Here is a 239,871-nt window from a genome sequence, read left to right on the forward strand (position 1 = left end):
TTAAATATCTTCTTTATTTTTCAACCTCTTACACAAAAGAAAAATTCATCATTTTTCTTTCCTTATTTTCACTTCAAGTTGGAGGAATAATATTATTCATCTTTGAAGTAAAAATAAAGAAAAAAAAATGATGAACTTCTCTTTTGTGTCAAATGTTGGAAAACAAATGAGATATTTAAAGGTATAAATTTTTGTTAACCCTCATTTTTCAATGATAAATTTATTTATCAAAGTAAATGCAATCTTAGTATCTAAAAGGGGATTGGCTTTCTCTCCTATTGAATTCCTATATAATTCTAAATGTGATATGTGACAGATGCTTCTAGCATAAAATACGCAAAAAGATAAAATATAAATAATAATTTTAGTAAAAAAATGTGCATGTGTATTTAAATTTAGGCAAATTCTAAATCTTATACTTCCTCCGTCCACCAAGAGTGTAACACAAAATTACCCGATTGAGCGTCCACAAAGAGTGTAACACTTTTCTTTTGGGACATGACCTCACTTTCTAGTATAAAATACGCAAAAAGATAAAATATAAATAATAATTTTAGGGAAAAAAAATGTGCATGTGTATTTAAATTTAGGCAGATTTTAAATCTTATACTTCCTCCGTCCACCAAGTGTAACACAAAATTACCTGATTGAGCGTCCACAAAGAGTGTAACACTTTCCTTTTGGGACATGACCCCACTTTCTTCTTTCAATTACAATCGCTCATTTCTTCATGACCTCACATTCAAATCAACCACAATCACTCATTTCTACTTTAACACATGTAATGGGTAAAATTCGTATAAGTCAACGCAGAGCAAAGCAGATCTGCAAACAGAGCAGCTCGGATGACCAGAGTAGACCAGATCTGGAAACCCAGAACAGAGCAGCTCTGGCAGACCAGAGTAGAGCAGCTCGGAAGCCAGAGCGGACAGAGCTGGAAGACCAGAACAGAGCGCTCTGAAAGACCAGAGCAGACCAGATTGGCAGACAAAGCAACTCGACAGACAGGGTAGATCAACTTTGGAATACCAGAGCAGAGCAGCTCGGATGGCCAGAGCAGAAAAGCTCTGGAAGACCAGAGCAAACCAGATCTGGAAGACCATAACAGAGCAACTCTGGCAGACCAGAGCAGAGCATCTCGGAAGCCAGAGCGGACAACTCGGATGACCAGAGCAGAGCAGCTCTGGAAGACCAGAGCATACCAGATCTGGAAGACCAGAACAGAGCAGCTCTGGCAAACCGGAGCAGAGCAGCTCGGAAGCCAGAGCGGACAAACTGTAGTGGGCAAATTTTGTATGGCCTATTCGAATAAATATTCGCGGCCCAAGCACCTAACCAAATTCAAAAACTGAATTAATTTCAATTAATTCAGCCCAACCCGGTACTTTAGGTCATCAAGGCCCATCGACCCAAACCCTAGATAAGGCAGCAACTTGGGAAGAAAGAAATGAATGAGGTCAGGGATACGATCCCCCTAATATCGAAACGACTAGGGTTTAAGGAGACGTGCCAGCAAAACCCTAGCCGTACGTCAGGTGATCACGGTATAAATAAGAACCAACTAGGTCATTCGACGACAGGATCATTCGCACTCCAACACGTTCTCTCACTCTTCTCTCTCCACTCGCACTATTCTGCCTCTACGCTCTCAGTCTTAGATTTTTCGGTGATCAGATCAACCGGGACGACCCAACGGCCCTCACTCATTGCTCAATCGCCTTCAGCTCCGTCGACCAGATTGACTCGATTTACTCTTTCATTTACTTTCAATTGATTTCAATACGATTTGTATTAATATTATTTACTGACTTGAGCGTCGAAGGCCCTTCCATCGACACCCCCACCGGTGCTCTTTGGAGGGCTCTAACGTTGCTTGTGGTCTCAGGTTGCTAGTGCCCGTCAATCCAGACATGACTGACGTCTCTCAAGACTCATGCCTACCAAAAATGTTACACACTCCGTGGATGGAGGGAGTACATATTTGTGTTTAACTCTATGTATATTGTGTTCAACCAACTTATGTAAGCCATATTTTTATTTTATTTTTTTGGTATGACCACTAGCATTAGGGCACACGAGTCAACTGCGCCCGTCACCAACGCAGTTGCCGCCACGTACTCCCTCGTCTTTATTTTCCTTTGCATAAAGTGAGAAGAGAGGATAAAGTACATAGATTAGAGTTAAGTATAGAGAAGATAAAGTAGAATTTGTTTAATCAGCCCTTTAATTCCATGTCGGGAGCCAAATATTAAAATCTATGCCACATATTAAAATTTGGGTGTCAAGTCAGATTTGATTTGGCCGAAATTTAAATTCAGGAGAAATTCCAAAAATGATGAAAGTTTATGTATTTTAACACTAATTTTATAGAATATGGGAAAAACCATATTTTGACTATAGTGTTTGGATTTACAACCAATTAACCCTTAATTTATGAATTTCGCATAGAATTAAGGTGACCAGAATTTCAATTCGAACCATTTTTTTTAAATTCCTATATTTTTTTTACAAAGAAATAAATATTAAATAGTACCCCTAACATTTATACCAAAATAAATAAATAGGTCTCTAACGTATGTTTTGTGCAACTATGTCTCTAATATTTACAAATCAAGGCAAATAGAACTCTAACTTCACAAATTGGGGTGAATAAATCCATTTGTCTAACAATTGTGAATATTAGGATTTAGGATGTCCCAATTTGTGAATGCTAAAGAACTATTTGATTTTCAATATAAACATTGATGGTGTTTTTGCTACCTAACTAATTTTTTGTTTATTCTTCTTACTTTTTAATCTATGCATTTTAATTTTATATTATATTTCTTTTTCTAAATTTTTAATTCATGTCTTCTTAGTATTATATTTTTTAAAAAAATTATGAATAAATTATTACATTAAATATAATTTGTGTATTTATTCAAGATAATTTTTTATGTACTAATTATTATATTAGCATATCAAATATGCAATACAATTAGTGATTCAAGCTCTCTTTTTTATTCGGATCCTACGTGGCATCTCCTACATTTTCTCTTAAACTTCTCATTTTATGCATTTTAATTCATATATTTTTATATTTATTATTGAATATCACATTAATCTTCCACCTTTTATGTGAGTGTCAAAATAATTAAGTATAATAATAGTCTCACCTACTTTTACTAAAAATATAAATGGATACCAAAATGTGAGACAACCAAAAAAGGAAAGATGAATACTAAAAGTTGGGACGGAGAGTATGAAAATGTGATTCAATCATCTAATTTACAAGGTATTCGCATATTTTTTTTTTTCATTTATTTATCTAAATTCTTTATTTACTCTCTCTATATTTTAGACATTTAAATCAAAATTGACTAGAAAAATTGTATAATCCCAATATTTATTTAAATCAAATAAATCCCTGACGTTCACAAATTAAAGCAAATAAATCCCTATCATTCACAATTTTTAAACAAAAAAAGACTTATTTGCCCCATTTAAAGCGTAAGGGGCCTATTTTTTTCTTTTTATATAAACATTAGGGGTGTATTTGCTACTTACCTATGTTCGAAAGCAATTAACTTTTATCTTCTATAAGACCTAAAATCGCAAGTTCTAAGTAATGCACAAAGAAATAAATGTGTGAATAGCCAGATTAATACCATAGTGTAACATATATAGACATCAAAGCTAAAAAATAAACATAGTAGTAATAACTTTGAATATTCCAACCTTAACACACAACACATACAAATTTCCTACGCTAGTTTCGATTCCTCTTCCAATAAAAAGAAGCAAAAGGTTGATTGCTTTCAAACATAGGGTAAAAGTAGAATAAATGAAAACAGAAAACAGAAAATTGTTGAGGCAAGTTTGAAGCAAGTATAATATAGTAGTATTAGACAAGAGCACATACTGTATATATCGAAACTGTAAATCGAGCAAAGCTACAATGAGCACCAATGTGAAACAAATATTACGATCATATACACCTCAGTCTATGAAGAGGACTCTTGGAGAAATACAGTAGTCGCACAAACTTACAACTGAGCCACATCTTATAGATTTTGTATATAAACCAAATTAATGGCAAAGCACCTGAAGAGAGCAACCAGAAACAACCGTCGTCAATCTTCTAATCACCCTCAAATCATTTGAAGGATATGATACTAGGTCTTATGACCAGGTGCTTTCCGTGTTCTCTCTTTTCATCTGAGTTCTGAAATCAACCACCTAACCAGAAAAAAATGAGTCAGGCGTTGCAAACTACGATAATATAGTTACGTACACCAAGATTTCATATTAAATCAAGAGTAACATCACAGCTCACGAGTAACTAATAATGACCTCTCGAATAGTCTAAGCATGTATATTCAAGTAGTGTATGAATTATAAGCCACACAACCAATCCAACCCCAATAACTAGTCTTCTTGAGCTGGCGAGAATGTCTCAAGTAAACACTTTAATAGCTTACAGGAGTCCACAATTCAAAAAATATGGATGGCTGCTGACAACAAAATGTATTGGAGCTACAAGCCCATACATGATATGGCAGTATCAGCAAACATGAAGCTGCAGTGTAACATGACATTAAACAAGGTGGAAATACCCACCTCTCAAGACAAAATTGTTTAGGCGCTCTCACTTGAAGTCAGCCCAGTTACCTTCCCCACAGCAACAGTTTTCCCTGTTAAAAATGTTAGTTTTTAATTAATTTATTTTTTAAAAAGAGACAGTTTGCAGTCCAGGAAGCAATACATAATGCAACACTAACCTTCAGTGCGAAGAGTAAACCGCCCAAGCTGTGGAAATTCCGAGTACTTCTCAATGCAAATCATGTTGTTCACCTATGCAGAGAATGATTTAAAAGCAAATTTTAGTTTTGACACAGAAGTCCCCCATAATGCTAAAACAAAAATATTTTAGAAGGAAATCATCTAGTCGGTTAGTAGTGACCATACAAACAAAATACAGATGCATATGACATATTGACAAAAAAATAGATAACAGGAATACTAGCATCAATAATATGCAATTCAGGTTTCATTTGGGAAATGGACAAAAATCTAGGGGCAGCAGCTAGCATATTTGTAGGGATTTTCTCTCAAAAACTTGTATTTTTATTTTTTATTGATTTTTTACTAAAAATCATTGGGTGGCATAAATTCAATATCTCTGATGTGGTTTATGCTAGAAAAAGACACATGAATATAATTAGGAAACACCAGCTGAAAGTGTAATACCTGAACACGGCATTCCACAACAGCGCCTTTCTTAACAAAAAGTGGTTTCTTTTTCAAACGTTTTCTGGTTTTGGGATCAATCTGCTGAGTCAACTCAACAATCTCACACTCTTCCACCACAGCATGGATATGTAGGACAGCCTTGTACCCAGCACAAAAAATTGCCTGAGGATGAAACGCATAATAAGCAGTTAACAGCACATAGATCAAGAAAACAAAAAAAGGAAGCAAGAGAAATGAATGAATAGAATGTAAGGAGTACATTGTCGAGCAACTCCAAAATTGACAGTTGGGCAAGAAACTCAGATACAGCAGCTACTGGTCTTGCTGTCAAAAGAAAATGACATTGATTTTAGTTGGACAGAAACAGCAAGCCAAAGTTTGTACATTCCAAAAAAATACTCCCTCCGTCCCAATATTGTTGGCCACATTCTTTTCGGCACGGAGATTAAGAAATTGAGTGTTATGTTTTAATTGAGTGGTTTATATTTTTAAATGACTTTTTGTTTATCTTAATTGCTTAATTAGCAAATCTCCCAGCAATCACCACAAATGTGCCGGCAACTCTCCGGCGACCGGCGACAGATGAACCACCCCCTAATTCTACCCCTCACCCAAACCAGACTTCGCCTTCACATCGTTGAATCACCTCTGCCTTCCTCCGCCTTCTTCCTCACTGTCGCATCACCTACGCCTTCTTCCTCACCAGAGTTTCGATGCCCAAAAACCAGAAACCAAAAAAAAAAAAACAGAGACAACCCAATCGGAGCCCTAGACCTCCGAATCGCGACCTCCGCCTTCTTCCTCACTAGAGCTTCGACGCCCATCAAAAGCCCTAGCCTCCAAATCCGCCATCCTCCGCCCAGAAACCAGAAACCAAAAAAAAAAACCCAATCGGAGCCCTAGACCTTCAAATCGCGACCTCCGCCTTCTTCCTCACTAGAGCTTCGACGCCCATCAAAAGCCCTAGCCTCCAAATCCGTCATCATCCGCCCAAAAACCAGAAACCAAAAAAAAAAAAAAAAACCGAGGCCGGCGACTGGTTGCTGTGAGAGAAGGGCGGCGCCGTGGCTGGGAAAAGGGCGTCGCCGTGGTTGGGGAGAGAGAAGAGAGAAGGCGTCCGACGAAGAGAGAGAGGGACAGAGAAAAGACGAGGGAGAGGGATGATGCCGTCGTGAAGGAGCTCGACGCCGGCGGCTGGCTCGCCGGCGAGCAAAGACGGCGGTCGTACTGGGGAGGGGCGGTGGTGGTAGGGGGGGGGGGGGGCGGCTGAGTGTGGGTGTGTGTGTGTTTGTGTGTGTGTGTGTGTATATTTAAGAGGGTTTAGGTTGAAGTAGAAATTAATTAATTGAGTTTAATTAAATTAAATGTTTCCTTTTTAGGAAAGTGGCCAACAATAATGGGACAGACCAAAAAGGAAATGTGGCCAACAATATTGGGACGGAGGGAGTATAATGTTATTACTATAACCTAAATGCTAATCAACACTAGACTTCAGTGTTTTAATTCACCAATAAGATCAAATTCATGTAAATGTGATGATGCATTTCAAAGCATACACCAGTTCATATAAAATCATATATTCAAATCCAGAAAATTGTCTTTCCAGTACAATAGCTTGCCACAGGTCTGATAGCTTAACCCAGTCCAAACTAGATTAGGGTACTGATGTTTAATAAAGAACAGGAACACCTAATATAAACCAAGACTAGAAAGGAAGAGAATGACAGGAAATTAAACCAAAAAACTCACCAATGCTACTCAGAACAAAACCCCCGATAATATCCTCCTCTTCAATCCCCGACAACCTGACACGCAAATTTTCACCAGGTCCAGCACGCCTCACTCTATTTTCATCACAGAAGATGGCAAGAACTTTAACTTGTACCTGGCACATATACAGTTCATAACTACAAACTACAGAAAAAGATCATATATCTGATGTACGAGAATACGAAAATTTGCATTTGAAAAGGCACCTTATTAGGCATGACTACCAAAGTGTCGGCTTCACGGACAGTTCCAGATTCTATTTTCCCCATGACAACAGTTCCCATGTCCTTAAATTTGTCAATAATCGGCATTCTACCAAAGTGAGAAAGATTTTATAAATAAAAGTACCACTTCATCTATATTTAAAGTCAAGTCATGTACGTTAAGAAAGTTAGAGGAGAGTAACTAAAACTCCTATTTTACCTGAAAGGACCTTGGGGATCACGTGGCGGAACTTCAATAGCATCAAGAGCTTCAAAAAGGCATCTACCATCCCACCAAGGACATATATCTTTGCCCATTCTAGTCTTCATATTTGTCCCCATAAGACCAGATATTGGGAGAAACTGAACATCTGCCAAATTATATATTTCACCCATACAAAATTAAATTAGAATGGAGAAACAAGAACGGTAAATGAGAAGCAGACTTTCACATATAGAACCACATAAACTTCCAATGGTAAATTAGCAAAATTAAGATCGGAATTTACTGCAAATTTTTACCTTTTTTCACATTATAACCTGAGGATTTTAAAAATGTAGTCATTTTTGACTCAATCTCATCAAATCTGAAAGATAAAACATAACATAAGCAGGTTAGATACAAGTATAATAGGGACAAACAAGAGAATCATCAAGACCACTAAAACCACCTCTCTTTTGACCATTTCACAGTAGGCTCGTCCATTTTGTTGACGACAACGAGAAGCTTAGAGACTCCCAAGGTTTTTGCTAGTTGGACATGTTCACGTGTCTGTCCACCTCTCTCATAACCAGTTTCAAATTCTCCCTTTCGAGCTGAAATAACCTAGGAATATAGATGAGACAACATATATTAGTATAAAGACTACACGGAATCACAAATACCACCTTGTACAAAATTATGACACAGTGAAGCATTACTTACTAGTACACCTATATCTGCTTGAGATGCTCCACTGATCATGTTGGGCACATAGCTTTTGTGACCCTGGAGATTAAAAGTTAAAGGACCTCTTGCCGAGGCAGCAGAATACCAGAAATAAAGGGCTACCTTCCAAACATACTTAGCCTTAGGTAATAGGTACATGACAAGTTTTTACAAATTGACCCTACAGCTAACTATGTATTTCCAAGAATGTAATAAATAGAGTACAACATCGCTATACACATAGCTATTGACCTTTTATTGAATGAGTGAATGGAAGTATTTGTTATCTCAAGGTAAGCAAGTCTTGGAGGAAAACATGCATATTCAATGAAATGGAGATATATCTTCATCTAAAACTGGTGGTAAGATGAAGAAAATGACAATATGTTGCCAAAACCAAACTGAATGAACACTTTTACAAAATTAAAAAACTTATCTTGCCCCATAATTCCAACTTGTTCACTGAATATATAAGTAACACTACACAATATCAGCATAAAGAGCCCCTATTTCTGAAAATCTATCAACTTAGAAGGAAAAATAGCACCAAAGAGATGTAACATATATGATTGTTGTTGTCACTTGTCAGTATCATCTAAATATTTCACATTTTTTTATTAAGGAAAAGAGTAATAATTTATGAGACTTAAGGATTACCGGGGCATCTAATATTGTAAACCTTGTGGTTTCTGTCTCAAAGTGGGCTCTTCCAACCTCAACTGTTTTCCCCTATATATTGGGGAAAAAATCATGCACGGGCTCAGCAGATGCACTGTAAGTTATTGAAAGAAAAACATAGCTGGCAGGGTAACTGTTAAAACAGCCAAAACCACAGATACATACCTTAACCCTCTCTTCTTCATTTGTGTCCATGATATAAGCCATATACCTAACAATTTCAGAACAAAAGGCTTAGTAGGAAACAACCGAATAAGCCATGATTTTTAAGACCGTCAAGATCATGACCAGAAAAAATTGAAACACACATATAATCCACATGCATTCAATGAAAAGGACTTCATGACTTACATCTCTCTGCATGAAAAATAAATCAGATCACACATGTGAGACAAATGCACTGGTTTAAATACTTCGACTCCAGTTACTTACCAACTCTCCCTACTTTTGTCCTTAGCTTCTTTCTCATACTTTTGTATTGTGCGCTCATCAACTTGCCCACTAAGATATAGAATTTGCCCTCCAATTGTAGACTTCCCGGCATCTGCAGAACATGTCAAAACTTCTGATAAGATACTGCCACATGATATCTACAGTTACTTTATAGAAACTTCTGAATTCAGATTCTTAAGCCTTAATTAGTTTAATATTCTCTTTTTTGTTGCCCTTACTCAATCTAGGAGAAGCGGAAACTTGACACCATGTTTATGGAGAGTAACAGCTACCATCCACGGAAATGGGGAAAGAAAGCATCCATTTTTCCCATATAATACATATTACTGATACAACTCAGATATGGGAAATAAAAGTTACAAATAATGAACATTAACTGAATAATCCATTGTAAGCAATAATGGAAACTAAAGAGAAAACTCCCTTATCATAGAAGGATATCCACAAAGAACACCAAGTTCAAAGAACTGACATGATAACCCAATTACTTTAGGGAGTATTATAGTTCTGAGCATCCTTTGTATATCCGTTGACAAGGAACTACAGATCCATTATCAGCGTTCTTTTCCCTAAAATAGTTTTTTATTAAACACAATACTTTCTTTTTTTTTTGATAAATTACATAAGTAAATAAAGAAATTCAAAGACCGCGCAACGGAGGACTCAAACCGAAGACCTTAGGTCTTGGGCATTAACCTCCTACCGCTAGGCCAATACTTACATTAAGGCATGATGCATAGATGCTAAGTTCTCATTAACTTCTGAGTATAGAACTAATTCAGATGTAAACTTCATTTTTCTTTCTTGAAATGTAGAACTCCATATGACAGCATTCAGTTAAGGGGGAACAGAATATAAATTGAGACTTTCAAGGAAATTCTCTTACCAACGTGACCAATGAATACAACATTCAAGTGTCTCTTTTTCGGTTCATCCACATCATCAATATCATCTGGAGGAATGCTTTCCTTATCTTTCACTGGATAAAGGAAAATGGAAAAACAAATCCATAAACAAAAGCTTTAAGAAAAGAACCAAGAGAAAACAACTTGTAACAAATTTGGAAGGACTGAGTAGACCAACTAGTACAATATGAGCAGTACCTAATTTCAAGGTGAGGTTGGCGGGATAAAAAGATAAATTAATGGATTACAGAAATGAATACCAACATGCTAGTTTCCTCCTACAGATCAATCAATTCAATAAGGCAATAGTTTAACATCCTATACTTACCAGTTACCAATTTTCACAAACTACCATGACAAGAATTACAACTCAACATATGCTGAACCCAAAAGCAGTACAAAATGATCCCATGTGTGCCACAAGAGGTAGACTTGCAGAATCTTAAGCATCAGGAGTATGTAAGCTAATCAGACAACCATTGTGCACTTATGAGTGCAGAATTCAACCAATTAACTACTAGCAGCAGGTCCACCTACCTCCATCTGTTTTATCAGGATTCAAAACTGTATCATGCTTCCCATCTTCTGAATTAGCCATCACAACATCTTCTGTAGCTATCAACGAAAATTAAGCAACATAAAGCGAGAGAGTAAGACATCAATAAGAGTGATGTATTTTTCTGAGCTTAAGTTCTTAAAGCTACATATCTGACTAGCCTTCAATTTATAACCATTATGGATATCTTAAGTAATCCCTCCATACCTACGTCCGTTTTGTCATGATTTACAACTACATCAGGCTTTACATCTTCTGTGTTAGCCATCACAGTATCCTCTGCTAGCAATCGCCAATGGGACCCAATAGAAAGATCAAAAAATAAAAACAAGTTACACATTTACATTTGCATACCACAACCAGTAACCAAAAAGAAGTATCAAAGAAGGCTGTTACTAAGTCATGGATTTTAACATAATAGATTTGTTAACAAGCCATGCCAAGTGCAAATAACTCATTAATATTAACAGCTGTCTTTAAACCACAAATTCATGTTCGCCACTATCTACCTCCATCAGTATCAGGATTTACAACTATATCATGCTTCTTCTGCGTTAGCCATCATAGTATCCTCTGCTAACATTCGGCAAGAATTCACAAACAAAAACAACCGGCATCATAAGTACTACCTTTAACATTAATAACAACCACAAGAACAGCTCTTGATATGCATCATAAAGCAGGTTACAGAAATCTAAAGATCACAGACATATCAAATGCTAAAAGAACTATCCAGAAAAGGGAAAAAGAAGAAAGAAATACAACATACCAGCTGAATCGAGCTGCAGAGCCTTGATATCATCCGCGATGTCTACAAAATGCATAAAATCAATCAGGGAAAAAGAAAGAACAAATCGAATCCAGCAACAATAAACCAGTGTCACATAAACAAAGTGAAATTCGATAAGCTATCGGACCCTGCGTCGGATGTGTGGTGCCCGATTCCGACATGGCTTGAAGAAAAATTGATAGGAAACGGAAGTGAAAGAAATTCGATTGACTAGAAATAGACGGCGGCGGAACGGAGATGTTTGGGGGGCGAGCGGTGGAAGCTGGAGTGGAGGTGGTCTCCAGCAACGATTCGCCGGGGAAAAGGGGCGGCGGCGCGGCTGCTTAAGGGAGAGAGAGGAGAGAGAGAGAGAATAGATGGAGAAGTTATGGCGTGAATTTCGCAGCGACGTCTGAGTCTGAGAAGTTCTGGCCTGAATTTATTCACTAACAGCTGCGTCTGAGTCGCAGCGACGAGTAGTCGCCGGAGTTGAAGGATGAAGGGATATATGGAGAAGTTCTGGAGAAGAGGGAGACGAGAGAGGCTGTATTAAATTCATAAATTTGTCATCTAATAGTATGACCTAATTGATTTCTATGACCTGCGAATTCTACCCTTTTTCACGATGGACTTGTAGTAAAAGATTGGGCTTTAAAACAAAAGTTATTTTGGGCCTCTATTTTAATATAAAATTCATTTTTTTTACAATTGTGAATATAGAATTATATTTTTTTTTTGATCAGGCAAAGGAAATTAAATAGAAAGAGGTACCAGCAGTACCCAGAGCAAAAACAGAGTACAAAAACATAAAAAAAAAAAAAAAGGAGAAGGAAAAACGGGTCTCAAGACCCAAAAACAGAAAGCCTCAAAAGCATAAACTATCCATCCAAGTTCACCGCAACAAACCACCGCCTGAAATCTAGAGGAGAGGAAGACACCTTGAAAGCTGTCCTCCACCCCCAAAGCCTGTTCTTGATCTCCGCTGTCATTCTCTCTTTGCTCCACGTACCTTGATTGAATTTACATTCATTTCTCCCTTTCCAAAGGCACCAAATCGTACAAATCCAAACTCCGAGAAGAAAAGGAGTGTCCTTCTTGTTTCCAAGGTTAACAAAAGCCAACAGATGCTCTTTCGCCTTATGATGTCTAGCTGATTGTTTCCCCACCCATCGTAAAATATGGTTCCAAATTTCATCGGTTTCCTGGCATTCGAAGAAAAGGTGGTCGATGGTTTCATCTGCCCCTTTGCAGAAGACACAAAGCTCCTCCGAATCCTGGAAAATTACTTGTCGCTTGCGAAGATTGTCACAAGTAGGAACTCTCCCTTTCAACACTTTCCAAGCTGTTGTGATCGCCTTGAATGTAGCAGGAGCTTTCCAAATGAGGCTCCACTCTTCAATTTGTCTGCTAGCCGACAAGGAACTGGTAGCACAACTCACCATTTTATAGAATTATATATATACACACACTTATATATTTATAAATATCAAATCAAATAACATAATTTAATATTTGTTTGAATTGGATTTACAACCCCAATATATTGATGATCAAAGTAAAAAAAATCTCTCACCCATCTTCCAGGAATATATGATTTTTTTTTTCTATTTTCTTTACTTTTATACATTAATTGTATTTCTTTTTCCATATTTTTGTTATATATACATATATATATATATATATATATCAGTTTTTGTACTTTTGTTTACAAAGTTTTTAGTTATAATATTTTTTAATGAAATTATTGCTAATGAGATTTATAAGTTAGGGGTAATTGCCTGTAAATTCCTAACGTTTACACGAAATTGGTTTATGCACCTTTTTTTTATTTTTCTTCTTTTAAATACCTAACCTTTAGTTTTTGTCTGGAATTTGTCCGGTGACCGGTTTTTACTGACACCGGCGCCGGAAATTACAAGGTGGCAGCCGGAATCGATGCAGTGGCAGCCGGAAAGTGACACCTAAGCAAATTTAGGACATGTGGAAAAAAAATAAAAAAAAATGATAAAGAAAACATCCACATCATCATCTTCTCCATTCTCCCACCTCCCAAACCCTAACCCCCCCCCCCCGCCGGCGCCGGCAGCACCTTCCCCCTCCCTAGACCCGTCGGCCTCCCCCTCCCCAGACCCCGTCTACCCCTCCCCTCCCCCAAAATCCCGCCAGCCCCTCCCCCATCCCCAGATCCCGGTGCCCCCCTCCCCAACCCCAGATCCCGCCGCAGCCTGCCACAACCCCTCCACCTCTCCAGACCTCGCCGGCCTTCTCCTCCCCCTCCCCTCTCTGAAATTTCGGCGACAGCAGCGGCGAAGCCGCCGCCATCGTCTCTCCCTCAAACCCCATCTCGGCACTACAACCCAAAGCCCTAAATCCCCAAATCTGACCCCCACCTCGGCACCGCCACTTCCCCCTCAACAGAGGCACCTCCGCCTCCGCCTCTCTCCCTCCACACCAGCACAACTCCCTCTCCGCCGCCCGCACCAACATATCCAAAATCCAAAAACTTAGAAAACCAAAAATTCGAATTCACCATAAAATTGCATAATTTTAAAAACTCAGACGCTGAATTTCGGATTTCAGAGCTTGGATTCGAAGAAAACAGAGGGGGCTCGACTCTTCTCCCTCAAATTGTGTGCTTCTGTTTGGGAGTGGCGGTGGAGGGTGAGGAAAGGCGAGGGGGCGACGGTGGTGGTGATGGCAGAGGGTGGGGGAAGGGGAGGTGGCGGCGGTGGAGGTGGCAGGGAGCGGCGTCGGTGATCGGTTTGGGGTGGGGGGAAGGGGGAAAACGGAAAAGACGATTGGGGGGGGGGTTTCCTTTTCTTTTTCTTTTTCTTTTTAATTTTCTTTCCACATGTATTTTTTATTTTAAATTTCTTTAGATATTTTTTTCATATGTCACAAAAGTGCCACCATGTTAATTTCCGGCTGCCACCTCATCAATTCCAGCTGCCACAGTGGCATTTCCGGTGCCGGTGTCAGTAAAAACCGGTCACCGGACAAATTCCAGACAAAAACTAAAGGTTAGGTATTTAAAAGAAGAAAAATAAAAAAAAGGTGCAAAAACCAATTCCGTGTAAACGTTAGGAATTTACAGGCAATTACCCCTATAAGTTATAAGTTTTTAAAAGTTGAATTTGTATTAATTTTAATATAAATTTATGGATGAATAATTAGTTATTTATATAAACGATTAGAATTTCTTATATAGTTTAAATTTATTTGATTGTAATTATGTTTGCGTATGATTTATTTATTTATTTATATAAACATATTTATAATTATATTTTCTCAATTAAACCTAATATCATATTCACATTTATATATATTTAAAATGAAACTTTAAATATACTTTACATTTTTTAGTTTTTATTCAACATTTTCAACAGCATGCTAAATTTTGATATAGTGTTGGAGTAATTAAATGATATAGTAACTATTTTATTGTTAATTATAAATAAAATAAATGGCTATTGTAATATGTATATACTAATTGATTTATATATAAAATAACCTAAACTTTTGTTATTATCATCGTAGTTCTATTTTTTTATAATCTAATTATTATTATACAATACTCATTAAGTTTATGCACTGAGTTGATAATATTGTTACTATTTCAAATAAATAATATTTAAATTAATAAAAAAATTATGATCAATTAATTCAACTCATAAATGATGATATTTTGATATTATATAGTAACTTTTTAAATTATAAATTAGTCTCGATCCGTGCATCGCACGGGAGGGCGTACTAGTTATTTTCTAAATGAGAGTTACTTAGCCTTATTAATTCCTCATAGATTAAGTTTATATTTTAATTAAATTATTAATTATTTTATAAGCTTCTAAATGGTTGAATATCAAAAAAGCCCCTAACATAGAGGTAGGGGTGGGAAGATAGGGTATCGGGTATCGGGTACCCGACTACCCGACCCGAAAAAATCGGGTATAGGGTACCCGATACCCGAAAAATTAGGGTATCGGGTCGGGTTCGGGTATTAGGGTGGTCTAAAAATCGGGTATCGGGTATACCCGATCGGGTATTAGAGGCCCCTTATCACGTATAGATTCCTATAGTTGAAGTTGGTTCAACTAAACCCCTGAAGTCCTTAATTTCCTCCAATTAACCACTCCGACTTAACGGGGAATTAACTCCGTTATGGGCACCAAGTCTGACCAACAGCCCTGCTCGAGTTTTTCTTGGCGCGACAGGGGACTATCAGCCCTGCTCGGGACTTCTCGGGGCACATGACAGCCCTGCTCGAGACGTATCACAGCTCCGTCTTAACGCAGTAAGACTAACTGCCCTGCACTTATTTCGTGGGGAGAACATTGAGACAGCCCTGCACGATGGGGGACTTGAGTTCCAATTATAGAGTTAACTTCCAGCCCTGTACCATTTATTCTCGCAGACTTCAAGCCATGCTTGAAGCTATTTCTTGAAAATCTCTTGCGGGGTTGGAGCAGAAAGACTCTGATTTCATGGTAACAAGGCTGCTGATCATATTCATGATGGAGGCTGCATTCAGAGCAAAGCTGTATAAAAGAGGGATATCACTTGTCATTACTGTTACACCCACCTCAAAGGGAACGCTACTACGTTTGTATCTCGGATTCCAAGATGAAGTTGCTTCGCCAAGGTAAATCTGCAGCCAAGATCATCGCCTCGGTTTGTATTTTGGTATTGACTTGATCATTGGGGGCTGAATGCTCTGTAAGCGGGGATGGTAGCTAGTGGGATACTTTCCTCCAATGGAGGAGAAGAGACTAAAGTAAACTTACTCGGGAGTAGAACGCGATCGTCTTTCAAAGATCGAGGCAACATCGCTATATTGCTCACATATTCAGCTTCGGGGTCGGCTTGACAGCCTTGGATGGTAGGTAATGGAATTATGTCCAGCCCAGCGCTCACCCCGTTGTGTCGCGAGTGGGGGCACGACAGCCCTGTTCGGGTCCTCTCGATAGGATTTCCAAGTTCCAACCCTGTTCGGACTGCTCGGGTGCAACATTCCCAGCCTTGTCTGGATATCTCGGTGCAATAGGGAATACCAGCTATGCACTTTCTTCGAGGGAGTTCCAGGTTGACGGGGTCACGATCTCTTTACCAGTGCCCAAGTGAGGGCTTTGGACGGTTGATTGGCAACAAAGTTATTAAAGGGGCAGCTGCTAACATGATTAATGGGAATTCAACCCAAGGGAGTTCGTGCAGCACAGGGTACGCAGATTTGGGAAAATCTTTGAATAAAAATGGTAAACACCATGACAAGGAAAGGTAATCCACTAGTCAGGGGTGACTCAGGTACTTCGCAGAACTAAAATTTGTGACTTCATAATCTGATCGAAGCATGTAAGCATGATAGGGAATTGAGAAATATTCTACTTCATCATTGGGGCAAAATCTTGATTTATATATGATCTCGATAGGATTTATAATTATAACCTTGTCTTGGAAGTTGCACAACTTTTGCATATGTGATGGGATTGAAACACGAGTTGAACTCTCTTATTTTGTGACATATTTTTTCTTGCATCTATGATATATTCTTGGCAATAGTTCACATATCACTAGAAAGGGGAGAGGTTAAATGAAATACCAAATCAAACGAAATGAGATTCTTGGTTTTGGGATAATACTTCTTTCTCTGGTCTTCTTTCATTTCCTACAGGTTACAGGGCTGTATTACAATCGTACTTGACTTCTAAAGTATGCGCACGACACTGGGGGGGAGTAGGGGGTATATACCCCTGTCATCTCTCATATCCTATTTTTAGGGATAAAAAATTTAAAATCTAAGGGAAGGGAGTGTTCGTTGACACGGCTGTAATAGGGGGTAGAGCTGACTAAGTTCGAGCTCCCAGAGCTGGCTTAGCGCGGGCAGTTGCCTACACCGGATCCCAATGCTGGTAGTAGAGCGAGCACTTAGGACTTAGAAGCTTCCTAAGCGCGAGCTCCCAGAGCTGCCTTAGCGCGGGCATTAGGAGGGTTAAATTTTTTAGATGCTGCTTAAGTTCGAGCTCCTAGAGCTAGCTTAGCGCTGGCAGCTGCCTACACTGGATCCCAATGCTGGCAGTAGCGCGAGCACTTAGAATTTAGAAGCTGCCTAAGCCGGGAGCCCCCAGAGTTGCCTTAGCCGCGAGCATTAAGATTTAGAAGCTGCCTAAGCCGCGAGCTCCTAGAGTTGCCTTAGCCGCGAGCATTAAGTTTTAGAAGCTGCCTTAGCTGCGAGCACCAAGTCTTAGAGCTGCCTTAGGCGCGAGCTATTAGAATCAACATTGTGTTGATCTGGGGATAAATTATTTTTCTTATTATTATCATTAACGGATTGATTCGGTTCTAATTTCTGCTTTGTGAATCCAAGGCCATCATGACGGGTCTTGCAACATCTCGCTTGCTGCTGAAAATCCCATGACTGCTTAGCTTTGTGGCTGATAAGGATGACAACAGCCCTGGGTGGAGCTTCTGGGCGCAACGGGCGACCAACCTTGCGTTTCTTCGACTACCAAGATAACTAATTACTCCAACACTTTAGCATTTACTTGCTTTGTGGGTATGAGGGTCATAGAGTGGGCCACGTATCCGTCTAGGAATTTTAAAAAATTAAAACAAGAAATAAGAAAATGAATCAGAAGACAGGGCTGAAAATATGTCACCCCACAAATTTGAAAACGCATAACGGCTATTTATGGGAGACAAGGCTGCAAACGCCTAGTCATATGACAGTTGTGCATACCATTATATTGTTCCACCTTAGTGGACTGATTGCTAATCATTATACAAAGGGATTTTCGGGAAAAGGCTTCCAATATGCAACATTAGACATGGTCGGCAAAGATTTAAATCAAGGACGAACATCACCATGAATAAAAGCTAAGTTAGCTATCCCTTTTTTTTTACTTTGTCGAACTTTCTGCATTAGATTGATTCATCCATCTATTTGTTGGCATGATATTTTCCGAGTTAATGCTTTGATCATTTGGGACTAACTTTGCTAGAATTGGTTCATGTCAAGACGACTATTTTGCTTCAGTTTGGGACTAATTCTGTTGATTTTGGGATCAACTATGGTTGGTTTTTTTTTGCTAATCGTGTCTTACTTTGCTTTGCAAATTCAGAGTCATCTAGGTTGGTATTTCAACACTAGCTCGTTATCAAAAATTGCGTTGTCTCCCAGCTTTGCGGGAATGAAGACATGAAGCTGGTCATGTATCTAGGGTCGCCAGTCCTTAACTATTTCTGGGTTTCTTTGAAAGGATGGAACGCAACAATCTCGTGCTTATTCACAGGAATCCTTAATATAATAGGGCACTTAACAACCAGGCCTAGGACAGTTTGGTATAATAGGGACTTCCAACCTTACATTTATGCGTGGGACGAAGGGGTTGGAATATTTTTGTGTTGATAATTAGCAGGGCTCTAATACTTGGATTCTACTTAAGAGAGCAGCACAACGCTGACTCTACACAACACCTCACCAGTTGAACACGAAGAAGACCCGGTTCAACTAGACTGGGGGGGGAGTAGCTGATGAGGAGTAAAATATGCATCAGCTCTGTGCACTACATACCGGGAATAATTCTATTTTTGATCATTATTATTACTATTGTTATTATGGATATTTCTGATATTTGGTACAGGATCATCGACTTGACTCTCGGCTTGGCTCAGCTCAGCTCTGCCTTCCAGCTCTGGCGCACACTAGCTCGGGCATACACCAACTCTGGAGTTCACCAGCTCTGATAGCTCAACTCCAGACTATAGAGCAGTATTAGAGGAATTCGGGCTAATGGGCCTTAGGGGCCTAAAGGGCCCAAAGCCCTTAGGTTTATTCGTATTCCATAAATAGGGCTCATATGTGTAAGGAGGAAAGGGATTCATTCATTCTAACTCTCCATTTGTATTGGGAACTCTTCTCCATCAATAAAATCTCTACTATTTTACTATTTTATCTACGATTATCTAGCTTTTATTATAGAAATTATTCACGAACGCATCAGTTAGTGATTTATGTTTATAAATTTGATGTTTCTCACATTTATGGTAGTAATAAACCTATAACATGTTTTACGAAGAACATACGTTTAGTAGTTCTTGATGATATGACAAACTTGATTATTTGATGTGTGTTTTTAATAGTTCGAAGTGTTAAATTTGAGATTAATCTTTTCCCCTGTTTACTTGCTAACGTTTGTTTTTTTGTGAGAATGGTTATAATCAACGATTTAAAATGAGAGGGTCGGTTGGGTCTATGAATGGTTTTGGAATTTTAGAAAATTGCGGAGGATTATGGTTTGATTTAACGGGTTTTTTAGGTTTATTCCCAGTAAAATCAAGGATCATCTATGAACATTTATATGGAGGAATCTTTTACATATCATTTTTATCCTCACCAAGCCGTACTATTGATTTGGAAATATGATTATGGGCCGTTGTTTATGGATCTCTATAGGCTTTCTTATCTACAAAGCATATTTGGATGAGAAAGATCACTCAGCGTGGGCATACTTATTATACACTTTTATCTCATGATTTTATATACTCAGGTACGGAACATGGACATCACTAATCTCAATCGGGATCTCGCCAAGGACTTTGACAGCGTAGAAGGAAATATCGGGCCCAAGAATAAGGGAACTTCTTCAACACATGGAATAAACTTTTATGAACTCACGCCACCGAGATTTACTACCGCTAATGCTAATGTTAGTAATAGTCTTTTACCAGGAGTGAATGTAACGATCTCGACACCTGCGCAGACCCCCGCTGAACTGCCTGCACAGGGGAATATGGTATCTTTTCCGGCACCAAGATTGATCAACGTCACCATGACGGAACAGATGATGGCTATGTTCAATTACGCATTGATGCGTCAAATGATGGGGGTTCTACTCACACCAATAGCTCCACCAGTGCCTAGATGGGAAGAACAGATTACACAAGAAAGACAAGAGACTACCGTCAATCCAACACGAGTCATGGAACCCAAGAGAAACCTCACTTGCGCTGCAAGGGATGGAAAACACAGATGCGGGGAAGGGAAAAAATAAAGGTTTGTTACTCAAAGTGTGGAGCTCGAGGATGTGGGTCACTCAACCAGCGGAACTACTCCATACCTTAACTTGGAAATAAAAGGGAAAATACTAAATTGAAAGAAAAGGTATCCTTCCTAAAGAGCCAACTAAAAAGTTTGGAAACTATACTGAAAGAGAAGACACAGGAGGAGCAAGACGACGTCTCAGATCAGGAAGAGCAGTTACTGATGGATCAAATGGATGAGCCTAAAAAATGACACCGAAGCATGGGTAAATGAGGGGTTACGTCAAGGAGAAATGAATGGAATATCATCACAAATCGCCCAATACCCTGGCTTAATCAAAGCCCCTTTTCTGACGAAATCTTGTTAGAGGTGCTACCTCGTAACTACAAGCCGATATCATTGGATTACGATGGGACGACGGATCCAAAAATACACATGGCACGGTTCAAAGGATTAATCTTGCTGCATCAATACACCGAAGGTGTCAAGTGCAAGATTTTTGACTACTCTTTCGGGAGTTGCCCAGCGCTGGTTCCGTAATTTGAAGCGTGACTCTATTAATTCGTTTGAGGATTTGTATCTCATGTTTATGAGACAATTTGCTAGTTCCAAGAAGGCTGAGAGAATATGCTATTGATGGACATAACATAGGAACCCCATGAAACATTGAGGGAATATGTGGCCCGGTTTAACATAACAACACTGGATGTACCTGAGGCGGAATCACAAATCAAGGGATACGAGTTTGTGAATGGGCTAAAGCCGGGACCATTATTTGATGCATTGCAAATAGCGTCCCCACGGGAGTTTGATGATATCATGGCTCTCTTACTGGGGTATTTACAATTAGATGATGCCAAGGCGGCGAGGAAGGCAGAGTCTGAGAGACATCGGTCGAGGAGAACCGATAGCAGCACATAACAGAATGATGGACACTACCCTAAAGCACCATTCAAAGGGCTACCACCAAGAATACCGGCTATGGTTGTGGAAACACAGATTCAATCACCCAAAGTTACCCAGGGTGAAAAACAAGAAGAGGGTGGGGATGACCTCTATAAATGGACCCCTTTAAATAGACCCGTGGATGAAATATTCCACATTATCAAAGACGAGCGTTACTTTCGAGCTCCATGGGGCTATACTCAAGGCAATCCGAAGCCAGGAAGAAACAACTCGCTATGTGAATACCAAAAAGCTTATGGTCATCTTACAGAACATTGTGGACATCTCAAGCATCAACTAGAAATTTTGGTCAGAAATGGCCTACTGGACAGGTTTGTTGATAGACTTCAGGGAGGTACGCATCAAGAGCAGCGTAATGATACTAACAATCATGATCGCAATGAAAGAGAGAGGAGCGAGAGGAATGAAGAGTGGCGTGACGGTGCAGGTTATAGACACAATGAAGAACAAAGACAGGAACCGCCCCCACGGCTCCCACACAGGCGCGAAGTACATATGATAATTGAGAAGAACGACGCTCCTACGTCCAATAGAGCAAAAAAACAAATAGCAGAGCAGTCAAAACTGGGAGCTATGTTCAAACATTGATGGCGGTTGACAGCGCAGCCAAAGAACCCGCCATATCGTTTGGACCTGAAGACATCAAGCCTCTTCTGTATCCACATGATGATGCACTTGTATTCACAGCGGAAGTAGCAAGTTGTTTAATCCATCAGATATTCGTAGATTCCGGCAGCATAGCCAATATACTGTATTTAGAATATTGAACAACTATGGGTCTCAAAGATACCATTGAGCCTACGAACGCGCCTTTGTATGGGTTCTCAGGAGAATCGGTAATGCCGATAGGAACGATAGAATTACCAGTCACCATGGGGCGCGCGAATGAAAGCAAGACCGGGATGATCAAATTTTTAATAATTGACGCGCCGAGGCCCTCATACAATATCATTCTAGGACGACCAACACTGAATAACTTTAAGGTAGTTGTCTCTACACTTTACTTGAAAATAAAGTTCCCTATTGATGGTGGGCGAATTGGGAAAATGTGGGGTAACCAAGCTACTTCTAAGGAATGCCATATGCGTGTATTGACTCAACATGCAGGGCAGAAAAGAGAAAGGAACACAGATAGGGCTGACACTATGAAGCGCGGGAAAGTGTGAGTGGTTACGACCACTGCACCAGAGAGGGAAGAGATTGCGGTGTTAACCCAAGGAGCTGAAAAACAAACATTGGTTACCACTAACGATACTTGCCTGCTCATCGACCTGTACCCAGACAGAGAAGGTTTCACGATGAAGATTGGGGCCGAAATGACACCTGAGTTACAAAAGAATATGATAGGTTGCATGCGCAGGAACACAGATATATTTGCATTTAGTACGATAGACTTGAAGGGTAACGACCGGAGTCTAGCAGAACACCATTTGAATATGGACCCAAAAGCTAAACCAGTCAAACAAACAAAAGACACTTTGGCGTTAGAGAGCAAGTGCAGGGGCTATTGGACGTGGGACACATTGTGAAAATACAATATCCGGATTCGGTATCCAATGCTGTGATGGTAGAGAATGTGCGTGGACTATAGGGATCTTAATGCCGCTTGCCCCAAGGACTGTTACCGATTACCACGAATAGACCAGCTTGTGGATGCTACATCGGGCTGTGAGTTATTTTTTTTTTTATGAAAATACGAAAATATATAAATAACGAAAAAAAGGGTTACAAAAATAACTTGGGCATACCCAAGGGAGTACAAGTCACCAAGTCTCAAGTGAGAACAGGGGACGAAAGATAAAGCTAATCCAAAAAGGATAGCAAAGTACATACTTGACACATCCTTTGCATTTGGACGGTGCCATAAAAAGATACATGAAGTTTACAGTCTCAAACATACGAAACAAACGTGCCGCAAAGGATACGGCCCGATGGTCGAGCGAGGGGAGAGCGTGCGCACTGTGTGGTTCTCGAAAGTGCAAACTGCCGAAGCGGTTGCCTAGAAATTTCAGCCGAGCAAGGGCAGTCCACGTGTACCATAAGGCTCTTTGATGTGTAAGCTGCTAATGCTTTGAGTTCCTTCATTGTTGCCGTCCACAGCCATCTTTTTGGTTAACCAAGGCATTGGTTTGAATAATTTGTCGGCTGCCTCCCACAGCCGCCCACTTTTCGGTTTACCAAGGCATTGATATGAATTCATTGTCTGTTGCCGCCCACAGCCGCCCACTTCTTGGTTATCCAAGGCATTTCCAAGACAAAGCTTTGAATACCTTGTCTGCTGCCTTAACACCGCCGCCCACTTTTTGGCTAATCAAGGTATTGAATTTAATTCAATGTCTGCTGCCGCCCACAGCCGCCCATTTTTGAATTTTCCAATCAATGCATGGATTGCCTTGTCTGCTGCCGTTTGAGAAAGTTCCGGCCACCCATTGCGTAGCCAACAGTGGGAGAACACGTCGGAAAGAAGGATGGCCAGACTCGTAGGTAGAGCAAGACTTCTCCGGTGACATGAAATACTGGGTGAACTGTCGGAAAAAGATTCTACGGCTATTTCAATCTTCTGCAAATCCTTGTGATTGACGGCAAATAACAGTTTATCTCTTACAAAAACGATGAATGGAGATGGCCGACCCGAAGTGAAGCATGGCACTTCCCGCTTGAAGTATCACGGCGAGAGGGATGAGAATGGGGGTCAGCCTGAGCTCTGATGTACTTCCATTGAATGGAGATCATCGGCAAGTAGAAAACAGGCGGATGAAGACGATGAGGGAGAGGGAAGACCCGATGGATAAGCATACCTCCGACGTGAATTTCAGTACGAGAGGATGAAGGATGGAGGGTCAGCCAGAGCTCCAAAAATGCACAACCATCTGCAAGTTATTAACGGCCGGATGAAACCCAAACAGGCGGGAGAACCTTCAACGAAAGAGAGAGAACATCTATTCTGCCTTGAACATGAAGAACACAATGAATCCTTTCCAAACTTCAATCTTCAGCTGATCCTTATAATTTCGGCAAAGAGCAGTTTTTCTCAAACAAAATGATGGGTGGAGATAGCAGTCCCGAAAACAAAGAGTATGCTTATTGAGTTATTATCAATGAAGGGTGCTTACCAAGGGTATCATCAAGTGAAAATGCACCAAGAGGATGTGATCAAAACAGTTTTTGCTGTCTGCGCAGGAGTGTTTGCCTGACTTAGTATGCCATTTGGTCTCAAGAATGCTAGCGCTACTTATCAACGCATGATGGATCGAATATTCAAAGACCAGCTCAAGCGAAACATCTCAGTCTATGTTGATGACATGCTAGTACGAAGTGTCAAGGCCAACACACATATAACAGACTTGGAAGAAATTTTCTCGGACATTCGGAGAAATAAACTCATGCTTAACCAAGCAAAATGCACATTCAGAGTCCGGTCAGGAAAATTCCTAGGTTACATAGTCACACCAGAAGGGATTGAGGTCAACACTAAAAGGTTAAAGTTATCTTGAACATGAAAGCACCGCGTAACGTCAAGAAAATCCAAACACTCAATGGAAGGATAACTGCGCTGGGCAGATTCATCTCACACTCGGCAGAAATGAGTCTCCATTTTTTCCACATCTTAAGAAAAAGAAGTCGTTTTGAATGGAGCGATGAATGTCAACAAGCTTTCCAAGATCTCAAAGCTTATTTGACCAAGTTACCAGTGCTGACGAAGCCCGCACCAAATGAGCCACTATATTTGTACATTTTCATAGGAACAAAATCCATGAGTTCGGTATTATTAAGGGAGGAGGGCCAACAACAAAGACCAATTTACTGTGTTAGTAAGATCATTCAGGGAGCGAAGCTAAAATACACCGAAATTGAAAAGGCGGCGTATGCCATAATGATCACAGCACGGAAGTTAAGACCATATTTTTTTTATCGCATAAGGTCATTGTGAGAACCGCACTCCCTTTCAAACAAATCTTGGAAAGACCAAACTTATGGGGGTGTATAGGATTGGGATTCTATAGGATTTTAAAGGACTTTCGAAATCCATAGACTCCACGTGGAGTCGCGTGGAGTTTAGAGGAATCCATTGAAATTTCAAGTCTGAAGCTCGGATTTCGTCCTTTGTATTTTTTTTTTGACAAATCCATCAGAATCCATGGATTATTAAAATCCATGAAATGTTGAATACCACCTGATTTTAAAAGACTTTAAAAAGTCTGGTTTGAATACCTCTGGATTTTAAAAGACTTTAAAAAATCAGGATTGAATACCTCTGAATTTTAAAGGACTTTTAAAAGTCTGAATTGAATACACCCAGACTTTCGAAATCTTTTAAAATCCTACATAATCTCAACCCAATACACCCCATTTAGCTGGAAAGATGGTAAAATGGGCAATAAAGCTGGGGGAATACGAAGTAGAATTTGAACCACGCACCGTGACGCGACCATACTTCGAGTTTTAATCGAAGTTGTCGTATTGGTCAACGTACAAATAAATTTATAACCTTGCCAATAACAGGCGTAGTGCCTAATGGTAAGCAAGGGTCGATCCCACATGGAGTTGGTGCAGCTTGTCTCTTGTCACGAATAAAAATAAAAATAAAAGGTGGGGGTGGACTATCGTCCTGGTCACGAGACACCTCTCGGGACTAAACTCAACTCGACTTGAAATAACTAAATAAACTGAAAACGCTGAACATAAATATCAATAATAAAAGGAAATCTGATCAAGACGTCGAATCTGTGGATAATCTCTTACACTCGCTCATTGGTCAAGATATTCATTACAATATTGTGTCTACCGGTTATAACTTACCAATGGCCTATGCCCCCATTCTCACTTGTCACGTGCACTTCTATCATCTAAGAAAATCTATCATTAAGTGTGTTTAAGATAAGGGACACCCTATACCATTAAACCATCTCGACCTAACCATGCAATAAGACACCTCAGAGCATGAAATTAAACTGAAAAACATTTAGACCTAGATAGACCCGATATTGAACTTAGGCAGACCGTAGTCTGCTTCAACCTTCCGTGCCCGCAAATACTCTCAAGACGCACAGTGATCGTACACACCCTATAATCTTGATTTATTGGTGATCTAAGTCTACTCAATTAATTAATGGCCTGCTATCTAATCAAGTCAAATTAGACATTTGGTTATAATGTCCAACACTTGAGGAACACAACATGCAATTATTTAAGCACACAATTAACCTCATGAGTTTATAAGTTCATATTCACATCATCTATACCTTGCCCAAATTTATAAACTTAGCTAGACATAAAGTAAATTGCAAAAACAAAAGATAAATAAGACATGAAAATAAATAAATTAAAGTAAACTTACTTAATAAGGGAAAAATGAGCAGGATGTTATTCTGCTAACATAAAGCATAAATTAAACATCTTGCCCGAACCAGGACTTAAACATAAACATAAACTAAATGCAGAAAATATAAAGATTGTTTTTGGTACTCGCCCTACTCCTTAGTTCGTGCACACACTCTTCGCTCCTTCAAAATAAAATGAGAACAGATATATATAGGGATCTAGGCGTGGGCAAAGGCCAACACGCAGCTAGGGTTTTGGAGAGTTCAACTCCGGCTAGAGTGTTCTTCTTCTGCCCGAGATAGAGTTCATAAGTGCAAGGACTCTACCTTTGATAAAACTCCACCCTTTGATCCGTGCATATCTTCAAGCTTTCATCAAATCCGCTCAGCGCATGGGAAAATGAATATTTCCGCGCATATTCTTTCATGCACCTGATCTGCCACGTCAGCTTCTAGCCCTGGACGTCTGGTCATGATGGATTGCTTCCATGTTCATCATTCATGTCTTCATCCTGCCCCTCCTCGTGCCCTTGGTACCTCTCATGGTGGATGCTGATTTCCGAGCGTAAGTCAGGCCAACCTCTTGGTCAGTGGCAAATAGCCTTAGCTATAACACTCTCTCCCAGAAATAGCTCCAACTGTCAAGGACGCAATACAACTCCTCCTCTGAGCGGTGCTACCTACTCGATCAACATCATGCCCAACAGGTCAGCAAATGTGACTCTCGATCTTTGGATTGCATCCAACCTATAGACTTCGTTAGACTTGATCATTGAAGCGCCTTCTATTTTCTCATCAGATTTGCTTCATTTTGCCCATTATAGAATCTACGAGACCTTGCCAAATAAGTGTCCTCCCATATACAAAAACAAGCAAAAATACACACAAAGACTCGATCTAAACCTAGACACAATAAAGAAAAAAAAGCACAAAACTTGGGCTCGTCACACCGCCATCAAGGCCCAAGCACTCGCAGACTTTATTCAAGAAACAACCCGGTAGCCGATGAGAGGGCCATGGACAACAAAGGTGGACGGGTCCGTAACCAAAGAAAGATGTGAAGTGGGTATATACATCATATCACCTGAAGAGGAGATCTACCAGTTTGCTGTGAAATTTGGGGACAAATTATCAAATAATGAAGCTGAATACGAAGCAGTATTAAGGGCAGCCCAGTACTGACTCCCAGTTGGTAGTGCAGCAATTCCTAGGAGAGTATGAAATCAAGGATGAACGAATGAAGGCCTATTATGATAAAATTCAAGAGATCAAAAAGAAATTTGAAGGATTTGAAATATGAAAAATACCAAGAGAAGCAAACAACAAGGCAGACCTTTTGGCAAAAGTAGCAAGCACAGTTGAGCAACCTTGGAGCGAGGAAATAACACTTTTGTTTGAACCCAAAAGGGAAATAGCAGCGCAGGTTTTCGTGATTGAGAAGAAGAATGATTGGAGAATGCCGATTGTGCATTACTTGAAAATGGGGGAGCGAGTGAACAAAGATGTTTCCCAACACACTAAATATGAGAATTATTGTCTCATCAATGACCAGCTATATATGAGATGTTTTACACATCCGCTACTGAAATGCTTGGCACCGGAAGAGGCTCGGTTCGCGCTGGAAGAAATACATCAGGGATGTTGCGGAGGTCACGCAGGGTACAAGGATCTAACCAGGAGAATTATCAGGGCATGTTTTAATTGGCCGGGACTTAACAAAGATATTAAATCATTTGTTAAGAAGTGTGAAGCTTGTCAAAAACATGCACCAAGAATCAATGTACTAGGGAAAAACATGGGGGTTATGTATGCATCATGTCCTTTTGACAAGTAGGGCATTGATATCATAGGAAAACTGCCAACAGCACCGGGTGACAAATGTTAATTATCTCATTGTTGCCATTGATTACTTCTCAAAATGGGTATAGGCCGAAGCCGTATCGAAGATCGATGACTACACAGTCGAATGCTTCATCTGGCGAAACATCTACTGTAGGTATGGGACACCAAGGATCCTCGTGTCAGATAATGGGACACAACTCACAAGCCGAAGAATTGAGGATTTCTGCTCAAGAATGGACATCACACAGAGGTTTGTATCAGTGGTGCATCCACGGGCCAATGGGTAGGTTGAATTGACGAACAGAACGATCTGTGATGGGATCATAGGACAAGGGTCATTGGGTTGAAGAGTTAGATATAGTACTATAGGCTCATAGGACAAATCCGAAGATAGCCACTGGGGAAGCTCTGTTTACCTTGGTACACGGTTCGAATGCTGTAGTTCCAGTGGAGGTGAGAATGATCTCACACCGAATAGCAACTTACGATCCTACTCAGAACGCGGAGCAGCACTGCCTGGACTTGGACCTGATTGAATTGCATAGAGAGGAAGCCCAAATAAGAGCTGCGAAATACAAGTGCATAGTAAGAGCTGGATATAACAAAATAGGGCTGGTAAACCAGTTCTGATTATTCGGTTAAAACCGTGACCGAACTGGAAAAACCGGTTATCGGTTAATCGAACCAATTTTTACCGATTCGGTTCGGTTATCGGTTATTACTTTTTCCGTTAACCGATTAATCGATTTAACCGGTTAAACCGAATTAACCAGTTTACGTATTAAATTAATTAATTAATTTATATTTTATTATATTAAAATCCAGAAAATAGCAGATAACAAAATTAATAATTCATATTTTATTAAGTTGTAATTATAGAGTAGGGCTTCCGGTTCCAGTTCCAGCTGTAAAGCCAATATAGCCTTCTGTCTTTCCCCTAGCTGCGACCTGCAATAATTGAAGGCAGTGCCGTGCCGCCGGAACCTCTCCCCAACGGGCCACCGGCGCATCTTACCGATTCACAGTCCTCAAGGACGAGCTTCACCAAATTAGAGAGACACTAAGCACATAATGAGTGGCAAAGTATTTCAGCTTCCAACAAGTGCTTATCCTCATATATTTAAGCACTCCGTAGCTTCCTAGCGTGGGATCATCCTCCCATATCCTCTCCAGATTCCATAGATAATGCAACCCCAAATACTTGAGTTTTGGGGAAAAATTCACATTTCTCTTCTCTCCGACCTGCATATTAGGGCACTCTCTCAACACGCAAAACTTGAGCTCCGTGACGCTATAAACACCTGATTCAGTCAAGCTCTAGTTCGAGAAGTAAAACAACGTGATGGATTCGAGAATCCCCTATCAATTCAGGTTCTTTGCTGCCACTGTTTACCAAGTAAAATGCCGTGAAGGAGGGTGAAATTTACTCCCTTCGGTCTACAATGCTTTAATTAAACCGGTTAATCGGTTAACCAAACTAGTTTATTGAACCGTAAATTAGTTCGGTTTTCGATTAACATTTTTAATATTAATCGATTCTGGTTAACCGAAAAACTGGTTCGGTTATAACCGAATCGGATCGATTACCACCCCTATAACAAGAGGGTGTGTCCGCGCAGGTTTGAGAAAGGAGACTTGGTCTTAAAGAGGGCAGATGCCCTAAAGCCCATAGGGAAGTTCAAGGCCAATTGGGAGGGACCTTTCGTTATCACAGAGGTTCTGGGTGGAAGAGCTTATCACTTATCGACCAAGACAAAAGACCTCTTACCAGGCCATGGAATATTAATACTTTGAAGAAATTCTATGTTTGAAACTCATCACAAGAAACGTTATGTATCGTTTTAGACCAAACACTCTTTTTCTCAGTGGGTTTTAACGAGCTTTGGGGCCATGTTATCATAATAAAATGGATGCATGGTTTTAAGGATATTTATCTTGTGCACAAATCATAACGACATACATTGCATACTTGCATATATTAATACGAATACGAGGGGACAATAGGGAGGGATATGCCTTAAATGGCGACTTAGCTGCGCTGCGGAGGGATATGCCTTAAATGGTGACTTTGCCGCGCTGCAGAGAGATATGCCTTAAATGAAGACTTATCCACGCTACGGAGGGATATGCCTTAAATGGTGACTTAGCTGCATTGCGGAATGATGAGCCTTAAATGGCAACTCAGCTGCACGGTGCGAAATGGGTAAATTATTTTACAACATGGTAACTTTAAAACATATACGCAACATATTCATTTGTAATATAAAAGTATTGATACCCGATCGGGGAAACTGTTGTTCAAGAGCATCATCTAAAAGTAATAATAAGGGCACGAAACATAAGAAATACCATGCTTCTGAGGGAAAAATCACGCGAAGATTTTAAAGTCCCATTGATAACATTTTATATAATGATGCATTCGCAATAAGATAATTATCATTCCAAGCAAAGAAATGGAGGAGTGAGAAAGTTAATTTAAAACAGAGTATTGTCATCCAAAATAACTTCTTTAAAATTAAATTACAAACATTTTAAAAAGAAAAGTCCTAAAACAATGAATCAGGGGTTAGGAGCAGGGGGATCTTCCACGATAATCTCTTCGTCGACCGGATCTTTGGTGGTGCTGCCTCGGTCACTAGGGTCTTCAGTCAGCGCAGTCGCCAGAGCAGCCTGCTGTTGGGTTTCAGCACCATGAAGTTGAGCCATAGAACTACGATTATCGATGGAGAAGAAAACAACAACGATAATTCAAAAATCATTGGATTAAGTTGAGATCTAATCACCTAAGGAGGCGTTTGATTTAATCGATAAAATATGAAGGTTTAAAAAATCAATGGATTAAGTTGAAATCTAATGGCCTAAAGAAAAGTTAGGGATCTGATCATTTGAAAAAAGTTGAGATCTGATTGTTTTCATCCCTGGAAAAATACCTTCTGTTCTCACGTAGTTTTGTATCTCAAGTTAATACAAGATTTATCAAATTAATCCCTATTGAATTTGAGGCGAGGGTACAAATTATACAACTTTTGAAACTAATCCCTATAGAAAACACCATTGCGTCGTATAGAAAGTGGGTAACAATTAAGTATTCGAAAATCAAGATGATACAGCACAAAAGTATCTTCTTTCATGTAAACGCGAAATATACAATGGCAGCACTATCTTGAATAGTATCTACAATTCATATTATAAACTGATACATTCACTGAAATGCTACTAGAACAACTCTGATTGAAGAACAAAGTGACATAAAATATGTATGTGTATGCCTATATATACATAATCAGATTCTATAATAACATAGCATGAAACTATTAATATGATTGAAATAATGTTCCTTCTCCTACAAAAAGCAAGGTATGTGCATTATTTTGTATCATCACTCACCTCAGGAAGCATCAGTCATCGCAGCAGAAACAACCTCTGTCCTCTCAGGAACTGCAACGTATTTTCATTGTTGCATGCATTTCAAGGTCTGCCTTGTGATCGTCTCTTTGTACGAACGTGGTGGGATTCCACCCATAGCATATCTTCTTGAATACCAAGTTCTCTGTCAAGATTGTGTATCGCTGGCACTACCATTGGGTGTAGACGAGCTACTTTTCTTGTATCAGTCATTGTTCAGTGACCCGAGAGATGAATATGAGGGTACGGGTGAAGGCATTTGTTGGGGTGACAAAATGTATCCTCCTTTAGGACTTATGAAATCGATTGTTGGAGCGTAGGGCCTCGTCACCTTGCTCTTCTTTGAAGCCTGAAAAAGATTGAATTGTATATAAGCAGCAGAATAGATAGTAGGAAACATTCTCTCAAGCATAGCAATCATCTCGACCCAAACAGTCTGCACAAGACTCCCTCTAATGAGAATCATCTTTATACATTCTCTAGGAACATTGTCAATTGCTTAGATAAATTCTATTCGAAAAGAGAAGTGGTTGGAAATGAAATCAAACCATTGACTGGTCTGGCACGTAGGTCGATCTTGCTAGCTCGATTGCAGAATAAACCTCGAAAGCTTGATTAGAATCACGAGTGCACTTTATAATGCGGTGTTGATCCTTTGTGTCAGCATATTTGCTATGTAGATAAAGAAGAACACGTGATGGGGGAGCAATAGGATGATCTTTCTTCCCATGAGTCAGTTCCATCGTCATTAAGTTGTCCCACACAACGTCCCAGATCACCGAACATGGATCTCTAGCTGGGTTGAATTTTTTCTGCTGAATAAGGTTGGATGGTTGCTGAAACAACAAATACAAAACAGAGCGTTTGAGTGTTAGAAAAATGGTTCACACAAAGAAAAACATGTTGAATAACAGAATCGAACTAACTTGGAGTAGTATAATTCTCCGATGAGTGACCATAACAATTCTGCCTTTTGGAAGTGCAAAGTGGTCCTCATAGGCGTCTGTTAAAGCAAATTTCCCACGCACTTTGAACATATCGACCAAAAAAGATCCAGATTCCGCTAATTGCAGTATCACCTTCATCATGGAAAAGAATTCATTTGATTCATGTCATCACTACCAAGTAAGCAAGAGAGAGAGACTTAAAAGCAGAACTTGTAATTGAACTCAGAAATGCAAAATTGACATAGTTATTTTATATACCATACACAAAAGGTAGACCTCAACATTTAAACACTCTCTGGTAAAATATTTAGGCTGGCCTATAACGGTAAAAGAGATAGGATTTTGGGTTTATATCCGCTCAAAACTTCAATTATATATCCTAGATATAGCACTGAATGAAAATAAGGGATATTCGGGCACAGTACAAACCATATCCTGAACAGAATATCAGCAAAAAAGAAATAAAGAAATTTCATTCACCTCAAAGCTCCCATAAAACACCATGAATTTCTTTTCTTACTAAAGTCATTTTCAATTTGACGATTTTTGCCCCAAACATGTGAAAATGTGGCACCATTTCTAAAAAGTTATAAAACATTTTAGTAGAAGAGAATGTACCTGGCCCTTCGCTTTGTACTCATCATATGGCCTGAGCAAATTATCACCACCAATAGCCCGGGGAAGCCTTCGGCGTAGTAGCTGATCTTCAGAAGCAATGGCCGCTGCAATCTTCATTCTCATTGCATTTGCGCCTTCTGTAGTCTTCGACAAAAGATCTAAAACACCACTGACAGGTTGTGCGGCAGCACCTATTAATCCTTTTCCGACACCCTGAACAAACCCTTCAACACCAGATGCTTTTGCTCCTTCAAGAGGTTTTGTTAAAATGCCAGTGACTCCACGGAATATGCCTTTAGCTAGAGCCCCACCACCTTCTCTAATGACATCACCAATGTCCTCCACACCTTTGTTATCCTGTAAGAGAGAGAATGTATAAATTGAAGGACAATACTCAGCAAATATTATCTGCACGCAAACAACAAAAGACGAAATGCCACGCCAGATGCTTAACTGGAAATTTGTGAACTTTTATTGCAGTCTTAACTACGGATTGTGTTGGGTCAGGAGTAAAGACTTTATTAAAAAGAGACAGAGCTAGAGTTCAGAATTAGAATAGGCAGAACAAATTCAAACCTGTCTTTGCCGACTTTGTATGAACTTCTTGTCCATTGATAAAGCAGCAACCCCTTTGCTCATATGTCCAAGTGCACTACTTGCATTTCCCAAAATATCGACACCGGAAAGGAGCTGTAGTGGCCGACTGAGTACATCCTTTGTAATGTTTGAGACAACATTACTGACTAGAACACTGTGCCTCATAGAAACATTTTCCTGAAATCTCTGATTCACACGGACCTGATTAAGCAAATACCAAAGACACTACAATTAACATCACTTCTATATCAAAATTAAAGAAGAAAATCCATTGATCAATGAATAATAAATAGTTGAATCCTCAAAACTGGACGATTCATGTAAAAGTGTCATGTTCTGAAACAAACCGAAACAACACCACATAGGGGAAAAGAAGATATATATAAGTTAAAAGAAAACTAAACAGGAATAAAAGGGAGTAAGGCATATCTCTGAAAGATGAAAAATGTAAGTTCTCAGATATGAGAGCTAGGTTGTTGAACTCATAACCAGCAATCACATCACATTAAATGTAAGATAGAGAGAGCTCATGCTGACCAGCATAGATTCAGTATTTCCAAGAGCAGTCATTAAGCTTGCCCAAAATCCAAGGACGCCTGCTGGCCGTTGAGTTGGTGACATAACCATGGTCACTTTAAAACGAACTTCAGACATGTTCAGAACACTGTCAACACAGAGCAGTAGTATTAAACCCTAGTCTTTAAAAGCATTACAAAAAACAAAAGGATAAAATGGCTGCAAAAGATGATGTTTCATGCCTACCCAATTTGAATGATGGGATCAACTGAAACAGAACTGGTCTCAGAATCAAAGATTCTAGAGATATTAGCCTGCTGGATCAGCCCATGGAGGCGCCAGATAATTGGCTCATGAATATTGACCAGAAAGGCAGTATTTTCCGGACCCTGACAGAATATACCATGATTTCTTAGCACTGGAAAATCAAGATTATGCAACAAAATATACTTAATATACTCACCTGAAAACCTATATAAGGATATATACACAAATCTAAGGATCCACTAGATTGTTGGGTTATTGAAATCTTCAAACTATAATCAGAGTCCTCTCCAACTCTTTGTGGCCGGAAGAGAACTGGCATTGGAGTCAAAGGCAGGTGATTATCTATCTGAATACCCCCCATTCTCATTTTTAACCTGAGTTATAAAATCCAGAATTAGCATAGACATATATAAAATTGTGATTAAATTAAAAAGGGTAAAGGAAGATCCTCCATCAAAACTAATAAGGACAAAGAAAGAGAAATAATATAATGAAAAAAAAAAAAGGAAAGCTGAGCAATGTCAGAGTGCTATGGCTGAGATTTACCGACTAATACCCGAGCCTAGTCCAGTGGAATATGACAACATAAAAGTTTTGAGTGACAAATATAAAATCTCTTCAGGTGTATGATCAACAATGGACAGCCCAAGCTCTGCAACTTCAAGTATGAAATGAAATTCACTCTCTGAAACCAACGGTGATGGCTCAAGCTGATAGTTACTTTCAGAGACTTGTTGTACCATTGAAGCACTCCGGTTTAGAAGCACTGGTACATCATTTTCAGGCATCCAATCACTGATTTTGACAACATTTACCTTCTCTTCCCTGATGATAGTTACTCGTAGATTTCTCCTAGGTCCTCCAGCAACTGGGATGGGCTGATGATCTTTGATCTCATCAATGTTGTACTTCTGTGATGACAAGGGATCATCTCCATCTACGAGTAGTTCTAAATATCTTTCTTTACCAAGATCTTCCCATGAAAAAGAAGCAGAAGCATTAGGAAGTAGAGATCTCCAAGAGTCGCTGGAGCCGTTGACTTGACGGAATTGTATTGGTAGATAGATAGAGTGGTTTTCAATCCTGCAAAAGGTTTGCATAAGAAATATAGAAAGCAGAGTAGCAGGAATAAACATTTAATTTGATGCTCAAACAAGTAAGAACAATTGACGGACTATTAAGAATTCGCCTATCATGGTTAACACAAGCAACTTAAAAGGATAATTATATTTGCACAATTCAATTTACTTGCTATCAATTTGTAGATTCCCTGCCAACAGAAGTCATCCATATCAAGCCCACCACTGTCAATAAAAGTTCTCATTATGCTCAAAGACCTTCATCTTGCATAGACCGTTATTCAAGTGGAATTTCCATTATTTGCAGGGTGTGCACTACGCATGAAAGTCCCATACGAAGACAGTATCATTTCTAGAAGAGTGGCAATGTGTTGAAGATATAAAGAGGCAACCATAGAAGGCCACAGAGTACAAGCAGCATAAAAGGGTAGAATGCAAACACAGCATTATATCCAGATTTCTTTCTTTTTCAATAAGAAACAAAAAAAGTAATATAAGAATTTATTTGCGGTTGAATGATGACCAGAAGTCATTTCAGTCAAAGACAATTTTAATGCTTATAGGAAAACTGATATGCATGAAGTTTAGAAAAAATGAAAGAACATAACCACACTAATGTTACTTCCAAAAATTAGGTATGTATTAATATGAGTTTATAACCACAACACATTATAACTAGCCAACTTAATAGAGATTAAGCATTGCTTCTCAAGAAAGAAGCAAACAGTAACATATCTTATGTATGAATTGCATCATATCCAAGTGAAATCATAGAGTATCCTCAGTCAGAAAATAAATTTGGTTCACGAAAGTAAGATTTGAGAATCACCTGTAAGGACTTGAGAAAGAGCAGGGACGCAGTATAACTTCGTAGCGAGACGTCTTGGCCCCACCTCTAACTTCAACTGAAAGATTCCTGTGCTCATTTCCTAGCTCACTTCTCAAACATACAGACATAAGACCTTCAGATCCAATGGAGAATGGCGTACTCCACTGGTACCCATCCATTCGCAGCTTCAGCAATAGATAGAGACAGTTAGTACTCAGCTTTGAAGGTAAGCATAAAATAAAGGGTATGGATGACTACACACACCTTAATCAATTCAGGTACTTCAGACTGCCATCCAAAATGTTTGGGAGGTTCAGTAGGATGAAGCCATTCTATTGATTCAGTATCGCATTGCTGCACACATACACTACACCCAACTCTGTTCATGAACATTGTATGTGGCTGAAAATGCACTACCTGCATAAATAAATTATTTGTCTTGTCAAAGGTAAACTATGCAATATATCTTGCAAATAAAGCAATAAGTAAATAGGAGCTCTCATTTGTCACGAACGTAACCAAAAAAATTCTCCTTAGAACCCTTTGCATTTAAAGAAGACTACAATAATACATATCAGCTGAAAGGTTCCATGTGTGAACACTATTAACACATACCCATAAGTTGACGGGGATATATACATAGAGATTGATAGAAACAACTACAATAAGTAACTTCTCACTGCAAAAAACAACTTATTTGCCTAAGAAAAAACTCATAATGACCCAGGAGATAATTATGGCTTTACGTCCTACACGAAGTTCGACGAGCCAAATATACACTTGGCCATCATTCCTACTCTATCCCATAATTCCTATATCAAGGACATACATCTTGTTGAATTATATAATACATATATCTAACGACCTAGGTTTAGATAAGTGCTCATTAAGCATGGTAGATGAGCCAGAACTAAGACGTGGGGTGATTCTATTCATAGCCCCCAATTTTCTCTTTGTAGCCTTTTTTTTAAAAAATAAAATATATATATATATAAATTTACTATTATACCCATTAGTTTATAGCCCCTAAATTGAACTCAATAGTAATTCATTAGCCAACATAATTTTTATTCTTACTCCTGCATAAATCTAGCACACACTTTCTCAAAAAAATAATTCAATCACACAAACAGAAACACACTCACGTTGCCGCCGACATCCCCACCTTCTTCCTGACGGCAGCAACCGCCGCCGGACCCTCGTGCCACTCTCGCCTCCCATCTCTCGACCCTTGCACTCTCTTGGTTTCTCACACCCACACACGATAGACACACCAGATCCCCAAAACGCCGCCTCCTTCCTCGATTTTCAACTACGTTGCCACTGCCCCAACGACCGCCACCACGGCCGTCTATACCCCTATCTTCTCTCGCCCCTCTTGGCACTCACATGATGAAAACCCCTCTCCCAAATCACCGCCTCCATCGTCTAAAACCGGCGAAGGATCGACGCAATGTTGTCCATTTCCATTCGCTGAACAACAGCGACCCCTCGCTGCGCCGTCTATACCCCTATCTTGTGGAATGTTGGAGGGGTTCGGGTTCGATTCTCTTGGTTGTTGCGGTTGACAATGTTTCGTCTTGTGGTCTCCTTAGCTTTTTGTCGAGCAGTTGGCATACTTTTTCTTTGACCATTGTCTTGAGAGACGCTGCTTGGATTTTGCTGTTCTTCTTGATCTGCTTGTGGCAATGGCAGAGTCTATGAAGTTTTCCCACGATTTTGGCCTCTATTATTTGGGGTATGGTTATAGAAAGTAATTAATTGGGGGCTATAGGTTATAATAGTAAATTAATAATTATTTATTATTATTATTTTAAAGAGGGGTTACAAAGAGTAAAATTGGGGCTATGAATAGAATTGCCCCCCAAGTTCAGATCTCATTGCTGCCCATTTATAAGAGAAATTATGTATTAGAATTGGGCCCATCATCCCCTTAAAAGGCCTCATAAAGGGTGAGGGTACTCCAAACTTATATATTGGAGACAAGATCTGATACAGTGAAGGGATTGAGATAAACAGAGAACAAGAGAATTGAAAGAAATAAATTAAAATAAATACTGAACAAAGAAAACAAAGAGTAACCCTCCTCTTGTGAGGCCTACAGCGAGAACGCTGTCCCGAACTCCTCTTGCGAGGCCTACAGCGGAAGCTGCCCAAAATAATACTGCCGCGATCCCCCTTACCCTAACTCACTAATAACTTTTAAAAACTACATAAACTTGAGGCCCAAGAAATATCTGGAGCCCACACAAAAGCCTGACCCATTACTTTATTCTAGCCCCAAATAACTTAAGCCTAAATAACTAAATAAATTAAAGAAACAATATATAACTACAACTAAACAATGATCTGTATCAGGATCATTACCAAGTCAATGTGGGACAGAAAGGGTGGCTTTAACACGCCCCCGCACGTGTAGGCCAGTATGACTCATCGGCTACTACAACGTGCACAACAGACAAACCACATTGAATTTGGGCCTGCTCTGATACCATATTAGAATTGGGCTCATCATCCCCTTAAAAGGCCTCATAAAGGGAGAGGGTGCTCCAAACTTATATTGGAGACAAGATCATTACCAAGTCGATGTGGGACAAAAGGGGTGGCTTATGTATTCATAACTCTTAGCCTGCCCCTATTGAGGCTGTTTTAGAGTTTATGTATATTAAGGATTCCATGTATATCTACTTATCTTAGGATGCGACTGTAACCTTGTTCTAGTCTCTCTATATATATACGAGAGTCTCTCTACTTGTTAATACACATAATATATTTCTCTCCAAAACATGTCTCTCTTTATGCTTCTCTACAGTACAGAGGAAACCTGGGAATGCCCCTTCATCCTGCTCTATCTTACTCAACCACAAAAAAAAAAGATGAAATCTTTTAGATCTGTTATGGAAGGCCTAGCTGAATGAAGAAACTAATCAATTGAACTTCATAAAAGTAAGTTGCAGATAGCCCACAAGTGAAACACCAACATCGAATGCCATAAAGGGTAAGTATTTCTACCTTTGTTCTGTCTGAAGTCATGTGCAGCGCAGCTGAAAGCTTGTAGTAAGTTCCATCAGACCCAAGTGCCCTCACATCAACCCTATGCTAAAGAGACAAAATAATAGGAAAATACAGGTTTAAGTCAATTTTATGCAACAGAAAAGAAATCACCAATTATCACGAGAGTTAGCCACCATATCACCTTCTTCTCCAGTTCAAGAAGTGATACCCCAGGACTGAAATTGTCAGAATTTCGAAGAGCAACAGCTATGCCCACCCTTGGGGACAAATACATATCATTTCGTGTTGAAAACAGCATAACACCACCGCGGTCAATATAGTCTTGCGGAGAAAACATACTTGGTATTGGACTGGTATCTTCAATAGCTTCCAATACTTGGATATTTCTCTTCATATCAAACTGACCCCCAATCACTGAGGTTGAAGGATATTTGGATGAAGATCTAATAGATTTAAAAGATTTGGAGCCCAAAAGAGAATCTGTGTCTCCAGTCTCAATAGGTTCAATTTCCACCACTCTGTATGCCAGAGAGAGGGAGGAATCATTATTTATCCAATAGGGAACAAAAAACCTTATTGTTTTTGGGGCAGCTGTACTCCCTCCCAAGTCACGCTCAACGCTGACCCGTAACCTCCTGTATCAAAGAAATCGCAAAGGAATTATACCAAAAACAAACCATTTCCTAACAAAATCACCTATCAAACTTCATTAAGGCAGGTTATTATCCCTTTGGTCTTTTATGAAGAAAGTATTTGATCATTTTGGCACTCGAAACATGTGGCTAAGTTATAGAGGTCACAAACCACATCATAACTTCTAATATTAAGATACATGTCCAAAGTCACTTTAGACTAATAAGACCCTTCAATTTCAACATAGGATTCCTGATTAAAATGTACAGACTGATCCACAATCACTTTTCAACAAGACCACACCATGAGAAGACTTGTTCTTGCTGGGAACCCCTCCAAATTGGTGGCTTTTGCCTCGCTTTATTCAATTAATTATGCAATAGTTATAATATATTCCCTAGCAACTACTCTCCAGCAGCAACGTACACCCTACCTCCCAAAAAATAAAATAATAATAATTATTATAATTATAATTATAAACCCTATAAGGTATTATGTATCCTTTGCGGATATCATATCACAAAAGGCTGCAGTTTCCTTTCAGATGCTCAATCAAAATCATACACTAAGTTTCCCACAGGTCCATCACCGACCCATGGGATGTGATTCTATAGCCCCTCCGTGCCGTGCTGAACAAACAAATATATAGAACATAACATCCAATAGGAAGAAAACAAATCCATATATGCGGAGGCCATTTTCACATCAAATACTTGATCAATAAGGCAACTTCGACTTCTCAAAACCAAGAGCTGACAGAAAAATGGGCCGAATATTAATTGAAAATGATATCAAAGAATTAAGAAGCTGTACCTTCTTCTCTGCTGGTGAAGCATCCAAAAAGATGAAACATGAGTACCAGTTGCCATATCAAAAATAAGGACTGGGTCCTGATTATATTAATGTGAAGAGACAAAAAGAAGACATTCATCAAATAAGTTTGAGAAACAAAACTAACATGCACATTCAGAAACATGCATGCACAACTCGTGCATATAACCAAAGAGAAAGAAGTTACCTTTTCCATAACCCAGCCACTCTGAAGAGTTAAATTTATATATATTTGGTTCCGTATGTCAGCAGAGTATATCTGTACAGTTCCCCGTGATGATACAGAACCATGTTGTCTTTCTATATTTTTACCATCTTTCGGTCTTTCCGAGATTTTGAATTCTGCAGAGCAGGGAAGTCTGTTCTCCAACCTCAGTGGAGCACTGGCTGATACTCTCCAATCATAAACAGGAGTATTAAGATCTGACTGAAGAACTGAAGCATCTGTGCCTACAGAGAGCCAAAATAATCCACCATTAGACCCTGGGCAACACCAAAGAAGATCCTTCTTCTCTAAATGATCCAGCCTCAGTGGAGAAGTTGGAGTCTTATTCATAGACTTCATGGTACTTTGGCGAGAGAGTGAAGCTTGGTCAACCGATGATGAATCCTTATCAAGTGACACTGGACGGCCCCAAGCATAGGAAATTTCAGAATGATCAGTGGATGGACGAATTTGTAGACACTGGTTAGAATCTTTGGACGTGCTTCTCCAGGGTAAAACTGCAGAGTCACCTGGACATATCGTAATATCAAGAAAATTTTGGTTTTTGAGGGCCCGTTCATCAACTTCTTGCCTTGTACGGGTCCATCTCCTTCGACGAACAGCATCGCGGGATGATTTTGTTCCTGACTTGGGAGAACTTGGAGGCCATTTTAAATTCTGATAATCAGGCCCATAAGCCCAACCATCTGTATCAACAAACTGAGATTTGTCGATAGACCATGTTGATGCCCATTTCCATCCAGTGGGAAGAGGAGGTTCAAAGAATTCCTTCAGGGAAAGCAAGAAAAAAATCACAAAAAAATATCGAATTGAATCACAAGAAAGATACCAAGACCTTAAAATAGTTATTAGTTAAAAACAAACTCACTTGTGATGAGAATGAGAAATCCCTAGTACTCCAACGCCTTGGACCATTGTTACCATCATTACCCCAACCCGATACTTGATGATACTGCTGATTTTCAAAAATTTCTTCAACAATAACGTTACTCCTGCTTGTTCTAGAAGAATCATAAATCACCGATGCATGGCATGTTGAAATATTCAGTTTGATATCTGCATCATTTGTCACCGTAGCAAGACCCCTGAAAACAGCATGCTTCTTGCCATTTTTCATAGAGACCTCTAAAGCAACAAAATCATCTTTTAGTTTCCTGGTAATCACTGATAGAGGAAGTGATGAACGAAACCCATCCCATGGACCTTCTGGGCCAAGTGCAACCCAGAAACCCAGATCTCTGTCTAATTCATTTGCATCTCCCTGTTTACTGTCAAAATCAGTAACCATGCTCTTCTCAATGAAAGAAGTGGAAACCAAAAGGCAAGAACCAGAATGCAATTCCCCAAAATTTTGGCCCTGAACAAAGAAGAAGTCAAGAAGCAAAGAAAAAAAATACTAGAACCGTACAACAAAAGTTGATAGAAAACTAGTTCACTAACCTTTTTCCGAAGTGGATAAGATGTTATACTTTGAACATCAGATGTTTGATGGAGCATTTTAACAGAAGCAACCTTTTTCAACATGCCCGCACCATGTCCAACAGAAATTAAACATGCACCCACGACCTCGCCTGGTATTGACCACAATAATTTTAGTGGACAATTCTTCAAAGCCAAAATGCACATCACGTAGATTAATAAAAAAATACACAAGAAAAGAAATTATAGTGGTAATGTACCCAAATGCACTGTTTAGTTTTAAGTGAATCCATCAGTATAGGGATTTTTAATGTTCTCAATCTAAAAAAAGAAATAAAGAATCATTTCTGGAGTTGCTGGAACAATTGGCTGATACCTTTACCGGCTTTGGCAGCAAGGTTCGTCACCTCCACCTCCAGTTTAGCCATTCCCTATAAGAATCATAACACAACTCATTTATCATTGAGAAAAAAATGGCAGATCAGATGGGGTTAATAACAATATAAAGTAATTGAAGCATGCCAAATTCCTAGGAAACTGCAGTAAATGGCTGGCGAAGCGAGTAACAAAAGTAAAATACAGACCAATAATTGCCACTAAAAAAAATCCTCCTCATGAACCAAAAAGAGCCTATAAAGTAAAGTATAGCATGACAGAAGGCGAAACCCAAAAAATTCATCAAGCGGTGCATCGGAATGCAAATACTCCCGTCTCTTAGCCTCCTATGCCTACTCTTCTAGCTCCTGAACCCAAAGGTAGGGTTTTTGGGAGGAGTGAGTGAGAAGTGGAAGTTTCCATCACTTAATACTCCATTTAGACTACTGAAAGTAAAAAGGAAACAACACGATCCAACACATTCTCGTTTTTTCATCTTCAGTTATCATGTACCATTGGGTTTCTGCCTCAATTCTTTCTAGGGTTCAGGTTAGCTGCAGGGGGGGGGGTCGATATTCATACCTTTCTAGGAAATTCAAAGATGAAGAGTTCATTCCACTTAGCTGTGCCTTCAGCAAAATCATTTACTTTATCAGTTACTGGTTTAACACACTTTGTTCTTGCACTTTGAGGAAAAACCTTCTGCGAACTAGTTTCCTGATTCTCCACGAGCAAGCGCAAAGCGCAGAAATATTGATGACTATTTCCATCATCAACAAGGGGCAAACCCTGTAGAAAATTACCACGACAATTTAAAACTTCAACAATTTCATATGTTCAAAGAAAGAGTGATAAATTTATGAACAATGTAAGCAGACAAATAACAACCTTTGCTTCAACTATTTGAATTCCAACATAGCACCGAGGTTCCCTTGATTCATCCGAAACATTTAACCTGTCAGAATATCTTGGAGGTGGTATCCACAAAGTGGCATGGCCATTGTCAGGCAATAAATTGATCGTATCAGAATCATCCTCCAATTTTTTCAGATATACATTACAACCAAGTTTATTTTCCACTATCACGGTCTGAAAATCATCTTCATCCAAAGCCAACTGTGATGATTCTTGGACAGATTTATCAGGACCAGCAGCTTCCTGCGCAAGCATTATGATATGCGAGCAAGAATAAGAACTGGAAGAGTGTGCAGAGGTGAAAATAGGGATCATCATACCTCATACAATCTCATTGCTTTGTCCTCAAGTTCCCTATGCTTTCGCCATGAAGCGGTGGCTTGTGCTAAGGTATCGACATTGGCAGCACTAAGATTCACATTCAGTATAGTGGTAGCTGCAACTCGCACTCTTTTGGCTATTCTTACCGGTTGGCTTAGATTGGTTTCATATGTTTCGAGCCTTGTAATAAGAAAGGATGAATATTTAGTGCAATGGGATTGCTGATGGTTCTCATATAAATTATTGTTCTAAGACCAAAAGAAACATGAAAGGAGAATCTAAAATTCTTACTTGAATATTCCATCAAATGGCTCAACAAGTGGCTCCCATGCTTCTAAATGGACATTAAAAGTTGATGCGGCAAAAGAAGAAATAACCACAGCGTTCATTGCATCAAGACGACCATGACTTGCTAGCTTGATGTTAGTAATCGTGGCGTCAAACAAAGGAGTCATCTGGAACAAAAAATTACAAGATCAAATAGGAACAAACAAGGTTAAGCAATGGTGAACATGAAATTAATCTGCAAGGTTAGACCATTCCACAGAAGCTGTCCAAAATAGTCAGGGAAAAGCATCTTATTTTCATGTCAGCGGTCACATTATCCTTTGTCTTTGGCTTCACAGAATCACCAATAGAAAATCCTAATCTGCTTGATGGTTTTTTAAGGTCAGCACGAGCAAGAAATGTGCAGGCCTGCAGAAACAAATAAGTATATTAAGATGAACGAGAAATACTTCAAGTGAAATTGACTGTGTAGGCAGGAGACGCTGAGGGTGTTAAACTATATATTGAATCAGATAGTGACCTGATTCTCAACTTTCCATATACTCCAGCAATTAGATCCTTTTGAACTTGATGATCTTGAAAGAGGCACATCAGCAATGCTAGCTTGGCTAACCAGATCTACTCTTGGGCAGGAAACAGATTCCAGAGAGGGTGCTTCATCATGTAGCGTTACTAAACAACCAACAGAAGCATAACCAGGAGGGGCAACGGGGTACCAGAAGAAAACTTCCTCTGGGCCTTTCTTCCCTATTTGAGCAACTTTTGTAAACTGTACCGGTTTAGCAGAAATTTCAGGGTCATCAGCTTTGAAAATGATGCCAAGTGGAGGAGGTTCCAAGCTGCGAAGCAGACCAAAGAGAAAAATAACTAACAAATAATACTTCAGCGAATACCGGCACTATTATATTCATAACATAAAAACTACATAAACAGATCTAACCCTTCAGTTATGCAGTCACCCAGAATGGTATATCCAGGTCGAGGAATAGGTCTCCATATGGAGAAAGGTCGACGAAGATCGCCACCCCTTTCCCACCAGATTCGCTCAAAGTTTGGTGTTGAAATGTAAAATGCACTTGGTTTAGAAACAGATCTCAAAACATCCCAGCCAGAGGAAGATGCACTCTGGTTACTGGACTGCAGGCTTGATTCTTTTTTACTATTAAAATCCAAGAGAGATTCATTTGATGAAGATTGCCGCTGGCTAGAGTTCCATAGAAGAAGGTGATTCAGGTCAAAGCAATAGTCCTTGGAAGGGTAAACAGTAGATGGATGGGAATAAAATGATCCAAGACAGTTGTCTAGTCGCCATATGCTAAATCCAGATTCAAACAAATGATTGGCAGGAGAATTGAGTAGACATTCTAAAGCTTTTGTTGACGTCACCAGATCAGAACGAACACAGTGAACAATGTGATTTGGAGGTGGTTGACTTCCAACATGTGCAACACACCCTAACGCCAAGTAACCAGGAGGTGAAATAGGTAGCCAAAGAGAGCAGTCATTGTCGATGCTGGAGGGAACTTCACCAGACTGTTGGCCCTGAATGCTTGAAAATGAAGCAATGTGCTTAAAACCAAGGGGCTTCCGTACACGGTCATATGCATTACTCACAGCCAGAACCGACTGGGAAGGAGGACTTGGCCTGAAAAGTATGAAAATAAATCAATAAATGCATGCATCAAATTAGCAAAAGCACAAAGGAGAACCTGAAATCTAAAAAAAAAAAAAACGTCCAAAACAAAAAGAATTGCATAAAAAGCCAATAATTGCCTTAGTTTAACATTGCACAAGAATTTTCAAAGATTTAAGATAAGTAATGTTTAAGGATTTCACCTACACGGCCAACTGTAGAAAGTAGCCTTTCAATAGTACATGACAAACACCATTACTAATTCCGCAAGGATGAGGGAAAGATAGGGCAAAGGAAGAAAGGGAGGCAGATAAGAATCAGAAAGTTCAGAATGCAAAAAAACTTTCTCTATGCCGCAACAAAATTCATGCAAACTGCAGTGGAGATAGCATGAAACGAGAGAGGAAGGAAAAAGATGGATACAGAGGGCAATACATGCTCAATCCAACAGGCCAAAACTTATTTTATCAATATAACTATGAATCTAAATCACAACAATATGTACATCAGAAATACCGTGATGTCACACAATCACCCAAAACAACATAGTTTGATGGAGCTCGAGGCCTCCAAAATGTCAGGTTGCTGAGGAGCCCATCCTCTGTGAACAAATAAATAGAATATATTATGTTCAATAAAACTTCATAACAGGGGAAATTTAAGATTTTTTTTCTTACATAATTCTTTCTTCCATGGCAATGGAGGAAGAAAGTACAGATCGAGAAAACCCAAATAAAACCATAATAATAATAATCATAATCATAATAATAATAACAACAACAACAACAACAACAACAACAACAACAACAACAATAATAATAATAATAATAATAATAATAATAATAAAAAAAAAAAAAACAATCCTACAGATAATATTGGAAGACAACAAAATACCTTTTGGAGACACCCATATTCGGTCAAAATTTGTACAAGGGGCAAGGGGATCGGTGTTCCCAAATTGCAGTGCTGCAGATGCTTGACTTTGAAGATTAAGTAAAAGGGATATAACACCCAAAGAGAGATGGGCATATATGTCGGTGGACACTATTGATATGTTCATTTTGTCTTTCACTGAAGTGTATCCCCCAGACACATCCACAGGATCAAGTACAACAAGCCCGGAACCAGCCTCCACAGTTAAATCCTTCACTAGGCCCCTTATCCATTTATCATCTTCTTTTGATGCGAACCTGCAAAAAATTAAAACAGAAATATAATTATATTATAGCACAAGAGAAGAATAAGAAATGCAGTGACCAATAAGCAAAGACAACCGTTCTAGCCATAATGGACTCAATCCCCATATTTGTGGAATAAGATCTCATCTACAACAGAACAGTTGCAAAATGCAGAAAACTAATTTAATAAACAAAAATTATATTCCAAAAAGCGATTCGGTAAGATTCACCATCACATGTTTCCTGAACACATCATGGACTTCCCTTTTGGAGCTTATTCTCTACATTGGAATGTGATGAAGACCGAGCTAAATTAGAAAGGATCTAAACACTTACATGAAGCTAACATCTGTTTTTGCGCGAAGAAGCTTTTCGCCATGTGAAGAATCATCGAGGAATGACTTAGTGCTGTCATAGAAGGTGAATTCAGGAGAAACGACCTGATAATACAGATGGAGATAAGATCACATTGAACAAAAGAAATAGACTGCATCAAGAAGAGCTGATAATTCTCATCCCTAACTGCAGCACAACAACTGTACAATAAGATAATCAGGAAATGTAAGATTATGCATTGATTGTGTTTCTCAATATGACACTTTCTTTGTCATGTAGAAAGACAATGGCATAGATGCAAGTTTGATCAACTGCACATAATGCATGCGAGAATGTAAAGCATTGAATAGGTGAACTTAGAATAAAAATTTAAGTCTCTAGAGATTACGATAATCTACCTGGGCTTCAAAACTGAGACTTGGCATTGCAACTGATTCACATTGAACTGTCCCAGAAGCGTGTGAGATGTGTGCCAATTCTTCCAAGTTACTTGAGTCTTGACAGTTTCTATCCAGAGATTTATCATCTAGATAAGAAATTTCAACCTCATCTTCTGGAGAAACTGAGTACGAGCTATCATTGCTCAAATATGTATACCTCCCCAAAAGCAAGCCATTCTAAGGAATCAGCAAACAGAAATATCAGTCAGTTTATACAAACTTCTTGTGTTCCCTAGTATGGATCTGACCAGAAGCAAATTAGATGGAGGTTTAAAAGAGGCAGCTGAGACATTGAAATTTCAAACATTTTTCGAAAACAAAGAGTGGAGAGCTACCAATAACTTTTCCAATAACATACTTGATATACTTGTTCCAGGAAAGCTAGAAAGCTAGAGAAATCATCTATGTACTATATTGAGAGATCAGGAAAGGGTTTAGGGTTGCAAAGGAGTTGATTAGAAATAGATCATTGTTGCAAAGGAGTTGATTTAGAGAACATTTCCTCATAATAAGGTATGGTATGGAATCCTTATCCCAGACTTCCCAGTATATACTCCTCCGAAGGAAACCGACCACATATCAAAAGCAGGCTAACACTAGCTACCCAGTGCACTACTCTTCCATAACTAGTAACTAAAGCTTTTTATCAGAAATATGAATGAGTGATTGAACAATTATATTCCACAACAGTGGGAACGATGAAATTTTTGTAGAGGACTAGAGGTACAAAACTGAATATTCCTATCTTCCCACATAGAGGAGGTGGGGTATTTTCTTCCAAGTTCCAACTGTCTAACATTTGTTCTTTCAAGCCTGAGAAAGTGCTCAATTTTTTCCGTTATGCTTCCTAGGTTAGTTCAGTCATCTTATCATACATTTCCTCGTCTTCACTTTTCTGATTTGCTTCCTAAAACAATAGGATAGTATCACAAGTGGGCAAAAGAAAAAACCCATAATCTATGTTTAACGTATGTTACCAAAGCCTGAGCCAGTAGCCAATGCAACTAACAAAAAAAGTAGACAAGGTAAGGACAGACCAACTAGATAAGAAGAAGTAATATTACCTCAAATTTCACATTGATGAACCTTATATGCTTTCCCCGCCCAATGATAATGATGGGTCGTTGTAGGAAAAATTGTGACTCTTTCTCTTCATTCCCACTAGCAAGATGTATTGTCTTACCACAGCCATCATATGTGTACTCATCAATCCCAACGGCATCTGCTACAAGTTGTCGACTTGGAGATAATTGCACTACATCTTCAGATTGTTTATATAAAGGAGCAGAAAGCACTATATTGTTCTTCTTAGAAATTGGATCGTTCTTGCGATCCATCATTTCATCCCTGCCGGTAATGGTGCCCAATGCTGGCACGAAAAACTCACACACGGCCAGAAGAAAGTCTGGAACAACAAGAACACGAGGCTGCTGCACACGAACTACAAATGATTGAGATGAGAGTCGCCATCTTCCATCCATTAAGAACATTGTTGAATTTGGTAAATCAGGATTGTGTTCCGGAGACATCTGTTTTGGGACATCAGTGCACGAACCAAGCATCAACCTCATTTCAGCCTTTGTGTTGGGGCGGATATCTAAAATTGAAAACCTAGGTAAAGTGACATATAGGTCTGCTTCTGATAATGATGTCATCCTGTATGACACCCATAGACCTTCGAGCTGCAGAAATAGAAACATATTCAGAAGCAAGAAATATATTACATTGAATAAAAACATAGAAGTAAGAAGAAACTGAATACACAGAATAAACAATCAAACGTAAACTCACAATGACATGAGCCAAAGGTGATTCCTTGTCAGCCCCATAGCACAGCTCTAGCAACAAATAGTCCATTTCAACAGTCATTATGGTAACAGTGCGTGACAAAAGGACCTGGCTATTCATGTTCACCTTATCAGCCAGCAATTTTATTGTGTCCTTCGCAGAAGAGTTGCTGTTGCGGAAACTAGGAGGAATAGTTGGCTGTTCACTCAAGTTCATGAGGGCACAATTAAGAATGACATTATATTCTTTATCAGACATCACAACATGCAATGAACCAACCTGTTCCACAAGATGAGGATACCAGTGTCAAGGTAAATGAAATGGTGGGAAGATCTCAAATTGAAATAAAGGGGTCTAAAGCCATAACAACAAAATATAATATAAAGGACCTATATATGTAATAAATGATATGGGAATTCATCAATCCTCTAACTCATTTTGATATTCTAAGCAACTATAGCCAAGCCCCCATGGCCCAACAGAGAAAAGAACTGATTGTACACTCATCCTCAATCCCAAAATCTTAAAACCCATGCCATATTAATATTATACATCCTCGAAGAGAGCATCAAAGCAACAAAAGCTCTTAATCACATCATTTCCATGGAAAATAAAATACAACATAAAATCAGAACAAGTAATTGGAACAGAGATTACTTTAACTTCCAAGCAAAATGTTGGGACTTTGCGAAAGACATCTCTTAAACTGCGCCTAACAAAAAGATGAACTTCTCTTCCTTCTCTTATCATTGGTTTGCCAATGGAACCGTCAATTCCAACAGCCATATTTATTCCCAAAATCTGTATGTAAGAAAATAGAATCAGAGGAAGTCACCATATGAAAAATCTAATACTTTGACTAGATATATTAACCTCTGCATCAAGAACATCAAGATGGACGGCAGAAGGATCTTTCTCAGGACATCCATGCCAAGTGGCTGTATTTTTTATCCGCAGAAGGCCAAGATCAAGTTGGATGAAACTGTAGACAACAAAAACTGAACTAAAATATCCACTTGTGAAACAGGAGTTCATTTATTAAAATAAAGAAGACCTATCAATAAGTCTTTTAACTTCTCAAAAGAAAAACACTCAGCTTCAATCCAATAACACTAGCATTCAGATTCACATAGTACATGAGTGTAGAATAAAATTAACATATCCTTATGGAAAATGGGAAATACATTGAAGCCACGCTTTCAGAAAATTCAGAAGGTCCTTAAAAGTATAAAAGTAGGTGGTGGAAAGATAAAGGTACAGAAGAAGAAAGTGCTTCTAGAATCAAAACTGGGAGATACAACAGGTGTTTTTAGTCAACTCATAAAAAGCCACTTCATCCTTCTGCATAATGTGGAGAAATGGTGAGAAACTCAAGGTGTCTAAGGTAACTTTAAAGAACTAAACTCCCCACGTAAAGTACTACCAACAACCACACAGATTGAAGCAGCATAGAACTTGACAAAGCACAAAATCATTGTGTCAGAAAGTGTTAGAAAGTCCGCAGCATGAAAGGTTATCATTTTTGTAAATGAACCAAAATATAAACAGAGTCCAATAGAGAAAAGTTGAAAAACTAACTCTTTGGTCAGTGAATTTCGTGGAACTACAATAATTGGATTATCCAACATTAGGTCAAGCTTTATGGCGGATGCTCCATCAACCTCATATTTCTGAATCAGCCACTCGATTCCGGCAACTTTGTCAACAAGTTTTATTGCTTCTTCAGGCCGAGGAGGGGCAAGTTCCATTAAGTAAGCCGTTATCTGCAAGTAACATTAAAACTACCAGTTAAAATTCTGGAAACAATAAGACTTGTGACTTATTTAGGAACTGGCCTTTCATTTTATCGTGTAAACCAAGTTCACGTGGAAAAGTTTGTCACAATAAGGCCTTGGTTACTTCTCTTGATGTTAAAACGATGGATTAGAGAAGGCACTTGAATATTTTATCTTTAAATGGATTATACGCATGCCATCTAATGAGGTGAGATATCCCTTTCTTCTTAATGCATCAAAGTATGCATAGGATTAGAATTATTAATTTTAGTAACATTCTATTCACTAACTATCTGTTTGTCATATTAAAAATCCTCAAAGTGAACAGGCCCTAACGGTGTTATTCACATATACCTTTTCATAATTGCTTTAAGTTCAACCTCTAACTTACATTAATAATTTAAATTCTAGCCTATAACTCAAATCAACCATCTTGAATAAAAATATTGTGAAAGAGCTTTCTTATGAATTATCCCTGATGGAGTATGTCGCCCTCATCTTGCCTCTTGAAAAGTGGCCGCACAACCGACAGAATCAGGGGTTTGGGTATTGGGAATATTTGTTCAGGAAATAAGGTTTTATCGGTGAAGGAAAATTCAAGAAGATAACAATTCTCTGTGGTTTGAGTTATCCAAAGCGAGTACAGATTGCAAGAGAATCACTGGTATTGCTGCTAAAGCTACTATTCAAAGTCCTTGAAAAGTGCATATCTATAGTATATAATGAGTTTCATTGATAAGTAGAGCTCCTTACCTGAGTGGTTATAAAGTAAGATTTCGAGAGGATGTTTGGGACCTTTGGGTGGATAATGAGTATATCATTATTATTACCCTCTGCACCTATTTTTCTTTGCATCATAATACTATTAATTCCCTTGTCTCCAAGATTATAAATCCCTCCCTCGCTCATGTTTCTTGGGATATACATTAGTTTCACAGCCTTAAAGATTTTCAATTGCAAGATTTATGTGCTTGATGATACCAGTAGATGGGTGTAGGTATTGATCCTCCTGGTAATTACTCTTGCTAATCCTTCTTCACATATTTCAATCCTATGTGTTAAATATTGCTATAGATTGGAGTTGTATTTGAAGCTAGGTTGACTTCCTTCTTCGAAGATTTTTCACCACTTTATTAAAACTGCTCATTGTTTTTCTCATAAAATATCTTTGTTATAAAACAAAGATAAAAAGGATGACTAGCAAATGCAAATTCCCAACACTCTGGGAATCTGAAGATTTTTCTGTGAACGACAGTATTGGAGATTCGAGCTAAATGTTTTACTTCCCCCATCCCATCAAAATAGGCCTCTTTTATTTTTGGGTTAATTGCCGCTAAATCCACATACTTTTTGGTTTTTGGGTTTTTTCCCATGACCAAAAAATTTTACTTTAAAATACACGAATTGAAAAATTGATAGGGAATTTCCCCCGCATTCGTTTTCCGGCCACCGCCGAAATGACACAGATCTAATGTGTCGAAATTTAGTCCAGATGTTAAGTTTAAAACATGACATGGACGCTACATAAGCTAAATTTTCCTCTGTGCAATTTCTCAGAATCTGCCCTAATTTCCATCTTACGCGATATTCCCTGTCTGCCCGACGATCCCTCCGCCGCCTTCAAAATCTCCACCAATTCCTGCTTGTTCTGAAAATCCAAAGGCCGCAAATTGCTGCAGCTCCGCTCCTCCTCCTCCTCCAAAATCGACCTCTTCTGGGACCTCTCCAAGGTCCGCTACCAGCTCGGCCTGGAGCCCGTCGACTCCGAGCTCGGCCTCATCCCGGCGATAAGGATCACGAGTTCGCGGACAAAAAGGCGGGAAAATCGCGCTGGTTCCGCGGCAGGAGCATTTCTCCGGCTGCACGGTGTACGCGACCAAAGCGCGGTTCTGCGACGGCGGCGGCGCGCACGATATCTCGATCCGGTGCGGCGGCAAGAAATGCACAGATGGAAAATTGTAATTGCTTTCCTTAGGGTTTTCTGATTTTAGGAGAATTGCACAAATGGAAAATTTATCTTACGTGGCGTCCATGTCATGTTTTAAACTTAACACCTGGACTAAATTTCGACACATTGGATTTGAGTCATTTCGGCGGTGGCAGGAAAACGAATGCGGGGCAAATTTCCAATTCATGTATTTTCAAGTAAAATTTTGTGGTCTTGGGAAAAAGACCAAAAACCAAATAGTATGTGGATTTTACGGCAATTAACCCTTTATTTTTCATGCAGATTAAGAAAATACATTTAATGTTCAATGGAAAATATAATTATTTGTATGCAATTGTTCTATATCGCCCACATTATTTTTCACAAACATTAAATAAGGTTAGTTTGGTAAAATAAAGTTTCAATACAATTAAAAAAAGAAAGTGGACTACATTTTGGGACATCTCAAAAGGAACAGAGGACTAAATTAAAGCTTCTCTTTTTTGTGACTGGGTGCACATCTTGTTCCCTTTTTGTACATTTTAGTACTTCTATTATACTAATAAACTTTGATATGTTTCTTATAAAAAAGATACATATATATATATATATATAGGGATGGGATCAAGTGAGAATTACATCTTTTTGTGAGAATGGGGAACCAATCACAGCCCTTTATTTGGGCATGGACAACGATTGTTCAACATTAAGTCATGAACATCGCTGTTCATGCGTCACATGAACAACGGTGTTCATGACTTACTGTCATGAACACGGTTGTCATGAACACGGTTGTTCATGTGCTTATGTTCATGTATTTTATGTATTTGTTCATGGTTCTCCATATGAACATCGTTGTTCATGCATTTTTGTTCATGTATTTGTTCATTGGTTCGCACATGAACATCGTTGTTCATCAATTCGCACATGATCCTTTCCCTATATATATATATATAGAGAGAGAGCGAGAGAGAGAAAGAGAAACAGAAATGATTCAGTGAGAATGGCTAAATGTGGTGAGAAATGAAAATAAATCTGGAACATGAGACATTCAAAATCTATAGCTGATATTTTCAAAATAATCGTATGAAATCAAAATAACAAATAAGTTGTTTGTATAAATCTACGAATAAGTTGTTTGTAATGCACGAATAGTCATTCAAACCTATGTTCGAATCCAGGAGGGGCGAAAATTTCACCACATTAACTAAATACGGCTATTCTTACATTAAAAGCACCTTATTCATAGATTTATATTGACTTGTTCGTTATTCTCATTTCTCACGAGAATAGTCATTCTCACTATAATCCAATCCTATCTATATATTTTGTTGGAATCAAGTAAGAATGTTATCTTTCATGAAAAATGAAAGAAAAAATAAATCAATAACATCTACGAATAAATCAATCTAATGCACGAATAGTCTTATTATAGTTAATGTGGTGAATTTTTCGCCCCCTCCAGAATTTCGAACCCGGGTGAGAGGGTATTCGTGTGTTACATTGATTTATTCGTAGATTTTATTGACTTATTTGTTATGCTCATTTTATTCTATTAATTTGAATATATATTAGCCATAGAATTTGAATATGTCATGTTCCAAATTCATTCTCATTTCTCATGAAAGAGAGCATTCTCACTGGATCCTCTCTCTCTCTCTCTCTCTCTCTCTCTCTCTATATATATATATATATATATATATATAGGGAGAAGATCAAATGAGAATGGACAAATGTTGTGAGAATGAAGAATGATTGCATAAGCCAATATACATGTTGCATAAGATGCTTGTAATTTATATAAGGTGCTTGTAGTGATTGCATAACGAAATTCAATTAATTAGATAAAATTTTCGCTCCCTCCAGGACTCGAACCCAGTTAAAAAAATTATACAGCATTATACTGCAGCTTATGCAACACTATATATTGGTTTATGCAATCATTCTCATTTCTCACAAAATATAGCATTCTCAGTATAACTCATCTCTCTCTCTCTCTCTCTCTCTCTCTATATATATATATATATATGGTGAGATTCTTGTGAGAATGTCATATTTTTGTGACACCTAAAAACTAATCACAGCCGTTGATTTGGGCAGATCCAACGGTTTGTTCAACAGTAAGACATGAATATCGTTGTTCATGTGCTTTTGTTCATGGTTCGTCATGAACAATGAACATCATTGTTCATGTGTTTTTTGTTCATGTATTTTATGTATTTTTTCATGGTTTTCCGTTCTCACAAAAAGATAAATTCTCACAGGAGCCTAACCCTATATATATATATATATATAGATATTATGTGGGAACAACGAGGAAGATTACAAAGCCAAAAAAGTAGATACCTCCTGGACGAATCTGTAAAGGAAAACAATACGAACAGCAGAAAGCCGGCCACTCAAACTGAAATCATATCCTTCGTAATCATCATCTCCAACACTGTAAGAAGTGAAGTTAAACTGGAAAGATGCCAAAGAAAAAAGGAAATTAGCATTAGTTGGAAACATAACGAAGAAGAAGGCACTTCAAGGTAAAACATTTATATACCTGTACGAGGGATTCAGCTTCCTGGTTGCGCAAATCACAGAGCCAACCCCACCAGTGATCGGGCCCAAGTGATAGGTCACACACCCTCAAGTTTCCTAAAGTGCCCTCTATGGAAAGCGAGCTTGGATGAACCTTAATCAGAGGAAGAATTATTTGAACTATTAACCATGTCATAGAAAGTAAATAATGCATTAACATTCAAAAGTCATTTCTAAATACCTTAAAATCTAGAAGAAAATTTTCTTGGACGAACATAGCTAGTTGAGAGCCATCCTCCTTATTGAGATACATAGTGACACTATCAACATTCATGTTCAAATGGAAAACAACCCGACCTTTTCCATAACCCAGTAATCCCTTAATGGATGGTGCATGCCCATGCTCTTCTCCCTTATCTTTCTCCCCCAAAGGTCCCTCAGATGGGTTTTCTATGCTCGCACCACTTGCCCCACTATTTATGGAACTCATATCAACACCAAAGTTGATTAAAGCAACAAGAGTGGGCCGGTTGCAATAAAATTCCAACTTTGCCATTTCAACACTCATCTGAAACATTCACGACATAATTCAGAAACAAAGATATCAAGAGCATACAGAGTATCTTACTTTGCTTTAGAACATTACCTGTGTATCTACACCATCATAATCAGGAGAACCAGGATTCCTCCTCAAGAATGTGACAGATACAAAATCAGAATCATCGAAGCCCATGGCCTCATAGAAAACATCATTAGAAGCAATGTTAACATTACACAAATCCATTTCATGGGTAACGGTTTCAGAATTATCGTGTGAAATCATAAAATCTGACAGTGCATCATTGAAGTCATCATCTGCATCATTGAAGACATCCTCCTCCTCGACTGCTGCAGCAAGCATGTCCTTTCCCAATAGTTCTAAATTAGGGTTGCTACTTGGATGATGATCAATGTTAACTGAACAAGCAAAATACTGAGAATGTCCATATAGAGAACCCTGAAGTTCATCCATAATTTTCAACGAATTCAGCTTTACTTTTAACGTCAAATCACTTGCACAAATCGAGACATGCACCTATGAAAATCAGACATTTAAATGTCAATGACATGTAAGAGATTGTCCCCAGAAGAAGAAGAATCATGTCCAAAGAAAATGAATATACAAAATTAGCAATTGAATGTATTAATTAGCCAATTTATACACAACATAGATCCCATATCAAAATTTGTAAGTCTAACATAGCACTATGCGCAGATTGATGTGTAGAGGCATTGACCACAAAAACAATCCTCTTATTTGAGGATAGGACATGAGGCCTTACATCAAAATGTGAATTGAATCAACTAGAGTTTACTAAACACTCAACTTCCAGTGAAAGTTGCCCAGAGTCAAAGCAAAAAGTCAAAACAACTATGCAACCCAGGATCTATTTTATCATCAATCCAACCCTCTTTCACATTTTTTATTTTGCTTATCAATGATTTCACCATAAAAATGATACACATGGAAGTGCAAAACAGAAAGCAACTGAAACTATTAATTCTCATTGAAATTTTATAAGGTTCAGAAAGCTATTCTACATGTCACTGAGAAAAATATATTGTGGGACTCGGGTGTCGAAGTATGTCAATAAAGAACCTCAATATCAAGTCAACTGACCGAGCTGAAGGACTTCAGTTGTCATTCACAGAACCACATACAAAACCAATTTACCACAGCTGGCTATTCATTCCATGAGATAAGGCAACATGACTGGTAGGCATACTCTCTCAAAAGAAGGCTAGGCAAGAACCACCACTGGCAGGTCTAGCAGATTAGGGACGCAAAATTAATGTTATAAGTTGTTTAAAAATTAGAACTCCCCTTTCTCATAATTAGTTTGCATCACTCACAAGAAAGGAAAGGGTTTTCAATATCAAGAACAGTTAGCTATGCGATCTGCCTGGTTAGGTAAACCAAATATTACTAACCTTTCCTCCACCAGCAAGAAGTTCAAGAATGAGTTTTTCTTGTACCCTCTCATGCTCCTCATCTCCGAACTGATTAGGAATAAAATGAATGATGGTGATTCTTAGACCATGAAATAAGGTGGAAACTCAAATCAAATTAAATAGAGGGATAAGTATAAAAGTAATGATAAAATTCATAACTACATCTACGAACAGAATTCTGAGTCTCACCTTTCCATATACTGACAGTTTAGTTTCTACCACAGATCCATTGAGGACAAGATCAGCGGCTTTATCACTACTGGTCCGAGATTCAGTAAAATCAACCAGCCCATCTCTTAGGCCATCAAGTATAGCCTTTATCCAAATAATAGAGAGTAAGACTATGCTGCAACCACTTCTTCAGAGAGAAAAGAAGATTCCAAAAAACCAGTTAAATGATTTCAAATCTTACAGAAGCTCGGTAGGTGCTTTGAACAAGTTCTCTCAACCAAGTTGACTTTTCCTCTTCATTAGGGAACTCTACTATCAAGGCACCAGAAGACTCCAGAGCCTAGTTTGCATGAGGAAAAAAGAACATGTGAAGCAGTCTCAACAAGTTCTATAATAAAAAAGGCACATAACAAGTAAAGAAATAAAGCAGATATTTTTAGTTAATGGTTTTTGCTCTGATTACATTAAAATAAATACTGCGGATCAAAAATTTCACAATGAAAGCTTCAGTTACAAAATTTAAGAATAAAGCTAACTGATCATAAATCATGACATGTAACACAAGAATTTACACGCACAAAAAAAAAAATCATCTAAATGGTAGGGTATAATGAGACTTGCAATGAATATTGTCAAGCATTATAATATACTTTGTCAAACCAAGAAATAATTACTCGGAAACTAACATCTGAACCTACCCATTAAATAGATAAGAGAAACAATATCAATATTAAAGAAAACTAACAAGCAAAGTAAAACAAGGTGGCGGCTGGTTGAGATGACAAAAGTGAATAAACGTTATCTGCATGCACATACAATAAAATATGGAGCAGAAGCAGGTGTATCAACTAAGGAGGTGTTTGGTTGGAATGAAAGGCATGATTGACAAAATAATCCACCTTAATCAAGTGCATGATTGGGCCCGTGATTGATAACTCGGCCCGCATCTAATCATTCAAATGAGTGATTATTTATCACCCCAAAGTTGGGTGGTGGATTATTTAATCACCCCTCCAATCCTAACAATCTTATCTATCTCATCCACCAAACCAAACGCAAAAAGATAACAAGTTTACTTCATTAGGATATCCCGTTGTGCCATCGAATCATACTTCATTCTTATAAAACAAGTAAGGACAAGCAAGTATATGGCCTTTGACTATAAATCCCATGAAATGTTTGGAGCCACAATCTTTCATCAGACAATCTTTAAATACATTCAGTTCCATTATGCTATTTTTAGTGATAGATGCAATAAGTCACAGGTAATATAATAAAATGTGCTAAAAGAAGATTTGGCTACTATTATTAAAATCTCAGTCATAACCGACCTTTTGGATATCCAAGCCTCTAGTGCTCACAGCAATACAAAAAAGTGAACCACCAACATTTGTGGGAGGAACATCACATACTTGTTTACCAGACATGCTGCAATCCGGAAATGGTGAACATGAAAAATAAGGATCTTTATCAACACAAAATGAAGTCAAAAATATAATCAGACATTTCTTGAAGAACTATATCAACAAAAGGGAAAGGGAAATAAAATGTAGACCTTGTACACCGCTGATAAGTTTGGGAACTTTCAGATTCTAACACATAAAGGTGTAATCCAGATAAGACAATATAACAAGGTTGCCAGGCAGCAACTGAATAGCCAATTCCCTGCATAAATAAGGTCACAAACTCATTTACAGCATTAGCAACTAAGTTTCAGGGATCTCAAGATATCAGCATACCCTCCAAACAAGAATTCTCGCCTCAGTTGCCAGATCTGGAGGATTCCAAGGGACAAGACCAGTTTGTAGATGTTCCACATGCTGCTCATCACTATGCATTGCACCATTGAGTAAATTCAATAATTCATTGAGTCTGAAATATCTGTTTGGCGAGAAGTGTATGCCAAGGCTTGGGATTTGAACAGATATACGTGTTGATGGATGATTGGGTCTAGGTACCTTGATCTGAGTGGGGGTCCGAGAGATTAGAAAACTAAAATAATCTGAAGATGCAAAACATGACAAAAAGTTTACGTATCATATTTATGAAATATACCTGATCAACAATGACAGCAATTCCACACCTATCAATAAGAGAATAAAATTTGTCAGCGTCATCTGAAGAGGAAGAAAAGGGAGGCCGGAATCCCCAGTCAAAAGGTTGAGTCCTGGAACCACAATCTGCAAAGAAAGCCGCAATATCCCGTCCAGATATATAAAAACGAGAATATAGATTGTCGCTGTGGTCATGGAGCTGGCCATCCTCCTGTTCAGAAGATAAAATACTTTTTTACTGTTCCCACATGACATATAAGCAAATCCACCAACAGGAAAAATGAGATACCTTAGTTTTTAATGTGAAATGACCAAAATCTAACAGAAGATGGCTGTCAATTGCATTGGCTCCACAAGACTTTATAGGAACGATAACTTTCGGGGCGTCAAGATCAATGTCAAGAGCAAATCTGATTATATGAATAAGATCGAATAAGAATGGCCACTTCTATAATAGCCTTGAAAACAACTCAACATAAAACATCAATTTGCTATTTATTGCATATAGCTGGCAAAAGGATAAATATCCTACACCCTCCGTCCACAAAAAATTTGTCACATTGTGGACAGCAAGGGTTCTAATAAAATGTGAGTGGAGTTGTGAGTGGACAAAGGATCCCATTTTAAATGTGAGTGGAGTTGTGTGGACCCTACTACTATAAATGGAAGTGGCAAATTTTTTGTGGACAGATCGAAAGGGAAATTGTGGCAAATTTTTTTTGGACGGAGGGAGTACTTCTTAATTGAATCACATAATTATTTTTTACACTTAAAACCATTCATCTGCTCGTCAAAAATCAATTTGAATTGAACAAAAAGAATCAGCTTCATTTTAGAAGAAAAAATATGGCAAGAGATCTGGAGCGTATATCTGCATATATTCTTTTTTCACCAAGTGGTGAAGGAAACTGAATTGTTCAAAAACATCATTTTTGAAGGCTCTAACTTCAAAAGGAACTCCAAGCGGAGCAAGCTGTTCACTTATTCCATAGAGAAGTTTCAAGGAGTTTGAAAAACTCAACTTTTAATCCCACATCATAATAAAAGGAAAGAATTCCATATAATAGTACAGTCTGCAAAACCGCATAACCCATTTAGCCACATAATCTGACTAAAGCAGGACAACCATATTTACTGTAATCAACAGAAAAAGACACAAGACAATGAAGTCTAACAAATACAAGCCACAAACGAAGAGAAATTTCAGTTATATTTCAGCTGTTCATAGCAATGTACAGAGACGTAAAAGGGACTTAATGTTTATTTTTTGTCTAGGGATGGGTTTTGGCCCTTTTGGGATTAAACAATGAATTTTTTTTGAAGTACATTGTCAAATAGAAGATAGTTTTGAAGAGAAAGGCATTGGAAAATGAGTCATGATGTTCAGATTCATTTGAGATAATGAAAATGATAGCAAATAGCAAACATAGCCAAAGACATCACTTGAATGAAATCTGTCTAATTAATAAGTATGAAAAGCTGACCTGCTCTGCTCTTCTAAGACCATCTGAAATTGCTCCTGCGCTTTCCGTGTTACTTCTTCAATTTTATACTGTCCAGCACAGAAATTGCTCAAAGATTAGTTTAACCAGAAAACATTGGAAAGCAATCAGTCTACTAGAAAGCATGTGCTAAGCTTATCGAAAAGATCTTTAAGAGCTTATAAGATGTTGGTCTTTTCTGGAAATAAAAACAGTTAAATCATTCAAATGAAATACTCCATCCATCCCTCAAAAGTTTGCCCAAGCAGAAGGACATGGGTTTTAATAAAAGCTGGTAAAAGGTTATTTGATGGTGGGGTCATGTGCAAAAATAGTGTTTAAAGGGTTGTATTGTAAGTTGATGGTGGGGTCATGTACAAAAATAGAAAGTATGGCGATTGGGGCAAACTATTTGGGGACACCCCAAAAAGGAAATTGGGGCAAACGTTTTGGGGACGGAGGGTATAATTATAGAGCTTTAAAATATTAATAATTCCCAATAACTCAGAACATCCGTAGATATTCAAGAAAACAGTTCATCAACTTGTAACAGCTTATTTCTTGAGAGCTAACAAGATATTTGTTACAAACTTAAAATAAGTACCAACCAATGAAGGAGTTTATAGAGATCTTAAATGATGTTTTTAAGGACCTCATAAGCTTAGCCAAAAAAATTCCTCGAAATACCAGGCATCTCATAGAAAGATTTAGGATTATAAGAAATATTACCTGCAGAGCAGTTGCAGTTTCCAATGCAACAGACGGACTAACAGCAGTGCTCCTCTTCATGAAATGCAAAAAGCGTTCAAAACTTTCTATGATCACCTATAATTGTTTTATAGCAAACAAAAAATTATTAATATAACATATATGCTACTAAAACACAAATAGGGACAAGACCAGTCACAAAATAGAAAAGCTCTGATCTAAAAGATTAAACCCCAATCCCTGTAATAGGTAAATGCCTCCTTAATGACACAAAAAGGGGCAGATGAAATAAATCAATATTGAATGACACAACTAAAAGTGAAAAATCCCCAATCCTCGCTTCCTATAAGGAAGAGCCTGAAATTCCTTTTCCAACACAACTAAAAATGAAAAATCCCATTATTATTAAAGAAATGAATGAGAGTTCTCAAGTGGTCTGCTCCCTTTGAATGACATTGAGAGAATCCACTTCGTTGACATCAAAAATAATATATACTGAATTATGAACGAAAGGGACAGAGATAGTATCAGACCAGTTCCCACTCAATTTGATTATTCTTTGCCACTAAGTATCTGAACTGTGAACTGATGTCAGGGCAGCCACGAAGTCCGAATAAAATGCATATGATGAACAAGGTTCAGACTTATGTTGCACCCTTTATTCAGCAGTCACAACTTTATTTTTATTTTGAATTCATTTGACCTTTGAAATTCTTTGCGACAATTTTTTCCAGGAAATCCCCCTTTAATTTTTTAAATTATAAAAAGAAGGATATCTCCGCCTTGATGGGAAGGTTTGGCACATTGATGTCGGGTCTTTGCCACCTAGGGCTGCAGTATGTTTGAAGGGTTGGGAGAAAGATATTGGAATGGGATACTACACTAATACCAATCATAGAAAAATCCTTAAATTCTCTAGCGTTGGAAATCTACATTACTACTTTTGTCTTCAATCTCTGCCCTAAAAAATACGTAAGATTCTTCTACATCTTAAAAAAATCTCCTATTTCTTTCTATCCAAACAGGCCGAGACAATGCATCGACAATTATTTCTCAAATACTATGCCCTCCTTGCTAATATCCTAACCCAAATTCTAAGAATATAGACTTCTACATGAATTTGGATGGCCCAAATATCCCTAGCTCCTTCAACAATCTACCACACAGATGATAGGTAAAAGAAGATAGTGTACAAATGCTTCTTGATCCTCTACACACCTCTTACACATTCAAATACCAATTAGGAGATTATAGATGTAAGGATGTCTCCTTACAAAAGTATCGCAAGTAGATAACTTCCTTAAAGCCAAAAGCTATGGGGAAACATGAACCTTTGAAGGTAGTAGAATTTCCAAATAAGCTTCTCAAAAGGATAATGAATACCGCATGACCAAGAAGAGATCTATAGAAGATTTTAAGCCAAGGTTTAGTAGTTTCTAATAAAACTAGCATCAAGTTGATCACAACTTCATCCTTCTATTATATTGCATGATGCTACAAACAATTTCGTACAAAGTTGAAGTTAATTAAAGAACTAAAGCCAGTATATATTCAAAAAACCTGTATAACTTAAAAACATTCCACCTTCATGACCAAAAATCTAAAAAATGGAATATGACTCATTATTTACATAATCAACAGTATGGCGAATTACCGTGACATGACAAGGAGAAATTGTTGCTGAAAGACTCCAATCTACATTTTCTCTTTCTGGAGCATGCACAAAAGTAGCTTGTAAAGCATTCACCTTCTGCTTACTGGAGACGCTCTATTGCCATAAGTTGAATTGATCACATACAAAATTGAATAAGCACCAACCTTAGTTCCAGGAAAAAATGGTGTAAGATGCTTTAAGAACTCGACTATAACAATATTATTAAGAATACAGACCTGGACAAGGGATCCTTCAGGTGAAGAGAATCCATAGTATTGCAATGTCACATCACAATGTATGCTCTTTTGTTTCAACTTCGTAGATATATTCAAATTTTCAAATCTACCACAAACAATCTCAGTGTTATCAATATTGACAATCCTAGCCGCTGCTTTACTGATAGATACAATAATCATGTAGTGTATCATGTTTTGCACATCCTTCCCTGTCTGAGCCAAATCTTCATCTGGTTGGAAACTTAGCAGTTTATTGACTGCTTCCCATTCTTCTTTTGTCAATTTTTCTTCCACTGACCCAGATACACTTGAATTTTCAATAACAGGATCATCCACTGAAGTGCCTCGCCTGCTCGGGCAAAAAAAAAAAAAAAAAAGAATATGATATATATATATATATATAGGAAAAGCATATCAGAGTTGTTCGTACAGGAAACTAACATGTGATACAAATTAATATTACAGCTAACATATCTCCGACAGTTTTTATGTAAACAACACACTACATGTAGATAGATGACTACTAAAGATTCAAACAGTATGATGGTTAAGGTAAACTTCCAACAAACTCAACAAGAAAAGAAAAAGAAAAAGGTGATATTGCGAGAAAAAAAAAAAAAAAACAGATTGAACAACTGCTACTGACCATCTTACTGGAAACCAGCCTTTTTGCTTAAGCGTTCTCTGTTCAGCAGCTTCCTTTGATTTTACTGACTCAACCTTTGCATGGGCAAGAAACCTACACAATGATCAGGAAAAAGATAATGATTCTAATCAACGCTCAAAATTACAGAGTGGGGGAGCTCATACAGCAAAACCAGTCAAGGGAATTCAAACTGAACTGTAATTCTGGCAATATAAGGATCTGAAATGAAATAGCATGTATTCAAACTATGACCTAAAAAGCATTGAAAAGAAAAAGAAAGAAATCTCATGCAGCAAATATAATACCATAGATGTTAATTTGTCGGATGGATTGCATTCCCAATATCTCTACCTATTTTAGTTCCATTATTATCTTAATTGATTAAGATAATTAGGGTTAGAATAAAGGGCTGCTGGCCCGGGCTTTTGTTTCCAGAGCCCTAGTTCTTTGTTATTTAGGTAGTGGAGTTTAGTCATTTAGGATGATGTGAAATATATCTTAGTTGAGTCGGCAGAAACCTTCCTTATCTGTGCATGATGCTTGGTGAAGGTTCCCTTGCAGGTTGTTTTTCTCGTCTCTTTTAATATCATTCCTCCGGTCCTCCCCATATAAAGATTGGTTTGACTACTCTTTCAACTCAAAATACCCTTTACTTTATCAGCATATTTTCCTATATGCATAGGCTGTTGTCAGGGCTTCTAAAAGCAGGGAAACACAAGATTTTCTTCTGTAAACTTCTAAATACTGCATACCCAGGAAGGAAAATCTGTAGACACGGGAATTCCGGGCACATACCTCCACAACAGAATAACTTTGGCATCAAGATCTTTTTCAATTTCTTTTAGTTCATCATTATCTATATCTGATTCTTGCAACGAATCAGCATAGAGTTGCACGTATCGTCTACGAAGATGACATAGATGCTTAATTTGCTCCCATGAAAATCGATAACTGTCAGAACGCAAAATAATAAAATAAATTAATATAAAAAAATATAGAATGTTGAAAATTCACAGAATGACATCAAATGATAACATGAATTTGTGTACACTGTCCAACAATTTTGCAATATACAGTAACCAAGGATGAATTCTTGAAGTTCTTGATATTAATACTGGTCATCCAGGAGCTCATGATACTAATGGACTTTCTGATGGAAATATGTTTAACTGATATGAGCAAATCAAACCATTAATTCTTTGGAACACATATGCCAACCATATATTAATCAATGTATTTATCATATTTCTACAAGTACACTAGTAACACGATTACAGCATTATTAATTATCATACCATGAAATTAAGTATTACTAGTAACCTTCAGAATTACTACATAATCTCCAAACAAATCATTTGGTGTGTTTTTCAATTTTAAATTGCAATCTTACCATATGCTCAAAAAATTCAAATGACAGAGCAAAGTAGCTTTTACCATAGCACTCATGTGTATGTATAAGTACATCCACATCTATGTCAGTAAAATAATTCAGATTTTCAAGTCTATGCCCAATTACAGTAAAATAAATTGTCCCCCTCTTTTTGAAAAGAAATAAACAAATCGTATAAACAAAGAAAAAGGCAGTACAAGAGGCGCAGCTCCAAGCTCTAGTTAAATCTAGGCTTATATCCATTCTTAACTCAGTTCCACCTGAAAAAGTACTCCTCTTTGATCCTTAAAAATCCATCAATTATTTTCAAGCCAAAGAGACTAGGATAATTCTGAAGCGGCCCATAAAACTTTACTCTAAAAATTTGGACTATCTTTATATCATAGTTGTTCCAAGAAATCCATCCCAGATGTTACTAGAAAAATGGAACTCATAAACACTGTGCATTTCTTCAGTTCAAGTGTTAAATGTCGTTGCTAGCATCTAAAGATCAAATTACCCCATCATCTTCTGCTGCAACCCAGCTTGAGCAGCATAACGCCACCACAAGGCCACACTCTCCTTAACTGGCACCATGGGCCTTAAATGAGATATGTCTACACGTGTTCTATACGCAGATATGGCCTCCAAAAGTTTAATCCAATCATGATACTGAGCCTGAAATGAAGAAAAAATCACTTAATACTAACTACTATGTTTTCTATATGAAACAAGAAAAATGTATTACTGAAAAATAATACAAGTATGAAGGTCTAAGGAATCCCAAATGAAACAAAACAAAACAGAACAAACTATATGACAATGCTCCGATGTCTAACATTATGAAATGGAAGGAAGACTTGGACCTCTGAGTCTCTGACATTCGTAAACCACAAGGCAACCCTTAAACAATGGTACTTGCTTCATATTCAATCAAACTAACTAAATTTAAATTGTTAAAATTAGATTCGTATATATGGTACAAATTGTAGAACAAATTAGTGCTTTCCTAATTCAGTTATGACTCTTGTGTATATAAACATGCTTTGATAAGTAGATAAATAAAGAGAAAATTTTGCCCCACATCATGTTTCTACCTTTGATTTAACATAAATAAACTGTTCATAAAGCCCTTAAAATTTGAGTTTTTATAAAAAGTGAGGATAAAAAGTGAAAGGACGTTATTTATACTATGCAAGACCAAAAATAAAAATGTAGAAGTCCGCCATTAAAATGAACAAAATATTCTCCATGCAGCCAGAGATAGTGGGGACAATCGAGATCGCTAGTTTAAGGAAACATTCTTTCTATGAGCTTATGAACATCAAATTCGAACCAATTATTAGGACTCTTTCACGCCTGACTTCAATTTGCTTTAACCATCACAAACATGGACCAATATATGTGTGTGTATTTATGTGTCAGCTTCTCGAAAACTTGATGTTGTAGGGTAACAATAACTTCGTGCATAATACAGATAGAGCTTCAGATCAAGATATGTACCTCTGTAATTGTCAAAGAAACATCAGCAATGACAAGTGAAGCCTTTTCATATGGAACATTTGAATCTTCTCTTTCTTTGTTTCCTAAACGGTGGTACTTAAGAACTCCATTAATGGGTGAAACTAAATAGTTTCGTTCTTGGGCCCAAGACGACGCCGAATTCCTGCTCTTTGAAGATTCATTAATGCCATCTTGAAAAATCTAGCAGAGCAATATAGACAAAAGATACATAATGTGAGAAATTAAATCCAAAGGTCCTTGTTATAATATCGAGGGATGGGATAGATTTTATGAGAGACCATAATTAGCTTCAGAAAAGGCATTTACCTCAACCCATTCCTTAGGGCTAAGATCTTCCCATCTCTTCTCCAACTTCCAGGGATCACGATTGGTATCATGGTACACGGCAAGCCTTTCGAGTTGCAATGACTATAATGGAACCACGCAAGAATATAAAAAGACCAATTACGTTCAAGAAAATCTGTGCCACTGATACTCAAGGCATGCTATTATTCGTGTATCTTGAACAGAGTGAACCTATGTTTCAATTTTGTGCTAGCATTTAAAAAGCAAGATCTATAGACTAGTAATTCCAGAATGGCACTCACTGAATTCAGAATCTTCAAAATTATTTTCTAACATTCTCCAAATCAAATACTTCACAAGTAAAATTAACCTTTGATTGACTATATACAAAAGAAATCACCATTAGACGAAAAAATAGTTTGAGGCATACCTTGCGCAATTTATCTAAAGCACCACTTGTATCAAAGGTTTCATTGCCATGCTCGTCCATTGTAAAAGCAGCAAGCTTTGCAAGGGTGATTCCACAAGAGAATGGATGTCCTGGGTTGCTGTATGAAAACATAGTGAAAGTTATGCAGACAGCAGCCGCCCATAGGTTACACAAAGATGCAATAATTACTTCAGCAAACTGTAAGTAAGCAGCTAAAAGAGGGACACTTCAAGCCCAGAAAAAAAATTGGAAAGATGATAAAGGTGTTCACTAACTCCAAATAAAAGCTAACCTCACAGAGTCCTCGTATCTAATGTGAACGTTGCTAATAGAGATCTTAAGATTTCCAATAATTGTAGATATTAGTGAACCCAGCCAAGAATTTCCAGCAGCTGACTGCGAAAATCACATGAATATATAAGTGAAACTGCAAAAAGCCACAAATTCCTGAAACTAGTAATGCTTTAGAATCCAAATGCAAAGGTTGAGATGACGGGAAAGATATCATGAAGATGAGAGGACAACTTCACTTCAACCAACGCTACATAGAATTAATTACCATAAGATAATGCAGTTACCAGCATTAAAATACTTCTTCTACAAAAAAACATCATAAATTATAACAGTTCAACATATTGTGTGTGCAATTAACAATCACATGGAACCAATGATATGCAAAACAAAACATAAGTATGAATTTTTCATACCAGAAACAAAACCATTTTATTAGATTAAAGAGGAGATACATACAACTGACAAGACATCGACCCCCAAAAAGAAATAATATTCAAGGATGCAATTATAATAGAACTAATCTCCTAGCTCTATGTATGTGCTTGCTATGATGGAATGGAGGGAATGGAATGGTCATTCCTACCTCCATTCCATTCCTTTGCTTGGTATAATTTTTTCTTAGGAATCACCATACATGCTAGATTAGGAATAGCATTCCTTCCTCAACCCATGGTATTAGTAACTCCTAATCCTTCTAAATTTATGTTTTGAAAAAATTATTCATACATATTTTATAATTTGACAATCTTAGACTCGGAAAATTTAGGACATCCCTCCTAGAATTGAATCATACCTCTCTCTCTCTCACTCTCTCTCTCTCTCTCTGCATGTGTGCCGGCGGTATAGATGTGGCGGCCTCCTCCCAGATCCAGGTGCACCCTCCCCCTCTTCACCCGCCGCCACCTCTCCTCGACAGATCACCGTCGCCACCCTCCTCCTCTCTCGCTCTCGCTCTCTTTCTACAGAGAGTAACACTAAAATATTCCACTTCTTAACTGCCAATCATAGGAATGAAATCAATCAAGAAATCACGATTCTATTTTCGTATTCTTTGTGCATACCAAGCATAGGAATCACTAAATGTTTGTCATTCCTTTCCTACCTCCATCCAGTTCTCTCCTTATTCCATTCCATCATAACAAACACCTCCTAAGCAAATCTGAAACAAACAATGCCTAAATTCGTTGATGATTTTTAATCCCTGAGACCACCCCGAACTTAACTCAATTCCAACACTCTTAACACAAAATTCCTCCCCTAGTAAAATTTTCTTAAGTTCCTAAACCCAACTATATGGACCAGCAAACAGTGAGTGATGACTCTCCAAAGCACAAGAACCACTTTGAATCAATTATACAGGTATTAATAAGATTAGGGTACATACAAAACAAGCCAAGCTTAGTAAGAACCTTTCACAAGAAAAGGGTGAAAGATAATGTGTTCCTGCATTGCCAAAAAACTTTGACACAGCGCACACCAACAAGGAGAGAGAAGGATATCAAATAGCATCTCCGCATCTTGCCAACCTTTTCTATTTTACTTGATAAGGAAAAATATTAATAGTCCAGGGATGAGCCCTGGAAAAGTGATAAAAACTGGTTCCTAGAAAGCGGAAAAACTTGTGAAAAAGGATAGTGAAAATAAAAGGTTAAAAAGCAACGGAAGGGCATAGACTGTGACATATTATATGGTGCTTCATAATCTATAACTTGATAAAAAAGAAAAATTGAACTTTCACACACTGAAAACAAAAAAATGCTGCAAACAACAAATTCAAACCGAATATCCAAAGAAAGCTATAGCATGATCTAGAATCAAACTAACACGAGTTAACAGCACTAAAGTTAAACCAAATATATAAACTCCATGTGCACTAAAATTTTTCTAAACTTCCAGGAAAAAATTACAGAGTGCAAGTCGTACATTTCCAGGCTTTGATCTTGATAATGCTTCAAGGGTTGCTGATTCTGCTTCCTACATCAGGAGAAAATGTGGCAGCAATAACATTGAGAACAAACATCAAGTGAGACAATGATATTAAGTAATGATGAGGTAAAGTGAATTAATACAATAATATAAACATTTGAATGAAAGTCCCCATCCTCAATATACAATATGACTTTTGAATTTGATAGACTATGGACTATGATCACTTGAGATTATATGTGTTTACTGATTGAGCCAGTCTTGTCACACTGAGTTTCTAAAACAAGGAAGCTTTCTTTGGTAACAAAAGAAAAACACATCATGTTAAATTGCATAACTCAAAGCACAGTCATGCAGACATCTAGCTAATATATCCTGATATATACATGAAGGTTGGACAGGGCGGAGGGAGAAAAAGGCCAACAAAAACAGCCTCTCAGTCCCAGAAGAAAACATATCTGAGATGAAGATAAGAATTCTGGATTTGGAGATCCAGATTCAGCAAGTGAAACAACCGTTTACAAAAGTTCCAAACAGGAACTGAACAGATGATAAGCAAAACACATGCCACGGATTCCCACATACCCAAAAAGCTAATGTGGGAGCTAAAAACCAGTCCCTATCCTTTCACTAGGAACGGAGACCACTTATAGAAAGGTGACGTGTTTGGATAATTAGATAAGGCACTCAAAAGTGTGAATCTATACATAGACTCAAGCAAAGGAACTTTTCAATGAGGTCATCAGATTCCATTTCTGAGGTCTAATGAGAAGCTTTATCAAAGGTGTTCAATGCTTCATTTGTTTATCACTTCAACGGCCAGAACATATTCTGATAAGATAAATGTACATAAATAAAAAGAGACCTACTCACATCAATTTGCTGCAGTTTAGCCTCAAAAAGCCTTTCGCGATCTTCTTCCTTAGATAAAACAAAACAGAGTGCATCAGGGAACAAAAAATGTAAATCATTGAGGATAAATCATGCATTACTGTAATTAAGTTTTCAAGAGGTAAAGCATGAGATAATATGAACCTTCAGAAACCTTCCATCAGAAGCGGGATTTGCAAGAATAAACACTTGATCTATGAGAACAATAACTGGCTCCTTGCCAAGACTTTTCCAAGGTACCTAATGATCAGGAAAAAGAAATCCAATAAGTTATTTTAATTCTTGAACCATATCATATATGTAACGAAAAGCTCATAGATTTCAGTTAAGACAGTCAAAGTGGCCGAGATAATGATCAGATAGGCCACATGTTTTCTGGGCATCATAATTTCTGGGTCCTTGTTCTTTTTTCCCAGATGGGATAAATGCAAATAAATGAAAAGACCAAGCTAAATGACACTACTACAAAGTCTAATAGTATCAGACAAGGAAGGCTTTCAAATCAATTGTGGACCCAACTTTAATCCTCTCCCAGACCTCACCAAGGGATTCCTCCAAATTTCCAAAAATTCTACTAATCCTTTTTAACCAAATAGACCAGCTGAAAGGATAATCATGAACATCTAAAGACATAAATGATGAAGAAGTAACCAACCATGTTTTACAAATTCGACCAACACGATAATCTTGAGATATATAATTGATGGTCAATACAAGTCCTAAATTTTGCAGTAATTTGACCAAGCAAAAAAGTAACCAGAATAAAAAATTCACCTTCAAGGTTATGGTACCAAGAAAACCAGCTTTGACAGTCACTGGAAGCTTCAATGCATTTAATGCTTCTGATTTCAGTTTCAAATCTCTAAGAACCACATCACCTGAGAAAATGCAGTACGTACTAAACATTATCTGTGTCCAAAACTTAAAACCAACACTTCAAATTTAACTATCAGAACTTAAGCCTCAATTGAAGTGAAATAAGATAGTAAACTACTGAAAGTCTATAATTCTAAAGGAATTTAAATGATAAACATGGTAAATCATATTGATTACCAAAAACATACCTTTCCAAACACTGATTCTCAAGGCCTCTGATGACAACCCATGGACATACTCACCCAAGTATCTCCGAAGCAAATGCAAGACCTATAAGAAAAGTAAGCAAAAAAGACATAAGCCAAAATGATTTGGAGAAATGCATAAAGAATTCACCAAAAAGAATAGAAATCAGAAAAATGTTTGGAGCATACTCAGAAAATCTCTCAAATGACATTAAAGCTAGATGACAGTAACACAATGGTCCATCAGATAATATTAAGACCAAGAAAGTGCAGGCCACTAATCAAGTACAAGTCCACTCGTTTAACCCTAGAAATCAGATTTTATAATTGAGAGCATTGGGTGCTTTTTCGTTCTATGTTACAAATGAGCAAGCGAAAATCGGATGCAATAATATTGAGCATGATCCCCTCAGCAGTTTTTAGACTCATCCTGCAGGGAAGACGTATTTTACTCTTATTAAGGGGCAAACAACTGCAACTTTCATCTTCTTTGTCCTTATACAATGCCCTTTCCTCTGTCTACTAGCATCAGTTAAGCATTGACTTTTAAACTACTATTAATCCCAAATTCCCAATATCTATCAAGTTTTTATCTACAGAAGCTTTTAATCTATAATTAAATGGACAATGGCTATAATCCTTCCAAGGCAGACATCAGATAAACTTGCATTTCATCACAAACACTCAGTAGTTTGAAAATTGGCAACTCTCTATATTTTTTCTTAAATTTTCTCACTCTACCTATTTGCTTTTACATAAACTGAGAATCTAATCTGGTTGAACACGTTGAGATTGACGATAACTTACAGCATACCAAACTTTTGAGAATTTACTAAGACTTCATCCAACGCCTAATCACAAAGTAAACAAAATTTCGCACATTTCCAACCCAATAGTGCAGAACAGAAACAGGCCCTTGAAACAAAACAAAACATAATAAATAAATAAATCGGGCAAACCAATTCACACATCCCCACTCACGCATTCGGCCACAGCAAAACCATCTCCCATGCATTCCATTTCCACAACCAATAGAAACTTACACAAAAAAGAAGAAACAATCAAAGCCACTGACGATGACAACTCCAAACGCCCACCACGCAATAAATAGATAAAAGAAATAAAATAAAAAACAAGAATGGCGTAAATATAAACCCACATGTGCTTCGAACATGGTGAAATATCAAGCTGTCGATCGTTTGAGGCGACAGTTTCAGGAGCTGATTCCAGCAGAGAGCGACGATCGCCGGCGGAAAAGAGCCATGAACGAGCAGGACAAACGAGTATTCGATCTGTTGGGTAATCGGTTCTCCTTGGCGATGACGCGAAACGCGGGGAGAATTGGAGAGGAGTCCGAGTGTGTGTTGTGTGTGAAAAAGGAAAAACTGTGGTGGGGTCTTCCAGGTGCTGTGTATTCTAAGCAATAAGCATAGCGTTAGCGCCGGTCCTTTTTGGAAACATTTGCGATTTCGGATCCTTCCGGACCGGGTCGGATCCCATAATGGGCCTCTTTTCTGTTATTCGGCCCTTTTTGGAATTTCGAGATAAATTATTTTCTACTACTATATTCTTTATTTTATTTTATATTTTTTACATGGCTGATGTGCTTGATTGTTTGTATTCTATTTGGCTATAGATTTAAGGTGATTTTTTTTACATGTGTGCTGTACTTGATTCTTTATTGTTTGTTTGTGTTTTCGCATAAAATAAGAAAAAGAATAATGTTTGTCTTGAACTGTGATATCTTGTTAAAAATGGACCTTTTTCTACTAAAGCATATGAGCTATGGGCCTTTTTCTGGAATGAATTGAATGTAGGATCGGACCAAAAACTAGTGGCTTGAGTCAAAAAGGAGAGAGTATAAATAAAACTCAAACTTCTTTTATTGAGCTCAACCCAATAAAGGCAAGATCAAAGCTAACAAAGCTCAACGCTCATTCAATGTTATTATTATATATTATATAAATTCGATTAGTGATTTATGACAATCTCCTTAATTCACTCTCCTACGTGGCTTCATCACAATTTTTTATTTTATTTATTTATAATTCTAAAGCTCTTGGCTTTAATATATAGATCTATGTGGCTTTATTTTTCTTATTTTATACTCCCTCCGTCCCACCTCCATAGTCCACTTCACTTTTTCACACATATTAAGAAAATGCAATAAATAGTGCTTGAAAAATTCAAATAGTACTTGAAAAATACAAAATATATGTAATTATTCAATTTTGCCCTTATTTATTCTATGTTTGACCATATTTAAATAAGGTTACTTTGGTAAAAAAGATATTTAATGCTAACTTAATTTGAAAAGCGGACTATATTGTAGGACATCTAAAAAAGGAATAAGTGACTATGAAGGTGGGACGGATGGAGTATTTATTTCAAAAACACCAAAACCCTAACACATACGCGCAACACAAACATCAAAGCTATGCGACCTGATCATGGCGCCTACTTCAAAGACGCCATCAGCACCGCGTCGGAGCAGAGCCGCCAACCATGGTGCCTGCTTGAAAGACGCCATCTGCATGGCGGAGCCGCTGCATCACAACCCTAATCTACATTCTCATTCTCTCGCGAGCGACCAAGGTGCCTCGTGAGCTCCATATTCTAGCGCGTTTACCTGGATCCAACCATCGAAAATCAATTATAGTTTCTGTGAATCCAATTGCACCGACTTGCAATGGTAATCTCTCTCACTCTCTAAGTCGCCATAATTCTTTCCCAATCTCCATATCCTCTTAATTATTTTAAAAACACAAAATTAATATTTCTCTTTTTATATTTGATTCCTCATTTTAGCGTCTCCACACCACACTGCCATTCTTCTTGTATTTATTTGTTTGATTATTGTTCTTCTTATATGTCAAATTCATTGCATTATCAAAAGCTTCATTAGTCAATTTACTCCATGTTTCTATAATGAGTATTTAATTTTGTATCATTACTGTTTGACTTGCCAATTTATATAATTTGATCTTGCACGCAACTCTTATCTGTTCTAAAATGAAGTTTAATTTATATCGAAGCATGTGACATAGAGGAAGTGTGCCAGGTATTATGGAGTGGGGAAAATGGTAAGAGCTGCAACTGAGGAGGCTGGAGTTGGACGATCATTTGAAATGGTTTTAACTGGGCAACAACAGCTGCGATGTAGTCTGGGAAAGCATTAGCTTAATGGCGATATTCAGAGCAGGCTGAAAATGGGAGTCCATCCACTTCTCCCCCTAACTGGGACAGTGATGATGCAGGTGTGCCATTTTTCCTTTGTAGATTTTCTGACTACTTGTTGGGTCCGGAGGGTCTCGAATAGGTGTATGGGGAGAGAATACACTTATAGGCTATTTTTGTTGAAAATAACTTTTACACAAACTAACACAACCTTTTAGATTAAAAGACTTTGTTAAGGTAAAGGTTGTTGACTGATACTGAAAACTCTTCAGTAAGGAGTTATCAGTTAAGTCTTGAGACTTTAACTGATACACGAAAGGCTTCAGTCAAGTTTGTATGAATAGAGTGATGTTATCAGTCTGGCTGACTATCCTAAGAATTATCAGTTAGACCAATAGCATATACAGCAGAGATAAACTTTTCTTTGAGAAATAGCTTGTGTGATTAATCACGTTTGTCAAAGTTAATGTTTCTCTTTGCAGTTAATCAAATTTCAGTTTACAAATGATTGAGCAAGTAAGAAGGTAAATACTGAAAGCAATAAACAACACTGAGATTTTTACGTAGTTCGAAAAATACTTCCTACATCCACGATCAGTTGATCAGACTGACAAACTTTACTGGGCATGTGCTTACGAGTGCACAGCAAACCGAAACAATTGAAGAGCCTATATTCAGTACCAACACACTGGGTTGGATTTCTCACTCCTAGCATACACTATGCACTAAGATCTCACGGAGACAGAACACTGGTTTGAACTCTTTTTCGACACAAACTCTCAATTCGGTCCGTTGAAAAGATGTTTGAAAACTTGCCAACTAAACCACAAAGAACAAGTTCTCTGCAGTTAATTTTATCTAGGCTTTGGATATGCAATATTTGTCTAAGTTCTAAGAGAATATATGTAATCAGCAGTGACTGATTTTTGGCTTTGTGATTCTCTTATTCGATTCAACATTTGGGGAGGCTTGGTTTTGTTGTGTAACGAATTCGGCAGCGTTTCATCTTATGTTGTTGAATCGGTGAAGATTGAAGTGATCCTCGGGCGCAATTTATAGGAGACGTCTTGAATAGATCCGTTGGCAGAGATGGTCTTCAAGATTTCTTCCGTTAGAGAGTAATTTGAACTTGGGCTGAGGCTTCAATCTTCGAGGTTCCTTGTTTGATGAGAACGGCTAGGGGTGGGAATCGGGTCGGGTTCGGGTACCCTACCCGAAAAAATCGGGTACCCGAACCCGAAAATTGATAAAAAATGATACCCGATCCCGAACCCGATTACGAAATCGGGTACCCTAATACCCGACTCGGGTACCCGAATCGGGTATTCGGGTACCCTAAATTACCCGAGGTGATTTGGATCTAATCAACAATGAAAGGAGAAATTCGGTGCTTTGTTCTTCACAAATAAGTGCCGAAAGTGGCAAATCTTGAAAGTCAAAGTTTGGATCTAATCAACAATGAAAGGAGAAATTGGCATTATATAAAGTCAGTTTTTTTCGACATTTTCTGACCAATATTGATGCCCAAAATGCTTGTCCAGAAATGTCAATAATTAATGCATCCAAACATACTTGCCAGAGCTAGAAGGAGGCCGGAGGAGACGCAGCTGCTGCAGCGGGGCGCCGGGGTTGGAGGTTCAGCTGCGGCGTGAGGCGTCTGGACTGGAATCTCGCCGTCGGTGCAGCGGAGGGAGTGAGATTCAACAGGCGAATTTTTGGAGTGGGCCAGGTGAGGGGCGCAGCCGCGCAGAGACTGGAACGATTTCAGGAGTGGGGCGGCCGGGCGGGAGTACAGAGTTCTAGGGCTGGGCTGGGACGATTTGGGAAGGGAGGAATTTAATTCGAAACGGGAACAGGGGGGTGAGGAGCTTAGCTTAGTTTTAGTTTAGACTTTAGTTTCAATTTTAAGTTTCATATTTAATTTAATTAAATAATTTAAAATCTAATTAATTAAAAAAATCGGGTATTTCGGGTATACCCGATACTCGATCGGGTATACCCGATACCCGATTTTTTCACACCCTAAATACCCGACCCCGACCCCGATCCCGAATTTTTCGGGTACAGGGTACCCGATACCCGATTTTTTCGGGTCGGGTATCGGGTACCCGATTACCCGATCCCGAAATTCCCAGCCCTAAGAACGGCTACTTTGAGGAGCAGTAGATGGGACATCTCTGAAAAGGTAATCACCAAAAGGAATGGCCTCTGCAGAGAAAGGACGATCCTGAGATCTCTGCATTTAATGCGGCTGTATTTCTGGAGTACGTGGCTTCCTTTAAACTTTAGAGGTTCAGTCCGAGAAAGAATGTTTAACTGATACTTGACTTTAGTATCAGTCCGCTGAATCCATGTGGTGCGCATTAAGTAATTAGTCAAAACTGATCCTTCGACTGATAAGTCAAATATCAGTATTTGACTTTGCCTTAAGCATTACATCAGTCGGCATCTTCAGTCTTTAGTGTTATGTCCTTCGTTCTTCAGTCTTCAGTCTTCAGAACAACAACTAAACTAGAAAAAAAACTCTAACACTTGAGTTCGAACTGTTCTAGTCTATTACAAGTGAAACCTATTGATTTTGGTATCATCAAAACTAGGATTAGGATATTTCATTAAGTTCCCAACATATATGTCATAATTCGTGTTCGATAAATAATATATCAATGTGCATTACACACCATAAATATATTCATGAATATAATTTATGATGTGCGACAATTTAGAGAACATTTGTTGATTAATTATATTGTTTGAATGATATAATGTGGTTATTTTATAAACCTTGTTAATTTTTTATATGAATTAAGCTCAGTATTATATATATTAAGAATTTAAATATTTATATTGATATATTGATTAATTAATACTTTAAGTGTCCACTGACTGTGGTACTTTCATTAGATAAAAAAATTTGAGGTCGTAAGGTTTTCAAGATAATGGACTTTATTTGTGTAAATCATTGAACTCGTCATAAAGGTTACTGTTCGACGGTTACTGTTCACGTGTTCATTGAACTCATCATAAAGGTTCGTCAATATACATTAAAGCGTTCAACTAAACGTCATCATATATGTGTAAGAATCGTTTAACATATTATTAATTGAAATATTGTGTGTTCAACTAAACATTCATTATTGAATGATCGTCGGTATTATCTACACCTAATATCTTCCATAATTAAGCAAATCTATTTAAGATAGATACGGGATTTGATATTTATTAATTTACTTATATAACCTTCCAGCATAAGGCGACGTTTAAAATCATCTTCAATCACAACCGTTCAATGAATATATCCAATGGTGATGATTCATTCTCTATTCTTTGATAATATATGCTTCTCCATAGAACTTCTCCATATATATATATATATATATATAGGGTTGGGCTAGGGTGAAAACACCTTTAAGTGTTTATAATAGGAATACAAGATCTTTTTAATCATACGGTCAAGATTTAATTTTTACTTATGGATCGGTTCAAATTAATTTAATTGGTGAATCATACTTTAAAAATTGGCTAAGGGTATTTTTGTAGAAAAACACACGTCTGCTTATCTTCACAACTGCATTCCTCCGAAAATAGAGCCCCATTTATTTGAAAATTGAATTTGCCTGCAAAGTGAAATGATTGCATTAGTTGAAACGTATCTCTGGTAATTAATGACAAATATGATCTAATTTGTGGAGATATTCCAAACAAATAATTTGCAGTGTATGAATTAGGATTCTTAGGGTTTAGTTCCACACTTCATCACTTCCGGCGCTGTTTCCAGGGAACTATTCATAAGCACGAGAATATTAAATTAAACCGGGCTAGAGTATTATTTATCTAGAATGGCGATTACGAAAGCAAAGCGAACTAAATTACAGTCAATGATGTTGTGCCTTTTTATTTGTTTTAATTAAATTTTGTTTGTTGTCTTGCTTGAATGAAAATCGAAATCGGGTTGAATGTTCGATTCGTCCATGGGGTTGGTTGAATGTTCAATTCTTGTGTTTGTATTCATTCCCTTCTGCAATGCCAATACAACGAAAAGCCTCTGCCATCAATGACTTGTTGCGTGACTTCATGTTGCTAGTTGATATAACTTCTGCACTAGCAGCCTTTAGCCATCGATATACTATATATTTGGAAGGAATTAACTTCATTCCCACATTTTGCATAACAACAAACATATGTCGACATAGAAGACCAACCCTCACAAACTTTTTGCAGGAGCATGTAATGGTTTCTTCTGACGCTATAAGCACAACCTTAAACACACCATTAGATCTGTCATCTACGGAGTACCGTTGCTCGTCGTCGTTTGTCTCCATTGACTTTATGCGGCATCTATCAATAGCTTCAATGATCTCCGTTTGAATATCCATAAACACATTTCTGGTGTATATAAGTGAGGCATGGTATTCCAGTGGGGTGTGAGTCTTCAATTGGGGCACCATTGTCTGATCTACAATGCACGCCTGTTTGTAATTATGTCATTGTGCCTCCATAGCACTCTCAAAGTGAATGTAGAATGCAGCGAGATTGGAATTCCGATTCAAGTATCTTCGAAAAAAACTATTCTCGCTTTCGGATAATGATGTCGTTCTAAACAAGCCGCTCATGCTCAAATCTCGAAAGTAGGCAGGTATCCAATACGAACGGAGTGAAAACATATTGGCAAGCCATGTGTTGTCAGTCAACTCATACTGATCTAATACTTCTGTCCATTTCCTTTCAAAATCAGCTGGCTCATCTAATTCCGACCATACGACAGAATGTATCTCGCTTTTCAGTTCGGCATCTTCTCGTAAAGAGTTCGACAATTTCTGAGCAAGCTTCATCATGATATGCCACATACAGAACCTATGTCTTGTGTTGGGCATGACATTTTCAACAGTAATTTTCAACGCTGGGTCTTGATCTGTTATAATCATTGCAGGAGCGGAACCCATGCATTCAATAAACTGTTTTAAAATCCATGAGTATGAACTCACATCCTCTCTGGTTAGTAACCTTGCTCCAAATGTAACACACCCACCATGATTATCCTTGCCGGTAAATGGAGAAAAATCATGTCGTACCTATAACCATTGTAAACGTTATAATACACATGTAAGTCGAATTGCACATTTTTTTAAAAAATTTATACGTGTACAGAAAATTTGATTACCTGTTCGTTGTATACGTGGCATCAAAGAACACCACATCACCAAATAACGAGTAATTTTGAACAGCAACAACATCACTCCAGAACAAACTCTTCACCTTGTGAGTTTCATCAACTAAATATTCACACTTGAAACATTCATTAGTTTCACGTTTACTTAGAAACCTGTCAAGTAGTAGTTGTGCATCAACACCATCCGCGTATGAATTCATGGTGTACGATAGATTTTTAAAGTCCTTGCTGGTGCACCCCACTTCCTCAAAACTTCCAACCAGTTCTTTAAAAATACGAAATGCCCTCACTAGTCCAATATTGGCCTTGGCACACTTCAGCATAATCAACTGATGTGACTCATCCATTTTGCGATTGTATTTCATAAGGTGACGACAATCTTCAGTTACGAGGGAATGATTGTGTAATTCAGAGAAGCTGGTGAAAACATAACAGCCATCATCATTAAGTGTTGTAGTGATACGAGCCTTACAGCCATTTCTGGTAGAGGGTTTCCGGTGTCGTATTTTCTTTTGAACACTTGATTCTGATATATTTTTCTTCGAGTCCGGCTTCACACCCTCTCTTGTGCAGATGAAGTATTGATACAATACTTGTCGATGTTTGCCTCTTTTCATACCCCCCCTACGAGTACCGAAGCCCGCTACATGTCCATACATAGAATAAAACTCATACGCTTCATCCAATGTCGTGAACACTTTACCTACGTATGGTTTCTTACTATCCTCACAAATTGGTAGGTACGAATGAGGACGTCGAAAATCACCATGATTAATTACATCATCTGAAAGTTGTATAGAATAAAACTTAGAAAAATAGGTTTCTTATATAGTATTAATGAAATGCATTGTCTAATACAGTCAGATTTAATCTCAACATGATATTGTTTCACATGAATCAATAGTATGAATTATAAAAGCAAATGAATGAATCAGATCACAATTAAGTCTATTATAAATCTCAACATATAAACTGAACGATCTACTAACAGAGTTAATGGTGACAGAACATTAGCCAGCGAACATCATATGCAATCAATAACTCTACTAAAAGAAAAAATAAAAGAAAATCAGCCACCGGAATTGTAACATGAATCGGACATAGATTGATGATATACATACCACACGACCCCATAATGTTCTTGAAGCCTCGACTGCATTTTCTGGAAATTGAAGTTTTGTGATAATTCAATGTACAGAGGCTCCGTTTCTGGAAATTGAAGATTTCTGGAAATAATAATTGAGTAAGTGATAGGTTAAGTGATAGAGTAATTCAGATTTGGTTTGATATGGAAAGATCATGCAAATAAAAACCAAATCATGTCTAACGGTTTTACTAAATATTAAAATTACATGAATATCCTCATTCAATATAAACGTGTATAATGGGGCTGCAAAATGGGACGAAATCCAGCCATCAAATCTCTTAAAATCAATGGATGATATGTGATCCTATTTTAAACAAAAAAAAACTGTTTTTATTTTAGCCCAACTCTCTCTCTATATATATATATATATATATGGTGTGGTTCTAGAGAGAACTACATTATTTGTGAGAACGGGAGAACCATCAAATCTAATGCATTCACTATAAAAATTAATGCATTCGCTGTTAAAATTAATGCACTCAAAAAAATAAAAAAAAATTGCTCCCTTCAGGATTCGAACCCAGGATCTGCATTCATCCAACAAGATGGTGCATCCACCGTAGATCGTGATGATCGAATGGCTGAAAATGGTTCTCCGTTCTTTTTTTATTTATAGTTCTTTCCTGAACCTCTCCCTATATATATATATATATATATATATATATATATAGGGTGTGGTTCTAGAGAGAACTACATTATTTGTGAGAACATGAGAACCATCAAATCTAATGCATTCACTGTAAAAATTAATGCATTCGCTGTTAAAATTAATGCACTCAAAAAAATATAAAAAATTGCTCCCTTCAGGATTCGAACCCAGGATCTGCATTCATCCAACAAGATGATACATCCACCGTAGATCTTGATAATCGAATGGCTGAAAATGGTTCTTCGTTCTTTTTTTATTTATGGTTCTTTCTTGAACCTCTCCCTATATATATATATATATATAGGCAAAGCCGCAAAGGTTCAATGAAGAATGCCTAAATGTAAGAAAGAAGAGAGAAGTAATCTTGGCCCTCCATATCACTTAATCCGTTGGTCCATATTCATCTTCCAATTCGGCAGATTATTTTATGCTTAAGGTTAGGATAGTTTTTTAATTATATTCATTAAACGGTAATTCCCTAATTAAGCGTTATAGTATATTTATTATTTTAGAAAGATTTTATGTAATATCTTGTTACTTACTGTTCAAACATAAACGCATTACATTTGTTACGTGAATCTAGAAATTCTTTTCAATACCAACATTTTTTCCATTAATGTTAACACTCTTAATCTGAATCGTTATTAACGTTCATTATTTTAAGATTCCAAAATATTCACGTTCGTTGTTCTAAGGTTGCACGTTCAACACATGGTGATATACAAACGCATAATTATAAGTAGATTGAGCAATACATGTTCAAGTTGCATAAGAATCATCATCTCCCGTGATACACCATAAAAATGTTTAACAAGTTATGCAAACAAATCCAAACTAACAATTTTAATTGATATATTAGAACATGACTAATAATTTTAAATTCATTGAAAAACTTTCAACGTTCAATATAATTTTCCCTGTTTATAATATTTTAATTTTTTTCGAATGCTCCAGTTAACATATAATAAAATCCAAATACATAAATTCATCCACACATTGTACGTATTTTTTTTTTTATATCATCGATTTTGAACAATAATAAAAATTGGGATAATTTTCCTCTACAAACTAAACTAACAGAAGTTTTGAAGTTGACATAAAGATAGAACAAAATATAATTGTGATTAGTACTTAGTTTGCTTGTGTATTCATTTGTGTTACATACCAGAAGGTTTTATCTGCAAATGCAATTGTCATGTTTAACACAAATATAAGTTAGTTCATTAAATGGTACGCATATATTCGAGTTAAATATTAGTTGAACACGATGCATAAATTCTTTGAACAAATACTAATTCCAGAGCAAACCTTGTTCAATTTAAATCTTTGATAGTTTCAAGAGATTTAGAGCATAAGATTATCAATAGATCACTAATATGTGTAATGGTAGTTATTGTTCATGAAATTTATAAGGATATTCATGAATCTATAGTTCATGTGCATTTTGCAAGTTCGCAAGTTCATTAAAAAGAATTACAATTATCATGAATTTTGAATATGAAATGTCGAGTTTTGGTGAATAAAACTCTGGATTTTTGGCTGACAATATTTGGGGAAGAAGAGTGGTTCATTAAATTTATAAGGATGTTCATGAAAATATAGTCCATATGCATTTCGCAAGTTCACAAGTTCATTAAAAAGAATAGTGAACACAAACTGGGAGAAAGATAAATTTGTGGGATTTGATTTTACCACAGATTCTGGGAGAAAATAAATATATTTTTTTAAACATCGTACTATGTTATTACAAAAATAAAAATAAAAACTTTTGGGCAAGTAAGCAACTAAAATTATGTGAATCCTTGACAACTAAAAGTCGTACAAATCACCAAAAATTGAATAAATTGGTGAACTTATAGACATCTCATGATGAACTTATGCCAATTTCTCAAACTACAGATCTTTGTGCGTCTTTCAATAACGCATCATTGCCATTCTCTCGAGCCATGGACTTGAAGTTGCAGTTGATTATAGCTTTCACGAAGTAGCTACATCGGGATGGACTGTGATTATATACAAGTAATTCTACAAGATCATAAGTTTTTAATCAATCTCCTAAACTCATTCACTAAGTTAAGATTTTGACAAACATAGCCAAGATTTGAACCTTCTTATTGATATTTCCCAGATTACTCCAAAATATGATGAAAACAGAACAAGATACTCACCTTGGTCACCACCAACAAACTTGACCCAAGTATATGTTGTTGATCATCGAGCATTTCCAATCTCTCGGTCTTGGCTGTTGCAGGGAGTCCCAACTATTAGATTTGTATACTGAAAGCAAGAACCTTTTATGCTTGTATACAATGATTCCTGTGTTCACTATTTTTATCTCCTATCTGTTTGTGTTCATGATTGCATATGTATGTTCTCTATCTCTATATAAGTAGATTATATGGTGTGTTGTAGATCACAAAAGACCATATAATTGGATTAACCTTAAGAGATATAATATAATCACAGCCGAGATGACTTTAGGACGAGTCATCGTTTTAGGCTGCGGTATAGATGGAAGTAGTTTGTCTTGACTACTTATCTATACTGGTACGTCATAACGTATTGATAGGACCACAGTGAGATGTATTCTTCTATCTGACTTAAGTGAAGAATCAAGATCTTGGTGACTTAATAAAATCTTAATACTAATAAGATTTCGAATATATATGTTAATTCGTGTATCACTTTGATTTACTATGAGTGAGAGTTATATAGTAACTTGAGTACTCTGTATCTTGGGTGATAGCGGTTAATATATGATATTTGATTATCTGTATTAGTACTCGTATCCGATATAGGATAATGACATCCCCTTAAGGAGCTCAATAATGTTTATTGCGTTAAACCCTGCAGGTTGATTAAGTTCAGGCGCAATAATAAGGTTTGAGTGGTACTGCTTAAGGATTACAAAGAGATTAATTAATTTAAGCTGTCAGAGCTCTAATTAATTAATGGATGTCGGATATTTTAAATACGGGGATTTAATAAGTCTAAATACAAGCCCCGACTCATCACCGGCAATAAAGGGGTAAGTCAATATTGGTTCTCTAGTGGAATGAACTAATATTTATAAATTAATTATGGTCTGGGCTGACTATAGATAATTAATTTATTTGAGGCCCATCTTTATTCCTTGTATATGGTCCCTGGACTGGCCCAAAGTCTCCTAGCCCTAGAATAGCTGGAATTCGCCCAACACCCTAAAACCTGCGCCCCATCTTCTGTGTTTTATTATAAAATACAGCTGTCAGCTCTCAGGAAACACACACTGATAAATTTAGGGTTTTTGAGAGAGCTGTGAGGCGCAGGAAACATGTGGGAGTTTTCTGGCTTGGGACTTTCATAGCTCGTTGTCCATCCAACGGTGAAAGCTGAGCGGGATACAGTTCAGAAGATCAGAACTGGAGTCATTCGATTCGATCATCGACAGCCTCTGCATACACTTTTCAAGTAAGTATTCCTAACACCTATGTGCAGCTGTTAAATTCACAGGAGCATGTTAGGGATTAATCGTTGTATGATGAATTAATAATAATCCAAGAAACGATCATCGGGCATTAGAGTATTAATTCAATTTAATATTCCTTCACCAACTTCACATTCACCTCTCTAACACTCCCAATCATATGATTCTCCATACCGACCATATCTATCCTCATCTCTAGAACCTCATTCTCCATCTCTCTCATAGCTATTCATATCATCATCTCGGTTTCCATATCGATCATCATCATATCTGTCTCCATATCCTTCGGAGCCTAGATGATACATACCACCCGTAGGAGTACTGCGGAATCTGTTAATTATGATGAACATATTTTACTGATTTGATTAACATATTTTGCTAATTTGAACGTAATTTGTTGAACAAATAGTTATATCATTTGAACTTTGCTAGACTATCCCAAATTGATGAAATTATATTTTTGCTTAGTATAATGAATTTTTAATACGTTTTGTATGAACAAATAGTTATATCCTTTGAACTTTAATGAACAAATCTCATTTTCGTCGAATTTTCATAGTATTTACAACAATTATTTTCGTTTGTACATGTCATAATCTAAGTTCTTCACAATAATTTCATGAACTATCCAGCCGCTCATCAAGTATTATAAGATAGGAAAAAATTCAGTGGAACCAAAGTATTGAAATTTTACAATTCAGATGAACTTAGTATATATTTCTAATGAACTTATTGGAACTTATCAATCTCTATATCTAATTTTCCGCATTGGAATTTCACAATTTGAATGAACTTGTTAGATATTTCTAATGAACTTATTGAAAGTTACCAATCTCCATAACATTTTCCTGCATTGGAATTTCACAATTTGGATGAACTTATTATATATTTCTAATGAACATATTGAACTTATCAATCTCCATAACATTTTCGTGCATTGAAATTTCACAATTTGAACATATGTGCGAACAGTAAGTCAGACAACCAAACCCACCCCGTTTCGGAAATGTGGATATCAGTTCACCTTCGCCCAACACATTTTCTGTTCCAAGAATATCCCCTTCGCCTTCGGATGCTCTTCTATCCGGCTCATGCTCTCTAATATTCGCATGCGAACTCCAATTGGACGCCGGTTATACGAGCACACGCTGCAACGCCCTCTTTAAATATAATTGACTCACTTTCTTCATTTGTGGCACCGCCAACAAGGCCTTTAGTCGCTCAATCCTCTTTGCTATCTCAATTGATTTTGCCATCATTTCCAATTGGCGTGAAGCCTCAAAAGACGTCTGACATTCGACAACTACAACATTTTGTTACTGATTCTTGCAGACAACCTTACTCCCACCACTCATGATCTTTAGTGCATCACGGCTTGAACCAGATCCAGATGAGCGCGATTTCATTTCCCTTTGCTGTTGGCTCCTCAAGTCACTGCTAATTTAAAATCTTGCCAAACGAGTCAAAATTTAAATAAATCACACACATACCTATTTGTACCTTCCCATTTCCCTTATATGCCCCTTGTCTAGTTCCTTGCTGCAGAGAGATTCCATCTATTTGAAAATTTGTAAGTGTTAAAACTCCACTTCAAAAATAAATTATGTTATGAAGATAGTTCAACGAATAATACAATAGAGTTCTTCAGACAAGGTTTCGAACTTTAAATTGTTCACCTTCTGTGACTGGATTCTCAAATGTCATTTTTTTTACGTTTTGTCACCTGATCCTTTGGAGATAACTCTACCAATAGCAAGACAAAAAAATCTTGGTAAACAATGGGTCATAAAAATTCAAAGGACAATCGTAACTCTTCATAATAACTGATTTTTACGAACCCTCGTCATTTTCCTCTTGAACTTCATTCTCTGCATCTGTGAAAGTTGAAAAAAAATTATTGACTATTGCTTTTATACTCAAGTTGATTAGTATTAATATAATATAAACTAACCTGCAAAACTAACATTATCAAAAACCTTCTTGCTTGCATCTGTAGACATAAATGTAATATAATCAGATGCCTTTTTAAAAGGAATATTATTTGAAAACTATCATTCCAATGTTAGCATGATCATTATATTATAGTCAAGGATTTGTTTGATTTAATTTTTAAAAAATTCTCCAATTGTATAATCCAATATAATTAGCAACTTTTATTTAAAAACATACCTGACCCAACAACATCATGAATTATCACATCTGTTTTCTTTCTTTTCACTTTGTCTCCCTGTTTCTCCCAGAACTTTGGATCTTTACCCATGACTGTACCTCAAATATAGGTAATTACCCAACGATGGAAATAATGAGAATTTTCAGACAATCAGTTTCTTGCTTCACTTTTGAAACTGCTGAAACAAATAAAATAATGGGCATGTAAGTATATCCACAGATTCAGAAATAATGGAACCAATAAACAACAATCAGTTTTTATAATTACACAAACATAAGACAACCATTTATAAAATTATACCACTGATACTAGTTATACATCCCCTCTTTCGACAAAAAAACATAGAAAAAATCAAAATCCTAGTCGTGATAATCAATCGAACATGAATAAACAGAAATTGGACCACAACAGTATATAATCAATCATTTTTATCGATTTTGTCGAACCTGGAGAATGGAGTCATGAAATCCACAGAGTATATTAGCAAAGTAAACAAATAATGTCTCAATAGATGTTTTAGGCACATAGGTTGCCAGAATTACAAGCGAAAAAAATACGATTTCACAAATCGTGCGAGTGAGGACAAAACACGCTAGAAAAGACTCGTATTGGTCTGTGGTGACAGCCGTTAACTCTGGAGCCGGGCTGTTACAGGTGGTATCAGAGCCGAACCTCTCCCAGTACGGTGTGGTTCGGGGACGAACCAAGCGGAAGCTGGTGGGCCTGTGACGGCCCGGGGACGAAGTACGGAGTGATCGCCGATGCAAAGAGGCACGGACAAGAAGCGGCTCCGGTTAAGACTTCCAAGCGGAGAGGCGCAGGGATGAACCGGAACACACCCGAACGAGAGGGATTCTGAGAATATGTTGGAATGGGACTGCATATTCGATGATAGCTTAAAGGATTTGATTGGGCTACTCATATCAATAAGATGCATCTTCTTTTCTGATGCCCACACGGAAGAAACTCCAAGGTTAAGCGTGCTTGGCTTGGAGCAATTTCAGGATGGGTGACCCCCTGGGAAGTTTCTCATGGAGCGTGCGAGTGAGGACAAAACACGCTAGAAAAGACTCGTATTGGTTTGTGGGAACAGCCGTTAACTCTGGAGCCGGGCTGTTACAGATTTCATCGAACCTGGGTATTTGAGTCATGAAACCCACAAAGTATAGTAACAAACTAAACAAATAATGTATCACTAAATTTTGTAGGCACATATGTTGTAGGACTTACAAACGGGAAAAAAAAATCGAATTGCCAATCGGGCCAACTAATCGAACATCAAAGAAAACCTGAAATTGGACCGCAACACACAAGCAATAAATTACAACAATTTCGTCGAACCTGGTTTTTCCAGTTTCTGGGAATTCATCCTGATACCCGTAGAAACCAATTGGAGGGTGATGCAAATATGAAAACCCAATATCAGATGAACTGGGCAGCATCAAGAATTCGTAGGAATCGACTTCGTTATTCATCTTCAATGGAATTTGCGAAAGATTAGGGATTGAATTATGTTTCCTAAATTAAGATATGATGTATTTTACATCTATAACCTTTACTTTTGTAAATCTAATGATTTCGTAAGCATGTCATCAAATAATGGTAATTAGCTGCAAAATGGTACCCGTCAGATTTGATGAAATGAATGGCTAGGATCTCTTCTTCTTTCTTTATCTAAGGGGCACTTTTTTATTGAGTGCAACCCTATATATATATATATATATATATAGGGGAGAGCTAAAATAAAAACACTTCTTAAAATATAAAATATAAACAATTTTCAGCCCTTAGATCATCAATATCTACGGTTGATTCGTAACCTTGTTGAATGAATTCGTGGTCCTGAGTTCGAATCTCAAAGGTAGTAAAAATTTATTTTTCACAATTCGTAACCCTGTTAGATGAATTCATACGTGTTCTACATAAAATTCGTACATTGAAAAATATTTTTATTTTTATTTTAAGAAGTGTTTTCACGGTAGCCCTTCCCTATATATATATATATATTCAACTATATATATATATATATATTCAACTATATATATATATATATATATATATTTGACGATATTAATGATTTTTTTTTCACAATCCTTCATATACTCGAATTCATGCCCGTTTATATCATGTTCATCCAAATTTTTTATTTGTGCAAATAATTTTAATGTGTATTCACAAATTATTATTATCTGAATAAATAATAGAATCTTCACCTAATTTATATTTTTATTAATCCAGTAACTAATTATGCAGAATTTAAGTCTTAATCGCTTAAATAAAATTTATCCTTATTGTTAGGTTTTTTGCGTTAGAGTTTTAGCGAGCTGAAGCTTTAGGCTTCCTGCTCCTTTTCGTTTTTCTTTCTTTGACGAGCTTCTTTTGGAGTCTCGGATCCCTTGTCTGCGTTCTTGTTCTTTCACGTGTTTTTTCTCTTTTCCTTTTTATATAAAACCTCAATTTAATAATAATCGCTTAAATAAAATTAGTAATCCATGTAGCATTTTATTTTTTTTCATTACTACGTTTGTGTATCAAGAGTTATTTCAAAACCTATACACATTAATCTTTTTGTTCTTTGTGCGATAAACAATAATTATAATGTATTTGAATATTGTTCAAAATGTACCTAAATAAGAATTATATTTGTTCGAATAAGGATATTAATTTGTTGAATAACTTTCTTTGTACGATAAACATAATTATATTGTATTTTAATATTATTAAAAATGTACCCAAATAAGAATTATATTTGTTCGAATAAGGATATTAATTTGTTGAATAACTTTCTTTATACGATAAACATAATTATATTGTATTTTAATATTGTTAAAAATGTATCCAAATAATAATTATATTTTTGCGAATAAGGATTATAATTTGTTGAATAACGTAACTGTTACTCATAGATTGTGAATAAGGAAAATATTTTGTTGAATAAAGTAGGATTATTCATGAATATATCGTATTCGAATATTGTTCAAGGTGTACTGAATAAAAATCATATTTATGCGAATAAAGAAAATAGTTTGCTGAATAAAGTAGGATTATTCATGATTATATCGTAATCGAATATTGTTGAAGACGTACCAAATAAAAATCATATTTATGTGAATAACGTAAATATTATACTGAATAAAGTAATATTATTCATCAATATAATATGCAAATGGGGTAATTGCCCCTAAATACATAAACTTTCACAAATTTCTGAAATTGCACACCACATTTAAATTCAGCCCCACAATACATAAACTTTGATATTTTTCTGATTATTCCCATGGCACCGGAAACCCCCAATTGGAGAGATGATGTGGACGCCAGATTATCTACGTGGACTCGCCGGACGCCACATGGAAACGAAAATTAAAAATGACGTCGTTCCTAGTAATTTGAAGAAATCAAGTCTGAAATTCTCTCCCTCGACTAAAAAAAAGGTCTGAAAGTGCCTCTTCCCTTTAGAAGTTAGCCCTAATCTGGAGAGAAATCAAATGAGCGTTGCGTCTGTCTTCTTTGAGAATCAGAGGCACTCCTTGGTGCAAGCCCTAATTGCTTCCTCTGAACCAGATTCGCGAGCTTTACCACATTGCGAACCAGAGCGTCGCGTCTGTCGCGAGCTTGAGAGAGCCGCGTTCGTAAAGATGCCCTAATTGCGTCCGTGAAGAGCCGCGTCTGTCGCGAACTCGCAGGCATTGAAGAACCAGAGTCGAAGGACTCAAGCAGAGCCCTAATTCGAAGAAAGCGCCCTAATTGGTGATGGAGCAGAGAGGAGCAATTAGGGCTCGTGAGTTCGCGAATCTGGTTCTTGAATCTCCCCTAGTCGACAATTTCAGAAGCTGGCACTCAGAGAAGACAGGGAAGACGACAGACGCGGCGCTCTCGATGCTCCTCAGATTAGGGCTTGAAGGGAAGAGGGGATTTCAGACTTGATTTCTTCAAATTACTAGGAACGACGTCGTTTTTTAATTTTTGTTTCCGCGTGGCGTTCGGCGAGTCCATGTAGATAATCTGACGTCCACGTTATCTCTCCATTTGGTGGTTTCCGGTGCCATGGAAAAAATCAGAAAATATCAAAGTTTATGTATTGTGGGGCTAAATTTAAAAGTGGTGTGCAATTCCAGAAATATGTGAAAGTTTATGTATTTAGGGGCAATTACCCCTATTCAAATAGTGTTGTATTAACCACTCATGAATCAAAATCTATAACATACAAGCAATATTAACAGCCAACATATTGATATGAAATTTCAAAATTCCGAAAGACAAAAAATCTAATTTGAAAATCCATCTGCCTTGCCTTCGTTTATCTATCTAGGCTATTAACAATTATGGATTACATTCATAAAAAAAACAAGTTTGATAATACACAACATTAAGAATTGCAGTAGCATAACTAGTCCAATGAATAAAACATTTTTATTATAGTAAGCAAATGTGCTAAGATACCAAAGTTTCAAGAAAATCATTGGTAGTTTAACAAAGAAGCATCACGGAACTAGAAAAACATACCAAATACAAGTAATTCTAAACAAAGAATTGTAGTCACAGAATGATCAAGACCCCATATCAAAATTCCTTTCGCAAACAACAGGCTGGCTTCACACTTCGCATATCTGAGCAGGCCACTCCGGTAGTGACCAACGTTGTGTGTGTGCAGTGGCCTTTGTTATCCCTCGAAGACTTCAATTCCTTTGATTCCTTAGTCGTAACGCCTCGAGAAGCTTCGTGCTCTAAATAATACGCTCCAACTCCAACAATCTTCATATTGCACAAAGTCGACAGAAAATCAGGAAAATCCGTGTATTTCCCCTTCCAACGCGCTGGAACGGGGCCGAGACCTTCGTCAGAGAAACTCTTCATCTATAAAAATGAGTCGTCATTTTCAGAAAGATGGAATTTCAGATCGCTTACACAATCTTCATTATCCGAAATATAAAATAAACAAGCAACAAAATAAAGTAACAACTTACCCTCTTTAACGGATCGTCGCCGGAAACCACAGGAATCAATCAATCTTCGAAGCTTATGGAGTGGAATCGCCGCGGCTCCGTAGATGGGGGGTAGGGTCAATGTGGCTGTATACCTAGGGTTAGAGACATGGGTGTGATGATGGAAGGTTTATGGATAAATTCCTTAATTATCGCCAAGATAATTTAGGATGGTTATTCAGTGAAATTCCTATCACATTCTTGCCCTCAGCGTGAAGAATTATGATTTTTTGGATTTTTGGTTTATCTTTTATTTTAATTGAAAAGATCTGAATTTGTAATCTAGTCCGTTGATTTCCTCTAAATCAATGGTTAAGATATGTTCTTTATTCTCTACTCTAAGGGCCTTCTCCATAGATCCCATCCTAGCATCCCTATATATATATAAACCCACTACATAAGTACATATCACTTTTTCTGTAACAATAATAACCGAATATGTATAAAATTTTGTTGTAACCGTAGAAGCTTTTCCTTTAAAGTAACAGGCATTACTTTAGTAAATAAAATTACAAAATTAACCCATTTTTTTCCAATTCCAATTATATCCTTCGAATTGAATTTAATTATATTTACTTCTCCTTTTATATATACTACTAGCATTTGCACTCGTGCGACGCACGAAAAATATTTTTATATTTTATTATATATAAAATTGATTATCATTTAATTATTATAAAAATTCTAAATAAATATATTTTAGTTTAATACTCCCTCCGTCCACGAAAGAACTTCCTATCTTTCCTTTTTGGGACGTCCACAAAAGAACTTCCTACCTATTTATCGACTATACCCCACCACTTATAATCCTCTTACTTTTCACTTTTCACTTTTCACTTTTCACAACTCCCAATATTAATTATAACACCTTTTCACCACTCCCAATACACTCAACTACCTTTTATCCACTCTCAATACACTCAACAATATTTTTTCTTAAAACTCGTGCCACTCCCTCCTAGGAAGTTCTTTCATGGACGGAGGGAGTATAAAATAATAAAGAATAATTCATATTAATAAAAAAAATGATATTGTGAAAAAAGAAAACAATATAAGTTAAAAGATAATTGAAAAAAAAATAGATTTATTCAAAAAAAAAAAGAGGAGAGAGGAGAGAGAATTTTCTTAAGTTATAATCTTTAAATAAATATATATTTTTTATATTTTAAATCCAATATTTACATAACATATACTCCCTCCGTCCATGATTTAATGCCCTATTTGGGTGTGGGCACGGAGACTAAGAAAACTGAAAAAGGTGATGTGGATGAAATATAAGAGTAGCGATTAAGAGGTTAGATTACTTTTACTAATTTTGTATTAGGAGATTGTTTTTAATTTATGAATTTATTTTTAATGGCATTTGGGATTATGTTTTTATTTCCAAATTAGATTTCCAGTTTATTAATCTATGGTTACTGACTTATAATTTCGATATTTTTTGCCTTTTAATTTTCTGTCCATTTTTCAAGATTCGAAAATGAGATTCTAATTCGGATGTATACACACAATTAATTCAAGATTTGAAAATTAGATAAAAAAAAAACCTGACATTAAAAGCCTGAGTTAAAAAATGAGGCAAAATGAATTTTCATTGCATTTGGAGGAATTCTGTCAGAACACTGCAATTCAGATTCCATTCTTTCGAAACATGCAAGTTCACCCAACCTCTATAAATACAACCATAAATTGGCAGTGCATTCAAGTCTCACAAAACAGTAAAAATGGCCATAGAAAGGGCTAAAATCAAAGGTGATGACAGAAACAAGTTAGCACAGGGCTTATTAAGCATAGCCTTGGAGGTAAGCTTGAATTTGGTGCCAAAAAGGAGGCAGCCCTTCTCTTCAAAGTGGATTTGAAGACAATTTGGAGGATTTGGAGTCAAGTATCAAACCAAAGAGCTTGTGGTGTACCAGTCCAGGTAAAATCCATTAGAAAAGGTTGTTCATACAAAAATAAAATGCTTGTTGATGTTGAAAAAGTAAAAAATCTTTATGTGCTTCAAAGATCATCAATGAGAATCATGTCTACAAACCTAGGTGTGTCTAAATCTTTGATTCACAAGTGGGTAAAGGAGAAAAAGCTGAAACCACACACAAATGCTATAAAACCCTTTCTTACCCCACAAAATAGGCTGTCAAGACTGAGTTGGAGCCTAAATCAGCTTAGTTCAATAACTGAGGGTGGTTTTATAAAGTTTCAAAGTATGTACAACACCATTCACATCGATGAGAAATGGTTTTACCTTACAAAAACTAAGGATAGGTATTACCTCATGCCGGATGAAGAGTGACTCAACCCAAAACACCTAAGGGATTGACTCGCAATCGTACGAGGTCGTCCTAGTGTAATAAGCTAACCGAAATCGTCTCTCAAGGAAGGCTAAAGAGGGCTCTGATCATGCTACACACAGAAAACAGGAAATAACCTAAACACTCTAATCAGAAGGTTGGGTCTGACACTCTCTCTCCGGTTAACTAATTCGTAATTAAAATAAAGCATATAAATTTATCTAGGCGAAAGATAGGAAGCAGGTAAAGAAAGCAATAAGACAACATAGAGAACTAGGGTTCTAATCTAACAATCTAAAAATCAATAATTAAATCCAAAATCATAAAGCAACAATTATCTAGGCAAGGAAAATAAACAAGCATTCAAATCTATGGCAAACACTAATCATGATTTTTCATAAGGAACATGTAAATGAAAAGCGACACAAATTCAACTGAGTATTACTCTAACAAATCAACCACCGATCTAACTATACTAACTAGACAATAAGACTAACAAATCATAAATCAATGCTAAATATCATTATCAAAACGTGTTCAATTATCTAGGAAAAGAGCAACCAAGAAAGCTTGAAGAATTCGATAAATCAATAGATAGAACTTACAATTGATTAAAGGAAACGGCGATCTAGCGTAATTCGAGAGTTTCTAATGTGTTTCTCCCTACCAAAACTCTAAGAAAATACAATAAAAATGGAGCTGGAGGCTGGATGGGAGCATAAACCCCTAATAAATGGGTTTTAAACCCTAAAAAACGTAACTGTCAGGTCGCGCAGGTGGCCATGGCCGCCCGGGCGGCGGCCGCCACCAGGCGGCGCCGCCGCCTATGCCCTTCGCAGAATGGGCACGGCGGGCGCCGGCCACTACAATGCGCAGCGTTTTTGTTTTGGTCCGTTCTCCCTCGTTTCAAGTCGGATTTTAGATCCATTTTCGCCTACGAACTCGTATCGAGACGAACTTCGATTCTTTTGCGTACCATTCAACTAAATTCTGACTTTATTTTTGTCCACATATCAATCAATTTGAGCGGAAAATCCTGAGACAATAAAATTAGCACAAAAGCTCAAATCAGTCAACTCTTGAGTGAAAGAGACCAAAAATAAAAGTCAATATAACACGTAAACACCCAGAAATTCATCACAAAATAGGGCTAAACAACCCCCCCACACTTGATCCTTTGCTTGTCCTCAAGCAAAGTGACGACACAAAATGATACTCCCTCCGTCCCAATAATGAAGTCTCCTTTGTTTTGGGCACGGGTATTTAGGAGAGGTAAAGTTGATGTTAAATTAGTAGGGACCACATAATTAGTGTTTTAATTAATGTTATTTTATTTCTTAATTAAAGCAACTAATTCCTTCTTCCTCTTCCATCTGGAATCCGCCCCAAAACATGCAAGTTCCACCGGCCGCAAACATACACTCAATTTCTTCTTCCACCGAGTTCCACCGGCCGCAAACATGCAAGTTCCACCGGCCGCAAACATACACTCAAGTTCCACCGAGTCGCCGCCCTTATTCCTTCTTCCTCATACTCAATTTCTCAAAATCGAGCCCAAATTTAGTGGACCAGCCGGCAGTCACCTTCTTCCCCAAATTCCACCGGCCGCCAGAAATCAGAAGCTCCTCCTCCAATTCCACCGGTCACCACCACTATCAGAAGCTTCCCTAAACTCCCTTCGTCTCATCTCAGAGACGCCGCCGGAGCCACCACCATTTTCCCCCAAATCTGCAAAATCAAGCTCAGAAATCCACCGCACCACCGCGCAACCCTACCACCTCTGAGGGGCCGTCGTGCCGCCGCACCGCCTTCGAGGAAGAGAGTAGAGAGAGAGAGGCGGTGGAAGGCAGAGTACATACAGAGAGTCGCCTTTTGCAGAGGGCGGCGCCGCCGCTTGAAAAATGGGCGGCGGCTGGCTGCGCCTGCGCGGATGTGTCTGGGAGAGGGAGTCGGTGGAGGCGGAGGAGATCAGAGGGTTGAGGCGGTGGATGCAGACGGTTGAGGCGGTGGAGAGATAGGAGGCGGCGGCGCCTCGTCGACGCCAGGAGAGGGCAGAGCCCTGGTCGCCGGAAAACGGACGGCGAGGCAGAGGCCTTGTCGCTGCGGTCACCGGGAGAGAAGAGGAACGGCGGTGGTGAGGCGGCGGTGGTGAGGCGTCCGAGAGAGAGAAGTGGCGAAGAGAGAGAGAGAGAGTGTCAGAAAGAGAGTGAGAGAGAGAGAGAGATTAAAGTTAGAAAGAGAGAGAGAATGCCTAATTAATTGAAGTAATTGTATTGTAATTTATGCCAAAAAAGGAAAGGAGACTTGAATATTGGGACGGCCCAAAAAGGAATAGGAGACTTGAATATTGGGACGGAGGGAGTAGTTCACAAGAAAACTTCCTCACCATTCACATCTCCAACCAATCTAAGTCTCTTAGCCTTTTACATTCCTCACGAGATGTTTATTGTTAAGATTTTAAGAAGCAACAACCACATGATACAATTCAATTCGATTAGACCCGATTCTCCGCTAGAGGTGATTTTTCTAATGTGATTGCCTTTATAATCAAATCCCATTTTCCTTGAAGATGATAAACAATCAAACCAAATCTAATTTTATACATCTTTCTTTTCAAGGTGATGTTATTCCATTCTCAATAGATGGGCCAACTTTCGTGAGATCAACACTTTTGGAGGTAATCCAAAATGTTCTCACGTGGTTTTCCATGCTCATAACACTACCGTCAGAGGAGCAGAGACCCAGAGCTATAGAAAACTTCACAACAAACCAACATTCAAACTCAAGGGATAAGATCGTAGGCTATCACAATGAAAACACTCCCTCTAGCATCTACCGGACAAATCACGTCAAGAATAGCTCATAAGGTGTTGCATCCAAAACATTAAACAACTTACATCAAGAGAGGAATATGCATAGCCTGAGAGACAAAGATAGCAACCAAGCCAACACAATTCATGAAATTTACTTGTGAACAAATCATCAAAGTGTGCATTATTACTTGGAGCCAAGCAACAATCAAGATAAAGGAGACCATTTGCCCCACACAAGAAAGCCCAAAATCATAACAAAAAGGCACCCACAGGATCAACAAACACCCCCCCACACACACTTAAAATCTAGCACTGTCCTCAGTGCTCGCAAAAAGAGGGATGAAAGAGAAAAACTTCCCTGAATATCGATCCAAGTGGCGAGCCCGTAGTTTCCCACAATGTCTGCCTATCTCTCATCCATAGAACAAACAATCTCCAACGCACCAACCTGCACCAAACAACAGAAAAAACAGAAACACAAACCCGAACAAAATGAAAGAAAAACGAAAACAAGGGAAAGCAAGAAAAACATGGGTTGCCTCCCATGCAGCGCTAGTTTTTAAGTCGCTAGCCCGACTAAGAGGATCCCTTAACCAAAATCCGATTGAAGCGTCAGCTGCTTAAGTGCCTGTGTAAACACATCTTCTTGAATTGCAGCTGCGGGTCCTCCTAATGAGCGCTCCATGCTCATATCATGGGATGGTCTTCTATCCACACATCCAACGAAATCGAGTGACACAACCTCATCAAGCTTCTCTTCCAGTAGCAAGGCACACAGAAAGCCTTGCTCTATATCATCTTCCTCTTGCAGCTTGTCCAGAAATTCCTGCTCAATGTCAGCCTCATCTTGCAAGTTAGCAAGGAATTCCTCCACAATCTCGTCCTCCTCCTGTAACTTATAAAGAAAATCCTGCACAATACAGTCCTTATCCAAAACATCAAAAGTCTCAACATAAGAGCAGTTTTGCAATAAGGGGGTACGAGTAGGAGATTTCTTATCAAAAATAGAGAAAGTTACAGACCTCCCTGCCCCCGCCATACTCAAATTTCCAGTACTCACGTCAATACGAGTATGGGTGGTGGCCATAAAAGGTCGGCCAAGCAAAACAAGATGTTCATTCTCTCCTCTAATCCCTTTTCCCACATCAAGGACAACAAAATCAGCCAAAACTCTAATCCCCCTCACAACAACCTCAACATCCTCAACAAGGCCCCGTGGGCTGCTAACAGAGCCGTCAGCTAGCTCTATCTTCATATTCGTGCATTTCAGCTATTTATTACCCAATTTCTCAAAAATATCAAGCGGCATCAAATTGATTGCCGCGCCCAAATCAAGCATTCCCAAAGCCTTTTCAACCCCACCTAAGCTAATATAAAAAATAAAGCTACCTGGATCTCCTTGCTTGGGTGGTGGTTGGTCTGGTGCAACAGTGACAGTTGGCAGTGGCTCGCTGAGGCGTTGGGTAGCCTTGATTGCTTCCACGGTTTTGCTTCTCCATTTTCCCATGGTTATTGGGGCATTTTTCTTGACTACCGCCACGACATGAGCTTGATGTGGCTGTTTGTCCTGGTTTGGGAACTTCCCAGTTGGCTGTTGTTGCTGCAGCTGATTCAAGGATCCTGTTAGTTGCCCACTGTAGTCTCGAGGCGCTTGATGGTAGCACTCTGAGCCTCCATCGCCTGCTTGCTAGCTTGCATCTGATCTTCAAATAAGGGGCCTAGAGGTTGGTGCTGCTGAGGTGGGTAGAGCTGCTGCGGCTGCTGGAAATTCCCTTGTTGCATGGGGAACTACTGCGGGGATAGGTAGAATTGCTACTGGTTTTGATAACCCATAGGCTGTTGGACTTGACAAAATTGAGAACTTTGCCCATGTCCTTGCATGTGACCTTGGTGTTGCCTACTCGAATACCCTTGTGCAGCAAAGACTTCAACTCCTTCTTCATAGGTACGCTCGCCAATCTTATGACACTCATTGGTTCCATGGCCATACTCGCCGCATATGCCACAACTCTCGACATTAGGCTCACGGGTGCGAGGTGGTTCCACCCTACTCATTTTCAACTGCTGCATTTCTCTCATAATTTTTGCCACCTGCTTCTGCAGCTCATACTGGGGTGCCACTGCACTGGCCTCAACATTCCTTCCACGGACTGATTTCTGTTGTGAGCTCTCAGCTAGGGTCTTGAAAATCTCCTTAAGCTCGTCGGCGGTCTTCCTAGCGATGTTACCTCCTACCGTGCTGTCCACCATGAATTGAGCAGGCTATACCAGCCCGTCATAGAAAAATTGCATCAACATCACAGTGGTCAGTTGGTGCTGCGGGCACTGGCGGAGGAGTTCTTGAAATCTCTCCCAAGCCTCATGAAAAGGCTCGTCCGCTCCTTGGATGAAGTTCATGATTTCAGCTCTGATCTCTTGTGTCTTGTGATTCGGGTAGTACTTCAGCATCAACTTCTCACACGCCTCCCCCCAAGTGGTTATGGAGTTGGGCGGCAGAGATAGCAGCCACGTCCTCGCCCGATCCTTAAGTGCATATGGGAGGCACTTAAGCTTTAGTTGCTCCTCTGTGAGGTCCAACAGCGGAAAAGTTTGCACTTGGGTAAAGAAGTCTCTGATAAACTGCAGGGCATCTTCATTCGGCAGCCCATAGAAGAGGGGGAGCTGACTTGAATCATTGGGCTTCAGGTTGTAATTCCTGACTGCAGTGGAGAGCACAATAGCTGAGTTCGTGGCCTCTATGACAGGCCAGGTAAAATCCCCCATATACTGAAAATTTCTTCCTGCCATCTTCTCAACTCCCTCTCCTAGGCTTCAAGCACCTCGCGTGCACGGTGAGTGTTGTCCAGTAGAATGCCAAATTCCTGTTAAGACTTTAACACCCTAGCAACACAACACTCAACAAAACAGATCAAACGCACCAGTGGGAGAAAGAAAATAACCGAGCAAAAATAAAAATAAAATAAACATGGAAAACAAAGTAGCACAACCAAACGTCTAAAGCCTTCCCCGGCAACGGCGCCAAAATTTGACTCAACCCAAAATACCTAAGGGATTGACTCGCAATCGTACGAGGTCGTCCTAGTGTAATAAGCTAACCCAAGTCGTCTCTCAAGGAAGGCTAAACAGGGCTCTGATCATGCTACGCACAGAAAACAGGAAATAACCTAAACACTCTAATCAGAAGGTTGAGTCTGACACTCTCTCTCCGGTTAACTAATTCGTAATTAAAATAAAACATATAAATTTATCTAGGCGAAAGATAGGAAGCAGGTAAAGAAAGCAATAAGACAACATAGAGAACTAGGGTTCTAATCTAACAATCTAAAAATCAATAATTAAATCCAAAATCATAAAGCAACAATTATCTAGGCAAGGAAAATAAACAAGCATTCAAATTTATGGCAAACACTAATCATGATTTTTCCTAAGGACCATGTAAATGAAAAGCGACACAAATTCAACTGAGTATTACTCTAACAAATCAACCAACGATCTAACTATACTAACTAGACAATAAGATTAACAAAGCATAAATCAATGCTAAATATCATTATCAAAACGTGTTCAATTATCTAGGAAAAGAGCAACCAAGAAAGCTTGTAGAATTCGATAAATCAATAGATAGAACTTACAATTGATTAAAGGAAACGACGATCTAGCGTAATCCGAGAGTTTCTAATGTGTTTCTCCCTACCAAAACTTTAAGAAAATACAATAAAAATGGAGCTGGAGGCTGGATGGGTCGAGAATGGGCCCATAAACCCTTAAAAAATGGGTTTTAAACCCTAAAAAATGTAACTGCCAGGTCGCGCAGGCGGCCGCCGCCTTCGCAGAATGGGCACGGCGGGCGTCGACCACTACAATGCGCAGCATTTTTTTGTTTTGGTCCGTTCTCCCTCGTTTCAAGTTGGATTTTAGATCCGTTTTCGCCTACGAACACATATCAAGACGAACTTCGATTCTTTTGCAGACCATTCAACTAAATTCTGACTTTGTTTTTGTCCACATATCAATCAATTTGAGCGTAAAATTCCGAGACAACAAAATTAGCACAAAAGCTCAAATCAGTCAACTCTTGAGTGAAAGAGACCAAAAATAAAAGTCAATATAACATGTAAACACCCAGAAATTCATCACAAAATAGGGCTAAACAAAGAGGAACCATATCATACATGCAAATCAAAGAGGTACATTGACAAGATTATGTTTATGTGTGCTGTTGCCTGACCAATAATTGGCCTAGATGGAAGAATAATCTTTGATGGAAAGTTTGGCATCTTTCCTTTCACAACCATGGAAGCAGCAAAAAGGAATTCAAAAAATAGAAGCAAAGTGAAGCCAATCGCAGTTGTTACTAAGGAAGTCATGAAAGGTTGCCTTATTATAGAGGTCAGTTGTTACATTTTTTTTTAATGAATGCTATCAGAAACTGTTACAGCTTCATCTTTTAGCCCTTTATTTTAGCAGATGGTCCAAATCTTTAAAGCTAAGTGGCCATTGGCAGCAAACAAGCACATATATATCCAACAAGATAATGTCAAACCCCACATAAAATCCAATGATCCAGACTTTTTAGCTGTTGCAAATACTGATGGTTTCAAATTTCAACTAGTATGCCAACCTGCTAATTTGCCGGATACAAATGTGAATGATCTAGGGTTTTTCAGAGCAATACAGACACTAAAAGATCAAAAAACCAACAAGGAATGTGGAGGAGTTACTAAAGAATGTGAAAGATGCATATGAAGAATACCCACCAGAGAAGCTAAACCATGTGTTCATTACTTTGCAAAGCTGCTATCACAAAATAATCAAGGCAAGGGGTGGCAAACTACAAAATTCCAAACATGAACAAAGAAAGACTCACAAGACAAGGGTTGCTACCAGATTGTATTCAGGTTGAAGAAACACTTGTAGGGGAAAGTCTAGAGTTCCTGGAGTTGGATGCAAGTGCAGAGGGAGAAATTTACAACCTTGGAGCAGTCATAGAAGGGCTGGAGCAAGTGGGCATTACTGAGTAGGTACTATAGAGTAGGGCAGGGTTTACAGATACAAACACAATGAACAATCTTTTGGTGTGTTTGCAATGTAAATCATTTTTTGTAAGCATTTTTGTCTCTGCCCTTTATTTAGCATCATTGACTGCATCATTTTGTTTATATTCAACCTCCAAATAACAAGTGATGGCTGAATACAAACAAACCTCAGACTAGAAAGTTATCATAGGGACAACTTACAGATACAAATATACACAATTGGCACCAGAGATACACAATTGGCAACCACAAATACACATTTGGCAGCAAAGATACACACTTGGCACCACAGATTCACAATCACCAGCAAATAAACACAATTGGCAGCAATGAAGAAACACAGATACGGCATCACCAGCCAATCCCCACCAAAGCACATCAAATAAGAATAAGAAGGCATCACCAACCAATCCCCACCAAAGCACATCAAATAGGAATCAAAAGGCATCACCAGCTAATCCCCACCAAAGCACATCAAATAGGAATCAAAGAAAATAAGAATCACAGAACGAAATCACCTTAATCGCTTGGCCTCCTCCCTATCTCGTCTAAAAGATTCTATGACCTCGGAGGTTCGCTTTGCCTCTTCCCGATCGCGTTTGAAAGATTCTCGGAGGTCTGCAATTCGCTTGGCATTTTCCCTCTCTCTTCTAATTTGTTCAGAGAGATGGAAGCCATCGGAATCGTATTCCGGCGATTCAGAGAGAGGTTCCAGCGATTCAGAGAGAGGGAGGGGCGTTGCCTCAGCTTCCGGCAGCTACCATGGCACGGCTTCGTATTCTAGCATAATCTGCTCGATTCAGAGAGAGGAAGGCGCGCCGCCTCGATTTTTGGCAGCAACCATGGCGCCGCTTCGGATTCCAGCAGCGTCGACTCCGATCCAGCGAGGGGGAGCAACCACAACACTTCACAGAGATCGAAAGCCCCTGTTTTGGATTCCGGCTGATTCAGCTCCGATTTAGAGAGAGGGAGGCGCGCCGCTACGGTTTTCAGCAGCAACCACGGCGCCACTTCGGATTTTGGCACGAAATCTACCGATTCATATAGATCGGTATCTGGAAATTCAGTTTCTGGCACAATCGTGTCCCGCAACACAAATCCAGCCAGATAATCCATAACAATACCCTCCATCGATGAAGATGAAAGAGTTTTGGATGCAGGTGGATTCATGAGGAAGAGAGATGTAGATGGAGGCTTGAATAAAATCTAGATGTCAAGAACGGCGAAGAAAAAATCTAGGGTTTCAGAATAATCTAGAACTCATGAGCGACGCTTCAGAGTACTAGGGTTTGAGAATAAATGAGGAGCAAGTGGAGTAAAATCGATGCAATGAATAAATGTTGGGACTCGGTTTTGTTAGTAGAGAGTAACTAGTGTTTTACCCGTGCGATGCACGGGATTATATATGTTGTTAAAATTTAGTTTTGCTTAACTAATTTTTTAAAAGAAATATGAATATATTTTTGTTGAAAGTTATTAAAATTAAAATAAAGATATAAAATAATAAAAAATATCATAACTTATTTTAAAATTCATCCATTTACGTAAAAGTTCATAGGATGTCTATACCTGATTAAGTAAGACATCGAACAATATAAGCATTTTATTGTAACATTCTGAAAGACACTTTTGTATAATCTCTAAAATAAATGATTTTAAAATATTTTATTATACAATTGTTATACCAACTATGTTACTGCTAAAATATATTTAAGACTAACATTTTAAATTACTTAAAAATAAAGGTGAAAATAATAATACATGAAAAGACAATTGCAAACTTGTCATCTTATTATTATAAATTTTGGAACACTTCTTTATAATTTATATACAACATTTGTAGAATTAATAATCTACTTTGTCTTCATTACATATCAAGATTTTCAGACTCCTTCGACTTGTAACTCTAGAAATAGCTACATAAAACTGACTGTGACTAAAAACAGACTTATTAAAAAATAAACCCACATGAGAGAGTGATTGACCTTGACTTTTGTTTATAGTCATTGCATAAGAAACAATAATAGAGAACTGCTGCCGTTGAAACTTGAGCGGTAGTCTTGGATCAACTGGTATCAGTGTCATCCATAGTATCAATACTTGATGTCCTGCATCATGGTCTGTGAGAACTTTCCCTTCCAAAATAAAATAGCCTCATATTTAATTCATTGCAGATCTGGCATTATTTGGTTGCAATTTTTTTACTAAAGACCACATGGTCGGCATGTTTGTGATTAGAGAAATGATGAATATCAAAAGAAGAAGTGAGTATAAGTAAAAATTTCACACCAAAAGTTAGTTTATATAGGCCACGGGGATACACATTTGATGGGAAATATATATGAAACTTATATATTTAATATATTATATTGAATGAGATGCTTTGATAATGGAGTTGATTTTGGTTTGACGATAATAAAAAGTTGTTACATTTTTTGGAGATATATATGGAATGTTGCCAAATTACACATTTCACACTATCACATCTCTCTTAGATCTGACGTCATGCATGCCTGAGATAGGGCTTCTTCTTCGTCTCCTTTGTTTAGCTGTAAAGATGATACAAAAATCCCATTAATCATGCATACCAATCAATACCTTACTCTACTTAATATGTATTTCATAATTTCGTTGATAGTTGATTGGTATATTGGTATTTTGATTTGTTAGACAAAACATAGAAACATAATCAATGTGGGTCATGATTTATGGAGATATGATTGGATGATCTATTGTGTCGTGTTTAGCATTAGTAAGAATATTATTATTATTATTATTATTATTATTATTATTATTATTATTATTATTTATATTATTATTATTATTATTATTATTATTATTATTATTATTATTATTATTATTATTATTATTTGTCATACTTTGCAAAAATCACAACAAAAAATTAATAGCCGCCTTATATAGCCCTTCTTTTGTTTATCTCCAAAAGATTTAATTGAAAATAATTAGAAATCAATCTATGAGATAGCGTGTAAATCAAAAATAATTTATATGAGATATTGCTACGAGTTCGTAAATAATTTTTTATTCTCTTGAATTCAAAAACAATCTATAGTCTAAAATTACGTGTAAATCAAAAAGAATATTCACTTTTGCAAATGACTACAAGATCCCATGCAATTTATATGTATTTATATTTTGAATTTTATTTATTGGATGAATATTTCTCACAAAAGATTTAATTGAAATTAGTGATCTACAAATTTTTACATATAAATTTCATGTATAGATGATGGGAATAAATGTCGTTCAATTAAATGTAGATTTAATTACATTTAATTAAGAATATATATATATATATATATATATCATCCTATAAATTAGTCAACTTTCCAAATATAGATCAACTTTCCAAAAATAAATTGAGTAAAAGGGCGGGAAATTCTTTTGGCTAGATGGACCAGCTTTTATATATGTATAGATAGATTAAATTAGGAGGTTAATTAATGCTTTAATTAAGTGAATTTAAAATAGGATTGGGATAATGAATGGCAAAGGGTAGCAATTTTAAATAAAGAGGAAGGGTAAAGGATACAAAAAGCAAAACATGGCATTAATTTGTGGACAGTTTTTTAAGGCCAAACATGGCATTAAATCATGGACGGAGGGAGTATCAAATTAAAGCTCTTGTCAAGATCTTTAATTTGATATGCATATCAAATATTTTATAATTAGTCGAATTTCATAATTTTAAAAAAGAAATAAAATAGAAAAATAAGAAGTTAAAGAAAAAGAAAAAAAAAGATGTATAATTTATAAATAAACATTCAATTTTATTCTAACTACAAAATTGCCACTCAATTTTGAAATTGATTTGAAATCAATTTGAAATTGAAAACTCCCTTTTTAATATAGTATAGATATAGACTAGCATTTGCATCACGGGCAATGCACGGGAAAATATTTTTTTATTTTTTATATATAAAAATTAATACTAATTCGTTTATCATACTCATAAATATAATAAAAATTAATTTTAATTAAATATATTTGAATTGAATATTAAAAAAATAAAAATAAAAAAGAATTTACAATTATAAAATTAGATATTATGAAAAGACAAAAAATAAGTTAAAAAATAAAAAATACTAATAAAAAGGAATTAAAAATACATTTTTTTCAAAAAGAGGAGAGAGAGGGGAGAGAGAAATTTATAAAATTTTAAAATTTAAACAAATTTAATTTGTACATTTTAAATTAAATACTTATATAAAATATATCAAATTAAAGCTCTTATCGTGATCTTTAATTGATATGCGTATTAAATATTTTATAATTAATCAAATTTCACAATTTTGGAAATAAATAAACAATAAATAAAAAGGTAAAAAAATGAAAAATACAAAAAAATATAGTTTAAACGTAAACCTTCAATTTTATCATAACTACAAAATTGCCATCCAATTTTGAAATTGATTTCAAATTGGAAACTCCCTTTTTAATATAGTATAGATTTGAGTTATTATTGCGACGATTATTTAACTATTGTAACATTTATACGTTCAAACGAGTTTGGGTAATTGGTGAATAATATTGTTGGGAAATTAATGAAATATCTTTGTCTTTGTTTTGATGATACCAAAACCCTAAGATTTTCTTTCAGTAGACTAGATATTTTTGAACTCAAGTGTTAGAGTTCAGTTTACTAGCTAGACTGAAGACCGGTGGACTGAAGATCGAAGGACTGAAGACCACTTAACTGAAGTTTGGAACTGAAATGACTGAAGACAAATACTGGAGTATTTAATGGACGAAAACTTCACTGAAGATTCAGTTATGACTGCATAACTAATGTTGGCCACGTGGAAATAGTGGACTGATACATAAGTCAAGTATCAGTTGACATTCTTCCTCGGACTGAAAACTTAAGTTTAAAAGAAGCCACGTATTCACGCCAAGTACAGTCGCATTAAATGCGAAGATATGAAGATCGTTCTTGCCTGCGCAGAGCTTTTTTATTTCGTGCTAACTTTTCAGAAGCACCATGCGCTCCTACTGCTAAAGACGCCCATTCCTCAACCTTTCAGGAGCCTCGAAGATTGAAGCCTCAGCCCAAGATTCAAATCCATCTCACAACCGCCGAATTCTTAAAGACCATCTCACCAACAGATATATTCAAGACTTCGCCTATAAATAGAGCTCGAGGATCATCTTCAATCTTCACCGATTCAAACACTCAAGCTGAAGCTCTGCCAAATTTGCGACTCAACCTATTCACTGCTATCCAAAGTTTGAATCGAATAAGAGAATATCCAAAGCCCAAATTAGTTTACTGATTACCTGAATTCTCTTATCATCCTTAGGCACTTTCATTGTAAACCTTTAGCCTAAGTATCGATTACTAAGAGCCTGTTCTTAGTAATCCAGTTGGTACTTGAACCCTTTTGTAAAAGAGCAAAAAGTGAGTTTGAAAAAGAGAGAATTCTAGACAGTTGTCTAAACTCAAGAGTTCTTAGCCCCCGCAAGCAAGACGTTTGTTATCTTTGCAACTGCGAGTTAAGAAGGAGATGAAAAGTCCAATCCAGTGTATTGGCACAGAAACCTAGTTTCAGTTTAAGGTTTGTTGTGCACCCATAAGCACAAGCCCAGAGTTTTTACCAGTGTGATCAGCTGGCCATGGACGTAGGAACTTGTTTCCAAACCACGTAAAAAACTCGTGTTGTTAATTGCTTTCAGTTTTTATTATTCCTTACTTGTGCACAAACACTTCATTTAACTGAAACTGATAAACTGAAAAGAGAAACATAAAACTGACAAAATGTTAATCACAAAGGCTTTGTCTAAAGTTTAATTTCCGCTGCTGGTGTTATTAATTTAACTAACAAATCTTTGGATAGTCAGTAAGATTTATAACACTTTTTTGATTTCAAATTCTAGACTGAAACCTTACATGGATTATCAGTTAAAGCCATGTGCCTAACTGAAATCAAAATACTAATACAATTTCAGTATCAGTCTAATCTCCTTTCTAAACTGAAATATCTTTGACCGTTGACTTCAGTCTGCACCCTTTCAGTATCAGTCGATACTCTTCAGTTTTACAAAAGAATTTTTCAAAAATAACATACTGGTGTATTCCCCTCCCCCTTTTACACCAGTTCAGTGATCCTTCAGGACCCAACAAATATTATATTGTACAAGTTTGAGACTAAACTAACGAGTAATAAAATCACTTTTTTAACTATGTTTGAGATGAATACGGGTGCATAATGTTATATTGGTGTGGATGGTTGAACTATATATTAACACTCATAATTTTAATTCATCGTCATGCTCCATCACGACCAATGATTCTAAATAGCATAATTCTATCTAATTATAAAGTTATTTTTATAATTCCTACTTATAAATTATAACATAAAATGATATTTTATATCATTTTATTAAAATTCAACGAATTATAAACTAATTCTCTAAGACTAATATAGACTTTGCTAAACGCCCTCTACATCTCTTGAAAACGTTGAAGAGGCAAGATATATATATAGAAAGTAAAAAATTTAAAATGAACAATTAGGACAATTCTTAAATTTAGGGACCTCATGGCTCACATATCATTTTAATTAGTAAGAAAAAAACAATTGTAAGAAAAAACAAAGATTGTTTTTACAATGACAGCTTCTTAATCAATTATTAATCATTACTTATAGAAAATAATGATTGTCATCAACAACCCGTGATTAGCAAAAGACGTAATCGCTTGTGTAGTTTTTCCCTTAATCAGTCATTAATTATGTGTACGTGGACACATATGGCATCAAATATCATTTGATTTTTTTTTTCTTGAATATTTATTGAAAGCATGTGAACACTTTATGTGAGTGATAAGTGGAGCCCAAAACCACACGTGGTGCGATAATGGTGGTCTGATCACTCCAAACCGGTTGTTGGTATGGTATTCTATGTATGTTCACGTTCGTTTGCTAGATTCCATGAGATAAGATCGTAAACGGCATGTATAAGTGAGATGGATCGAGGTCGGGGTTGAAAAGCGGGTTTGAGGGAAGTTAAGGTGTGGATCGGGACGAATTTTTGAATGCTGCTCGCAAGTCTGAACCAAATAATTCAAAATAATAATTATTTTTTGTGATGAAAAGTAATAATTAATATAAAGAAAAAAGTAATATTTTTTAAAGTATTACCTTTCTTTATATTGATAATTACTTTTTATTATAATAATAATTACTTGACCAAAATAAGTACATCGTCGTCGCGCCCTTCGCTCCACGCCCGGGCCCTCCAATGCTCTGTCAGTTCGAATTGGTTGGCAAATATGATATTCAAAGTAATTATTATTCTGATGAAAAGTAATAATCGATATGAAGAAAAAAATAATATTTTTGATATATTATCTTTTTTTATATCAATAATTACTTTTTGTTATAACAATAATTACTTTCATGGTCTGCCCACAAAAGCAATCCACGACCCGCCCGAGCCCCAACTCGACCTGTTTTTTCATATACTAGGTCTCATAGGAGACCAACTATGAGAATATTACTCCCTTTGTTTCATTAGTAATGTTCCAATTATTATATTAGGATGTCCCATTAATAATGTTTTATATTCCTTTTAGTAAAAATTGAGCATTTAAAATATTATTAATAATGTACCCAACTCATTTTATACACTAATTATATTTTTTCTTGATTTTGTATCAAAAAAATAATGAAATATTGCTAACGGGACAAAGAAAATATATTTTATTAGGTTTTATCTTTTATATATATGTTATTAATATTATATTTGATTGTATCTACTAATACACACACACACATTTACGAGCACAATGGATGTCGGGAATGCTTGGGGGCGATGGTTAGGTCAGAGCTCCTGAAGTATTCCCACTCTCCCATCGCCGTTTTCTTTTTGTCTTTTGTCTTTCTTTGACTTCTGCTAGACCAACACACTTTTTCCTCTCTAAGAGTTTTTCCTTTGGAGTTTTTTAGGGAAATTTTAATGAGGTTCAACCTTTAGTTTGCCGTTTTGTACTTTCAGGGGTTTTAGATTTTCTTTTATTTTTTAAAAAATCTCAATTTAATATATATACACACAAATAATAGTATATACAACAATTATTAGTGGACGTGAGACTTTCCAATGAAAAATGTGCATTTAGGATCTACAAATTTAGAAGGTAAAATTAGTAATACTTAATATTTCTGGCAATAAAATATTAAAATATACATATGCATTGAGGGTGCGGTTATAGTGAGAACCACAATTATCCTGAGAACATAAGAACCAATAAAATTACTGCATCTGCTATACAAATTAATGCATCCGCTATTAAATTTAATGCATCCGAAAAAAATAATTTTTTTGGTCCCTTCAGGATTCGAACCCAGCACCTGCATCCATCCACCAAGATGATGCATCCACCGTAGATCTTGATGATCGAATGGCTTAAAATGGTTCTCCGTTCTTATTTTATTAGTGGTTCTTATTTGAACCTCTCCCTATGCATTGATATATATTTTATTTCTTATTTCAACATGTTAAGGCAATTAATGTTGTGCAAATGCTTGAAACAGCATTATCGATCATTAATAGACATATAATTGTACATTGATATATTACTAAAATAAAATACAAAATATACTTAACATAAAACTCAGCTACCACTGAAAAAAATAAAATTAAAAAATTACTAGTGGCACAAGACTTGGTAAGTTAGTAACTATTATGTGTGTCATAAAAATTAACTACATTTGATGATGTAACTAATTATTAATAATTATACTTTTAAACATCACTAATTTTTATGAGCACGAATATGAACTATCAAACCTCGTATTACTAATAGAAATTTTTTTTTGCAGTGCAATTACAGTAGTACATAGGCAAGTAGAATATAGTTGTGCGCGAAAAAAAAAAAAAAATTGACGAAAAAAAAAATTGCCGATGAGGCCTTGCTCTACTGGCAAAGCAGAGGCACCCAAAAACTCTCCTTTGTGAGAGGTATTGGGTTCGATCCCGCTTGACGGCGATGTTTTTCCACTTTAAAGTGGTGATGTATTATTGTTTGTTTGATTAAAAAAAAAATTATAGATTATAAAAAGCACTTAACTTCAAAAGTAGGTAGTATTTGAAATAACATATTCTAAGAATTGGTGTCGGAGTTGGCTGGAAATAGTATTTTTTTAAGTTAAAAACTGAAATCGAGTCGATAAAGTTATTTTCAAACTCAGTTAGGCAGAATATTCCCACTTTATGCAATTTTTTAATGACAATTGATATACCAACTGCACTAATTAAATGGGTGCTCAAAGAATATTTTAACTTCTAGCCGCTTGAATCCTTTTCACATTGTTATATTCAATTTTACTTTATTAATATGTGTAATATATACTCCCTCTATTTCATAAAAACATACTCATTTAAAAGTAGTATAAATTTTTAAAAATATTAAATAAAAATATATTATAAATAAAAAATAAATCTCATATTATGAAAAATAGGATGTGGTGGGATAGTGTGAAAAATAAAAAGAGGTATGCTCACTACTAGAAAAACGCTCATAGATAACGGATTTTTTCCGTTATCTATAACCCAAAAAAAACCGTTGTGTATACTACTGTTGCCTATGATACGTATCATACATAACGACGGTTAAAAAACCGTTATGTTTGGTAACATAGATAACGGTACGATGTGCTCATACATAACGGTACGCATCCGTTATCTATAAAGGTTAATACATAACGGTTTTTCACCGTTATGTATTAGAATTTTTTTTTCATCATAGTTAACAATTTTTTTGTACTTTTTATAACGGTTTTAACCGTTATCTTTGATAGAAATACATAACGGTTTTTTGTACTTTTTATACTGTTATAAATTCCAACTATAACTAGCATATTTAATATTTTTTTCTTGATTTATGTTATTTATGTCAAGAAATAAATAAATAACTTTAAAACAACAAAATAATAAAATTAAAAATAACAATATTATATATTATCCAAAATATTCATACATTATCATCAAAATGAACCAAGTATCAAGTATACATCATCATTTCATATTCGATTCAAAATTGAAAAAAATTAAAAGTACCAACTATCTTATAGCTAAAACTTATCATACTATGTGTTCTAGCACCAAGTCCTCAAGAACTAGTAGCTCTTTCCTGAAATCCTTGTTTCACATGAAAGCAATCTGCAATATAGAGATTAGAAAGAGTGAAAAATGAAGAATAACCAAGTGAACATGACGAGCATATTTAGTCAAGTACAAAGCTTCCTCGGTAGCAGTATCACCTCCCCCAACCACAGCAAGGACCTGGCCTTTAAACAATAGCACACGCATTGATTCCTCTACACCAAAATTCTTCTTCTCGAGGTAATCCTAGTCTCCTTGCAGTAGCATAGGTAATACTGTGGCAATTTACCTGGAAAGTTAAGAAGGAATTATAAAATAACATTGATAAATCCAAGCACAAGAACATCTCTCTCTCAGAACATAGACGAAGCAAGCAGCTGAACTTTAAACATATTGAGTAGCAAGTAACAGGCACAGCTCCACTTAGTTTAAACCTCAATTCTAAAAACTAAGTGGAAAGATTTCTACAATCTCTAGTCACTCGTGATATTACACACTATTTCTATCAATCAAACTCAACAATGCCTGCATCATATCTACTCTCTCAATCAAGACGTAGTGTGACATCGGAAAGAGAGAGAGAAAGATAACAACTCGACGAAGCGATTAAAGAATAGTATTTGTTGTGAATTCAAGTTTAAAAGCTTGAATTCGTAACCAACACTGGTTATTCATTTGTGAATTTGAGTTTTAAAGCTTTGAATTCACAATTAATTTCTAGTTGTGAATTCAAAGCTTTAATAACTCGAATTCACAACCAACAATAACGATTCAATTGTGAATTCATCAAATTGATTGTGAATTCAAGAACATTAACAACTCAAACTCACCTCCATATTTGTAGCTTTAGAATTTTATATCTCCATGGCAAAAATTTACATAAGAGAAAAACAGAAACACACAAATCTACTAAAACATAAAAAATAACAACAAAAAACTATAAATTTACACAAACGAAAATATTTATAGAAATGCACAAATCTATTAATTTCCCCAATCTTTATACACTATAAAATTCATGAACATAAAATACAAATCCAAAATATTTACAAGCTTCAAAATTTCTCCGAGATCAACTCTCTCCATTGATTTTATGGATCTTTTTGTGAGAGCTTCAAATACACCTGGATCAAGATGTATGAGAAGCTTGAGTACTTTGTTTATGAACGTGTACTTCCATATTCTTCTAGAGAGGAAGATGGTTTAGATATGAGGAAGGAAAATTGATTACACCTGACTAGAGCTGGCAAATCGGGCGGCCCGGCCCGGCCCGACCCAGTGGGCTTTCGAGATTTTCCGGGCCGGGCCGGGCCGAAATTGACCGGGCTTTTATTTTTCAAGCCCAGCCCAGCCTCGACCGGGCCACTGCCGCCCAATTATTTTTTCACTAAATCCTGTTTTTCTTTACAAAAAATTAAGTAAACTAAAATAAATTCAAATAATAATTATAGACACAAAATAGTAATATAAAATCCTACTAGTCTACTACAATCGACAATTCAACATGAATAGATTTTCAATTCAAATAGTCCGACAAATAAATGAAAACTAAAAAATAAAATTCCAAGTCCAAACAACAAAATATTCTACGCGAGAGATTATATTTCTGTTATTCGTGCGTTGTGTACTGTTGATGGCTGAAGGCTAGATCAATTATATTTCTTTTTCTCTTTTACTTTGAGTGGATCCTGATTGTAATTTGATCTATTTTGTGTAATGTTGATGGCTGAAGGCTAGATCAATTGCCTCGCACAAAAAGAAACTAAGATAAAAGCAATTCTGTATTTTTTTTTCTCTTTTTTTTTGGAAAAGAAGGATAACAGCACCTTAATCCTGAATTTTTTAGACTGTTGATTTAATTTGCATCAGCTAAATGTGCATTTATAATTAATCCTGTTATATCTCAAGGATTTGAAAAAAATCTATGATGGTCGCTTTTTATTGTAAAATAAATATTACTGAAAAATTGCTAGGTTTTGGATAGATTTTGTGGAATTTATGTAAATTACTGTAAAACGGCTTTAGGCCTATTCTTTTTAGCTCTTTGGAGGCGGCTACTTTTCGCGATTGATATATGATTGAATATTTTTATTAAGAAAAATTGAAAAAGAAGTAATAAATTAAAGTTATTAAACTATAACTAAAATAATAAAAAAAAAGGTGGGCGGGCTTTTTGGCCCGAAAACCCCGGGCTTTTTAGCCCCAAAGCCCGGTCGGCCCGACATGCTTATTGGGCGGGCTTTTTAGGCTCGGGTTTTTTTGGGCCTATATTTTGTACAGCCCAGCCCAGCCCTAAACACGGGCGGGCCGGGTCAATTTTGCCAGCTCTACACCTAACATGCATACTTTCAAATTAATCATGTGTGTAGTGAAGAGAGAAAGAGAGAGAGTGATTTTGTTGTGTGAGAAAATGGAAGAGCACGAAGTGAGAGAGAGAGAGGAGAGAGAAAATAAATAGATCACATGAAGAGAGAGAAGGAGAGAAGACGTATAGAGAAAAAAAGGGAGATTTAAATCTGACGGAATTCATGAATAGGAATTATAAGTTGATAAATTCAATTTTTATGACAGGAGTATATATGTATTTTTGCACAAATGATGGTTAATTTTTAAATTTTTTATGTGATTGAATATTTTTTATTTTTATTGTAGCAAAATGGATAATTAAATGTATTGACTCCTATTTTATGTCATGATATTCGATAAATCATACATTTAAGGGTGAATTCCCCAATCACTAGCACCTCCAACTAATTTATTTATTTCTTTTATTTATATTTAGTATCTTTATCTTTGTTTTTTTTTTTTTTTAGCATTCCTCATCGTCTTTTTCCTTTCGATTTTTGCTCCCAAACTATTTGTCTTTATCGGCCTCCGAGTATATATACCTCGCATAGTAGACGAAATTTACACTCATACACATATATATACACACGTACGAATGTGTGCGTGCATGCAGAGAGAGGGAGGGAGAGTGAGTGATTCATGGAAATACTCAAAGCTGCAAAAAAAGCCATAAAATGTAGAACTGTACGTAGGCGCTGTAGCTGAGTTTGAGCTTCTGCATTTTATTTATAATTTCTTGTGAACGATTACACGTGACAGCTTAAGACAACACTTGCATGCATCATATGTTTATCTATCACACCTAAAATTGGTTATGAAAATGATGCATTTCATTAATTTTATTAATACATGTATTAATCAAATTTAATATATACAAATAGAAATGATTTATTATTAAGACTATATAAGATCCACGAGACATATACTGTTTATAACAGTGACCAAGGACATTAAGTGTCCCATGACAAAGACTAGTCGGTATCAAATGTTTGGTTCATTTTAATATTACCACTTGTATAGTTCAATCTATGTTTCCAAGTTATAAACATGAAGTGATGAGTGGGTGCAGTTAATTTTATAATATACTCCTTTCGTTCATAAAAATAATTCTATAAAGAGACGTCATGAGTTAAAAAAAATGATTAGTGTTTATAATGATAGTTAATTGTATTGTGAGTAGAGAATAGAATTAATCATGTAATAGATAGCTTTCAAAAATGAAAATAGATTAATTTTTGTGGACGTCTCAAAATAATAAAAATAAATTATTTTTGGGAAAGGATGGAATAATTGGAATGTAGACTATTTTAATACCTCAAAAATAGAGCTGTCAAAGAAATCAGAGTGTGACTCGGAAAAAAATATTTAAAGCACAAAGAATTTCGGTTGGGTCGGGTTGGCATTGTTTATGTCAGATTGATGGGTCAAGCCCGACCGGAAAATTGTACAGTATGTTGGAAAAAGCCCGAATTAATACGGACCAGCCAATCGGGTAATGTCAGTTTTGAGAATTTTAGTCGGTAACGTGAGTATAAATATAATAAAATAAGATAGAAGAGATTTAATTCGAAGGTACAAATTGTATGGCTGGGAAGTTCGAGATTGGGTATAGGGTACCCGATTACCCGATCCGAAAAAATTGGGTATCGGGTACCCTATACCCGAAAAATTAGGGTTCGGGATCGGGTTCGGGTATTTAGGGGTTAAAAAAATCGGGTTTCGGGTATACCCGAAAATACCCGAATTTTATTTAGCTGAAATTAATTACTACTAATTAGCTTTGACTGGTCATTGACTTTGAGAATCAAATCAAGTCCACTTAGTCCAGACCCCAGCCGGCCCAGCCCAGGAGCCCCAGCCCTATTTTCAGTCCCACTCCCACGTCCCCCCCTCCCCACCCACGCGGCTCCCACAGTTCCAACTTCCATCCCACTCCCGCCTCCGGCCTACCATGCAGCGACCCAGAGGCGAGCCGGCGCCCCTCGCCCGCCCACCGTCGCCCTCCTGCGCCTCCACTCGGCTGACGGCTCCCCCCTGTGCGGCTGTCCCTCCGCGCGCCTCCAAGCTCCGAGCTCCGACAGCACAGCAACACTCCAGGCCTCCACCGGCGGCCGCGCGCCTCCAAGCTCCGAGCTCCGACAGCACAGCAATACTCCAGGCCTCCACCGGCCACCGCGCGGCCGCGCGCCTCCGAGCTCCGACAGCACAGCAGGTATGTCGCATTCTTCTTCTTCTTTTTTTTTTTTTTTTTTTTTTTTACAGATTTCTTGGTTTTGAGCACAAACAATTGAAGTGATTTAGGGTACCCGAGTCGGGTATTAGGGTACCCGATTTTTTTTCGGGGTCGGGTATAGGGTTTCGGTGTTATTCGGGTTCGGGTACCCGATTCCCAGGCCCTAAGTCAAATTGAGTGCCCGTGATCGATTATGGTATGAAAAATTCATGGACACCACATATAACTACACAACAATAAAGAGTCACGAGACTATATACTTTGTTTTCGCTTTTACACCCTCCCTCAACATTTGCTGCACTTTCACACCTTTGCCAAATACATTTGTTGATTTAAAAATTTGTATGGCTGCAGAAAATGATGCAAGAATCAACACATTCTGGACAAGTGTTCGTTTCTTGCATGAGAAACCTTTTTGTCCCTCGTGAGAGCTTTCGCATATAAATCACACCTTCTCCTCACGTTTGCTTTCTCAACTGTCAACTTCTCTCTCTATCTCTCTAAATTCCAACACTAATTAACCACTTTCGCCATCTGTCTCTTTGATTTCCCTTCCTCCTCCAATGAAGCTACTGCCGCATCTTATAACGTTGTTTCTATTGATTGCAATTCAAAATGCTGCTAATGCCAATGCTGCAAGGCATCATCATCATCACTCAGCCGTCAAGAAGCATAAACATTCAAGAAAACTCTCCCCTGCTTATGCCCCCGCCCCCGCCCCTACCTACCCACCCTCCGTCCCATCCGACCCGAGCTACGACCCGACCCAACCCGAGACCAAGGACTCGTGCATTTTCGACGTGACGGAGTTTGGGGCGGTCGGGGACGGGTCGAATGATGACACGGCCGCCTTCAGGTCTGCCTGGAAGGCGGCCTGTCAGGTGGAGAACGGCGTCGTTTTGGCACCCTCGGGCCTCGTGTTCATGATCACTTCCACCATTTTCTCCGGGCCTTGCCAGCCCGGACTTGTTTTCCAAGTAAGAAGCTGTGCTTTAATTTGTTTATGTTTTTCAAGTAATTAAGAAGTAGTGCTAAGCTAATCTTAATGTAATGCAATTTAGATGGATGGGGTAATGATGCCGCCCGACGGGCCGGATTGCTGGCCGGAGTCAGACAGCCATCAGCAATGGCTGGTGTTCTACCGTCTCGACGATATGACCTTAACCGGAACCGGAACAATACAAGGCAATGGCCAAAAATGGTGGGATCTTCCCTGCAAACCTCATAAGGTAGTTTAATTAATTTCTTTTACTTTTACTATGTATAAATTAATAATCGGGAATTTGTTATGTTTATCAGGGGCCTAATGGATCGACATTGCCCGGACCATGTGACAGCCCCGCGGTGGGTATACTATACATTTTTAAGTATTTCGAAAATTATATATATATGTAGTAATATTGTAATGAAAATTAAACTATAGTGTTTTGCAGCTGATTCGTTTCTTCATGAGCTCCAATTTGGTATTGACCGGTTTGCGCATCGAAAATAGTCCTAAATTCCACGTCAAGTTTGACGGGTGCGAGGGCGTGTTAATCGATAAGCTGTCGATCTCTTCGCCTAAGTTGAGCCCTAACACCGATGGAATTCACATCGAGAACACCAAAGCCGTCGGCATATACAACTCCGTCATTGCTAATGGTAAATCTCCAACTCCAACTCCAACTCCAACTAGTATTATGGGAATTAATTCACTGCATTTTTCATTTAATTGTGTTTTTGGTGAAATCAAATAATGTAGGTGATGATTGTATCTCAATCGGGCCGGGTTGTTCGGACGTTGATATCGAAGCCGTCACGTGCGGGCCCAGTCACGGGATCAGGTTTGTGGTGTTTATTTATTTACATGACATAACTATGGAATCCTTAGTTTTTGGACTCAAATTTGCTGCCTTTACTAACATCCTTGTTTCCTTTTGTCATTTTATGGTTTTGTTTGATTCTCACATACTGTCACACGACATAAACCTATAGTATCATGCTTCCTTTTAAATGGATATGTGATGTTAAATGTAAAGATGAATTATAGATCAATTGTCACGGAATATGAATATTTGTTGGTTTCTTTTTTGGAAAGAAATAAAAAATTTAATTTCCTTGAAAAATGTAGCATAGGGAGCTTGGGAGTGCACAATTCCCGTGCGTGCGTGTCCAACATAACTGTTCGAAACGCATTTATAAAGGACTCGGACAACGGACTGAGGATCAAGACATGGCAGGGCGGGACGGGGTCCGTTTCCAGCATTTCTTTTGAGAATATCCAAATGGAAAATGTGAGGAACTGCGTGCTCATCGATCAATATTACTGCCTGACCAAGGAGTGTAGGAACGAGACGTCGGCCGTGTACTTGACCGATGTGACGTACAAGAACATAAAGGGCACTTACGATGTTAGGAGCCCGCCAATACACTTCGCGTGCAGCGACAGTGTGGCGTGCACCAACATCACAATGTCCGAAGTGGAGCTCCTTCCACACGAGGGTGTTTTGGTAGACGACCCCTTTTGTTGGAATGCGTATGGTGTGCAAGAAACTCTCACTATACCTCCCATCGATTGTTTGCTAGATGGCATGCCTCAGACACTAGCTGAGAACTCATTGTATGGCTGCTAATATTTCATATACCAATACAAATATTTATACTTATATAGATAGACATTAGTGGTGATTTTGATTCATCCCTTTGGGATTCTCTCCTTTACAGTGTGATGGGATCGTATGAAATTTATAGGGTTACTATGTAATGTCGTGGATTTAAGCTTTAGCTTCACTAACGACCTACATATCCTTATTCTTCGGGATTGAGTTTTCAAAACAATCCTCCTTTCGTCCATAAATAAATATCCATTTTGTAATAACACAAGTTTTGATAAATTAATTGGGTATATTGTGAACAGAATAAGGTATTGTTGATTAATTTCGTTAAATTAATGGTGAATCTATTAAAGGTTATAATTAAGTGGGTTGTGTCACTTGTGTGGGCGGAATAAGTATTTTACATTTATTATAATTTTAAATTAATTAATTTGATTTAGTGGTGAGTCCAATAATATATATAATAATAATTACAAAAAATATGATTGGTTTTCATCACTTAATGGGTCACTCGATCGAGTTCACCATAAAGCGACCACGAACCATCTTCAATTTTTGTCATTTTTATGAGATTTGTTAGAGCATCTCCAGTGCTTGTTGCTTAGCTTGTGTCTTAGGTGGTGGTCCTCACCTAAGACACAGCCCTTGTATCTTAGGTAGGGGTGGCACGGTACGGTATACCTTATTAAATCGACCATACCTTATACCTTACCTTTACCTTCGGTATGGAGAAAATTCATACATTTACCTTACATTTACCTACGGTATACCTTAGTTCGGTATACCTTAAGTACGGTATGGAGAATATACAAAACCTTTACCGTACTTTTATTTTAGTATACCTTACCGAATTTCGGTATACCGTACTTTCACGGTATACCGCACTTTAACGGTATACCAAAATAATCAGTATTATCAAAATCGAAAAAATTCAATTGGTATACCGTACTTTATATTCGCATACTTGTATGCATTCATGTAATATATAGTAAATTATATAAATGTGATAAGTTACATATAATTTATATGTTAGAAGTAATATTATTTATAATATAATACTAATATTATAACTATGTTATTATATATATGTAACTATTATAAGTTAGATGTATAATTTATTGTAAAACAATAATTTTAGTTATATATTATAACTATACTATAATATCAAAATAAATAATTTTATTTTATTGTATAACTTATACTATATACTATATTTTATTTGTTTTTGTATCATTTGATGATATTTATAAATTTATAAGTTATATAGTATATACTATATACTATATAGATGTTATAAGTTATATGAGATTTATAAGTTAGATGTAATCTAAGTTATAATATAATATCAATATTAATTATAGCTATGCTATTATATACATACTATATTATATTTTATTCACTTTTATATCATTTGATGATATTTATATTCGCATACTTGTATGCATTCATGTAATATATAGTAAATTATATAGATGTTATAAGTTACATATAATTTATATGTTAGACGTATTATTTATAATATAATACCAATATTATAACTATACTATTATATATGTAACTATTATAAGTTAGATGTATAATCTATTGTAAAACAATAATTTTAGTTATATATTATAACTATACTATAATATCAAAATAAACAATTTTATTTTATTGTATGACTTATACTATATTCTATATTTTATTTATTTTTGTATCATTTGATGATATTTATAAATTCATGTACAATTGTATATATTCACATAATATAGATTATATACATCATTTTATAAAATTTATAAATATTTTTAAAAATATAAACATAAAAATAAATATTATATATTTTAAAACTATAGATTTTGATACGATATATACCACGATTTTCGGTATACCAATATACGGACAACTGCGGTATATCAGAATAAGGTATTGTACCTTATTACCGGTATATACCGAATATTAAGGTATACCAGAATAAGGTATGATACCGCATCACCGGTATATGCAGTAATATTCGGTATACCAGTAATACGGTATCATACCGTATTTCGGTATATACCTTTAATACGGTATTTATTGATTTTTTCGGTATATACCCCGATATCGGTATACACCGGTATACCCCGGTATTTGGAAAATCCATACATTTACCTTACCGTAAATCTTTGGTACGGTATCATACCTTACCAAAAAAATCGGTATACCTTAAATTCGGTATTTTGCGGTATTTTACGGTACGGTATGACCGGTATACCGAGTTTTCGATATATTTTTCCAGCCCTAATCTTAGGTTGTGTCTTAGATCTTCATTTCCACATAATCCTCAATTCTACACTTTAATTTTAAAATTCAAAATTTTCACTAAAAATAAAATTAAACATTACATTAGCTAAAATAAAATATAGGATTTTAAAATTAAAAACATTACACAATTAAAAATTATGTGAAAATTAAAAAAAATTAAAAATTTAGGATTTTAAAAGAAATAAAAAACAAAAACAAAAACAAAAATTAAAATTAAAATCAAAATCAAAATCAAAAAAGAAAATTTTAAAAGCCTTACCCCACCCAGCCGGCATCCCCTCTTCTTCCCCAGCCCACCCTCTTTTTTCTCATCTTTCCCCCATAGTCGGCACTTCTCATGCCCCAATTTCCGAAGGAAGGCACGAATAGGGTTGTATACGAACCGAGCTGAATACCTTCAGGCTCGGGCTCGGCTCGCGAAATTTTGGGTAGGCTCGAGTTCGGCTCGAGCTCGAGGTCAAGCTTTAAAATGAGCTCGAGCTCGGCTCGACAGAATAATATTAAGTTCGAGCTCGATTCGTATTCGGTTAATTAATTATTCGTTTATATCGAGCTCGAACTCGGCTCGAATTTGGCTCGATTTTGGAGCTCGAGCATGAATTTGAATTCGAGCTCGATTTCGAATTTAGGCTCGAGTTCGAGCTCGGCTCGAATTTGCTCGATTTTGGAGCTCGATTTCAAATTCGAATTCGAGCTTGATTTCGAATTCAGACTCGAGTTCGAGCTCGGTTCGTGTATTAATAATAAATAAAACCTGTTATGTAGTCATTCCAAAATTTTCAATCCACAATGCAAAATCACAAAATAAATCCACAAAAAGTATCAAAATTACACAATATTTTATAAAACACTAGCGTGTAACCCGTCGAATTTCGACGGGAATTATTTGATGTTATAGTTTATAAATAAAAAGTCACCTCACTTTCATAATATATTTATAAATGATGAATATTATTCAATAAAATAAGTGTTAACATGACATAAATCTACATTACATATCAAACTAAAATGAAAAAAATAAATTAAAGAAGACTTTTATCCCTAACATGACTTAGCGAAATGTATATTCGAAAAAATTATTTGCCACCCGCGAATACCCGCCACCCATCGGGTATTCTCCACCCGCTATCCGTCGGATACCCGTCAACCGTCGGATACCCTCGGTGTCGAGATCTTGCAATCAACCACCCAACAAATAAATCACCACGAAACTCCAACAAATTTTAGAGAAAATTTTAACTTCTTGTACACTACTATTTGCCACCCATACCGTGACCCGCGGATACCCGCCACCCGTCGGGCATCCACCAACCCACTACATGTTGGATACCCGCCACCCGCTACCCATCGAATACCCATAGAGGCTTGAGAGGTAGGGGCGATGCTGTTTCTCGACGTCGACATCCTGCAATCAACCACCCAACAAACGCAATAAACCACCAACAAATGAATCACCACAAAAAATTAGAAATTATGCAACAATTTCATATTTATCCAAATCAGAAATTTGACACTTTCACAAATCAACATAAAGATTAGCAACATAAACCAAAATCTCTAGCAAGATGCTCATCTGGGTATCTTGTGCAACAGATGGGATAGTGTCCCCAATCATCCCGCCCTTGCATAAACTTGTAATACTAATAATAACTTCACCATGGCGTCCTAGATATCATCTGAAAATGCATATTCCCCAATTTCCTTAGGGAAAATCTTTCATCTTAAGAACCAACATCAAGAATGCCACCTCCTATAGAATAAACTGATCATCTACTGCTTATTACATTCTATCTAAACAAAACCAACATCTAAAACACAGATAGTCACACAAATCCTCCCCCCCCAACCGACGTAATAACTCATGAGAAGAAGGCCAAACATATTAAATTTCTTGAAGCACAAAGTTACAAACCATTAAATTTCTTTCTTAGCCACACATATTAATCTCATTAATTCCCTTAAAAAAGCTCGATGATAAGCAACAACAAAAACAGAATCATATACACCATCACACGATCTTTTAAAACATAACCATACAACTACACTCTACTACTAATACACGGTAAAATTTACAATCAATTTGCTGGGAGGTTATACTTACTTGACCACTACAAAAAAGGTCCGACCCCAATGCCGATGGTGGGGATCTGAAGCGCTGATGTTGTTGCGGCCGCCATAGGTGGAGGAACACATTCCAACACTACTGCAAAGCACCCTGCTTCTTGCAACGCCATTGAAGTCTCCACAACCTGCAAAATCAAGAGAATCATTCGAGAATGTCCCGTTCTGCCCTCGGTGAATCTTCAAATTTCAAAAGCAGTACCTTTACAGCACTGTCGATGTTTCTGCCTTGAGGTCTGAACCCTCCAAGAGCACTGATTGCCTGCGGTGTGAGCCCCACGTGCCCGATCACAGCTATACCAGCTTCATTTTTTTTAAGAATTCTTAGTAAACCGTTAACAGTTACCTTTTATAGCTTACCGCCGCGGCAGCAACGCGGCTTCTGCGTCTCTTGCTTCATGTCACAATCTTCACACTTTCTCCCTCACCTTCAACCGACATCGCCATTTCTTTCCTTAATTGCTAAGATCTACCAAAAATATCACACCAAGCATCACAATCACAAGATTTGCAACTCTAGGTAAACCAATTAAAAACATATTCTGATTTCTATATAAAAGGGGAGCACAAATTGACAGCGCACTGAAACAAAAAATTGAATCAAAATAACCCCGCAAAATCATCACTGTTATAGAAAAAACAAACAAACAAACTAATGAAAAGATTCCAGTCGAAATAAGCTTACTCTGTGGTCCTATGAAAATTCTAGCTTTAGCTACAAACATCTGCCCTACAACATTCGAGACTACATAAAATTTGAGGGTTTAAGCTGTTACTTGAAGACTGAGGAGTGAAAGATGATGCAGAGGCTGGAGGCGGGCCGGCTGAATGGTGTGAACTAATAAATTTATAACTAAAAATCTAGGTTTTAAAGTTTCCATTGCTAAACATTTACCAAAATTTGTTCTTTCTAAAGTAGAGCCCTAATAATTCTATATTTACAATTATAATCTTTCCTAATAGAATACTTATTATACTTAACATGGCAGAGGAGGTGGGCAGCGGCGGTGATGGCGATTTCTAGCCCGACGGCCGAGTGGCGGCGTACGAAGAGAAGCAGACAGAGGCGATTGCGTCAGCAGCAGCGAGAAACTGGCGGCAACCTGGAATGTTTAGCGAATTCCTCGGAGGTTGGTGGCAGGGATTTCACCCCCGCTAGATCTGAGAGATGTGAAGAGCGAGAGAGGAAGAGTTCTTCAGTCAGTAAGACTACAATGAAACAGAAATAAAAATCACAGGGCATTTTTCAAAAATAAAAAAATCGACGGGTTATCTCATCAAGCCGCCAAGCCCAGCCTCTCCCTCCTCTTTCAGATCCGGACTTAAAGAGGCCGAAGAAGAATAAGATGAGAATGGGCGGCAGATTAGGGTTGGGATTGGGGGCGGGATTGTTGGGAGGATTTCTGGTGGGAGATATGGCGTCGGATATTGGGGAATCGTCGGCCTATGCTGATGGCTATGGTGATGCCATGGGCGGTTGGAGAAAGCGGAGGACCGCGCGGCTGGATTCGCGCAGAGGCGGCTGGAGGCACGACCACATAAAGGCGGAGGTGGAGGACGGCGCGGCTGGATTCGCACAGAAGGCAGTGACGGCATCTGAATCACGGGGCGGAGGACGACGTCTGTATCGCGGCGACAGGACAGCGACTGGCGATGGTTGGCTGGGAGGTGGGCGATAGTGTGCGTAAGGAGGTTCAAAGATTAGTGAATTAGGTTTCACCTAAACCGTAACTTAATTAGAGTGGAATAATATAAATAAAACTTATGTGGAATTATATTGCCACGTCAGCGATAGAGAATTGAGCTAGAGGCTCTAGAATTGCAGGGATTTTAAATCTTGAATTCTTAGATATGCCACGTAGGACCCCGGATTAAGGAGAGCGCAAGAATCTCAAACCGTATTATATAATGATGGCATTTGATCATGAAGCTCCTTGCAAATCTCATCCTACAAATACCAAAAAAATTCAAATTACATAAAAAAAAAATCACAAATGAGTAATAACAAAAATTAGACAAATTCAAAATTAGAAAGACATATAGAAAAGTTTAGATATAAGAATATACATGAATAAATGTAAGAAAAAACATCAAAATAAATAATAATACCTTCTTTTTCCCCTTAATCCCATAAGTAGCTCGCAACCAATTCCCGGCACAAAGTAACATTTGCATTGTATCTACTGCTAGAGAGGCTCGATGTGGTTCTATAACTCGACCACCCGCACTAAATGCAGACTCTGAAGCAACAATAGTGATCGGAATCGACAACACGTCACAAGCCATCTTTGATAATATTCTAAACTTTTGACTATTCAATTTCCACCACATAATGACATCAAAATGTCCAGGCTCTTTCCATTTGATGACTTTTTCTTCAAAATAGGTATTCAAATCAGATTTCAAAATGAAAGAGCCACATTCTAAATTGAACTGCAATAAGCCAATATGAAAGAGCCACATTCTAAATTCACAAATCCTAATAGAGCATTCACAAATCCTAATAGCCATATTCACACAAACTAACTAAGACCATATTCACAAATCCTAATAGCCATATAATCTGTTTGCATGTCTCAGAAAATCCAGTTAAAATAACGAAATCTAAAAGATAGATATTTCAACTGCAATTTGCAAATATAGTATCTAATAATTATGACATCTAATAATAACTTAAGCAACTTACGCGGTGTGGTGTGAGTCTCGAGAACGAATGAAGGAGGCGGTGCTGTTGTTGTAGAATGGATGGCGGCATTGCTTCTGTTATCACCGACTCGCCGAGAGATAGGAGAATTGTGGCTCTTTCACTGACGCGCCCGACTGAGAGAGAGGAAGGCGGCAGAGCTGTTGTTGTAGAGGAGAAGGCGGCGCTGCAAACCGGACGCTGTCGCCGAGAGAGAGGAGATGTGCGGTGGCTGACTTGTGAAGTTGTGGAGGAGATGTGCGGTGCAGCGGAGCTGTTGTTTTAGGGCTAGTAGTCGAGAATTCAAATTGAAGTCTGAAGAGTTGGGGAAGGAATAGCCGAATAGGATTCTAATTCAATTTTGTTAGAATTAAAGTTAAAGCTTTAAAACTTAATTCTAATTATATTTGATGAGGAGTGATATGTGCATAGTAGGGAAATGATGCAAATCAGAGGAATCGGCCCCACCAGCGGAACGAGTATGGCAGAAGAAGCGCACTCGCCAGAGGAATCATCCTCACCAGAGGAGTCATGCTTGCCAGAGGAATCATTCTCACCAGAGGGATCTCATTCACCAGAGACATCTCACCCATCAAAGAAATGGCTCTTGCCAGAGGAATCATGTTCGACAGAGGAGTCATCCTCGCCAGAGAAGTCATCTCCACCAGAGGAACTGCGTCCGTCAGAGAAGCTGCTCTAGCCAGAGGAATGCTCTTCAACAGCGGAGTCACTAGGAAGCGCGGGGAAGTCTCCCGCGTGAAGGCAAAGTTACCATTCTACCCTCAAACACGCAAGGCGCATGCACCACAGACGAATTTACCGTTTTACCCTCCATTTTGTAATCTATAAATAGGGCATGCGTGCTCCCTTGTACTCTACGTTATCTTTCATTCTCGAATACGGCAGCAAATTCTCTCTTGTGTTCTAGCATTCCAATTGTTTTCTTCGTCTTCTTCAGCTAATCAAACTAGGTATAACTTACGATTATCGTTTTAGTTTAGGTGTTGGTCCTTGATTCACCAATATTTAATATTTCTTTTATTTAAAGTGCATGTGTTAATAAGTGTTATGACTTATGTGTCGGCTATAGCATATATTTTGTGGCATGTGTCTGACATCTAATAATACTTACTTGTTTATTTATAAGTTATATAAGTATCTTATATTAATATAGATATATATATTAATAACAAAATATAAGTATCTTATGTTAATAAATAGTAATGTATTAAAGACATCTTTATAAGTTATATAAGCATCTTATAACAAAAAATTATCTTATATAACAAATTTCAAACTATAAAAAGTTATATAAGTATCTTATTATGTATCTTGTATATAGGTATCTTATATATATCTTACATAATAAATTTCAAATTATAACTTCTATGATTAGTTATAACTTATAAATTATATTTTCTCTCCCAAAAAATATTATAAGTTATGTTTATATAAAGTGTACTAATGTATTATACTAAAGCCTAAAGATATCTATATAAAATATGATTAGTATTATACTAAAGATGTCTAATTATATATCTTGTATAACAAAAAATTATCTTATATAACAAATTTCAAACTATAAAAAGTTATATAAGTATCTTATATTAAATACATCTTGATAAGTTATATAGTATCTTATAAGTTAATTGACTAATTAAGTTGTATCTTATATATATCTTATACTAGTATTTTTACCCGTGCATAAGAAATTCACAAATACATGAAATATAATATAGATTTAAGAATAAATATAATATTAAATAAAGCAAAATATATATAACAAACAACAAAATATCTTATATAAATCAATTCCATAGAGTTCCATATAAACATCATTTTAACGTATTTGGACCACAACTGGAGATTTAGGTCAGCCGCCGCTACCCCTCCTCCTTTCCGGTGCGGCGCGGCTCTTCTTCTCTTCCTCCAGCGAGGTGCTACTCCTCCGGTGCAGCGCGTCTCAGATTCGATTCGAATCGGCGCTGAGTTTCGGGAGCCCTGATGCAGACGGCCCTAGCTGCACATATTTCTCCTGCCGCCTCTCGCTGATCGATGGCCACTCCTCTGTCAGCCGTATTTCGCGACAAGGGAGCCCTTAACCTCCCCTCCGTTTCTGCGAATTTTGAAAAGCCACAAAAGCCACAAACCATAAATAATCTCAACTCTCCAACTCGGTTTTCCCCTTCATCAGGCAACGGCGCGGCGAATACTGCAGGCCCTAGCGTGGCTGGAAACGCTAGGATTTCTTATGCGAACGCCACTGTGAAGCGACCTGTTAAGCGGCCGGATTTAGCAGCCCATGTGTTTCACGATTTGCGTCCAACGAAGGAGGGAGATCAATTCTCCCTGAAAATACCAAAGGCTTTATATCTTGAGGAGGTTAAAGCTTTTGAGCACGCGTTGACAGGACGTCTCCTGCTGGGGAAAGGCGATAAGCCACGTTCTACTATGGAATTGAAGTCGGAACTTCAACAACTTTGGGGTATAGTTTCTGCTTGGCAATTGATTCCGTTGGGAAAGGGCTATTATACACTCCGATTTACTACGGTGACTGATAAAGCTATAGCGAAGGAGAAGGCGATCTGGGAACTCTCGAAGGGGAATCTTCGGCTCCGGGAGTGGACTTGCAATTTTGATCCGTTCAAGGAAAACTCTCCTTTGGCTAACGTGTGGGTCAGAATTCATTACCTTCCAATCGAGTACTGGAATCCACAAATTATCTCTGGCATTGGACGTTTCTTGGGCCACCCCTTGAAGATCGATGGTGCGTCGGCAGGAAGAGATTTTGGACAGTTCGCCTGTATTCTTGTTGAAATAGATATGTCTCTTCCTCTCCCTCATACTATGCTTATTGATATGGAGGAATTCTCATTTCATGTGGAATTTGTTTTCGAAAATCTTCCCCTTTATTGTGGTCGTTGCAAGATTACGGGACATTCTCCCAATGGATGCCGCAAGAACAAATCGGTGGCGCCGGGGGAGGTGAAGGATACAAATACTGCGCTGCCGAAACAGCCGCAACAGATTATCCAGAAATCCCAGCCACAGCCGGAGTGGCAGCAGGTTGGTGGGAGGCAGCAGGTTGGGAAGGAGCCGGTAGTGGCTGAATCGGAGCAAGTTGGGTCCAAGATTACTGAACCGCAGAAGTTGTTAGGAAACTCTTTTGGATCCTTGGTGGCAGAAGACGTTGACGAGGAAAACTTGGAGGTGGTAGATGAGGATATTGATGTGGAGTCTACAGAGAGACGCCTGGCTGCGAGTCCCAGGAAGGATTTAGAGGGGCGTAATGATGACTTCGACTGTGAGGCCAGCGGCTTACAGAAGAAAGATTTAGCCCTTGAGAACACTATCAGAGCACAACGTCTGGAGCATGAGCTGGAAAAAACGCCAAACTCTTTGGCGTCGCCGGCTGGGGCGAACATAGAGACTGATTCTCCTGTTCTTCCGGGAGCAAATGGAGGAGCTGTGGTAGAGCAGCATTCGGTAGTTAGGACAGAAGATTCAGCGACCCAATCCTATCCTACTCCGGTTGATGTTGAGAAGCAGACCAATCCTACTCCGGATGAGATGGCGAGTCGTATAATTAGGTTAGAGGAGCAGGGGATGCAGTTGCTCTCAGAGCAGAAGCGCGGACGTGGTCGCCCAAATGGCTCGGTAAAGGGACGAGAGCCTGTACATGCAATTTCGGAAGGTTGTATTAAAAGCCGTCTCAGGAATGCGGAAGAAATGGGTTACATGCCAAGGGAATTTGTGGTTGACCTCACCAATAGGCCCAGTATGATTGCAATGAATAATGTTGTCCATGGGCGTTGGTCGAATGACATGGATGATTATCCTGAGTTTCAGTATTAAGTTACTTAGTTTTTACTTCTCTTTTCAAGTTTTGTGCCCTTAGTCTGCGTCTTTGTGCTTTCAAGGGATGTTTTTTCCTTTTCTTCTTTAATAAATCTCAATTTAATAAAAGAGTTCCATATAAACAATATTATCGGGAATAAAATATTTTCAAGTTTCAAATATCAATAATTAGTAACCATTGATATACAAATATAAATTTAAGAAGAAATATAATATTAAATAAAGCAAAATATATATAACAAACAACAAAATATCTTATATAAATCAATTCCATAGAGTTCCATATAAACAATATTATCGAGAATAAAATATTTTCAAGTTTCAAACATCAATAATTAGTAACCATTGATATACGAACATAAAATGAATCCAACCTATGAAAATGGAATAATCAATGTGCAAGCTAAAATCAATCCAACCTATGAAATAATCAATAATGAGTAACCCATGGAATAAAAAACATGTTTATTACGTAAAAAGTTAAACGTGAAAGATATCCAATTACACGATTATATTTGTGCGAAATAATCAATGAAACGTATGGTCCCTACACAACATAACATTCTACCTTAAGAGAAATCAGGTTTATTTAATTACACAAAAGTATGAAATAATTTTTTTCCTAAAAGCATAATATTTGTGCAAGCTAAAAAAAATACGACATTCCAAAAAAACAATCATAAATTTATACTCCTTCCGTCTCACAAAAATATGAACAAAGAGAAATGGCACGGGTCTTAAGAAATGTTAGTTGAGAGTTAAAGTGAGGAAAATGGGTCTCACTTTAAAAAGTGTTGTGAGAGTAATAAATTAATTAAGAAAATATAGTGGTGGGCCATAATGGTTTTTTTGTAAATAAGTGTAAAAGGGAGGGATGAAAAATAAGGGGATAATTTCCAAAAATAGTAATGTTCATGTTTTTGTGAGACGCCCCAAAATTAAAAAACGTTCATGTTTTTGTGAGATGGAGGGAGTATCTTATATATAACGATAGCAACGTCAAATACACAAATTATATAAAACTAAGTCTATTATCTATGATCGTGAAATACACAAATTTAAGTGTATTATATCAAAAGGTAGGTAAATTACAAAAATAGAAAGTTTTGTATTAGTATCAATTTTTTTAAGCGAATAATATCATTAGAATAATGTTTTAAATATAACAATATACACTGATTTAACTATATAAATAAAAATATGCTAACAATTTAATCATATAACTAAATATGTTTACCATCTAAAATGTAAATTTTAAATATTAAATATATTTTATTATTATTTTTATATTTTTTATTTAGTATTTTACATAAATAGTGAATATATTATTTCACAATTTGATACATTAAATGATTGTGAATAATCCTCAATTCAAATAAATAAGTTATATACAAATATACAAATATATATTATTTTACAATTGTAATTAACATTAACGAATATTTATTTGTAAATATTATATTTAAGTTTATATACAACAATTTCCAAAATATTGAAAATAATTATATATAAATAATATATTTAAGAATAACTTATACCTGATACCTTTGCAAAAATAACTTATAAATAATATATATAAGAATAACTTATACCTCATCGTCTCTATATATAAGAATTTTCAGACCTAACGATGAATAATCCTTAATACTGACAATGACTAAAAATATATCTCCTTAAGTATCTCTTAATTTTACTAATCGTTATTGCATAAGAAACAACTAATGAAAATTCTCGACATTGAAAATTGAATGATAATCTTGAATCCAACAACATCAGCCATTATTGAGGTATTAAACCCTTACGCCTAACATTATATCTTGAATGATAGTCTTGAATCCAACGATATCAACCATAATTGAGGTATTAAACCCTTACGTCCAACATTATGTCTACAATCGGTTCACCAGAACCGAAACCGAACTGGCGATTCCAAGGTTCCAAAATTCAGAATCGGAATCGAACCGTGAAAGCTCCCTCACGGTTTCGGTTCGAACCGTGAACTGGCGGTTTCGGTTCTGATTTCGAACAGGCGGTTCACGGTTCCAAAAGATGGAACTGTTTTTTAAATTTTTTTACTTTTATTTTTATTTTTATTTTATGTTTTAAAGTGTTGGTTTGAAGTTTATAAAACGTACACAATGTTGAACTTTTTAAGATGAAGCCATGTCTAGTTATTCTTTTTTAAATATGCATTATAATTAAAACAATGTACTAAATTAGCATACAAATATGTGTATACGAAACAAACTTAAGAAATAATTGAAAAGCTACTGATTTCTTAAAACCTTGCGTGAACAAAAATAAAGAGAAGACGAAAAAAAATACCGATTCTTGTGCTTGCTTCGGTTCTGGTGTGTCTTTTTCTTTTAGGGTTTGAAATAGATCTCATATTTATACTAATTTTTAAATAGCTTTTGATAAATAAAAAAATTATATTCTATGTATATCTCCTACTAAGATAAAGAATAAAGATGATAAAAGAGTTCTAGTTCTAATAGGATCGAATTAATAATAATAATAATAATAATAATAATAATCTAGATAAAAATAATGGTGTATATATATATATATATATATATATATATATCATGTAATTATAGAAAAAACAAAATAAGCTATAAAGGAAAATACTAATAATGAAACTTATATACTAAATCTAAATATTTGGGTTGTTACAGCCAAAATGGCTCCAATTGGCTCAGGTTGAGCTTTTATATATATATAGATAATAAATTTCAAATTATAACTTCTATGATTAGTTATAACTTATAAGTTATATTTTCTCTCCCAAAAAATATTATAAGTTATGTTTATACAATAAGTATTAATGTATTATACTAAAGCCTAAAGCCTAAAGATATCTATATAAAATATGATTAGTATTATACTAAAGATGTCTAATTATATATCATGTATATCAAAAAATTATCTTATATATATAACAAATTTCAAACTATAAAAAGTTATATAAGTATCTTATATTAAATACATCTTTATAAGTTATATAGGTATCTTACAATACATTATATAAGTATCTTATTATATATCTTGTATATAGGTACCTTATATATATATATATATATATATATATATATCTTATATAATAAATTTCAAATTATAACTTCTATGATTAGTTATAACTTATAAATTATATTTTCTCTCCAAAAAAAATATTATAAGTTATGTTTATATAAAGTATATTAATGTATTATACTAAAGCCTAAAGATATCTATATAAAATATGATTAGTATTATACTAAAGATGTCTAATTATATATCTTGTATAACAAAAAATTATCTTATATAACAAATTTCAAACTATAAAAAGTTATATAAGTATCTTATATTAAATACATCTTGATAAGTTATATAGTATCTTATAAGTTAATTGACTAATTAAGTTGTATCTTATATGTATCTTATATAATAATTAAATTTCAAATTATAACTTCTATGATTAGTTATAACTTATAAATTATATTTTCTCTCCCAAAAAATATTATAAGTTATGTTTATATAATAAGTATTAATGTATTATACTAAAGCCTAAAGATATCTATATAAAATATGATTAGTATTATACTAAAGATGTCTAATTATATATCTTGTACAAAAAATTATGTTATATAACAAATTTCAAACTATAAACAGTTATATTTAAGTATTTTAAAAGTTAATTGACTAATTAAGATGTATTTAGCTTATATAATAAATATTAAATTATAATTAGTAAATAGTAATATAAGTTATCTTCTTTTAGAATTAATAAATAATTATAAATATAAGTATATATAACTAATTAATATTATTATAATTATATTTCTAATTAATGATGAGTTATAATTTTTATTTTTTATTTTTAATAAATAGATACTTTGTAAAGTTACTGAATATTAATTTTTTTTACTATTATAATTATTTAGAATAAATTCAATAAATGAAATATATAAAATTAATAATTTAATGAACCTATTCGCGAATAGGCTCACGAACGCCTATTCGCGAATATGTTCGCGAGCCTATTCACGAACCTATTCGCGAATAAGTTCGCGAGCTCACGAGCCGAACATGTACAGGCTCGAGTTTGACTCGATAATTTTATCGAGCTCGGATTCGGGCTCGTTAAGAAAACGAACGAATTTCAAACGAGCTTTTTTCGAGCCGAGCTCCGAATAGTTCGCGAGCGGCTCGGTTCGTTTACACCCCTAGGCACGAATGCCGAAACGTGACTAGGGGTTGGATTTAAGGAGCGAAGAAAGAAAGGGGATAATAATAATAATAATAATAATAATAATAATAATAATAATAATAATAATAATAATAATAATAATAATAATGATGATGATGAAGTAGCAACATATTTAATGTTAAAGTCGGAAAGCTTGGCTCAGCACGCTGGTGGTTTAGAACCAATCTACAAATACGTGCGGCTAAACAGTCGGACATTTAATAATTTAATAAAGCAGTAAATGATGGGGTAACCGAGTCTAACTCACCAAAAGAAGTTGACCGACCAGCTCACTCATGAGGTTGTCATAGCACCAACATATTCATGAGGGCTTTGGTCAAGCGTCCAAGAGGGGCCGACTACATGCACTCTCCATCGAACGATAAATAAATAGATGAATAAATTGTGTGCAAAGAAATAATAATATCATATATTATATATATAATCTTTGACTAGCATTTTACATACTCAAAATATATAACATACTTTCAAATATATTAGCTATTTCAAAATATTGCGGCCAACCCGTCGCAGCTGCTTCCATCTTCACCATCTTACTAACCTGAAGAGATTGGAAAGATTTGTGGGCTGAGTACTAGACTACTAGTGTACCCAGTGGGTCGTGCATTTTTGAAATTATCATTTCCATGTGATAGTCAATGCATATACGTGAATTATAGAAGATTTAAAAACTAAACATTTAACTTCTATAATCACAAATCATTTTCATTTATTTGCGCGCATCATACCGTAGCACCACTGTTACCCTTATCCTTTTCATTCGTAGTCCCTTGGCGACCATTGAGAAGTAATCATTCATTCATTCGTTAACTAGATGGGACCCCAGGACGAACCCACGTCAGCTACACCATCTAGCCGAATTAAGGGCGAACCCAAAATCCTCATTTCGTCTATAAGGCTTGTGGGAATCAATTCATTGCAGTATAGACACGTGCGCACAACCCTTAATAGGTGTGCTAGACCTATTAAAAGCCACAATTGTTAACATAAGAGCATTAAAACAGTGGGAGAACGTGAAAATACTTCATGAACATACCACATTTATCTAACAATATTAGAGCTTAACAACTAAAATATACTTTGAAAGATATAACCCACCTTAATCTTATGATGCTCGTTTGTCACTTATTCGTGATTCAAGCCACTAATCACACACCACAAAATCTCTTGTGTCTTTTATCAAAAGCCTTAATATACTCTACTTTGATGACTGAAACAATACCTAAGTTCACCTATTTATATATACTAGTATTCCTTAATTAGTGTCAATAGGTACGATGAGTCATACCACTAGAATAGATATAGGTATACTTAGTTAATCACTTAATTTTCAGCCACGTATCTCTTTTTTTTCCATGCATGCATTTTCCTAAGCATAATAATTTAACTATTTACTATTACATCTTATTTTAATTTATATATATACAGCTGGTCTTGGGTGCGACCGTCGCACAGTGTGCGACGGGTTCGCCCCGACCCGCGCCCGACCCGGCCCGCATTCCAGACCCGAAATCCTAAATCCTAAATTATTACATTTGTTTATAATAATTATTACTTTTAATAAGCATGAAATATACATTTGTTCGCACAAATGTACACTTATATAAATATAGGTATTTTCCTTCATTTAATATACAGTATTATATTTTCTAAACCCTAAATTCTATAAACTAAACCCTAAACCCTGTAAACTAAACCCTAAGCGTGAACACTAAACCCTAATAGGTGAAAACTAAACCCTAAGCCTGAACACTAAACCCTAATAGGAGTATTTACTTTTAATAAACATAGGATATACATTTGGTCGCACAAATGTATACTTATATTAATATAAATATTTACCTTCATTCAATATAAAACATTATACATATCAATATACATTTATATGAACAAATGTATATATTATGTTTATTAAAAGTAACAATTATTATAAACAAATGTAATAATTAGGAGTATGGGTCAAACCCACGCGGGTCAGGGTTCCGGATCAGGAGGGCAGGTTTGGAGCCGGGTCGACCCGTCGCACCCAATAATTTGCGATATATATAAGGTAGGCACGTATGTCTATATATGTAATCAACCTATTTTCATTAGTTAACTATTTATATATATATAGAGAGAGAAAGGTTAAACAGATAATGACAAATATGTAGAGAAAGAAGAATTAATCTGGAGCCTCCAAAATTATCAATCCAATGGCCGATTTTTTTTTTTTTTTTTCTGTTTCTTTTCCTTAATTATAGCCGAAAGGCTATATATGTAATTCAATAATTTTATGCAGCCGCTAATTAAGGACAAAAAATAATTAATTATCTTTTTTATTTTGGTAAGATATTATCTTTCCATATCTTCTTCTTTTTTCCGTCCATATCTGAAATCTTCAATATATTTTTCTCCCAAATCTCTGCATACTATATAAAACAATCATCACTAAAAAATTTTTTCTCTCTCCAATCTATTCGACCCCATTCCCCCATTTGTTTATCGACCTTGCTCAAAAATAGTGTTCGTAATTTTTTTAAGCCTGTTCAAAATATTTTGTGTTAAATATTTTATGCCAGTAAGAAAAAATTCATATATTTTGTTTAGTTGTTCATAATTTCTTTATGCTTGTTCAAAATATTTTTTTACGCTTGTTCGATATGCTTTATGTTAAATATTTATGTTAGTAATAACAATTCAAATATTTTATGTAGGTGTTCGTAATTTTTTTACGCTTGTTCAAAATGCTTTATGTCAAATATTACGTTAAATATTTTATGTTAGTAAGAAAAATTCAGATATTTTATTTAGGTGTTCGTAAATTTTTTTTACGCTTGTTCGAAATGTTTTATGTCAAATATTTTATGTTAGTAAGAAAAAATCAAAATTTTATTCAGATGTTCATAATTGTTTTAAGCTTGTTCGAAAATTTTTATGTTAAATATTTTACATTTCAAAATGCTTTATGTTAGTAAGAAAAAAATAAACCAACATAAACTCTTCGCAAACCTCAAATATTTATATTTTACAATGAACATAACAAAATTCTAAATGAACATAATACAACTCTTTGATGAACAGAAACTCAAATGAAAAATCAAACCAACATTAACTCTTCGCAAACCTTTCACCCAGGCAACATAACTGCTACATGTTACAATGACATTAGAGAAATAGTTCATCAATCAAACAAAACACTCTTGTTTCAAAAAACCTAATGATCAGTTCGAATTCAGTCTCTTCAACATTCATAATCCTCACCCACATAGTCTCTTTGTATCACACTATGCATCGACAAACTAGTAAAAATCAAAGCCCTTAATCTGATAATCATTATCAGAGGATGTGGAGTTATATGTTGTCTGAACTGGCTGAACCTGATAAGCTCTGCAGCACAGGGGTGATGGATGACAAAATCAGCACATATATTCTATTAAAAAAACTGAAAATTCGAAATGGTTCATAGAAATTGCATTCATCTTATAGCACCATCCATTTCTTGAATCTACAACACAATTATCAATACAAAGAGTGATTTCTCAGCAAACCACGATCTTTCGTAATAATTAAAATTAAGGGGGCAAAAAGAAGGTGCCCCAACAACCATGAAATCAGTAGAAAATGCCGCAATTTACATGTTGGAGAATTTAATGGAGATAAAGTGAGATAAATTGTTATAGAAAAATCAGTCCCCAAATATAGAATCACAAAACTGGACCAAAACAATCCGAATATCCACTGCTTGAAACATATATTAGAAACATTGAACTTTGAATCTTAAAATTACGAACAAAAATCAAAATATTTCGAACACACACTCATACCATCCGAGCTTTCTATTTCCCCTTTCCAGAAGCCATCCGAAAATCCTATTACATAAACCCTAATCAAACAAACTGCAACAAAAATTGAAAATCCAGATAGTTGAGAACTATTAATCTAAAATAATTGAAAACCCGAATATAGAATCACATAAACACTATCACTTTTTGATTTCGTTTGATACATTTAAAACCCAATTAAAAATTTTGATTTTGATTTTGGAAACCATTAATTATCGAAAATCTTAAATCTTGTTCGATTTAAAACCCCTAAAAGTCAACAAAAAATTCGAACAAAAATAAAAAACAAAACGACTTACCTGTTTGATTTCAGCCACGCTGTATCTTCAAGCAGAAAACCTCTATTCCAAATTGTCGACCAAGAACTACGAAATAATCGGAAAAAAAAATGATTCAATGAACAATCGAAAATAGAAGAGATGGTCGAAAATCTGTAAATGGAAACTAATTCTTGTCGAAAAACTTGGAAACCCGCCGCGCAGAGTATCATCGCCGATCGCAGCGACGCGCGCTCTGCTATGGACAGCCGCCGAAACCAAGAACAGGCAGGGGAAGAGAGAAGTTACCGATTGTAGGGTATATTGGGAGTAAAATGGGGTGGGGGGAGATGAAATGAGGTAAATGGGAGTAAAATTCGGTGGTTGCCATTTTTACTAATTTGCACAGTTACTGAAATACCCTTATTCTATATAAAATGTAATTTTGAACAATAATTGTGGTAATTAAAATGGGGCAGCAGATTTATTTTTAACCGAACGATTAAGCGGTTTTAAGGGCTCAGATCTATTCTTTATTCTCTATACATAGGGGTATTCTTTGTTTAACCCCACCATATATATATGTTATACGTCTGTACATATATATTTATTTACATATCTACTACTCCTTTCGTCCCATTAAAGTTGACCACATTTTTTTCGACACGAAAATTAAGAAAAAGATTGTTATGTTTTAAGTATGTTTTAATTAAGTGTAGTCCATCAAAATTAAAGAGTTAATTAATTGTGGTCCATATTTTTCTTCTCAGTGCTTCTGTTCCATTTTTCAAGCCGCCGCCGGCGCTGCCTGCTCTGGCGATGGCTGTCAACATGCAAATCAAGAATTTGGCTGTCAAACCAAAAAATCAATTCAAACCATTTTCTGTTCCAAAAAATAAATCCAATTTTCACCAAAAAATAAAACCAAATTCGTCACTTAAACTAAAAAATCAATTCAAAACCAAAGAAATTGAGCAGAGGAGAGAGAGACGGCGACGGTGGCAACCCCTTAATTCTTCAACCTATTCGCGCGGTGAGGGGAAAAAATCACAGATCTCCAAACCCAGACACCCAACTGGGTCGCCAACAATCGGAGCCCTAGCCCCAAAATTCGCGGTGAGGGGAAAGGGTCGCAGCCGCAGCCGCCGCCTGAAAGCCCTAGCCCCCAAATCACTCCACCTCTCTAGTTGGAGATAGAGGGAGATGCGAGAAGGCGGCGGTGGTCGCAGCGCAGATAGAGGGACGACGACCATGCGGTCGCGCCACCTGAGATCTGAGCGAACCACCCCTAAATTGCGCGAATCGGAGGAACCCTAAGGTAAGCGATTGCTGCCTTGCTCACCGGAGTCGACGAAAGATTCAGACGGGGAAGTCGGCGGTCAGACGAGAGAGAGGAGAGAAGCGTCCGGCGAAGAGAGAGCGGGAGAGAGAAGAGGCGACGAGTGCGCATACAACGAGAGAGAGAGAGAGAGAGAGAGAGAGAGAGAGCAGAGGCGAGAGAGGCCGGGGGCGGGGCGGCGGCCGGCGACGGTGTCGACCGACGGAGAAGAAGAGAGAAGGGAGAGATTTTAGGTTGTGCGTGTGTTGTGTGTGTTTTGTGTGTGCATGTATGTTTATTAAAGAGGGTTTAGGTTTAAGTAGAAAATTAAATTAAATTAATTAATTGAGGTTAATTAAATTAAATATTTCCATTTTAAGAAAGTGGCCAACAATAATAGGACAGACCAAAAAAGAAATGTGGCCAACTTTAATGGGACGGAGGGAGTATTACACACACACACATATATATATATATAGGGAAAAGTTCAATTGAGAAGACTATATATTGTGAGAATTGAGAAGAAATCTTAGACGATTATTTCCATTGATCTCACGGTCCATCTCTTTTTTATTTCTTTCCTTTGATTTAGCCGAAAAGGATACAAAGGTAATTCCTCTTTATATGATAATGTGTAATTCCTATGAATATGCGCAACCAAATCTCTATACATTTGGTAGAAAATAACAGCTGCCATCATATCTTTAATTAACCTATTTAGACGTGTATTATGTATTATGCATTATGTATTATGCATATTCAAAGCAAGATTTATCATTAATTTTATTTCTTGTACGATTAAATATAATATGCAATTCAACACTATTTTTTTGGCGAATTTTGTTTAATTGCTTTTAAACAAAATAACAAAAATTCAAAATCTATATTAATTGAATTTGCATATGTATTCGTCTATTATTTGGTATATTTTTTTATTAACAAAGAAACATATCATTATAAATAAATAATATATAAAACAACATACTAAAATATCTTGCATAATTTTTTATATGATCAATTTAATAATTATCTTGAATAGCTTTTACTGATTTGTCGAACGTAATTTGCTCTATTAGGAAATATTTTCATAATTTGTATAATAAGTATATTTTATTTAGATGTTTACAATTTTTTTAGGTGCTTATTCGAAATGTTTTATGTTAAATATATGATGTCAGCAAGAAACGAATATTTTATTTAAATGTTCATAATTTTGTTAAGCCTATTCGAAAAGTTCTATGTTAAATATTTTATATCAGGAAAAAAAATTAAATATTTTATTTAGATATTCGTAATTTTTGTACGTTTGTTTGAAATATTTTGTGTTAAATATTTTATGTCAACAAGAACAATTCGAATATATTTTTTAGATGTTCGTAATTTTTTACGTTTGTTCAAAATATCTTATGTTAAATATTTTACAATTCTCAACCAGATATCAATAATATTATTCATGAATATAATACGTCACGAATAATCACAAATTTTCAATGAACAAAACAAAATTTTTCTATTAACATAACACAATTTTTAAATGAACACATACAATTTTTTGATGAACAACACTGAATGTCTAATGAACAGAACATAACTCCTTGATGAACATAAACCCAAATGAAATACCCACGACAATGAACAAAACTCAATTTATAATGAACAAAGTATAGTTCTTCGATGAACAGAAATCCATATGAAAAATCCAATGAACAAAACTCAATTTCTAATGAACATATCATAATTCTTCGATGAACAACACTTGAATGTCTAATGAACATAACATAACTCCTCGATGAACATAAACCCAAATGAAATACCCATGACGATGAACATAGTTGATGAACATAACATAACTCCTCAATTTCTAATGAACAGAGTATAGTTCTTCGATGAACAGAAATCCATATGAAAAACCGAATGAACAAAACTCAATTTCTAAATCTAATTCAACATTACACACAATTTTTCTACATTCATACTCTGAAAACAGAAATCATTCAAATGATTTACAACATTTGACTAAATCTTGCCACATTTTTAGGAAAACATTGAAAGAAATCGGCGACGCCTGTCAGCGTTTTTCAGATGAGACACAAATGGTTTCTCTGACTCAGCCGTCGTCTGGCATAAAAACCTACACGGCGAAGTTTGGTGTGGAGAATCAAATGATATTGAATGTTGTTTACCAAAATTTGGAGATGGAAAGTCGAAAAATGTGGAATTTGGTTGGATACGTAATCATTAGCATTTCTCTCATTGACTGTAATACCCTTTTTATTTATAAAAAATTAAGCTACAAATTTTCGAATCAATTAAATTGTAAATCTTCCAATTGTTAGAAACCGTTAGATTGTGTTGAATTTACGGTAGAGATTATTTCTCTATTCTTAATCTTAAGGTGTTTCTCTATTGATACTAACCCTATATATATATAGGGGGTGGTTTGATGCAACCCAGAGCAGAGCTCCAGCTATGACACCGAGCAGAGCTCCGAGTCCAGCTATGACACCGAGCAGAGCTCCGAGTGCAGCCTAGAGCAGCGATTCGGTCTTTGTGCCCGTCGGTCCGGTGACGAGAGCTAGAAACAAGACGTTCAGGGCTAACTTATTGGCATTGGTAGAAGAGGTCTGGAAGCAAGAGCTGAGAAGACCGATTGGAGAAAGGTCTCCAGAGCAGAGCTCGAGGGTGGTGAATCTTATCGCGTGCAGAGCAGAGCTGGAAACACTTCCAGAGCAGAGTTCGATTCCTGAGCTGACTGAAGAACAGGGCAGAGCTAAGCCCCAGCACTGACAAGTATCCAGAGCTGGATTCAGCTCAGCGATGGACTTTTTAGAGCTGGACACTTTTCAGAGCTGGCGCTTCCAGGGCTGGCGTTTCCAGAGCTGGCGAGTCCCAGCCCTGACGCTTTTGGAGTTGTTTTTCTCACTAGTTTTTGTTCAAGCGTGTTGAACAAGTTTCTTTGTTTCCTTGTTTTAAGTTTCCTTTTGTTTAAGTTGTTTCCTTCTTTACGTTAGGGTTTCCTGTTACCTATAAATATGAACACTATGTGATGGACGAAAGGCAGTTGATTATTGATAATTTTACAGTGAGTTATTCTCTCTCAAGTTTCGAATTCTTCTTGATTTTTCCAAACAAGAATTCAACCCATCGACGAATCGACGAGTTCATCATCCCTCGCCGTGTGTCATTCAACGTCTCCGAGTTGCTGCACCGATCACATCGTTGGGGTCTAGAGATCTGTTCTCTAGGAAACTTCATAGATTAGGTCAGGGATTTTGGGATATCCACACTTCTATCTTTATATTAATTCCCGTTCTCAAATCTTCCGCATATCTGGTTCTCTGAAGTTGTCGGCAGAGCTCAATTAGCTTGGCCATTTTCAGCTCTGCCCGACCAAGTTCAGCCCTGCACCGGCGAACATCACATCATGGTTGTTCCACAAACCCCTCTTAGTATTTAACTGTCACAGCCCGCCCTAACTATGGATAGTTAGGCCGAGTGATCCACGACTAGGGATGGGGTTAAAGAAGAAGGGGAAGAAAAGGGGCGTCATTCATAGCCGTAAAACTTACTCATCTTAATAAAACTCGTCATTTTTATTCATTAATACTCAATTGAAAACAGTCTATGAAAGACAGCATAAAACTTAATTAATATCATTAATCAAGTTATACATCGTATGAAACCATTCTCTTAAGACTCAAAGTATGACATAACATACTATAACATCAACAACATCTTGCAGCGGAAAGTAGCTAGACATATGTATGAAGACATATTCTAGACAGGTTAACTATTTATTAACAACCCTGGAGACTCCGCTCATTGCAGCACCATCATCACATCAGCTCAACTTGCACATTTAGAAAACATATGCAGGGCTGAGTACAAAAGCACTCAGTGGGCACGTATGCCTAGGTATAAAAATACATGCTTCAAAACTATAAATTGTCATGCCATCATAATCAGTACAGCAAGGGAGTTTTTCGCTAAAAAGGCCCAAGCTTACTAAGTTCATTTGTGATTCTTAAAGTTCGTCTGATCAGACTAAGTTCTTTTGTAATCTATCATATCTGAAACTGTGTGCCGGAGAGGTGGCCACCTCTCACGGTCACTTGACCGGCCAACCCGCTAGATGACTCACGGTCACTGGTGTACACTAGCCCTGGCAGGATAGCTATCAACTGCTCAGGACCCGAATTCGATTGCATCATTGGCAAAGCCAAAGCAGATAGATATCATACTAAAATTTAAACATTTTATGGCAAGACAACAGTTGTAATATTTTCCAGTTCAAAGATTTGTAACGAAATAACTTGTTCAAAGGTAGCATTAAACTCGTTTGATAGATATATAAAACTGAAATTAACAGTTAAATCATCTCATGCATTCATTCGTATAAGAGGCCTACGACACGCAGGGGATCTCTATATACGTATAGTAAAAGTAATGCCCACCTCGTTGTGTCTCTGTATCAATGAGTAACGTCACTCTCTCCCTCAAGTCGTTACTTCCCAAAAGGACCTTCATCGTTATGAAGAATTGGTGAGAAGTTATAAAAGAAACCTCGATTAATAATCTAATCTCTTTTATGAAACATTAGTATCTCTAATGTTCATCTCTCTTGATTGTTAATCAATATAACAATTATTATCTCTCGTCATTACTCATTAATTATAACATCCTTATGTTATAATTAGCAGCGCTTCAATTAAAAGAAATATTTAACACATCGAAAAGTCCACTTTCTTAGCAGATCTATTCGCTCTCATCTCGTCTAATTAACCAATTAGAAAGTTAAACTTTCCATTAGGTATGTATTTGAGTCACAGGTCAACAAGAATTGACTATGCTCAAATTCTAATTTCACTAAAAATTTCGACATGACCTATTCATATATAATGTCAGCCACGAGATTTCAACGCGTGAATCTCACTACGTGAACTCGTCTCTCGACTCAAAACTTAACATCTTGACATCTTTTCAACGCAAACCAAAAAATTCAAAATCATCAAAACTCTTTATCAGTAAACTATCATTTATACTCGACACCAATTGTTCGAGTGTCAGATACCAACATTTATGTGCGTTAATCATAACTCTCACAACTCACACCATTTAGTCATATCGTATCATCCATCAAAACAAATATAATCAAGTTGTTTTCTAGAAAGTTTTGCTGTTTTTGTGTCATCTTTAAAAATTCATAACAACCAACTCAATCATCATAAACTCTCATACCAATTGATCTCAAAAAATTCATGAAGTGTAGTTCACTCTAAAAATGGTAGTTAACCAAAAAGGTTAAAGGTTTTTGGAGATATTGCTCTTTTAGTGCAGGCTGTCAAAGATTGACAGTTTCTGCCAATTTTGTTTAGGCCATTAGAAACCAAGGCAAACCTTAATAAAATTCCATCAAATTTAATCATCCAAAACTAAAGGTATCCTTGAAGATTTGGTTAAAATTTCACAAGAGAAAACGTTCATATGATCTGCCAAATAAACAATGAAACTCATACACTTTTACTGTTGGACAAATATGACAGCAGAACAGGGCATTTTTGAAATAATAAACTGCTCTGTTTCAGAGGTCATAAAAATCGAAATCTTATGTTTTTAGAAAAGTATTGAAGTCTAGTTTCGTTTAAAAAAAACGGTGATGCAAAATCCTTCATGGATTAATAGATATAAACGTTTTTGTGAAGTCTACCAATAGTTGACAGATTCTGTCAAGGATTTTTCAAAATATCTTTAAAATAGCAAACATCATCCAAAAGACATGAAATTTTGCAGCAACGAAATACACATATCATAGATAAACATACTAAAATTTCAGAGCCATCAAGCAATGAAAACTCATCGAAACATAAGCTTGAAACTGCTGTAAAATTTTGACAGAATTCCAGTTTTAATTTCGTTCAACAATTATCATCCATAAATTGTAAATCAATTAGCATGCTCATGTGACATCGTAGAACACATATACGCAATAATATTCATTATGCAACGTCTCAAACTTCACGAATTTAAATAATCATACTCCAAAAATTTATACAATTTTCGTGCTTGGAAAAATACGAATTTAATATATATCGATTCTAGCATACCCCTAAGCACAAATATCAAGTCAAAACGATCAAACAAAAATCGAAAGACAAGCTAATATGTGAAAAACGGGGCTGCCCTCATGGGTTTCATAGCTACGGTTCGTTCCGTTCTTACTCCCTTCATTAAACATGCTCAACATGTACCCAAGAACAACATACTAAAATTTCACGACGATCCGACGTCGTTTCAAAATAAAGTCGAGAATCGACGTTTTTTGACGTCGACGAAAATCGAAAAGAAAACCATCAAAACGTAGGTAGAGATCTTACCTACTTAGATACGTGATCGAAAAGATGATCGGCGCTCGTCTCGGTGCTCAAATCGGAGGTCAAAAGCTTAAGCTTCTCAACAATGGTGTTACGTGAAGTGTGTGTGTGTTTCTAATGTGGTTTAGTGTGTGTGCAGCACAAATTAGTGTGTGTGTGTTGTGTGCAGCGTGAGTTAAGGGTAGTGGGCGGTTGGGGGGTGGTTTTGGTAGGGTAGGCCTAGATATTTAGTCGTTAAATATCTCGTTTCGTCTCGTCTCGTTTTAACGACTAACTACCCATACTCTTCGTTACTCGCCCTCTCAACTCCTACTCACTTTTATTACACTCGTAATTCTATATAAATATAGAAAATACAAGCTCGTTCTCGAAATTCTGATAAACGAGATTTACACGTTTATCGAGAAATCCCGATTTACTATTCACTCGTCGTCCAAAAATAAAAACTTTCATTATTGGACTCGTATCGAAAAACTAAGAATATTTCTCGACGACGTGCACGTAAGATTTTGAAAGTCGACAAAAAGACGAAATAGCAGTATTTTACTATTCATCGTCAAAAAGTCAAAATTTTCAAAAACGTTTTAACGGACTCAGATTTCACTTCCGAGTTCATCGTTCTCATTCAAATAATTATCTCGAATTATTCAAATACTCAAACTCAAATACGAATATAAAATCTCACATCATTCTTACATCATCGAAAGAACATCTCAACATCTTAAAAATAATAAGAAAACTTCATATAACTCCTCATCTGTTTACAAAGTAAATCAAACAAGAGATCTAAACCTTAATTACTCAAACTCAAGCAATTAAACACGTCATCAAAAGTCCGGGTATTACATTAACTTAAGACCTTATATTAACCATAGATCTCTTAGTATCTAACGACTGGAATCAATTTTGAAGATCCACATTTATTCTATTTATTTCACTACTTAATTCACGTATAATGATGTCAGAGGGTAAATTTGAAATGACCTTTTGACATTACCGAAAACAACGCCCATTAAATTGGAATTAAGATTTGATGTAATCCATATTGATATCAATTGTGTAGTTGCGTGAATTAGCAAGACAAAAATCTATGATATTATTTTATTAAAAAGGGAGATGATATATTGGCAGCCCATTAAATTAAATGCAGCCACCTAAATCAATCTACATATCAAGTATGATTCGTATATAACTACAAATAATTCGTATACAATTTCGAATAATTCGTATTAGAAATAATAAATATTCGTATGATTCGTGCAAAGTATGTTAAATAAGTATTAATTCCTCTTATGCAAATGAATTAGTCATATTATGTCACGACCAGACCCAATTAAGGATAATTAAGCCTGGGAAACCGTGACTAAGGAAGGGAGATTAGAAGCGGGGTAGAAAAGGGAATAATTAAACAAGGAAGGATAGTATTTAATCATTGTTAACAAAAGGAAAATTTATAATATAACAGAGATTTAGTCATATAAATAGTACAGCAAGGGAGTTTTTCGCTAAAAAGGCCCCAGCTTACTAAATTCATTTGTGATTCTTAAAGTTCGTCTGCAGACTAAGTTCTCATAATCTATCATATCTGAAGCTGTGTGCCGGAGAGGTGGCCACCTCTCACGGACACTTGACCGGCCAACCCGCTCGATGACTCACGGTCACTAGTGTACACTAGCCCTGGCAGGATAGCTATCAACTGCTCAGGACCCGAATTCGATTACATAACTTGGCAAAGCCACATCAGATAGATATCATACTGAAATTGAAACATTTTATGGCAAGACAATACTTGAAATAACTTCAATTCAAAGATTTTGTCATGAAAACATGTTCAACTGTAACATGAAACTCATTTGATATATATATCTGATCCTCGGTATGGAAGAGAGGTGATCTTAAGCTGTAGTACCGTCCTGTGAACCAATTCCTACAAGACGAGTTCTTAACACTTAGCACATACCATAGATAACGAGAATCGTTGTCTACTTAGGGTCTCTGGGTCAACCTATTCCCGAACTTACAACGCATAATCGAACTAGGGATTATGCATTTTACATACATTAGCTTATCTTGATGCCTTATCTAGGTTAACTCACTCATTTTCATAGAAACCTTTGCACAAAACATGTCCCAAACTTGTTATGCACATATACTAAATCTTTCATGAAACATCCTTTAAAAACAACTTTGATACATAGAAAATAATTCAACAACTTGAGCTCTTAAGGGGTTGTTTTGCAACAGACACCAAATCTGCCTCGGATCTCCAAATGAGGCTCCAAAAGACATTCTGGAAACTAGACATTTCAAGGATCATTCTCCAATTTGAATCGAATGAAACAAAGTTCAAACGAGCAAGATATGCCCTCTCAAAGATGGGTATTTAACAAGCAAAAATCTGAAAATTTCAGATTTCCAGATTAGAACCAAGTCAGTGGGCTTTCTTTAAAAATTCATATCTCCCTTTAAAAAACTCCACTGGGAACCCCAAGGGTCAATCCGGAAACTAGGGAGAGAGCGTAACACTCTCCAGTTGGATTTACCCCAAGAAGGTTCATGGTTTAGAAGATATGACTGTCTAAAGTTCAGTGCACAAAAAGAGTTCAAATTTGGCAGATTCAGAACATAAATTGGAAAAACCACTTTAGACTTCACCAAAAATTCTAAAACTGAACAAGTAAGTTCTCAACATGTCAGTGAATATTCAGTAGAAAGATAGGCTTGAGAATTAAAGATTTAAGTCGGCCTTTGCGACCTCAAAGTTGTAGGTTTGTAAAACCTACTGGATGGTACAAGGAATTTAGAACTAGATTTCAAGAATTTATACCGGTTGTTTCCCTTACTCAAAAATTGTGAGGCCGATGCCAAAAGAAATATATGGGAGTCTAGAGTGACATACTCAAGTTTCAAAGGTTTTCACCGATTGAAACTTGACTTATCGCCTCCCAAAGATGGTTTACCAAAAATGTATTCCAGATGGGCAGTGATGTTTAAAAATTCATAAATAAAACATACGAGCTCTAAATATTCTGAAATTTTACCATAGTATAGAAAACATATCAAACACGATACAAAATTAATTTTGGAATTTTTAGGAACCGTTTGGATGGCTGGAATCGCCTTGCAAAACACTGCCGGAGTAGTGTGCTTATGGCAGATTCGCTGCCTTACCTCATGCACGGTTTTTCACCCAATAAACTCTACCAAAATAATCATCCAAAATCATAAAACATATCCTCACATAATATAGCACACATATGTGTAAGAATCCATGGCCATAAAGCATTTTCAGTTGAGAAAAACAAAGAAAACTCACCCTCGAAGCACAATCTTCACTCTAACTTTACGCCCAAGGTTTTTCCACGCTCTTCCTTGCTTTGCTACTCCTCTTGGGGCTTTAAGGGCTTCTATGGAGTGTGATAATGGTGGGAGAAAAGTTGTGGAAGTGGGGTAAGAGATGAGGGATGAAAATGAAGAGAGGAGGAGAGAGTGAGAGCTTTTCTTGCCTTGGTATTTTTCTTGGAGTGAAATGAGTGAGTGGGAAGAGTTATCAGCCAACTCTTGGCTTTAGAGAGGGGTGGGGTACGAAATTATGAGGTCTAAGGGGGTAGAGTGGCTGCCACCAATGCATGGGTGCATTGGTTGTGAGGCTCTTGCACTTCCCATGCATTTTGGTAGTTCCAATGCATGCAATGATCACTTTTGTCTCCATTTGAATTTAAAAAGATGGCTGATTTTTGGATGGGTTTAGGGGCTAAAATGGGCTGTATTTGGGCTCTAAAATAGGGCATTAAAGTTGGCCCAAGCCTCTCTAAAAATCGGCCCACCCTTGGCGCTCTATACGAGCCCGTAATCACTCAACCCGAACTAAAAACAAACTCGTATAAAAATAAATATACACTATACTTTTCATACATTGAAATGATAATAAATATACATACATATACATATTTATTTAAATCAACATCACACAGAAAGAATAAAAAGAATCATATTTATATGATCCGTTTTTCTCAAGAGAAAAATCTAGGCATCAAGACTCATCAAATTATCGCGAGGATAATATTCGTTTTAACCGGGAATTAGGGACCTATCCTATCCTATTAATAACAAAAGTCCATAAGAATCCTAGGATCGAAAATCTGGGGTATTACAACCTCACCCCCTTAAAAAAATTTCATCCCGAAATTTGAAAGCTCACCTTCGGGAAACAACTCTGGGTATTTCTTCTTCATCTCATCCTCTAATTCCCAAGTCGCTTCTTCTTGACCATGATGTCGCCATAAGACTTTTACTGATGTGATTGCCTTATTTCTGAGTTGTTGTACCTTCCGATCTAAAATGGCTTCGGGTCTTTCTTCATAGCTCAAGTCTGGGCTAAGGATCATCTCTTCTTGGTGGATCACGTGCTTTGGATCGTAAACGTACTTCCTGAGTTGTGATACGTGAAAAATGTTGTGAACGTTTCCAAAACTTGGCGGTAATGCCAACCTATAGGCCACTGGGCCTATCCTCTCTAGAATCTCATAAGGTCCTACGAATCGGGGCCTAAGTTTTCCCTTGACACCAAACCTAGTTATCCCCTTGGTAGGAGATACCTTTAGGAAGACCTTGTCTCCTATTTCAAAACGTAACTCAGTTCGGCGTGCATCAGCGTAAGATTTCTGTCTATCCTGTGCCTCCTTTATTCGCCCTCTGATCTGACGGACTATCTCAACCATCTAATTGACCATGTCCGGTCCTAAAACTTTTCTTTCACCCACTTCATCCCAGTAAAGTGGGGATCTGCACTTCCTTCCATACAGCGCCTCGTAAGGCGCCATATCAATGGTCGCCTGATAACTATTGTAGGCAAACTCAATCAATGGCAGCACCGATTCCCAATTTCCGCCTCTATCTAACACCATTGTTCTTAACATGTCTTCGAGGGTCTGAATCGTCCTTTCAGATTGCCCATCTGTCTGTGGATGGAAGGCAGTGCTGAAATTTATCCTCGTGCCTAACTCCTTCTGTAAGCTCATCCAAAATCTAGAAGTAAGTTTTGAGTCTCGGTCTGAAGTGATCGACACGGGCACGCCGTGTAAGCGCACAATCTCTCGAACATACAACTGAGCTAGCTTGTCTGACCCGTGTGTGATCGGTATTGGTATAAAATGAGCACACTTCGTGAGTCGATCTACTATTACCCAAATGGCAGTGTTTCATTTCCTTGTCTTGGGCAAACTGGTCACAAAATCCATTGCTATGTGCTCTCATTTTCATTCCGGGATTTCCAATGGTTGTAGCTTTCCATATGGCCTTTGGTGTAGGGCCTTCACTTGTTGGCAAGCTAGGCATCTCTCTACCAAGGATGCTATGTCTCTTTTCATGCCTTCCCACCAAAAATGCTTCTTTAGATCTTGATACATCTTAGTGCTCCCCGGGTGGGCAGTATAAGGGGTATCGTGAGCTTCGCTCATGATTTTATCCTTAAGTTCATCATCGTGGGGGATGCATATCCTTCCCTCAAAGAGGATAGCATTATCTGATGCTTCTTGATAATTTTTGACGCCTCCTTTTCTTACCGCTTCCCGTAGCTTTTCCATCTTCTCGTCTTTTCTTTGTGCTTCTACGATCATCTTCCTTAAGTTAGGTACCGTTGTCACAACGCTTGAGCTCCATCTCTCGAGTGATGAGAGATCCCAATTTAGATTGAGTCTTACAACTCAATGCATCAGCCACTACGTTGGCCTTGCCTGGGTGGTAGTTAATACCGCAGTCATAATCTTTCACTAGTTCGAGCCATCTCCTTTGCCTCATGTTAAGGTCCTTTTGCTCGAAAAAGTATTTCAGGCTTTTGTGGTCCGTGAATATCTCGCACCTAACTCCATATAGGTGATGTCTCCAAATCTTCAGTGCGTGTACTACTGCAGCTAATTCTAGATCATGGGTCGGGTAGTTTAGTTTGTGTGGTCTAAGTTATCGCGATGCGTATGCTATCACTCTTCCTTCTTGCATCAGCACGCAGCCAAGTCTATTTTTGGATGCGTCTGTATAGATCACGTATTCCTTGTCAGCTGTTAGGACGGCTAACACGGGTGTCGTAGTTAACTTTTCCTTGAGTTCTTGGAAGCTCTTCTCGCACTCCTCTGTCCAAGAAATTTTTATTCCCTTCCTGAGTAGTTGCGTCATTGGCCTTGCGATTTTGGAAAATCCTTCTATGAACCTCCGATAGTAACCTGCCAATCCTAAGAAACTTCTTACCTCATTAGGGTTAGTAGGCGATCTCCATTCGCGCACCGCTTGCACTTTCTCAGGGTCCACTTTAATCCCTTCTGATGACACAATATGCCCTAAAAACGTGACCTCGCTGAGCCAAAACTCGCACTTGCTGAATTTGGCATAAAGGCGCTCCATCCTCAACGTTTCTAGGATAATTCTCAAATGTTCCTCATGGTCTTTCTTATTCTTTGAGTATATCAAGACATCATCAATGAATATTAAGCCAAATTTGTCTAAGTACGGATGAAACACTCGATTCATGAGGTCCATGAACACAGCTGCTGTGTTGGTTAGCCCGAATGGCACAACTACAAACTCGTAGTGGCCATACCTAGTTCGAAATGCCGTCTTAGGTACGTCTTCTGGTTGAATCTTTAGCTGATGATAACCAGACCGCAGATCGATCTTCGAGAACACACTTGCTCCCTTGAGCTGGTCGAAGAGGTCATCTATCCTTGGCAAAGGATACTTGTTCTTGAGTGTCACTTTATTCAGTTCTCTATAGTCTATGCACATTCGCAACGTGCCATCCTTTTTCTTCACGAAAAGTACGGGTGCACCCCAAGGTGATACACTTGGCCTAATGAATCCAAGATCCAAAAGTTCTTGTAGTTGTATCTTGAGTTCTTCCAACTTTTTAGGAGCTATCCGGTACGGTGCCTTTGAAATGGGAGCTGCCCCAGGCTCCAAATCAATGGTAAACTCAATTGGTCTATCCGGTGGCGGCCCTGGTAGAATCTCTGGAAATACATCTGAAAAGTCCCGTACAATTGCTACATCTTCTATGCTCCTTTCGGTTCCCGGTTCTCCGTGTAAATACACGAGGTAGGCTGGGTGTCCTTTCTTCATCATTCTCGTTGCTTGCAGAGCGTAGATGATCATCTTTCTTCTCCCCATGCTAATTCCGTGGAAATGTGACGGCTCCCTTCCTGGGGGTCGACATGATATCCGTCTTTCATTACATAGGATGGTGGCGTAGTTCTCAACCAGCCAGTCCATTCCTAGAATTATGTCCACGTCTCCCATCGGTATAACGTATGAGTTGTTCACTAAAACCCTGAGTGGTCCTATGTTTAGTTCTAGGTTCAAGCATACATGTTCTACTGTCGTCATCCCCCCTATTGGTGATGATATACTCAACTCCTGATCAGCTCTTTCCGTTTTTAGTCTTAAGGCATCAACGCATGCACTTGCAATGAAAGTATGCGATGCGCCCGTATCAAATAGGAGTACAACAGGAGTATTGAGTAGCATGCCCATACCTGCCAGGTTTCCCTGGTTGTTCTCGAGCTGCTTCTGCCTCAAAGCATAGGCTCTAGCATGACGAGGCCCTTCATGTTGTTTCTGTTGTCGCTGCTGTTGTTGGCGAGCCTGTTGCTGGTACGGTTGTTGAGGTTGTAGTTGGTACGGTAGCTGTTGGTGCTGCTGTGGCTGCTGATACTGTGGTTGCTGCCCTGGGTATGGTTGGGGCAGAGCTTGGATTGCTCGCAGATGCGGAGCCTGGATAGGTGGGTTCGGCCTTGAACCCGTCCCGTGTTGCTTATTCGGGCACCGGTTTGCATAGTGCCCCTTCTGGTTGCAGATATAGCAACTATCACTGTCGGCCTTACAGATTCCCACATGACTTTTGTTACATTTGGGGCAAGGTGGAGTTCTTTGCTGGCTATTTTTCATCTGTTTCGATGCACTCTGACCCCCATAGCTCTGTGACGGGAAAGTCTGCCCCTGCCATGGCCTCTTCTCGGCTTGGCCCGAGTTACTAGTGTCCCATTTTCTCTTTCCTTTGAAATTCTGATCATGATTCTGATTATGTGGAGGTGCTGGCGTAGGTATAGGTGCTAGTCTTTCTCCCGGCATTGCTGCCTCAATGTCCAATGCTCGGTTGAGCGACTCAGTATAGGACAATCCTCCATGGCTCGCCAATGCCATCCTGATTTCATGCCTCAGACCGGCACAAAACTTCTCAGCCATTTTCTCATCCGTCTCAACCTGTCCTGGCGCATACCTAGACATATCGCAGAACATCCTGTCGTATTGGGTTACCGACATCTTTCCTTGCTTCAGATTGTAAAATTCGGCCTCCTTCTTCTTGCGATAGCTCTTGGGTATATACTTGTCGTACAAATCTGTTTTGAATTGTTCCCAAGTCAAATTTCCCAACTGCTCGACTGTCATCGTTTTCATCCTCGCTTCCCACCAAAAATCAGCTCACCCAGTCAGTTGAAAGGACACGCAATTCAGGCGTTCTTGATTAGTGCAGCGTAGAAAGTTGAAAATGCGCTCAATAGCGCGTATCCAGGTTTCGGCCTCTGCCAGGTCCCCTATTCCGTTAAAGGTAGGTGGGTTCTGTCGTAGGAATAATTCTTCGATTCGTCGTTCCGGCTGCACAGGTGGTGGGTGACTCAACCCAAAACACCTAAGGGATTGACTCGCAATCGTACGAGGTTGTCCTAGTGTAATAAGCTAACCCAAGTCGTCTCTCAAGGAAGGCTTAGCAGGGCTTCGATCGTGCTACTCACAGGAAACAGGAAAGGAAACCTAAACACTCTAATCGGGTAGTTGTGTCTGACACTCTCCCTTTAAATCTAGGCGTAATTAAATAAAGCTTGTAAAATTATCTAATGCAGAATCAACAGAAAGCATATAAATCTATCTAGGCGAAAATAGGAAGCAGATTAAGAACGCAGGGAACTAATAAACCTAGGGTTCTAACTAGCAATCTAGAAAGCATTAGATAATTCAATCAAGCATAAACAACGATTATCTAGGCGAGAATAAAGAACAAATAATTCATCAAGTAAACTCGAAGCAACAATAATCTACGCAAAGGAAATAAACTAGCATTCAATCCAAAGAAAACAAAAACTGAATTCTTACAGCGAGAACAATTCGAAACTTCAATCCGATGTAATGAAAACTAACATGATCTTCAATCTACAAGCCAGAAGATGTTTGTTGATGGTTTAACTACTCTAAAACTAAGAGAAAACAAGTGGAAATCGCCTAGGAGGCTGCTGGGGTCGAGAATACCTCCAAAAACCCTAAAAATCGGCTTTAAAATGGAAAAACGTAACTGCCGCCCAGTGACGGCGGCCACCGTACGGACGGCGGCGCCGTGGACGGCGCCCGCCGTGATACGGCGCCGCCGTCTATGCCTTTCGCAGACTGCAATGCGCAGCATTTTTGTTTTAGTCCGTTCTCCCTCGTTTCAAGTTGGATTTTGGATCCGTTTTCGCCTACGAACTCGTATCGAGACGAACTTCGATTCTTCTTGAGACCAATCAACTAAATTCTGACTTTATTTTTTGTCCACATATCAATCAATTTGAGCATAAAATCCTGAGACAGCAAAATTAGCACAAAAGCTCAAATCAATCAACTCTTGAGTGAAAGAGACCAAAATAAAAGTCAAAATAAGTCGTAAACACCCACAAATTCATCACAAAATAGGGCTATACAGTGGGACAATTTCCAGTTCTGGCCTAGCTTCCGGACCTCTTTCCTCATTTTGGGGACCTCTTCCCCTTCCTCTCGGACGTCCTCGTCTTGGTGGCATTCTAACGAGTCAAGACATAAGTTGTCCGTGCATTAAGACACAATTAAGCCATACTATCATTTCTATAGTCGCTCCTTAACTAATCGAGTTCTGTTCCTGCTAAAACTTAGGCGAACATATGAATATAACATAGTGGGATGACCTGCTATGAAAGACTAATAAGGTCGCTATATGTACATCATAAGAAAATTGCCTCAATGAGGACTTCACATCGATATGAGAGTCTAAATCTGAAGATCTATCTGAGTGCTACTCCTGACGTACTGGCTGTCTGACGGAATCGTCACAAAAGCATTTAGTCATGAAATGCCCTGCGATTCGGGTGATCACAATCCGAACTACCATACCTCAACATTATAAGACCTTATCACTAGACTCGGGTAATAATCGTGTAGTCGTTACCATACTGTAAGTAGTACTGACTAGGGTTCGAAGGAGGTGCTCTATTATGCCGTGACTAGCTAACCATATTCATATAACACACTCATCGTTATGAGAAGTATTCATGATACTCATTCGATTAAGGCCATAGCTGATTCGGTGTCCCGCCTTGCGTGAACAATCCGAACGAAGAACTATGCCCGTGTCATCAACTAGCATGACACACTTCTTTACACCTCATCGTATCTTGATTGTCAGTTTCTTGTGTCCCCTTGAGTGACGTTTGACTTCCACCTCTTGTGGCTCACTCTTCACCTTAACCTGTGGCGAAAAGCAATTGTGTTTCTGCTAGTTGCTTCTACTGTCTTTCTCACAACAATGATCATGCATTCTTAACGCATCTAAGTTCATTGAGTGATCTTCTTAATAAAGGCATATGCATGATAACAAATACTTTCGCATTCGCGCGAAACATCAAGCTTTTTACTCTTGAAAACCTTTTGTTGTTCTTTCTCCTGGTTGAGCATGGCGATGTGATGAAGTGTTGAGCTTTGGTTGACTGACTCTTATATACTAGTGATCATACTAGAAAAATGGGTTAACTCTAGGGTTCAGAGCAAATGAACTGCTCTGATACCACTCTGTCACGACCAGACCCAATTAAGGATAATTAAACCTGGGAAACCGTGACTAAGGGAGGGAGATTAGAAGCGGGGTAGAAAGGGGAATAATTAAACAAGGAAGGATAGTATTTAATCATTGTTAACAAAAGGAAAATTTATAATATAACGGAGGTTTAGTCATATTGACTCGAATAAACTAGTAAGTTCGGATAATTCCGACTTAGCCAAAATAACATAATACTTCTGAGTACGCAGCGGAATAAGGTTCTGATTACATGTATGAAGACATGTATCCCCAGAGTTCATTAATACATAAGGATAAGACAAAAGACTCCGCTCGTCACTTCATCACCACCACCAACTGCTCAACCTGCACATTTAGAAATATATGCAAGGCTGAGTACAAAAGTACTCAGTGGGCATGTATGCCTAAGTATAAAAAAAATACATGCTTCAAAACTGTAAATTGTCATGCCATCATAAACAGTACAGCAAGGGAGTTTTTCGCTAAAAAGGCCCCAGCTTACTAAATTCATTTGTGATTCTTAAAGTTCGTCTGCAGACTAAGTTCTCATAATGTATCATATCTGAAGCTGTGTGCCGGAGAGGTAGCCACCTCTCACGGACACTTGACCGGCCAACCCGCTCGATGACTCACGGTCACTAGTGTACACTAGCCCTGGCAGGATAGCTATCAACTGCTCAGGACCCGAATTCGATTACATAACTTGGCAAAGCCACATCAGATAGATATCATACTGAAATTGAAACATTTTATGGCAAGACAATACTTGAAATAACTTCAATTCAAAGATTTTGTCATGAAAACATGTTCAACTGTAACATGAAACTCATTTGATATATATATCTGATCCTCGGTATGGAAGAGAGGTGATCTTAAGCTGTAGTACCGTCCTTGTAGTAGCCCGCTCTTTTATTTATGATTAAGACCAGTAAATCGATAATTATTATTGCATCTTTCAGTAATTGAAAAGTCCAATAATTATTTATATTTAGAATTCAACTAGGATTATAAATTATATGTATTCTTTGCCTATTATTATTTTAGTTATGCTTGTTAGCTTCGCGTGAGAGAATCGGGATATAAATTATTGAGCCAGTTAATAATTTATATTTTCAAATCTATAACTGACTTAGCAAAGTCAACTTAAAGTTGTTATTTTATATGCGATAGAGATTTTATTTCTATTAGTTACTTGAAAGTCGTGATTTGGTTCAGACTAATGAGAACGAGTTAAATTAGTTATTTAATTCGTAGAGATGTTATATCGAAGCATAGTTATTCAGCAAAACCTAGAATCAATTTTATAGATATGCAATGATACAAAAAATTAGATTTGCAGATATAGCTTTACACAATGACTTAAGAGAATTATTTACATCACCACTATTCCCTACTTACAATCAAAACCTATCACTATCACAAAACACTACAGCTACATACCTACAAGCATGCGGGAGAGAAAAATGAGGGAAGACAAATCAGCCGCAACTCTACCTATTCTATCTCAAGGCTTTCACATGGCATAGAGGATTAGATACTCAAGTATAACTACCAAACTCACGCCTTTAACAATTCAGCAGCAAACTTCCTTCTTGAATTTTCAACCTGCATTCAGAATGAAAGCAATCCACAGTTTATTTCAGTTCCTATCCTCTGGATTCAACAACAGCAGCAGCCAACCATGCACCAAACATTCACAAAGCATTCAAGGTATTCATTGAGCTCCATATACTACTTTTCCATCATACATACTCTACACTTAAGCATGATAAACAAACTACTATGGCTAGTTTTACCCACTGCATAATCGAATTATAGAGATGCTAGAACTCAATAAAAATATGAACTGGGTTTACAACAAACTTTGAGTTTCGTTCACAATAGAGTATTAAGAATGAACTTAGCTTTCATTAAGGAGGGGAGGCTGCCCTGTTTCACCGAACCGAGGAGCATCGGCGGAGGCGGAGCTATGCTGCTCGTCGGGCGAGATCAGGGGAGAACCCGGCGACGACGACGGTGAGGCTCTCGCCGAATTACAGAGCGGCGACGCCTTGTGGAAAGAGAAGCTAGGGCTCAATTCTTTTGAGTTGTGTATCCTGAAATTTCGTCTGCCTCACCATCGCCCGGAAGAGCAACGACAGCAGTTCGCGGTGCCTTCACCCAGCACCGACAGCTACGGAGGGAGCCGACCTCGTCGGACCTCAGAATGGCGACAGAAGCGACCTCGCTCGCTGGTTTCCCGGTGACGGCGGCGGAGGCGATTTCTGATTCAGGAAATTAGGGCTCACCTCCTTTCTACCTCGCATCTGTGAAGTGGGAGGAGGGACGCCAGTTTTCAGGCAAAGCCGAAGAGCGGCGTCGACTCCGCCGGAATTTCTGAAGCGCGATCGAGCCCAGGCAGTGGCGGCGATGTCGCTTGAGCCGAAGGAACCTAGGGCTCCGTTGGGTTGCTTCGTCGAGACTGAGGAAGGTGAATCGGATGAGAGGGGCGGCGCCCTCAACCGAACATGAAGCTTAGAACGACGGCCACTCGCCGGTTCCTCAGCAGCGGCGGCGGCGGGTTCAGGCAGAGGAGGAAATAAAATTTGGGGCTTCCCTTTTTGGGTTTCCTTCATAGATTTGAAAGGCGCTGTGAGAAGAGAGAACGTGGAAGGAGAAGGGTGGCCGACGTGAAAGAAGGGCGCCGGATCGATGGCGGCTGAAACAGCCGGAGACGGCGGCGGCAGGACTCGCGTGGAGAGAGAGAGAGGGCGCAGAGACATATTGAGAGAGAGAACCGAGAGACTTGGGGGGGAGAAAAATGGATGTTGGGCTTTTATTTTTGTTATTTTTGTTGTTGGGCTAAAGATTGGGCTTTTTCATTTTAATTTCTTTGGGCTTTTGTTTTATTTTATCTTGGGCTGAAGTTAAATTAATTAGAATGGGCTGGAGATTTATTCATTGGGCCATGCATTATTTAATTGAGTCCAATCGTTTATTCAGTAATTGGGCCGATTTCATTCACTGTTCGGGCCTCGTATTTTATTCCGTTGGGCCGCCTCATATATGTTCTATAGGCCGTCCAGATTTATTTATTCATTTGAGCCAATTATTTAATTCACACATTTGAGCTCAAAATTATTAATATTGTTATTTGGAGCCCCTCATTATTTTATTTGGGCTGCCATGATTTATTTAATTCAGGCCCACCCCTGCTTAATTAATTATTAGGTTGCCTTATGTTGAGCCTTTTAATTATTTAATCTTATAACATTACTTATTCCTATTTATTAAGCTGATTAATTATGAGGTTATAAATCGAATAAGCTGAAGTATTTATTTATTTTCTTTTGACTACGAGGAGCGGGGTTTATTTAATTGACGGATTAGAACACCCCGAAGAGAACGGATTAATTTTTGTTAATTATCCGGCTTCATGAGACGAGACTTAGCTTTTGTTTAAATCCGATAATCTGGATTAACAATAGAAATTCCCTGATTATTATCTCAGAATAATAGATCATGCATACGAGATTCATGCATAGTTAAATTACGCATTCTCATTTAATTGAGAATTTTCTCTCGATTTAAAGTCTTACGTTATTTTCTCGGATTAAAGGTCGAGCGCAAGAATAAGAGCTCGTCAAGGAGTCACTAATCTGTAGCAAAGCTTTGCTATCAGGTGGGCATTACTTTCATATATATCAAATGAGTTTAAATGTTACGTTCAAGCAAGTTATTTCATGACTAAATTAATTGAAGTTATTTCAACTGTTGTCTTGCCATAAATGTTTCAATGTTTGGTATGATATCTATCTGATGTGGCTTTGCCAGTTATTATGCAATCGAATTCGGGTCCTGAGCAGTTGATAGCTATCCTGCCAGGGCTAGTGTACACCAGTGACCGTGAGTCATCTAGCGGGTTGGCCGGTCAAGTGACCGTGAGAGGTGGCCACCTCTCCGGCACACAGTTCCAGATATGATAGATTACAAGAGAACTTAGACTGCAGTCGAACTTTAAGAATCACAACTGAATTTAGTAAGCTTGGGCCTTTTTAGCGAAAAACCCCTTGTTGTACTGTTTATGATGGCATGACAATTTAAATCTTTACGAAGCATGTTATATTTCATAGTAGGCATATGTGCCCACTGAGTACCTTTGTACTCAGCCCTGCATGTATTTCTAAATGTGCAGGTTGAGCAGTAGACGATGGTGATGAAGTGACGAGTGAAATCCTCTTTGTCGCAATATTATATGCTATGAAAAAAAAAACTCTAGGGTTACATGTCTTCATACATGTAATCAGAACCTTATTCCGCTGCGTACTCAGAAGTTTTATGTTATTTTGGCTAAGTCAGAGTTATCTGAACTTATTAGTTATTTGAGTCTATACGACTAAACCTCTGTTATATTATAAATATCCCTTTTGTTAAATGATGAAATGTGATCCTTCCTTGTTTGATTATCCCCTTTCTACCCCGCTTCTAATCTCCCTCCATTAGTCACGTTTTCCCTGGCTTAATTATCCTTAATTAGGGCCGGTCGTGACAGTCCTGTGAACCAATTCCTACAAGACGAGTTCTTAACACTTAGCACATACCATAGATAACGAGAATCGTTGTCTACTTAGGGTCTCTGGGTCAACCTATTCCCGAACTTACAACGCATAATCGAACTAGGGATTATGCATTTTACATACATTAGCTTATCTTGATGCCTTATCTAGGTTAACTCACTCATTTTCATAGAAAACTTTGCACAAAACATGTCCCAAACTCGTTATGCACATATACTAAATCTTTCATGAAACATCCTTTAAAAACAACTTTGATACATAGAAAATAATTCAACAACTTGAGCTCTTAAGGGGTTGTTTTGCAACAGACACCAAATCTGCCTCAGATCTCCAAATGAGGCTCCAAAAGACATTCTGGAAACTAGACATTTCAAGGATCATTCTCCAATTTGAATCGAATGAAACAAAGTTCAAACGAGCAAGATATGCCCTCTCAAAGATGGGTATTTAACAAGCAAAAATCTGAAAATTTCAGATTTCCAGATTAGAACCAAGTCAGTGGGCTTTCTTTAAAAATTCATATCTCCCTTTACAAAACTCCACTGGGAACCCCAAGGGTCAATCCGGAAACTAGGGAGAGAGCGTAACACTCTCCAGTTGGATTTACCCCAAGAAGGTTCATGGTTTAGAAGATATGACTGTCTAAAGTTCAGTGCACAAAAAGAGTTCAAATTTGGCAGATTCAGAACATAAATTGGAAAAACCACTTTAGGCTTCACCAAAAATTCTAAAACTGAACAAGTAAGTTCTCAACATGTCAGTGAATATTCAGTAGAAAGATAGGCTTGAGAATTAAAGATTTAAGTCGGCCTTTGCGACCTCAAAGTTGTAGGTTTGTAAAACCTACTGGATGGTACAAGGAATTTAGAACTAGATTTCAAGAATTTATACCGGTTGTTTCCCTTACTCAAAAATTGTGAGGCCGATGCCAAAAGAAAGATACGGGAGTCTAGAGTGACATACTCAAGTTTCAAAGGTTTTCACCGATTGAAACTTGACTTATGGCCTCCTAAAGATGGTTTACCAAAAATGTATTCCAGATGGGCAGTGATGTTTAAAAATTCATAAATAAAACATACGAGCTCTAAATATTCTGAAATTTTACCATTGTATAGAAAACATATCAAACACGATACAAAAGTAATTTTGGAATTTTTGGGAACCGTTTGAATGGCTGGAATCGCCTTGCAAAACACTGCCGGAGTAGTGCGCTTATGGCAGATTCACTGCCTTACCTCATGCACGGTTTTTCACCCAATAAACTCTACCAAAATAATCATCCAAAATCATAAAACATATCCTCACATAATATAGCACACATATGTGTAAGAATCCATGGCCATAAAGCATTTTAAGTTGACAAAAACAAAGAAAACTCACCCTCGAAGCACAATCTTCACTCTAACTTTACGCCCTAGGTTTTTCCACGCTCTCCCTTGCTTTGCTACTCCTCTTGGGGCTTTAAGGGCTTCTATGGAGTGTGATAATGGTGGGAGAAAAGTTGTGGAAGTGGGGTAAGAGATGAGGGACGAAAATGAAGAGAGGAGGAGAGAGTGAGAGCTTTTCTTGCCTTGGTATTTTTCTTGGAGTGAAATGAGTGAGTAGGAAGAGTTATCAGCCAACTCTTGGCTTTAGAGAGGGGTGGGGCACAAAATTATGAGGTCTAAGGGGGTAGAGTGGCTGCCACCAATGCATGGGTGCATTGGTTGTGAGGCTCTTGCACTTCCCATGCATTTTGGTAGTTCCAATGCATGCAATGATCACTTTTGTCTCCATTTGAATTTAAAAAGATGGCTGATTTTTGGATGGGTTTAGGGGCTAAAATGGGCTGTATTTGGGCTCTAAAATAGGGCATTAAAGTTGGCCCAAGCCTCTCTAAAAATCGGCCCACCCTTGGCCCTCTATACGGGCCCGTAATCACTCAACCCGAACTAAAAACAAACTCGTATAAAAATAAATATACACTATACTTTTCATACATTGAAATGATAATAAATATACATACATATACATATTTATTTAAATCAACATCACACGGAAAGAATAAAAAGAATCATATTTATATGATCCGTTTTTCTCAAGAGAAAAATCTAGGCATCAAGACTCATCAAATTATCGCGAGGATAATATTCGTTTTAACCGGGAATTAGGGACCTATCATATCCTATTAATATCAAAAGTCCATAAGAATCCTAGGATCGAAAATCTGGGGTATTACATATTATTAGTAAAAAATGAGTGCTGGTTAATGCCAACGGAATTCTGATCTGGAAAAGGTCAGCTCTGGTTGTAGCTCTTCAGCTATGTCTCATTCACGCCAGGTGCAGCTCTGACATTCAACTCTGGTTGCTCGTTTTTGCTAGAATCAGCTTTGACAATCAGCTGTTGCTTCTCATTCTAGTCAAATTCAGCTCTGCCAATCAGCTCTGACTTCGTGCCAAAGCCAGCTGTGCCAATCATCTATGTCTTCGCGCCAGAGCTAGCTTTGACTTCGCGCCAGAGCCAGCTCTGACTTCGCGCTAGAGCCAGCTCTGCCCATCAACTCTGACTTCGCGCGCTAGATCCAGCAATCAGCTCTGGTGTCTCAATTTTGTCGGTTCCAACTCTGTCAATCAGCTCTGGCGTCTCAATCTTGTCGGTTCCAGCTCTGTCAATCAGCTCTGGCGTCTTCTCACCAGAGCCAGCTCTGACCACCAGCTCTAGCTTCTCGATAAAGCCAGCGTCCATCAACTCTGGCCGAATTCTGGGCATAAATATCGTCAAGAACTAATGCATGGCTGAATTCTGGGCATAAATACTTTAGTAATCGATTGTAATAACTGTGAACTTATGTATGAATCGTTAGTAATTCTGTACGAATAAACTCTATTCGAAAATTAAGCACACAAAATGTCAGATCACAAAATGAATGTCTTTCTGAAAAAAAAAAAAAAATCACGTACCTTCATTATCCATAGTGAATAAATTCTGCTTTTGCTTGTACAGATCGTCACTTTTGTTACGAGTCTTACTTTGTTTGCTTGGAGTTTATGAACGCTAGAGAAATAATGGGGTATGTGTTACCTGCGTGAATGATATAAAGATGATAGAATAAAAACTTCAACTGATACGTTCAATACACAATCCCTTTAATTAAGGAAATGATAATTACCTACAAAATGAAATTACCTTTGTATCCTGTTAGATTCTAAATCGCCAGTTATCATAATCAAATAAGAGAGGAATTTGGCCATTGATCTCTAAAGATCCAAGGGTTTATATTGATTCTTAATTTATATCATAAATCTAGTTCTTATTTTAGCCTAACCCTATATATATATATATATATATATATATATATATATATATATATATATACACATGGATATTTATTAACTAAAGCTTATGTATTTAGTATAGTTATATATATACGTACTGTTATATATCCATATTTATATAAGAATTTTTTATAAGAATAGGTAATTATATATCTTTTATATATATAATATAATAGAACCTCTCTCTTTCTTTTATATATATATATATATATATATATATATATATATAATCCATAAATTCTAAATAGAGTTTTAGGTAAACTATATCTTCTAGTTAGAAAAAAAAAATGACAATATAATGCAGTTGAGCTCATGTTATGAAAATGCTTAAGGGAATATCAATGCAAATTTCTAAATATAACGAGAAGTGAGTGACGGTATATTATTCTCAAATCTAATTCATTCTAAATTTAAATAAATCCTAAACTCCTTCAAATATTCTAGAAAATAATTTAATATTATTCTTAAGAAAAATCGGGGTGCTACAACACTGCTGCGTTTGTTTTGTTTTTTTTTTGTTTTTTTTTTCGCACTCTTCATTTTTTTTTTATTAAATCGGTGCGTGTAGCGCACGATTTCGCCAAAATCCGCCAACGACCCAGGTCACCGCTTCGCCTCGACTTCGACCCAGGGGAGGTCTCTAGCACGGCGCGTCATTCTTCGCCTCGGGTCGACACGGCTGGAGACCTCTGAAGGTTTGTATATTGAAAGCAAGACTTTATGCTTGTATACATTGATTCCTTAGTTCACTGTGATTCTTCTATTTGAAATATTGTTGTTGTATAATCCTATTATAGTCCAATTTATCTCATACTATAGATTATATGGTGTGTTGTAGATCACAGAAGATCATATAATTGGAAAAAGTTGAGATATAAATTGAGTTCACAATCGAGGCAACTATGGACGAGTTGCTGGTTTAGATTGTAGCATAAATGGATAAATAGTTTGCCTTGACTATTTATTTATGCTAGTACCTTCGTGTATTGAACAGGATCACAGTGAGATGAATTCTTATATTCTGACTAATTAAGAATCAAGATCTCGACGACTTAAATAGTCTTAACCTTAGTTGGATTAATCGGTGTGGATAATATATTGACTATTGCTTTGATTTATCATGGGTGAGAGTTCTCTTGAAGCTCAATATACTCGATACTTTGGGTAATAGCAATTATTATTTGACATGTGATTATATTGCAATAAGAATCCGTGTCCTGCTAATAACAGGATGATAATATCCTCTCGAGTAACTTAATAAGTTTATCGTATTAAACCCTGCAGGTGGAATTAGTTTCGATACGATAATAAGTTTAAGTGATAGCACTCGAAATGTCGTTTATAATTAAACGACTGATTAATTAATTAATCGATCGTCAGAGGAATTAATTAATTAATGGATATTAGATATCTTAAACACGAGGATTAATTAAGTCTAATGCTAGCCCCGACTAACCTAAAGAATAAAGAGGTAATTCAGTATTAATTTTCTAGTGGAATAAATTAATACTTGTGTATCGATTTTATTCTAGGCTGAATAAGAAAATCGAGCACTGAGAGGCCAAACTTTATTCGAGCTAGTAGATCCCCGCTTGGCCTAATAAAGGCGTAATTCCATAAGGGAGCGTCCCTTCTCATTAATTCTCTCTTGGGCTCTATTTAGTTTAATTAAGTTTATGGGCTTATTATTTAGGTATGCCTAATACCTAGTATAAATAATAAGAAAGCCCTAAACCTAATCACTTGAGCATTAACGTGTGAGCAAAAAAAGAGAGAGTTATGTGAGAGCAGTGGGAGACGTAATTCCTAGAAGGTGGAAAGGACTTGAAGATCGTAGCCACCCTACGTCAAGTCTTGCCGTGGGAACAAGTTGGAAGATCAACACTGGAGTCTCTCATCGACGGATTTGCAAGTAAGTCTTGTTCACTTGTAATAGGCACGAATGGTTTTTGTATGTATTCGTTTGTTATCCGGAATTGGTCACGGGCACGTGAATCATATGTCAAAATATGGTTCATTCAACCTCCCCATTGGAGATACTCTTATGATATTAAGCGTTCCGTCAATCTTAAATAACATGTTTGTGCTAAAGTTATTGTAAACTAAACATATTAAGTATATTTAAATCATTCAAGCGCAAATCATTAAATTGTAATATATCTCCTACGTAAATGACAGTCTGAACATATATTTTGAAAATAAAAAAATGCTATACATATTGATACGTAACTTGTAATATCTAAAATGTTTATAATTTATAGTGTTCAAATATATTTTCATTGAAATTACATACATAAAACATGGTTTATAATCACAGTAATTACAAAAAACAAAAAAACATTATTGATCTTTATTACTCGATTGTGTCACTCGATTGAGTTCACCATTGAGTGACCATGAATCATCTGTAGTTTTGATCATTTTCTCGAGATTTGTTATGATATTAAGCGTTCCGTCAATCTTAAATGACATGTTTGTATTAAAGTTATATTGCAAAGTAAACATATTAAGTGTATTTAGATTATCCTAGTGTAAATAATTAAATTGTAATGTATCTCTTACATTATAAAAAAATATAAAAAAATCTTTTAAAATCTAAATTGAATACACTCAAGGTTTAATAATGTATAGCAATCAAAACGTTGCAATGATAGGAAAATGGGATTTTTTTACTATTGTTTGGATTTATGCCAGGTATATAGATTTATTGGTGCGATTTTTAAAAAATAAACACACTACTTTTAACCAAATCTCCAATTTAATTCTAGAGGTTTTAAAAAAATAAAATATTTTATTAAAATGCAATTTTATTAAGGAAGGAAAAAAAAAAAAAAAAAAGAGAACGCAAAAGCTAAACCATTGAGAGCACAGAAACGCAAACTAAGGGCCGGGCCTCATTAAAACCCTCCAACAGAAAACCCAATGGGAAAAACCGTAGGAGGGAAAAAGAGTACCCGTCTAGAAAAAGAAAAGAAAGAGGAGCGGAAAAGAAAGTTTCAGGAACTCCGGCCTAACCATCGTCCCTAAACTATCTCGGCTCAGGAAAAAAGAACAAAAGCAAACCACAAGACGTAGCCAGAAGGCCGGTGAGACGCCGTCGCCAACTGACCACCGAACGAAACAAACAGAAAGAGCAAGAGGCCGGTGATACGCCGTCGCCCATGCTCAAACAACGACCCGTGAGGAGTATGGCCGGTTAGATTCCGTCGCCTTAAACAATCCCACGAGCCTAAGTCTAAGAAAAGAGAGTACCGAAGAGAATCAGCAAAAGGGAGCCAGTTTAGGCCGGTGAGATGCCGTCGCCTAAACCGATAATGCTGAAAAATCCTCGTCCAGTAGTCAAGTCGAAAGGTTGTTGGACCGGTAAGATGCCGTCGCCACCAACCTTCCCTCCGCCTGTAACATCCCACATTTTATTATTATTTCTATTTTGAGATTTAATGATTTATTAAAATTCTAGAAAATAGTCTCTTTATGTTTTATTCTTGAGATTATGTGTAGGGGATTGCAGGAGTCTGAAATTGCGCCTAGATCAGATTTTATTATTGAGTTGATAATACAGATTTATTTATTTATTTTATTTGGGCCTTAGAATGAATTAATTTGTTGTATATAAATATTGGGCTTTAGTTATGTTAGTAGGCTAGGTATATGACCTACTTTAATTTTAATATTGGGCTTTAGTTATGTTAGTAGGCTAGGTATATGACCTACTTTAATTTTATCTGATATAATATCAGAACATCAGTATTTCCGTAATCAGTTCCGATAATTTAAATGAACCGTTCCTATCGCTGTGAACGTGTGAAAACCGTTCCGATTCCCTCTCCTTTTCTGAAAACTTGCACAAACGGTTTCACAAACTGATCGTCTGAAAATTCTCATTCTTCGACTTTATATTCTGCCATCTTCTTTTCTTTTCACAACCATTCAAAAGCTCTCAAAAATTCTCTCTGTTTAAGTTCTTCAAGTATTCAAGTTTTAGCTGTTGCCAGGAAATCAAGAAATCTGGTAAGATTGATTCTTAACCCTCTTAACATTCATGAGTTAATCCCAAATTCGGTATGATTCGAATTAGTCTCCTGATGAAGTTGAATTCTTATGATTTTTCAAGTACTTTTAAATTTTCGGGAGAGAGATTACTTGTTTAATATTGGTATTGTTTGTCTTTTTACAAAAGTAAAAGCTTGTAAACTGAAATAAATATTTTGGGTTGGTCGAATTTATTCCTTTTGAGACTACCTATTACTAGTTTATATTTGCTAAAATGTCTCACAATTAGTCCTGATTTCAATAAACTGGGAAAATTTCTTTTGGCGATGATTTTAATTTAAAACTAATGGTTTTGAATTTATTAATATTTTTATTAAATTATAGTTAATAGTCATTATATGAGTTTATTTCTCTTTCACGTGATGGCCTGCAAATTTGATCAATTAAATGACTTTAAGTTATTTTGGATTTTGATGAGTCAAAGTCAGATTATATTATATATGGATAGAGTTTATAATACACAAGTTTGAAGCAATTGTTAGATATATTAATATATAAGAAAAATAGAGATTTATGAATATCTTGTTTTGAACTCATACTGTTATAGTTGTTTTGACAATTTAATTATTAGTGGAGCATATATGTGCCGTCTGGTTGTAGAGTTAGGATGGAGAAGTGTTTCCTTTATTTTTATTTTTATTTTACTTTATAATTTTCATTATCGTTTTTAAAAAAAAATGATTAAAAATTTGTATTTGTTAACAAGTTATAATTCTTTTAATTTACTACATAGCAGACTTCATGTTTTTATTTTAAGAACTCAGTACGTTAGATTTATTGTTTCAGAATTGGTTTAATTTCATAACTATTCTGATTAGAGTAATGGTTAGTTACTGTATTAGTTTTGCTCAAAGATATTGAAGTAATTATATTAGTTTGATTGTTCTATAGAATTTTAGTTAAAGTTTAGTAAGACCTATATTAAAGTAATCGTATTTATGTGACTAGGTGCGGCGCAATTAGGATCTCTATCCCCGAGTTAAGCATTAGTCAAGTTTACTACCAAGGATTTGAGGTGGGTAAAATAAAGAAAATTCTTTTATTTCAAGTTAAATTCCGCAAGAAAATGTTTAAGTTATTTATTGTGAAAGTTATTTTATGTCCAACGTGTTTACATATGCTATGATTTATGAATGAGATTATGATGTGAGCATATAGCAATATGCAAAGTTTATGTTCCTGTGCACAGTTGAAGTGATATGTCCCATATGTTCATACTTCCTTAAGTGTTGTATTGAAATGTGGTTGAAGTTATATCCCATATTTCCTCTCTTGTTATTAATTGAGCAAGTTGTTGGTTTATGGTTGAAGTTATGATTTTATATTTCATATGCTATGTTTCACGTTTGGACAAAGTAAAAGTTAGTTATGAATTCCCCCTCACTGAGTATATTTAAAATACTCACCCCACTTTGTTAAAACATTTTCAGGCGAGGAGCAAGGAGATGCGTGATGGATGTGTGTGGTGCTTAGGATATTTTAATCATGCTTTCTATAGTGTTATTAAAGACTCTTTATTGGTTAAGGAAAATTTGGGATTTAAAGTTTAGTTTATTTTGATGGTAAATTTTTAAGAGTTTCTAGTGAATCATATTTGACTTTCTTATATAATGTTAGGTACTTTGATCATTTAGTGTTATGTTTTCTATCTAATGTGTATGGTATTTTTCTAAAAATGATATTTGGTCGATTTACTTTTGATTATTAGGTTCTCTACAGGGTTTTGAAATTAGATTATTTGAGTTTGTTAATATTTTTACGAAAATACTATATGATATTTAATTAGATCAAAGTTTATATTTAGGGTGTTACACCGCCTATCCGCCATCATCCAACAACAAAACCGAACGAGAAGTCCCCAACGAGAAAGCAAAGTAATGCGGTCGGTTAAATGCCGTCGCCGCACAACCTTATGCCCTCCATCACCAGACCTCCCGTAAAACCTCCCAACAAAGCTCCACCACCTCCAGCCTGCCTGTCGGCCCATCCAAACGAGGATTCTCCCAAAGCAGCAACTACACAGCCACCACGTGTTTGAGAAAATGTCCATAAACTTAAACCCAAAGCAGAAACCTTCCGAATGCCAAAAATCGCTCTTATTCCGAGCAAAAGCCATGAACTCACGTAAGTGCAGCAAAGAGCACCAGCCAAGACCGACAGAAACCATCGCCCCATGCCAAAACAGCTCCACAAAATCCAAACCGCCAGGTGTTTGTCGAAAGTCCTCACTGAAGAACACAAGCACCTTATTTTTGCCGTACATAGCTATGCACCGAAAGATCCCTAATAACAGCATCATGAATCAGCGAAATGTTGTGAGTCCATCGTCCCTCGGGAGTGTGAGGGCTGGCCATAATGTCCGCAGGAACATTCCCTTCTATAAAAATATGAGTTATTCTAAAATCCATATGCTCAAGAAACGAAAGAGCTCTTTTCCACGTAGCTTGAAATCTCCAAGGAACTTTGCTTGATTTAGTTGAGAGAGTGTTCACCACGTATGCCGAATCCACTTCAAACCAAATTTTGGTCCAGCCGCAATGATGAGCAAAATTGATAGCAGTAATAATACCTAAAAGCTCCGCCTCAAAAGCGTAGCCCGTACCTCCTTCCACATGGAAACAGCCCCTTACAAAGCCTCGCCAATCTCTGAAAACTCCCCCTGCACAAATACGACCTGGCGTTCCAACCGCCGAGCCATCCGTATTTGCTTTAATCCAAGCAAACGCAGGCGACGACCAAAACACCGAAGTGAACTCCGGCGGCGGCCGTTGATGAACTTTAACACCCAACTTTCGAATAATTAAGTAGTCCGCCCACGTGTTGTTAATACAACCCAGTTTGGAAAAAGAGGTATCCACTTCCAAAAACGTCGACTTGATAAAGCTAAGAATAGCACGGCTCTGGAAATCAACACCATCAAAATGGCTTTTATTCCGCGCATTCCAGATCGCCCAGATCACCGAAACAATTCCAAGTTTCCATAACACATTAATTTGTGAGCTCCACTTTATAGACCAAGAAAAGATGAGAAAGCTATGAATGTCAATACAGTTTCTCCCCTCCATCTGATTGAACCAGCCCAGGAACTTCGTCCAGACAGGTTGAACTTTGTTGCACGACCAAAAAACATGACTCATATCTTCAGCCTCCTGAAAACAAAGGGAGCAATAGTTGGGAGAAACCAGACCTTGTCGAATGAGTTTATCCCGAGTAGGCAACCGGTTTAGAATAACTCTCCAACAAGTGATGGAACGTCGAACAGGAATGTAGCTTTCCCACAGCCAACGACCCCACGAAACACAAGGGAAACGGTGACAATTAGAATCAAAAGCAAGAGCAGACGTAACTTCCCCATGCACCGAAGGTTTCCATAATCTGACATCCTCCTCATCACCAATAGGCAGGAGTAAAATATCGCAAACAATGTAAGGGAACTTTTCGATAAAATCTTGCGAAAAGTGCCAGACTCCGTCATAAAAATAATTGTCCACCGTTTGATTTAATCTTGAGCGCATAAAATTCAGCAAATTAATCTTATCGGCAATGCTGTAGCCGAGCCAGTCGTCATGCCAGAAGTACACCGACGAGCCTTTTCTAAGCAAGCAGTAGGAGTCATTAATGAGGTCAGGTATGATACGCCTTATTCCAACCCAAACCGAGGATGTTAAGAAATCCGACCGTGGCCTAGCCACGTCATTCAGATATTTGTTCTTCATCAGATCGAACCCAAACTGGCTTCCCACAATCACTTTCCAAGCAAGTTTCATAAGGAAAGAATCATTCATCATGTGAAACGATCGAATCCCAAGACCTCCTTCCTCTTTAATTGCACAAACACGCTCCCAACTAACAGCACAAGACGGCTTTTTGTTAATGTTACCCATCCAAATGAAATTTCTGCAAGATCTATCTAGCTCCTTGAGAAGAGAGCTAGGCCATTTATAGAGCATCATCGTATGCACTATAGAGCTCTGAATAACAGAACGGACGAGGCAAATACGCCCAGCAATAGAGACTTGGGAGCCTTTCCAACGCGAGAACTTGTTAATAATCCTATCCTTTATAGCGGCGAGATGAATCGCCTTAGGCCTTCCAACAAACAAAGGGGCTCCCAAATAAATAAAAGGCAATTGTCCCACACGAAAGTGAAGAATCCTGCCAATCTGTCTTTGGTAGCTTAACGGAACTCCTTTAGCGTAAAAGATATGCGACTTTTCCTGGCTGCAAACTTGTCCCGAAAGCTCCCCATATCTCTGCAAAATGTTACGAATCATTCTAGCATTTTTAGTTGTAGCCTTGCAAAACAAAAGAATGTCATCCGCATATAACAAGTGAGAAGGGAAAACGCTCGCACGGCTCATTTTCATCGGCGTTAAGCAATTATCTTCGACCGCCTTGAGAAACATACAGCTAAGAACATCTTCAGCTATGCCGAATATAATAGGCGAAAGAGGGTCTCCTTGTCTTACCCCACGAGAGCAGGCGAAGTAACCAAAAAGTTGCCCGTTGTACAGGATAGAGAGGCGGGCAGACCCAAAGATAGTAGACAGCCAATCCAGAAAACGCTGGTCAAAACCCATAGCCTCCATAGCACACCGGATAAAACGCCAGTTCAGCGTATCGAAGGACTTTTTAATATCCACTTTACAAGCCATATTCCTGCCTTTGCATGAACGATTCATGCAGTTAATACCTTCCGAGCCGAGCATAATGCAGTCATGAATCAAGCGACCACGAATAAAACCAAATTGATTTGGTGAAACACATTCAGCCGCCACCGCACTGAGTCTAGTTGCCAGAATCTTAGAGAGGATTTTAAAGAAAAAGTTGGATAGGACAATAGGTCTTAAGTCCGCCACCGTTTCGACTACCTCTTTTTTGGGTATAAGAATCAACGTGTTGGAATTAAGGCCATGAGGAAGATAGTTCTTGTTAAAGAACGTTCTAACAGCGAAGAAAATGTCCGCTTTGATGATCTCCCAGCAATGTTGAAAGAAGACTCCAGTGAAGCCATCAGGGCCGGCTGCACTATCACCCCCCAAATCAAAGACCACGGCCTTAATTTCATCATCCAGCGGAATACAAGTGAGAAGAGTATTTTGCACCTGAGAGACTGACTTATTCACCAAATGTCTCACATCATCAATCGTGACCGCACTACCAGTCGAATCGGCAAACAGATTGGAAAAATAACGAACAATGTGCGCGGCAATCTCATCTTGATCAAAAGAATCCATCCCATCAATTTTTAATTGAGGAATAATGAGCTGCTTTCTTCGAGCTTTGATCGAGTTGTGGAAGAAACTCGTGTTTCTGTCCCCGTCATTTAACCAACGAATCCTACTCTTCTGTTTCAGTAATAAGTCTTTGCGCAGCAGCGTCGTACTCAAACGAGCTTGAGCCTCAACTTCTGCATCAAAGAGAGTGTCCGAATACCCATCAGTCGAAATATTTTTTTGAATCCTCTCCAAATCACTCTGAAGCTGATTAATATCCACGTCCACATGCCCAAAAACCTCTTTGTTCCAACCTTTAAGACTCGAGCGCAACCTTTTTAACTTCACCATAACCTTCAGAAGAGGACAAGTAATGTTAATATTCGCGTGCCAAGACACTTTCACAAACTCCCGAAAATCCTGATGAGTCAACCACATATTGAGGAATTTAAAGGGCTTCCTGTTCACAATAGCTCTCTCCATACATTGGAGAATGAGAGGCGAGTGGTCAGAAGAAAACCTTGGCATAACATGAATATTAAGAGAATCCCACAAGTTAGCAAAATCCGAAGTGAACAAACCACGGTCCAAAACGGATTCTACATGAGACGGCAGATTGCGTCTACCACACCACGTAAAAAAAAGCCCCGTAGTGTTGGCTTCGATTAGCCCCGAAGCAGCAATAAAATCTCCAAACTCCCTGCACGAAGTACCGTTAGGCAGACAAGTGCTCTTTCTTTCATGAGCACCTTTAACTGCATTAAAATCTCCTATAATAATCATTTTCTCCACCATATTATTCAACAAATCAATCCACAAATGGCGCCGTTCAGTGTGCATGTTCTCTCCATGAATAAAAGCCGCCCGGAAAGATATGTTCTTCCAAGTGCAATCCACAATGATAGTTTGACTGGAAGCAAAAACCAAAGAAGCAGCAACATTCGGCGCCGCACAAACCCAGATATTTGAGCTTCGACCTGGCCGGAAATTTTGAAAAATCGGAGAAAGACCGATAGAGTTCCAAAATGCAACAAGAATTTTGGAAAAAACATTCTTAGGTTCATAAATGCCCATAAGAATCGGATGAAATCTCTTACAGTGATCATGAAGTGCTCGACGAGTTTCCTCATTGAGCCCCCTAACATTCCAAGAAAAAATATTCATTGGATATTGATGTCCGCTGCTGAGGAAAAATCCTCATTCTCGACTTCATCAGCCCAACTTTGATTGACAACGTTAGACATAGTGCGCATGTGTGGGCTATTGGAAGAATCAATCACAAAATCCCGAGGATTTCTCCCTGCTGCATGAGCCAATCTCAACTGTTCGTTAACAACGTCGCTCCCCGTCTTACTTGACTCATGCTTATGTTGGCTCTTACTTGATTCCCCCGCTTTAGTCTTCTTATTCTTGAACAAATCCTTGCCCATTGGAACCTGTTTAGCAGTAGAACGCAACACTCTTTTGAAGGGCACCTGCTCCGTAGCTTTACCAATCGCCGTGTCCATTTTTGCTTGAAACTTTGAAGCTTCAATTTTTTTTGCGGCAGAGATTTTTTCCTTCTCTTTGACCCATTCTATCTCTTCATTAACAAGGTTGTGTACCGCGTCCACAAATTGGGATTCTGTCATATTTTTCCCAGCATCCGGATTTGGCGGCGACTGTTCCTCTTCAACTTCATCGCTGGTAACTAGCCCCTCAACTAAGGCTTGCTGCTCCTTGTTCACGCCAGCAGGCGTGTCAACTTCCTTTGCTGGTCCTTCCTGAGGCAATGTTATGTCGATATTATCTTCTTTAGTATTGTCTTCCAGAGGGATATTCTCTGACTCCACCACCTCAAGAGCTTCGAAAGAATTTTTTGTTGAAACTTCCGGTGCCTTAACACTCTGCCAAGACTTCCCACTGGCCTTATTTTCCAAATTCTGTTCTGTCCCAGCAGTGTTCTTTTTCTCCTTCCTAGCAAGATCCTTGTGGTGTTCTTCGAAACCCTGATTCTCAGTATTGTCCTTATTATTCCTGCATTTGTCTGAAGAGTGACCCACTTTTCTGCAAATACCACAGAAGTACGGAAGGTTTTCGTAAACAAATTCAATGTCAAAAGAGGCCGACCCCCTATTTACTTTTAGAGTGTATATGATTTCTTTCGTCATATCAATCTCCATAAGGACTCTGGCAAAGTGGCCCACCGATCCCAGAAAGGTCGAGCCATCGATTTTGATTGGCGATCCAACCGATCGTGCTATTCCCGAAATTATCTCCGGATGCCATATCTCATGAGGTAGATAATAAATCCGCATCCATACTTGTGATAAAGCCGCGGATTCCTTGTAGGGATTGAAGAGAGGAGTCCATTCACGGATTTTGAGAAAACCAGTCCTTAGCTTCCAGAAGGCTTTAGATTTGGCCAGGGCTAAATCTCTTTCCCCAGAGAACCTTAGCGTAAAAAAGCCCTTGCCAATAGGGATCACCTGCCAGGGATCAGATATGTTCCAGATGGATTGAAGTTCCGTTTGAATATCCTTCGCAGCTCTTGGCGAATCCCCTTTTTGTAATATGAGTCTTGCGTGAAGCGCAAATTTAAAATTCTGAAGTTGTTCTTGGTAAAGATCATCTGGAACGTCAAACGTGAGAACGTTATTTTTCTTAATCGGATGTAGAGAGCAAAAGTCCTGTGCTAAAACATCCGGCGGCTTGGCAGAAGCATCCTTGAGTTTCGAAGAATAAGAAACCCTAGTCGTGTTAGGGTTTGGCGGCGTAGGGAGTTTATTACCAGGGTCGGAATCTTTCATGACAGCCTTTTCCGAAGAGACAGCAGGAGTATCCTTCCGATTCTTCGAGTTTTTGTTACTACCCAACGGATCCATCAAAGGTGCCTCACTTGGCGACGATCTAGAGAAGTTGTTCGAGACAGCAGGAAAATCACGATGCGAGGAAAACTCCATGGGAGGCAGCTTCCGGCGAATCCACAGCCCCCGACGTCAAGATCAGCGGGAGAGAGCTTTGGAGGCGGCGTAGGGTTTCATTGCTCCGAAAACCAGCCCAACAATATCATAGTACTTAAGATCGTTTCTATAATTAAAGTGAAAATCAAAATAAAATATTTTATACTAACAAGTAACAAATACTACAAATTTTGAATCGATATCTATAAAATAAACTTTTTAGATGGTTAAAGCGATAAAAAGATACGAAGAGATATTATTTCGCATATCTTAATTATCATTAGGTTATCATTCAAGGGAGGGGGCAGTTTCACAAGTAGAGCGTGACAGGTGATTATTTCCCGCTTTGAACCCTAACCCAACCATTTGCAACAAAAATAAGCCTTGTTCTAGCTCCTCAATCCTCATACAACTCTAGCTTCCTCCCTCCGCAACAACGGGATTCAATAATTTTCCTATTTCAAGGGGCGGAATTGAACAGATTTGTTTCTGCAGCTCGGGCTCTCTCTATAGAGGTGAGTGTGTTTTATTCCCAATAAAATTCGTTGATGGTTGCTGTCTTGTTGCTCGATTACAATTTGTAAACCCTGGTTAAACATGTTGATGAGATGGGTAAAGAATCGATGAGAAAAGGCTGAATTCAAAGAGATATATTCGTTTTATCAGCACTCTACTGAAGTACTTAGGGTTATGAATTGTTTCATTAGCGACTCATTACATTTATTGTGTTATTGGGCTGCTGTTTTTAGAGATTGGTTTGTTCGCACGAGTTTGGATTTGATTTTGATTCTTTGGCGGCTAATTATGGGTGGTTGGTGTGAGTTTGATCAACATTCTTTGTTATATATTTAGTTATTTCAGCTGTTAGGCGAGCTTCAGTTTCAAATACTTATACCTCTGATATGAACAGAAATCTTGTTTTACAGTTTTTTGATGATGATCAGATCAGTTTTGCTCTCACTCTTACTTCTTTAAAAAGAATGTTCAATTTTCATGTTTCATTCTTGGAACCAGGAACTAGGAACTATGTTACTACAATTGTTATAATCATGTATATGTTTCTAGTTTTGATGTTGAGATCATTATATGTTGTAGCTAGTTGAACTAGAATGGCCACTGCCGAGGCATCGCCTAGCACACTTGGGCCCAGATATGCTCCAGATGATCCAACTCTACCTGAACCTTGGAAAGGATTAATTGATGGAAGTACGGGTCTTTTATATTACTGGAATCCTGAGACGAATGTTACGCAATATGAAAAACCCACATCTCTACCGCCTCCTTTGCCACCTGGGCCACCTCCTAAGATGAATCCTATCCCAGGTGCTAGAGCATCACAGTCAGAGAATGTTCAAACCCCTCAAAGTCAGCAGACTATACAGGCCGCACATCCTTCACATGGACAGATGCTGAGCTCGGGGTCTCATTTGGGGCCTACAATGCAACATGGTTATTTGGCTCTAGAGCAAGTGAGACCTCAAATGCCGCAACAACCTGGTCAACAAGTCCCGTCTCAGTTGGGACAAGGGCAACAGGGACATCCGCAGTCAATGCAACTAATGTCAATGCAGCCAGGGCATCAAGCTCCTTATCCTTTTATGCAGCCAATGCCGCATGTTCAACAGGGACAAATGTACCCTGGTGCACAGATGGGACCTCCACATGGTTTCCAGTTCACACATCAACATCCACAATATACAATGCATCAACAGAACATGCCCTCACAAGGGCTACAAAGTTCCTCGGAACAGTCTCAACATCTAATTCAGGGGCAGCAGTTGCCTCAAAAACAAGAACATAAGATTGAACATGGCCAGAGAGATGATACTGATTCTCATCAAGGAAGACAGCCGGGGTTTTCTCCAGCACAGCAGCATTTGATGCAAGGACAGCAATTTCCTCATCTCCGAGAGCAGAAAGCTGGAATTCCTCATAGAGATGATGTTGAGTTTCAGCAAGTAAACCAGGCTGGTTTTTCACCAGCTCAGATTCAGCAAATTGGGACACCAATTCAAAACTTGCCACCAAAGAAGAGCATTCAATCAAATCAAAATACACAGTTTGGTGGATCGTTTGTCAACGTGCAACCAAACAACCCATCAGCGCATTTGCAGCAAACAGGGACAGAGTTGACACACCCACAACATGTTTCTAGGTTTCAAAATCAGATGGGCTCAGGTACGATGCATGGCCAGCAGCAGAACCCGCCGCCTGTTGGATCAAATATGCCCTATGAAGAAAACCAATTTGGAAGACCTAAAAATGAATATCTTTATAACACCTCCAAAGATCTCAATGTGGTACCTAATCAGCCCCCAAAGCTTGCGCCATTGCCCATGACCAGAAACCAGCAGGTGCGTTAGTTTGGATACAAGAAGCAGCATGTTTTAAATGAATAATTTCATAGCTGACTTGGATATGCATAGGAAGCATGCTTTATTTTATGCTTTCTTTGTAATGTTGCACTTTATGCTTTATACTACATGATTGCAAAAACACTGAGTTTGAAGCTTGATGATGCTGGTTGACTGATTCCGTGGTTCTTACTTTTAGCAGGACCCCAGAATTGGTGACTTCCCTTCTCAAAACATTGCACCAAGTCTTCCAGGGAGATTGAATGCCGGGCCTCCTTTGCCTGGTGGCTTTGGTCATTCCCCAGGTGGCCCTCAATTTCCAAACACTGCTATTGTGAGGCCTCCTGTAGCTATGATTGGACCTTCGGATCCTATTCATTTATCAGCAGCAGAAATTTATCGTCAAAAGCACGAAGTTACAGCCTCGGTTTGTATTCTTATGAATCACTGACTCTACTTTTGCTAACGTAGTGCATTCAATTGTTTGGAACGACTAAACGATGATGGAACATTATGAGTGACTATTCAGTCTCGTCAAATAATTCTTCAGTTTGTCTATATAGAAATGCTGAATTATGGAATTAGAGTTTCTTCGGATAAATGTTTGGGCTAGTTTTCAAATAGAAGTGGCTGCAGATAGTTAGCATCAACAAAGTGGAAAAAGTTATGAATCTGATACTGAAAAAGCATCATGTCATTCATAAAGTCTAAAGCTAATAAAATAGAATTGAGGAAATGCTAGTTCACCTGATTCATGCATATATATATATAGGGTGTGGTTTTATGGAGAATGCTATATATTTAGAGAATGGGGAATGACGAATAAATCAATAAATTTTCTAAATAAACCAATAAAACTCATGAACAGACATATCTATTTAATATGTTAAAAAACACGCCCGCTCCAAGATTTGAACCCAGGCGGAAATGTCTGTTCATGCGGAACCTTGATTTATTCAGAAAAATTATTGACTTATTCGCTTGCTCGCAGATTCATTCTCTATTCTCTTAATATATAACATTCTCTATTGAACCTTTCTCTCTCTCTCTCTCTCTCTATATATATATATATATATATTATATCTGCTTGGTGCATTCTCTCTCCCCCGCTTTTTCTCTCTTGTTCTTCGTCTTCTTCTCTTTTTGGCTTTTTCAATTATATGTATATATTTTTTTAAATCTTTAGGATGTTTGTCTGTCCGTTTTAGTCAGAACTTGTATGTTGACAATACTTGATTTAAAATATTCAGGGCGAAAATGTTCCTCCTCCATTTATGACATTTGAGGCTGCTGGGTTTCCGCCGGAGTTACTGCAGGAGGTAAGTAGTAGAATCTACATTTGTTTAACTCTAATGGTAATCCATGAAAGAATTTTCCCCTTCTTGTTTCATTCACAAAATTCATTCTTTTAGCTCATCATTTCTAACTTGTCGCAGGTGCGATATCTGCTCCGGAGGAGGAGCACATGTCGTACGCTGCAGTGCTATGCTCATATCTATGCAACAACTATTCTGAGTTTTTGAGGCTGCAAAATGGATTGTAGGAGCCTTTCTATAGCACTACTGCTTCATCCAATTCACACTATATGTGACTGGGATTTGTAGCTTATTGGCTCAGCTTCTTCTCTTTTATTTGATCCATTTTTTGCCTCGAGTTGCTTCAGTAAGCAACTGCACACCTTTGAATTTTGTTGAGCATTCATTTTGTTTCCTTGTGTTCAGTTTGTTTCTCTTTTTCTCCAACATCTTATGATTAGTGTAGGCTCAACTAGCCATATTATATTGAGTTGCATGCCGTCTTAGCTATCTATCTTATCGAGCCTTGTTTTCTACTTATATGATTACAGATGCATGCTGCTGGTTTTGCTGCTCCTACACCGATTCAGGCACAAACATGGCCTATTGCCGAACAGAATAGAGACATAGTTGCTATTGCAAAGACGGGTTCTGGGAAAACACTGGGATATTTGATCCCAGCATTCTTTCACCTTAGGAAACTACGTAACAATCCTCAGAACGGCCCAACTGTGTTGGTATTGGCCCCAACACGGGAGCTTGCCACTCAAATCCAGGATGAAGCAATTAAATTTGGTCGATCATCTAGAGTCTCTTGCACGGTATAAAGTCTGTCCGTTTATTATTTTTCTATAAGTACAGTTACATTTTCAAATGGTTCAATGGGATGAGTGACTTGTTCCATTTTCAGTGTTTGTATGGTGGTGCTTCAAAAGGCGCTCAATTGAAAGAGCTAGATCGTGGAGCAGATATTGTTGTGGCAACTCCTGGTCGGCTCAATGATATCCTTGAAATGAAGAGGATCGACTTTAGGCAGGTCTCCCTCCTTGTTCTTGATGAGGCTGATAGAATGCTGGACATGGGATTTGAGCCTCAAATTCGCAAGATTGTCAATGAGATTCCTCCAAGAAGGCAAACTCTTATGTACACTGCAACATGGCCCAAAGAAGTTCGAAAAATTGCAAGTGACCTTCTTGTGAATCCTGTTCAGGTTAATATTGGAAGTGTTGATGAACTCGCTGCAAATAAGTCCATTACACAGGTATTTTGCAACGATTCTATTGATCATTGTAATTAGAACCAAATTTTACTTATTTTTGGGTCTTATAGCCTCTAATTTATAACTGGAATTGGATTTTCCCTTTTTTCGTAGTTTTTTTCCTTCCATTCATGAAAGATTTTCTTCTTTGCAGCATGTGGAATTAGTCCCTGAAATGGACAAACAGAGACGCTTGGAGCAAATTCTTAGATCCCAAGAACCTGGCTCCAAAGTCATTATATTCTGTTCCACTAAAAAGTTGTGTGACCAGCTCGCACGAAGTCTTGGGCGCAATTTTGGTGCTGCTGCAATTCATGGAGACAAGTCCCAGGGGGAGAGAGATTGGGTTTTGAATCAATTTCGGAATGGACGGTCTCCAGTTCTTGTTGCCACTGATGTTGCTGCGCGGGGGCTTGATATAAGAGATATAAGGTCAGGAACTTCTGCATTAGTTCTCATGTCTGGACTTCGTTGGGTTAAATCAGACACCTTAGATGAAACATTTAAATACACGTCTTCTTGCTTTTCATCACTAGCTCTGTTCTTAGTTACGCTGTTTGTTTTTTAATATCACCCAGGGTAGTGATCAATTACGACTTCCCTACTGGAGTTGAAGACTATGTTCATCGCATTGGACGAACTGGGAGAGCTGGTGCTACGGGGATCTCATTTACATTTTTCTCAGAGCAGGACTGGAAATATGCTCCTGACCTTGTTAAACTTTTGGAGGGTGCCAACCAAGTTGTGCCTCCTGAAATAAGGGACATAGCAGTACGTGGTGGGCCTGGGTTTGGCAAGGATCGTGGCATGATGAATCGTTTTGAGCCTGCTGATGGTGGTGGTGGGCGTTGGGATTCTGGTGGCCGTGGTGGCCGTGGTGGGATGAGAGATGGCGGTTTTGGAGGACGTGGAGGGATGAGGGATGGTGGTTTTGGTGGACGGGGTGGAATGAGAGATGGTGGGTTTGGAGGGCGTGGAGGGATGAGAGACAGCGGCTTTGGAGGGCGTGGGGGCATGAGGGATGGGAATTTTGGTGGTCGTGGTGGTGGGAGGGATGACAGCTTTGGCGGTCCCTCAGGTTCTCGGGTTGGTTGGGACAGAGGTGGCCGTGGTGGACACGATCGTCTCAATAATTTTGATGGACGAGGACGTGGTAGAGGGCGGGGACGAGGAAGATTTGATAACAACCGAAGAGACAACAACTCAGACCGAAGTAGGGGTAGGAGTTTCAGCCGCAGTCCTGATAGAGTTCGAACATGGGATGTTAGTCGAAGCTCAAGTAGAAGTAGAAGCAGAAGCCGGGGCAGGAGCAGGAGTTATAGCAGAAGTCGTAGCCGGAGCAGAAGTTGGTCACACAGCCGCAGTCCAAGGAGCAGCCGCAGCCGCAGCCCAAGATACAATCGAAGCCGGAGTCGAAGCTACGAGAGATACGAGAGAAAACCAAGGAAATCCAAGTTTGATCAGATGGAACCAGATGCTGGAATTGGAACGTTGCCAATTGCTCCAGTTGCATCAGAACCCGGTGCAGCCATTGATCTCAGCCTCCCCATCGGGGCGGCCGTGCCGAGCGACCCACCATCGGAGCCATAGGGGTATGCGGATGGTCGAGTTCAACAGTCTCTCACTCTCTCTTGAAGTTGTTCCAAGAAGTTGTCCTTGGAAGAATCTGACAGTTTTGGGGTTGGCTTGAAACTAGTATCCGATTTCGCGCTTACTATTTACGCGGGGGATATTATATGATTATTATTCTAGGGAATTAATGCATTCTAGCACTAGATTTTTTAATATTTCAATTCTGGTGTTATATTATATACATATATAATATATGTATATCCCCTAAAATTTTCAGCCTATCTATTGACTGCATGCATTTATTTATTGCAAACTTGCCTGTAAGAATTGTCGAGGTTTTTCAATAGTTTACCGACGCTGCTGGGAATGCTCTCTTCTGTTTCTTGGTTTTATTTGTGTGGTCTTTTTTTTCAATGTAATATGTCATTTTTATTATTCGTATGGGTGGAATATTCGAAATATCCTATCTTGATATATTTTTATTGAAATTGGATATCGTGTATTGGAATTGCATAAATTAATTGTAAACGTGATGGTTTAAATGACAGTCTGGATTTAACTTATGTACAAATTAACAAGTTAATTTTTTTCACAAGAATTTGGGTACAATTAGAATAATGTTATTTATATGATTTGAGTTGGGATACGAGTTCGGGTCAGGGTACGAGTTAGAGTTTAAATGAGAGTGTCGGATTGACCCGCAGTCAAAATAATGTTATTTATACGGTTTGAGTTAGGATATGAGTTCGGGTCAGAGTCTAGATGAGAGTGCAATTCGATGAGGGTGCAATTCGATTATACGGTAAACTCGATTGTACTAAAAACCTCCTCAATTTTTTATTTATTTTTATTGTATATTAGTGGAAGGGATAGACGTGCCCAAGCGTCATTAATCTCCAATAAATTAAAATTGTGCATGCAAGGGATCACCTTTATGGCCCCCCTTACATAGTTTCTTACTGTTACTTTTTAGATATGAAATCGACACATTTCATTTTAAATGTAAAGCTGCTTATTTAACAATATTTTATTCTTAGATATTTGTAATCATTATTTAAAGAAACAATAGGGCCGGATGACCCTATTGGTGATTGAAACTTAAATTTTGTCCACAAAATTTAAAACATCAATATTTGGCCATCTTTTATGTGCTCTACCTAATTTACCCTTTAACCCAATAGATCCAACAACTTTCTTTGACCCGGATCCAAATTTAGGGATTAACCCATGCCTTGTCTACCCCCAGACCCCGACCCCACCCACCCCCCTACCACCCACCCCAAGCCAAAAAAAAATTTTTTTTTTTTTACTTCCCCTGCTTGTCTACCCCCCAGACCCCGACCCCACCCACCCCCACCCACCCAGCCACCCCCCCCACCACCCACCCCCAAGCCAAAAAAAAAAATTTTTTTTTTTACTTCCCCTGCCTTGTCTACCCCCCAGACCCCAGACCCCCGACCCCACCCACCCCCACCCACCCCCCCACCACCCAACCCCAAGCCAAAAAAAAAATTTTTTTTTTACTTCCCCTGCCTTGTCTACCCCCCCAGACCCCCGTCCCCACCCACCCCCCACCCAACCCCCCACCCACCCACCCCCCAAGCCAATTTTTTTTTTTTTTTACTTCCCCTACCTTGTCTACCCCCCAGACCCCAGACCCCCGACCCCACCCACCCCCCCCCACCACCCACCCCCAAGCCAAATTTTTTTTTTTTTTACTTCCCCTGCCTTGTCTACCCCCCAGACCCCCAACCCCACCCATCCCCCCACCCACCCCATGCCAATAATTTTTTTTTTTTACTCCCACTGCCCTGCCTACCCCCTGACCCCCGACCCTACCCCCCCACCCACCCCCAAGCCAAAAGGAACTTTTAAACACTTCCCCTAGGGTTTAGATATTCCATTTAGGGTTTAGATTATCCATTTAGGGTTTAGATGTTCCATTTAGGGTTTAGATTATCCATTTAGGGTTTAAATGTTCCATTTAGGGTTTAGATGATGCTGTTGTTTCTATATTTGTTCTGCATGTTTGGCACTTATGGCACTATTAGTGCCATAAGTGCTAAAAAGACCATTTTACTTTATTTTATTTTGGATTTTCGTTGGCATTTATGGCACTAATAGTGCCATAAGTGCCATAAAATAAAATAATAAAGTAAAATTTTTTGGCTTGGGGGTGGGTGGGGTCGGGGGTCTGGGGGGTAGACAGGGCAGGGGGAGTAAAAAAAAATTTCGTTGGCACTTATGGCACTATTAGTGCCATAAGTGCCATAAAATAAAATAATAAAGTAAAAGTTTTTGGCTTGGGGGTGGGTGGGGTGGGTGGGGTCGGGGGTCTGGGGGGTAGACAGGGCAGGGGGAGTAAAAAAAAATTTCGTTGGCACTTATGGCACTTATAGTGCCATAAGTGCCATAAGTGCCTAACCCGACCCGCGTGCCTGATCCTACCCGGCACGCGACCCGCGCTCCTGACCCTACCCAGTCCGCCCAATTAAAGGCAAAAACGTCCCAAAGCTATAAAAATGGCCAAAATTTGTGTTTTTTCAATGTGTGACCATAAATTGTGTTTTATGCTTCATTTTGGCTACTTCAAAATTTTACTCTTATTTAAATACAAATTGAATTTGAATTCTAGAGTCATGACTCCATTAAATCATTTTGGAATCTTCTAAATAAGCCATGGACCAAGAGTTATGGCACTCATTTTTTTAGTAAAAGAAATAAAGGTTACTTGGAAATTAAGGTGGGAAAAGTTTGGTGTTGAGCAAAATTGAAACACATATTCTAGTAGTTTCTTTGCCCTAGAACTAGAACAGGATTCCTCTTTGTGCAGACGTAGTGCACCTTCTGCCACCCAATCTCTCTCTCTCTCTCTACATTTTTCAAGCTTTCATTCCTACGCACTCGACCGCCTTTTTTATTTTCTCTCTCTAGGGTTCTTTCTTAATCGCGTGGGCAAGGGGAAAAATAGAGACTACTGCAATTAATTCTCACAGATAGATTCTGGGATTTTCATACTCATGCTTCCAGAAATTAGAAATTCAATTCCGCCGTTCTCTACTTTGATCCTTCAGCTGCTTTCTCACTCTATCATGGATTAAATCTGCTCCTTTCTTCGGTGCGCTTCGCTTCTATCCCTATTTCTTATTACACGACTCTTCTTGCTTTTTTTCTTTGTTTGAAGATTCAGAGTTCTTGTGATTCCATTTCTTGTATAGGTGTATTCATGTATTCAGAATTTTCTTTCAATTCATGTTAATTTGTTTGTGCGGAAGTTTCTGTTTGGATCGTGTTTCTGTCGCTAGCTCTATTTAGGGGTAGGGGGGTTTGTGAGCGTTGACCTTGTTTCCTTTCTTGTAGATTGATTTAACTGCAAACTGTTGTTTTTTTATATTCCTTGTACAAGAAAAACGTGTTAATGGATTTTAGGGTTGACATGGGTGGTGCGGGTAGTGGATTCTCTTGTGAAGGGGGTTGTATATTTGGGTAATTGCAATAGGGTTGTCGAGCTCAAACTCATTGATTTTCCATTGCGCTCTACCTTCAGTAAGGTTGAGGGTAAATTATTTTTTTTGTTTGCTGTGCGTATCATGCTTCACATGAAAGGTATAATTATAATCCTATGTGTAAGAAATTGTAGCAACTAGCAACATTAAGGTCTGTCGCAGTATTGAATCAAAGTGCTTCTGACTTTGCTACCACTTGTGTAATCATTCATGTGTTGCAATCATTGGTGCATTATTTTCAATTCCTCCGGTGGTTGTATTTTTCTGTCATTTTGGGTCTTGTCATCGGATATGTGGTTTTCTTCTTGTCATCACACTTGCTTGCTATAATTAATGTTTTAAACCAAGGCTACCATCCTTTCTTGAGCTACCATGTCTTAAATATAGCAGTTTGTCTTTTTAGGAGTGGCAAGTCCTGGGATGGAAGTGTACGATGTTCCTGATCAAGGACTTGTTGATACTTATCTGGTAATTTTCGATAGTTGAGTTGGTCAATCTTCCTTTATGTCTGATCATATGTTCTAGTTCTCCATTTAGAGGGGGGTAGCCTTGTGCGTGCTTCTCCTGCCTCATTATTTTCATACACATTTTGGATATCATCGTTTCTTTTTTCTAATACGAATCATTTTGGATTCCATAGATTCAAGGTGCTGAGTCGAACCCACAGCCTACTGCTCAGTTTGAACTATACGGATCCATGTACAACGAGGGAGCACCTGACTATATTATTGACCAGGGCTTGTATTATCCTACTGGAAACAGCTATGGATACATCTGTACAGGTATAAGATACTACTTTAATATTCACTGATAGGGTGAGTTCGCAGTATTAGAAATGGTCTTAGGTTCCTTGACTCAAATGATGTTCCCTTTGTTTTTTGTAGGATATGAACCAACAATGGAATGGGAAGACCAGCGTAGGTTTTTTGGTCTAGACAATCAAGATATTCATTATACAGTGAGTATCTTACAGTTTAAGACACATTTTTGTACTTTCTTTGTAGTTTAAAGATATTAAATCTGGTTCTTTTCTTGCAGGTCGCAACAAATGAGAACACACCATATGTATATTATTCTCCCAATTATGGATATGGGCAGTCTCCTTTCAACCCATACAATCCTTATATTCCTGGTGCTGTGATAGGAGCTGATGGATCAATTATATCAACACAACAGTATTATGCCCTTCCCTCATACGAAAATTCTGTTACATCAGCGTCGTACCTGCCTGTAGTTTTCCAGCCAAGGCCTGATGCTGTTGCTAATGGGATTGTAGATTCCTTTATTGATACTGGTGGGTCGTATAACAAGGCCGATGGTCTAGGTTCTAAACACAATTTGGCTCTGAATACTCCTAATTCTTCATTGACCGCAATGGGTGATGCCTCTGGTAGAAGAAATTCCTTTGCGAAGATGTCTGAAGGTAGGGTTACTATGGGGATTGGCAAGCAGCATCCGTCAAGTATTACTTCTGGTAGTATTACAAGTCAAGCTGCACCGATTCACCAGGTTAGAATTTATTTTTTGTTTCATTGAACTGTTGTTTCTGTGAGGACAGTCTCTATGTTTTGGATTGTTATTGTACCCATTTCTTATACCTCTCCTGCCCATATTTTCTTTTTAGATTAGAGGCCCTCAAGGCATGGAGAACGGTTTACGTGGGAAAGCATCAGCTGTCAGTAGTCAGTTAAAGACTGCTTTTACTTCTGGAAATGGTTCATCTAATTTTGAATCGAGCAATTATTCCCATGCAGCTGTAAATAAAGTTAAGCCCAACATGCTCAGTGGGAGGGCTCTTGATGATGAAAGAGTTGGTCCTGATATATTGAACGACCAGAATAGAGAGTGTAGGACGAGCAAGTCAAAGAACCAACTGGTTGTTAAAGCCTATACAACAAGGGCTGGAAATCCTGATGCACAAGGAAATATCATTATCTCTAGAGATCAGTATAACAGAGTTGATTTTCCTGTGGAATATGCAAATGCAAAGTTTTTTGTAATCAAGTCATATAGTGAAGATGATGTGCATAAGAGTATCAAGTATAATGTGTGGTCTTCCACTCCCAATGGAAACAAGAAGCTTAATGCTGCATATGAAGATGCCAAGAGACTAGCTGCTGGAGACTCGAGAAGCTGCCCCATCTTCCTCTTCTTTTCTGTCAGTAACCATTTTCTCACATTATATTTAAAGCTGCTTGCTGATGATTTATTTTATATTTTCATGAGCTCGAGTATACTTTTTTCCGTTTATTCATGTACTAGTATTTACTGATGCTTTTTTCTCTTCATGAAAACAAGGTCAATGCGAGTGGCCAGTTCTGTGGTATTGCAGAAATGACTGGCCCAGTGGATTTCCACAGAGATATGGATTTCTGGCAGCAAGATAAATGGAGTGGAAGCTTTCCAGTAAAGTGGCACATCATAAAGGATTTGCCAAATCCAAATTTTAGGCACATCATATTGGAGAACAACGAGAACAAGCCAGTGACTAACAGCAGAGACACACAAGAGGTATTTACAGTTGTCTTTTTCATGTCCTATGTCTTTATTATGCATGTCTTGTTAAACACAAGTTTGCAACTGCCATTTATGTGGAGAAGATGTTCTTTTTTTTTTTGAGTCTCTTGTTTAAAGCTCCCATTTCGTCAAAAGTCCTATTGATGAAGAATATTAACTCCTGTTGCCCCCCTTCTTTTTTGGTCTTAGCAATAGGTGCAACCTTAGTATTTAGAATCTGCATTCCTGGCTTTTTGTATGATGAGTTAGTAGAAAAGAAGCCATATGTTTATAAACATATGTTAGGCTAGTCTGTTGTGCTGAACTGTGCATGGTTCGTGTGTTGTAATTAGAATTGCTTTACTGGAAGTGGATAACTGTTAATATACGACCCATATGTACTTTGGTTTAATTTTCTTTTTTAGGCATCAACTTGCCGTAAATTATGGTTTTGATGATTTGCAGATAAGCTTCAAGAAAGGCTTGGAGATGCTCAAAATATTCAAGGGCCATACGTCGAAGACATCCCTACTCGATGACTTCATGTACTATGAAAATAGACAGCGAATTTTGCAGGGAGAGAGAGCCAGGCTTTTTATAAAGAGCTATGAAAATCCATATCTTGTCCCATTATTGGATCCTCCTCGCAAGCTTCAGTCTGTTCATGATTTTCCTCCTATTAGCGATGCAAATGCTGCCAAACATGATACCAATAATTTGAGTACGGTGAACAAAAGCGAAGTTCCCTCAAGTGCTGTATCAACTTGCCTCACGAACGAACATGCTGACCCTAAAGGGCAAATTTCCTCGGGGACTAATCTGAACAATGTATCAAGTGTCCCTGGGAGCTGTAAAGGCTCAGCAGATGGAGTGCCGAACGCAGTTGATGAACTTAAAATTAGTGGATTGAACATACGTTCGGGTTCAGGCCGTACACTCCCTACAGTATCTAACAAAACGAATGGTGAGATGGTAAATGTTGTCACTATAGGGTCAATGCCCGTCAAAGTTGTGGATACTGAGTCTTCTGGTTTTTTGACTGTCGGAACAATTCCACTGGATCCAAGAACTCTCCTCCATGAGTAGGTGGGAGGGCCACAGTGCATAAGAGGAGGTTTATGACGTGTGAAGGTGGATTTGGATGGTTTGTCTATTTGTTTGAATAGTTGTTGACAAAGTCCCCGGGGAGCTCTGCATTTCTTGTATACTTGAGTGTATTATACTCGTCATGGCTTCTTTTGTTTTGGAACGTCGGTGGTAGCTCCTCCGAGGGCGGGACTCTTTCGTTTGGGTGAGAAGAAGGGAGAATTTTCATTTAACTAAATTGAAATGTTAAATACTGATGTTATTTTTTTTCCCTTTTCTTTAGGGGGAGTTGGGGGAGGGGAGGGACCTTGGTCTTACCTTAGGCTGAGGTTGCTGCTACTCTTTTATTTCCGTTTAACTCCTTGTTTTTTTTGCCGTTTGGCGTCATCTTTACAGAAGTTATATCCAGGAAAAAAAAAAGAAATTAAAAAATTTACGTTTATTCTCACTTAGATTGCTCCCATTTTGCGATGAAAGATTTGTTGCAAAGTTTACTGTTATTATTATTTTTATTATTTCGTTGAAGTAGTGATAGTGGGTCTTTTATGTTGCTGCTGAATCTGGTAGAGGTCCTGTTATATTTGATTTGTTGGTTGTTAACAGGTAGAGGAGAGTGGTAGGGGCTTGCTTGGGCTCCGCTTTTTGGTAAATACATGCATAAAAGTTATATTCATGGTAGAATTGATATATAGATAATAAAATAAAATAAAATAAAATTGGGATTCATATGTGATTATTTTGAAATGTTGGGATTATTTTGTAATTATGTTTATGTTGGAATATTATTATTAATTAGCTCAAAAGACGATATTTACCCAAAATAAAAATATTTCAAACCATGATTATGTCCCATCATTCCATGTTTATTTAACAAAAAGCAAGTCGTCCGATCAAACTAACAAGATGGGAATGGTGGGGCATATTCCTACATGTTTTAATGTGCTAAATTTCTATTCATCTTTCGTTCGAACTCATTGCACTACTGAGCACAATATGGCGAAGTAGCCAAAACACCAGGTGATTGGTACGGTGGAATGGAGGTGGGAATGGAACGGTGATTCCTACCTCCATTCCATTCCTATGTTTGGTATAGTTTTATTTTAGGAATCATTATTCTTAAGGAAATCACCATTCCTTTACATATAGGAATCATCATCCATTTCCTCCAATATGGTATTACCCATTCCATTCCATTTCAAATTCACTTAAATTTAGGTTTTGGCAAAATTACCCTTATATATTTTGCACCCCCATCCCCCACCCCACCTCACCCCTACTTACACCCGCCACACCCTCCCCCCCACCCTCCCAAATTTTTTTTTTTAATTTTTTTTAAGTTTTCTCACCACTCCACCCACTACCCCCACCTAGGGGTGGATCGGTACGGTATGCCGAAATTTTTTCGTCATACCGTATACCATACCGTAAATTGCGGTATGAGAATTTTCATACCGTTGCCGTACCATACTTTTCGGTATACCGAAGATAGGCTTACCGAAAATTTCGGTATGAGAATTTTCATACCGTTGTCGTACCGATAGTGCGGTATACCATACCTTACGGTATATCGAAATTATTGGTATATTAATATCAATATATGTAATATATAATACGTATATAGTTTTTTTATTATATACTCCCTCCGTCTCACAAAAACATGAACGTTTTTTCATTTTGGGGTGTCTCACAAAAACATGAACCTTTCCATTTTAGTACATCATGGCCCACCACTACTTTTCCTTAATTAATTCATTACTCTCATAACACCTTTTAAAGTGGGACCCATTTTCCACTTACTTTAACTCTCAACTAACATTTCTTAAAACTCGTGCATTTCTCTTTGTTCATGTTTTTGTGAGAGGAGGGAGTATAACATAATATATATGTAACCCTATAACTTTTAAAATTATTTTAGTACACTATAATTAAATTAAATTATCAACTTAGATAACAATGAAATTATATATATTATGTATCTAATACTTAATAAATAGTTATATTATTATTTATCTTTTTATGAGATATATTGTTAAATAATGCATTATATTATTTTTATTTATATTCAAGGATTTAATGAGTATTGAATAATAATTTAATGAAAATATAGTAAGTATTTCATTGTTTGATATTAATTGCTTTTATTTATATTAGAAAAATGACATAATTATATTTTTTTCCCTTAATTAAATGAATCAAATATTTTTGGTTCAGGTATTCAATTCAATTTTTTGATATTCAAATACAAAATTTTGTGATTAACTCGAATACAAATATGAACATTTTGTTTGATTTGATTAGTTATCAAATATGATTCAAAAATCATAATGCTCGATTAAGTATTTAAAAATAAAGAATAAAATAGATATAAAGTAAAATAAACAAAAAATTAATATTTACTTAAATAAAAATTAATATTAATCAAAGCATTAAAAACATTGATTTCAAATTCAATTCATACAAAAGTATTTCATATTTTGAATTAAATAGTAAGAAGTCAAATGAAATAGTAGGAAGTACTATTTCAATTTATATTGTTTAAAATATACTTGTAAAAAATTGAAACGGATATTTGATTCGATTCGAATATTCGCGAATTAGTGTACGAATCGAATATGAATAGCAAATAAAATTTGAAAGATATTCGAGTAACCATTAGAATATGCAATTATTTTTACGAATGTGAATCGAATTCAATAATATCCGCTTCAATTCGATTTATTTACTTTACATCCGTAGAATTAACTTATTCTAAAATTATAGTTATAGTCTACATATATAATATAACTATATAGCTCACACTTATATAGTTATATATTATAATTGACTATATATTGATATTCTAGTTTCATCAATAACCTAGTAGATCTTGTAATTATTGTTTGAGTTTTATATTTACTCAATTTATTTACTTTTCAAAATTTACTTATGACTTATTATTATCTAGTATTAGTTAATTTTTTATATAACATGAATGTAACTTATTCTAGAGATATAGTTATTCTAGAATTAGAATTATAGTATGTAGACATATAAATATAGATATATATGTAGCTCATACTTGTATAGTTATATAATATACTTGTATATTTTTCAAAGTCCTTTAGTTAAATAACATAGATGCAATTTATTTTATATGTATTCAATTTATTTACATGTTTTTAATTATTAATAAATATATATTTTATAAGTTGTCACTAATTTTTTAGTAATTATGATTTTTTTAATAATTTACCACTAATTAAATATATATATATATATATATATATATAATTTATATTGATGGTATACGGATTTTTTTGGTATATACCAAAACAACGGTATATACCGATACCGCGGTATATATCGTAGCATGGTATATACTGAAACAACGGTATATATCGGCATACCGCGGTATGAGGAAAATGATACCGTTGCCGTACCGAAAATTTTCGGTACGGTACAATACCGTACCGAAATTTCGGTATTTTTGGTATTTTTTCGGTACGGTAAGTGCGGTATACCGATTTTTCGGTATTTTGCTCCACCCTTACCCCCACCCCAAAAAAAATTTATTTTTTTTTTTAATTTTTCTCGCCACCCCCGCACCCCACCTACCCCTCCCTCCCCCCAATTTTTTTTTTTTTTGGTTTTTCTCCCCACCCCACCTGCCACCTACCCACCCACCCCACCTCTCAACATTTTATTTTTTTATTTTTTCTCGCCAACCCCCCCCCCCCCCCACCCACCCACCCAAAAAAAATTTAATTATTTTGTTAGTTTTTCTCGCCACCCCCACCCCCACCCCACCCCACCCCCCACCCATCCATCATGATGCAGAAATGCCACAAAGACACATGCCTCATTGGTATTGCAACTCAAGATCCAGTTTTTAGGGAAAAGTTTGCTGGTGAACCTGAACATGCAATTAAAAAAAAGGTAAATTTGGTATAAAATCATAATAAATTTATAAATTTTAGTTTTTCCCACAATCTTTCATTCTTGTTTCACAATTCATAATAAATCATTTTTTTGGAATTTTCCACTATGACAGATTTCGATCAAAAATTTAAATGACGTGGCAATACCATGTAATTACATGGAAATTATGTGACATGACAATCTAATTGCCCTCTGCGTTTTAACGGTGATTGATCCCGTTAGAGCTGCGCTTGGGGCGACTGTTAAAACGTAGAGACATTTTGCTTTAGTTTTGAAACGTTGAGGTAGTAAACAACGTCAACCCTGACGTTAGGGTGTTAAAGGCGATAGGGGTGTCAACGTTGAGGGGGAAAATGGTTCTTAACCCTTAAATATGCCACATCATTCAAGTTCGGCGCAACGTCATTTAAAAAATTCGCCGAAAAGTCACACTATGGGAAATTCCAAAAAAAGTGATTTATTATGTATGTTGAAATAAGAATGAAAGTTTGTGGGAAAAACCAAAATTTGAAAATTTATTATTGTTTTAAACCAAATTTACCCTAAAAAATTGGGAGGTAGGGGGGGGAGGTGTGGGGGTGGCGAGAAATTTTTTTAAAATAATTTTTTTTAGGGGGGAGGGGTGCATGTTTCTGTGTAGTAATATGCATGGAAAATAAGTCACCTTTTAAAAAAAAAAATTATTAATATTCAAATTTTTTTTCTTTCCGATTTTACCCCAAGGCAGATTTTGGTTTGTCCCTACAAATATAACACAAAATAGAGATTGAAGAGAGATGCAAAATAATGTCAATTTGATAAATTATGATGTAAATGTTAATTTAGTAAAACAAAATAATTCCATTCCATTGCTAGAATTTATTTTTAGATACCAATCATAGGAATGGAATCAAACAAAGAATTACAATTCCATTTCTTTTGTATTCCTTATGCATACCAAATAAAGGAATCACCAAGATTTGTTATTCATTTCCTCCCTTCATTTCATTCCTACTTCATTCCATTCCACCCTCATTCCACTCCATCATACCAATCACCTCCTTAGAGTTGCTCAAAAAAAGATGCGGCCAAGTAGCAAAAACTCCTTACTATCTCATATATACACAAAATAAACACATAGAGAGATGATTTAGAATATGACAAAAGGTATGCAGCCACATAACACAAAATAAACACACAGAGAGATTATTTAGAATATGATAACGATATGCAGCCACATAACTTAGACAGTGTTCGGCTAAGTTTACAAGCTCTTTAAAACAGCTTATAAGTTGTTTAATAGCTTATAAGCTCCTTCAAAGTGTTTGGCAAAAGAAACTCCTAAAGAGTTTATAAGCTGTAAAATTTATAAGCTCCCCAAAAAATAAGTTCATCTATCTCAACTTATTTTCTCATTTTCTTATAAGCAACACCAATTTTTAAAAAAATAATCCAATTATGATTTTTTATTTTCATTATATATTATTCTAATTTCTATATCTTTTCGATTTTCTCTCTCTAATAAAATTTTTATCTCTCTAACTAAGTGGAAAAGGGGTCCCACTCTATGATAACTAGAGATAAAAAGTAAAGGAATTGTGATAGAGTAGTGTACAAAAATAGAAATGTTCATATTTTTATGAGGCACCCCAAAACGGCAAAATATTTATGTTTTTGTGAGACGAATGAAGTATATGAAATTGATTCATCTCTTTAAAAAGATTGATTCATCTCTATAAAAAACCTTATCAAAAGATGTGGCATTACAAACTTATATATCGAGTTGATATATGACAAACATGTTGAAATTGTCACATGTCCAAATACATGTATATTATCGCAATAGATAATGTAAGACACATATATTCTCGCAACAGATAATGTAAGTGCGTACGATATATTGTATCATAGAATATAACTAAAACATTAAAGAACAGTACGCCAAGAATGGTTATTCAATTCGGTGATAAAACACTTATGTCTAGGGCTTGCCCAGAGAAAACGATCAATTATCTGAAGTTAAGATACACATTGCTTTACAATAAAACTCAATCTTACTTAGCCATTGTATCTCTCCAAAAACATCACCAACGGTGGACAATTGGAAGCAATACGACAACTAACTTCTTAGGCGTGAACACAACTCGTTCACCACCTAATCTCAACAAAGAACTCACCAATTGATTAGTGCAAGAAAACAAATCACGAACACAATCACTCAAGAACACAAAGAGCGATTTCACAAGATCACACGAAAAATAAGTATGACCTAACAAGACACGAAATATTTTAGAAATCAAGAGAATAAAAATGGGCGGTTGAATCTCGTTCTTCTCTTCACTTTATATAGATGGAGCATGTAGAAGTTCAACTTGATGAGAAATCATCAGGATAACGTTGCACGATCAATCTGATAATTATCCTCCAAGAATATGGAGTCCACACACATGCTGCTGATATCATTCGCAAGATTAGATAGTATGTAGAAGTATATCTAATGAATAATTCCACTCGAATAAGGAGTCTTGTGTTTATCCACAAGTTTATCATATCTTCAGAACGTGTATCACTTCATGTACCTAACTCCCGCATGTACATTCTACATAATTCCTAGTGATATATTTTTTTTCTTAGAACCTTAATTTTCTTATAAATTTATGAAAAATAAAATTCACAACGATAATAAAAACTAAACAAAAATCTAAAATAATACTAATGACATCAATTATTTCAATCTAATGATTATAATTCGATAAATTAAGCAAACTTAAAGTTAATAGAATCGTATTCAAATAAATAAAGCACCCATTTGTTTGAAACAATGGAGTTAGCAAAATAGACATTTACATCTCATACTACACTAATTAATTTTTTTTTTAAAAGGGCAAATTTGCGGTCACGCCAAATTGAGAGATGAATGATAATACGTACTAATTATATCATGAAGGGAAACATAAAAATAAATAATTTAAATGCATCCAACATGATGGCATACTAAAAACGTGACATGTGCCCCCAACGACCGTTGGGCCGATCGGGCTTTGGTGGGGTTTTGGAGCTTTTTGGCCCACCTATTGTTTTAATTATTATTTATTATTTACTTATATAATTATATATTTTAAAAATTAAAATAAAAACATCTTAATTTTTGAATTAGATATAAAAAATATTATATCTTGAATTAAATACGAAGTATAAGTTAATTATATATATATAATTAACTTATACTTCGTATTTAATAATTAAAATACATTCGTGGGACGGATGGAGTATATAATAATATTAACATACATATAATCTAAATTAATAAATTTTATTATTTATTTTATCTCGATAAAAATTAATCTTAATAAATATAATTAATAATTCATGTATATATATAATAAAATAAAATTTTATTATATATATACATGAATTATTAATTATATTTATTAAGATTAATTTTTATCGAGATAAAATAAATAATAAAATTTATTAATTTAGATTATATGTATGTTAATTTTTTTTTATCAGAAAAAGGCATATTAATAAAAAGGAGAACGGTACCAGCGGTACCAAATGCAGCTTACAAAAGAGAGCTAAAAAGCTTTGGTGAACATCATTCCAACAAGGATGGCTCCCAAGAAAAAAAACCAAAAATCTTATTCCAACTCCACATTCTAGTCTTAATCTCCATGATCAAGCTCTTAAACTCCCACACCTTATCTTCGAATCTACTATCATTCCTCGTTCTCCATATTACCCAAATTGTGCACATCCACAAGGCCTTTAAAAACTGAGTACTCTTCTTGCCATTTGCCAAAAACACAAAATAAGAGAAATGTTCGAGAATACCTTGCGGTCGAGCCCAACTGTATCCCATCCAGCTAAGAATATGATCCCATATCATTTCGGATTTTGGGCACTCAAAAAACAGATGAGTCGCCGACTCCTGCAGATAAAAACAAGCCACACAACTCTTCTCCACTTCTCCAACTAGAACATTTCTTCTAATTAGATTGTCACAAGTTGGAAGTCGGTTTCTGAAGACTCTCCATGCTGTCACTCACACTTTCTGAGGGGCTGGCGTATTCCACAAATCTGCATAAGACTTCATCTCCTCCGTTTCTGCCATTCTCTCATCTCTTTGCTCCCTAATTGCTTGATATGCAGATTTGGCGGTGTAGACTCATTCTTTTTGCGCTCTCCATATCCATTTGTCCACTGAGCCTTCAGAAGGATAGAAACCAGATATATGGCTAAGCAAAGATTGAGTAGCCTCAACCTCCCTGTCAAGAAGCTCGCTACTCCATTTGAGATTCCAAACCCATCTCCCATCTATCCATTCCCCCATTTCACATATATTCTCATTCTTTTTATTGCTGAGAAGAAAAAGACGTGGGAATAAGGATTTAAGAGGCTGCTCCCCCTTCCATGCATAAGACCAGAATTTAGTATTTCCTCCATTTCCTATCTTTCTTTTCAAATTTTCTCCAAACCATGATCCTGCTTCCCCAACTCCCAGAGCCACAATTTTCGGCCACCACCCTCCACCCACTCTCCGCCCTCCTCTCTCCAGCGTCCCTTCTTCTACCCATATCAATTCACCGAATAGTGACTTAATGACTCTAATCCACAAAGATCCATCATCCTCTAGGAATCTCCAAAGCCATTTCAAAATCAGAGCATTGTTAAACCATTCGATATTTTTCAAACCAAGTCCCCCTTCTCTTTTTGGGAGACAAACATCCTGCCATTTCACCCATGTGATCTGACTTCTAGATTCACCTCCTCCCCACAAAAATTTACCCAAAAGAGAGTTAATCATACTAACCGTAGCTTTTGGGATTGGGGAGAAGGATAGCTGATAGATGGGTATTGCCTGAAGCACCGCCTTTGCAAGGGTGATTCGGCCAGCAAACGAGAGGTTCTTGTCCCTTCATCCCTGCAACTTCTTCCTAACTTTTTCAACCAAATAATCCCATTCAACAATTTTGTTCCAATGTCCTCCGACCTTTATTCCCAGATAGTTGAATGGGATTGTGCCAACTGAGCAATTCAGAAAACCTGCCTTCTGTTGTAGACGTTGATCGTCTATCCCAATCCCCATGATGGAGCACTTATTGAAATTAACTGCCAAACCCGAAATCCACTGAAATAAACTCAAAACATGCTTGATTGTTTCCACGTTTCTATCATCATTGTCAAGAATAAAAATTGTATCATCCGCATATTGGAGATGTGACACCTTAACCTTCTCCTTCCCAATCTCCGCTGGGAACAGGAAACCCCTCTCCACCGCTCGTGTCACCAGTAGATGTAGGCCTTCCGCCACAAGTAAAAACAGGAATGGAGACAGGGGATCCCCCTGTCGGAGACCCCTCTCTAGCTTGAACTCGCCTGCTGGTGAACCATTTAAAAGAACATTCGCTGTTGTCGAAGACAGGCAGCCATTGATCCAACATCTCCATTTGGGGTCGAAATTAAATTTTTCCAGCATGATGTCAATGAAGTCCCACTCCACCGAGTCGTATGCTTTCACAAAATCGATTTTGAAAATCAATCTTTGTTTCCTCTTTTTCTTTGCTTCCGAAATTGCTTCATTCAAGACGATGACCCCATCTAAAATGTATCTGCCACTAATAAAAGCACTTTGATTATCCGAGATGATTGGATCCATCACTGCCTTCATTCTCTCCGCAAGAATTTTGGCTAAGATCTTATACAAGCTACCAATTAGAGATATTGGTCGAAATTCCTCGATTTTGCTTGCTTCTTCTTTCTTGGGTATGAGCACAATGAAGGATGGGTTGCCTCCTCAAGGTATCTTGCCATTTGAATGGAACTCGTTCATCACCTTAAGGAAGTCCATCTTGATAATCTCCCATGTTTTTTTCCAGAAATGAATATTAAAGCCATCCGGCCTGGACTCTTGTTTGCATCGCAACTCCAAATTGCTTTCTTTATTTCTACTTCTGAGAAGGGACGGATCAGCCAAGACTTATCTTCATTTGTGAGTTTCTTGGAGACAAAATCTGGAGAGAATGACGGTAAGACTCTGTTCTTTCTTCTAAAAAAAGTCTCGAAATAGCTTTTTCACCTTTTCCTTTAACTCCCTCGGATCCTCGATCCACTGATTCTGAAAATACTTATGTTAATATTAGTATTATTATTATTATATATATATTTATTATTAATTATATTTATTAAGATTAATGAATCTTTATATGGAATGTAATAGTTAATTAATTAATAAATGATAAAGATTATAATTGATAAATTATTAAAATTGGATAATTCTAAGCATGACACATAGATTAAGGTTTAATCTTTGAAGATTTTGTTATCTTGTTTTGTTAATTCACAGAATCAAAAAATCGTTCGTGAGCTCTCGTCAGAAATGAAATGTCAGAAATTGCCCTAACTTTCCCGCTCCACTCCCTCGCGACCGGCCGGTGAAGCTCACCGGTAGCAGACCATTGTCCGGCAACTGTTGCTAGAGAGGTAAGGGATTTGATTTTCTCTTATCTAGATCTCTTTCTTTCTCTCACTATATCTCACATAGCCCTCGCCCAGCTTTGAGTCGCTGCCACCGTGCCCTGGACAAATCATAGTCATCCAAACGAATTCCGCAAATCGGCGGAGATGCAGCCAAAGATTAACGCCTTCTTCAAGCCGTCGCCTTCTCACTTACTGGAATCGTCTCCATTTTCCGTTGTTGCAGGAGAATCAACCGCAGAACAGGAAACCGACGTCTCCTATAAACGCGCGCGTTCAGATCCAGAAGTGTAATTCTCGTCGTTTTCTTATCTATCGCTTGAATTGATCTCGTCTTAGTACATATTTCGATTAATCTGTTGTTTGTGTAACTGCGTAATAGATTGCTTCAATTTTCAGGATATATCATATATGTGTTTGTTACCTTGTTACTGGTTAACCTTTTGGGGGATTGGGGAAGTGAATGAGTGCTTGAATGCTTTTATGAGTTGGAATTTCAGATTTATGTACTATGCAGAAATTTTAGTTCGATCTGAGTAGCTTTTTCTCTCTTGCAGTTTTAGTATATTTATTCTCTGTGTTAGGTTTTATTGGGCAGGTAGTTATCTTTGAACTTTTAGACTGAAGATGTTAAGCAATGCCCACTATGATTAACAAAAATGTGGATCAATATATTGATTTATTTACTTTTCGTATGTTTCATGCTGTTGATACTTTCTTGACTATGTCGATGCTGAACATTTTCAATTGATTGTGGATTGAATAGAGAAACATCCAATGGACATGATCTTGAGGACAAGCTTCCCAAATTGGAGCAAGGCAAGAGTTGCAAAATTCTGAATAAGAAGAGAAAGTACGCACAGCTATTCTTGGAAGTTGGACAGTCGGATTTTCTATTTCATACATGTAAAGTGTGTAGTTTCAAGTATGCTCCTGGTGATGAAGTTGATGAAAAGGTCCACAAAACAATTCACAAGAACTACACCCTTGGATTACCTTTTAAGGTTGTAATTTGTGTTTTCTTTTCATATATTGTTTGTTAGTTAAATCAATGCTATATTCTAGTCTTCTAAGTTTGTGTTTTATAAATGAAATATTTATTTTACTTTAAGGGTTGGCGCAATGAAAGAGTTATAGATGAACTAGACAAGGGGCGCATAATCTTGGTGCAAGATGGTGATCCTCCTGCTCAGTTAAAAAAGGTACTGGATGGTTAAAGAGCTTTATATTTGATGAACATCTTTGTTTCACCCTTCTTTTCGGGGAGATCTAATGGTTGATTTAGTATAAATGCAGGTTGAGGATGTTGTGCAGATGATTGAAACAGAGCTTGGAGAGGGGTGGATACTTAATAAGCAGTGTAAGGTATCCAAAATATATGATACTCTTCGATACTTTAATTCTTCATGATGTTCAGAATTGGTTATTGCGCAACCATCAAGAATAGTAATGGCTCTTTTATTAATTTATCTTTCCTTTACCCCAAAAATCAAATTCCTCAATTTTCTTCTCCTTGCTAACTTCTACTTGAAAATTAGAATCTTAAACATCTTATACGATTGTGAATTAACTTCATGGCTCCTAGTTTGCAAGTAGCATGAGAACTTATGCATTTTGCATGATAGCAGGTATATCTATTTATTTCATCACAAAGAGTATCCGGATGTCTTGTTGCCGAGCCAATAAAAAAGGCCTACAAGTTACTCTCAAGCTCATTGGTTGAAAAAAGTAACCTTCCTGCCAAGGAAAAAATGAGGACCTCTTCCACTCTTCAATTTGGTGGTGTTTGTCTCCAGAGGGAAGTCATAAAAAGGGAACATGTCAAACATCCAGAAGAAGGAACCCATGATGGAACGATTCTGTGCAAAAATGAGGCTGTACCAGCTCTTTGCGGTATTAGAGCCATTTGGGTCTCTCCTTCTAACAGGAGGAAGAACATAGCTAGAAGTTTGCTTGATGCGGCAAGGTAACTTTATTTTTCATTCAGTTCTCATGCTATTGTTTCTTCTCATTAGGTGCCTATCGATTGAATTAGTTAAAATGAAAAGTATCATTATCTCAAGTTTCTATAGAAGAAAACAAGTTACCTAATCAAAAGTAAGGGTGATTTTTTTGCTTTTACACCTTAAAGAAGCTGATTGAAATGACCAAATGTTCAAGATGTTGAAATTCTATTTATTAGCTCTTGATTCTTAAGAGTTAAGAGCCATAATTTGATATGATATTATTTTCTGTTGCTATAGGAATAGTTTCTGCACAGGCATGATTCTCAACCATACAGAATTAGCATTTTCTCAACCAACCACGCTTGGGAAAGCTTTGATGTCCAGCTACACAAAAACAAATTCTTTCTTGGTCTACACTACAGTTAATATGGACTAAAGGTCATCCACAATTTCTTTTTACATTAAAGATCCATTTAAATGCTTCTTCTAAATCTAGTCTTGCTACTTCCCTTTTAAGTTATGCTTCCAAATTTTTGTTATATGGTCCTAATATTCAACTGAACAAGGTAGATAGATCCTTTGAATGTTAAAATCTCCTGATTTATGATAGTTGGGAATATCTGTTTGAAATAGTATATCGTGTTTGGTCAGGTATTGTCTTTAGAATTCCTTGGACCTCTGACTTGTTACTGTAGTTTGTGTTGATCCCTTGTAATTCTTCAACTGATTTATACCGAAATTGAACAATATTTAGATGTGTAATGCAGTGTAAAAAGATCCTGTGTTAATATCCTGATTTTTGTACCTAAAGTAAATTCCAAAGCAATTGATGAGCAATTTCTGACAGCTTATTTATGTTCGAATTGTCTTTAGATTTGGAGAGGTGATCGTAAACTTGTCTTCTCTCAGTTTTGCTACTTATATAACTATTTGTTGTGTGAGAGTGAGACATATTGAGATCGGGATCGAAGTCATATATCTATAATTTTATTATATTAACACAAATTTGTGTACAACCGGTTGTAACGTACAACCCTGTGTTGATCCGCACCCATAATAATATTTATACGATTCGGGTCAGGATGCGGATTCAAATGAAGGTGCGGGTTAGGATCTATGTGTAGGTGTAACTCGGTTGTATGGTACAATCTGTTGAACCCAAGACGTGCTCTTATATTAATACTCAATCCGTCCATGAAAAAACTTTCTACTTTTCTTTTTTGAAACGTCCACGAAAGAATTTCATACCTATTTTTGGATTATACCCCACTGCTTACTTTTACTTTTTCACCACTCAATAGTAATAACATTTTTTTACCACTCATAATACTTTCAATAACCTTTTATCCACTTTCAATTATTCAATAATTTTTTTCTTGAAATTTGTGTCATTCTCTCTTAAGAAGTTCTTTCATAGACAGAGGGAATAGTAGACTACCCATGATTGTCTATTGAAAGTTTGAAACAGAGGAGTAATTTTTCTTTATAACTAGCACGACGACGAAATCAAAGTTAAATGATATGTTTAAATAAATAAATATAAATATTAAACAGAAAAATATAATAAATGCAAAATATAGTTTAAAAATAAAATACTAATTACTCAATAAAATTCTAAATTTAAAAACATAATTTTCAATTATGTATAAAGTGTAATGATAATTAAAATTATTAAATTATTTGATAATGAAAATTACACATTATTGTATTTCTCATAATAATAATAAATGAATATTTTCACACACAAACATAAATAAAAAGTTGTAAAATTTTAACAAAGAGAAAGAAAATAAAATATTTTAAAATTTTAATAACCTATTAGTTTTAAATTCATTTTTTATAATTTTTATATCATATTAAAGATCTTCTGACAAACTTAAACTTAAGATGCACATTGAATATATATTGTTTTTTTATAAATTAAATTTGACAATGTTTAGAAGAGAATTAAAATTATAAAAAGAAAAGTGAAAAAAAAACTATTAAAAAAATTGACAGAAGAAGAGAGAAAAAATAGAGGGAAAAAATGAAGCGAAAAAACTCCTCTTTTATTTATTTATAAAATAAAAACTCAAAAGAAAAGAGTAATAAAAATAATTGCAGTCTTGCATAATAAAATGTACTCCCTCCGTCCCGCTATTCAAGTCCCATTTTCCTTTTTGGGTTGTCCCACCGATAATGTCCCGTTTCCTAAAAAGGAAATAATAAGGGGATGCTTAACATTAAATGAGATCACTAATTATTCAACTAATAAACCCTTAATTAATTGATTTCCCCTCTATTCTCTATCTCTCTCTTTCTCTCTCTTTCTCTCGTCTCTCTCTCTGCGCCTGTGTCTCCACCGCCGTCGTCTGCTCGTCGCCGGAGGAAGCCTTCTCCTCCACCTTCACCGCCCTAGCCGTCTTCTCCTCCACTTGCCTTTCCCCTGCTCGTCGTCGGAGGAAGCCGCCCTTCGCCCTTCGCCCTCACCTGCCGCCCCCGCCGGATCTGTCCTTCGCCCCCGCCGGATCTGTCAAGGGAGGAAGCCGCCCTTCGCCCTTCGCCCTCACCTGCCGCCCCCGCCGGATCTGTCCTTCGCCCTTCGCCGGATCTGTCCTTCACCCCCGCCGGATCTGTTAAGGAAGGAAGCCGCCCTTCGCCCTTCGCCCTCACTTGCCGGATCTGTCCCTTGGCTGAGCGACAGCAATTCTCGTCGCCGCCCTTTTCCTCCCTCTGATCTCCTCCGCCTCCGCCTCTCACCTCTGATCTCCCCTAACCCTCTGCAAAACCATAACCCCTAATTTGGGTTGCAGATTTGGTTGGGGGAAATCGTTTGATTTCTAAGTTCGATTTGGGTGGGGTTGTGGTGATTTACCGGCGGTGGTGTGGTGGTACAGGCGGTGGTGCGGTGGTGATTTACCGGCGGTGGTGCGGTGGTACAGGCGGTGGTGCGGTGGTGATTTACCGGCGGTGGTGCGGTGGTGGTGCAGGCGGTGGTGCGGTGCTTAATTAAACTAACATTAAGTTTTTTGAAGACACAATTTAACTCTTAATTTTAGTCTCCTTAATCTCCGTGCCGAAAAGAAACGAGACTTAAATAGCGGGACGGAGGGAGTACATAATTTTCATGATTTCACAAAATATTTTATGCTAATAACAAAAAAAAAATGATAAACTAACTCCCTTGATAAAATAAGAGATAGAAAGGGATTAATTTTAAAAAATTTAATTTGAATATTTTTTTATTTTAAATTTATTTTTTATATATTATAAATCAAATTAAAGCTTGTCATGATATTTAATTTGATATGCATATTGAATTTTTTAATTAACCAAACTGTATTTTAGAAAAAACAAAAATTCTAAAAGTAAAAAAAAATTAAAGAAAAGAAAATAAAAATTGAAAACACGCAAAGAAAAAAAAGAAAAATAGAGAGAGAGGGAGAATGACGGCTAGGTAGTTAAATAGGGAGAGAATAATGGGCTAAATAGATAGAATAATGGGAGAGAGAAAATTTGGCGGTAAAAAGTTACCGTTGTACTGATCCATAAGTGAGAATGTAATTTTCTTTTGGGTAAATGTCATTTTATATCCTATTGTTTGGTCGAATTATCGATTATGTCCCAACTTTTCGATAATATATAATTGGTACCCAACCTATAAATATTTTTTTAATTGTGTCCCGTTAAAATTTTCCGGCGCCCGAAAAATGACGTGGAATGCCGTAAGTTTATTAGGTGGATTTATTGATCCACTTGGAATTTACAACATTATTAAACTGTTAAAAAACAAAAAACAAATACCTTTATTCTACCATTTACCCTAATACCGAATTCATTCCAATCGAAAAAAATATCCAAAGTATAGAATAGAATTATCCCTCTTCAGTGCTTGCAATTGAAGAAGAAAGAACAAATTGAAGAAAAATCCCAAATCATTCCGGTCGATGTGCCATACATTTGCGAAGATTTGAATCGTCTCTGGCCATGAATAATTATACGGGTGACAAACATGGTTTTCGTACCTCAATTCCACATGTTTTGTTGCCATTTCCCTTCATATTTTGATTGCTAATATGTGTTTGTATCCCAATTTTGAGTTTTGTTGAGTTTTGATGCTTGGTGTATCTTTTGGAGTGATTTCAGGAAAAATCAAAGATTAATTGGACGATTTTGAAGACATGAGATTGGAGTACGCCTCGAGAGGAATCCGTGAGCGCAAACGGCGACCAAATCCGAGTTCGGACGAGGGAGAACGGAGCCGAACAAGCGGACTGCGCATAAAGCCCAGGACCCCGCGGTCCGGGCCGCGGCCACGGGCCCGACCGCGGTCCTCTGCTCAGAAATTGCCCAGTAAGCCGCGGTCCGGGCCGCGGCCGCGGGCCTCTGCTCCAGAGCAGTCCAGAACGTTTTTGGCAATCACCCGCGGTCCGAGCCGCGGCCGCGGGCCTCGACCGCGGTCTCCTCTCATTTTGGCCGCGTTCTTGACCGCGGTTCATGCCGTGGTCGCGGGAAAAAGGCGGGATTGCCCCCTTTGGTGGGCCCAGACGTGATTTTTGCCCCAAAACCCCCTTTTCCCCCTTTTTTCTCATATCATTCACCCTCTCCAACATTCAATACATTCCTACCTCCATACCCAAGCCCTAGCTTCCATAACTACACTCAACCCCCATTAATACTCCTTGTTACCCATTTGAAGAAGGCATTGAAGAGGAGAGAGGATTGAAGCAAGCTTTTCAATAGGATTTGTTCATTCTTTCTCTCTCTTTCATTTATGTTTCTCTTTTTATTGGGTATGTTATTGTTGAACATGATAGGCTAATTTCTCTTTGATTTGGGGATTAGGCTAGATGATTATTGTAATGGATTGATTATTTGTGCTCAATATAAATCTTGTTTGTTCCTTTGCACATTATCTTTTCAAACCCTTGCTTTATTTCTTGTATGGTTTGTTGGCCACATTCTATGCATTCCTAATTTGCAATTTGAATCGGGAAAGAATAATTGCAATAGATAAGGTGTTTGAAACATATCAATTCGATAACCGGGAGGTTGAGAGTTGGGTGAGAGTATGTTGATCTTTGTGTGCTTTTGGGAGTTATAGGTTAGAAGTTGACCGGGGACGGCAACTATGACCCGTAATCTACCGTTCTAGTCGTCCGGGAGGGGGCTAGAACTAGTTGGGAGATCACTCTAGATAATTAGGATCGTCAAGATTAGTATTGAGCTATAATTGAAGTCCTTTGCTTAACCATCGATGCCTAGTCCCTAAATCGTCTTAATCATTACATTAGTCCACGTTGCTTACTTGTTTTCATTTGTCTTTGCACTTGTTAAGTATTTAGTTAGATAATCAAACCAATCACTCCATCGTTTAATCTAAATAGTCTAGTAAAATGAATTAGGATAATCACTAGATTGAACTACTAATCCTTGTGGGATACGACCTTGCTTCCATATATTACAACTACCCGTATACTTGCGGCGTGGTGAAAATATTAGCGAACAAGTTTTTGGCGCCGTTGCCGGGGATTAGTTTAGTTTGATTACTTGTGATATTTTGAATCATTGTGCTTAACTACTTTGGACATTTTACTTGCTTTATTTTTATTTTCAATTTTAAGATTGTGTCTTGACTCTTTGTTTCTTTTTGGTTGGTAGGTAGTGTATGAACACAAGGTCTAAGGGTGCACCTCTTATACCCATTGACCTTGAGGTTGAAGCATTTTGCCGGCACAACAAAGCAAGAGCAAGAAGAGAGAAATAAATGGAGGGAAACATGACGGAAAATCAAGAATTGATCCTCCAACTCCAAAGACAATTAGAGGCTATGCAAGGGCGTATCAATGAGCAAGAGGCTCAAAGGAATGCACCACAACCACCACCTATTAGCAATATGTTCCAACCCGTGGTCCAACAAGGGGGAGTGCATGCCCCAAGAATCAATGCCAACAATTTTGAACTCAAGGCGAGTCTCATTAACATGGTGCAACAAAATCAATTTGCCGGTCTTTCTCAAGATGACCCGAATGGACATCTCGGCAATTTCTTGGAAATATGCGATACTATCAAGATAAATGGAGTCCCGGAGGATGCCATTCGACTCCGACTCTTTCCCTTCTCACTAAGGGTCATGGCCAAGACATGGTATCAATCTTTGGAGATTGGTTCCATCACTACATGGGAGAAAATGACTCAAAAGTTCCTTATCAAGTTCTTCCCTCCAAGTAAGACAATGAAGATGAAGAAGGACATTGTCCAATTTCATCAATTCGATGGAGAGACCTTCTATGAAGCTTGGGAGAGATTCAAAGAGATGATAAGGAAGTGTCCCAACCATGGTTTGGATCAAAACACCATTATTTGCTCATTCTATATCGGGTGTAGTGGTGAGATGCAAAGAGACATGAATGCATCGGCCAATGGAGCATTGTTGGAGAAGAGCCACGAGGAGGCCGCCCACATCATTGAAAATTTAGCCGCAAATAGCTACCAATTTTCGGGGGAGAGGACTATTTTGAAGAAGGTGGCGGCTACAACAAGCTCGGATCCGATAGCTCTTTTGACGGCTCAATTGACCGCTATGAATAGCAAAATTGATGCTATGTCCACATCAAAGCCGGAGCCTATAGTGGAGGAACGGACCAATATTGAGGATGTGAACTACATTAACAATAATCGAGGCTTTGGAAACTTTCATCCTCAACACCAAGGAGGGTATCAAGGGCAAGGGCAATACAATCAAGGATTTCAAACAAATCGCCACCCAAATCTTGCCTATGGTAATCCCAACAACTTCTTGAAACCACCACCCGGATTTGCGGTAAGTGATGGTATGATCAAGGAAGAGAAGAAACTCAACCTTGAAGAAATTTTAATGAAATTCATGACGGCCACTCAAGCCTACATGACGAGAACCGATGAAAGGTTGGAGGCTCAAGCGACCCAATTAAAAATGCTTGAGATGAAAGTGGGACAAATTGCTGAATCTTTAAGCAATCAACGCCAACAAGGGCAATTTCCAAGCAACACAATTGTAAACCCTAAGGAGCATTGCAAAGCTATTAACATACTTGGTGAGACAACCTTTGAAGAGTCCAAGATGTGCTTGGGAGAGGAGGACATGGTTGAAATAGAGAAGAGCAATGATGGAGGCATTTCTTCAAAAATGCAAAATGATAAAGAAAAGAAGAAGGAAGTGTACAAAGCTCCACCTCCTTATTGCCCACCAATCCCCTTTCCTCAAAGGCTTCCCAAGAAGAATGTGGAGAGTGAGTTCTCCAAATTCCTTGAAATCTTTCGGAAGGTGAATGTCAATATCCCCCTTGTTGAAGCTTTGCAACAAATGCCCAAGTATGCAAAATTTCTCAAGGAAGTTCTATCCAAGAAGAAGAAATTGGAAGAATTTGAAACGGTCAACCTCACCGAAGAATGTTGTGCCGTTCTTCAAAAGAAGCTACCTATCAAGATCAAGGATCCCGGAAGCTTTACTATCCCATGTGATGTTGGAAATGATCGTTTTGGAAAGGCCTTGTGTGATTTGGGAGCAAGCATAAATTTGATGCCTCTCTCCATCTTCAACAAGCTTGAAATAGGAACCATTAAGCCAACCACGATTGCTTTGCAAATGGCAGATCGTTCCGTTTCATATCCTAAAGGGATAGTGGAGGATGTCTTGGTGAGGGTTGACAAATTCATTTTTCCGGTGGATTTTGTGGTGTTGGATATGGTTGAGGACAAGGATGTACCTTTGATCCTTGGACGTCCATTCTTGGAGACAGGGAGGGCCCTAATTGATGTTGCAAAGGGCAAGCTCACATTGAGAGTGAATGATGAGAGTGTTACCTTCTCAATCCACAAAGCTCCCAAGCACAAAGATGATGAAGAAAGAATGAAAATGGAGGAATGCAAAATGATGCAAGTGATCGAACCTTGCATCAACTTGAAGGAAAAATTGAAGAAAGAAAAGGGAGAGGAGAAATCTCCAAGCTTGGAGTTGAATCTTCTCCCCACACACTTGAAGTATGCATTCTTTGGTGAGAATGAGATACATCCAATGGAGCAAGACCGTGTACTCCAACTCAATGAGTTAGATGAATATCACACATTTGAGAAGTCAAGCCTCTACAAGGAGAGGACAACAAGTGCTAATGACGAGATGATACACAAACGGGAGTTTGCACCCGATGATGAAGTCCTTCTCCTCACCTTTCGTCAATCACTACCTCCGGAAAAGCCAAGATCAAAATGGTCGGGTCCTTTCAAAATCAACAAGGTTTTCAATAATGGAGCAATTGAATTGAGAAAGAAGGATGGAAGAACCTTTGTGGTTGAGAAGGAAAGAATCAAGGTGTATTTGCCCTTGAAACCAAAAGTTGAAGTGTTCGTTGGCACCATCCCCGAGCCATGACACCATCGTGAAGACGTCGAGCTCACAACGTTAAACTAAGCGCTAGTTGGGAGGCACCCCAACAAGGTACCCTTTAATTATTGCAAGTTCAATAATCACACACATACATAGGTATTTATATATTAATCTATGTATATATTTATATATGTGTGTGGTTTTTTATGTTAGTTTTTTTTTGTGAGTCCGAGACAACTTCTCATTCTCTTTTCCTCCAAACTCATTTCCACTTTGTGTGAAATAAGTTTGGGGGGAGGGGAAAGATGGATTAGTTGTCTCATCTATCTTTTGTTTTACTTGTTTTTGTTTGGTTTAGTTTTATTGTCTTGTTTTTGTTATTGTTGAATAAATGAAAGCTTGAGAGTTAGTTGGGTTGATATTTTTGTTTTTGTTTTGCTTGGGATAATTGTAGCAAATATTGTGATGATGAATTGATTGGTTTTTGGGCTTATGATTGTTGTTTTTCAAAAAAAAAAGTTGTTGTGTATCACATAATGATTTTGCATGTAGAGTTTGAACTTGTGACAATGAGCTAAATGTTATACCTCCAAGAACTTGAAAAAGAAATGAGCTTGTGAGAATTGAGCCTTTGATTGTCATACATTTACAATCTCATTTTGTTCTTGAGTGTAAATGATTTGAGCATGTGTGTTGATCTCTAGAACTTGCCATGAGTCCTCTCTTGAAAATAAAAGTAGATGTGTTGTTAATATTGAAGTGATTTAAGGCCATCTTTATTAGCCACTTAACTCAAATTGTGTCCAAATTCTCATATGATCCTAGTTTACCCCATTTGTGCCTCGTAGCCATTCTTTGAATGAACCAATGATAAAGGGGTAGAACTTAGAGTGTTAGTGGTTGCTTTGATGAAAAGGTTTGGGAAATGATTGAAATTGCCTATCAAGCTTTGATTGAGTGAAAATCACTAGTCCCCTATAAGCTTAAAAAGAAAAAGAAAGAAAAAGAAATGGAAATGAATGTGAATAAAATAGCATAAAGGGGAGTGATTTGCCTTTTGAATCATATCATGATAAGTATCACTAAGGGTGAAAAGAAGAAATGTAGGAATTTTGGTTTTTGATTGATTAAAAAAAGAGAAATGGTGAATTTGACTTGTTCATTGTGATTGTTAGATTGTGGGACATGAGTCATTTGCCTAAAAACACCTCACCTCACCAAAGAGCCCTCATTACAACCTTATGAAAGCCCTTGTTGATCATCATTTATAACACATTGAAGTATAGAGAGTTAGGATAAATGGCAAGCTTATGGTAGATTGCATACATTGTTTCAATTTGAGTGCAAACACGTCCAATCTAAACACTTGAGAGTTGAGTGCATCATTGAAACATCCACCTTTGTGAGGATTCAAGCTTGGAAGGCTCTAATGTTGAACTCATTGACACTTGTGATTTCTTGAAATGCACATCTACTTGTGGTACTCATTTGAAAAAAAATCGAAGCCCTTGAAATGACACCAATTCATTATCACATGTTTGTTATCTTTTATTTCTCTTTTTTTTGTTGTTTGGGGAGAAACAATGCTTTAAGTTTGGGGGTTGACAAACATGGTTTTCGTACCTCAATTCCACATGTTTTGTTGCTATTTCCCTTCATATTTTGATTGCTAATATGTGTTTGTATCCCAATTTTGAGTTTTGTTGAGTTTTGATGCTTGGTGTATCTTTTGGAGTGATTTCAGGAAAAATCAAAGAATAATTGGACGATTTTGAAGACATGAGATTGGAGTACGCCTCGAGAGGAATCCATGAGCGCAAACGGCAACCAAATCCGAGTCCGGACGAGGGAGAACGGAGCCGAACAAGCGGACTGCGCATCAAGCCCAGGACCCCGCGGTCCGGGCCGCGGCCACGGGCCTGACCGCGGTCCTCTGCTCCAAAATTGCCCAGTAAGCCGCGGTCCGGGCCGCGGCCGCAGGCCCGACCGCGAACCTCTGCTCCAGAGCAGTCCAGAACGTTTTTGGCAATCACCCGCGGTCCGAGCCGCGGCCGCGGGCCTCGACCGCGGGCCTCGACCGCGGTCTCCTCTCATTTTGGCCGCGTTCTTGACCGCGGTTCATGCCGTGGTCGCGGGAAAAAGGCGGGATTGCCCCCTTTGGTGGGCCCAGACGTGATTTTTGCCCAAAACCCCCTTTTCCCCCTTTTTTCTCATATCATTCACCCTCTCCAACATTCAATACATTCCTACCTCCATACCCAAGCCCTAGCTTCCATAACTACACTCAACCCCCATTAATACTCCTTGTTACCCATTTGAAGAAGGCATTGAAGAGGAGAGAGGATTGAAGCAAGCTTTTCAATAGGATTTGTTCATTCTTTCTCTCTCTTTCATTTATGTTTCTCTTTTTATTGGGTATGTTATTGTTGAACATGATAGGCTAATTTCTCTTTGATTTGGGGATTAGGCTAGATGATTATTGTAATGGATTGATTATTTGTGCTCAATATAAATCTTGTTTGTTCCTTTGCACATTATCTTTTCAAACCCTTGCTTTATTTCTTGTATGGTTTGTTGGCCACATTCTATGCATTCCTAATTTGCAATTTGAATCGGGAAAGAATAATTGTAATAGATAAGGTGTTTGAAACATATCAATTCGATAACCGGGAGATTGAGAGTTGGGTGAGAGTATGTTGATCTTTGTGTGCTTTTGGGAGTTATAGGTTAGAAGTTGACCGGGGACGGCAACTATGACCCGTAATCTACCGTTCTAGTCATCCGGGAGGGGGGCTAGAACTAGTTGGGAGATCACTCTAGATAATTAGGATCGTCAAGATTAGTATTGAGCTATAATTGAAGTCCTTTGCTTAACCATCGATGCCTAGTCCCTAAATCGTCTTAATCATTACATTAGTCCACGTTGCTTACTTGTTTTCATTTGTCTTTGCACTTGTTAAGTATTTAGTTAGATAATCAAACCAATCACTCCATCGTTTAGTCTAAATAGTCTAGTAAAATGAATTAGGATAATCATTAGATTGAACTACTAATCCTTGTGGGATACGACCTTGCTTCCATATATTACAACTACCCGTATACTTGCGGCGTGGTGAAAATATTAGCGAACAACGGGCGAAGATTTGAATCTTCTCTAAATCGTCTCTTGAAGCTCGTCGCTGTGTCATACATCGCCACCGGTATCTCTCTCTCTCTCTCTCATATCTTAATTAAGTAGTAATATAACACAATATTGACCAGAGAGTCTCATTTGTAGCTCAAGATAGAGACCTGCATTCTAGTGGAAACTTTTTTTTGCAGTGATGGCTACATGAATATACATATGATACATATGACATATATATGTTATGAGGAATGTACATGAGATAGTAGCAATTTGTAATTGAATAATGGAGCTAAACTAATAAGGATAGTGGTGTTTAGTTAAGTCAGAGAATTATTCAAACATGTGGTGTGCTTTGTTGAGTGGGAAGAGAAATATGCACATAAGATTTTGGAACACTTTTGCTTGTTTGTTTTTGTTTATATTGCTGCCTTTATTTCTCAATTTTGTAATATATTAATTAATGTAGTTTTTCTTCGCAGGTCAAGACAGAGACTGCATTCTACTGCTTATTATCATACAAACATGCACCGGTTATGGAGAATGAGTTCCGCTACACACTGTTCTACAAAACAACAATTACTACGCTGAGTTTCTTCGAGAAAACACGCTGAATTGATATGTTGAGTTTCTTCAATTGCAGGCACCAAAGAGTGCGACGATTCTTTTCTATGATTTGGGGGAATTCAGTATTAGAATTCTTCAATTTGGGATTGATTGGATCGACTGAAATGATTTGGGATTTTTCTTCAATTTGTTCTTTCTTCTTCAATTGCAAGAACGACTGGAATAAGTTTAGTATTAGGGTAAATGGTAGAATAAAGGTATTTGTTTTTTGTTTTTTTTAAGTTTAATAATATTGAAAATTCCAAGTGGATCAATAAATCCACCTAATAAATTTCCGGCGTTCCACGCCATTTTTCGGGCGCCGAAAAATTTTAATGAGACACGATTAAAAAAATATTGATATGTTGGGTACCAATTAGATATTATCGAAAAGTTGGGACATAATCGATAATTCGGCCAAACGATGGGACATAAAGTGACATTTACCCTTTTCTTTTCTAACTTTTTCATCTTTATGTGGCAATTTTTTTTTTTGAATAAATTTTCCGCATTACAGAATGAAGCGAAGCTATGTTGAAATTGAGCTTCTTTTTCCATGCAATTCCTTTTGGAGGCAAATATTTTTATAGCCATGTTTCATAAATATATAAGTTATATAACCCTACTTTTCAATATACAAGTTACATAACCCTTTTTTGCTAAAAGTACTATTATACCCTCATTTATTTTTTCCCACAAAATGGAAATTCAAACAATCTCTTCCTCTCTCTCAAACTTGAAATCGCACGCCCTTTACACCGTCCGCTCCGTCGCCGTCGAAGCGCAGCCACGCCCCGTCGAAGCGCAGCCATGAACGCTAAGCCAACCCAGGCCGTGTGACCTGTTCTGCCGCCCCCGTCGCGCTTCTCATCGTAGTCGTCCACCACCGCCGAAGCGCCCCTTGTCTGCCGCCAAACTAGGGCTCAAAGCCCTGCCCCTACTGCTGCAATCCGTCGAGTACTCCATCGAGTACTCGCTAGAAATTATTCTCTTATCTCTTTTTTTTCTTCGCTAAATATGTGTTTTGTAATGTGTAGGTCATTGGAATTTGCAATGTTGGATTTCATTTGGTAACTGTATACATTGACTTGAGTGCGTGAAAGGTTGAGTTATATAACTCATTGATGGATAAATATCGGAAGGGTTCAGAATATTTTGGTTGACATGTGATTAGACTACTCTTTTAGAAGTTTTGTTTGAAAACTAAACTATTTTAATTTTATTTTTAATTGATGTGTGGTTGGCTATAATATTTGATGATTGGATGATAATTTAGTTGATTATCATATTTGATGGTTCGATTATAATTCGCACAAGCGTATAATTCGTTAATAATTAGATGTAACATAATTATGATTACAAATCTCGAGAAAATAAGCAAAATGGAATATTGTGCAAGATGTACACCAAGTACTCGATGGTGCCATCGAGCACACTAAGTATTCGATGGTTCCATCAAGCCATCGAGTACACCGCTGAGTGATGAAGAATAATAATATTTTTTGTATTAACAAATAAAAATATTACATCGTTTGTAATCTAAACAACGAAAAAAAACCATTATTCGATACGGTACTCGGTAGTCCATCGAGTATACAGAGTACTTCATTGAGTAGTATGTGTACTCGATCACCATCGAGTACCTGTGGTATTTGGAGTACTCGATGGCGTTCTGCATCGAGTAGTGAAGAACATTGATCGACGGAACGCTTAATATCATTAAAAATAATGAAATTGAAGATTGTTCTTCACTACTCGATGGCGTTCACCATCGAGTACTCGATCGAGTAGTGAAGAACAATGATGGGTTTTTTTTATCAACCATTGTGATTTCAATCTACGTTTCTTGTTTGTAACGTCAACGAGAGTATATTTAGTTATTATATAACATGAGGTGTGATAATAATTGTCAATATTATATGTTTCAATTGGACATGTGACACATATTATAATTTTGAAAATAAAAGTCCACACTATCTCTTATGTAGTAGATATACTACGCTTCAATCATTTACACTAGTGCAATAGCTATTGAATTTAGCATAAGCACGTTACTTAAGATCGACAGAATCCTTCATATCGTTAAAAATATAAGAGAAAAATAGCAAAATTGAAGATTGGTCTTCACTACTCGATGGAGTACTCGATGACGTTCACCATCGAGTACTCGATCGAGTAGTGAAGAACAATGATGATTTTATTTTTATTATCAATTATTGTGATTTCAACCCACGTTTCTTGTTTGTAACGTCAACGAGAATTTATTTCGCTATTACATAACACGAGGTGTGATAATCATTGTTACATGTTTCAATTGAACATGTGATACATATTCTAATTTTGAAAATAAAAGTCTACACTATCTCTTATATAGTATATATACTACACTTCAATCATTTACTCTAGTGCATTAGCTAAATATACTTAATATATTTATTTTTCATTGAATTTAGCATACGCACGTTACTTAAGATCGACAAAACACTTCATATCATTAAAAATAACAAGAAAAATAGCAAAATTGAAGATTGTTCTTCACTACTCGATGGAGTACTCAATGTCGTTCACCATCGAGTACTCGATCGAGTAGTGAAGAACAATGATAATTTTTTTATCAATCCCACGTTTCTTGTTGTAATGTCAACAAGAGTATATTTGGCTATTATATAACACGAGGTGTGATAACCATTGTCAGTATTACATGTTTCAATTGGACATGTGACACATATTCTAATTTTGAAAATAAAAGTCATCACTATCTCTTATGTAGTAGATATACTATACTTCAATCATTTACACTGGTGTAATAGCTAAATACACATAAGCACATTATTTAGAAGGAAGCATGACTCTCTCCAAAACCTCTCCCTCACGTAAACCACCCTAGCCATCACCTATGGATTCTCCGACGCCGGCGTGTTCTCCCGGTAATGCGGCATCAGCGTCCCCTTCCAGACTCATGCCTAAGGTTTCCTCCAACTTCGATCCACCAACGAAAACTCTCCCTTCACTTGCCAACCCTAACCTTACGCCTAATACTAGGGTTTTGATTAATGTACGAGATACGCAAGCTCAGGAGACACTGTCGCCGGCCACTAATATTTTGACTGCTGGTATAGTGGAGGCTGCTACGCCATCTGTTACCCCTGCTCCGAAACCTAGCTATGTCGTTGTCATGGGGCCTCGTCCTGTCCGACAACCACATATTCCTGCACACAAGTTTTTTGCACTGAAGCCAGAGAAAACAGGAGATGAAGTTGCGTTCAATATACCATAAGCCATCTACCAGAAGCAAGTTAACGAATTCCAGCATGCTCTTATTGGCCGCCTGCTGCTGCGTAAAGGGGATAAGCCATGGCCAAATCTGGAATTAAAGCAAGAGCTTCACAATTTGTGGGGCATAGGCAATAAGTGGAATCTCATCCCTATGGGAAAAGGTTACTCTGAAATTCTCCAGCGCTGATGATAAACTAAAGATCAAAAAACAGATGATATGAGATCTTTCGAAAGGTACCTTGTGTATTCGAGATTGGGTAAAGATGTTTGATCCATACCGTGAGATTTATTCTTTATGCCATATTTGGGTTAGAATTTATTACTTGCCAATTGAATGTTGGTATCCGGAAATCATTACTGGTATTGGAAGACATATCAGATTTTCATTAAAAGTGGATGCAGCTTCCGCACATGGGGAATTTGGCCATTTTGCACGTATATTAATTGAGGTTGATCTCTCCCTTCCCTTGCCTGAAACGTTATTAGTTAATTGCGACGATGGTTCGTTCTATGTGGAGTTTGGATATGAACAACTTCCGCAATATTGCTCCAAATGTAAGGTTACTGGGCATTCTCTCGCTAACTATCGGAGGAGTGATGCAGCTGTTCATAAAGAGGCTAAATCCAAAGAGAGTGTTCTTCCGGTTTAAATTGAGAAGGAACATTGGGCAATCGGAAGTAAAACGCAAGGGATGGAATCTCAATGGAAACCTAAGAGTGGGAAAACTGATTATAGAAACGACAATAACTTTACTTGTCTTTCGAATAATGAGAAACATGTTGAGCATGACAACCTTTATGGTCTTGATCTGCTGGAGAAAATTTTGGTTAATAAGGACGATAAGGGGAATCATGATTGCATCCGAACTGAGAATGCAGAACAGGAAGCGGAGGGCACACGAGTTGCTTTCAACGGTTCCGAGGATGAGAGTTCAGAGGATGAAGAGGTGATCTTTGATGAGATGGGGTAGCTGCAGACGGAGATGATGGGCAGCGTCCCGCATCAAAATGTGGATGCTATTATACAGAAGGCTAAGGAAGTGGACTCTTCTCAACTTCCTCATAAGGACGTTACTCTGATGAGGAACGCCTCTGTCGAGATACTTGAAAAAGCGGAGGCTAGTCCCCATGAGAGACGTAGCCCGGGTGAAATTCTTGAGCACCAATTAAAGGTGGCTCATGTTGTCGAACATATAACCTCAACAAACTCTAAGGGGAAGGAGTAGCACGTCAAAAAAAGAGAAAGGCCTCCGAAGTCAGAAAACTCAGTTCGGAAACAGGTGCAAGAGGACAAGTATTAAGGGACGATTGCGTAAACATGAGCAGACACCAAAGCATATCAAAACTCCCTCATCCGTCGCTGAGAATTTTATCAATCATAAGATGAGCTCTGCTATGGCAGCAGGATTGCAGCCCCGAGATTTTACTGTGGTTAACATATCTTCTTCCAGCGCTAGTTCGATGGATAATATTGTTGCTAGAAGTTGGGTAGCAGAAATGAAGTTGGGAAGAGTCCCGACCAACAGACATTAATTTTATGAATCTGTTAGTTTGGAACGCCCGAGGCCTCTCGGACGAGTCTAAGCTTACTCTCAAGGAGCATTGTCGTTCCTTTTCTCCTATGGTTGAGGGCATTCTGGAACCTAAGAGGAAATTCCATAAAATTTCTTATGGGTTTTGGCGTTCCCTAAATCTTGTTCCTTGCCATCAGAATTCTCGTTTTAATAAGAGTTCTAATATTTGGGTTATCGTTCATCCTGATGTTGTGACTAATGTTGTTCTTACTTCTGAGCAGGTGGTGGTCATTAATTGTGTCTGGACTTGTTATAATTTCCGTATTGCCATTGTGCATGGTGCTAACACGAATATCTTAAGAAGACAGCTTTGGATTGATCTTCTCAATGTGGCGGATGGCCCCACTGTCTTTGTGGGGGATTTCAACGCTGTTAAAGGGGCTCATGAACGCAGTAGTAACTGTTTACCTAATGCTATTTCGTGCCGGGAGTTCTGTGACTTTATTGATGCTTCTGGGTTTATTGAACCTCCTACGATTGGCCTTCAGTTTACTTGGTCTGGCAGGAGATTTATGCTGTCCCATGTGGAGTTCAAGCTTGATCGTGCCTTATTTTCTGTAGAGTTTGCGGCTTATTGGAGTTCTATTTATACGCAGGTGCTCCCGAGGCTCACTTCAGACCATTCTCCCATCATTTTGAGGTGCTGTCCGTCCCTTCCCCCGAGTCCGAGGTTCTTCAAATTTCTTCATATGTGGACGTTGCATGATTCTTTTCAGGAGGTGGTGCGAGTTTCCTGGAATGAGGGAACGTCTACTCGCTGTCCTATTTATACTGTGATGTTGAAACTCAAATGGCTTCGCGGTGTGCTTAAAACGTGGAATAAAACGGTGTTTGGCAATGTTGACACCTTGATTGCCAATTCTCAAAACCAGTTGGTTCAGATTCAGTCACAGATTGCCATTGATGATTACACTGACAACCTTTTTGATGAGAAGGTGGAGGCCTAGGCTAAGATAAATTCGGCGCTTACTATGTAACACCCCGAATATTTAGATTTATTATATAAGTTTAATTATTAGTATTTTCTTGTTTAACTTATTATTTTTAGGTAATTACATGATATATATAGATATGCACCATTTATTTTTTATCTAGATTATTATTATTATTATTATTATTATTATTATTATTATTATTATTATTATTATTATTATTATTATTAGAACTCCTTTTATCATCTTTATTCTTTATCCTAGTAGGAGATATACATAGAATATAGAGTAAATATATAAAACTATCTACTTTCATATTGTAAAGATAAAAATTGTCCACTAAGATAAAAATAATAAAAACTGTCCACTTTTTGATTGAAAAGACAGAAATACCCCTCCCCTAAAAATAAAAATTTCTCTCAATCGTCGGATACTCTCTCTCTCCCTCTCTCTCTCTAAATCTGCGAATTCTCTCTCTCTCCCTCTCTTTTTCATCTCTCTCTTCACTCTCTTCTCTCTCAGCTCTCTATCGCCCCGTCGCCACCCTCTGATTCTCGGCGAGCAGCGGTTACAAGGCTGCCACCACCGCGATTCTGGGTCTCTTGAGGCTGAGCAGTCCATCGCCGAAAAAAATGGCCTCTCTTACCAATCTCTCTCTTTCTCATGCTCGATCTCCAGTTCAGATCTAAGCTGGTCTGTCACCGGGTCACGCCGCCCTCCACCACGCAGCTTCTCCTGCGAAATCGCTGTCGATTGCCGTCTATCTCCACCGCCTTCATCTCCACTGCCGCCTTAATCCTTAGGTTGCTGGTTCAAATCCAGCAGTGGTTGTGGGGGGATGTTGCAGATCTAGGGTTCCAGGCGGCTTGGGGCTTGAAATCCGAAGCGCCGCCGCCTCGGCCTCGTCGCCTCCACCATCTCCTGCTTCGCCCCCTGCCGCGAAGCGCCGCCGCCCCCGGCCTCGTCGCCTCTTCCATCTTCTTCTTCACCCCCCGCCACGAAGCGTCGCCGCCCAGGCCTCGTCATCTCTGCCCCGGCCTCGTTGCCTCCGCCATCTCCGACGTCAGGAAGGGTGGAGGCGGTGTTGCTGAGGACGGTGTTTGGCGTCTGGCAGAGGCCGCCGGGAAGTGGTCTGGGCGGCGAGAGGAAAGGCGCATTGCAGCGCGCTCAGAGGCGGCGCGTTTTCCCAGGCAAAAAAAACCTAGTTCCATATCTAAGTAATTTTGGGGATTTTTTTTTTAATTCCTTGAAAAAAAGTTTAGATCTGATACGTCTGTGAATGATTTTCGTTCTAAGATCTGTTGAGATTGTTGATTCGGAGATTGAATGTTGTGATTGTTGATTCGAAGGAATTGTTGTATTTTAATTGCAGATTGAATTGATTCGAATAATATTTTTGTTGTATTTTGATTGTTGATTTAGAGGAATTGATGTATTTTGATGGTAGATTGAGTTGTTGTATTTTAGTGTTGTACAACAATTTGATTGAGCTGTATAATTATTTTTTTAATGTTCTTAAATTCACAACCAAATTTATGAATTCACAGCAGCTTAATATTTTTGAATTCACGACCACATCTATGAATTCACAACTTAATATTCTTGAATTCACAATCAGATCTATTAATTCACAACTGAAATTCGAATTCACAATCAAAATAAATTCTAGTTTTAGTCGTGAATTCAAACTTTAAAAACTCAAATTCACAACTACTTGAATTCACAACCAAAATAAATTCTAGTTGTGAATTAAATTCTGATTGTGAATTTTACTGGTTGTGAATTCCCAACCAAAAAATTCTTGCTATGTATTACATTTTGGTTGTAAATACACAATCAAAAAATTCTTGTTGTGAATTCGACTGTTTAGGGTTTAGGGTTTAGGTTTTAGGATTTAGGGTTTAGGGTTTAGTTTTTAGGGTTTAGGGTTCAGTTTCAGTTCAGTTGTGAATTCACAACTAGGGTTTAGGTTTAGGGTTTAGTGTTTCATTTCAGTTCAGTTGTGAATTCACAATCGTAACAATTCACAACTAGGGTTTAGGTTTTAGGGTTTAGGGTTTAGGGTTTAGTTTTTAGGGTTTAGGGTTCAGTTCAGTTCAGTTTCAGTTTCAGTTCAGTTTAGTTCAATTTCAGTTCAGTTGTATCACAACTAGGGTTTAGGTTTAGGGTTTAGTGTTTCAGTTCAGTTCAGTTGTGAATTCACAATCGTAACAATTCACAACTAGGGTTTAGGTTTAGGGTTTAGGTTGGGTTTAGGGTTTAGGGTTTAGGTTTTAGAGTTTAGGGTTTAGGGTTTAGGGTTCAGTTCAGTTCAGTTTCAGTTTCAATTTCAGTTCAGTTGTGAATTCACAACTAGGGTTTAGGTTAAGGGTTTAGGGTTTAGTGTTTAGGGTTTCAGTTCAGTTGTGAATTTAGTGTTTCGGTTCAGTTGTGAATTGTGAATTCAAACTTTAAAAACTCAAATTCACAACCAAAATAAATTCTAGTTGTGAATTAAATTCAGGTTGTGAATTCGACTGATTGTGAATTCACAACGAACATAAATCTGGTTGTGAATTAAATTTTGGTTGTGAATTCGTTTGTTGTGAATTCACAACCAAAAAATTCTAGTTGTGAATTAAATTTTGGTTGTGAATTCGACTGATTGTGAATTAAATTTTGGCTGTGAATTCGACTAGTTGTGAATTCACAAACAAAAAAATCTGGTTGTGAATTCGACTGGTTGTGAATTGAGAGTGTAAATTCACAACCAAAAAATTTTGGTTGTGAATTGCGGGATTTTTTAAAGGGGTGATGTAACATTTTTTTAATTTTTAATGTGAAGGGTATTTTGGTAACAGTGGACATTTTTTAAGTTTTTTATTTTAGCGGACATTTTTTATCTTTACAATATGAAAGTGGCCATTTTAAAAATCCACTCTAGAATATAATTTTTATACTTATCAAAAATTCTTTAGAAATTAGTATAAATATGAGATCTATTTTTCAAACCCAAAAAAATGTCACACACACGTTGAAAAATACTTCCCCTAAGTTTTCTCGTCTTCAAGCCTTCTCATCAATTTTTTTTATATTTGAAGTTTCCTATCCTGATCACTTTTCGTGTATGATTTGATTATTTTTTTTAAATGGTAATTTGTTGCAGAGCTGTTTAGGTGATATTTAATTATTCAAGTTTAAATTGTTGGTGAAGTTATATATTAAAATTTACGTCTTTGGATCAGAAATCCATTTTATTTTTATGCTATAACTTTTCAAAAAGTCAAAGTTTATATAAGATTTGGCTTGCATAAATTTTTTCGAGCTCTGTATAAGCTTTCGATTGGTAAATAAATAGTTTTTAATTATTTGTTAATGGTTGATTTGCTTTCAGTCAGAAGGGACAAATCTTATACTATATGAGTTGGTATTTTTCTTTTAAAATCTTAACTTGTGATTTCCAGAAATCGAGAATGATTGAATTCCTTGGTTTGTAAAGATGGTTATTTAATTATTTTATTTGTTTTTCGGTTAAGCATGATGATAGGAGTGGTCTGCAAATTTTTTTCTGTGAATAGGCGAAAGTACCCACTTTTATAAGTTGTCTTACAAAAGTACCCACCCAAGTCAAAGTCCAAAAAGTCAAAGCCGACATGCTTGGTTTTTTGTAAAAGCAGACCTGACATGCTTCGTTTTTCGTAAAATGTCTGACTCACGTCACTTTCACAAGTAAAAAATGTGATGAAGAGACAATAATTGCCCAACTCACGTCACTTTCACAATCTAATGTATACTGTATGTTTGAAAATTTATAAAAAATTAGCTTACGTTTGCATTATAAAAACATTAGTAAGAGGACTAAAAATTTTACTATTATGTATATTATGCAACAAAAAAATATTCTGAAACCAATGGCATAACTAGCCGCCGGAAATTCATAGCCGCTGCCCCGTAGCCGCCGGTCCAAAATATACACGGCTACTGGGCAGCGGCTATGAACTTCCGGCGGCTAGTTACTCCATTTGTTTCATAATATTTTTTTGTTGCATAATATACATAATAGTGAATTTTTGAGCCCTCTTAGTAATATTATATTATAACACGAATACCTTAATTTAGAGTTTTTATTTAAATTTTTATTTTTATTTTTTTTATATTACAAGAAGTATACATTGATGTGAAATATGAGATATACTGAATCTGCAAAAAATTGGATTATAATGGGGTAATAATACTCACTTTATGTACGATTTGATTGAACACAAAATAATACAGTAAACACATAAAATAATAGGCTATTTTTGAAGAAAACACTTGAAACTCCTGAAATGTAAACAAAAAGATATTTGAGCTCTACAAAACAATTAGCCGCCAGAAATTCAAAGCCGGTCGTACTAGCCGTGTGAAATTTTTCACACACGGCTAGTGACGCCGGCTACGATTGTGTGGCGGCTAATATTTTTTTTTTGGGACAAAAAAATCATTTTGAAGTAATACATATGATTGTAAAATTTTTTACCTTGTTATGAATGTTTGAAAGTAACATATGTATCCCTTTTTTGTGTATTTCTATTTATTTGTTAATGTTTTAGTCAAAAAAGTACATGTCCACATGAAATAAGAGATAAGGTGACTGCACAAATTTGGATTGTAATGAGGATTTAATGCTCACTTTCTGCATGCATTTGATTGCACATTGAATAATAGATTGAAGTGTACTGAATGAATGAACAATACATTTCACGTGAATTTGTACAAAGGAATCTAATATTAGTCTATAATAGGGCTGCATTTGTGAATGAGAAAACATAAATCCAAATACTCGTAGAAAGAAAGAGCATTCAGTTAAAAAATTGAGAAATTGAAACCCTCAAGATTTGAGAAGTGGTTTGTGCGATAGTTGGTGCAATTGGTGTTCAAATTCTACTTGAAGAGGTGATTTTCTCATATATTATTTGTGTAATTAATAATTTGTGTTATATATTGTTTGTGTAATTAATACTACATTTTATGTGTTTTTATAGATGGAATTCGTTAGATACATATATGTGAGATACAACGGACTCGTCGATGGTATATCCTATGTTGGTGGGGCTACAGAGGTCCTTCCCCTCGTCAACGAAACTATTGAGAGCCTGATGTGCAGCGTCAACAATATTATGAGGACGCATTCGTTGAGCTCGAGCTACCAATTGTATTATTTGGCGACCAATCTATTTGGTAGGGAGATGAAATGTGGCTTGGCCACAGACGATGACGTGGAAGCCTTGTTGGCAACTGCCGACTATCCCATGGTGTACGTTGAGCACTACAACGGTCCGATTGAAGAAGAAGCCTACATCCCTACTTTTGATTTTGCTGAACCTTCGGGACACGTAGATGAAGCACAATGCAGTCAGTATGAGACGCCGTATTATCATCATACGTCGTTTCATGGTGTCCAGAGCTCGCCTCCACGACAATATTTTACATGGGATGGACAACCGCTAGACGAATCTGCATGGAATCAAACCGAAAGGCTTAATGAAGTATGTGGGAGATTGAACAATGTGCAGACAGATGATGAACCTGAGCACGAAGCTGAAGGCTCGGTTGCATCATGAGACGATGATGATTCTGAGGAAGATGACGAAGAATTTGACCCTGCGCTCGAGGTGGGCACTGCTTCTGATGCCTCTGAGGATTTATTAGACGACGATCTAATCGATTTCACGGAGACCGAGCGAGCAGGTTGGATCCGAAAAAGTACAACACGTGACGGAGATCCGACAGCCGAGACCGGTGATCTAACTAATTGGTTAGTTCCCTTGATTCCAGTGGATGCCTCGGCTTCGCTGGTTGCTCGCGAGAGTGACCCTTCTAGAGTTGATGATCTGCAGAAGAATTCTTTTTACAACAGCAAAGACGACCTGATCATTGCTGTTGGTTTGTGGAACATGAAGCGAGGCACTGAGACAAAAGTTGTCCGCTCAGATCCGGGACGAGTCTATTTCTCGTGCAAGCACTCTGACAACTGCAATTTCGATCTTCGTGCGTCTAGTCACGGCCGAGGGATGTGGAGAGTGCATAAGTTGAAAGAGCATTCATGTGAAGGGGACTTGCGCACAGCTAAAAAAATCAAGGCGCACTCGAAGGTGGTTGCAGCGTTTGTGGCAAACAGAATATGCGATGATGGAGAGGTCATTAAGCCGAAATCCATCATGGCTGAGTTAGTACGCGATTTCGGCATCAAAATCAAATATGATGTCGCGCTGCGTGCAAGAAATCTCGGGATGGAGATGATATACGGTCGAGTTGATGATTCGTTCCTCCTGCTCCCAAGATATCTGTATGCCCTGAATGAAGCGAATCCTGGCACCTTATATGGTTTGGAAGTAGACATAGACTGCCGGTTCAAACATTTGTTTGTTGCTCTTGCGGCTTCCATCTCATCTTTCTACTTTCACCTTCGACCAGTGATTGTGGTTGACGGCACACACCTGAAGGGAAAAAATAGTGGCATTTTGTTTGTCGCCGTGACAAAAGACGGAAACGAGGCAGTTTTTCCCTTGGCGATCGGTGTCGGTCCGATCGAGAATGATGAGTCGTGGAAGTGGTTTATGTCACATCTGAGAGGTGCTTACGGCGAGCCCGATAACTTACTTATTGTATCTGATGCGCATGTCTCCATCGCTAATGCTGTGAAGAGCGAGTTTCCAAATGCTACTCACGGTATTTGCTACTACCACTTGTTGAACAAGATCAAGGGTTACGGGCCCGGTGTTGCTGAGCTTTTCCGCCAAGCTGCATACGCCTACGAGCAATCAGATTACACGCGTGCAATGTCAGCCATGGCTGCTCTGAAGCCAAAGGCGTACGAGAAGTTGTTGCGCGTGGGACCGGAGAAGTGGGCACGATCACAATGTCCTGTGTCCCGTTACAGTTTCCTTATATCCAATGCCGCCGAGAGTTTTAATGCACGTTTGCTGTGGGCCAGGCGTCTTCCAATCTGCTCGATGTTGGAGGCAGTCAGATTAGTTATCGAGCAGTGGTTCAACGACAGGCTTGCGGCCGCACAAGAGAGCGATGAAAATCTGACTCCGGAGGCAAAACAGAAGCTCAGTGCAGAACTTGTAAAAAGTCGTCGTTATACAGCCAAGAGGACCACCGAGAGAAAATACAGGGTTCGTGCTAGTGGTCGCCATTATATGGTTGACCTTCAAAAGTAGAGCTGTGAATGCAACGAATTCAACCTGGACCAGATGCCGTGTTCTCATGCGATTGCAGCCATTACGTATGTCATTTCTATTCATGACCTCAATTACCATTATTAAATGATCAATATGTATAATCGTTTGTTTTGCAGTGAGGCGAACGAGTCAGTGGAGGATTACGTGCACTCTTACTACTGGAACAGTTCACTAGTTGACACATACTCTCGTGCCGTTAACCACTTGCCTCCCATAGAGAATTGGAATATTCCTTTCCAAATTGCATCTCAGCTTGTTTTACCAAATCTCTCTCGGCGACAAGCTGGTCGTCCAAAGGAAACTCGAGTTCGATCCGCAGGTGAAAGGCCGACTCAAAACACATCAACAGCGGAGGCATCAACTAGTAGCAAGAAACGAGCACCAAAAACGTGTGGTCTCTGTGGCGGGTCTAGTCACACACGTCGATCGTGCAAGGGTACGGCCACCGATGCGTAGTCGTATTTATGTTTAAATTGAAGCTTTTTTAAATATGTTTTCAGTTGTACCATGTCAGCGTATGACATTAATTTCTTTTTATGTTTTATTTAAGTTCATTTAGAGTTCCCTAATTATTATGATATGTTGTCCTATTTCAATTTCATTGTTTTTTTCTTCTAACTTTTAAATAATAATTTATAATTTTTATATATAACTCATAGACTCGCTATATTCTATAATTATTATTATTACATTAGAAATATAAATGAATTACTATATAATTTTGAGAAAAATATCATAAGTTGACCGGATTGATGGATTAAATCATAAAGTTGTAATTTGTATGTATTCGATAAATTAAGTTTGAGTTCAACAATTTATAATGAACTAGGAACTAAAATGAATGCTTAGCCGCCACAAAATGTGCCTAAAAAGGGTGTAGCCGTGGGTAGTTAAATTAGAACGGCTAATCCACACGGCTACACTTTAGTGGCGGCTAATTGTTCTATTTTGGTTTGTTGGACGTTGATAAAGATATTCAATTCTAATATTTGACAAATTCAAACAATAAATCAGATTTACTTAACAATGAGCACCATTTACATGTCACTACAATTATGAGTTGGAATTATGAATGAGAATTTGGGAAAATGAACAACTTGTACTAATAAATTTAGAATATACCATTACAGAGCTTGAAATTATGTGATTATGCATTAAACATGTCATTAAAGTTTGAAAAACTAATTAGCCGCCACTAATTAGTTTTTAAAGCTGTAGCCGTGGGTAATGAAGCTTGCCACGGCTAAGCCACACGGCTACACGTTTGTGGCGGCTAATTAGTTTTTTCATCTTATCTTACAGTGTTATATGTCTCACAAGTCATCATGGCAGTAAATATAGATAAAATGATACTAGAATGTAATGTAAAAATGTTGGTAAACAAAATAGTCATAAGGATGAAAATACACTATCAAAGTGCATTGGGGGTCGTGCAAAACTCATAGATGGCACTGCCTATCTTGTGCCTATACTCCTGAACATGGTCATTGCCCCACGACAGGCTCGGCGAGTCTGCGATCAAACGCTCCACGGTCATGCACGCGAAAACACCAGAGCTAAATCGGTCGCTCTGTGCGAACTGCTCGGCAGGATCAGCATACTCGATCTGCAGCTGACGCCATTGGAGATTCTGATTCGCGGTTCTCCACAATGCGTGTCCTATCGAACCAAAGGAACACCTCAAGGACCCGGTAGAAAAGACGGCCCAAAGGACACAGAGCGCGCAGCATGTCGTGGCGTGACTGTGCCCCAATCCGATACAAGTTCGGATCGAAGACGCGGCATTTACCCGTGAGCATATCAATGCTACAGATAATGATACGCCCCTCGACAAATACAGGAACAATGACCTGTACAGGAAGAAATCATTGATCAACAATCCTTTTTATTTTAAGTCAAAGTTATTTATGATGTAGGTGTAATTGTGTACCGCAATGGCATCCAACCAATCTCCCTGAGTCGATGAGGTACCCTTGCCATACACTGAATACATCAGCTTGGCAGCCGGCTTCCACGACAACACCGGAGCCTCAGAGCTTATAAGACGCTGCTCTGAACGAGAGCTAAACATACGGCGCGCATTCTCCATGATCTCCTTGTATTCTCTATCCAAACAAGTCTGCAAAGAAGAAAAACATTATTTCAACAATATTTTATTATAAACGCAAAATATGTTAATGCTTACGAAGAATTCCGTATCCAATATGATATGCGTCCTGTGATCGATGTCCTGAAGCAGGTCTGTACCGGTCACCAGCCTATGCCTCAGCGTCATCATGTATGCATCTACATGCTGCACATACTTTAATGTTAATATTAAGTAAGCAATAATACTACATGTAACAAATGCATCAAAAATATTAGATACCTCGGGCTCGAGGTCTTTAGTCCTGTTCATGAGAGCAAGCCAAAACTGCCTCTTGATCGGGTGCCCACTCTCTGCCACCACCAACTTCCTGTAGCTCCCAGTACGGATACGCTCCACCATACGAGTAAATCCCTCAATATACTGCTTGTCGACGGGTTTCGGCTCGTGGCTGTGAACGTATAGGGATCTCAGCGCAGCCGAAGGCTGCCGCTCACGGTGGCTTCGGCGCAGTTGCGCATCCTCTGGTGGTGGTGGACAAACACTGAGGGGAAGGGCAGGTGTTGCCCCAGAAGAAGAAGCTCCCTATATTTACATTAAAACAACACAAGTTAAACATATAAACAGTCCATAAATGACACGTAATTTCAATTAGAAGTTAAATTTAAAACAAATACTGAGCTTTTACCCCAGTAAACTGCTGCCATAAACGCTCCATCTCTCCCTGAGAATAACCAGCCTCGAGAAGAACCGGCAGCGAAGAACGAGGCGGCTCGAATGGGTATGCTGAGCTCGAGGGCTGCTCAGTGTACGAGTAGCGTGGCCCCAGATATGGGGTCAAGTGTACGCCAGCCCCAAAAGTCGTGGGCACACCAAAACCAGTATGCGGGCCCGGTGGGGTTTGATAATCATCACTGGCGGAGTGACCCGCGTCCCTAGCAGGCGACTCGTGTGCAGGGGACCTCTGCTGCGATGGCGCATCCTCGTGCTCGGGCTCCGTCTCGGGCTCGGGCTCACGTCGCCTGTCCGATTGAGGTCGTGGAGCAGGCATGGGCTGACGTACATCAGTGCTATGCGAGCATCGGCAACGCATACACCCAAAGGTCTCCTCGGCCCAATTCTTCAGCCTCGTGAATAGGCCCTCCTCCACACGCCTCGCCACCCGGCCCTCACTCTCGCGCACCATCTGTTCCATGCGCTGCCACTCCTGCTCGCTCAAACCAGAAGGCCCATGAGCAGCACTGCTCTCTCCCCCGTATCTGGGCCTCTTGTGACTCTGTGACCTCTGGTCGGAAGTCACGGGGCAATCGCCGCCGCCACTCTGATCCCGCTGGCCACTGCTCGACGAGGACGAAACCACCTGTGGTCTCTGCCGCTTTCCCCGATCTTCGCGCCTTAAACTGCGACGTCGGGGTTCCATCTGAATAGATGCCTCAGAGCGGTCCCCACCACTCATGTCCGGTCGAGGATGCCTCTGGCCGAAGACGCCCGGACCTGGAAACTGGACATCTCCTTCATTCGCGACCGATAGCCACCAGTGCGTCGTCGCCTCCTGCTGTTCGGGCTGCAACTCATAAAGCCCGTTCTCCTACAATAAAAAAATATATGTACATGATGATTAATATTCATAACATCAAATATAATTAACTAATAAACACTTAAATTATTACCGGTGACTCAAATAGGGGCTGCAAATCTTCATTGATTTTACTCAAGAAGGTCCACCTCTTGAATCTAGGTAATATCCCGGCATTATGTATAGCGACGGCTCTGCCCAAGCCGGGAACAACCTCAAGATCCCAAGTATATAGAGCCCAAGAAGGCCCATAGAAGTGGTACTTCCATTCTTTCGACATCTTCATAAGTCTGAAGTTCAAGCGATTATATGCCGCTGCACCCCAAGGAAATGTGAAGAACTCCGACAAGTCCTCCACCAAAGCCCACGTCCAGATCTCCACGGGTCGTGGCAAATCCACGCCCAAAACAAATGCGTGTAGCACCAACAGGTGGGCCACACGCAGTGCTATCGAGCCGTCGGGGTCGACAATCTCCGTCCACTGCTCAAAAAAAAATGTTTGCCAACTCCTGAACTGACAAGCGCTACCCGCCACAAACTCGTGTGTAGGCTACATTGTTTTTCAAATTGTGGGGGGCTGTTGGATCGAAACGATGTGGCCCAAATGGCAATCCGGTCACAAGAGCGAAAGCGGCGTGATCAAGGCAAACCTTCTTGTCGTTGATGTAGAACCACATCACATCGTCACTATCCAGCAGATGACGAGAGACAATATGGTGCAATGCCATGTTGCACCTGTGGCCCGGATCCCAATCCAACAAATGTCCAAAGCAACCCTGCCTGAACGTATTCTCCAGTGCGTCGCCCCCAACTTCCCTCAGTCGCTCGGGTACCCGGGACAAATAACTGGTCTTGTAGTAAGAACTGATCTGTGTCCCGGGGCGATTTATTGTTTTGGGCCTCCGATAACCGATCTATTCAATACCAAAAATATATCAATTAAAAAGCCAAAATATAATTAATTAAGAAAAATAACACAAATTTTAATAATAACATAAGTAATTCAACCAAATAGAATTATTATTATTAATAATAATTCACGAAAATAATTATGTACATGTAGAGGATCTTCTCGTTAGTTTCAATTTATGCACTACCCAATTCAATTATTTGGTTGTGTATTTTATTTAAATTATTGAAATGATTTTAAAATTAAACTAAATCAAATTATATACTAAGTAATTCACAAATAACATAACTAATTCAACCAAAATGACTACAACAAAATAACATAAGTAATTCACGAAAATAATTAATTATTTTCGTCCCAATAAAATAATTAAACATAATGACTACAACCAAAATGAATATACAACCAATAATTAATTATTTTCATCCCAACATAAGTAAATTCCGTCCCAATAATTAAACAAAATGACTACAACAAAATAACTACCCAATTCACGAACACAAGTAATTCGAATTAAACAATTTCACCAAAATAATTCACGAACCCAATTCACGAATTTAAAATCAACGAAATAGGATACTTACTTGATTTGAAGAAGAAGCCATGGTGTATGCCTTCGGACGTTGAAAAAATCGTGAATGCTCTCCTTCAAGTTCAAAAAAAATGATTCTCATTCAAACATGGACAAACAAGAAAACAAAGCAAAAAAAAAAAAATCATTCCAATTTACCTTCGGTTTGGAATGCTCTCCTCTTTCTCAAAAATTTCCCCGATGCTCTTTCTCCTCTCTCTCTTTCTCGGCTGCCTCTCTCTCTCACTCTCTCTCAAAAAATAAACTGATGCCGTGAATTCAAAATGGAATGCGGCTAGGTTAAAAGTTCTAATTCTTATACATGTAAATGGGTTTCTTGGTCAAACAAGCCTTAAATTGCCTTGTGAATTTGAGATACAGCCGTGTATATCCCCCCAATAAAGCTTCCGCGATTCTCGCCTATCTGTATAGCCGTATGAATTGTCCAATCACCCTTTAAGCTTATAATTAAAAAAAAAATAGGTTTTCGTGTATAAATAGAAGAAATAGTAGTAAATTAAGGGTAAAAAATACGAATATTATATAAAATGATATGAAATTTTTTTAAAAAAACATTTAATAGCTTACCTGCCAGTACTGAGTAGCCGTCCGTTGTAGCCGTGAGTAGTTTCTTACCCACGGCTACGGAAGCCGGCTACATATTTCTGGCGGGTACTTGGTCTTAAGGTGTATTATGTTTCATTGATTCATAATATATGATTTTGTAATTTTTTTATCCACCATTTGCTATTATTTTATGTGTTACAATATTAATTCATATTCAATCAAATAAACTAAAAAAATTTAGACTTATTGAGTTTATTTTGTCAATCTCCTTCTCCTGAATTTACTGCAAAGAGATTCCCACCCTATAAAGCTGCATTGTAGCCGTATGAATTGTCCAATCATCCTTTAAGCTTATAATTAAAAAAAAAAAAATAGGTTTTCGTGTATAAATAGAAGAAATAGTAGTAAATTAAGGGTAAAAAATACGAATATTATATAAAATGATATGAAAAATTATTTTGAAAACATTTAATAACTTACCCGCCAGTAATGAGTAGCCGTCCTCTGTAGCCGTGAGTAGTTTCTTACCGACGGCTACGGGAGCCGGCTACATATTTCTGGCGGGTACTTGGTGGTAAGGTGTATTATGTTTCATTGATTCATAATATATGATTTTGTAATTTTTTTATGCACCATTTGCTATTATTTTATGTGTTACAATATTAATTCATATACAATCATATAAACTAAATAAATTTAGACTTATTGAGTTTATTTTGTCAATCTCCTTCTCGTGAATTTACTGCAAATACATGACAAACCCTATAAAGCTGCATTATACCCGTGAATTGTCCAATCACCCTTTAAGTTTATAATAATAATACAAATTAGGTCTGTTTAAAAATTTAAAATAAAGAGTATTATGAAACTAGAATTTTTTTTAAAGCTAATGAAGTATTTACCCGCCTGTTATTCCTAGCCGGTCACAGTAGCCGCCGGGATCCATTTCCAGCCGGCTACTGCTAACGGCTACGATTAACAGGCGGGTAATTGTTGTATTAGCTTCAAAAAAAACACTTGTTTCATAATACGCTTCATTTATTTTTTTTTCAATTTTCTTATAGATGTTTAATAACATGAAGACCTGTCCTTATTTTTTCGAACTTAAGGCATTTTAGGGTTACAAATAATGACGTAAGTTAGCAAATAATGCCATTTCCTCAGATTTAGAGTCATATTTAACTACATCTCTTACACATTTTCTTACACAAGTGTACTTGTGTAAGAAAAGTGTAAGAACTTTTACGCAAAACGATGCAAATCTATCACCATCAATTGCAAAGTGGGTAGTTTTATAAGACATCTTATATGGGTGGGTAATTTTGTAAGATAACTAACCAAAGTGGGTACTTTAAATTCCATCCCAATTTTTTTTATATACCATTGATTAAAGTTTTGGGTCTTTAAATGAGTTTTGATTTAGTTCCTTCAATTACGAAAGTGATTAATTATTAAAGTTCCACACATTAATCCGTCTTCAGAACTTCTATATTTTATATATATACATATATACATGATTAGTTATGTTATATAGATTTATATACATAATTATTTAGATTTATTTATAAAATTTCTAGTTTAAGTTATAATTAGGATATATTGTAACGTTTTATCTATTTAATTAGGTGCGGTGCAATTAGGATCCTCATTCCGATTTTAATTTATTAGTCTCGACTTTAAGGTGATGGATTTTGCGTTTATTCATATAGTTATATATATTTTTATTATCGCGTTTGATTACTTGTTTACGTGCATCTTATGACTATGTTGTTATGTGCGATCATGGACCTAAGCCATTGATCTATGATGTTATGTGTGATCATGAGACCTAAGCCATTGATCTATGATGTTATGTGCGATCATGGGACTAAGCCATTGATCTATGATGTTATGTGCGATCATGGGACCTAAGCCATTGATCTATGTTGATAAGTTGATCATGGGACCTAAGCCATTGATCTATGTATGTGTTTGGTCATGAGACTTAAGCCATCGACTCAAACTATGATTATGTTTGTCAAGGGGCTACGGTCTCTTGGCGTATGTTTGCAAGTATGATAATGTGATTTGATTACGTATGTGACGTATGTGGATATTTTGTTATGTTCCTCACTGAGTATATTTTTCAATATGTTCACCCCTTATCTTTTCAGTTTTGCAGTTTCAGAGTCGAAGTGGCCATGGAAGTGGAGAACGACTAGGGATAAAGATTTTACATTGAACATTTTAGTTGAACTTGTTAAGTTTTATTTTATTTTATTTTATTTTTATTTTATGATACTACTTTAGTTTTGGCAAGTTGACTTTGAAATTAATTAGTTTAAATTTTCTTTATAGATCAAAAAATTATTATTTTACTATCTTTTGTTCTCTAAATTTTTAAATAGTAAAGTTTATGAAAATTGGGGTGTTACATAGTGGTATCAGAGCGAGGTTACGTTCCTGTAGACTCGTGTGAAAAAAAAAAATTGTTTTCAAAAGGTTGAATAAACCTAGTCATTCGAAACTCATGTGCTGCATCGGCTCCAAGGTATGTGTTTTAATCGTTCAAGTATATGGCACTTATGATGAGTTATATGATATTTTCTTTTATGATGCTTTTATGTTCAAATACTATTACATTTAGATTCGTTTCTATTGCTATAGAATAAAGAATAGTATATTAATAAGTTACTAGAACATGATTATTAAATTCAAGAAGCATGACTAGAAATTTCGAGGACGAAATTATTTTTAAGTGTGCTAGGTTGTAACACCCCGAATATTTAGATTTATTATATAAGTTTAATTATTAGTATTTTCTTGTTTAGCTTATTATTTTTAGGTAATTACATGATACATATAGATATGCACCATTTTTTTTATCTAGATTATTATTATTATTATTATTATTATTATTATTATTATTATTATTATTATTATTATTATTATTATTATTAGAATTAGAACTCCTTTTATCATCTTTATTCTTTATCCTAGTAGGAGATATACATATAATATAATTTTTATACTTATCAAAAATTCTTTAGAAATTAGTATAAAATATGAGATCTATTTTTCAAACCCAAAAAAATGTCACACACACGCTGAAAAATACTTCCCCTAAGAGCACTCCCAGTAGAAATCCCAAAATTATGCTCCTATATTACTCCCTAAAGCTTCCCTATTTAATTTTAGGATCTCGATTTTATAAATGTATACACCAGATCTCCTATTTTCTATATAAAAACAATAATTATGTGTGGATCCTACTAATTATAAGCTTAAAATAAATTTAGGGTGAGTGTAAATTTAAGATTGAATTTAAGTAGGTGTAAAAAATTTTGTGGACCCCATCCAATTTAGGGGATCTGTTGGATGTATTTTTTATCTCATTTTCAATTGTTTTAGCCTAAATTTAGAGTTAGTGATGTATTTAGGTGATCTGCTGGGAGTGCTCTAAGTTTTCTCGTCTTCAAGCCTTCTCATCAATTTTTTTTATATTTGAAGTTTCCTCCCCTGATCACTTTTCGGGTATGATTTGATTATTATTTTTAAATGGTAATTTGTTGTAGAGCTGTTTAGGTGATATTTAATTATTCAAGTTTAAATTGTTGGTGAAGTTATATATATTAAAATTTACGTCTTTGGATCAGAAATCCATTTTATTTTTATGTTATAACTTTTCAAAAAGTCAAAGTTTATATAAGATTTGGCTTACATAAATTTTTTCGAGCTCTGTATAAGCTTTCGATTGGTAACTAAATAGTTTTTAATTATTTGTTAATGGTTGATTTGCTTTCAGTCATAAGGGACAAATCTTATACTATATGAGTTGGTATTTTTCTTTTAAAATCTTAACTTGTGATTTCCAG

General features: G+C 37.4%; 9 protein-coding genes, 8 long non-coding RNA genes and 1 other non-coding gene across 31 annotated transcripts; 7 read left to right on the top strand and 11 right to left on the bottom strand.

Annotated features, from left to right (window-relative positions):
* Nucleotides 1–3,857: 3,857 nt before the first annotated feature.
* Nucleotides 3,858–12,116, bottom strand: LOC131024278 (uncharacterized). Of its 6 annotated transcripts, none has more exons than XM_057953796.1 (19): nt 11,643–12,116; nt 11,495–11,536; nt 10,933–11,004; nt 10,707–10,778; nt 10,151–10,243; nt 9,244–9,355; nt 8,977–9,022; nt 8,791–8,862; nt 8,131–8,193; nt 7,877–8,031; nt 7,728–7,792; nt 7,426–7,576; nt 7,209–7,314; nt 6,982–7,117; nt 5,492–5,556; nt 5,230–5,394; nt 4,761–4,833; nt 4,600–4,673; nt 3,858–4,218 (listed from the first exon to the last, which is right to left on the bottom strand). In XM_057953796.1, the coding sequence occupies exons 1-18, from the start codon at nt 11,674–11,676 to the stop codon at nt 4,618–4,620; spliced, it is 1,578 nt and encodes a 525-aa protein (XP_057809779.1). In that variant the 5' UTR covers nt 11,677–12,116; the 3' UTR covers nt 3,858–4,218; nt 4,600–4,617. The 6 variants fall into 6 exon arrangements, with proteins under 6 accessions (XP_057809779.1, XP_057809777.1, XP_057809778.1 ...); XM_057953794.1 differs by having other exon boundaries at nt 10,707–10,784; XM_057953795.1 differs by having other exon boundaries at nt 10,933–11,007.
* A 256-nt stretch (nt 12,117–12,372) lies between these two features.
* LOC131025720 (uncharacterized) lies at nt 12,373–12,936 on the bottom strand. Its single transcript, XM_057955512.1, has one exon. The coding sequence runs from the start codon at nt 12,934–12,936 to the stop codon at nt 12,373–12,375; it is 564 nt and encodes a 187-aa protein (XP_057811495.1).
* Nucleotides 12,937–31,765: 18,829 nt separating this feature from the next.
* LOC131024279 (uncharacterized) lies at nt 31,766–74,686 on the bottom strand. The gene is made up of 63 exons (XM_057953799.1): nt 74,426–74,686; nt 73,270–73,351; nt 72,980–73,083; nt 72,350–72,445; nt 72,188–72,235; nt 71,312–71,362; nt 69,387–69,490; nt 69,095–69,212; nt 68,686–68,787; nt 68,359–68,559; nt 67,376–67,533; nt 66,282–66,437; nt 65,487–65,579; nt 64,841–65,189; nt 64,605–64,718; nt 62,972–63,067; nt 62,246–62,313; nt 61,051–61,171; nt 60,763–60,972; nt 60,447–60,671; nt 60,263–60,372; nt 60,039–60,135; nt 58,949–59,047; nt 58,726–58,851; nt 58,516–58,584; nt 57,191–57,619; nt 56,786–57,112; nt 56,567–56,698; nt 56,365–56,478; nt 51,895–52,079; nt 51,190–51,298; nt 50,974–51,117; nt 50,320–50,595; nt 49,593–50,210; nt 48,487–48,705; nt 48,089–48,192; nt 47,469–47,764; nt 47,091–47,175; nt 45,882–46,586; nt 45,462–45,780; nt 45,191–45,349; nt 44,945–45,108; nt 44,653–44,833; nt 44,306–44,575; nt 44,000–44,206; nt 43,419–43,473; nt 43,064–43,194; nt 42,492–42,980; nt 41,585–42,391; nt 41,380–41,456; nt 40,115–40,568; nt 39,931–40,017; nt 37,183–37,335; nt 36,919–37,103; nt 35,557–36,093; nt 35,207–35,384; nt 34,990–35,132; nt 34,765–34,891; nt 34,207–34,428; nt 33,631–33,987; nt 32,992–33,144; nt 32,614–32,901; nt 31,766–32,414 (listed from the first exon to the last, which is right to left on the bottom strand). Exons 1-63 carry the CDS (start codon nt 74,438–74,440, stop codon nt 32,271–32,273), a joined length of 12,642 nt encoding a protein of 4,213 aa, XP_057809782.1. The 5' UTR covers nt 74,441–74,686; the 3' UTR covers nt 31,766–32,270.
* Nucleotides 74,687–80,924: 6,238 nt separating this feature from the next.
* On the bottom strand, nt 80,925–81,957 carry LOC131025721 (protein FAR1-RELATED SEQUENCE 5-like). Its single transcript, XM_057955513.1, has 3 exons — nt 81,602–81,957; nt 81,445–81,512; nt 80,925–81,352 (listed from the first exon to the last, which is right to left on the bottom strand). The coding sequence occupies exons 1-3, from the start codon at nt 81,955–81,957 to the stop codon at nt 80,925–80,927; spliced, it is 852 nt and encodes a 283-aa protein (XP_057811496.1).
* Nucleotides 81,958–93,433: 11,476 nt separating this feature from the next.
* On the bottom strand, nt 93,434–94,387 carry LOC131024280 (uncharacterized). Its single transcript, XR_009101731.1, has 2 exons — nt 94,010–94,387; nt 93,434–93,899 (listed from the first exon to the last, which is right to left on the bottom strand). It is a non-coding gene; the product is annotated as an uncharacterized LOC131024280 (long non-coding RNA).
* Nucleotides 94,388–114,145: 19,758 nt separating this feature from the next.
* On the bottom strand, nt 114,146–115,484 carry LOC131024281 (uncharacterized). Its single transcript, XR_009101732.1, has 3 exons — nt 115,340–115,484; nt 114,448–114,578; nt 114,146–114,346 (listed from the first exon to the last, which is right to left on the bottom strand). It is a non-coding gene; the product is annotated as an uncharacterized LOC131024281 (long non-coding RNA).
* A 2,998-nt stretch (nt 115,485–118,482) lies between these two features.
* LOC131024283 (polygalacturonase At1g48100) lies at nt 118,483–121,545 on the top strand. 2 transcript variants are annotated; one of them, XM_057953800.1, is made up of 7 exons: nt 118,483–118,847; nt 119,223–119,845; nt 119,930–120,097; nt 120,168–120,212; nt 120,302–120,509; nt 120,610–120,691; nt 120,979–121,545. In XM_057953800.1, exons 2-7 carry the CDS (start codon nt 119,432–119,434, stop codon nt 121,478–121,480), a joined length of 1,419 nt encoding a protein of 472 aa, XP_057809783.1. In that variant the 5' UTR covers nt 118,483–118,847; nt 119,223–119,431; the 3' UTR covers nt 121,481–121,545. The 2 variants fall into 2 exon arrangements, with proteins under 2 accessions (XP_057809783.1, XP_057809784.1); XM_057953801.1 differs by lacking the exon at nt 118,483–118,847 and having other exon boundaries at nt 118,873–119,845.
* A 261-nt stretch (nt 121,546–121,806) lies between these two features.
* Nucleotides 121,807–124,586, top strand: LOC131024284 (uncharacterized). Its single transcript, XR_009101733.1, has 2 exons — nt 121,807–122,118; nt 123,732–124,586. It is a non-coding gene; the product is annotated as an uncharacterized LOC131024284 (long non-coding RNA).
* Nucleotides 124,587–124,667: 81 nt separating this feature from the next.
* On the bottom strand, nt 124,668–127,715 carry LOC131024285 (uncharacterized). Of its 2 annotated transcripts, XR_009101734.1 has the most exons (4): nt 126,849–127,603; nt 126,069–126,335; nt 125,847–125,994; nt 124,668–125,150 (listed from the first exon to the last, which is right to left on the bottom strand). It is a non-coding gene; the product is annotated as an uncharacterized LOC131024285 (long non-coding RNA). The 2 variants fall into 2 exon arrangements; XR_009101735.1 differs by having other exon boundaries at nt 126,069–127,715.
* A 9,326-nt stretch (nt 127,716–137,041) lies between these two features.
* Nucleotides 137,042–137,868, bottom strand: LOC131024286 (uncharacterized). The gene is made up of 2 exons (XR_009101736.1): nt 137,755–137,868; nt 137,042–137,618 (listed from the first exon to the last, which is right to left on the bottom strand). It is a non-coding gene; the product is annotated as an uncharacterized LOC131024286 (long non-coding RNA).
* A 1,770-nt stretch (nt 137,869–139,638) lies between these two features.
* On the bottom strand, nt 139,639–141,317 carry LOC131024287 (uncharacterized). Of its 2 annotated transcripts, XR_009101737.1 has the most exons (3): nt 140,780–141,139; nt 140,463–140,507; nt 139,639–140,025 (listed from the first exon to the last, which is right to left on the bottom strand). It is a non-coding gene; the product is annotated as an uncharacterized LOC131024287 (long non-coding RNA). The 2 variants fall into 2 exon arrangements; XR_009101738.1 differs by lacking the exon at nt 140,463–140,507 and having other exon boundaries at nt 140,780–141,317.
* A 29,576-nt stretch (nt 141,318–170,893) lies between these two features.
* On the top strand, nt 170,894–173,005 carry LOC131024288 (uncharacterized). The gene is made up of 3 exons (XR_009101739.1): nt 170,894–171,156; nt 172,147–172,213; nt 172,629–173,005. It is a non-coding gene; the product is annotated as an uncharacterized LOC131024288 (long non-coding RNA).
* Nucleotides 173,006–173,444: 439 nt separating this feature from the next.
* On the bottom strand, nt 173,445–177,578 carry LOC131025722 (uncharacterized). The gene has a single exon (XM_057955514.1). The coding sequence runs from the start codon at nt 177,576–177,578 to the stop codon at nt 173,445–173,447; it is 4,134 nt and encodes a 1,377-aa protein (XP_057811497.1).
* Nucleotides 177,579–179,635: 2,057 nt separating this feature from the next.
* LOC131024289 (DEAD-box ATP-dependent RNA helicase 46-like) lies at nt 179,636–186,227 on the top strand. Of its 2 annotated transcripts, none has more exons than XM_057953803.1 (8): nt 179,636–179,871; nt 180,452–181,710; nt 181,910–182,137; nt 182,961–183,029; nt 183,557–183,826; nt 183,916–184,266; nt 184,418–184,695; nt 184,842–186,227. In XM_057953803.1, exons 2-8 carry the CDS (start codon nt 180,466–180,468, stop codon nt 185,851–185,853), a joined length of 3,453 nt encoding a protein of 1,150 aa, XP_057809786.1. In that variant the 5' UTR covers nt 179,636–179,871; nt 180,452–180,465; the 3' UTR covers nt 185,854–186,227. The 2 variants fall into 2 exon arrangements, with proteins under 2 accessions (XP_057809786.1, XP_057809787.1); XM_057953804.1 differs by having other exon boundaries at nt 179,637–179,871; nt 181,913–182,137.
* Nucleotides 186,228–188,538: 2,311 nt separating this feature from the next.
* Nucleotides 188,539–193,371, top strand: LOC131024290 (YTH domain-containing protein ECT4). Of its 2 annotated transcripts, XM_057953805.1 has the most exons (8): nt 188,539–188,953; nt 189,745–189,809; nt 189,982–190,123; nt 190,226–190,299; nt 190,380–190,850; nt 190,966–191,499; nt 191,640–191,852; nt 192,303–193,371. In XM_057953805.1, the coding sequence occupies exons 2-8, from the start codon at nt 189,762–189,764 to the stop codon at nt 192,921–192,923; spliced, it is 2,103 nt and encodes a 700-aa protein (XP_057809788.1). In that variant the 5' UTR covers nt 188,539–188,953; nt 189,745–189,761; the 3' UTR covers nt 192,924–193,371. The 2 variants fall into 2 exon arrangements, with proteins under 2 accessions (XP_057809788.1, XP_057809789.1); XM_057953806.1 differs by lacking the exon at nt 189,745–189,809 and having other exon boundaries at nt 188,573–188,953.
* Nucleotides 193,372–203,111: 9,740 nt separating this feature from the next.
* LOC131025446 (protein CHROMOSOME TRANSMISSION FIDELITY 7) lies at nt 203,112–206,089 on the top strand. 4 transcript variants are annotated; one of them, XM_057955234.1, is made up of 7 exons: nt 203,112–203,303; nt 203,376–203,587; nt 204,064–204,301; nt 204,410–204,499; nt 204,594–204,662; nt 204,923–205,263; nt 205,541–206,089. In XM_057955234.1, the coding sequence occupies exons 2-7, from the start codon at nt 203,445–203,447 to the stop codon at nt 205,677–205,679; spliced, it is 1,020 nt and encodes a 339-aa protein (XP_057811217.1). In that variant the 5' UTR covers nt 203,112–203,303; nt 203,376–203,444; the 3' UTR covers nt 205,680–206,089. The 4 variants fall into 4 exon arrangements, with proteins under 4 accessions (XP_057811217.1, XP_057811219.1, XP_057811216.1 ...); XM_057955236.1 differs by having other exon boundaries at nt 204,926–205,263; XM_057955233.1 differs by having other exon boundaries at nt 203,145–203,303; nt 203,365–203,587.
* Nucleotides 206,090–211,460: 5,371 nt separating this feature from the next.
* LOC130987301 (small nucleolar RNA R71) lies at nt 211,461–211,567 on the bottom strand. Its single transcript, XR_009089690.1, has one exon. It is a non-coding gene; the product is annotated as a small nucleolar RNA R71 (small nucleolar RNA).
* A 5,150-nt stretch (nt 211,568–216,717) lies between these two features.
* LOC131025447 (uncharacterized) lies at nt 216,718–217,464 on the top strand. The gene is made up of 2 exons (XR_009102179.1): nt 216,718–216,787; nt 217,194–217,464. It is a non-coding gene; the product is annotated as an uncharacterized LOC131025447 (long non-coding RNA).
* The last annotated feature ends 22,407 nt before the right edge of the window (nt 217,465–239,871 follow it).

This window comes from Salvia miltiorrhiza, chromosome 5 (assembly GCF_028751815.1).
Source record: "Salvia miltiorrhiza cultivar Shanhuang (shh) chromosome 5, IMPLAD_Smil_shh, whole genome shotgun sequence".
NCBI lineage: Eukaryota > Viridiplantae > Streptophyta > Magnoliopsida > Lamiales > Lamiaceae > Salvia > Salvia miltiorrhiza.

Excerpts from the sequence above, each read along its gene's own strand:
- LOC131025721 (XM_057955513.1), bottom strand. The coding sequence starts at position 81,957 with ATGGATGAGTCACATCAGTTGATTATGCTGAAGTGTGCCAAGGCCAAT. Across the intron at positions 81,513-81,601 it reads GCCACGTATACAACGAACAG|GTACGACATGATTTTTCTCC; the intron begins GTAATCAAATTT and ends CAATGGTTATAG. Across the intron at positions 81,353-81,444 it reads TGTGTTACATTTGGAGCAAG|ATCAAGACCCAGCGTTGAAA; the intron begins GTTACTAACCAG and ends TGATTATAACAG.
- LOC131024278 (XM_057953793.1), bottom strand. The coding sequence starts at position 11,676 with ATGTCGGAATCGGGCACCACACATCCGACGCAGG. Across the intron at positions 11,008-11,494 it reads TCTGCAGCTCGATTCAGCTG|CAGAGGATACTGTGATGGCT; the intron begins GTATGTTGTATT and ends GGCGATTGCTAG. Across the intron at positions 10,244-10,706 it reads TCCTGATAAAACAGATGGAG|TGAAAGATAAGGAAAGCATT; the intron begins GTAGGTGGACCT and ends TCCTTTATCCAG.
- LOC131024279 (XM_057953799.1), bottom strand. Across the intron at positions 48,706-49,592 it reads TCATCAATGTGAAATTTGAG|AATGGCTTGCTTTTGGGGAG; the intron begins GTAATATTACTT and ends CTGATTCCTTAG. Across the intron at positions 46,587-47,090 it reads GGTGATTGTGTGACATCACG|GCCAAGTCCTCCTTCCCAGT; the intron begins GTATTTCTGATG and ends CATACTTTTCAG.
- LOC131024290 (XM_057953805.1), top strand. The coding sequence starts at position 189,762 with ATGGAAGTGTACGATGTTCCTGATCAAGGACTTGTTGATACTTATCTG. Across the intron at positions 190,124-190,225 it reads CTATGGATACATCTGTACAG|GATATGAACCAACAATGGAA; the intron begins GTATAAGATACT and ends TGTTTTTTGTAG. Across the intron at positions 190,851-190,965 it reads AAGCTGCACCGATTCACCAG|ATTAGAGGCCCTCAAGGCAT; the intron begins GTTAGAATTTAT and ends TTTTCTTTTTAG.
- LOC131024289 (XM_057953803.1), top strand. The coding sequence starts at position 180,466 with ATGGCCACTGCCGAGGCATCGCCTAGCACACTTGGGCCCAGATATGCT. Across the intron at positions 181,711-181,909 it reads CCATGACCAGAAACCAGCAG|CAGGACCCCAGAATTGGTGA; the intron begins GTGCGTTAGTTT and ends TCTTACTTTTAG. Across the intron at positions 183,030-183,556 it reads CGCCGGAGTTACTGCAGGAG|ATGCATGCTGCTGGTTTTGC; the intron begins GTAAGTAGTAGA and ends ATATGATTACAG.
- LOC131025720 (XM_057955512.1), bottom strand. The coding sequence starts at position 12,936 with ATGGTGAGTTGTGCTACCAGTTCCTTGTCGGCTAGCAGACAAATTGAA.
- LOC131025446 (XM_057955234.1), top strand. The coding sequence starts at position 203,445 with ATGCAGCCAAAGATTAACGCCTTCTTCAAGCCGTCGCCTTCTCACTTA. Across the intron at positions 204,500-204,593 it reads CTCCTGCTCAGTTAAAAAAG|GTTGAGGATGTTGTGCAGAT; the intron begins GTACTGGATGGT and ends GTATAAATGCAG. Across the intron at positions 204,663-204,922 it reads TACTTAATAAGCAGTGTAAG|CAGGTATATCTATTTATTTC; the intron begins GTATCCAAAATA and ends TTTGCATGATAG.
- LOC131025722 (XM_057955514.1), bottom strand. The coding sequence starts at position 177,578 with ATGAATATTTTTTCTTGGAATGTTAGGGGGCTCAATGAGGAAACTCGT.
- LOC131024283 (XM_057953800.1), top strand. The coding sequence starts at position 119,432 with ATGAAGCTACTGCCGCATCTTATAACGTTGTTTCTATTGATTGCAATT. Across the intron at positions 120,098-120,167 it reads TTCCCTGCAAACCTCATAAG|GGGCCTAATGGATCGACATT; the intron begins GTAGTTTAATTA and ends TATGTTTATCAG. Across the intron at positions 120,692-120,978 it reads GGGCCCAGTCACGGGATCAG|CATAGGGAGCTTGGGAGTGC; the intron begins GTTTGTGGTGTT and ends TGAAAAATGTAG.